This window comes from Bos javanicus, chromosome 13, assembly GCF_032452875.1.
Source record: "Bos javanicus breed banteng chromosome 13, ARS-OSU_banteng_1.0, whole genome shotgun sequence".
NCBI classification, from domain to species: domain Eukaryota; kingdom Metazoa; phylum Chordata; class Mammalia; order Artiodactyla; family Bovidae; genus Bos; species Bos javanicus.
Window position 1 is genome coordinate 63743014 of NC_083880.1, and position 268154 is coordinate 64011167.

Here is a 268154-nt window from a genome sequence, read left to right on the forward strand (position 1 = left end):
TCATTTGTGTCTGACTTTGCTTTAGTTTAATGTTTAGTTTCAGGTTCATTCATGACATAGCATTTATCAATAGCTCATTTCTTTTTTTATTACTGAATAATATTCCATTGTACATATATGCTGCTGCTGCTGCTAAGTCACTTCAGTCATGTCCGACTCTGTGTGACCCCATAGACTGCAGCCCACTAGGTTCCTCTGTCCCTGGGATTCTTCAGGCAAGAACACTGGAGTGGGTTGCCATTTCCTTCTCCAGTGCATGAAAGTGAAAAGTGAAAGTAAAGTCGCTCAGTCGTGCCCTTAGCGACCCCATGGACTGCAGCCTACCAGGCTCCTCCGTCCATGGGGTTTTCTAGGCAAGAGTACTGGAGTGGGTTGCCATTGCCTTCTCCGTTGTACATATATAACACATTTTAAAAATTCACTCATCAATTGATTGACATGTAAGTTTTTCCCTCCACTTTCTGGCTATTATGAATAATTCTGCTGTGAACATTCATATGCAAGCCATTGGCATTCATTTTTTCATTTGTGTAGATACACAGAAGTGAAATTGTTGGGTCCTATGAGAAATTTATGCCTAGCTTTTTAAGAAACCAGCAGACTATTTTCCAAAGTGGCTGAACCATTTTACATTTCTATTAGCAATGTAGGAGACTTCCTGTTTCTCCACATTCTTGCAGTTTGTTACTGTCTTTTTTAAAAAAATAACTGCTCTGCTGCTGCTGCTGCTAAGTCGCTTCAGTCGTGTCCAACTCTGTGTGACCCCATAGACGGCAGCCCACCAGGCTCCCCGTCCTGGGATTCTCCAGGCAAGAACACTGGAGTGGGTTGCCATTTCCTTCTCCAATGCATGAAGTACAAAGAGAAAGTGAAATCGCTCAGTCATGTCTGACTCTTAGCAACCCCATGGACTGCAGCCTAACAGGCTCCTCCGTCCATGGGATTTTCCAGGCAACAGTACTGGAGTGGGGTGCCAGTGGGTGTAAAATGGCATCTCATTTTGGTTTTCACTAATGGCTAAAGATGTTAGGCATTTTTTTCAAGTGCTTATTCTTATAACTTCTTTAGTGAAATTTGTTCATATCTATTGCCCCTTTTAAAATGGGGTTGTTTGTCTTCTTATTAGCAAGTTTTAGGAAATTTTTGTCGGGAGGGTGTTGGGAGAAGGATGGACTGGAAGTTGGAGATAAGCAGATGCAAACTATTATATAGAGAATGGATAAATAACAAAGTTCCTCTGTATAGCACAGGGAACTGTATTCAATATCCTGTGATAAACCATAACGGAAAATCTCTGGTGGTCCAGTGGTTAAGAATCTGCCTGCCAATGCAGGGGACACAGATTTGATCCCTGGTCTGGGAAGATCCCACATGCCGTGGAGCTTGTTAGCCAGAACTACTGCTCCTGAGTGCTATGACTATTAATACAGAAGCCCACACACCTGGAGCCTATGCTCTGCAACGAGAGAAGCCACTGCACTGAGAACCCCAAGCACCACAACTAGAGAAAGAGTACATGCAGCATCAAAGACCCAGCACAGCCAAAAATATATAAATTAAAATATGAAAAATAATGTATATACATGTGTAACAATCACTTTGCTGTACAACAGAAATTAACACAACATTTTAAATCAACTATACTTCAATAACGGAGAAGACAATGGCACCCCACTCCAGTACTCTTGCTTGGAAAATCCCATGGATGGAGGAGCCTGGTAGGCTGCAATCCATGGGGTCGCTAAGAGTCGGACGCGACTGAGCGACTTCACTTTCACTTTTCACTTTCATGCATTGGAGAAGGAAATGGCAGCCCACTCCAGTGTTCTTGCCTGGAGAATCCCAGGGACGGGGGAGCCTGGTGGGCTGCCATCTATGGGGTTGCACAGAGTCGGACACGACTGAAGTGACTTAGCATAGCATACTTCAATAAAATAATTTTTTAAAAGATTACCATACCAAACCTACCAAAAGAGTTACGTATGAAAGAATGTGATGTCTGGGATTTGCTTCAAAATAAGCCATCAGCAGAGGTAACAGATGAAAGCTATTGTTAATGAGCTGCTATTTGAAGCTGGGTGAAGCTGGCAATTCATTATACTATTTTCTTTTTGTATCTTTGAAATTTTTCATAATGAAAAGGGTTTTTTTTGTTTTTGTTTTTTTTGATGACCACTTTTGGCACCACCTAAAATCAGTTTGTGCATATCCATCAGTGCACAACTCTTTGGAAGGTACTGGCTTAAAGGTGAAGACTGAGGGCTCTAGAGTCAGGCTGACCACATTTGAATTCTGCTTCTTGCAGTTACTAGTTGATCTCAGGCAAGTCCTCACCTCTCTGGCACACAGGTGTCTCATGTGAAAAATGAAGCACTAACTTTAATGAAACACTTACTATGATCCTGTTTTGTATTAATGTTCTCTTATTTTATCTTCCCCACCACCTTAAGAGGCGAGGTATTACTGTTAGTCCTATTTCACGGTTGAGGAAGCATCCTGAACACATGTGACTGAAGCATTTGACCTTTTAGGGCCTGCCCCTCCTCCCTCCAAGTTCAGAAGGTCCTCAAGGACCGAAAACAAAGTCACATGTTCCTATGTCTCTGCAGTTCCTTTATTGCCTCTGAAGTTTACCCGAATTAAGGCTGAGTTCTAAGATTCCCAAGAGTGTTTCTTATTTGATGATACCTTCCCATCTCGCATAATGTGACCTGGATGCTTATCTCTTGATTTCATCTTTGCTTGAGGAATTTGTAGATGTGACTATAATTTTTTTAAAGACAGGTATATTCCAGTTTAGGATAGACATTTCCAGTGAGAACTGTGGGCAAGCAATGATTCTGATCTACAGTCTGTAACTGTGGGGCTTTCCTAGGAGAAGGACAACTCTACGTTTGAGAGCAAGAAAAGAGGAAATTGGGGATAATGAGGATTAGGAGAAACTCTGCCATGATGTTTATTATCTAAGGGAGTTCTTCAGTCCTGCAAACGCTCATCTGAATCTAAGTCCTCCAAAAACTGCAGGAGGTGTTGAGAGCTCCTTATGGCTATTTATTTTTATAACATTCTTTTTTTACTTCTATATTCAGTACAGAAAATTTGAAGGTTACAGAAAAGCATAAAGTCTCTTTTTTTTACACTGATTCAAGAAGAGGCAGTTGTTAACTAGTTGAAAGAGACAGTCCTGGGTTTAAATCCCAGGTCTATTTCTTGCATTCTCTGTGAATTTTGGCAAGTCTCCTAACCCTTCTGAAACTGTTTCCTCCTTAGAAAAGTGGTCATCACAATACTTCCTACCTCATTGGGGATGAATATAGGCACATCTCATTCAGGGTACCCAGTGGGCACTCAATACATGTGTCTCTGTCTCCTCTCAAAATTTACAAAGAAATTTTCATTGAAGTGTTTTCTGAGCACCCTTAAGGTGTTACTGTATGCCAGAGAAAATACAGGAATGGATAAGATGGGTACCTTGCCCTTGAAGGGCTTATGGTTTAGAGAGGAAGGAAATCTTATAAGGTTGAATGGCTGAATCTGATGCATTTATTTATTTATTTTTATCTTTAATTTTTAAAATATTCAGTCTGTTACCTTTAGATAAAAGTTACATGACCCTAATCACCATCTGTCAGAAGAGACCCTGAGAGGCCAGGTCATACAGCAAGTAAATAGTAGGGAGCAGACTGGAACCCAGTTAGGAGAAATATTAGGACAGAAGCTGTGAGAGGAAGATTTTAGAAATGAGATCGTGCTGTTTTGTAGCTCAAAGGGGAAAAACAGGCAGGAGATGGAGATGCGTGCGAATGGATCAGAGATTACAAATCCACCCCTGAAGACAGACCACATTTTGCTTGGTAGGAGTTCCCCTACCTCCACCAACATTTTATTATGAATATTTTCAAACAGAACAGTTTAAAGACATGTATGGTTAACTGCTATATACACTTTGTCATATATTAATTCCTTCATTACTCTACTCATCCATCTTATTACAAGGAAGCTGCAGAGTTCATGCTACCTTTAAACATTTCAGTATGGCTGTCATTAACTAGAGTTCAGTATTTGTTTTGAGGTTTGTTCTTTTTTTTAGGTTCATTTTACATGCAATGATAAACATAGATCTCAAGTGTATTATTTACTATGTTTTGACAAATGCATGCTGCTGCTAAGTCGCTTCAGTCGTGTCCAACTCTGTGCGACCCCATAGACGGCAGCCCACCAGGCTCCCCTGTCCCTGGGATTCTCCAGGCAAGAATACTGGAGTGGGTTGCAGACATGTAATCTACACCTCTAACAAGATATTGAAAACACATTTTCAACACCTGAGAAAATTTTCTCTCTCTAGAAGCAACCGATATTGTCATTTCTTTCACCATTGATTAGGTTTTACCTGTTCTAGAACAGCATACAAATAGAATCATACAGTTTGTACTTTCTTTTAGCATAATGTCTGATACTTATCTATTTTGTGTCATAGTAGTTTTTTGATGCCTATTTTATTTGTACAACAATTCAGCTGCATAATATTAAAAGGTTTGATGGGCATACCAAGGTCCTAATCAACCATTATAATGTTCTTTAATTAATAGGGAAATACATTTGTGCTCCAAATAACCAACTTATGAAAATATCCTTTGGGACCTAATAATGCCTGTTTAGAATAAATAGCATCAAATTGTGGCAGAAGTTTATAAACACTACAATACTGTGCTTTTTGTAATTGGCAGTGAATGTATTAAAACATGTTTTTCATATGAATGAAAATGCATAATTTTACCCATTATGCATTCTGAATATTGGTTGAAGAAATGCATTTTTTCTTTCTAAAAACTTTCTTTAGGGCTTCCCTGGCGGCTCAGTGGTAAAGAATCTGCCTTTTCCAATGCAGGAGACGCAGGTCCAATCTCTGATCCGGGAAGATCCCACATGCCTCAGCGCAGCTAAAGTCCATGCAGCACAACTACTGAGACTGTGCTCTAGAGCCTGAGCTCCGCAACAAGGGAAGCCACGACAGTGAGAAGCCGGTGCGCCACAACCTCACTCGCTGCAGCGAGAGAAAAGCCCAAGCAGCAATGAAGATCCACCACAGCCAAACATAAAAAAATAAAATTCTAAAATTTTTTTTTTTGTTTGTTTGTTTTTTTTTTTAAAATATTTTAAAAATAATTTATTTGGTTGCACCGGGTCTTAGCTGTGGTACACGGGATCTTCATTCTTCATTGCAGCTTGAGAACTCCTAGTGGCAGCATATGAGATCTAGTTTCCCTACCAGGGATCCCAGGCCCCCTGCATCAATGTTTTAGCCACTGGACCACCAGGGAAGTCTCAAAATGTGTTTCTGAATTGTTTACATCTCTTGGCTTTATAATAATGGTAGTTATGAATGAGTTGAACATCAGCTGTGTACTTTGTCACGTATATTCCATTCTGTAAATTGACCACAGTTGATCCATTTTCCTGTTCATTTAAAACACAGGAGTTTTAAATAATTTGAATTTTTGCCATTGTTATAGATCTGAGTTCCAACCTTGGCTCTGCCACTTGCTAGGTAAAACCACGGGCTGGTTACTCTGTTTCTCTATGAGCACAATGGGACAAATTATAGCTAGTGCTTACTGTGTGTTTACTTGGCACCATTCTAAGTATTTTATAGGCATTAGCTCATTTAATTGTCACAACATCCCAGAAGATGGAGCATATTACTATTCCCACGTCATGGATGAGGAAACTGAGTGCCCCACCTGGCTTGCTGGGATAATTCAGTGAGATAGTGCATACAAACACGTAGGATCCTATTTGATAATTAAAAATGTAAATGTAGATGTTAGCTGTTATTTTTTATTTTCCCTTACTGGCCATTGGAGGCATTTAAGTTCACTACCCCAGTGAAATAAGTATGTAAAGCCCTGAAAGTAAGTTTGCCAAATAAAATATGTGGTGCCCAGTTCAATTTGAATTTTAGATAAACGATGCAAAAAATTAGTATAAGAATGTTACATGCAGCTTTTGTCACAAATTTGTATTAAAAATTATTCATTTTTTACTTGCAGTTCAAATTTAACTGAGCATCCTACATTTTTATTTTCTAAATCTGGCAACCCTACCTGGAGGGGATGACTAAGGGTGACCAGGGATGGAACTTGTGCTCCTCATTTTGCAGATGACAAAACAGTCTTAAACAGGGAAAACGATGAGCCACGACCTAGGTTTTCAGTGGTTTCTTTGGATCCATGTCTGAGGTTCCCAGAAGCTCCATCCAGTGTGCTCTCTCCATCAACACACAGTTCTGCCACTTTTCAAGTCTTTCCCTACCTCCTCTGGCAGCGGAATGCAGAATGGCTTCAGGGAAGTGGGGGACAGCAGCGTGACTAGCAGCATGACTAAGTGTTCTACAGGGAAAGTCAATAAGAGACAGGTGGCATGTGGGTTGCTGGGTTTTCTCTTCCCACTCCTTCCAGTTCTGCATCTCTGCTTCCTTCTCTCTCCAGAGACCTGGGAAACCCCTTCCCTTGCTGATGGAGGCTTCTCCCAGGCTTCCTGCCCCTGCTCTAGCAGGGCTGGGTCCTGTCCTAGGCTGACCTGGCTGTCCAAGGCAGAAGGAGGGTGTAGGTGGCTCAAGGCTTTATTAGCCACCAGTCCTGCATTCTGACCAGGCCAAGAATAGACTGGCTTTTGAATCAGGGAACTTGGGAGCCAGAGCTACACAGCATGGGAGATGAGTAAATGTCCAGGCTGGGATTCTCTGCCCTTACTAACCTTGGGCCCTCCTTGGAGAACCTATCAACTAAATATCTGCCCTGGATTTCCTAGAATTTTCACAACATCTCAGGAGGTAGTATCTATTATTCCCATTTAGAGCTTTGGCCACTGAGGTTCAGGGAATTTCCCGAAAACCCCTGAAGTAAGATATTGATAGTACTAGATCCTTGGTCCATGTGGCTCTGAAGAAGCCTGACATTAATTCCACTAGGTCTGCCTCCCAGATCAGAGCTAATCCATCCTGTTGGCATGAGCAAGAACATTAGGATAGCATAGACCACCCAGCATAGTCGTTCTCAAAATGTGATCCCTAGGCGTCAGCATCACCTAGGTGCTTGTTTATTGTTGTTCAGTAGCTAAGCTGTGTCCGACTTTGAAATGCAAATTCGTGGGTCTGATTCCAGAACTTAAGAGATTCTGGGGGTGTTACTTGGCAATCTGGGTTTCAATATGCCCTCCAGCTGATTCTGATGCACTCTAAAGTTTGAGAAGCTGGTATGTAGTAGAAAGAGATGCGTTTTGGGAATAAAATGAATATACATTTAAAACATATATTTGCTTTACATAAACTTTTCTTGACACATAATACACAGAAAACTACACAAATCTACACAAATCATAAACATGCAGCTTGACGAATGTTCACAAAGTGAACCTACCAGTGTACCAGCACTCAGATCAAGACACAGAACATTTTTGCCAGCCCCCAAAACCCCCTTTTGGGTCTCCTTCCTGTTTTTACCTCCTCTTAAAGGTAATCACTGGGCTTCCCTGGTGGCTTAGACAGTAAAGAATCCGCCTTCAATGTGGGAGACCTGGGTTTGATCCCTGGGTTGGGAAGATCCCTTGGAGGAGGGCATGGCAACCCATTCCAGTATTCTTGTCTGGAGAGTCCCATGGACAGAGGAGCCTGGCGGGCTACAGTCCGTGGAGTCACAAAGAGTCAGACACGACTGAGTGACTAAGGACAAGGGTAATCACTATCCTGACTTCAAACACTATACATTAGTTTTGCATAACATTATATAGTTTAAAAATTGTGTATAAAGACAGAATGTGGTGCCGGAGGACTTCTGTTGAATCCCTGGTTCCTGGCTGAGTGATCTTGGACCACTCATCTAATTTACTTGAGACTCATTTCCCTCTTTGTATAATGGACATAAAAATGTTTGTTTTAGTTGCTAAGTTGTGTCCGACCCCATGGAGTGTAACCTGCCAGGCTCCTCTGTCCATTGGATTTCCCAGGCAAAAGTACTGGAGTGGGTTGCCATTTCATTTTCCAGGGGATCTTCCTGACCCAGGGAATCTACAACTCCTAGGGGGTTCGAATCTACAACTCCTGCATTGGCAGATTCTTTACCACTGAGCCACCTGGGAAGCCCAGGCATAAAAATACCTTATACTTTAAAGGTACAGTGCATTCTGTCTACTGTGAAGAATCACCTGGGGCACTAGTTAAAAACCCACATCCTGCAGAGTATGTATTCTCAATAGGACAAAAATTGATTGTGGGGGTGCAGAGGACATTAAAATACATGTATGTTTAAAAAATTTGTTTGTTTGCATGCCCTTCTCAGCTTGAAGGGATCTTAGTTCCCAGAACATGAATTGAACCTGTACCCTCGGCCGTGAGCGTGCAGAGTCCTAACCACCGCATAGCCAGGGAATTCCTCCCCACTCAAAATTTTTTTGGTAAAAGCTCAGATACATGGTACATAAATTGATAAAAAGTATATTTGTGACATTAAAATTTCATGAGGGAAAAAAAAATTTCATGAGGGAATTTAGGGAAAAAAAGTCTAGTAGGACTTCGCTGGTGATCCAGTTGTTAAGACTCCATGTCCTCTGTAGGGGTTATGGGTTTGATCCCCATTGGGGGAACTAAGATTCTAAATGCAGAGTGGCATGCCCACCCCCCCCTCCAAAAAAAAAGTGTAAAATTGTTCCTTACCAAGATGATAATCTCAAAAAAGGTGAGAAACACTGCCTTACCACAGTGATGGTCCAAGTGTGATCTGTGGTCGAAAATGCAAACACTGTGGTCAGACCTCAGAGTTACGGAATTGGAAATTGTGAAGGTGGAGCCCAGCAGTCTGTGGTTTAAGTCCTCCAGGTGATTCTGATGGGCACTGAAGCTTGAGAACCACAGCACTAGATGATATGAATGGGGTAGGGTTATAGGAATCTGTATCTTTAGCATGCTTTCCTAAGGTATATTGCAGGAAACACTGACAACGGAGGACTTGAAACTACTTTGAAAAGTGTAAGTGACTTTCTAAATGGTAAAATACTATTTTTATTAGAAGGAAACATGCTATACAATAATAGCAAAGGTCACTAATTACTAAGCACTTAGTTGTGCCTCTGAGTTTACTTCCACGGCCTATTAAATCTCACAAACAATCTATGAAGGAAGAGGTTGGAATCTGAAGCCAGACTGCCTGGGTTCTTATCTAGATTGTGACTTGGTTTGTGCATCTGTAAAGTGAGGAAAATGAAGGTAGTTCCCTCATATATTCGTTGTGAGGATAAGAGGAGCTTATTGATCAGCTCTAAGAACACCTGCCATGTTGGCACTACTTACGTGTAAGCTATTTTTATCATCCCTAAGTGTACACTGTTAAAAGGTGGAATTGAATCCAATCAATGTAACTCCTGAGTGTAGTTTCTTAAGGACTAAGATACGGTTCAGTGATTCTCAAAGTGTGATCTCCTACTAGTAGCACGTTGGAGAGTTTGTTAGAAATGCAAATTATTAAAATGATTAGATCCTATCTCAGATCTGCTGAATTAGAAACTCTGGGGGTGGGGCCCAGTAGTCTATGTTTTAACAAGCCCTTCAGGTGATTCTGATGCACACTAGAGTTTTGGATCGTAGCTATACTGTTGAGAGGTTCTGGTGTGAGACCAGGAGGGTTTTTTAAAAAGCCTAGAGGTACCGTGCTGTGTTGCACTCAATATGCCAGCAAATTTGGAAAACTCAGCAGTGGCCACAGGACTGGAAAAGGTCAGTTTTCATTCCAATCCCAAAGAAAGGCAATGCCAAAGAATGCTGAAACTACCACACAATTGCACTCATCTCACACGCTAGTAAAGTAATCCTTAAAATTCTCCAAGCCAGTCTTCAGCAATACGTGAACTGTGAACTTCCAGATGTTCAAGCTGGTTTTAGAAAAGGCAGAGGAACCAGAGATCAAATTGCCAACATCTGCTGGATCATGGAAAAAACAAGAGAGTTTCAGAAAAACATCTATTTCTGCTTTATTGACTATGCCAAAGCCTCTGACTGTGTGGATCACAATAAACTGTGGAAAATTCTGAAAGAAATGGGAATACCAGACCACCTGACCTGCCTCTTGAGAAACCTATATGCAGGTCAGGAAGCAACAGTTAGAACTGGCCATGGACCAACAGACTGGTTCCAAATAGGAAAAGGAGTACGTCAAAGCTGTATATTGTCACCCTGCTTATTTAACTTCTATGCAGAGTACATCATGAGAAATGCTGGGCTGGAAGAACCACAAGCTGAAATCAAGATTGCTTGGAGAAATATCAATAACCTCAGATATGCAGATGACACCACCCTTATGGCAGAAAGTGAAGAGGAACTCAAAAGCCTCTTGATGAAAGTGAAAGAGGAGAGTGAAAAAGTTGGCTTAAAGCTCAACATTCAGAAAACGAAGATCATGGCATCTGGTCCCATCACTTCATGGGAAATAGATGGAGAAACAGTGGAAACAGTGTCAGACTTTATTTTTGGGGGCTCTAAAATCACTGCAGATGGTGATTGCAGCCATGAAATTAAAAGACGCTTACTCCTTGGAAGGAAAGTAATGACCAACCTAGACAGCATATTCCGGAGAAGGCAATGGCACCCCAATCCAGTACTCTTGCCTGGAAAATCCCACGGACGGAGGAGCCTGGTAGGCTGCAGTCCATGGGGTCGCTAAGGGTCGGACACGACTGAGCGACTTCACTTTCACTTTTCACTTTCATGCATTGAAGAAGGAAATGGCAACCCACTCCAGTGTTCTTGCCTGGAGAATCCCAGGGACAGGGGAGCCTGGTAGGCTGCCGTCTATGGGGTCTTACAGAGTCGGACACAACTGAAGTGACTTAGCATAGCATAGCATAGATAGCATATTCAAAAGCAGAGATATTACTTTGCCAACAAAGGTCCGTCTAGTCAAGGCTATGGTTTTTCCTGTGGTCATGTATGAATGTGAGAGTTGGACTGTGAAGAAAGCTGAGCGCCGAAGAATTGATGCTTTTGAACTGTGGTGTTGGAGAAGACTCTTGAGAGTCCCTTGGACTGCAAGGAGATCCAACCAGTCCATTCTGAAGGAGATCAGCCCTGGGATTTCTTTGGAAGGAATGATGCTAAAGCTGAAACTCCAGTACTTTGGCCACCTCATGCGAAGAGTTGACTCATCGGAAAAGACTCTGATGCTGGGAGGATTGGGGGCAGGAGGATAAGGGGAAGACAGAGGATGAGATGGCTGGATGGCATCACCGACTCGATGGACATGAATTTGAGTGAACTCTGGGAGTTGGTGATGGACAGGGAGGCCTGGCGTGCTGCAATTCATGGGGTTGCAAAGAGTCGGACACGACTGAGCGACTGAACTGAACTGACCGGGAGTAATCCAAGAGTCCCTCCCACCTAGCTAAATGCAAGCTCGGATTTAGCTGCGCTCACCAGCCTCTGCTAGCTTTTCCTGCCGGCAGCTGGTTAGTGCGCAAGGACTTCTAGGGCTTGTAGTCCTGATAGCTCCGGAGCTGGACGCGCCTGCGCGTTGGCCGCCAACTCGTTCTAAGAGCTGTGGTCCGGGCTCGGGACCGGCTGCCATCTTAGTCGAGGGACTGAAGAGTGGCCGCCGCCCCGAGTCCCGGTAAAAACCCGCGGGCGGACTGGAGGCAATTTTGGGGAGAGGGAGGGTCCTGGCTGAATATGTCGGAGGAGAGCGAGAGGTAGAGGAGTGCGGCGCGTCAGCCGGGACCCGAGCCGCGGCTGCTTCCTCTTCCCTCAGAGCCGGTGCCCGTGGGGTCTCGGGGAGCTCGGGCTAGTGGCAGGGGCCGGGAGGAGGGGTGGGGGGCGGGGTGGGTCATCTGGAAGCCCCGAGCGGCCACTGTTGGGCTCAGACGTTCGGAGCCCCTCGCCTCGCGGGCGCCAAGTTCTGAGAGAACTGGGCCGCAGCGGGCGCCCCCGGGGTCCAGCCCAGAGCCCGTCAGCCCCGCCCGGGGGCTGCGCTCCTGCGGCCCGGCCTACGCGAGGGGCCCCGCGGCAGCGGCCGGGGCGGGCGACGTGGCCCTGCGAGGGGCGGCGGCCGGGCCCACCTGCCACCCGCTGCCCTTCCCGAGACTTTTTGGAGCCCCCACTAGCGAGAGGGGCCAAGTACAGTGGCTGCCTCTCTTCTCTCTTCCATTCCCCTCCGTCTATTGTCCCCCAGCGTGGTGGTCCCGGCCCCGGCGTCGTCCTCCGCGCTCGCCGCCGCCACCGCAGCGGCCCCGCCGGCGCCGAGTTTTGCAGACGTGGAGCTGTCACTGCCCTTCCTCCTGAAAGTGCCCTTTTCTTTAGCGGAGAGAAGAAAAAAGTAGTCGTGATGAGGACAGGACTTAGTGGGGAACTCAAGTTCTTAGACTTTGCTCCGGGCCGCGACGTAGAGCGAAACACAGGATCTCTACGCCCCAGGTAGACGCTGGGCCTCAAGTTAGCGATGTAACCTGGTGGATTTGCAAACTACCCGAAATCCACGATTCTCCAGTAACAACTCACCTTGTTTTCTTGCTTATTTTTGTATCTTGTTAATTATTCTACAGCTTCAGTATATTTTTTGGGAGTGAGGGGTGGGGAAGGAAGAGACATTTCAGGGAATTTTCCTCTGAAAATTAACGAGGCACTTGAGCCAACCATCTATCACTGTACTTAGTTGGAGTCGTGCATGTATTCCTAATATAATTAGATCTTAGGGAAGTACTAGAGGCAGTGTATTTCTACCCTCAAAATGGGCTAGGGAGTTGTTTCTCGGCCGAAATAAAGTTCTCAGAGCAGGTCTGGTGAGAGTCTTCATTGTGTATTCATAGGTTTACTCAGGTTACAGTTACTTCATTTTTAAGATTTAGAAATGAAGGTGGAAATTCACCTGCTGTTTTGAACAGTGGATATGTTTTTTGGGTGTGATTCCGAAAGGAATTCCTTCATCTTCAGCATATGAGACAAGTCAACAAGGATATGAAATAAGTGCAGGATAATTCCTCAGTGTATTCTAGAGTAAATCATTTTTCCATTCCTTAAAGAAACATCTTTACACCAACTGGAAGAGACAAACCAGTAGCCCCCAAATTTGGTCATTAGAAAAATCAGGGCAGCTTTTTTAAAAGTAGAAATTTCAGAGCCTTGCTTTCTGAGATTGATTTAATACGTTTGGGTCGGCCTTGAGGATTAAAACTTGCCTCAGGCAATTTTGATCGTTTTGGAAACCGTTGAGACAATACTTTGAATAAACCAAAAGCTTTGAGATGGAAGAGGAAGTAATCAGTTGTGTCTGATTGATTTGAGGAAGAATCTGCTTCAAGCTGAAGTTGGGTCTTAGCTGAAGTGTTATTGTGATGGAGAAAGGGAAGGACAGGGCAGAGGAAACACCTCAATACTGTTAGTAAACACAGGATTGAGGAAGATAAAAGGGAGCAGGGAGTGGGATGGGGAAGAAGAGCATTAGGGATGTGAGGCAAGAAAAAAACTTGTTTTATGTTGTTAGCAATAGATGCAGATTTTTAAACAGGAAAATGATATCGAGTACATGTTTGCTTTAGGAAGATTGCTTTGTGACAAAAGTGAAAGGACAGAAGAGTGGCTGTTTCAGTGGCTTAGGTGAGAAGTGAGCTCTACAGATCTTCCTCAGTGAGAGGCTGTGGGCATGATCAAGAGATTAAATTTAGTTAATGGCACCCCACTCCAGTACTCTTGCCTGGAAAATCCCATGGACGGAGGAGGCTTGGTAGGCTGCAGTCCATGGGGTCTCCAAGAGTCGGACACGACTGAGCGGCTTCACTTTCACTTTTCACTTTCATGCATTGGAGAAGGAAATGGCAACCCACTCCAGTGTTCTTGCCTGGAGAATCCCAGGGACGGGGGAGCCTGGTGGGCTGCCGTCTATGGGGTCACACAGAATCGGACACGACTGAAGCGACTTAGCAGCAGCAGCAGTGCAAAATTGTCCTATTTTTGTATGAGGATTTCTTTAGGGCCAGTCTGGGTAAAAGGTTCCTTTTCTGTCAAAAGAACCCATTAGCAAATCAGAGTAATATTGCACAGTTACATATGTTAATGGTATCAGAATTTGTTGTTAGCATCCTTGATGCAATTTGTAGGATTTAGAGATTAGACTGAAATTATGGCTATCAGTGCTATTGATTTATGAGCTTGTTGGGAAGTGTTTTTTCTCCCACCTTCAGAAACTTGGTTTTAGAATTTTAGAGTTGGGGGACTCCCCTGGTGGTCCAGTGGCCAAGACTCTGTGCTCCCAATGCAAGGGTCCTGTGTTTGATCCCAGGTCTGAGAACTGGATCCCACATTCTGCAACTAAAGATCCTACATACCACATCTGAGACCCCAAATAAATAATACATGTTAAAAGAAAGAGTTGGAAGAGATTGTAGAGAATATCTAGTCCACAGTAGCAGATGTATTTTGATTTATGGGCCAACTTTCACTTGAAGTAGCTGCCAGAAGCCCTGTGTTGAGAAGGATTTTAATCATAAGGGTTCTCTGGGAAAGTGAGTTATGATTGATTAGTGATAACCCCTGTGGACACTAGTTATCTAGTGGTTAGTATCAATATATGTGCTAGGTATATGCTATTCTTGGACTAATCCAACCTTTTCTGTTTTGTTTTGTTTTTTAAACAAAGAATCAGAGCTAAAAGTAGAACCAAGTTTTGTAACTCTTAGTCTGTTCTCCAGTGTACCAAGATGAATGTGTGCTACTAAAGAGCTTTTGGTATTAGACCAAAAGAAAAAAGTATTTCTAGCCTGTGCCTCTTGACTGTTTAGTTAAGAGTTTAACAAGGAACTTTGGCCTAGAAGTGAGTTGTATTCATTCTGGCTTAGGAAATTTGTGTTTATACTCACAGAAAAATAGCCACCCTCCGCCTTCTTTTCTTGTTCCTCACCCTTCTCTGTTTTGGGTTTAGGGGATTGGTTTCTTCCAAGTTGCGGGGATAGTCCTTACTGTGACCTCAAAAGGTAGAGTATGTATTTATATGGCCATCCTCATTTTGTGATGTAGTTATACGCAGGTGGGGAGTTACCCTATTGTATGGGTTAAGGCAAAAGTGTATTAAAGCCCCACCCCCGCAACCTCATCTTTATGGCACCTAGCCAAATTTTGGGCTTATAATATGCACTCAGTAAAGGCATGTTGATTTTTTTTTTTTTTTTAGGCATGTTGATTTTTGTGGCTGTAAATGATACTGGCTTTGAGTCAGTATAAATTAGCAAGTGGGGTTGAAGAATTGAATTGCAGCATTCTCTCATTGAGAGATCAGTCCTCTGCTAAAAATGTTGGGCTGGAAACTAGTCTCACAACTAGAAGTAGTTAACCAGAAGCTGTTCCTCTTTTCTGTCCTCTTTCAGTCTAGCAGTGTACTGTCCTTGGAGGACTGCTGCCAGCTCAGCTCTTTGCTTCTGTACAGAATTGACTATACTCAGATCCTTGGAGTACTTTTTCTTTTCGTATCCCTAGGAGCTTCCAAGTTGCAGGGATAGTCCTTACTGTGACCTCAAAAGGTAGAGTATGTATTTATATGGCCATCCTCATTTTGCTATGTAGCTATACGCTGGTGGGGAGTTACCCTATTGTATGCGTGAGTCATTTTCTTCCCAATTTAACCTTATTATCCTGCCTGCTCCATCAAAAATTATCTATCCTATGAAACTTTTTAAAGGACATTGTGCTGTCCTATTCCAAAGGTCATTGCTGATCTGATGTGTTTAACCATAGGAGTAATGTGTTAATGGATCCTCCTTCCTTTCTCAGGTAACATGCATTTAACCGTGGCCTTCTGGAGACAGCGCCTTAATCCAAAGAAGTGACTTCAAACGGTGAAAACTTCAGGTATGGTGGCATGCCTGTGAGAGATAGTGGGGGTCAGAAATGGTGCTGAGGGTGAGCGCCGGTCCTTTTAACAGCTGTGGGAAGTATGGGGAGAGACCAGTGTTGATGCTGGCTACATCAGTTGGTTGAAGACATAATTTCCTTTTGGATCTGAAACCCATAGCTGCCTCTATAAGGATTAGCCTGTGAGCTACATTGTATTCTTAATTTGGGTCCTTTGACTTTTCTGTTTTTCTAGCTTCCTTATACAGTCATATACTTTTCTCACTTGTGCTGTTTTAGAAACATTTATCTCTATACTTGTCCATACATGTGCACATATATGGTTAAAATGTGTAGGAATTAAAAAGAAAACAATATAGTTCAATGGAAAAAGAATAGAGGACTTGGAAAGAAAAGGTCTGGGTTCTGATTTTATTTTTCTACTGACAAATTTGATTGTTGGCAAAGTATTTAATCTTGGCAAGACTTAGTTTATATATCTGTAAAATAGTTATGTTGATTTCTGCCTGCCTCCCTGGCATTGTTGTGAGGATCAAATAAAATAATACATATTAAATCTTTAGAAAAAAGTGAATTCCCATCTTAAGCCATTATCCAGATCTATAAGGTGGGAGGAGTTGGCAATAATACTGAAAAGGAAAACAGGACAGGACAGATTCATCTTAAAAGATCAGGAGAGAAAAAAAAAAAAAAAGACCAGGAAGAAGAAAAGGAAGTCTGCTGGTTAAGAGAAAAAGTAGAGCACAGGAAAAGTCAAGCAGTAAGAGAATAGGGAGTAAATGAAGTAGAGCACATGAATTGGTTGGTGAGAAAGCTGTATAGGAAAGAGGATCCCTTTCATTTGCTTAACCCTAACCTTTCGACTGTTGTTATTACCACATCTCTTCATATAAGTGTCCCATCCGTACTTAAGCTTCTTGTCCCCATTGTAAAATCATAGTAAAATTGTGTGACCTTTTGTGTTTAGTTTATATTTTTGTTAACAAATTGCCTCATAAATGCCAAGAGACCAAGGCTATGGCTTGCTTATTATGGTATCCCAGGTCAGTGCTATAATCAAATGTGTGATTAATCTGTGGGTTTTTTTTTTTTTTTAAATAGTTACGAAGAGAAAAGGAGATGGTAGGGTGCTTTGTGAGATACTAGAGAAAGGAAGTGGATAAGAGGAAAAGTAGATAAATCAGAGGTGGTGAGAGGAAACATTCTCAGAGGATAATGAAAGAAAAGACATGAAAATGAAAAAAGTATGTAGAATAACGGGAAAGGATGGCGTTATCTGCAATGACTGGAACAAGGTAAATTTCATATCTTTAGTGGTGGTATAATACCTCATAAAAAGTTATGTACTGGGGAAGATCATCCTCCATACCAAATATCTTTAAAATATTTCTAAAAGTATCCATTTCATCCTGAGCTCACAGAGTAGTTCTTTGTGGAAAGAAAACTGGGCCAGCATTCAGGAAATATGTGTTCTGGCCTTGATACTGCTTGTTACTTAATTTCTATGATCTTGAGCAATTTGCTTAAGTCTGGGGACTGCATTACTTTCTACTGAAGGTATGAACATGATGTTTTCTCCTTCCAGCTCTTTGATTATTCTTTGTGCTGCTTATGCCAGGTCACCAGTTTTTCAGGGCTTTGTTGATACAATGTGGGACTGGTCTCAAAAATATCTTATAATAGGACTTCAAAGCATCCATTGCTTTGTAAATGAGAAGCCATTTTAAATTCTACTTTATTTTTTATTTTTAGCTGGGCCATGCAGGTAGTAAGATCTTCACTGCCCCCTACAGTGGAAGCTCGGAGTCCTAACCACTAGACCACCAAGGAATTCTCTTTCTGCTTTAAACATAGGTTGAGAGACCTGCAGGAAATCTAAGTATAGAAATGTTGAGCTTGTAATATTAAGCAAGCGTTTATTGAGCCCTGTTACGCTAGTTTCCAAGGGATACTCCACCTCAAGGATTTTGTGTTTCTGTGAGGAAAATAAAACTGTTCACTAGTAATTATTGTAAAAAAGCAAGATGATAAATGCTATAATAAGGATTTCATTGCATTTCAACTTAAGATGTTTGGATTTCTTGGTTCCTTTATTACAACTGAATATATGCTAACTGCAGGGACTCATGGAAAAAAGCAGTTCCTACCCTCAAGAAACTTAATTTTTTTCATGTCTGCACACTGTTTACTCTCATAGATATATCCTTCTACCCCAAGAAAGAGAAGAGTTTTGTGCTATATCATCACTTTGTAGTTTTGAACTAAGGATTCATCTCATTATTGAGCTTACCTTACTCCAGGAATAGTCTCATAACAAATATATAGTTTGATTGGATTCCTTAATATTTCAGTTACAGAGAAAGTTTTCTTTTAAGGTGAGGGAAAAAATTCAAAAATGCCATCTGCATTTAGGTGAACTTTGGTTTGCTTCTTAGTCATTTGTGCAAAGAAAGAATAGGCTCTAAAATTTAGTCTCTTGAGTCTTCGTTCCAGGCAGTTAATTCAGTTGGTCACAGAAGAAAGGATGGTAGTCTAAAGGAATCATATTGTAGGGATTAACAGTGTTCCCTGGAGTAAGACTATCTGATTTTGAATTTTCGCTGTACCTTGAGTGTACTGGTAATGTGACCTTGGCTGAGTTGCTTCACTTCTCTGTGCCTTAGTTTTTTCATTTATAAATCGAGAATAATAATAGTGTATATCCATAGGGTTTTTGTATGGATTAAATGAGATAATATATTTTTGCTTGAACAATAGTTGGTTCACAGTAAAGCAGGAAATGTTAATTGCCAGTGTTGTTGTTATCATTATCACATTATCATCATCACCAACCTTGTCTGTTCTAAAATTATCATCACCAACCTTGTCTGTCTTAAAATTATCATCTTAATTTATTCATTCAGTAAATGTATATAAGGGGAGCACTGTAAAGTCAGATGCCTATAAGGGCTAGATTTAAATAGTAATAGTAGAGCAGATTGGGACTTAAGTGGTTTAGGGAATTCATGTTACTCCAGTGGGGCAGCTGTTAGGCAGCTTTGGTTTACTTTTTTTAAAAAATTGAGGTGAGATTTATCATTTTAAAATATATAATTTACTGTTGGCTCACTATCGATCTAGCAGGAGGTAGGGGAGGAGGCATATAGATGAAGTGTGACCTGAACATCTTTTTTATGAAGAGAAGCTGGAATTTCAGATTTTGTGAGAAATTTTTATTTTTAAATGTTGGCAATGTAATGAATTCATAAAAATGCTGTGAGCCAGACAAATTCACCACTGTGGGCAGACTTTGTCTTGTGGGTTGCTGTTCTGTAACCTCTGATCTGGGGCTTGACTTTTTGCTGCATAACCCATGTTCACTGCTCTCTGGAAAGAGAGTCCTTACTCACATAGAGATTTTTAAAGTTCAAGCGATACCTTACTGCTATCTAGGGCTGAATGAGGCATAAACAGAAAAATTAAGGCAAAGAGGAGGAGGGAAGTTATTTAAAACTGGGATTCAGAATGGGAAAATGGCAGGAATGAACTTAAGATGGTGAAAGAAAGTACAGTGAATTTAAATTAATCTGAAGAGGGTTTGTGTGGTCCCAGTAAGAATAGAAAGTTTAGAAAAATGAAGAGATCAGTGTAGAGGCAAAATAATTTCTCTTCTTCCCTTTCAGGTTCTTTGGTCTAATAATTGCTGTAAGATAGATTAACAACAGAAAAACAAATTTTCTAAATACAGTATGGGAGCCTCATAAAACTGAGACCCAAAAGGCAGCCATAATAGGGGCTTATATACATATCCTGAGCCTTATAAGGAAAAGGAGTAGGGGCTGGTGATACAAAGGGAAGAGGAGAGGAGATGTTTGGAAAATAAAGGTTGCCCTATTACTTAATTAGTTAAGTTTTCTTTCTTTCTTTCTTTCTAAAATCATGTATTTGGCTGTGCTGAGTCTTAGTTGCTGCATTCAGAATGTTTTAGTTGTAGCATGGGAACTCTTAGTTGCAGCTTATGGGATCTAGTTTCCTGACCAGGGATCAAACCCAGGCCCCCTGCATTGGGAGTGTGGAGCGTTAGCCACTGGACAACCAGTGAAGTCCCTGCAGTTAAGTTTCTTAGGTAAAAAGATATTTTCTGGTAATAATTCTCTTCTTGGTACAGGCCTCCTTTCCAGTGTAAATATAGGCAGTTGTGGGAAGGAGAGAGGTAAACAGCTTTTGCAGCTGAGTTTTGATTCTTTAGCTCAGGATAATTCTTATGCCAAAGTGGCATATTTTGGGGTAATATACTCTGCTGCCCTTCAGCAGTCTTCTTATTTTAGAATAAACTTAAGTCCTATTGACTGGTAGGATGAAGTGGTATTTTATGAAATTTATTTTGTTAATATTGAAGTCTGCAGTATTTATTAGGGTTGGTAGGGTCCGGAGGCAGGGAGACCAGGCTAGGGAGGTTGTAGTGAGAATGGAAAGCGAGGGACAAAAGCTTGTATTTGGGTCACCCTGTGGCAGTGGGACGCTGCAGTAAAGATGCAGATTTTGAAAGCTCTTCTCATATTTGTTCTTTTGTAATAATTGGGATATGTGAGGATAATACTGAAGAGGCTACCCCTCCATTTTCATAAGGATCTTCATTACTCTCAGCCGTGGCACTCTCTTTAATGGTGGATCATGTATATAGTCTCATAATTTCCCAGCTTTAAAAGAATAGAAAAGGTAAAATCAAAGTAGTTCAATTGCTTATTACATTTCTAGTTTAGCATTTTTGGTCATCTTGATTAACCTCTTCTGTAGACTTTAAACATGGAATTTTTTTTATTTACCAAGGTTTGGATACAGTGACAAAAGGTTTTCTCACGGAAAAGATGTAGGATTTTGTTGCAGAAACGTGACACAGTAATTAATTTATGATTCAGAATGTTTAAAACTGATAAATGTAGAAACATGAAATGTGTTTATATAGCCTGAGAAAGTGATTTTCAGGATTTAATTTTCAGTAGGCCTTTGGTTCTGGTTATACTTTTCTCATGAAACATTTCTTGACATATACAGGAAAGTTAACTTCTTATTCTTGACTAAAATGCAAAATGTAGTTATTTTAAGTAATCTTTTTAATAAGTAAATCTAATAGTGTGTTCAGTTTAGTCGCTCAATCGTGTCCGACTCTCTGCGACCCCATGAATCGCAGCACACCAGGCCTCCCTGTCCATCACCAACTCCTGGAGTTCACTCAAACTCATGTCCATTGAGTCGGTGATGCCATCCAGCCATCTCATCCTCTGTTGTCCCCTTCTTCTCCTGCCCCCAATCCCTCCCAGCATCAGAGTCTTTTCCAATGAGTCAACTCTTCGCATGAGGTGGCCAAAGTATTGGAGTTTCAGCTTTAGCATCAGTCCTTCCAATGAACACCCAGGACTGATCTCCTTTAGAATGGACTGGTTAGATCCCCTTGCAGTCCAAGGGACTCTCAAGAGTTTTCTCCAACACCACAGTTCAAAAGGATCAGTTCTTTGGTGGTCAGCTTTCTTCACAGTCCAACTCTCACATCCATACATGACCACTGGAAAAACCATAGCCTTGACTAGACGGACCTTTGTTGGCAAAGTAATGTCTCTGCTTTTGAATATGCTATCTAGGTTGGTCATAACTTTCCTTCCAAGGAGTAAGTGTCTTTTAATTTCATGGCTGCAATCACCATCTGCAGTGATTTTGGAGTCCAAAAAATAAAGTCTGACACTGTTTCCACTGTTTTCCCATCTATTTCCCATGAAGTGATGGGACCAGATGACATGATCTTAGTTTTCTGAATGTTGAGCTTTAAGGTGTGTTAGAGCCTGAATATTCAGAATATTTGAGAGACAGCAACTTTTCCCTCATCAATGAATAAGAACACTGAACTGAGCCTGTGAAAAGTAGACAGAATTGCAGCCATCTAGAAATGCAGTAAAAAGATCAAATTGAGCTAAATCCAAGTCTCATTTAATGCAAAGAGAATTTGTTTTTTGAACTTTTGAAGCATGGTCTAACCTAGATTTTGAAGTTCATTTGTTTTGAAAATTTAAAGAGATTTTTAGATGGTTCATTTAATTGGGGGTCTGCTTTGGAAGGAAAGGAATATCGAAGAGGATTAGCTGCATTTGCTTCTGTGGAAAGCTAGTAAAAGGGAAATCCTAGATTATCTTTTACCCTTGAATTTCTGGAAGGAGAGATAATTACTATAGGTCTTAATTAAAAACTGTTATTGTATGTATTGAAATGTATAGAACCTGGCTCCTGTTGCTTTTTATTGTCCAGAATGTTGCTGACATTGATGTGCAGTCATCTACTCTCCCTTTCTCTTTGCCCTTCAGAATTTAAACTTTTTTCCTTTATTTTTTCTTGTTGGAGTTTTGGGAGAGTATGGAGATGGAGCATAGATGTTCAGTCTGCTTTCTTGATTTTACTGTTTAAATTGATATTTTCATTAATAAGGGGCAAAGAAAATGATAGACTTATTTATCCTGATTATTTTTTGTCATTGTAAAATATGCATAACATGTTGGTAAAATATGCATAAAATTTACAACTGCAACCATTTTAAGTGTTTAATTCAGTGATATTAAATATATTCCCATGCTGCATACCTATTATCACTATGCATCTCCAGAATTTATCATTCCAAACTGAAACTCTGTATGTGTTATTAATAATGCCATTCCCCTCCCTGGTAATCACTGTGTTAATTTTTGTCTCTATAGAATTTGACTATTCTTGCTACTTCATATCAATGGAATCATACAATATTTGTCCTTTGTGTCTGGCTTTTTAACTTAGCACAGTGTCTTCAAAGTTCATGTTGTAGCATGTTTCAGAATTCCATTCCTTTCTAAAAAGCTGAGTAACATCCCATTTTATGTGTATAATCACATTTTGTTTATCCGTTCATCTGTAAATGGCCTTTTGGATTACCTTTTGGCTATTGTGAATAATGATGTTATGAATGTGGCTGCATAAATATCTGTTCAAGTCCCTCCTTTCAGTTCTTTAGGTGTATTCTCAGAAGTGGAACTGGTGGATCAAGTAGTAATTTCATGGTGGGTTTTCTAAAATTTATTTTTTAATTGAAATATAATTGATTTACAAATGTTAATTTCTGCTGTACAGCAAAATGACTCAATTATGCACATGTGTACATTCTTTTTTATGTTCTTTTCCATCATGGTTTATCCCAGTGCTTCCCAGGAGGCTCAGTGGTAAAGAATCTGGCTGCCATGCACGAGACTCAGGTTTGGTCCCTGGTTCAAGATGATATCCTGGAGAAGGAAGTGGCATTCCACTCCAGTTTTCTTGCCTGGGAAATCGCATGGACAGAGGAGCCTGGCAGGCTACAGTCCACCGGGTCACAGAGAGTCAGACACGACTTAACAACTCAACAACAACAACAACATGGTTTATCCCAGGATATTGAGTATAGTTCCCTGTGCTATATAGTAGGACCTTATTGTTAGTAATTCCATGTTAATTTGTTTTAGTATCCGCCATAGTGTTTTCCCCAGCCGCTATGCCTTAGTACATTCTCACCAGCAGTTCTCAAGAGTTCCAATTTTTTACACCCATGACAACATTTCATTTCACTTCTTTTCTTTTTTTAAAGAATAGTCATTCTAATGATGAGAGAAGTGGTATCTCGTTGAGGTTTTTATTTGCATTTCTCTAGTAATTAGTGGTACTTTCTTTTCCTATGCTATTTGTATATCTTCTTTGCAGAAATGTCTATTCAGTTTCATTGCCCGTTTTTAAACTGGGTTGTTTGATTTTTTAGTGTCTTAATTATCTTATAGGCTACTGGCTACATCTACTGGGTCTTGTGCTATTCCTCCTTCTTTCCTGTTATTGACAAAGCAGTTAGAACCATTCTCTAATATATAGTCCCTCAGTAAATGAATGTTTGATAAAATATTAAAAGTAGTGCTTTCTGGAAAGATAAAGGTTGGTTGGGGCAGGATTTTCATTACATTTTCTTTGGTTTTATAATTCTATATTCTCTTTTAACCATTTACTTGGGTGGGGTAAACATTTATAAAGGATTAAGCTTTAGGCAAAGAAGTCCCTGTGTCATCCAGATTTTATTTTGGAGAAGGAAAATATCTTTTAATATCTTACTAAAAGAAATTTCACTCTTACAGGACTTGCTGTTGCTACTGCTTGCCTAAGAAAATATAAATCAGCCTGAGGTATCCAGACAAATATTTTACCTTTTGTAATTCTGAAAAGGAAGAAGTCTGTTTTAATCATTTCAGTGATTACTTTTTTTTTCTTTTATTTTTTAACTTTACAATATTGTATTGGTTTTGCTATATATCAACATGAATCTGCCACAGGTATACACATGTTCCCCATCTTGAACCCTCCTCCCTCCCCCCTCCCCATACCATCACTCTGGGTCTGCACCAGCCCCAAGCATCCAGTATCATGCATCGAAACTGGTCTGGCGACTTGTTTCATATATGATGTTATACATGTTTCAATGCCATTCTCCTGAATCATCCCACCCTCTCCCTCTCCAACAGAGTCCAAAAGACTGTTCTATACATCAGTGTCTCTTTTGCTGTCTCGTATACAGGGTTATTGTTACCATCTTTCTAAATTCCATATATATGCATTAGTATACTGTATTGGTGTTTTTCTTTCTGGCTTACTTCACTCTGTATAATAGTCTCCAGTTTCATCCACCTCATTAGAACTGATTCAAATGTATTCTTTTTAATGGCTGAGTAATACTCCATTGTATATATGTACCATAGCTTTCTTATCCATTCATCTGCTGATGGACATCTAGGTTGCTTCCATGTCCTGGCGATTGCTTGATTTTTGTGTGATGATTTTGAATTTCTTTTTTGTGCTATTTATTAGGGCCTTTTTTGTTGTTGTTCAAGAGGGATTTGAGAGTGGTCCTAGACTCCATATTTAAATAATTTTGAAATGGACCAAACTGAGTAAGTTCAGGTATGCAGTGACATAGATTTTTTTTTTTCCATTTGTTTCCCTGTTGCTCTTTTCTTTTCTTTTTTTTTCGGGAGGCTCAGTTATGGAACTGTAGAAGGCGATGGCACCCAACTCGAGTACTCTTGCCTGGAAAATCCCACGGACGGAGGAGCCTTGGTAGGCTGCAGTCCGTGGGATCGCTAAGAGTTGGACACGACTGAGCGACTTCACTTTCACTTTTCACTTTCACACATTGGAGAAGGCAATGGCACCCCACTCCAGTACTCTTGCCTGGAGAATCCCAGGGACGGAGGAGCCTGAGGCGCTGCCATCTATGGGGTCGCACAGTCGGACACAACTGAAGCGACTTAGCAGCAGCAGTTATGGAACTGTAGTTTTAAATCATGAAATTAACATAGAGATCACAGTTTTTGGCTGCATCTTCTGTTCTGACCTTGGACCACTCATTTTGATTGGATTGTTTGTCTATTATTGAATTACAAGAGTTCTCTGTGAATTCTGGATATAAGCCCTTTATCAGATAAGTGTTACATCTTAGAGATATATTCTCCCAGCCTTTTGCTTGTTTTTTCATTTTCTTAATGGTGTCTTTTGAAGAGGAGAAGTTCCTAATTTTAATAAGGCTTAATTTCTCAATTTTAGCTTTTGTGGATGGTACTTTTGGTGTCACAGCTAAGAAATCTTTGCCTGATTGGGCACTCCATTTAACTTTGCTGGATTCCCATGCATTTATCTGTAAAAACAAATAAGATGTGTGTGGTATTTTGCTTTCTTTGAAATGATATTTTATTCAGTTCCTTTGGGACTCAGAGGAGGTAGTCTTTGTAAATTTTTTTTTAATTGGAGTATAATTCCTTTGCAATATTGTGTTAGTTTCTGCTGTACAACAAAGTGAATTAGCTATATACATACATATATCCCCTCCTTCCTGCGCCTCCTTCCCATCCCCCATCTCACCCCTTAGGTCATCATAGAACATGAAACTGAGCTCCCTGTGCTCTACAGCTTCCCACTAGCTATCTGTTCTATGCATGGTAGTGTGTACATGTCAGTGCTACTCTCTCGGTTTGTCCCACCCTCCCCTTTCTCCCATGTCCACATGTCTGGTCTCTGTTCCTGCCCTGCATATAAGTTTATACGTACCATCTTCCTAGATTCTACATATATACATTAATATACAATATTTATTTTTCTTTTTCTGACTTCACTCTGTATGACAGACTCTAGGTTGATCTACATTACTACAAATGACCCAGTTTTGTTCCTCTTTAACGGCTACTATCCCATATATTTATGTTCCACATCTTCTTTATCCATCTGTCTGTCGATGGAGATTTAGATTGCTTCCATGTTCTGGCTATTGTAAATAGTGCTGCAGTGAACATTGGGGCACTTGTGTCTTTTTTTTTTTTTTTCATTTTAACAGTTTTTAATGAAAGCTGTAGACAAGATGACTTTATTCTTGCATCTTCTCAATTGTTTCTTCCTTATATTTGCCCTTTTCCTTTCCTACTTGGCGAGATTTGGCTTTACGTTCGAGGATCTTTTCGCGGTCTTTGTCCAGTTTTAGTCTGGTGATAACCACCTTGCTGGGGTGAATGCCCACGTGGACAGTTGTGCCATTAGCCTTCTCCCGCTGCACTCGTTCAATGTAGATGACGTGTTTCTTCCTGTAAACCTGGACTACTTTGCCAATTTGCTGCCCTTTGTAGTGCCCTCGTACAACCTGAACTTCATCATCCTTTCGGATGGGCATGGATCGAACGTTGTACTTCTGTCTTAGCTCTTTAGAAAGAGGAGAAGACATAATTTTCCTGCGAATGTGGGAAGGCGCATTGAAATGTCTTTTTCGATTCTTGCTTCGGTCAGAAGTCACAAAGGGATTGAACTTCATTTTGGCCGCTAGCGCTTCAGCGATGGCCACAGAAGGGAAGAGAGCCACTTGTGTCTTTTTGAATTATGGTTTTCTCAGGGTATATGCCCAGTAGTGGGATTGCTGAGTCATATGGTAGCTCTATTTTTAGTTTAAGGAACCTCCATACTGTTCTCCATAGTGGCTGTATCGGTTTACATTCCCACCAGCAGTGCAAACAGTTCCATTTTTTGCACATAGTCTCCAGAATTTATTGTTTATAGATTTTTTTGAGAGGAGGTAGTCTTGAAATAGAATACTAAGGTGAAAATTTGCAGGCCCAAACTGGAATGTAAAATTGACCCTGCTTTCATAATCCTATTTGTTTCCTAATGGATAAATGGTTATTTGTCCCAAATGACAACCCACTCCAGTATTCTTAACTGGAGAATCCCATGGACGGAGGAGCCCGATAGGCTATAGTCCACGAGGTCACAAAGAGTCGGACACGACTGAGTGACTTCACTTACTCACTCTGACCCCAATGTTTAGAACTCTTGGAAATAAATGATTCTGATTTTTTTTCCTGGATTTTTAATACAATATTTAAAACTATCCTTTTTAGTTCTTTTAATAGAAATGCATAAATTTGTTTATGTAGTATACATAGACATTATTTATTAGCTCATTATTGACATCTAGTTTTCTTAATAATTCTCTTTTTAAAAAAATGTTTACTTTGGCTTCCCTGTGTCTTTGTTGCTGCTCTCAGGCTTTCTCTAGTTGCCGTGAGCAGGAGCTACTCTCTAGTTGCAGTGTGCAGACTTCTCATCGCTGTGGCTTTTCTTGGTGTGAAGCACAGGTTCTAGGCACCTGGGCTTCAGTAGTTGCTCAGTGGCATGTGGAATCTTTCTGGAACAGGGATCAAATCTGTGTCCCTTGTATCAGAAGGTGGATTCTTAATCACTGTACTACCAGGGAAGACTGATAATTCTTAAACAATGTGTAAAAATGATCTGAGAAAGGTTCGTTAGAAGGATGAGATGGTGGCTATCCAGAGTCTTATTTTGAGGAGAATTTATGGGTTTTAAGAGATAGTCAGAAACAAGAGTTCTTGAACACCAGGAAATTCAGCTTTATATTTAATCGAGTTGTATAGTTTCGCACAAGACGTTTGGCAGAAGAGAGCAATATTTAGAGTAGTACAACAGTAGTTATATTTATTGAGGCATGTTAAATCCTTTAAACTCTAGCAGTAAATAGTCAAAGCCAGGACACAGCTTATAATAATAGTTAATACTAAGATGTTTATCCGAAAGCTGTTTGGGAGAACTGGGAGAAAAATTGCCTTCTGTAATACTAGATGCAAAGTTCAAACCAACAAATGAATGTTTTAAAAGTTACAATTCTGGTGCCAATTTCCTTCAGCTCTTTTATACTGTTGAACCTTGAAAATTGTACCTTCTTATGTTGTTTTTCTTTGAGATTCCCTGGTGGCTCAGACGGTAAAGCATCTGCCTGCAATGTGGGATATCCGGGTTCAATCCCTGGGTCGGGAAGATCCTCCTGGAGAAGGAAATGGCAACCCACTCCAGAATTCTTGCCTAGAAAATTCCATGGATGGAGGAGCCTGGTAGGCTACATACAGTCCATGGGGTCGCAAAGAGTCAGACACAACTGAGCGACTTCACTTCATGTTTCTCTTTGAGTAAGATAATTGTCTTTTTTATGCCTGTGCTTTAGAATTCACACTGGATTCCGATTTGGCTGGAAGATGGGGAAGAACTCTGGATTATCTGAGATCATTACATGATGTTCAGAGCCAAAGTGTCACAGTTGTGGGGGATAGGGGATGGTCTACATCCTGCTACCCTGTTAAAGTAACTTTTTCCAGTAAATAGGAAAGCAGTTTTTCCCTGTTGTGAGTGGATCTGAGTTAGTTTCTCTCCTTTTGTTGAGAAATTAAGTTATGGGAATTAGCATTTACTTTCTACCCCAACCCAAAAAACTCTTAATCCCTCTGTCAGTATCTTTGTCAACCCATATGCCAAAATTAGCTCCTTTGCTATCATTAGTGGAGAATGAGATCTAAACATTGCTCTTATAGTCTTTGCTTCTGTGACCCCAGTGAACAGGAATTAGTTTTCAGCTCAGCTGGGTAATGTGGCTACTGGTTTCATACACCAGAACTACTTCAAACCCCCATGTTTCCACTTCCAACTGGGTTGAGGCTGGAGTCCATTCTGCATTGTAGTGGCTGGTGAATGAGGACAGATTTTTCAAAACAGGTCTTTTGATATGTAGCTCTTTCACTTGAGTAGGGGTTTGGGAGCATGGCTGAGTGGCCCTATCCATGGGAGACTACTCAATATTTAGTTACCATGTATGCTTTTGTGTTTTAGTAAGGCTGAGAGTTTAGCTTCATTTGGTTTTAGTTCTCTGAATACCACTGTGTGTTTTAGCTCTTTGAACTCCGTACTTTCTGCTTCAGCAAGCAGTTTTTCTCCTTACTGGTTTTGTGTGTTTTCTGAAATGTCTTTTTGGTGGCTTCTTTTAAGAAATTACAGGCGTATATAAAATTATCAAGTTTTGTAGGATAAATTAGACATGGCCTATAAAAATAACTGATTATGTTGGATGTGTTATTTCTGAAAAGAAACCCAAGCAGATTTCATAATGCCCTGGTTATTTAATGATTTATTTATAAATAGGATACATATTTTAAAATAAGGCTAGAAATGTAGTTTCTCTGTTTGTTACTTATGGGATAAGATGTTACTGAAATAATCTTGTGAAATGTGTGTCTTTCCACGTTTTTTTTCCCCACTGCCTTTCATGAAGATGTTAAGGTTAGTTTTTATTGCTGGCAATGTTTTAGCACCTTCTTTTTACATTAGACATTCAGTCACATTTTTCTAATGTGATAGTAAACATTACTCAAAATAAATGATAAGAAAGTGTTAAGAATTGGCCCTGTTTTAAGTTTCTTTGGAGAAGGCAATGGCACCCCAGTCCAGTACTCTTGCCTAGAAAATCCCATGGATGGAGGAGCCTGGTGGGCTGCATTCCATGGGGTCGCTACGAGTTGGTCGAGACTGAGCAACTTCACTTTCACGCAATGGAGAAGGAAATGGCAACCCACTCCAGTGTTCTTGCCTGGAGAATCCCAGTGACGGCAGAGCCTGTTGGGCTGCCGTCTATGGGGTCGCACAGAGTCAGACACGACTGAAGCAGCTTAGCAGCAGTACCTGACAAGACTAATAAATAATGGATTATTTTAATATTGTACTAGATTTTAGATTCAAATCGCTATCTTCATTGACTCAAATCACAGTGGTTTACAAGGTGAAGATACAGGCTCTACAGTGTATTCGATTGTGAAAGCGTTTTAAAAAAAATCATGTGAAAAGTCAGTTTTTCATAGGAAATTCATAGTCACCTATCTCCGTTTCTGTGAATTTTAAAGCTTTAAATGGAGGCAAAGGTGAAATTGGCTTTAGAAATAGTCTTTGGAGGAGGTGAAAGAAGAATAGATTGTAAAACGAAAGAGACATTAAAACAGATAGATTAATCTAGCTATGAGATACTGAGGTAGAAGAGAGATCCTAGAAAGGGAGATGAGTTCTGAAGAGGTCTCCCCAAGATACGTAAATCTAATGTCTGGTGTTTTTTGTTGTTGTAAAAACAAAAACTAAGAGCATTTTTTGGTCCCCCAGCCCCATTCCTTAGGAAGCACTCATTTTTCTGTCCCAATGGTTTTGCCTTTTCCAGAATGTCACATAAATAGAGATCATAGGCTATGTTAGTTTCTTAGGATTGCTGTAATAAATTGCCACAAACTGGGCAGTTTTAAAACAGCACAGCTTCATTTCCCCCCTATGTTCTAGGAGTCTAAAAGGCCAAAATAAGGTATAACTAAAGTTGGAACTTCTCAGGAATAATCTGTTTTGTGCTTCTGATTCCTCGCATTTCTTGTCTTGTATGTAAATATATATATATCTCCAGTTTGTGTCTTCATCTTTAGCTTGATCCATTATAACTTTATCTTGATTATATTTGTGAAGATCCTTTAAGACCAAGTAAAGTCAAATTCTCATTTCTGCATGGACATAAGTTTGAAGGGAGACACTGTTCAACCCAGTGGTAGCCTTTAAAATTTTTGATTAATGTTTTAACTGTTTTAAAAATTTATCATACAGTGATTGGCTTTTTTTTTGGGTGTTCAGTTCGGTCACTTAGTCGTGTCCGACTCTTTGCGACCCGTGGACTGTAGCACGCCAGGCCTCCCTGTCCATCTCCAACTCCCAGAGTTTACTCAAACTCATGTCCATTGAGTCAGTGATGCCATCCAACCATCTCATCCTCATCCATCTTTCCCAGCATCAGGGTCTTTTCCAATGAGTCAGTTCTACACATCAGGTGGCCAAAGTATTGAAGTTTCACCTTCAACATCAGTCCTTCCAGTGAATATTTTTGGGTGTACAGTTGTATGAATTTTAACACATTTATTGATTCTTATAACTAGTACCACAATCAGGATACAGAACAATTTCATCACACCAGAAACCTCCGTTGTTTAGTCAAACTCACCCTCAGTTCTTAACCTCTGGCAGCAACACATTTGTTCTCCATTTCTTTGTTTTGTCTTTTGGAGACTGTCACATAAATAGAATAGTACATATTAAACTTTTTGAGAAGGGGTTTCACTCAGTATGATGCCTTTGAGATTCCTCTGAGTTGTTGTATTTTTCAAAAATTATTTACTTTTGGCTGCACTGGTATCTGTTGCTGGAATGGGCGTTCTCTAGTTGTGGTAAATGGAGCTACTCTTCATTGTGTGTGAGCTTCTCGCTGTGGTGGCTTCTCTTGTCGGGGCTCACAGGCTCTAGGTGTGCAGGCTTCAGTAGTTGCCACTGTCAGAATTAGTTGCTCTGAAGCATGTGAAATCTTCCCGTACCAGGAATTCAACCCATGTCCCCTGCTTGGCAGGTGGACTCTCATTCACTGTGCCCCTAGGGAAATCCTGTTGCGTTTTGTTAAAAAAATTTATTCCTGAGTAGTATTCCAGTGTGTAAATGTACTACAGTTTATTGATTTACCTTTGGAAGGAGATTGGTTTCCCTGGTGGTTCAGGGGTAAAGCATCTGCCTCCAATGCAGAAGATGTGGATTCGATCCCTGGGTCCGGAAGATCCCTTGGAGCAGGATATGGTAACCCACTACAGTGTTCTTGCCAGGAAAATCCAATGGACAGAGGAGCCTGGCAGGCTATGGTCCATGGGGTCATGAAGTCAGACACTATTGAAGTGACTGAGCATGCACGCACATGGAGGGAGATCACGTTGTTTCACATATTGCAACTGTGAATAGAGCTACTATAAACATTGTTGTACAGATTTTATATGGACATGATTTAGTGACTAAACAACAGCAGCATTTTACAGGTATTATCTCAGTCTTTAAACCAAAACTACAATCCAGTTATTCCTGTTTCATGGATGAAGAAAGTAATTCAGTAATTTGCTTAAGTTTACACAGTAAACAATGCATGTGGATGTGGAGACACGTGGATCTAGATCTATTTGACTCCAAAGCCTGCACACTTAATTACCATATTATAGTATCTTTTGGCGGAGAAGGCAATGGCACCCCACTCCAGTACTCTTGCCCGGAAAATCCCATGGACGAAGGAACCTGGTAGGCTGCAGTCAATGGGGTTGCTCAGAGTCAGACATGACTGAGCGACTTCCCTTTCACTTTTCACTTTCCTGCATTGGAGAAGGAAATGGCAACCCACTCCAGTGTTCTTGCCTGGAGAATCCCAGGGACGGGGGAGCCTGGTGAGCTGCCGTCTATGGGGTCGAACAGAGTCGGACACGACGGAAGCGACTTAGCAGCAGTATCTTTTGGAATGCATGCTATAGAGTAGACTAGAAAAATTGTTTCTGCTTTCTAGTTTAAGGAAGGCTACCAGATGAGATGCTTGAGCAGAATATTGAAGGTTAACAGAAGACCAGATGACCAGAAATTTAGGGAAATAGTGGGGTGAAGTTTTAACGGAACAGGATAAGTAAATCACAGAAGTATTAAACAGATGGCATTTTGGAGAATGATGAATAATTTTCTATGATTGGAGCATAGGGTGTGTATGGGAGAATGGCATGTGAAATAAGATAATAGGCAAAGCAGGAACATGGCAGATCATCAGAGTTGTGTAGAAAGTTCATCTTAGAAATCCTTTGATAACACTATGTGGACAGATTGAGGTGAGGCAAGGAGAAATACTGAAATGAGTAAGATAGTACAGGAAGAAGCAAATGAAGGGAGTAGTAATAGGCATAATGAGGAAGATGTAAAGTAAAGTTTAATTATAAGATATTCCACCCATGTCCAACTGTTTTATTCTAATGTCTTAAGAAATTTTTTGGGAGAAGGCAATGGCACCCCACTCCAGTACTCTTGCCTGGAAAATCCCGTGGATGGAGGAGCCTGGTAGGCTGCAGTCCATGGGGTTGCTAAGAGTCGGACATGACTGAGCGACTTCACATTCACTTTTCACTTTCATGAATTGGAGAAGGAAATGGCAACCCACTCCAGTGTTCTTGCCTGGAGAATCCCAGGGACAGGGGAGCCTGGTGGGCTGCCGTCTATGGGGTTGCACAGAGTCGGACACGACTGAAGTGACTTAGCAGCAGTCAAAACTATGGTTTTTCCAGTAGTCCCGTATGGATGTGAGAGTTGGACTGTAAAGAAAGCTGAGCTTTGAAGAATTGATGCTTTTGAACTGTGGTGTTGGAGAAGACTCTAGAGAGCTCCTTGGACTGCAAGGAGATCCAACCAATCCATCCTAAAGGAAATCAGTCCTAAATATTCCTTGGAAGGACTGATACTGAAGCTGAAACTCTTAATACATTGGCCACCTGATGTGAAGATTTGACTCACTAGAAAAGACCCTGATGCTGGGAAAGATTGAAGGCTGGAGGAGAAAGGGACAACAGAGGATGAGATGGTTGGATGGCATCACCGACTCAATGGACATGAGCTTGAGTAAACTCTGCGAGTTGGTGATGAACAGGGAGGCCCGACATGCTGCAGTCCATGGGGTCACAGAGAGTTGAACATGACTGTGACTGAAGTGAACTGACCTGAACACAGGTGCAAACTTTTGTCATACTTGGTGAACTGTACAGTCAGTTCTACTACAATACCTGTTTTCAAAAATGCAAATTGGTTCTAACATGACAGCAAAAAATTTTATATTGACTTTTGACATTGGATTTCATCCATTAAAAATAGTAGATTAAAAAAAAATAGTGGATAAACACAGAAAACTACACCCAACCCAAATGAAAAGAGCCAAGTATAAATATATACCATGCCAACCTATATGTTACTGTTTTCATACATTTTCCTTCAAATCTGTTAAAAGCCCTGCCATTCACTGTCACATTTGTTTTAAAACGTAATTTTTTTAAAGAAAGGATAAAATTAGAAAATCATTTTTCATATTTTCCCATGTATTTTCCATTGCTGGCATTCTTCACTCATTTGGAACTGGGTTTTTACTGGTATCACTTTTCTTCCTCTAGAAAGACTTCCTTTAATATTTTTTGTAATTCAGGTCCACCAGAAATAAATGCTCTGTGCTTTTGTAAAAAAAAAAAAAAAAAAAAAAAAGAAATTTTTTTGCCTCTTCCATACTTCCCAGTTTTATGCCATGAGTGTGATGTATGTAGGGTGTTAACAGTTTTTCACTTTAATGCTCGAGAACATGTGTTAGCAAACTATGACTCGTGGAAGGAATCTGGCCCGCTGTTTGTTTGTTTTTTTTTTTAATAAATAAAGTTTTATTGGGATAGCCCCCTTCTTTTTATGTGTTCTCTGTCACACTGTCACAGTACAATGGCAGTTGAGCATTTGTTACAGAGATCATACGGCCCCCAACTCTGAAATGTTTACTTTCTGGCCCTTTACAGAAAAACTTTAAAGAGCAGCAGATTGAAAGCGTTCTTCCGTCTAATAACTGGAATGCATGTGATAGTGCTTACTTAATATTATATATTGTTCTTTGTTAACTAAGTGACTGACCACATAGTCATTCACAATCTACCCATAGTGTATTTGGAAATTTTTTGAACCTGGGCCGTGGTTCCCTCTTGTTTAATAATTTCTAAGTTATTCTATCTTTCTGAACACAAGATCAGATCATGTTCAAATAAAGGTAGTTTTACTTCTTTCTCTGCAGTCCATATGCCTTTTGTTTGATTTTGTTGCCAAGTTACACTGGCTAGAACCTTTGAATAAAAATGATGAGGGCTGGCATTCTTTCTTGTTCTTGATTTTAGGGGGAGAGCATTCAATCTTTTACCGTTAAGTAGGATGTAAGCTGGAGAAGGCAATGGTAACCCACTCCAGTACTCTTGCCTGGAGAATCCCAGGGACGGGGGAGCCTGGTCGGGTGCTGTCTCTGGGGTCGCACAGAGTCGGACACGACTGAAGCAACTTAGCAGCAGCAGCAGCAGCAGCAGGATGTAAGCAGAGACATTACTTTGCCAACAAAGTTCCGTCTAGTCAAAGCTGTGGTTTTTCCAGTAGTCATGTATGGATGTGAGAGTTGGACTATAAAGAAAGCTGAGCGCTGAAGAATTGATGCTTTTGAACAGTGGTGCTGGAGAAGACTCTTGAGAGTCCCTTGGACTGCAAAGGAGATCCAACCAGTCCATCCTAAAGGAAATCAGTCCTGAATATCCACTGGAAGGAATGTTGCTGAAGCTGAAACTCCAATACTTTGGCCACTGATGCGAAGAACCGACTCATTGGAAAAGACCCTGATACTAGGAAAGATTGAAGATGGGAGGAGAAGGGGACAACAGAGGGTGAGATGGTTGGATGGCATCACCGACTTGATGGACATGAGTATAAGTAAGCTCTGGGAGATGGTGATGCACAGGGAAGCCTGGTGTGCTGCAGTCCATGGGGTCGCAAAGAGTTGGACATGACTGAGCGACTGAACTGAACTGAAGCTATAGTTTTTGTTTGTTTTTTTTTTTTAATTAGATGCACTTTTTCAGGTTGAGGAAGTTCTCTTTTACTTCTGGTTTCTTGAGTGTTTTTACCATGAAAGGGTGAGTTGTGTCAAATGCCTTTTGTGCGTTGAGATGGTGATACTGTTTTTGTACTCTGTTCTAATATGTCTATGTAATATATATTACATTAATTGATTTCTGGATATTTATCCAAGCTTGTATTTTTGGCATAAATTCCACTTGGTCATGGAATATTACTTAATTCAATTTGTTTGTGTTTTGTTGATGATTTTTGCCTCTGTATTCAGTATAAGAGATTCACCAACTGTGTGCAAGGGGTCCACTTTCTCCACATCCTTGCTAACACTTCTAATCTCTCTTGTTTTTGGTTATTATTGGCTGGACCATGCAGCATGTGGGATCTTAGTTCCCCAACTAGGGATTGAACCTGTGCCCTCTGCATTGGAAGCATGGACCACCAGGGAATCTCCTGTTTGGAACTTTTATAGTTTTTTCTTTCTTTTTTTAATAAAATCATGTCATCTGGGGACAGATAATTTTCCTTGTTTCTTTCCAATTTTTCTTTTCTTTTTTTTTTTTTAATGCCTTAATTGCTTTGGCTAGGACTTCTAGTACTATGTTGACTAGAAATGCTGAGAGTGCGCATCCTATCTTGTCCTAGTATTAGAAGAAAAGATTTCAGATTTTCACTGTTGAGTGTGATGTTAGTTGTGGGCTTTTTCATATGTAAAACATATTTTATTTTGTTGAGGTAATTCTGTTCCTAATCTGACAGCTTTTTAATGAAACAGTACTGAATTTTGTCAAATGCTCTTCTGCATTAGTTGTGATGTTCATGTGGTTTTTATCCTTTATTGTAATGTATAACACATTGATTTTCTTTATTTTTTAAAAAATATTTTAATTTTATTGGAGTATAGATGATTTACAGTGTTGTTAGTTTCAGGTGTACAGCAAATGATTCAGTTATATATATTTTCATCCTTTTTTAGATTCTTATATGGGTTATCACAGAATATTGAGTAGAGTTCCCTGTGCTACAGAGTAGGTCCTTGTTGGTCACACTGATTTATTTATTTTTGTATGTTGACCCCATCTTGCATCCCAGGGATTAATCAATCCTACTTGGTCATGATGTATTAATCCTTTTAATGTGCTGTTGAATTCAGTTTGTTGGTATGAAAATGAAACACTTTGAATGTTATAATGTGGTGGCTCTGGAAATACCAGATTCTTCTCCCATCTCATAGTTTCTTGTTGCTGCCTGCTGTTGTCATTTGATTGATTGTTTCAGACTAATTTTTGTATAGTCCTGTTTTCTTTGTCTTGTATGGTCTCTGAAGTCTATTCTGTTAGATTAGTGGTTTGACAGACAACCTTCTCAGTGATTGATTGATATAAAATCGGTTTATAACATTTAAGATTCAAGCGTACAAAATTATATTTTGACTTCTGTATACACTGCAACATGTTAACTACCACGGGTTTAGTTTCCATTCATCACCATGCACTTGACTTCCTTTATCCATTTTGCCCTTCCCACACTTAATTTCTGCTAACGACTATTCTGTTCTCTCTGTGTGCTTATTTTTGTTTGGTTTTGTGTACTCACTCCCCCACACACCCCCAACACACATATGAAAGAAATCATACAGTATTTGCCTTTTTCTGTCTTATTTCACTAGCATAATACCTTCCAGGTCTATCCATGTTGTTGCAAATGGCAAAATTTCCTCTCTTAAAAAAAAAAAATTTTTTTTTTAAGCCGAGTAGCATTCCCTTGTTTTAAACACACACTACACCTTTTCTATCCAGTCACTCACGGATGGCAGCTTAGGTTGTTTACGTATCTTAGGTCTTGTGTGTAGTGCTGGATTGAACATGGGTACGCATGTAGCTTTTCAAAATAGATGCTTTTGAATTTTTTGGATAAATACCTAGAAGTGGAATAACTGGATCATATTCTTAATTTTTGAGAACTCTCCATACTGTTTTCAATAGTGGCTACAGTAATTTGCACTCCCACAAACTATACAAGGATTCCCTTTTCTCAACATCCTAACACTTGTTATTTCTTGCCTTTTTGATAATACTTACTCTAATGGTGTGAGATGGTATCTCATTTGTGGTTTTGATTTACATTTCCCTAATATTTAGTGATGTTCACAGCTAAGAGTTTTATGATTTCAGGTATTACATTCAAGTCCTTAATCTATTTTGAGTTGACTTTTTGTATGGTATAAGCTGGTGGTCTAGTTTCATTCTATTGCATGACCAGTTTTTCCAACATCGTTTATTGAAGAGACTCTCTATTCTCCATTGTGTGTTCTTTTCTCTTGAGTTGTGTATTCATTGTCCATTTATGTGTGTGTTTATTTCTGAACTCTCAATTCTGTTCCATTGATTTGTATGTTACTTGGACAATACCATGCTGTTTTGATTACTGTCACTTTTTAATATAATATGAAATCAGAGTGAATGATACTTCAGCTTTGTTTCCCCCTACCCCCCTCAGGATTGGTTTGGCTATTTGGGGCCTTTTGTGGTTCCATACAAATTTTAGGATTTTTTTGTTCTTCTGTTTCTGTGAAAAATGTCATTGGGATTTTGATAGGGATTGCATTGACTCTGTAGATTGCTTTAGGTCATATGGACATGTAAAAATGTTAAATTCTTCTAATCCATGAGCCCACATACCTTTACATTTCTTTGTGTTGTGTTCATTTTCTTTCAGTAATGTCTTTAGTTTTCAGTGAAAGATGGTCTTACACCTAGCTGGTTAAATTTATTCCTAGATATTCTTTTTGTTACAGTTGTACATGGGATTGTTTTTCTTAATTGCTTTCTGATAATTTGTTGTTAGTGTATAGAATAGACTTTTATATATTGATTTTTTTTTTGTACCCTGCAACTTTAGTGTATTTTATTTCTAATGGATTTTTTGGTGAAAATTTTTTTTAATACATAAAACTATGTCATATTTATTTCCTATCTGATTATTATTAAACTGTAGGACACCCAGTTGGCATTGGAGAATTGGTTGTTGGTGTGGGGAACCCACCCACAGCACTCAACTTGAGACTTGTGGGAATTAGCAACCAGCACCTTTACACTGTTAACAAAATGAAAAGAGAAGCCATAGGCTGTGAGAAAATGTTTGCAAAACATGTAAAGGACTTATATTTAAAATACACAAATAACTCTTAAAATGCAACAGTAAGAAAACAAATAATGAGTAAAATATCTGAACAGATAGCTCATGAAACAGTGTACATAGATGGTAAATAATCAAACATACGAAAAGATGCTCAACATCATGTCACATGGGAATTACAAACTAAGCCACTAGTGAAACATTGTTGTACACCTATTAGATTGGCTAAATTCCAGAAATACTAAATTCTGACAATATCAAATGCTTGTGAGGATATGGAGCAGTAGAAATTTTCCTTCAGTTCTAATTGGAATGCAAAGTGGTACAGCCACTTTGGAAGATGATTTGGCAGTTGCTTACAGAGCTAAAACATAGGTTTACCCTTATCATCCTGTAATTGTAGTCCTCTTTACCCAATTGAGTAGAAGACTTACATACACAAAGAACCTGCACGATAGTATTTATTGCAGTTTTATTCATAACTGCCAGAGGCTGGAAGCATCTAACACCCTTCAACAGGCACATGGATGCACAGAGGAATAAACACATGTGAAATGTTTATTCAGCAAATTAAAAAAAAACCGTCAAGCTCTGAAAAGATACGGAGGAAACTTTAATCGTAGTACCAAGAAGCCAGGCTGAGGCTCTTAAATTGTGTGATTCCACTATCTAACATTCTGGGAGAAGCAAAACTGGAGAGACAGTAAAAAGATAAGTGGTTGCCAGAAGTTCTTATTGAGGGAAGAAGAATGAATAGGGGAAGCACGGGATTTTTAGAGTTGTGAGATTATTCTCTGTGATACTATACTATTGAATACGTGGCAGTTATGCATTTTTCAATATCCTTAGGACCGTATAAGGTTCATAAAGAGTGACCCTTAATATAAATTGTGGGCATTAGTTAATTAAAACTGTAGAATATTTAAGGTACTGATTAGCAAGGCAGACAAGGTTGCCTACCTTTGTAGAAATTAATTAAATTAATTTAAAAAGTCAGGAAAATTTCAGTGATGTGGTAGAAAGTAATAGTATGGCTACATTATACTGGTCAGTCAGGGAAGACCTGAGTATTAACTTGAGGGCTGAATGCAAGATGTTAGTTATTTAAAGATAAGTGGAAAAAACATTCTCAGCAGAGGGAACAGTTAGTGTAAGCCTATAAGTCCAGAATGACTTTAGTGTGTTTGAGAAATAGAATCCAGATTTACAGTGGCTAAGGAGGAGAATGTTAAGGAGAGGAGAACTCAAGAAAGTAGGTCATGTATGGAATGAAGTGGAGCTTCTATAAGCCAGAGTGAGGAATTTGGATTCTATTTTAGGTGAGATAGGCAATTATTGGATATTTAAGCAGAGTAGAACAAGATCTAATTTTAATGTTTAGAAGAGTACACTAACTTTGATGGGAAATGGCTGAGAGGGAGAAGGAGCAAATGCAGAGGCAGGGGGCCTTATTTAGTGACTTGTAATAGTTTGTTGACAGGGAAGGGCTGGTTGTGGCTTGGGCTAATGTAGTTAAAAGAAAAGTAAGCATATAGGGTATATAGTAGGGTATATTTTGCAGATAGAATCTTTACAACTAGATGAGGGAAGGATTTAATGCTCATAGCTTTGGCTTGAGCATGTGGGTGAATGGTGCTGCTGTTGAGCCAGGCAGAGTTTCACCTTAGTCATTTTAGTAATGCAGACAATTGTAAAGGTTAGGCCTAGGAGTCTGGCGCTCAGGCGAGAAGATGGGCTTTGAAGTGTAGATTCTCTATCTACTTAGTCTTGAGGTATTTTTCAAATTGTACAAGTATGGTATATATTTTCTTTTTAAACTCAAATAATACATACAAAACCACAAGTTCCCCATGACTTCCTTCTTTAGTACACAGAAGGGTAGCCACTATTACCAGTTTGGGATGGATACTTTTTCTGCCTTTATTTATATTTACCTATAGGGATATGCATTTTGTTTTTATTTGCAAAACAGATTACATTATATATATTCTGTAACTTAAATGTTCTTGAAATCTTTACACTTCAGTTACTAGTAAGTTCTAATTGTTGCATAGTTTTCTGTGGTATGAATTTGTGATTATTTAACTGGTTGCCAATTAATACTAAGGTTTCTATGATTTGTCTTTATTATACAAGTGGTGTGTTTTTTTATTCTTAGAGATTTAAAATAATTTTTATTATATGAAACTAACGTGAACTAGAACATACATTATTAAAATTATCAGCATGTTTTTGCAAAGCATCTCACAGTTCTATCACAATGATTAATTATCTGGAGAGAATCACTGTTTCTAAAAATGTTTGTAGTCTGTACTTTCATTAGTCTTCTTTACATGAAATTGTGTTTTTAAAATACATTTTATTATGATTTTGAATTTATTTTCTTTGCAACTTTATAATGTTAATTTAGAATAATCTATACTATTTAAAAGGGTATTTTTCCAGCAATAAACTGTTGCTGTAGATCAGCAACTAGAATAATACTTTATCATGCATAAAATCAGCATCCAGTTGTTGGACTTTTCTCACTGCCTCTTAATTTCCTTATCTTGATGTCATAATTCTGTGGTGAAGAGTCTTTTCAGTATTGAGGAGAAAATAACTATACATATGTGGTAATGATGTCTTTGAGGACTCTTTCTGTAACAAGTAGTTTGCATCAGAAGAATATCCTGTGCAGTGCTCTGTTGACTTTTATGGTACACCTCAGTGCCTTTATATTCTGGGTGACTACTAATGGCTTTATTTATGATGTATGCCTTCTGTATTTAAAATAAATGGCTCTTTTAGTAAATTGTATAAAACATCCGAAATGGTGCAATTTAAGTAGACATAGAAAGTGAAGGGAAAAAATATACAGACCAAGCCAAGGGAATGAGCTAGTCATTTGAGTTAAGGCTGCCAGAATTTTAGCTTTGAACATATTCTTTTTCCTTCCTCCCTACATCTGTCCGTCCCTCCCTCCCTGCCTCCTCAGCATATGGGATTCTGGTTCCCTGACCAGGGATCGAACTCATGCCCTTGCATTGCAAGTGGTCCTAACCCCTGGACCACCAGGGAATGGAAGCCTAATTTTGTATGAATACTGTAGACATGTTTACAGTTTCAGGTTACTTTGCCTTATTGTATTTATGTATTTCTTACATAGGACCTGGCAGATAGTGAGTGCTTAAGTAAATTTTACTTTAATCTTTGACCCACTCAAAATATTCCTGATATTTTATCAAGTCCCCAAAAGCCTAAGAACATTTTATTTTAAAAACAGATTTAGTTAAATTCTGACAGTATGAATAATAAACATTCGTAGCATTTTCCCCCCGCATACATAATCATTCAGTCTTTCAACAACCTTGTGAGGTAGAGATGGTGTTATCCCCGTTTCTCTGACAGGAAACTGAGACCTAGAGAGGTTACATAACTCAAATAGTATCATACAATAAGTGTTGTAGCCAGGAATCAAGCCCAAGTGTCCTGATTTTGTTATAAAATCTCTGTTATGTAGAGCATGCCTTACCACATGAGGATTAACTCTTCTGAGACTATGGACTGAAGAAGATATGTTAGGGTTGTTTATTTTAGTATAATTCAGGAGCCATCTTTGTTCCTTTCACAGATCAGATGTTTAAGTGTTTGCAGTGTGTCAGGCACTGTTTTGGGATTCTGGGTTTTATCAGTGAACCAAAAAAATGATTCCTGCTCACATGGAGTTTATATTCTAGCCCAGAGAGTCAAAACCAATAAACATAATAACCAAGTCAATTATGTGGTATGTCAAAAGATCACATTGTCTGTAGAAGAAAAAAAATGATCAGGATAGGTGGAACAGACTGTTAATATTGTGAAGAAAACAAGTAGAACAAAGGTCTTAAGGCGAGAATGTGCTGGCATGTTTGAAAAATAATAGGTAGGTGCCTGAGTAGGGGCAGAAAGTAGAGGGGAAATAAGATCAGAAGGTAGGGAGCAGTGGAAGCATGTATCATACAGGGTCTTTCACTCGAGTAAAATGGGAAAATTTGAAGAACTTTTTAACATCTTAAAGTCATCCAGGTTGTGTTAAGAATAGGTACTGAGGCTGGACAAGGATGGAAAACGGGAGACCTTTTAGGTTAATCTGGGTTTCCCTTGTGGCTCTAGCTGGTAAAGAATCTGCCTGCAATGTGGGAGACGTGGGTTCGATCCCTGGGTTGGGAAGATCATCTGGAGAAGGGAAAGGCTACCCACTCCAGTATTCTGGCCTGGAGAATTCCATGGACTGTATGGTCCATGGGGTCACTTTAGGTTAATCTAGGAGAGGGGCATAATTTAGGAAGAAGATAGCTGTCAGGTGGCTATGAATAGATTGATGATAGAGGTGATGAGAAATGGCTGGATTCTAGGTGTATTTTGCAAATAGAGACATTAGAATTTGTCAGCAGATGGGAAGGGACATATGAACAAAGGAGTCAAGAATAACTCCATAGTTTTTAGCTTGAGCATCTGAAAGGATGAAATTGCCTTCAACTGAGATAGTTCACAGAGGACATCAGGGGTTCCGTTTTTGACGTATTAGTTTAGAATATCTTTTAGATACCAAGTGAAGTTGCTGTTTATAATTCAGGAGTGAAATCTGGGATAGAAATGTAAAGTTGGGACTTGTTGGTATATAGATGATATTTAAAGCCATAACACTGGTTGATATCCTTGAGGAAATGAATATGAAGATAGATATGAGAGAAGAGGGAACCAATAACTGAGCCCTAGGACATTCCAGTATTAAGAGGGTAGAGAGACCAGAAGGAATCATCAAAGAAGATTAAGATGGAATAATCAGTAAGGTAGGACATAAACCTCGAGAATGTGTCTTGGGAACTAAAAGAAGAAAGTAAACCACAGAAGAAAGAAATTCAACCATTTCAGATTTTGCTGATAGTTTAGTGCAGGATGGATACTAGAATTTTAGCAGTGTGAAGGCCACTGGTTATTTTGTGGTCTTCAGTGGGACGTGGAAATGGCCTGGTTAGCATTTACATATTTTTCAAGTGGGAATTTTTGACGTTCACAGTGTTTCCTTTGCCCTGTTCAGGTTTGCCTTCCTGTTGGTGATATGTCTGACAGTGGATCACAGCTTGGTTCAATGGGTAGTTTGACCATGAAATCACAACTTCAGATCACTGGTAAGTCTTAAAAAGATCTACTGCATTACTTCCCTCATTCTCTTTGTGTCCGCCCACCCCTACCCTGCCACCCACTCCAGAATCCTGGAGAATTTCTTTGACTGTGTAGTCCATGGGGTCGCAAAGAGTCGGATACGACTGAGTGACTTTAACTTCACTTTCACCATCAATAAAAAATCTTCTGAGAAGAAAACCTTTAGTGGCTGTTACATATCAGGTGTTGAATTAGTATTTGCTGAATGAATAAATGAACATAATGTGTAGATATATAAAAATAACATTTTAATTTCAGGTTGTTATTGGGTATGGTATACAATTTGGGTTTGTTAAACATGCTTGGGCAGTTGCTATTGTTTTTTATTTTGATTTGGATTTTTTTAGCTTTGTTGAGAGCTAATTCACATACTATACAGTTTACTCATTTAGAGGTCAGTGATTGTTAATACATTCTCAGAGTTGTGCAACCATCACCAGTCAATTTTAGAACATTTTCACCATTCCAGAAAGAAACCCCTGCCCCATATTCCCCAGCCACCTTCAGCCCTAGCTTAATTATTTTTCTCTCTATAGCTTTGCCTACTTTGGTTTCATAGAAATAGACTCAAAATGTGTGGCCTTTGTCTCTTGACTTTTTTCACTTATATTGTTTTCAAGATTCATCCCTGTTGTAGCATGCATTAGTGTTTAATTTCTTTTTATTGCCAAATACTATTCCATATGTGGAAATACTTTATCCATTTATCAGTTGATGGGTGTTTGGGTTGCTTCCACTTTTTGGCTATTAGGAATAATGCTATGAACATTTGTGTATAACTGTTTGTGAAGTTGTATGTTTTCAGTTTTCTTGAGTGTGTTCCTGGGAGTAGAGTGACTAGGTCATGTAATACCCACATTTAGCATTGTGAGGAATTCCAAATTAATTTTCAAAGCATCCAGACCAATTTGTATTCCCAGCAGTCATGTATGAGGGTTACAGTTTTGTAAACATCCTTGGAATGCTTATCTTTTTGGTTAGAGATATTGTAATGGATGTGACATAGTATCTCAAGAGTTTGAATTCATTTCCCTGATGGTTAGTGATGATGAGCATTTTTTTCATGTGCTTATTATTAGACATTTGTATATCTTTTTTTGAGAAATGCCTATTTAAATTTTTTGGTTGCTCTTATTACTTTCCTAATACCTGTTTTTTTCCTCTAACCATACTAACCAAGTGGATCACTTTCAAATTCATGTTTCTTAAATGCCACCTGATTTGTACCTGCTCAAAAACCTTCAGTGCTTCTCCTTGGCTATGTTAGTGAATTTCTTTAAAACTGGGCTAAGACCTTTCACAGTCAGGCTCCATATGATCTCTTTGTAGGGTCTTTTTATAGAAACCATTTGTACTAGCCAAAGTGAGGCACTGGATTTTTCTTTAGACAAGCATGTGTCTATTACACAATGGAAACTTAGTCTTTCTCCTTTTAATTTAATGGCATTTATTGATTATATTAGTTTCTGTTAATACTGTACCCGGCTTACATCCAGCTCTAGAGTATGAATATAAAGTTATAAACTGTATTATTATCTTTCTAGAAACCTAAAAGTATTTGAGTTATATAAAAGTAACACCTTCTTAAGTTGAAAGCATGCTAGAATTTATTCTTGGGAATTCTTTTCACTGACTCCAGTCTCTTCTTAGTGATGTCTGATTTTCAATGAAAGATTCTAATATTTCTTTGCCAAAGCCAGATTCTAGTTGTTTCTCCCTTCCCTATCCCTGGTGGCTCAGATGGTAAAGAATCTGCCTGCAGTGCAGGGGACCTGGGTTCAATCCCTGGGTCAGGAAAATCCTTTGGAGAAGGGAATAGCTACCACTTTAGTATTCTTGCCTGGAGAATTTCATATACAGAAGAGTCTGGAAGGCTATAGTCCATGGGATTGCAAAGAATCGGACACGACTGAGCAACTAACACTTTGACTTTCTCCCCATCTTCAGTCTAGTCTGAGTAGCTGTTTTACATTGGGCCAGGCTTCTTAAGACTTTTTTTTAGGGGACAGCTTAAGTTAAAATTTTTGATTTAGAGAATTTATTAGTGTCAGCTTTTCAAGTTATGTAAGCAATATACATGCTTTTTATTTTTAAAAAGTCAGCAATTTAAAATAGTAATGTGAGGAAAGAAAAAGTGAAAGTGTTAGCTTCTCAGTCGTGTCCTACTCTTTTCGATCCCATGGACTACAGCCCACCAGGCTCCTCTGTTCATGGAATTCTCCAGGCAAGAATACTGGAGTGGGTAGTCATTCCCTTCTCCAGGGGATCTTCCTGCCCCAGGGATCGAGCCTGGCTGGGTCTCCTGCATTGTAGGCAGATTCTTTATCATCTGAGCAACCAGATTTAAGTTATATTCCTTTCGACTTTTCTTTGCATAAGCTAACTATCTTTGCTATTGTGACCGTCACGGGAAGAAAAACACTTAATGCCTAAATGCACCTCAAGAAGACATAATTCTTAGCCATTTATAAGCTTTTAATCTTGAGTCTAAAAATTCTGAGAATGTACAAGTATAGGGCAAAAGCATTTTTAACAAAAACAGCCATCGTGAATTATGGATAAAAGTTATATATTTAGCAAAGACATCATTAGATATGGCAGATATGGAGAACAACAGATAATAAACAGTAGAGTGCCAAATTGACTACAATCAAGTGTCCTTTGTAATTCACTGTTTACTTTGCTTTTGGTGCTAGAAACCTCAGAACAAAGTGTTTTTTCCCACAAGTCACTTTAATTGACGTTGTATTTTTTACTCTGTATTAATGGACTAGCTACAGTATTTGAATTTTTTGTTTTTTTATTTTATTTTGGTAAGCTGCCTCAATACTTCTAAAATTCAAGAAAGGCATAAATATGCAAGTATAAAATATATGCCCTGGTATATGGTAATGGCAAGAGATAATGACTTTGGTCAGGAAAAAGGGGTAGTATTTGACTAGAGTTGCTGTGAAAGAAAGTGGTGCTTGAAGCATTGCTACTATTTAAAAAGTAGAAAGGTATAAAAGGATCTTTCAGCAATGAACATGACAGAGCAAATGGCCTGAAGGAGGGAAATGCCAAGGCTTCCCTCGACATCCCTAAAAGCCACTGCTGCAGAGCAGGGACCTGTGAGAATTCACAGGAATGGGCCATCTCCTTCACATGAGTCAAGGCTGCCAAAAGAAAAAAAAAGTCATTGCTAAGGGACCTGGGAAGTAACCAGAGGTTTTAACAAAGAGCAGTAAACTGGATTGGTGTTTTAGAAAGTTACTGTAAAAGACTGATGGGGAAATTTAGTGTCAAAAGTTAAAATGTTACTCTGTGGTCCTGCTCAAATTTATTTAACTCTTTCTGTCATACATACATTACATGTGCATGTACATAGTTTGTTTACGGTATATACATTTGCTAATTGCTTTTCCTTACCAGATGATGGCAAGTAGAAAATTTATTTCAGATAAATGATACCTTATAATAAGTTTTAATAAAAACTTATATAAGTTGTAGCAAGAGTTTTAAAAAATTAATTCATAAATTGATACTGTGTTGATAAATAGATTGTTTAGAGAACTTGATGTGTTTTAATTTCACATAATTCTTTATAGGAACATCAAGGGAAAGGCAGCCTTGCTTTTCTTTTTCAGAATTTACATAAAATAAAGTATACCTCATCACAAGTGATTGAGTTCTCACAAGGAAAAAAATTCCTTTTCTAGTTCTTTAATTTTGTATCTATATGAGGTGATGAATGTTCACTAAACTTAATTGATAATTATTTCCTGATGTCTTATATTTACACATTTACACCTTAAACTTTAAAATCATGCCAGTTCATTAGTCACACTTTCTATGATTTGACTCTTAATTTATAGAAATAACATGAATAGCCATTTTGCTGTTCCAATTTGAACTGGAGTAGAAAGGTGGTCTTTTGTGCTATGCTTTCATTGATCAAGGTACTATATGAAGCATCCCCTTGGGAACTTCTCTTGGCATTGAAGTGATTTCTTAACACTTTTGTTGAGTATTGAATGTACCTGTATTGATCCTTGTGTTGGGCAGATCCTTTTGTAACTTATCAGATAGTTACAAAAATTATAGCAGGAAATCAGAAATGCCTACTTACTCTTAAATGTTTTTGAGAGTTCATCATATTGCTAATCATAACTTGATCTCAGCACCCTTGTTTGTTTTAACCTTGTTCCTTATAGCCTTCCGATTCCCAGAATAAGTTGATTTCCTGGATCATTCTTTAGTCTTTATCTCTAATTCTGTGGCCTGTTCCTTTACCTTGGACATAAGTCTGTTTTCTTACATCCTTCCCTGTCTTTAGCCATTTCCTGTTTAATTATGTTCTGCACCTAACTTCAGCTATTATACTAAGCTTATCTGTGTTTTGATGCTTACTGTATGCTAGTATTATACTTACATGGGCAGAACAAGTACTTTGGTATTTCCTAGAAATTTCTTAGTCTCAGTCCTGACTCAGAGCTCATCATTTGAGGAAGAGAAACCATCTTATTTCAGTTCTTACAAATTGAAATTAAACCTTACTGTATTTTTCCAGATTTACTAGAACACCATATATTTAGCTCCCAATGCTTAGAGACCAGGAGGGTCCTTCATACTTTAAATTTAAAGTCAAGAGTTTATATCCAGTTCTGCCCAGACAAGCCATGGTTCTGCTACAGAGGCCTCTTTTGGCCTCTCATGACTTCTGACCACAGAGGGTAATCCTTGCATAACTGGTTTTATCTCCTATCAGTTCATCATGTTGCTAATCATAACTTAGCACCCTTAACTTAAGTGTGGTGATCTCCCCACCCTTATTTGTTTTACCTTGTTCCTTACAGCCTTCTGATTCCCAAAATAAGTTGAATAAGCCAAGGATTCACTTTTACTTTCTTTACATTTATTCATTTATTTTTACTGTCTTTATATTTAAATTGTCAAAACTTTTATTTCATATTGAAGAGGAAGTTATTAAATATACACACTTGCTATACCTTGCCATGAAGGGGATTGCAGGTTGAGTTAAATAAGCAAAAACTAATAAACCTACTAAGAACTAAGACTGAATGAAAAGCAACAGGAGCCATATATAGATAAGAAAATGCTGTGCAAGCATAGAACAATTTTGAGTTGTTAGATTTAAAGAACCCTTCAAAGAGAAGAGATTAAAGACAACTCAGGAAGTAGAATTGTGTTGGATGAAAAGGAAAAAGGATCATTATGAGTGGAGGGAAGTAGCACATATGAGCAGTCAAAGTACATGGTCCTTATGAGGGACAGCAAACAGGTAAGAGTGGTTAGAACACTAGGGGCCTGTGTGGGATTTTGTATAGGAAGAGGCTGTAAAAGTACATAGTAAGCAACATAAAATGCCCCAGAAGAATTTAAACTTCATTTTTCAGGCGTTAGGGAATCATTGAAAAGTATTGACACGGTCACATCTGTTCACAATTCTAGTAGCTATGAGGAATTGGGCTGGAGAAGTGAGAGTAAAAATAGACAGTTGTTAGAGGCCTTTAGGTGTAGCCCAGGTGACGGATGATACTGACATTTTTCTGATTAATTTTCTTCTAGTTTATAATTCATAATCTTTTAATTTACCTTGGGAATTTAAATTTTAGGAAGTAGTACATTGATGTATTTTACAATGTTAGGACTGTAATGAAAGTTTTGTGCAATCTAAACTTTGAGATTTGAACACTTAACATAATTTCTCCTGTCCAAGCTTTGCTGTGACTGTTGGATAAACTTTTAAATTCTGTTGATCTTGTTCTTTTTTTATGTGTAAAAATTAAGATGATAATACCTGTCTTGCAGAACAGTTGTGAGAGTCAAAATCATAATATTTAGGTGCCAGACACAGTAGAACACTAACAGTTGGTGTTAGTTTCCCTTACTCTTTTTATTTTCCCATTTAAAGTTTCCTAAAATGGCTCTCGTGGGGTTGAGTGGGATTATGTGGTAAATAGCTTTCCAAAGTTTGAATCCTAAAAAGCCACTCAGGATAGCTGCATTGCTCTTTGTTCTAGGCTTAATCAGTTTTAGAGGATCACAAGAGCCCCTGAAACAAAATGAACTTATGCATGAGTGTATGGGCTGTTTCACCTTTTCTCAGACCACAAATGTATTAAAAATAGGGATTTTTCTGGGGCAATCCTGTGATTAAATTAGGTTTTGTATTAAGTAGTAGGGCTTTATAGTACATATTAGTCAGAGATAGGTCTGATCCCCACTTAAGCATTTTCTGTTCTGAAAAAGACATTTTGCTTAGTGTTTCCACTTTGATGTCTCATGAGCATCTCAAATTTATACATCCGTTATAATACACTTGATTTCCTGCCCATGCCACCCTCCTCAAACTTGTTCTTTCCTAGATCTTTTCCATCTTATTCAATGATAACACCTTCTATCCAGTTACTCATGCCAGAAACACAGGAGATATCCTTGCTTCTTTTCCGTAGCTCACTAATGTAATCTAATCCTGTTGATTCTCATTAGAAAATATTTATTCCTCCCCATATCCATGTTCACCACCGTAGTCTAACCTACTGTTTCTTAGATGGCTGTAGCAGTCTCTTAAGTGTAAAAGGACAGAAGTAAAATATTAGATCAAAGTGAAGTTGGGGGATTCAGGGCCACCACTTGGGTCTGTGCCTGCTAGAGTGCCCAGATTGTCTATGTGTTGGACTGTATACTGCACTTCTTTCGTAGCTCCTGTATAAACTTGCCTAGCAACTCACAAGGGCCTGTTAGTCTTGATAGGCACTGGCATCTCTGAACTTTGCTGTTAGAGTAGATATCCAGGTAGTAAAATAATTCTTTGGCTGTGGTCATCTCATTTATAGGGGACCAGTGAGTTGTCTCCTGTGGAAGCTGTGGGGTGTTCTAGATTCGAATCTACTCTTGGCGCCTTCCTTCCACACAAGGCTGGGACAAGGCTGTTTTATGTTTTATGGCAGTGGTGACTAACTTAGGCTCAGGATGTAAGAAGCTCTTGCTAAGGTAATGAGAGATATATGAGGTGCTAGACATAATCTTAGTTTGTAACTCTTCCTTCAGTGGCTTTCTAGCATGCTTAGAATAAAATCCAAATTCCTTATCTTGGCTTGCAAAGCCAAATGTGATCTCACTTTATTTACCATTTTTCTCTGTTTGCTCTACTTTTCTTAGATCAAAGCTTTTGTACTGTTTTCTTAATGTTCTCTTCTTCCTACCTTTGATCTTGACATGGATAGATAGCTCCTTGTCCCTTAGATGGTTGCTTGAAAGTACCATATCCTTAGAAAACTTCTTTACTACCAACTCATATTCTGCCACCTTAGGCTGTTTTTCATCACAAGGACTTATCTCTAATTATAAACTGTTCTGTCCAGGGTTTAGAGCAGTAATATCTGATAGATGGTAGGCATTCACATATTTGTTTACCAAGTTTGTCAATGTACTTTTTATTGACCTCAAGATCTCTGAGACTAGTGACACTACTGATGGGAATTTGGGTGGATGGGTGAGAAGTCCTATATTTTTTAATAAGATGGTAAGAAATACACAGGTCATCCGTGAATAAAATTTGTGAATATTTTAGAGCAAATGGCTTTGTTTCTCTTGAGTAAAAATAATGCTCTGTTTAATCTTTGTGAAATTAAATTGATTTGAAGGATGGACTAACATCTTGAATACTGAAATATTTTCTCTTTTATTTAGTCATTTCAGCAAAACTTAAAGAAAATAAAAAGAATTGGTTTGGGCCAAGTCCTTATGTGGAAGTCACAGTAGATGGACAGTCAAAGAAGACAGAAAAATGCAACAATACGAACAGTCCCAAATGGAAGCAGCCTCTTACAGTGTAGGTTTGAAAGTATTTTCTGTGGTATATTTTGTTTAATAGGTCAGCAGAAATGCAGCTTTTAGAAAGTTTTTCACTTTTTTTTTGTTCCTCCTTCCTCTTAATTTTACCCTCCTTGTTCTTTTAGTCTTGTTTCTCTTTAATTATTTTTTTTCCCAGTTTCTCCTTTTCATTGCATTCTTGTTTAGTTGTTGATGGTATCTCTGTTGCCACTAAATAGTAGCTGAGAGATCCCAGGTTTGCTGCTGCTGCTAAGTTGCTTCAGTTGTGTCCGACTTTGTGCTACTCCATAGACGGCAGCCCACCAGGCTCCCCCGTCCCTGGGATTCTCCAGGCAAGAACACTGGAGTGGGTTGCCATTTCCTTCTCCAGTGCATGAAAGTGAAATCGCTCAGTCGTGTCCGACTCTTAGTGACCCCATGGACCGTAGCCTACCAGGCTCCTCCGCCCATGGGATTTTCCAGGCAAGAGTACTGGAGTGGGTTGCCATTGCCTTCTCTGGATCCCAGGGTTATGGGCCCAGAAATATTAGCAGCTCTTTCCTTAATTTAGGTTGGAAATAGAGGGATATCAGGAACTCACTTCATTTTTTATTATTTAATTTTTATTTTAAATTTTAGTTTTTAACAAAATTTAATTTTGTGTTTTTTTTAATTACAGTGCCCACACAAAACCTACCCACTTTTTTTTTTCTTTAGAAAAATTATACATTTTGTTCTATCACCCTATTTTTATGTTAAACATACATCCTTTTTTTTTGAGTATGTACAGGTCTAACATCCCTAATATAACTATATAATACTGTTTAATGTGGATGGACTGTGATTAATTTTACTAGTTCCCTATACAGTTGATTTCTAACATGCTGTTAGACAGTGCAGTATACATTCCTGTGCATATATCTGTGTGTTGGTGTTTTTATCTGTCATTTAAATTCATAGACGTGGGATATAGCTCAATTTCAGCACTAATTGACAAAGCCCTAAATGTTGGTAAGAAAAGCATAATAGGTTGAAGGGAATTATAGGTTAATTTTTAAACTTTTTCTACTAAAAGGGAAGAAAATGTATGATTTATCAACAAATAGATTTTAAAATAATACAGTATATTTTTAAAATAATACAGTATGTTATATATTAAAGCATAGTTCAAAATATAACCAGTTGTTATTTTATCAAATGTGGACAAATTGCTTTCATTCCCTAACATTTGAAATTGTTCATTTTTTTCTCTTAGAAAAACAAACCTGTTACTAAAAATGTTTTATTTTTAAATGGTGAGATGAGACACCTGAAGTGATAAGCTCTTCTCTTCACATGATGCATGCCTCTGTGAACAATATTTCTAATAAATGACAAAACAAATTGGATATACCTACATTAATCTTTAACATGGATTTTTGAAGTTCTAGGGCATCTTGTATTTAACAATGATTTTGAACAAATAAATGAAACTTAAGAATTTTCCAAAGATCATCTTGACACCTATTTTCAGAAGTATCATTCTAATGTTTCTCATTTGTATTTATTTCAACATTAATGTTTCTTAGACTTCATTTTTAGTTAGTGCCACATTAGAGATTTGATCTAGATGAAAACTGTGTGTGAGTAACATTTTTTTAAAAACAAACCTTCAAAAGGCCACAGGCTCCAATAACGACTGGAGATGTTCAGAATAATAGGCTGAATACTCATCTATTTTCTACCAACTGCTAACTGTGCTTACTATAAATATGCTTTCAGGCTCTTGAGCTGATAGCAACATGAACTTAGTGGTTTAAAAGTTAAGAAAAAAAGCTCTCCTTGTAGCCCTATATGGTAGTGCTCTTCAGCCATATTTGGAGGGAAACACTTACTTCTGAATTTTTAAGTTACAGGAGATTGGCCTGCAATTTTAACACAGCTTCCATTGTTAGGTATCATGCTTTCCGTACTTGTCTCAAGAATTGAACTGAAATAATCTGCCATCTTTGATGGCAGAGTTTATCTTTCAAATTTAATAAAATTAAATTTATTAACTTTTATTCCATCCCCATTATAATTACTCAGATGACTAACAGAGAAATGTTCTCTTAATATATAATATATGTTCTCCTGAAAGTAACCTGCAATTTTTGAGAGTTTTGAAAGAGAATGAATACATTGTACCAAAGAGGGGCAATGATTAGGTGAAAGTTTCTTAGTTTGGTTACAGTATCTGCCACTGGGAGAAGGCAGTGGCACCCCTCTCCAGCACTCTTGCCTGGAAAATCCCATGGACGGAGGGGCCTGGTGGGCTGCAGTCCATGGGGTCGAGAAGAGTCGGACATGACTGAGTGACTTCCCTTTCACTTTTCACTTTCCTGCATTGGAGAAGGAAATGGCAACCCACTGCAGGGTTCTTGCCTGGAGAATCCCAGGGATGCGGGAGCCTGGTGGGCTGCCGTCTGTGGGGTCGCACAGAGTCGGACACGACTGAAGCGACTTAGCAGCAGCAGCAGCAGCCACTGGGAATTCCTTGGTGGTCTAGTGGTTAGGACTCTGCACTTCCACTGCGGGGGGCATGAGTTCTGTCCCTGGTCAGGAAAATCTTACAGCCTTGAACCATAGGACTATCATAGGTTATATAGTGTTCTGTTTTTCTAATTGAAATAGTGTTTATACAGCTTATTGCAAATTCAAATTTCTATTCTGTATTGGCATTTAGCAAGGTCTGGCCTTATTTGACAGTTGTCCTGGACACTTTGCCTCTAGCAGTGTGAAACATGGGATAATATAATCCTGAAATCCTTAAGTAGCTGACTGAGAACATTCTTAATACAAATTTTAATGATAGATTTTTGTTCAGATTACAGTCCATCACCAACTGGCTGTGTGATATTTGGCAATTTGCTTATTCTCTGAATATCAGCTTCTGTATGTGAAGATGAAGTGATATTCTCACCTCAGGGTTACTGTGAAGATTAAATGAAATAATCCTAAGCTCAGCACACTACCTGACATAAAATAAGAATTTAATTTTTTGTATAAATCACTTTTTTGTACTCAGTTCGTTTCAGTCTCTCAGTCGTGTCTCTTTGTGACCCTGTGAATAGCATGCCAGGCCTCCCTGTCTATCACCAACTCCCAGAGCTTGCTCAAACTCACGTCCATCACATTGGTGATGCCATCCAACCATCTCATCCTCTGTCGTCCCCTTCTCCTCCTGCCTTCAATCTTTCCCAGCATCAGGGTCTTTTTTAATGAGTCAGTTCTTTGCACCAGGTGGCCAAAGTATTGGAGCTTCAGCTTCAGCTTTTTGTACTACTAAAGTAAAATTATTTTTCAACAGTTTGTAGCATGATGAGCACTTTTACTTTTGTTGATAATACATACGTGTAATCGTTCCTATAGGTCACCAGTGCATGAAGATGACCATGCAAACCTGTAGCATTCAGATATGTTTTTCATAAGATTATAGAATACAGGCAATATTGGTTGTAAACTGTAAGATACGTGGTGATATTTTAATTGTAATTTATTTAGAATTCCATTGTGATATTAAAGGAAATACTTTTTTCACCTTTTTTTTTTTTCATTTGTAGTATTGTCACCCCTGTGAGTAAATTACATTTTCGTGTGTGGAGTCACCAGACACTGAAATCTGATGTTTTGTTGGGAACTGCTGGATTGGATATCTATGAAACATTAAAGTCAAACAATATGAAACGTATGTATGTGAAAATAAGAATAAGCTCAGCTTTTGTTATTTTGCAAGAAATTCATGTGCTAAATGTGGAGAAAATGACTGTTCACTATTTGTTTTTAAGTTTACATGGTTGTAACATTACTACAGAGATAAAGCTTGAACTCTTTAATGCATTCTTAATACCTGGTTTGGCCATTCATTTTGGATCCAGTATTTTAAATAAATATTATTTAAATTTATTTAAATACTAAATAAATAAATTTAGTAGATAGATATTTATTGAAGGCTGTACTCAATTATGGAAAAGAAATAGAGCAGAGATGATTTTATTTTAGATGGTTTTATTTATATGTGTATACCTCTCTTTTGATAGATCAGTTCAGTTCAGTCGCTCAGTCATGTCCGACTCTTTGCGACCCCAGGAATCTCAGCACACCAGGCCTCCCTGTCCATCACCAACTCCCAGAGTTCACTCAGACTCACGTCCATCGAGTCAGTGATGCCATCCAGCCATCTCATCCTCTGTCGTCCCCTTCTCCTCCTGCCCCTAATCCCTCCCAGCATCAGAGTCTTTTCCAATGAGTCAACTCTTTGCATGAGGTGGCCAAAGTACTGGAGTTTTCAGCTTTAGCATCATTCCCTCCAAAGAAATCCCAGGACTGATCTCCTTCAGAATGGACTGGTTGGATCTCCTTGCAGTCCAAGGGTCTCTCAAGAGTCTTCTCCAACACACAGTTCAAAAGCATCAATTCTTCGACACTCAGCCCTCTTCACAGTCCAACTCTCACATCCATACGTGACCGCTGGAAAAACCATAGCCTTGACTAGACAGACCTTTGTTGGCAAAGTAATGTCTCTGCTTTTGAATATGCTATCTAGGTTGGTCATAACTTTCCTTCCAAGGAGTAAGATCTTTTAATTTCATGGGTACAATCACCATCTGCAGTGATTTTGGAGCCCCCAAAAATAAAAGTCTGCCACTGTTTCCACTGTTTCCCCATCTATTTCCCATGAAGTGATGGGACCAGATGCCATGATCTTTGTTTTCTATAGATACATAAAAACTTGCAACATACTTATTTTAATTAATATATCATGATTTTAAAACAGACTTTTAATCCCTTGAGTATCCAAAGCATACTTCTAAGAATTTTATTTCTTCATTTAGGATTTATAAGAAAAAATTCATTCTTAAATTATGTTTTCACTCCATATAATTCAGACATACCTTGCTGAGTAGTCTTAGTTGTCCTGATGGCTCATTTTGAAGAAGAGAATGAATATAATAAGTGAGATGATTGAGCTATTTAGTGTTTTTGTTTGTTGTTTCGTTACTAAGCTCTTGTGTCCAACTCTCTTGTGATTCCATGGACTATAGCCTGCTTGGCTCCTCTCTCCATGGGATTTCCCAGGAAGGAATACTGGAGTGAGTTGCCATTTCCTTTTCCAGGGGATCTTCTCAATGCAGGGATCAGACATCTACTGCATTGGCAGGCGGATTCTTTACCACTCACTGAGCCACCTGAGAAGCCCCATTTAGTATATTACATTGTGGATATTAAGCACTAGGAAATTTTGTTCTATTTTTAAAAATGTTTTTGGCATGAAAAGGCCTGAAACCTTGGGTGAAGTGTATTAAAACAATATGTCTACATATAAATATAAATTTTCTGACAGTTATGTTTTTAACAGTTATGACTTAAAAAAAAAGTGACCATTTTCTGTAATTTTATTCTCTTCCAGTTGAGGAAGTAGTTGTGACTTTACAGCTTGTAGGTGACAAAGAACCAGCAGAGACAATAGGAGATTTGTCAGTCTGTCTTGATGGGCTGCAACTAGAGTCTGAAGTTGTTGCCAATGGTGAAACTGCATGTTCAGAAAGTAAGTAATCACTTAAAAAAAAATTCATTTTTATTTATTTGGCTGTGCTGAGTACCAGCTGTAGCACACAGGATCTTCCATCTTCATTGTGGCATGCAGGATCTTTAGTTGTAGCATATGGGATCTAGTTCCCCTAACTAGCGATTGAACCCAGGCCCCCTGCATTGTGAGCACAGAGTCTTAGCCACTGGACCACCAGGGAAATATATAGGGTCTTTTCTTCTTAAACTAGTGACTGGAAAGTATGTTGTAATTATTGCCATTCTTTTCCACATAAAGAAATTATTTTATTTCCATTTTATAAAGAGACATTTTTCATTTTAAACTTTCAGTACATTGTTTCTATTAGGAACTAAGAGTTGAAAAGCTAGCCAAATATAAGCCAAATCATTGTTGTCTCTGAGAGTGATAAATTGATTTATAAAGTAGCCATTCTGTAGGCCAACAGTGGCAGTTAATATGGCACATTTGATGCTACACCTTCTCCAGTGCCGGTGGCAGACATAGTTTACTGTCTGTAGCAGTGTCTGATTTAGTTTAAATTTGACTCAAAATCCTTAGTACTATACCAGACAGGCCAGTACAAGCTGGAATCGTTAGCCATTCCTCTTCCATTTTTGTAGGCTACATTTACTGAGCTGTCTTTGAGTTAAAATAATGACAAAACCATTTTTGTGATTTGTTTTATGTTGATGTATTTTACAGTTTATGGTTTACTAGTGTGAAAGGGAATAAATATGAGATGTAGCATGCTTAATAAAACCACCTCTCAGTGGATTTCCTTTAGATATTTCCATCCCTTATTTGCCAATAAGTGTATTTTCACCTGGAACACAGATTGTCAAGACAAAGCACAGGTTAATGGTCTCCTTGGTTAGTCTGACAGAGCTCTCTGTTTACCTAGAAATTGTATTATGGAGCATTTTGCAGTGATCAGGTGCTGTTATACTTCTGTTTCTACTTTGGAAGACTTCCTACTTCCTTTCTAATTCATGACCTTTTTTTAATAGCAGAACCTTCAAGATAGTCCTGGTTATATCTTCCATATTGGTTCTTTGGGGTTAATGAGGGTAGAAAGAAATTTCTGAATTGGTTATACTGGTTCAGAGTTGACACATTCATATAGACGGAATCATAACAATAGGTAGTCTTTGTGTCAGGCTTCTTTCACTTAGCATAGATAATGTCATTTCAGGTTTATCAGTGATGTAGAATGTTTCAGTAGTCTGTTGCTTTTTATTACTGCATAGTTTTAAATTGCACAGATGTACCACATTTTATCTATCCACCTGTACCATTTTTAAAAATAAAATCTTGAGACACTTGCCAACCTTGCTGAGTATGATATAGTAATAATATAGTGGTGACTCAGCATCTTTTTAATGAAGTAATCCATTACTTCATTGGAGTAGTATAGTGATGATTTCACTCTTTGAAAGTTGGGACTGTATTCAGGGACTGTTGTTCTTTAACTCAGTGGACCTAGGCTGTTAAACTTGTTCTTTTTGCATTTCATAGTTTTTTAAACTTCTCTGTATACTACTTTTGCTGCAGTCTGTGCCTACCTATAGTATTCTCCCTCTGTATCACAGTTCCTTACTGAATCCTAAGGATATTTCATGAATAAAACTTGAAGAAAGTATGACTGTTGTAGCATTTGTTTTGGCCACTTTGAGACCCATTTGTGCCTTTTCTATTCTTGAAGCTATTTTCAGGGCCTTTGCGTAAGAAAGATATTACTGATTTTTCTATTTTCAAAATCTTCTCATTATCCTGCACTTTTAGAGGGAGGTAATTGGAATACAAAAGATGACTAAAATACATTTGAATTAGAATCAAGCAAATGGGGACTTCTCTGGTGGTTCATTGGCTAGTACTCACACTCCCAGTAGAGGAGGCCCCGGGTTCCATCCTTGGTCAGGGAACTAGATCCCACATACCACAGGGCAACAAAGCCACAACTAAGAGTTCGTATGCCACAACTAGAGATCCTGTATGCCACAATGAAAATCTTCAACTTTCCTGTGTACTGCAACTAAGACCTGGTGCAGCCAACTAACTAGCTAAATAAGTAAGTAAATAAATAAGACATTTAGGCAGAAGTAGCACGTGAGTAATATACCTTGACTCATTACCATCTCTTATACAAAACGATCATTTGCACACAGACAAAAAATAATCATTTGCTCAATTTTGATAAAACTTCTCAGTCACGTGAACATTTATCTTATTTTCCTTTTAAATATCATGTTGGACTTTAACTCCATTCCAGCATGTTCTTTACTACATGCATGCTCAGTCTCTTCAGTCATCTCCGATGCGTCACGACGACATAGACCGTAGCCTGCCAGGCTCCTCTGTCTGTGGGATTTTCCTGGCAAGAATACTGGAATGGGTTGCCATGCTCTCCTCCAGGATTATCTTCCCAACCCAGGGATCGAACCCAATCTTTGTTACTAGAAAGATACAATGAAGGGTTTTGTTTACAAAGCATCTTTAGGTAAAATGTACGTACGACTTCTTGAAATTCATTTTCTGTCTAACTTTTAATGTTAAAGGTGCTTCACACAATGATGATGGCTCCAGGCCCAAGGATGAAACAAGGTAAGAGTTCACTTATTACATATCATAGAATGCAGAGAGAAACAAGGGAGAATGAATAAATTTCATTTTTGTCAAAACTTCAAGTTCAAATTGATATAAAAATGTGTCAAATTTCAGAGCTCTAGGTAAGAAAGGAAATATTCATGGAAAATTCAAGAGCCTTAGCTTATATGACTGCAGTTCTGTAACGTAGGCCAGAGGTACCCAAACACTAATAGTTCTTCACCTTATAGAAAGTGAATATATTGGCACTTTCCCAAAGGTAGGGAAGTTTAGAATCCTAAGATCATTGTTGGACTGTTTCCTTTTCCAGGAAAGCTGGGCTCTAATTTTCTCACTGTGATTAAAGATAGAAAAGGTTTTAAAAATTAATAACTCTCTCGGTAGACCAGAAGACATCCTATGTTTTTGTGTTTCTTTTTAGTTTTATTTTTTTCTTAAGTTTTTTTTTGAAGTCATGAAATGTCCCTCATAAAGATGTTTTAATATTTCAGTGTTCTTTGGTCCTCTTTTGCATAATAAACCCATACTTTTACATTAGCGAGAATGTGATACAATTTTGTAGTGTTGAAAGGTTGTGTTACACCACTGTATTTCATTTTTGTGAATCTTTCTTAAAATACTTTATGAAACCACTCTAGACAGCTGTAAATTTCTTGCAAAGCCATTGCTAGAGCCCTGGCTTCATGCTATTTATTCATTTAATGCTTTATGTTTTCCCAAGTGAGTCATTGTTACAAATAACCTGAGGGACAATGTCTTCTGGGTTTATGAGATTGCCAGACTGATCTTTGAGCATGTCTTTGTGTTAAGCATGAATTCCTTTGCATTAGCGTTTTCCAGAGAGCATGCCTTTTAGATGATGGGTTTGTTTGTCACATGCTGTTTAAATGTTGCTCTACAGGAATCATGGCAGTGAACCCTTTGCTTTTGTTTGCTGACTTCATCACTTGGGCATGTGTCCAGTGAAAAAGGCAAAAACCTCCCCCCGCCAGACATTTAAGAAGTTTACTAAACAGCTTTAGGTTTTTCTACTTTTTTGTTTAAATCAAGCACTACATGTGTCATCAACATAGTTCTGATGGTCTCCTTTCCCCCATAGCATGTCTGGATATTTTGTATTTCTCAGTGTTGTCTTCTGTCACTTTTATGAATTACCAAGGTGACTGATGCTTAATGTTCAAGATTTTGTTTTTCAAAGTGCCTTCCTGATTGTTAATCATTGATTTGCATATTATAACCTTAGAATGTATTAGCATCTGGGTTCTCAGGATTCTTTATCTTGTTCCTAAACATCTAAACTTACATATACTAATAGATCAGGTAAATATGTATGGTGAGATAAACAGACTTGTAAGACAAGCAAAGAGCAAAGCCATGGTAGCACTAAATTTGTAGCTAATTGCTTTTCAATATAATGGTGATAAGTTCACATTGACAATTTTGTATAGTATATTGTTGTTGTTCAGTCATTCAGTTGTGTTCAACTCTTTGTGACCCCATGGACTGCAGCATGCCAGGCTTCTCTGGCCTTCACTGTCTCTCAGAGTTTGCTCAAGCTCATGTCCATTGAGTTGGTGATGCCATTCAACCATCTCTTCGTCCCCTTCTCATGCCCTCAATCTTTCCAGCATCAGAGTCTTTTTCCAGTAAGTCAGCTCTTCACATCAGGTGGCCAAAGTATTGCAGTTTCAGCTTCAGCATCAGTCCTTCCAATGAATATCAGGGTTGATTTCCTTTAGGATTGACTGATTGGCTCTCCTCTCAGTCCAAGGGACTCTCAAGAGTCTTCTCCAGCACCACAGTTTGAAAGCATCAATTCTTTGGTGCTCAGCCTTCTTTATGGTGAAATTCTCACATCCATACATGACTACTGGAAAAACCGTAGCGTTGACTATACAGAACTTTGTCACCAAAGTAATATCTCTGCTTTTTAATATGCTGTCTACGTTTATCATAGCTTTTCTTCCAGGGAGCAAATGTCTTTAATTTCATGGCTCCAGTCACCATCTGTAGTGATTTTGGAGACCAAGAAAATAAAGTCTGTCACTGTTTCTACTGTTTCCCCATCTATTTGCTATGAAGTGATGGGGCCAATGCCATGATCTTAGTTTTATGAATGTTGAGTTTTGAGCCAACTTTTTCACTCTCTTTCACCTTCTTCAAGAGGCCCTTTAGTTCCTCTTCACTTTCTGCCATAAGGGTGATGTCATCTGCATATCTGAGGTTACTGATACTTCTCCCAGCAATCTTGATTCCAGCTTGTGCTTTATCCAGCCCAGCATTTCACTTGATGTATTCTGTATATAAGTTAAATAAGCAGGGTGACAATATACAGCCTTGACGTACTACTTTACCAATTTTGAACTAGTCTGTTGTTCCATGTCCAGTTCAAATTGATGCTTCTTGACCTCCATACAGATTTCTCAGGAGGCAGGTAAGGTGGTCTGGTATTACCATCTCGTTAGAAATTTTCCAGTTTGTTGTGATCCACACAGTCAGAGACTTGAGCATAGTCAGTGAAGCAGAATTAGATGTTTTTCTGGAATTCCCTTGCTTTTCCCATGATCCAGTGGGTGTTGACAATTTGATCTCTGGTTCCTCTGCCTTTTCTAAATCCAGCTTGTATATCTGGAAGTTCTTGGTTAATGTATTGTTGAAACCTAGCTTGGAGGATTTTGAGCATTACCTTGCTAGCGTGTGAAATGAATGCAGTTGTGCAGTAGTTTGAACATTCTTTGGTGTTGCCCTTCTTTGGGATTGAAAGGAAAACTGACCTTTTTCAGTCCTGTGGCCACAGCTGAGCTTTCCAAATTTGCTGATAGAGTGTATGCAACACTTTAACAGTGTCATCTTTTAGTTTCAAGTAGCTTAGCTGGAATTCAGTCACATCTACCAGCTTTGTTCGTAGTGATGCTTCCTAAGGCCCACTTGACTTCGCATTCCAGGATGTCTGTCTCTAGGTGAGCTATCACACCATCTTGGTTTTCCTGGTCATTAGAACTTTTTTGTGTACTTCTGGCTTGTGCTTCTGTTAGGTCCATACCACTTCTGTCCTTTATTGTGCCCATCTTTGCTTGAAATGTTCCCTTGGTATCTCTAGTTTTCTTGAAAAGTTCTCTAGTCTTTCCCATTCTATTATTTTCCTCTATTTCTTTGCATTGATCACTGAGGAAGGCTTTCTTATCTCTCCTTGCTATTATTTGGAACTCTGCATTCAGATGGGTGTATCTTTCCTTTTCTGCTTTGCCTTTAGCTTCTCTTCTTTTCTCAGCTATTTGTAAGGTCTCCTCAAACAAGCATTTTGCCTTTTTGCATTTCTTTTTCTTGGTGAGATGGTCTTGATCACTGCTTCCTGTTCAATGTCACGAACTTCTCTCTGTAGTTCTTCAGGTACTATATCAGATTTACTCCCATGAATCTATTTGTCATTCCCAGTGTATAATCATAAGGGAGTTGATTTAGGTCATACTTGAATGGTCTAGTGGTTTTCCCTATTTTCTTCAATTTAAGTCTGAATTTTGCAATAAGGCTTTCATGATCTGAGCCACAGTCAGCTACCAGTCTTGTTTTGCTGACTGTATAGAGCTTCTCCATCTTTGGCTGCAAAAATATGATCAATCTGATTTTGGTATTGACCATCTGGTGATGTCCACATGTAGAGTCATCTCTTGTGTTGTTGAAAGAGGTTGTTTGCTCTGACTAGTGCATTCTCTTGGCAAAACACCGTTAGCCTTTGCCTTGCTTCATTTTGTACTCTAAGGCCAAATTTGCTTGTTACTCCAGGTGTCTCTTAAGTTCCTATTTTAGCATTTCACTACCCTATGGTAAAAAGGATGTCTTTTTTTGGTGTGTGTTCTGTAAAGTCTTGTAGGTCTTCATAGAACCGTTCAACTTCTTTGGCATTAGTGGTTGGGGCATAGACTTGGATTACTGTGTTATTGAATGGTTTGTCTTGAAAACGAACCAAGATTGCTCTGTCGTTTCAGAGATTACACTCAAGTACTGCATTTTGAACTCTTTTGTTGACTGTGAAGGCTACTTCATTTCTTCTAAGGGATTCTTGCCCACATTAGTAGATACAACGGTCATCCGAATTAAATTCACCCATTCCCATCTTAAAGTAGTGTAGAGAGGCAATACTCAGAGTCTCAAAAAGGTGTACAACTCGAAAGGAGTTTAAGACTCATCATCTAGGGGAGGGGAAGCAGTGTGTCAGAGCTGACTCTTACTGCATTCTGTTCATGTTCTGAGGTTGCTTGGTCTTCCTACAGGCAGTCAGCACCTAATTGGTGAATGAGCTTTTCTGTTCATTCAGAATAACCATTTGAGGAATGCCCACAGCAGTATGTGTCATGCCCTACTGTTCACACAGATCATCTGGAGATCTTGTTAAAACGCTCTCTCTTATATAGTGCATCAGGAGTGAAGTCCAAGATTGTGTGTTTCTAACAGGCTCCTGTGAACTGTGCTTGCCTCTGGTCCAAATATCATTCTTTGATTTCTGGGGACCATAATGTGAAGATGATTTAATACATGGTACTGCCTCTGTTTTGGTTTCTTGAATCTATTAAATTTTATTCAGGATTGCCACAAGGTCCAGGGTATGAATTAGTGCAGTGTAGTGGTTTCCACTTACCAGGTAGTAGGTTATCAGAGCTTTAGCTGAATCATCTCCAAACTAGCTAATTCATGCTCTGCCTTGTAATCAATGATTCCCCTGGGAAAAGGAATTGGCTATATTTAACCAACAGTAGTAACTTTGTATGGCGCCCCACTCCAGTGTTCTTGCCTGGAGAATCCGAGGGACGGGGGAGCCTGGTGGGTTGCCGTCTATGGGGTCACACAGAGTCGGACACTGAAGCAACTTAGCAGTAGCAACAGCAGTAACTTTATATCTGACATTCCTGTTCGTGTTCTCCCCCCTTTCTTTCTCTCCAACTGAAGACATTGCTCAGAAGAAATGATAGTTCCTTTAAAAAAAAGTCTGTGTTAGTATACTGTATTGGTGTTTTTCTTTCTGGCTTACTTCACTCTGTATAATAGGCTCCAGTTTCATCCACCTCATTAGAACTGATTCAAATGTATTCTTTTGAATGGCTGAGTAATACTCCATTGGGTATATGTACCACAGCTTTCTTATCCATTCATCTGTTGATGGACATCTAGGTTGCTTCCATGTCCTGGCTATTATAAACAGTGCTGCGATGAACATTGGGGTACACATGTCTCTTTCAATTCTGGTTTCCTCAGTATGTATGCCCAGCAGTGGGATTGCTGGATCATAAGGCAGTTCTATTTCCAGTTTTTTAAGGAATCTCCACACTGTTCTCCATAGTGGCTATACTAGTTTGCATTCCCACCAATGGTAACAATAACCCTGTATATGAGATAGCAAAAGAGACACTGATGTATAGAACAGTCTTTTGGACTCTGTGGGAGAGGGAGAGGGTGGGATGATTTGGGAGAATGGCATTGAAATATGTATAATATCATATATGGAATGAGTCGCCAGTCCAGGTTCGATGCACGATACTGGATGCTTGGGGCTGGTGCACTGGGACGACCCAGAGGGATGGTATGGGGAGGGAGGAGGGAGGAGGGTTCAGGATGGGGAACACATGTATACCTGTGGCAGATTCATTTCAATATTTGGTGAAACAATACAATATTGTAAAGTTTAAAAATAAAATTAAATTAAAAAAAAAAAGAAAAAAAAGTCTGTGGACACCTCTGTTCTAGATCACTTGGAACATTTTGTATAACATTTTCTGGGGTAGAAGGAGAGCACCTAGCTCTTGGAAGTAAGTGTACTTCCTTCTCCTGCTATGGAACAGTCAGCCTTGTTCCAGACCTAAATATTAAAGAGCTAATGAAAACCAAGAAAATGATGACAAGGTTATCTGTGGTTGTGATAAAATAGTGCCCTTTCTGAAGAGTTATTTGAAATCTGAATCAGCATACCTTACCGTTCTGAATCAATTCAGTTCAGTCGCTCAGTCGTGTCTGACTCTTTACGACCCCAGGAATCGCAGCACGCTAGGCCTCCCTGTCCATCACCAACTCCCAGAGTTCACTCAGACTCACGTCCATCGAGTCAGTGATGCCATCCAGCCATCTCATCCTCTGCCGTCCCCTTCTCCTCCTGCCCCCAATCCCTCCCAGCATCAGAGTCTTTTCCAATGAGTCAACTCTTCGCATGAGGTGGCCAAAGTACTGGAGTTTCAGCCTCAGCATCAATCCTTCCAAAGAAATCCCAGGGCTGATCTCCTTCAGAATGGACTGGTTGGATCTCCTTGCAGTCTAAGGGACTCTCAAGAGTCTTCTCCAGCACCACAGTTCAAAAGCATCAATTCTTTGGCACTCAGCCCTCTTCACAGTCCAACTCTCACATCCATACATGACCACAGGAAAAACCGTAGCCTTGACTAGACGGACCTTTGTTGGCGAAGTAATGTCTCTGCTTTTGAATATGCTATCTAGGTTGGTCATAACTTTCCTTCCAAGGAGTAAGCGTCTTTTAATTTCATGGCTGCAGTCACCATCTGCAGTGATTTTAGAGCCCCCCAAAATAAGGTCTGACACTGTTTCCACTGTTTCCCCATCTATTTCCCATGAAGTGATGGGACCAGATGCCATGATCTTCGTTTTCTGAATGTTGAGCTTTAAGCCAACTTTTTCACTCTCCACTTTCACTTTCATCAAGAGGCTTTTTAATTCCTCTTCACTTTCTGCCTTAAGGGTGGTATCATCTGCATATCTGAGGTTATTGATATTTCTCCCGGCAGTCTTGATTCCAGCTTGTGGTTCTTCCAGTCCAGCGTTTCTCATGATGTACTCTACATATAAGTTAAATAAACAGGGTGATAATATACAGCCTTGACGTACTCCCTTTCCTATTTGGAACCAGTCTGTTGTTCCATGTCCAGTTCTAACTGTTGCTTCCTGACCTGCATACAGATTTCTCAAGAGGCAGGTCAGGTGGTCTGGTATTCCCATCTCTTTCAGAATTTTCCACAGTTTATTGTGATCCACACAGTCAGAGGCTTTGGCATAGTCAATAAAGCAGAAATAGATGTTTTTCTGGAACTCTCTTGCTTTTTCCATGATCCAGCGGATGTTGGCAATTTGATCTCTGATTCCTCTGCCTTTTTAAAACCAGCTTAAACATCAGGAAGTTCATGGTTCACGTATTGCTGAAGCCTGGCTTGGAGAATTTTGAGCATTACTTTACTAGCGTGTGAGATGAGTGCAATTGTGTGGTAGTTTGAGCATTCTTTGGCATTGCCTTTCTTTGGGATCGGAATAGTCTCCTAACTATCTCTGTACCCTTGAGTAACTCCTCACTCTCTTTCTAGATGTGCTCTGAGAAGCTGTATGTACGTCTGCCATAAGAGCTGTTTATGCATTTGGTAGGGCTGGCCAGAAATTAGGAAGCTTTTCTCAAGCTCCTAAAAGTTGTGGTCCTCCTGTTGGTTTTCTGTTAATTTTAAAGAACATTCTTATTCCCTTCCCTGCCTTTTTACCCAGAGCGAACGCAAGTGGATCAGATGACCCTGAGGATGCAGGGTCTGGTGAAAATAGGAGGATCAATGGGAATAATTCTCCATCACTCTCAAATGGCGGTTTTAAACCTTCTAGGCCTCCAAGACCTTCACGACCACCTCCACCTACCCCACGTAGACCAGGTGTGTATTCCAGCCATACACTAGGGATATAGATCTCAGTACTGTTTATTATAAAATTCTATTTGGGAATTGATCCTCAGATAAGTGTTAAGAGACACTGGTAGGTTGATTTTCAAGCTGAATTTTTACATTTAAGTTTTTGGCCAAGAATAGTCTTTCTATAGTTAATTAAGATATGGCCTGTTCCCTAAGCTTTTCCACCAGGGTTGAGGCAGATGCTCTGCTAAGAATGAAAATCACGTGTGTGCTGTGAGTTCCCTGGTTGCCTAGTAGTTAGGATTCGGGGCTTTCACCATTGTGGCCTGGGTTTAGGAAACTGAGATTCTAAGTGTGCCTAAAAGCAGGAGGGGGGCAGAAATCACACGTGTGTTATAAAAAGTATAGGCAGTACAGATAAGATTGTACCTTTCTCTGTGTGTGTGTACCTGTGTTGACATAAGCATTTCATAGAGTCAAGGATCTGTTTGCTTATTCTTATTATATGCTTTTAAAAAAGACAATCAGTAATTGGCAAATAACCTAACAATGGTAAATGATACTTGGATTTTTAAAGCAAAAATCATGCAAATCAACATTTCATGTAGTAAAAATAGAAACATCTATAATTAGATGTTAGAAATAGAAACATGTATTGTCTACCTTTTTATTTAAAATTCTATCCTGATTTTAAATTTCTAAAAATTGTTTTTCTGTTTTCCTCAAATCTTAAAGCATCTGTCAATGGCTCACCATCTACCACTTCTGAAAGTGATGGCTCTAGTACAGGCTCTCTGCCACCAACAAATACAAATTCAAGTACATCTGAAGGAGCAACATCTGGATTAATAATTCCTCTTACTATATCTGGAGGTGCAGGCCCTAGACCATTAAATCCTGTACCTCAAGCTCCCCTCCCACCTGGGTGAGTAATTGTTTTTGGTTAACATTTTCTTTAGGCTTCTGCATAGACTTACTAATAAGGAAAATAGTACTGAATTCGATTCTTTAAAAAAAAATATCACTGTGGTTATGCATGTGTGTTGGGAAGTCTAGAGTCAAACTGAACAAAATAGCTTGCCATATTTGAAATTACTCCCTCATTTTAAAGCCAACTGGAAGCAAAAAAAAATTTTTTTAAAGAAGGACTGAGCCTTAGGAACTTACCAAGGCCAAGTAATAAAATAGTTGCCTAATTCAGGTTGCCTTTTCTTTGAAGGGAAAATATCACTTATATTTTATTTCTTTGCCATTGTAAAATCATGGCAGAGTTGAATTTAGGAAACTGAAAAATTGCAACTCAATCTCATGTACATCTCTACTTATTTTTAAAATTAATAATACTGAATAGTTATACACAGATACATTGTGGCAGTTCAGAATGCTAATCAAAATTAACTAGGTGATAAATTAAGAAACTCATGATGAGGATTTTAATTGCTAGAAGAGACTATATTATTTATGTGGGTAGTTAGGCCATTTTCATTTTTGAAAGCCAGATTAGAAAATTCTTTGTGTCAGGGATTAGTGAAGAGAATCTGGGTCAGTTCTCTTAGAAGTAATTGGTTTTTCTAAACTCTATTGGTTTATTCCTGTCTTTTTTACTTTGGATAAACCTACCAAGGAAACTAGAATACCCAGGTTGCCTTTGTCCTTAAGCCTGCAGGAGCACATCTGATAGTCTTATTCTTTGATTTCAACTTTTCTAGAACCCAAACTGTCCTTTGCCCTTCATTTAACAGCTCTCAGTCTTTCTTCAGATTTTGTAACAATAGTTACAGTTTTCTTTTCCACTCAAGTTCTGTGTATACTCTGATCAGATTGAAACAGATTTTGTCACCTCAGTGCATTGCCTCAGCCTCTTTAGAAATAGAAGACATCTCCTCGAGCAGACACTTAAGCAAGAGAAATCTCATCCTCTGTTACCCTCAGGATAACATTTCTTGACTTTATTCCTAAATTCTTTTGGTATCTGCTTTATGTACTGAAATGGTCATTTGTCTCAACTCTGGGATTAAACAACCAGGCAACTCATACATGTAGCTTATCAGCCTTTTTAAATTTTGTGTTTAAGTTGGGAGCAGAGAGTGGACCAGCATGGGCGAGTTTACTATGTAGATCATATTGAAAAAAGAACAACGTGGGATAGACCAGAACCTCTACCTCCTGGGTAAGTGTCTGAATTGGAAAAAAAAAAGTATTCAGAACTATAGACTACATCTATGGGGCTTCCCAGGTGGCGCTAGTGGTAAAGAACCCACCTGCCAGTGCAGGAGACATAAGAGACATGGGTTCGAGCCCCAGGTCAGGGAGATCCCCTAGAGAAGGGCATGGCAACCCACTCTAGTATTCTTGCCTGAAGAATCCCCTGGACAGAGGAACTGGCAGGCTATGGTCTATAGCGTCACAAACATTGGGTATATGGGTTCAATCCGTGGCCCAGGAAGATTCCACATGCTTTGGAGCAGTTAAGCTCATGTGCTACAACTACCGAGCCCGTGCTGTAGAACCCTACAAGCCGTAGCTACTGAGCCTACATGTTGCAACTCCTGAGCTCTGCTGAGCTCGTGCGCTCTAGAGCCCGTGTTCCACAACAGGAGAAGCCCATGCATTGCAATTGGAGAGTAGCCCCCACTCTGCACCTAGAGAAAACCTACACAGCAACAAAGACCTAGTGCAACCAAAAAATAATAAGTAAATAAGTTTTTAAAAACTGTAAAGTACATACATATAAAAGTCTTCAGGTAATTGAAAAGTAGTTGTGCAAGGTAAAATCTTACCAGATCTGTACCAGGGCTAAAATGAAGTCCCACTTAATTCTTAACTGTTTCATAAATATTTGTTGAATTCAGTTGTTTTTATCCTGATATAGCTGGGAGCGGCGGGTTGACAACATGGGACGTATTTATTATGTTGACCATTTCACAAGAACAACAACGTGGCAGAGGCCAACACTGGAATCAGTCCGGAACTATGAACAATGGCAGCTCCAGCGTAGTCAACTTCAGGGAGCTATGCAGCAGTTTAACCAGAGGTTCATTTATGGGGTGAGCATATGTACTTGGCTTTATAACCTTAATGAGGGTGGAGTTTTAACCTTTTCTTACATATAAAATGTAAAGCACTAAAAAGAAAGTACAAGTAGGATGGCAACCCAGTTGTTGCTATTGATGATGATATTATTTTTCGACCTTGTTTCCCACAGACTATGTAGGTGATTTATTCTTTTCTTTTTAAAATTTCTTAAAATTCAACTTCCTTTGCTTTGTTACTGGCAGAAAAGAAGTTTTCCGACAACTTAAAATTTGTTTACAAAGGAATAATAAAAAATAAATCCAAGCAGTGTAAAAAGAATTCAAACAGTTCTGAATTGAATACTGCCTAGCTTAGCAGAACATTAGACTGTTTGGGTCTAACAGCACCTGACTCAAGTGAAACTCATGATAGAATTGAATCATTTTGTAACATGTAAAGGTAAAATTTATACAATACATTATTTAGTGCTTGAGAAGATTAAAGAAGTTTGATTCCTTATAAAATTATGTTAAATATATTATGACTTGGAAGCCATATTATCTTTGGTATCAAAATGTCTCCTTTCTGGAAATCTTTTAAATTTACATAAACCAACTCACCAAGAGTTCAAGAGAAGCTGACCCTCTCCATTCCCCTCTCTCCCCTTCTACTGCCATCAGTATCATCTCTGTTAGAATCTATCAAAATAAATTCTTGTTTTCATTAGGCATTACCATTTTGCCTTTTCTCCATATTTCTGTTTCTTGGACTTTGTCATCATAATAGTTACCACTCAACAATGTAGATAAATTTGCACCTTGCTGAGCAGCTTTCACTTTACCACCTGATTATGACTAAGGTAACTTTCTTTCATGTAACAGTTTTTCCTGCCAACTTCTGTAGACAGTTGTCAATGTTTTCCCTTCCTGGTGGTTTTAGAAGTGAAATTAATTTTTGTCTCGTCTGTTACAGTTTTCTTTTTTTTCCATGTTTTACATCTTCCTTTCTTTCTAAATTATAATCATCTTCGGTATACTTGGCCAAATTTCTTTTAGGTTTGAATGTCTAGCTGGCTTGCCTTCTTTAAAGCTAGTTTCCACATGAGAAAGAGCATGGGCTTTGGAGTCAGACACATCTGGGTTCTAATCCTGGTTCCACAGTTACTTTCTCTGTTTGATTTTGAGTAAGTTCCTTAACCTCATCAAGACTCATTTACTTTATCTATACAGTAGATCCATAGATAAAATTACCTCAGGTTTTTTTGTTTTTGAGGATTCTGTAAGATAAAGTTCCAAATTTTGGGGGTACATATTAAATGCATAGAAATGTCAGTGTTCATCTTTTTTTTAAATCTTTTCTCTCTTTTCTCTCCCTGCATTTCTATCCACAAATGCAGATGTGCATTTTAGAATACATGATCTTTTATTTTTATTGAAGTATGGTTGGTTTACAACATTTTATTAGTTTCAGGTACACAACATAGTTATTCAAATTTGTATAGATTATGTAACATTTAAAATTACTGTATTGGCTCTATTTCCTGTGCTATATAATATATTCTTGAAGCTTATTTATTTTATATGTAGTAGTTTTTTACCTTTTAATCCACCAGTGTCCTGCTTCCCTCTTCCCACTGGTAACCATTAGCTTGTTCTCCCTATGAATCTGTTTCTATTTTGATTATTCATTTGTTTTAGTTTTTGTAGTTTTAGATTCCATATATAGAGGTGATAACATACAGTATTTGTCTTTCTCTGACTTACTTCACTAAACATCATACCCTCCAGGTTCATCCACTTTGTTGCAGATGGAAAAATGCCATTTTTTGTGGGGGGCCGAATAGTATTCCATTGTATATATGTGCTATATAGTCTTCAGTTATTCATCTGTTGATGAAACACTTAATATTGCTTCTATATCTTTCTTGGCTATTATAAATAATGCTACTGTGAACATGGGGTGCATATATTTTTTAAAATTCAGATATATATATGTATATCCATGAGTTGAGTTGTTCTATCATATGGTAGGTCTCTTTTAGTCTTTTTGTTGTTTTTAGGGTTTTTTTGGCCGTGCCATGCACTTAGTTCCCCAGTCAAGGATTGAACCCAGGCCCTCTGCAGTGGAAGCATGAAATCTTAACCATTGAACCACCAGAGAACTTCCTATTTTTAATCTTCTGAAGAATCTCCATACTGTATTTCAAAGTAGCTGCATCAGTTTACATTTCTGCCAGTAATATACAGGATTCCCTTTTTCTGTACATCCTTGCCACATTTGTTATTTGTGACATTTGTGATAATAAGCATTCTGATGGGTGTGAGGTTATCTCTCATTGTGGTTTTGATTAGTGGTGTTGAGCATTTTTCATGTGCCTATTGGCCTTTTGTGTCTAGTATATGATCTTTTAAAATCCTCTTTTTAAAGACAGTTAGAAAATTCCTAAAGCACCCACATTGTGTATTGCTTCGTTGTAACTTAACCGATTTGATACTCTAACAAACTTTTCTTGAATTGCAGCTTTTATTCCTGAACCATTTTTTCTTTTCTCCTGTCTACATTCCTACTCTTCACTCTTGTTATAGAGTGGTTCTAAATTACAAAGAACTTAAACAGCCTGTTTTAGTTATGAACTGAATTTAACATTCTTAATGCTAGCTACTTAAAAAGTGGTGAGGTGTTGTTAAGAAAATCTGTTTATTTGGTAGGTGAAGTGGCCTTTGTTCTGACCCTGGTTATAGGGCAGCAGATGCTTATAAACTCAGTATTTTTAAGCTCAGAATGGATATGGTTGATGATGGGTCATTGTATAATGGCTCTGGCCCATGGCTTCATTGTGCCTGTTCTTAGCTTATCTGTCCAGGGAAAGTCAGTGCGATAGGCTTAGGTCTTAGAAAAATTATCAGAGCAGTTTGTCATATGCTAAACTGCTCCAAACTGTTAACAAGGTTCAAACCTTGTATAGTGTTTCTCCTTGGCTTCCCTATTCCCTATTTTTTAGTTACTGTTGTCTGTCAGGAGCAGGGCCAGTCCTTGACCAGTCTATCTTCTGTGAGCTTTTATGAGAAATAGAGTATCTCTCATATGCTTTTAAAACTTTTTAGTCAGTTAACTCAGTTTCCATAATAAATCAATGATATGGAGCGAAAAAGACCAACAGTAGAGGAAACTGCCATAAATTTAGACTTAAGAGACTAGACCAATATGCAATATGATGATTTTGGATTCTGATTCAATCCAGTAAGTAGCCAGAGGCATTTAATTACAGAGTGTGTATTAGATGATAAAATTAACATAGATTCTTTGGTAGGTGTAATAATGATACTGTGATTGTATAAGAAAATGTTCACAAATTTTAGGCATACTAAAATAGTGAAATGATGCAGCAAAGAATATGAAAGAAAAATAAATGTTAGCAGTTTTTGTTACTGTTGAATCTTGTTGCTGGGTACATGGGGTATACTATCTTATTTTACTTATGTATTTTTCCCCATAATTTTTAAAGCAATTAGTCTATTATTTTTTTGCCTTAACAGAAGAAAGGGTTTAACTGCATCTTACTGAGAGACCACAAAGTATCCCCCACTTTATTACATATTTAAACTGAAGCACACTCATTAACCCTTCATCCTACACACTCAGTATGACTTTTGCTTCTCTTTTTCCAGTGGTTGACTCCTATTTTCCTTTTATCTAGCCAGACCTCTCTCTCCACCAGTGTGATAATTTCAAATGAATTTTTGAAATCTTCTCTACAGTTCTAGGCTTATCAATGCCTTCCAAACTGAAATTCTTTCCTTTTGCTCATCTGATAGCCTATTCTTCATATTCCTCCAACTCTCTTCTCACGATTTTGGGGTTAGAAATATAAGATTTTTCTCAGCCAGCTGATGACTGAGTACTATTATTCTTAAGTGACTTTTGTAAGGTTTATATATTTCTCTAATTTACTGATTTAAAGCTAAGTAAGGGGAACAGTGGTCAATTTGGGTGTAAAATTACTTGTAATACTTAAATATCAGATAGGTTCAAATATTGACAGATTATTATTTTTTTTTTTTTTTCATGAGAATGCATTGACTTTCGTTCTTGACTTTCATTCATACTTCTCTAAGATGTGGACTGTTTAAGAGTATGTTATGTTGCACATGGCCAGGGAAAGGCTTATCAGAATTCATAAGCTTGCTTTCCAATTATCTGTTAGTTATTTAACCATTTTGGGGATGGTTCTTTTTAGAATCAAGATTTGTTTGCTACATCACAAAATAAAGAATTTGATCCCCTGGGTCCCCTGCCGCCTGGTTGGGGTAAGTCACATGGATTTTTTTTTTTAATTAAATTCAGTCATTTTAACAATTACGTATTTATGAATGGATGATAAACCTTGCTCTTGCTTGAGTGGATATCTGAGAAGCTTTTTGGGTGTCTTTGTTTAATTTGGAGTGCCAAATAGGCATTAAATTCCCCAAATGTTCTAAGTTACTCTTATAAAATTTAAAAGTATTTTGCCCACTCAGCATAAGAAGGACTGGATTATGATACCTAGGAAAATCTGGATGGACCTCTAGAGCATTATGCTTAGTGAAAAAAATTCATTTCAAAAGATTATGTTCTAAATATGATTCAACTTATATAACATTCTTAAAATGACAAAACTATAGAGATGAGAAATAGATTAGTAGTTGCCAGGAGATAGCCACTGACTGGTAGGTGGTTCCAAATATAGGAGTTAACATGAGTGGTTCTTACATAGTGGTGGAATAGTTCTGTCCCTTGACTATGGTGGTGATCATACAGATCTGTACATGGAATAAAAGTGTATAGAACTATATATTACAGAAATGAATTCAAACTTTAAAAATTAATAAAGACTGAGTTAAGTTTATAGTCAACAGTAATGTATCAGTGTCAGTTTCCTGATTTTGATACTCTGCTATCATTGATGACATAAGATGTCATCATTGGGGTAAACTGATTGACGGGTATGTGAGATTCTTGAACACTTTTTGCTTCATACTATGATACTTATTTCAAAATAGAAAGCTTTAAAGATGATTTTGATCATATTTGTGCTTTTAAAACACAGTTCAGAGGTTGATAGAGTCAATGTTATCTGAAAGAACAGTGGAAGGGGGAATGTGGTAGGGTACTGACTGTGTCCTGCACCGTGGAGTACCTGAGTAAGCTCTGTTATCAAGTACCTTAGTTATTAAACCTTTGTTATTAGACTTTAAGATGAGCCTGCCCTACCAGATTATATCATATGTGTTATATAAGTCATAGAGCTATAGTACATTTCTAGAATAAACATGACAATATAGAAACAGTTCTGCATGGAAGAGAAAGACTATATATCAATAGAAAGTGGAAAACAGCAGAGTAGAACCATTTATGGAACCATTTGAAGTTCTGTCTTCAAGAGCTGCAGATATTTCAGAAAGTAATAATTCTAGGTAGTCTTGTTGGGAAACACCAGTTTGATAGATTGCTCTAGCATTGTTTTAGGAATGGAGGGGAAAAAATTGATGTCAAGGTCACATGAATCTGGGCAATAAATGAAATTGGCTGTTTAAGCCTGCCTTTGAGTTACAGCTCAGCTGATAAAGAGTCCACCTGCAATACGGGAGACCTGGGTTCAATCCCTGGGTTGGGAAGATCCCCTGGAGGAGGGAAAGGCTACCCACTCCAGTATTCTGGCCTAGAGAATTCTATGGAACTGTATAGTCCATGGGGTCGCAAAGAGTCGGACTGAGCGACTTTCACTTACCACAGAATACACAGAAGAACTGTGCAAAAAAGGTCTTAATGACCCAGATAACCATGATGGTGTGACCATACACCTAAAGCTGGACATCCTAGACTGTGAAGTCAAGTGGGCCTTAGGAGGCATTACTACCAACAAAGCTAGTGGACGTGATGGAATTCTAGCTGAGCTATTTCAAATCCTAAAAGATTGTGCTGTTAAAGTGCTGCACTCACTATATCAGCAAATTTGGACCACTGCACTGGAAAAGGTCAATGAAGGGCAATGCCAAAGAATGTTCAAAGTACCACACCATTGCATTCGTTTTGTGTGTAAGAAGGTCATGCTCAAAATCCTTCAAGCTAGCCTTCAACATCATGTGAACCAAGAACTTCGAGATGTACAAGCTGGATTTAGAAAAGGCAGATAAACCAGAGATCAAATTGCCAACATCCATTGGATCATAGAAAAAGCAAGAAATTCCAGAAAAGCATTTACTTCTGCTTCACTGACTACACTAAATAAAGCCTTTGACTGTGTGGATCACAACAAACTGTGGAAAATTCTTCAAGAGATAGGAATATCAGACCACCTCACCTGCCTCCTGAGAAACCTGTATGCAGGTCAAGAAGCAATAATTAGAACTGGACATGAAAACAACAAACTGGTTGAAAATTGGGAAAGGAATCTGTAAAGACTGTATATTGTCACCCTGCTTATTTAACTTATATTCAGAGTACATCATGTGAACAGGCTGGATGAAGCTCAAGCTAGAATCAAGATTGCCAGGAGAAGTACCAATAACCTCAGATATACAGATGACACTACCCTAATGGCAGAAAGGGAGAGGAATTGAAGAGCCTCTTGAAAGTGAAAGAGTGAGTGAAAAAGCTGGTTTTAAACTCAGCATTCAGAAAACTAAGATCATGGCATCTGGTCCCATCACTTCATGGCAAGTAGATGGGAAAAAAATGGAAACAGTGACAGACTTTATTTTCTTGGTTTCCAAAATCACTACAGATGGTGACTGCAGCCATGAAATTAAAAGACATTTGCTCCTTGGAAGAAAAGCTATGACCAACCTAGACTGCCTATTAAAAAGCAGAGACGTCATTTTGCTGACAAAGGTCCATGTAGTCAAAGCAATGGTTTTTCCAGTAGTCATGTATGGATGTGAGTGTTGGACCATAAAGAAGGCTGAGTGCCAAGGAATTGATGCTTTCAAATTGGTGCTGGAGAAGACTCTTGAGAGTCCCTTGGACAGCAAGGAGATCAAACCAGTCCTAAAGGATATCAACTCTGAATATTTGTTGGAAGGACTTTGCTGAAGCTGAAGCTCCAGTACTTTGGCCACCTGTTGTGAAGAGCTGACTCATTGGAAAAGACCCTGATGCTGAGAAAGATTGAGGGTAGGAGGAGAAGGAAGGCGATAGAGGATGAGATGACTGGATGTCATCATTGAGTCAATGAACAAGTTTGGGCAGACTCAGGGAGATAGTAAAGGACAGGGAAGCCTGGCATGCTGCAGTCCATGCGGTTGCAGAGAGTCAGACACGACTGAGCAGCTGAACAACAATTGCCCTTTAAGTAATTTATCCTTAACATTCCTGTGAATCAGAGATAAAAAATGCAATAGTTCATAGTTATAACTATTATTGTTACTAGCTTATAAAACAAAAGGAAGGCATATGAAAGTGGTGAAGGTCTTTATTCACCAGTGTCTGGTAGTTTGGTGTAAGGGGTCTTTTGGCTCTGTGGGACCTTATAATGGACAGTGTATGATTGTTATGAAGTACTTTAGAAAAAAATGTTCTTAGACATACCGAACTAGAGCTGTTTGGTTGCATTCCCTGACATGAATGGTCTTCTCAGCTTTATTTCAGGAGTTGTTTTACATTCATGTTACAGAAGAGAAGCTGTTGGACTGAAACATCTGTAGGTTGTATATTAATCCTCTTGATTGTATTGCAGAAAAACCTTGACCTGATTGGCTTTTGTTAGAAACACAAACTAGTTTGTACCTTCTCTAGGGTAGCTGTTAAGAAAAATTGTTTCATGTTCATAGAAGCATGAATTGCAGTCTGTGTTGCCTTTATTTGAAAAGCCTTTCCTGCAGAGCTAGTCCTTGTTTCAGTGTTTATCATTATATCATCAGGATCTTTCTCATTTTTATTTTAGCCAGCAACACCTCCCTAAAATACTGCCTCTAGAGACCCAATCCCTCCTTATGTATGTTATCAGAATTTTTCCTTGGTTATTTTACGTTCTGCTTATTTTTAGGTTTCATGCTCCTGAAGTTGAGGTGCAGCCCCTCCCCCTTCTTAAATGAGTTCATGATCGTCCTTTTATTTAGACTGAGCACTGCTTTATTTGTGAACTGAACTCTGCTTTTGGGGCATATGCTTTATTTGTGGAACCAAGGATGGCTCTGATATTAAATGAGAAGCACCTGATAGACCCTCATCATTGATCCAGGAAATAAAATCCCAGTTTATAGCCTATGTTGATGTTCTGAAATTGTCAGCATTATTTTTGTGATGCCATGTATTTTTAAATCCCACTTCCTCACTCTTTTAGACTTTTGTACGCTTGGACTAGACATTACTATCTTAGAAGCTGACAGTGAAGAATTTATAACACATGGAAACTATAGAGGCTGGAGAACAAAGAATGCTTTTGGTTCAACAATACAGTCTAATAGGGCTTTTTATAGCTGGTTTACCCATCAAGTACAAAGCTGTCTTCTCATTTTCAGAGTTCCTATGAAAGAATACATAGAACATCAGGAAGCTTCTGTTGTTCAGTGCCTTATTCATCAGGTCAGGAAATGGTTTGATGTGTATTCAGGTTTGGTGTTCAGTCATTTCAGAATTGTTTACCATGTGATTTTTCAACAAAGTAAGAAATCAGCTCTGTAATCACAGCACATCTCATTAAGCACATGAGCCTTCAGTTTGCAAGTTTGAGGTCCCATCTTTGAAGTTTTGGTCTTTACAGCCTATTCCAAGAAATGCTGGTATCAGCACTATATACTTAGAACAAACATAGAAATAAGTTTTCTTTTTTTTTTCCCTGGGTAAAACCATTTTGTTAACCTACCTAAGCACTTCATTTTGTTTTCTGATTTGAGGTACAACCATTAAACATGGTTCACAAGAAAATACAATGACTATTCAACTACCATTATAGGAGTTTGAAACCTCACTCATTGTTCATACAATACTTTTTATGACTTTATACAACTGTACAGTCTATTTAAGCTAAGTTTAAGTTTATTGCTAACTAAAAGACCAACATCAAAGACCTATAGTTTTATAACAACAGAAGAATAACTACGTTAGGAATACACTACTTTAAAAACCACTTGACTAGTGATTTGTATGGTTTCCTTATTCTTTTAAGTTTTCTATCCACTTTATCTTACCTCATGTTAGCTTTTGATGGAGTTTTGTTTTTGTTTTGAAATGTTTTTAAGCTTTTATTTAGAAAGCCTACCTAGTAAAGTCACAGAACTACAAATGTGTGAGGTGTAATCTAAGTGCACAAACTAAATATTTAAAATGTCAAAAAAGTATTATTCAAATTTTTCATTGAAAAGAGAAATTGTTTGGATAAGACATTTAAAAATGATAAAAACCAAAGCACGCCCAAAAAAAGTTTTGGAATAAGACAAAACTACTCCAAAGCCTTAAATCTGTTTATCTGAAAAGAAAAAAATGGGAAATCTCCATGCCATCCCTAGCTTCATGCCACCATTCAATAAACAATGACTATGGGTAAGATGAGGGTGTCCTTAGCTGAGGTTAGTAACTCACCAGGGTTCTCAGACCTCAGACCCCTAGGAGAACCCAGGCAGTGACTCTGTTCATGTTAGGTTTTTGAGAGAATCTCTGGCCCTGAAATCTGAACTTATATGGCAGTTAATAGATAAATATATACTCAGCTAGGCACTTATGATGTTAATTTTAGATTACAAAAGTTACTTAAGATTGTTGGTGTATAAGAAATTTATAAATTCTGTAAGTGTATTTAAAGATTTAAATTTAAACTATCTGGAACATTGACTTACTTTTTTATTTATTATGTAGCTAGCTATAGTACTGTGGATGCTTCTTTTTGCCTCAGAGACAGTTCTTAAAGTTGGTTACATGTTTCCACACTCTAGGTGTCATGACCAGCAAAGCCATTGTTACTATCTAGGGTGTTTCACAAGATGCAGAGTCCATTTTCTGTATTTAAGCTGTGTCACAAGATGCAGAGTCCATTTCTTATATTTTATATATTCCAGAAGTTTTGTTTCCGTTTTAGGCTAGCTGGTAGAGAAAGTAGCAGAGCTGTCAGGAGCAGATTCATGATACTCACCAATATATCCCTTCTTTCCCAGCACCAGCCTTACCCCCACCTTCCACCCCCTACCCCAGTATCATCACTGCTTCTTGAGATCATGGATTCAGTGCTGGAGAGAAGTTCAAAGTTACCAAACACTACCTTGACAAGGCTATATAATTTAGCCTAAGACTCATTCTGCAATATCTTGCTTAAAGAAAAGTCCAGAAGTTTTACTTAAGTGTTGTTTGGTAAATAGACATGAACTTTCAAACCATAGGAATAAAAATTGGTTTTCTCACCATGGAGTTAAGCTTAATTTTTTTTTAATGTCTAATTTTAAGGTAACCATGCTTTTTAAAAAGTGGGAATCCATTTTATAATATTGATTACTTAAGTGTTCATTTTGAGACATCTTGGCCAAATTTAAGATTTAGACACTGGAAGAGACCTATCTTTTAATAATTAATTTGTAATGGAGCAGAGAAAACAGTAATTCAAAACAGCAGAACTAATGTTAATATTAAAATTTCAAAGCTATTTGGTTATTAAAAGAAAATTACATCTACGCATCTTCTAAACTTAGTGAGAAAGCTCAGAGAAGCAGAACAATTGTGTAGAATGGGTATAAGAGAACTAGGGGAATCCTAAAACAAGATGAAGGTGGGGAAACACACTGCTTCAGATACAGATACAGTAAATTAAAGAGTTGAGCCCTGCTGCCCAACTCTGTTGTAAAACGTTACTGTAGATATTTAGGATAGGAAACTGGTTGTTTTAAGAAACAGGATGTATTTTGAAATAGTGTCTTCTCTAGTTAAGTAATACCTAGCGTATAGCAAAGAAACAGGTTTCCCTGGTGACTCAGATGGTAAAGAATTCACCTGCAATGCAGAAGACCCAGGTTTGATCCCTGGGTCAGGAGAAGGGAATAGCTACCCTCTTAAGTATTTTTGCCTGGAGAATGCTATGGACAGAGGAGCTTGGCGGGCTATAGTCCATGGGGTCACAAAAAGTCAGACACAACTCAGTGACTCAGCACATAACAAAGAAGCAGTTAAGTTACATACCCCCATTATATTTTCAGAAGTGAGATGGTACGATATGAAAAAAAAAATCTCTGAATGGAGATGTCAGTTTCCATCCTGCATCAACTGGAGTCTAGCTACTACTTAATTCTGAGATTAGGGGCAGATCATTTAGCCTATCTGAAAATCCTTATCTTTAAGATAAATTAAAACTACCTACTTTGTGGGACTGTTAAGGTTAATATAAGGTCATGTATGCAAATTTAAAACAGTTAATTATTCTTGCTATTGATAAGGTTGAACAGAAAGATTCTGTGGGCAGGATATTGTGAATTATATCTGTTTAGTTTCTAGGATATAACGACATTTGTATAACTTGAGTAAGTATGTAGATTTAGTAGCGAAAGAATAAATTAAAGCTTTTAAAGTTATGATTTAAAAACCACAAAATCAACAGTGCAGTGAAAAATAGCAAAATCAGCTCATCTTAATTTGAGGAAGAAGACTATGCCAACTCGATAACACTTTGCCTTTTTTTTTTCTTTCTGTTTTAAAGAGAAGAGAACGGACAGCAATGGTAGAGTATATTTTGTCAACCACAACACTCGTATTACACAATGGGAAGACCCCAGAAATCAAGGGTAAGAACTCGTAGTTATTAGTATACAGATAACCTCTTAAAGATTATACCATATTTCCAACTCATTTATGAAAAAGATCAGACTTACATATTCTTTCCCCAAAGGTCTTAATCACCCACATATTTTAGAAAGAGAAAAAAATATACTGTTACATCCCCCCCCCCCCAAAATTACCTGTTTGTTATAAGACCAGCTTACTAATTCTAAAGCAGGGTTTTGCAAGCTGAGATCTCTCAGTAGAATTCAGGGTGTCTGTGACTTAGAGGGGGGAAAGACATGTTTGTGTGTGCAGGACCAAGGTCCAAACCTTTACCTGAAACTGAGTGTTCTTTCCATTATGATTGTAGGTCACATCTATAGTAGAATTAACAATCCTAGGACTTTGCCACCAGTAGAAATCCCAGATATTTTTACATACCATTCTGCAGTTGTTGCAGATATTTCAAAATATTGTTTACATACATCATTACAAGAACTTGCTGGTTAATGTGTCACTAAAGGGATACATTATTACAAGCTTGTCTTTTTAATATTTACTATGTATGTAGAATTGTCTTTGTGACGTTGGGATACTGTATTAGTTTGCTAGAGCAGCTTTAACAGTACTACATATGGAGTGACTTGAACAACAGAAATTTGTCTTATACATAGAAACATAAGATTTTATATCATTTTATGCTGCTTTAAAATCTTACGTTTTTAAAAGAAATATTTATATAGGCACACCAACTGGTGGGGCTTCCCAGGTGGTACTAGTGGTAAAGAATCTGCCTAAAATATAGGAGACGTAAGAAACACTGGCTCTATCCCTGGGTCAGGAATACCCTCTGGAGGAGGGCACTGCAACCCACTCTAGTATTCTTGCCTGGAGGACCCTGGTGGGCTGCAGTCTGTGGGGTCACAAGCAGTTGGACATGACCGAAGTGACTTAGCAAGATATTAGCAACAAGCGGGGAGGTCTCCAGGGGTACTTTCACTTGAGACTGACTACAAATTTAGGGCATCTCCCCAACGACTTTCAGGTTTAATACCTCACTAGAGAGACTTGAACTCATTGAAACCTTTTATACTCACAGCAACATTTGTTACTGGTAAAGGATATAAATTAGAACAATAGAAGGAAGAGATGTTTAGGGCAGAGCCTGAGAAGGGTTCCAGATACCCAGAATTGATGTGGAATATAGTATGTGTTGAACATTACCAACCAGGGAATCTCACCTTTCTAGTACCAGAGTATTTTACTGGGGCTCCATCATGTACTGCCTGCAAAGCTAACCTTCAGTTTCCAGCTCTTCCCCAAAGATGGGCTAATACTTTTTAGTGTCTAGTTTATTCCAGAGGTCAGAGCTAATAATGGCATATATCCCAAAGCCTCCTTTATAAACCACCTGATTGGCGGTCTGATGTTTGAAGACCCTAAGCTTCAAAGGGGCTTCAAAGTATCTTCAGAGATACTCTTGACAGGCAGGATATTCCAGAGGCGTAGAGATCTTTTCCCAGTAGCTGAGGGCAGAGGTCTGATCTCTATTTGGGTGTGATTAAATCTTCATGTCTCACATAGGTCAGAGTTTTAAGAACCTCTATTTTAAAGGTATGCTTTAAATTTAAAATCTATTTCTGGGTACCAGCAGATCACATTTTATATATTTATAGTATTTAACTTTAAATATTTGGGGGACTTCCCTGGTGGTCCAGTGGATAGAATCCATCTGCCAGTGCCAGGGCACATGGGTTCAGTCCCTGGTCTGGGAAGATCCCACATGATGCAGAACAGCTAAGTTTGTGCACCAGAACTATTGAAACCCGTGTGCCTAGAGCCCGTGTTCCACAGTAACAGAAGCCACCAGAACAAGAGGCCTTTAGACCGCAACTAGAGAATAGCTCCCGCTCAACACAGTTAGAGAAAGCCCATGTGCAGCAACAGAGAGCAGCCTAAATAAATACAGTACTTAACTTTCAACTTTAAAAATATGTATTTTCAGTTTCTTAAAAAGTAATAATTAAGAATTTCATAGGTAACATTTTTAATTTTAAAATTCTATCACTAAGGATAGGCTAGACCACATCACCTTTCTCTAATTTGCTATCATTTTTCATTCCCCCTTGAACCTTTTAAAGTTTCAGAGTGGAAATAAGAATCATATTTTTACAAATAATACCAATGAGCCAGTTCTATCCAATTTGTTTTCAAGTCAACTTATTACTGATGCTGTCTTGCAAATATGATTACAACAAATGAGAAGTGTTATCTTCTTAAAAGTTTTAGATAGTCTGTCTGACGTTTGCATGTAGTTCTGTGAATACAGTTAAATGTTAACTTTTTGGTGTGGTTCACAAAATATTGTTGTAGGCGGTGATTCTAAGCCTTTTGTTCTTCTGAAGTAAACTTGTGGAAAGTGACACCCCTGTCAGCAATAGTGCTCTCTAAAACAATGAGATTAAATGCTACCAACCCCTCCTTTTCTTCCTTTCTGATGTGAACTTGAACATTTCCATTGTTCCATCATCTCACCAAACCCACCAGATGAGAAAATTGAAACTGGAGAATAGACAAAAATGAATTGGAAAATATGAATAAACCTTGAAACGTTGAAGTTTAAAGAGCTTAAGCAAGATCTTAAGACAGGTATTAAGTAAGTGGGTAGGCATACTCCCTTAGAAAGATTTGAGTTGCCTTAACAGGAATAATAGAGATTCTGGACAAGGGAAAAGTCTTCACTTGGAGGTTTGGCAGAATGTCTTGGGAAATGGTGAGTAGCCGTCTACTACACAGGGCTCATGGAAGGGACTTGAGATAGAATGCAGAGGTAAAACTGAAATGGAGCATAGAGGGTGCAGCATAGGGGCCAAGTGAGGGCCAAAGGAAGGAGTTTAGATCTTGTATTTGGTTAGTGATGAATAATGATACCACTTTAGAAGAGAATAGATTTGTTCAGATCTCTGTTTTGGTATTCTGTCAGCAATATGAAATGAGTCAAGGACCAGAGTGAGACTCAAAGCAGGAAAACCTTTTAAGTGGCTATTTTGAAAGTTTAAAAGATAAATAGAGCCAGAGTAAGGAAATCAACCCTAAATATGCATTAGAAGGACTGAAGGCGGCAGAGGATGAGATGGTTAGATAGCATCACCAACCCAGTGGATATGAGTTAGCAAACTCTGGGAGATAGTAAAAGACAGGGAATCCTGGTGTGCTACAGTCCATGGGGTTGCAGAGTCAGACACAGCTTAGCAACTAAACAACAGAACCACAACAAGGATGGTACTAGGGATTGAAAGCTGTGATGAATGAACATGAAAGTTGTAAGGCAGAGTTGGTGGAGCTTGGTTACCCTGAGATGTTTAGGCAGGTAGATAATCCAGGCAGCGTAGATGAGAGAAGACTGGTTGATAGATCTGTTCACGTGTTTAACATGCCTGTAGGATTTTAGTAAACCGCTGGAAAATGCTAGACTAACTGGTTTTCTAGAAGATGCCTACTGCATTTATGGGTATGTTTAGTTTCTGTACTTGGCAAACAAGGAACTCTTAAACATTTTTTATTTATTTATATATTTTTCTGTTTTATATAGTCAGTTAAATGAAAAGCCCTTACCTGAAGGCTGGGAAATGAGATTCACGGTAGACGGAATTCCGTATTTTGTGGACCACAATAGAAGAACAACCACCTATATAGATCCCCGCACCGGAAAATCTGCCTTGTAAGTTTTCTAAATGTTTTGATTAAAAGTAAAACTGATTCCTAAGATTTTGATGTAAAGATATCAATTGCTGAAAAATGCAGTTCTTACTATTTTTATCTGTTAACACAGCACTAAATGAAAGTGTTTAGAAATTATCAATACAGTACTGCTCACCAATTAATACCTGATTTCTGATATCCGCTTTCTTTCATTTCTATCACCTTTTAACTTGAAGGCTCCTTTATTTTTCTTTTTCATTTTTGAAAAGTAACTATGTTTGTTTAATGTGTTTTGTTTGGGTTTTTTGTGTGTGTGTGGTCAAATAGACATAACAAAGTTGAACATTTTAGGTGTACATCTTAGTGGCATTAAGTACACTAATTGTTGTGCAACATCACCACCGTCCATCTCTAATACTTTTTTTTATCATCCTGTACTGATATTCTGTACTCAGTAAAGTCTTCAATCTTGTTCTCCCCCAGTCCCTGATAAATAGCATTCTACCTTCTGTCCCTGTGATTTGACTAATCATATAATTTGTCCTTTGGAACTGGCTTCTTTCACTTAGCATCATGTTCCCAAGGTTCATCCATGTTTTAGCTCTTATCGGAATTTCATTCCTTTTTGCTGTTGCTAAGTCACTTCAGTTGTGTCCGACTCTGTGCAGTCCCAGAGACAGCAGCCCACCAGGCTCCCCTGTCCCTGGGATTCTCCAGGCAAGAACACTGGAGTGGGTTGCCATTGCCTTCTCCAATGCATGAAAGTGAAATTGAAGTCACTCAGTCGTGTCTGACTCCTAGCGACCCCATGGACTGCAGCCCACCAGGCTCCTCTGTCCATGGGATTTGCCAGGCAAGAGTACTGGAGTGGGTTGCCATTGCTTTCTTCGTCATTCCTTTTTAAGGCTGAATAATAATCCATTTTATGTGTTACTATATTTCGTGTATACACGTGGCTCATGGACATTTGAGTTATTTCCACCTTTTGGCTGTTGTGAATGATACTGTGAACATGAGTGTACAAATATCTCTTTAGGTCCTTGCTTTCAGTTCTTTTGTGTATATACTCAGAATTGTTGAATCAAATGATAATTCTGTGGTTTTTTGAGGCATTGCCAGACTTTTCCACAGTGGGCATACTGTTCTAAGGTTCTTACTGGTAGAGCAGATGGGGTTCCAGGTTTTCCACATCAGTGCCAACCGTTGTTACTCTGTGTGTATGTGTATGTGTGGTGGTGGTGTTCAGTTGCTAAGTCGTGTCCAACTCTGCGACCCCATAGACTGCAGCATGACAGGCTTCCCTGTCCTTCACCGTCTCCTGGAGTTTGCTCACATCCATGTCCATTGAATCTCTGATGCTGTCTAACCATCTCATCCTCTCCCACCTTCTTTGCCTTCAATCTTTCCCAGCATCAGGGTCTTTTCCAGTGAATCAGCTCTTTATATCAGGTGGCCGAAGTATTGGAACTTCAGCTTCAGCCCTTCCAGTGAATATTTAGGGTTGATTTTCTTTAGGATTGACTGGTTTGACCTCCTTGCTGTTCAAGGGACTCTCAAGAGTCTTCTCCAGCACGATTTGAAAGCATCAGTTCTTTGCTGCTCAGCCTTCTTTATGGTCCAACTCTCACATCTGTATATGGTGTGTATAATGCCATCCTAGTTAGTATGAAGTGGTATCTCATCGTATGATACCATAATCAGCCAAAAACCGTATATGAAAATTATTGAGTAATATTTTTATGAACATAGATGTAAGCATCTTTACCAAAATAATGGCAAATTAAGTCCAGCGAAATACAGGAGGGATATTACACTATCATCATGTGGAGTCCCTCCTCCCTATGTAAGATTGATTGAATTTTGTATATTAAACAAATTTATTTGTTTATTTGTATATTAAACCAATTTAATTCAGCACATTAAAGATTAAAGGAGAAAAAGCAATGTACAGAGTATACAAAATACAGTGCTAGTTTACTATAAACTTTCAGGTGCCTTAGAAACTTTCTTATCTGAAAAACAGTATCTGTATAAGATTAATGGCAAAATACCTCTTACGATCAGGAATAGGACAAGTATTTCTTCTGTCACTACTTCCAAATTCAACATTGTGTTGGTAGTCCTGTGAGATGTGAAAGAAATAAAATTGAAAGGAAAGAAGTAAAACTCTTTTCACGCAGATCACAGGTAACACAATTGTCTGTATAAAAATCATATGGAATCTAGGAAAACTACTAGAACTAGCAAGTGAATTTAAGTGTTGCCAGATACAAAGTCAATATATAAAATCAATTGTATTTCTACATTAAACATTAAGAAAATGAAGTTAACAGTAGCTCAGGGAAAAAGCAAATAATCTTGTGGTGTGAAGTCCAGGCCGTTTGAAAGCCCACAGTGTCATCAGTGATCTGAGCTTCTTTCTTTCTGTCCTGCCATGCCAGACTATCATCTCTATGAGAGTCATCTAATAGTTTGTGATAGCTGCTTGAAGCTTCAGCTGTCATAGTCCCACTCCAAGCTGGGATATGGAAGAAGAACAAATTGGAAAGGGGGAAGAAAATCCCTTTCCAGCTATCCCAGCTCTCTTTAAAAGAGCCTTCCTTCCTGGAAGTCCTATTCAATAGCACTTCCACTTAAGATCACTAGCCATAGTTAAGTCACACAGCCACACTGAGAAGTGTTTTTATCCTAGGTAGCAGTCTGCCCAAGTAAATCTCAAGATTCTATTAAGGAGAAAGGGGAGTGAATTTGGGAATAGATGCCCTTCTCGGACAAAACCTCCTTTACCTAGCCCTGTTATATTTGGCTGAATAGAAGAGAGAATCTCAGAAACAGCGGCTTTAAAAAGATCAAAGTGTATTTCTGTTTTCTTCTTTAAAAGTAGTCATGGGGAATATTTCATTTTTAAGGTGGTTTTAGGAGTATGTTGTACTGGGACATTTTTGTATTTAACTACTAAGTACTTAGGGAGTGTGATATTGTGTTTTCCTTCAGTATTTTATCTTACAATCAGATTTATGTCATATTAACATTCTTCCTCAGAGACAATGGACCCCAGATAGCCTATGTACGGGACTTCAAGGCAAAGGTTCAATATTTCCGTTTCTGGTGTCAGGTTAGTACCAGTACTGTATTTCTGTACTCCTTTTATTATGTTGCTTACACAATCAGTGATTGTAGAATTAATTAACGTATGGACAAACAGGTAAAATATGGAAGGGTTAGAATTTTTCTATTTTTAGATTCAAGAAATAGATTTATCACTTAGATAATTTATGACTTCTCTTGTCCAGAAGAATAAATTTGAAACCATTTCAATAAGGAAGCCTTGCTGCTCATTTCAGTACTCATTATTTTCAAGTTGGAGAAATCTTCAAATGAGTTACAACGTTTTCTGGTGTTTAAATTGTAAACAGCTCCTTTCGTATCTAGCATTTGATATGACTTTAATAGATCCATATGTATGTGTCACTTTGATAGATACATTATTACACATATGTGATTATATTCAGAATATTTTTAACAGACATTATCAGTTATTTTTAATATAAATGTTTAGTGAATTAGTGGTTTCTTTATGGGTTCTCAGTAAAATTAATGCACTAGTCCAAGTGTGACTGTGATGAATATTTTTAAACTTCAAACTCTTATAATTAATTGGGCCCATGTAACCCAAAACAATTTGAATTAGCTTTTTGAAAATTTAGATCTCTCCTGGTAGCTCAGATGGTAAAGTGTCTGCCTACAATGCGGGAGACCCAGGTTCGATCCCTGGGTTGGGAAGATCCCCTGGAGAAGGAAATTTGAAAATTTAAGTAAAAATTTGACTCATTAAGTAATCACTGGTGTGTACAACATCTTGCTTTCTTCTGTTTTTTATATATCAGATGATCTGTAGTTAGCATGAATACTCACAAATGTACGGTTAAACATTATTAAATAAAAATTCATATTCATAGTCTACTTGTTACTATAAATGAAAAAAAGTAAGTAAAACTTTATTCTTTTGGTTTTTTGATAGGCCATTTTAATGGTGAGAGTTGACTTAAGACATTCTTATATTTCAGCAACTGGCCATGCCACAGCACATAAAGATTACAGTGACAAGAAAAACATTGTTTGAGGATTCCTTTCAGCAGGTACTGTTTTATTCACTTAATGGTTTGCCCCCTGGCTTCTAACCCAAAACCTTTTGGTGCTGGCAGTTTAATCTTAACTCTGCAATTTTTTGAGATGAAGTCCTTGAATTTTTTAAGTCTAATTTCATCATCAGATTCCTTAGTATTTAAAATTTAGGAAAATACAGATAGCTTTGTGTGTGTGTGTTTTGTGTATGTGTATGTTCTGTGCTTTTGAAATGTCATATTAATTTAATACTAGTTTCATGTTTCCATTTCTAAACTCAGTATTTGATTTGAAATAGATATTTAAGTAAGAAAATAGGTAGATAAATGTCTACCAAAGTTCCATATGAACAAAGTTCATATGAACATTGTTGGCTCCAGATAGAGAAAGAGAGGGAGAATTTATATTTATACTTCTGTATTACTTGCATTTTTACAATAAGCATATTTATTCTTATAATTTTAAGAGTTTGTTTATGTAGTAAAAAGTGTAATTGGTCATTGATGACAGTATCTAAAAATAATGTTCTCAGGAGTAGTCTCAAATGTTTTAGTTGTCCTTAGAACCTGAGTTAATTTACTGCTTGGTCTATTTTACAACTTTGTTTACCAACCAATGCAGTTAAGTATTAAGTGATTGGGCTTCCCTGGTAGTTCAGCCCGTAAAGAATCTACCTGCAATACAGGAGTCTCAGGAGACATGGGTTCGAATCCTGGGTTGGAAAGATCTCCTGGAGGAGAGCATGGCAACCCACTTGAGAATTCTTGCCTTGAGAATTCCTGCCTTGAGAATCCCATGGACAGAGAAGCTTGGCAGGCTACAGTCCATAGGGTTGCAAATAGTTGGACATGACTGAAGCAACCTGAGTACGCACTCAAACATTAAGTGATTGTTGTATGAAAAATATCTTAATATGAAAACTTCCAGTTCATTCTTGTTTTATGGACAGATGTGGATGTGATTCTTTATTATCAAACCTTTATGATAATTTTGGTAGCTATAGCATCACGAAGTGCCAGACTGCATGCAAACAGAAAAAAGACTGAGATAGTTGACAATGGCTGTCTGCTTACTTTCAGAAACAATTATATTCTTTACTTATGGAACCTCAGTTATTAACATTGAAGGGAAATGCCAGTTGGCATCCTGCTAAGCAGGAGCAGATAGTTTTTTAGGAACAGAGCTTGACTAAGGCCACTTTAGGGAATTATGAGTCCTTCTCTTGGTCTGATGTAAGCAAAGCTCCAAGGCCATTCTCTGTCCCACTGTTGCCTGTTTCTTCTTTTCATGTTCATAACCAGTATGTAGTCACTGAGTGGTCAATCCCTGGTGAGCCAGTTTCTTGGAGCATGACTTGATGATAGCAGTGCTGAAAAGATGCAGACATGAGTAAATGTCCCTTTAGCATTTGACACGTGGAGACTTTTGCAGAATGACAGACCAGGTGGTGCTAAAACAGTTTTTAAAAATTCTTATCCTAGATTGTACACCCATCCAATAAATGTGAAATAACTTAAAAATGTGTTTGGAAGAGTGACATATAACAAAATTAACATCAGATTTTCTTCATAATGTTTGGATAAAGTTGTTTAAGGTGGTGTGTTTTTTGACACAGCAGGACTGTTTATGGGGGAAATGGCAGGAGAAACATTTTTTTTCCTTCATCTTGTGTGCTGGGTGTGCTAAGTCACTTCAGTCATGTCTGACTCTTTGCGACCCTGCCAGGCTTCGCTGCCCATGGGATTCTCCAGGCAAGAATACTAGAGTGGGTTTCCATGCCTTCCTCAAGGGGATATTCCCTACCCAGGGGTTGAACCTGTGTCTCTTACATCTCCTGCATTGGTAGTCGGGTTCTTTACCACTAGCACCATCTGCAAAGCCCTCCTTCATATTAGACATTTGTTAAAGGGTATTATTTAAAGGGGAACAGCAAACAAGATCAGGGACTATCCTACGGTTTGGGGAGCAGCCACAGGGACAAAGAATAACCAGAAGGAACAAGAAATGAACAAGATAATTTTAACTTATATCTCATTTCCATTGGTATATTTCTAGCCTATAGTATTTGTAGAACATTTGTCATAAGCATCAAATTATTTGTTTCATGTGGGATATGAATTCATGAAAGTATAGAAACTGAGAGATCCTTAGAATAAGCGGGTCACTTCCTGGGCCTCTCTAGATATTTAAATTTGATTGTTCATTCTTAAAATTGTTCATTGTCCCTTCATAAAATAGAATCATTGTATGGACTTTCTTCTCTCCATGTCATTTTTTTCCCCTAAGAGTAATGTTTGTAATCTACATGCCCAATTTTGGGTAAGTATTTAAATACTTTTAAAAAGGAAGAACCTGACTGACCTCTCCACTGTCGCTCAGTAATGGCACTGTCCTAAAAATATGAAGATGATCATATTAACTACTGTAGTAGAGTACAAACTTTGAGCAGTTTTTCCAGTTTTCCACTGAGAATGAGTTTCCAAGGTAACTGTTCTGTCACAGCCACTGTTTTTCATTTCCAAGTTAGCCAATTAGCTATTATGTGTACCTTTTGGGTATAAAATAAACTGAAACCTGGCCCAAACCAAATAAGGACCTAACCTCTGATCGTGGTCACAGTTACTCTGCTCTAAGCAATTGAGAAGAGGAATTTTGTCAGTGGTAGGATCATTTAAAAGAAAATTATATATAAAGTATACAGAAATATAGATATGTGTAATTTATAAAATATTATGAAACTTTATTTTCTGTATGTGTGAAATTGACCAAACTACAAACACTATTCTATGTCCTGAGGAATTTCAGTTACTTATACTGAAGGAGATTTCTAACCCGGAAGTAAGTGATTAAGGTGTTTCTACTTTTACCAATTCTTATACCTTTATTTTTTGGTAGATAATGAGCTTCAGTCCTCAAGATCTGCGAAGACGTTTGTGGGTGATTTTTCCAGGAGAAGAAGGTTTAGATTATGGAGGTGTAGCAAGGTAGTGATAATATGAATACTCAGAACTTAGTTCCTTTCCTCCAAAGGTATCATTACACTTTGCTTGCAAGTATTTTCTCAATTTTCTATTTCAGGAAAATGAAATGTAGCAAATTTTTGTACCTTTATTAAATGTTGCAGTTATAAAACTTCAAAAACCATTAATTCTTCTCTCTCTAAGGTACTGCTAGTTGATTTCACCCACATCACTCATTTATTCATCAGGATAATTCTGTGAGAGAATTTTCCAGGTAATAATGAGGTATAGAGAGTCACCAGAGACACATAACTAAGTTGTAGAGCCTGGATGTAAGTTTCACATCTTTGAACTAGAAGCCAGTGTTCAGTTGACTGCATCATATCTGTTCCGTAAAACATACAAGGCCCTAGAGTGTTCAGGTCACGTTCCCCAACACAGACTCTTAATAGAAATAATAGTCATTCAGTTCCCAACTGAGTTTAATATATATATATATCTGTTTTGAGAGTATAGAAGGCTATGTAAAATAGGACTTGAAATTTTAAATTCTCTTTTCTTAATGTTGAAGCTTCTAATCAAACCCTGGAAGACGGACTCAAGCAGCAAGTTGCTTTGCTTATTCCATAACGATATATTATACAGGGTTAAAAATTTGCATATCAGTGGCCTTACAAAAAGCCAAGGATTTTGAAGTCAAGATTGCGTTTGAATCCTTTTTCTGTACTTAGTAGTATGACTTGGGGCAACTACCTTCATCTGTATAATTAGAGTGATCATAACTGCTTCTCTGGGATTGCTGTATAGAAATATAGTTTATTAATACCCTACTTCAGACCCTGAGTCTTTGTGGAGTCACTAACTGGTCACTGCATTTTAGTTGTTTTTACTTAGGTTTTGTTTCAAAGTTCATATTTCAAAATGTATGAAGTAATCACAGGTAAATAAAAATATGAGTAGAAACATTTAATTTTGTTTAAAGATAATTCAGGAGGAGGGTAATCATCCATTCCTAGCTAGAAAATTAACTAGTAGTATTAAGTATAAGCAGGATTACCAGCAGAGGCCATAAATCAACAAAAAAAGAAATCTTGGGCATGAACTGATAAATTGCCCCAGATTCACTCTGCCTACTGTTCTGCCAGATCCTCACCCCTGTTACGTAGTTAGTAACTATAATCTTACGTTAGTGTTGGTTGATACTTTCACAGCATTTGAATTAGAGCTTCTCAGTGTATTTTTCTAATGAATGAATAGCTTGAATTAAGTGTTTTATTGCCTCTGTGATATTGGAAGTTTTTTCATATTTAAGAGAGCGGTAGCACTTAATGAGCATCACTGAGGGGCTTGGACATGAATGGAATAATGTTAGACTTGTTTCAGCTACTCTAACCACATGGGTCAACAGTGAAGTTTAAACCTGCCTATGTTGAGTATTTCACTGATTCTAAGACTAAAGTTTTCATATTTTAACATCTCTGAAACTGAGATGTGTATTACAGTTGGAAATTTTTTTTAGTGGTTCATCAAATAATGTTGTCTTTAAAGTCAACGATGTCTTAGATTCTTTGAAATAAGCAATGTGTAAATATCTTTGCAAAATAGATGGTGGTTTGTACAGAAGCTGTAAAAATCAGTGTGAGACTAGAGAAATATCACCACGTGAGGAGTATAGATTCCTGAGAGCTTTATAGCACTTCTCTTTGATTTATTGGTATGGTTACTTACAAGATTTTTCACCCTAAATTTTCTTTTGGTTTCAGAGAATGGTTCTTTCTTTTGTCACATGAGGTGTTGAACCCAATGTATTGCCTGTTTGAATATGCAGGGAAGGATAACTACTGCTTGCAGATAAACCCCGCTTCTTACATCAATCCAGATCACCTGAAATATTTTCGTTTTATTGGCAGGTTTATTGCTATGGTAAGTGCAAGTGGAGAGCTGTGTTTACTTTGCTAATTCAGCAATACTAAATAAAGCATTGTGCCTTTAACTTTCTCGTTTGAAATTTTCTCATCACTGACATGTCTTAAGATTGGGTTCTTATATCTTCCCTTTTCCTAGAAATATTCCATAATAGATTGTATGATGGGGAGTTTGTTTTATTTGTCTTTTAACTGAAGAACTCATCTTAACATTCTGAAGTACTGACTGTTATAAAATTATGGATTGTTTTCTTCTTGCATAGGCTCTGTTCCATGGGAAATTCATAGACACAGGTTTTTCTTTGCCATTCTATAAGCGTATCTTGAATAAACCAGTTGGACTGAAGGATTTAGAATCGATTGATCCAGAATTTTACAATTCTCTCATCTGGGTTAAGTAAGTTTGTTTCCTTTTAATTATCAAAATATAATCTATATGTTTTCTTTTTAAAAAAGTATTTCTTTGGCTTTGCTGGGTCTCAGTTGTGGCACACGGGATCTTTGGTCTTCTTTGGGGCATGTGGGATCTTTTAGTTGTAGCATGTGGGATCTAGTTCCCCGGACCAGGGATTGAACCTGGGCCCTCTCCATTGAAGTCTTAGCCACTGGACCACCAGGGAAGTCTCTAGTCTGTATGCTTTCATTATAGTGTTGGCAGTGTATTCAGACTGTAAGCATGTAATTGGTTTACTGAATTTACATGATTTACGTTATATCTGTCTCATTATTCAGTATGATTGATTATTTTTATAGAAATATACCCAAAAATGTTAGGCAAAATATGACTATTAGAGCATCATGTTCCAGCTTTGTTATTCTGATGTTACAGTTTAACAATAATTGTTGAAGAACATATTGCTTCCCAGGTGGCTCAGTGGTAAAGAATCCACCTGCCTATGCAGGAAGACAAGGATTTGACCCCTGAGTTGGGAAGATCCCCTGGAGAATGAATTGGCACCCCACTCCAGTATTCTTGCCTGGAGAATCCCATGGATAGAGGAGACTGGCAGGCTGTAATCCATGATGTTGCAGAAGAGTTGGACAAGACTTAGTGACTAAAACATTAATTACTGAAGAACATAGTCCTTTAGTTTTAAAAAAGAACCTTAAATGATTAAATTAGTGTAACAGTGTTACTTTCATTTGGGCAGAGAAAACAATATTGAGGAGTGTGGTTTGGAAATGTATTTCTCCGTTGATAAAGAAATCTTAGGTGAAATCAAGAGTCATGATTTGAAACCCAATGGTGGCAATATTCTTGTAACAGAAGAAAATAAAGAGGAATATATCAGGTAAGAGAGAATGCTCTTTTGGGCATGGTTTTTAGCCTTTCTGTTGGACTATATATGTACTAGTATACAGTATTTCAAAAAGTATTATTTGTCTTTATACTAATTATTATCAGACCTGATTGTATGTTATTAAGGACACAATTCACCACTTCCTATCTTGTAAGTACATTGAGAGGAACAAATACTATAGGAGACATTGCTTTATCTCATTATAATCATGGAACTGGAATCTGATGATAGTTAATTTGAGACTTGATGTTTGGGAAGCATTCAGTTATGTAGAAATAGAGCAAAAGTTCTTGGAAGCAATGTACAGGATGGAAAGCACAAGTCACAAATGGTGAATAGAGTTGCCATAGTGTGTGGTTCCGTCAGGAAGCTCAGGATTAGTAGCCCCTTTGCCATGTCCTGTACTTCAGAAGTCAGGGAAAATGAACCTTTACACAATGTGGTGGCTAGTAAGTTACGATAATCCTTATAACAGTTAGAACTATAGCCCAGTGGTAGATATAGAAGCCAGGTGACAAGAAATTAAGGACTAAGTTCAATAGACAGTATAAATTTCTTTGTAACAAGTCTGACAGTAAAGCACGTGAAAGGTAGGATGGATTCTTGAGGAGGCAGCAGGGTAGAGGGACTACCATGAAGGTTAATTCAAACTGTAAGCCTTCCAAAGAATTAGTCTAGTGGATGTTGACGAGTTTCATCTCCCCTTTATGGTATTTTTCAGTGTAACCAGAAATATGAAGATTTATAAAGTAATAGAAAAGAAATTTGAACAGATAGACCTTTCAGTTTTTCTCCAGAAGTGAAAGTTTGAAGGGTAGAAGCAGTGTTGGCTCACCCTTTTAAATACCAGTTCTGTAACTACTATGCCGTCTAACATCATGGCATTGAAAACAATCTCAATTTTATATGCAGATGTTTTTGTGGGGAATATTGAAAGATCAGGTAAAATTTTTAAGTAAAATGATTTTCTTAGTGTATTCTCTTATGCTTTGCTTTCATACTTTTAGTCTCGAGTTATTAGTTCACTCACATATTCTCAGCAACAGTTCTATCAGATATGGGTGAGATTTCATATAACTGCTGCTGCTTGAATTCCTGCTTCTGGATCTCTTGCCTGTTTTTCTACTTTTCAAATATTAAAATATCCTCTCCAGCTTTCTTGTGATTAATATTTGCATGACATATCTTCCTCTATGCTTTATTTTCAATCCTTTGTCTTTCTGTTTAAAGTATGTTTCTTATAAGCAGAATATTCTTAGGTCTTATTATTTTTATCCAGTCTGATAATCTTTATTTTTAATTGCAATTAGTACGTTTAAGTTGAATGTTGTTACTGACATGATTGGACTTAAGTTTGCCACCTTGCTATTTGTTTCTTCTTTTTCCCAATTTCTTTTGTTCCTCCTTTCCTGCCGTCCTTTGTATTAATAATTTCTAGTTTTCTTTTCGTATATCTTTGGTGTTTTTCTTCACTATACCTCTTTAATTTTTTAATGATTGTTCTAATGAAAATATACATCCTTAACTTACCACTTTTAATTAATTTTATACTGCTATATTCATATGTGTAACATTGTACTAATATACTAATATAAGAGGCTCATAATAGTATAATTTTATCTCACTTCAGCCATTTGTGCTATTTTTATCATTGTATTTCTGATGTTTATAACCCCGTAATACTATTTTCTTGCTTTAAGAAATCAATATATTTTAAAAGAAATTAAGGAATAGTAGTCTTTTATATTTACTCACATTACCATTTCTAGTTTTCTTCATTTCTTTCTGCAGTTACATTTTTTTTCACCTGGGATCATTTCCCTTCAGCTTTAAAAACTTCCTTCACCATTTCTGTTAATGTGTGCTTGCTGGCAGTGAATTGTCTCAGCTTTTATCCGAAAATACTTGTATGTCACCTTCAATATTTGAAGGATATTTTCACTCGATTTAGAATTCTAGGTTTGTAGTTTTGTGTTTTTTTTAGCACTTTCTTTCAATGCTGTTATTCCATTATTGGCTTCTGTTTTTGTTGATGTGAGCCATTGTTTTTATTTTCTGGATGAAGTATATGCTTTCTTCTCTGGCTTTTAAAAGATTTTGTTTTTTAAGCATTTTTATTCTGATGTATCTAATTGTGATTGCTTTTATATTTATCCTTTCTGGCATTTTGTAAGCTTCTTGTGATTGATGCCATTTTAGCAGTTACGGAAAATTTTTGTTCTTTCTATAGATCTTCCTTTTCCTTTGGTTCCTTCTTTCATACTTCAGAGACTTCAGTTACATGTATATTTAACCTTTGATATTATCCCAGGTGGTGTTTGTATTTTTTTCATTTTCTCTGTGATTCAGTTTGGGCCATTTTGATTGATTTGTCTTTGAATACAGTGCTCTTAAACTCATCCAATTAAATTTTCATTTCAGATATTCTTAAATTTCCATTTGGTTCTTTCAAGAGTTTCTGTGTTGAGAATCTTCATCTCTTCATACAGTTTGTCCATCTTGTCCTCTAAATTATTTAACACATTTTACTAGTTTTTTTTAAAGTATTTACTAACTTAAACATTTGAGCTATCAGTTTTCCCAGTTATTATTTATGGACTTTTTTCTCTTTTGAGTCACATTTTTCAGCTTCTTTGCACATGCAGTCATTTTTTCATTATGGATAATACATGGTAGAGACTCTGAATTCTTTTTTTTTTCTTTGAAGTATATTGAGTTTTGTTTTGACAAAAAGTTAAGGACAGATCACATTCATTTTGTGGATGCTTGCTAGAGCTCCTGTATTTCCATTTTGCTTTTAATCCTAAAACATATTCTTTATTCCTTAGAATATGGTTCCGTAGTCCTTACAGTGGAAAGCCCAGGTATTTTCCATATAACTTGTGAGAATTAAATTTAAATTCTGTCTCTACAGCACTAGGTGACTACCAAAATTTCTGATTGGGTCTTTGACTCTCCAGTTGTTCACTGGACAGGGTTCCCTGGCATCTCATCATTTTGCACATGTGTATTTAGGAGTCAGTTAAGGATTTGAAGTGTATTTGAAGTACAGATTTCAGAACACCCTCTGTCTTTTTTCTTTCAGGGATTTTTCTGTAGCTGCTTTGGCAGCTTTAAGCTGTTAACCTTATATCTCCACAGCCCAGTGATACCGTTGCTTTTAATTTGAGTTTCATTTTCCTGTGCTCTTTGTAAACTGGTCATTGCCCTCAGAGGAAAAGTGTAGTAAATGTGGCTCTGCTCCAGAGTGCCAGCCTCCTTCAAGAATCTTGTCCCCACCAGTTTCTGCCTGCCTTTGGTTTCTCTCTGATGCCTTCAGACATTTGATATCTATAATTTGCCCAGTGTTTGTAATTATAATCACCAGGGAGATTAGTCCAATACAACCAACATTGCTATTTTCCAAAATTTCAGAGTTTAATAAACTTTAGAACTTGTGTTGTCTGAAATTGTCATCAAGTAATCAAATGCCTAAAATATGTTTGTTTGCTCATTAAAATCATTCTGTAACAAAGCAGAAAGTTTTTTATTTGGTGTGATTTTGACTGTTCATATTGATATGTGTCTTTGTAGATGAAAATTTGAAGAAAATTGAATCTGATACAGTCAGTATGTCCAAAAATTTGAGTCAATCAGTAGAAGTTGAGCATTGAATATTTGATGTAAAGGAATTATTGTTACCTTTTTTGTGTGATGATAGAAATATAGTTTGTTTTTTAAAAAAAGACTAATAGAAATATATACTCAAATACTTGTTTCAGATGAAATTACATGCTGTCTAGGGTATGGATAGAAGCATAATGAAATAAGATTGGTATTGTCTTGAAGCTGAGATATCTGTACATAGGGTTCATTTATTTTACTCATATGTATTTGACACTCTTCATAATAAAGTTTTTAAAAATTATTTTTATACTCAAAATTTAAAGGTAAAATCTAAACTTCCTCATCGTCTTTTTTTATAATTATTTACCAGAATGGTAGCTGAATGGAGATTGTCTCGTGGTGTTGAAGAACAGACGCAAGCTTTCTTTGAGGGCTTTAATGAAATTCTTCCCCAGCAGTATTTACAGTACTTCGATGCAAAGGAATTAGAGGTAATGAGTTCTCCTTTCCTCTGAAGCATGCTGGTAAATAATGCTTTCATGTATCTGTTTTCAACTCACTTCACTATCTTTCCAATGGCAGTAATATTTTTTTGTTCTGGCAGTATGTTTCTGAAGAATCCCCAGTAGTTAAAAGTCTATAATTTATCCAAAAATATAAAATTTTGCCAAAGATATTAGAACCTCTGCCCAGTGAGGAACTTATTCACCTGAATATGTGTATATATGATACCAAACATGGAAACTCAACTTTTATAAGTAATATAGCTAAAATTTTGATGAAATTCTTGACACACACATTTTTAGCTAAAGCCTCCTGATTAATTTTTGAAAATCGTTTAATATTAGTCTTATCTATGTCTAGTATTTTTATATAGGTTGTACATTTACCTAAAGAAACTATTTGTCTTTTTTATCCTTAAAGGTTCTTTTATGTGGGATGCAAGAGATTGATTTGAATGATTGGCAAAGACATGCCATCTACCGTCACTATACCAGGACAAGTAAACAAATCATGTGGTTTTGGCAGGTTTGTCTCAGTTTCTTTCTTTTGGAAGATAAACCATAACTTTGTAGAAAATGCTTACCACATATGGAAATGAGTCATAGAATAAAATGTACCAGTATGTTCAGGGTCCTCATTCCATTCTATGCGTTGTAATAAGTGAATACAGCATTCTTTGACTATTGCCAAGTAAGCAACACACGCCTTGCACCTTCGCCTAGAGAATAAGATAACGCCAGATAATAACATTCCCCTGTATTTGATCTAAATGCTTTGAGGATTGTATAGAATTGTCTGAACTATGATTTTCATTAATTATTCGTATCTCATTAAGAATTATTTAATGTTTAGAACTTAGAGGCCCTTGGTTTGGAATCATAATGGTGTCTCCTCAAAAATTTCTTCTATAAGTATCTGAAAAATTGCTCACTAATCATTAGAAAAGTGCAAATCAAAATGAAAGTGAGATGTACACCCATTAAGGTGTTTAATAACACCCATTTAAGGTGTTATTAAAAAAAAAATGAAAGTTATTCATCCTTGGTAAGGATGTGGAGAAATTGGGATTCCTCCTACATTGCTGGTGACAATATAAAATGGTATACCACTATGGAAAACAGTTTGGTGGGTCCTCAAAATGTTAAACATAGAATTACCTTATGGTTCAACAATATATTCTTTTGGTCATACCCAAAAGAATTTAAGGCAGGAACTCAGATACTTATCATATAACTATGTTCATAATCAGCATTATCTATATTAGCCAAAAGGTGGAAGCAACTTAAAATGTCCATCAACAGATGATTGGATAAACAAAATGTGGTATATACATACAATGCAATATTGTCCAATGTTAGAAAGGAAATTCTAACACAGGCTATAGCATGGGTGAACCTTAAGGATATAATGCTAAGTGAAATAAGACAGCCACAAAAGGACAAATATTGTATGATTCCACTTACATGAAGTATCTAGAATAAGCAAATTTATAGAGACAGAAAGTAGAATAGAGTTTACCAAGGACAGGGGAGAAGGCAGAAGCAAGGAGGTAAGTTTAAAGAAATGAGTTTTTGTTTGGTAAACTAAAGTTCTGGAAATGGTGGCAATGGTTACACAACAGTGTGAATATGTTTAGTGTCATTGAATTGTATACTTAAAATGGTAAATTTTTATTTTATATATATTTAACCACAGTAAAAAAAAGTTTTTTTTTAATGCCTGCTTTTTATGTAAAGAACCTCATAAGAAGGGAAGGGACATTTGTATACTTCTGGATGATCCATGTTGATGTATGCCAGAAACCAATACAATATTGTAATTATCCTTCAATTAAAAATAAATTAGAAAAAAACTCAAGCTGAAATGACCAAGCTTCTATAAGTTAGTACAGTAAGATAAAAATTCTTTACAAAAAATTTGGCTGAGCCAAAATTCTTGTGCTGCAGGCTAGAAAGCATTCTCTAGAAACTTAATGCTTTGAGTCAGGGTTGTAGGAGTTAAAAACCACATAATTCTGGCAACACATAGCTACACCAAAACATAAAGAACATTGAAAGAAGAACATTCCTGGGATATATCCAGGTCAGAATTTGTGAGCTTAATTTCATTTGTTCATAAAACCAAAAAGTCTGTTCTAACTCAAACTCTGCATCCTTTGTAACCACATGTATGTCTGTTGGACAGGCAGATCTAGGGGTAAAAGGAGGGGTGCCCTAGAAGAGCTGATCTTGAGGCTGCACGAGTAGGGTGCTCTCGAGCCCAGGGCACTCTTCTCTTTACCTATAAGCTTGTGGTACTAGGATTGGTGTTGGTGGAGGGGGCTGATGAGTGGGGCTTTTGACAAGCAGGGAGAAGGCCTACCACCCACGGTGATAGGTGCATTTTCTGGTGCATCTGACCCTCGCAGTTCAACTAAGATATGAAATGATCTTTTTTTCCTTTTTTGTTTAGTATTCTAAACGCATATGACCTATGTATCTCTTTAAATGTGCTTTTAACAGTTTGTTAAAGAAATCGATAATGAGAAGAGAATGCGACTTTTGCAGTTTGTTACTGGGACCTGCCGACTGCCAGTTGGAGGATTTGCTGACCTCATGGGTATGTCTACAGGATCACGCTGCTGTTACCCTAATGTGTATACAGTATATCAGAAATAACAAAGTATAGCTATTTTCTTAATTAGATATAGTTAACCAGGATTTGTGTCAACTTTTAAATCACTTTGTAATCCTTCTCTCAAAAATGTTTAATTCTTAGCCTAGACTCCACATTTTTCATTCATTTGGCAAACATTTCAGTGTTTCCTGTGAGCCAGGCATTATTGTTTGTATTATATTTTAATGACTTATTTACCACTCTTCCCTGTTATACCTGGAGCTGCTTGAGATACAGATCCATATCTTCCATCTTTTTATTTCTATTACCTGTCACATAATAGTCACTGATTAAATTATATGTTGTTTAGAAATGAATGACTATAAGAATATTTTGTGATTAAATAATAAGTAAATTCAGGTCTTTATTTAACACTAACAATATGCAAGTAGCATGGGAGGATAGAAGTTGGAATCCTTAAGTCTGCTGGAAAAAGAGAGTCAGAATTAAAGAATCAAGTAGGTGACTCCCTGGCAGTCCAGTGGTGAAGACTCAGCACTGCCCACACAAGGGACGCGGGTACGATCACTGTCCGGGGGACTAGGAGCCCACGTGCCCTGTGGCATGGCCAAAAGGTAAAGACATAAGTAGATCAAGTAGACGATTTTGGATAGTATGTTGAACCAGTTCAAGACTTTAAAAACCAGACCAAAAGAATTTGGACATTACTTAGGGTTTTGGAAGCTCTGGGAGCTTTTTGAAGATAGAATTTGTTGAAGCTGCATTTTAGAAGACTTGATAGTATAGCATGCAAATAGAAAAGCGTGGAAATAGGAAGAAACCATTAGACCTATGATAAAAAACTGATCTTAAGAGAGAAAATAGGGATGGAAAAAGTAGAAATAAGAGGAGTTCCAAAGGTAGAAATAAGACTTGATTAGAAGATTAAATATAAAGGAAGAATGCTTACATTTTATGCAACATGGAGAAGTTGTGAAGTGTAAGGAATCTGCTAAGTGTAAGGTGACTGTCAGACAACCAAGTAGAAAATTTCAATGAGAGGACAGTTTTATAGGTGTTGAGTTTAGAGGTAAGAGTTAGAGAAAGTAGGCTCATAAGAGCAGTGAAGCTGTGAGAATGGATGGGCTTGTGCAGAAATAGAATACAAAGAATAGAGAGCTGATGCTTAAAAACATCTGTATTTAGGGTTGAGATAGAACTACCCTAGAGGCAGAGGAGAGGCCAGGGAGTAAAAAAGAAAAATATTTTAGTCTCTCCGAAGCAATATAGAAGGGAAGTTTTTATCTAGTGCTCCAGAGAAAGAAGTCTCAAAAAGGATAATTTCTAAGTACATTTTTGGAGAGGGGCACCTTTGAGAATGCTCTCTAGTTTGAAAGAGAGAGACCATGTTGGGGTTTGGAGAGGTTAAGGAATAGTGACTAAAAGGAAGAAAAAAATTGCTACAAGTTTCTCAATAAAAACTGGGAACTTGATTATTAAAAAAATAAGAACTAGGTCTGCTCTTAGAAATAATATTAGGATTGGGTGGAGTAGTTTGAAGCAATACAGAAGGATACTTTTGGAAGACAGTGAAATTGTGATTCATCAAATTTTAGAGGACAATTAGTTTAACCTCCCTTCCACCCAGTATAGGAAAATAAAGTTGTAAGAGTAAAGTATATAATAATTAAATCTGGTGGATCTTGACCTTAACAGGTCTAATATCCCATTTTTGTAACATATTTATATCTTTAATATTATGTAATGAAGTTGGTAGATATGAAATGTATCTACAACCTCCCAAAAATACATGAACATAACACTAACTGTAATATCTAGAAGTTTTTAAGTGATTTATGAAGAAATTATATGTATTTCAGTACATGTATATCTGGGAAACTGTTAGAAGACACAAAAAGTTGTTCCTGTTTAAATGAGCTGATCTAAGAGAAGGTCAGAAGCTCTTTGTATATAAGAATTACTGAAATATGAAAGAACAGATAGAAAAGGTAAAAAATAATAGACAAAAAAAATACGTGTAAGAGAAAGAGGGAAATAGCCTAAATGAAATAAGGATAATATACCTGCCAAAATATAGCTGATTAAAGTAGAGGAAAAATGAGGTAGAACTTAAAGTATAATGTCTAATCATGGAATTCCAGTATAAGCCAAGGCTCTGATATTTAAAAGACCTCAGACCTTTTTAAAGTTGAAATAGGTTGAAAAATAGGAATAAACGTGCAGAGTCTATATGAAGGTTGTTTGGTTTAGGGGTAGTTGTCAGTAAGATTGAAAACAATAGACAGCCTAAAATTTCAGCAAATGATGTCTTACAAGTCCATAAAATTTTAGAAAACATCCAGGGTAACTGGTATTATTTGTCAAATAGCCTTTATCATTGAAATTCACTGTGAATCCTTCATTTCATATTTCTCTATTTTGATATTTGATTCAGTCTATTAAAAGAAATCCAAAAGAAATGCAAAGAACTGCCTCACTGGAAAATATCCTGATATTGGGAAGGACTGAAGGCAGGAGGAGAGGTGGATGATAAAGGATGCAATGGTTGGAGGGCATCACTGACTCAATGGACATGAGTTTGGGCGGGCTCTGGCAGTTGGCGGTGGACAGGGAAGCCTGGCATGCTGCAGTCCATGGAGTTGCAGACAGTCGGACACGACTGAGTGACTGAACTGAACTGATATATCATTTTGCTTTCTAATCATGTTATAGTAGATATTCATTGACCTGCAGAAATTATTTCCAGGGAAGCTAATAGGTATATATACTGAATAATAAGAAACCAAAAGAATTATGAACTCCTTAAACAGGTCTGGCATACTGCTGCTGTGGATCAAATCCAGTAATCCTCCCAATTTTATAAATAAAGATTCATGAGATCATCAAAAAAAAAAAAAAAAAAGAAATCCAGACTCTACTGTTATATACTAATTAGCACTATTAAACTTGTCATCTGTGTGGCTAGAAATGTTATAATATATTGAGAGAATGTGCAGTACATAAACTAATAATTTCAAGCTTAATTATTATTTTAGCTATCCTGTTTCATAATGACCATACTGGGCTTTTCACATAACTACTTAAGAAAACACTTCAGTGTTAGTAGATGCAAAAGTACTACCAATTTATATTTGTATTGTGTTTAGTCAGGTGGAACATGAGAAAATTCTTTGGCTTGACTTATTTTACACATGGCAGAACATTAAGTGTGCCTGGCGCTGTCTTATTCAGAAGTCCAGTAGTACTTCCAATTGTGACCACCAATAAATGCTGCTGAGGGGCAGCAGTGATGTTTTGAGAAAACCAGTACTAAAAGATAACCATTAACAGCCGACTCGAGATAAATGAGAGGCAAGAATTGGGTAAAAAGTGTGTCAGGGCACACCCTACAGGACCTATTGAATTCATTAGGTAGTTTACATTTTCTAAAGTTTTCACAGTTTTCTATTTAAATCAAATTTTATAAGACAGTGAGTTTTAGTTTCCCTGTTTAAAATTGAAATTAAACTTTTTATGCCTTCTAATGTGAAATATTATTAATTACAGCATTCTGGTGTTCTAGCTAAGGGGTGTAGATGAAACTGCATTTTCTCCTCCTTAGCATGCATTAACAATATGGTTCTCAAATTGAGTACTCATCAGAATCGTCTGGAAGCTTGTTAAAATATTGTTGCTGAGCCTCACCCCTAGAATTTTTGATTCAGTTCAGTTGGGGCCTGTGTATTTGTGATTCGTTGAGTTCCCTGGTGATGCTAATACAGCTGAATTGGGGATAGCAATTTGAGAACCATTACACTATCAAGCTGTTGATGATTTCACTATATTTTAGGGAGCAATGGGCCACAGAAGTTCTGCATTGAAAAAGTCGGGAAAGAAAATTGGTTGCCTAGAAGTCATACCTGGTAAGTAAAATCAGAAAGAGTGTTTATGTATAACTGAAACTCTTTACTATTCACCTGAAACTAACACAAAAATGTTAATCAACTCTTCTCCAAAATAAAAAATTTTAAAAGTGTAGAAAATATCCTTTTCTCACTTATCTTGTATATACTAAAGCATTAGAAATGAAATATTTTCTCCATGGTATTGAATTATTTTTAACAGCTTTAGTGACATATAATTTATGTAACAAAAAAATTACCCATTTTAATCTAGTAATATTTAGTAGATTTTCAAAGAAGTAACCATCACTACAATCCAGTTTTAGAGTATTTCTGTCACCCCAAAACAATCTCTGTTACCAATTTACAGTTAATCCCTTTTCTCACCACTGCATTTTTTTTTTTTTTTTTTTTTTGAAATGTGATATTTAGAAAACACTTTAACATTTCTCTGTAGGCAGAGGAAGAAATCAAATCTAGGTAGCTATAGAGAGAGACTCTTAGCACAGTGACAGAAATAATGTTTTCTTATTATAAATGTAGTTTAACCACATTTCCAAAAATGTACAAAACTAAAAACCCTAATCTTAAATACAAAATGTTGGAATTCAATGTAATGCCAACAATATCTGCACTTTATTTTGTGAGACATTTCAGTAGTCATATATAGACCTTGCCGGACATTTGTGTATTTTTCCTGTCTGCCCTTTTTATGCTCTCTTGTGTGCTCTTCTGTATTTTCATTAATACGACTTTTTAAAACAGCTTGGCATGTTTGTTGAAGAATCAGTTGACCATAAATACATGGGTTTATTTTTGAATTCTCACTTCTTTTCCATTGATCTATAATATTTGTTCACAGTGACAGTAACATTTTGTTGATTATTATATCTTTTCAGTAAGTTTTGATATTAGATATGCATTCTCCAACTTTTTTCAAGATTGTTTCTGCTCTTCTGGGTCCTTTGGATTTCCATATGAATTGTAGGATCAGCTTGTCCAATTCTGCAAAGAGATCAGCTGGGATTTTGATACAAATTGATTAGTTAGTTTGGGGGAGTATTGCCATCCTAACAGTATTGTCTTCTGACTCATGAATATCAGGTGTCTTTCCCTTTATTTAGATGTCTGATGTATTTCAACAGTGTTTTGTAGTTTTTATTACGTAAGTCCTGCTTTTCTTCTGAAAAATTTATTCCTAAGTATTTTATTCTTTAAGAAACTATTATAAATGGAATTATTTTCTTAATTTCACTTAAGATTATTCATTGCTAGTATATCGAGATACAGTTGATTGTCTTACACTCATCTTGTACACATGTATTTTGATTTGACCTTTTGTCACTTTTTTTAAACTTGGAACACACTGTGCCATTACATTATTGTGAACAGCTTATCTCAGTCATGCATGAAAACTAGTCTCATTACTTTTTCAGGTTCCATGTTTTTATTCATTTCTATAACTAAATTTATTTTCCCTTTGTGGAAACATTATTTCTTCTGTTACCAAATATCTGTTGAGTGAGTGCTCAGTCATGACTGACACTTTGTGATCCCATGGATTTACTGTAGCCTTCTAGCCTCTTTTGTTCATGAAATTTTCCCAGGAAGAATACTAGAGTGGGTTGCCATTTCCTCCTCCAGGGTATCTTCCCGACCCACCCAGGGATCGAACCTGTGTCTCCTGTGTCTCCTGCATTGGCAGGCAGCTTTTTTGCAACTGAGCCACCTGGGAAGCCCGCCAAGTGTCTACCTGCACCTTATCCTAAAACTATAGCAGAAGGCCAAGGCTTTAGGGCAGATTCACTGCCTGTTACCTTGTGAAAGTGTCCTTAATATGCCCCCAAATTAGAAGATACCTTTTAAAATTCATAGTTAAGAATAAAAGAAAGTCAGTAGGACCAGCATATTAGATATGAGAGCAGAAAATATTTTTATTGTTAATGGGGTATATTTAAAACCTTTTGATAAGAGACCTATGACCCACAAAGCCTAAAGTATTAATATTTACCATCTAGCCCAAACAGCAAACGTTTGCTGACCATGTTTGATTATAGAGTAAATGGGAAAGTTTAAGAGGTCTGGCATTTTACTGCGTACCTATTGAGCATCTGGTACTATGCTATATATGCTTATTTCTTCTTTATTGAATCCTGAGAGGTAAGTACTGTTAACTTTCATTTTACCAAAGAAAAAAAACAGACTTGGAAAAGTAAAAAAATAAAACAGGTGCCCAAGGGCCCAGTGATGGAGCTGAGATTTCAACCTAATTTTCCTGGCTTTGAAACCATTGTTAGTATATATCCTTTTCTCAAGGTAACAATTCTTACTTTTAGTTTTAACCGCCTGGACCTGCCACCCTACAAGAGCTATGAGCAACTGAAGGAAAAGCTGTTATTTGCTATTGAAGAAACAGAAGGCTTTGGACAAGAGTGAATTCTGAGAGCCTGCACCACCAAAGGACAAGAATTTATTTGCAACGTTTGTCCTTTTCCTTCTTTGCCTATTGCACACTTGTAAAATTGGACTGTGACTGTTTAGAGAGTTATCTTGAGTGTAAGTAAATTAATGTTATCATTGAGATTTATCTCCCAGTGATTCTGGGTTTCTTCTCAGTGTTTTCAGAAATCAGATCTGCAAATGACTTAGTCATAAACCTTACTTACCATGAGATTAACACAGCAATGAAATCTGCCTTGTCTTATTCCACTAGATTGTTTCCTTAACAAAAAATTTGTGTCTCAGAAGTCTCACTTAGGTTTTTTTTCTTTTAGAGATTTTGAAAATATGCAGGGAATTTCCATGGTAACTAAAATATGTAGGATCTACCTATTAAGCCTCATGGAAAGAGGTATTTGTTTAAAACAGCCCAGCTTCTGGGGTTGTGAGCAAACTTCCGGCTTGTGCTCTCCCTCTTCTTTCAGCCTGGCCTGACTGTTGTTTTTCCTTTTCGGAGCATGAAATCCATGCATCATTTGATGTTATCCCTAGAAAAGAGATGCTAGACTCTTGTATCTCTCCACAAAGTAGTTTTGTGGAGAAGTTGGTCCCGGTCTGCAAATGACTTCACTTAGAAATTTGATTGTTTTAATTGCCTCGCAAATACTAAACTTGACAAACAATACTGACACTATGCTGCCTTCACTGTAGAGAAAAAAAAAAGTTAGCCAATTTTTGAAATTAATTTGGGTGACTTTATCAAAGGCCATTGACAGTTTTTGTGTGTTCCTGTATATCAATTCCATCTTTAAATTTTATCATAATCCAACAATTCCAGTTACATTTAACTCCTGCTAAGGAGTTCAAATTAGAGTGCTTTCTAATCCAAGTAGAGGTCAATGAAAATATCTATAAAATCATTTTCATTTTCATTAGGGAGGAAGAGCTGTGGTACTGGTTAAAAAAGTGAGTAAATGCCATTTACAGCAATACATTTCTAGTAACCACAGAAATGTATTGTCTGTGTGAATTAAAACTTCACAGATTGACAATTTATCTGACAAATGTTATAATAGTTACTTCCATTCTGTCTTGTCCTGATTTGAATTTTCTGTTCACGTCTAACAATTTTAACAGGTTTTCCCATGACTATTTAACATTAGATTGCTCTGTTAGTAACTGATTAATGCACTTTGACCTTCTCTGTGGTAATTTTTTTTAACTCAGCCTGCTTAGACTTAGCAAGATGACTGCTGTCAGAGGACAGTGGGAGAAAGCCTAAGCCAGCTGAGTGCCTATCATAACTGAACTCATAACCTAATATCTCATGAAATAGGGACTTTGGCAGGTTTCAGTAGCATAGCATGAAAAAGTAGCATTGAGCCAAAAATAAGCAAATAGCAAACCCCTGTTCTATTTGGAAAGGAAATGGGGGGTTTTGTCCCTAACTACTCTTATCTTGAAACAACGACAAAAATATTTTTTAACTTGTATATCTGTATTCTAAAACACTGCCATCATAAAGCAGACATGTGAGTGAAAGGGTTGCCTCATCCAGAAGTCGTTAGTGTGAAGGGAGAGATTGGGCTACCCCCAGTCCTATCTTAATTTTGATTTTATTCTACATAGTCTAGGAAATGTACTATGGTCTCTAAAAGCCCTAGTTTTCAAAGTGACTCTGCCTTTTTGTTGGTAGGGGGCAAAAAACACTATTGCTTTGTCTTACAGAGCGAATGTCTGCCAACTACCCATTCGTTATATGTCTGAACTTTGGTAATATATGGCTATGGAGATTAAACCTTCTATAAAGACTTCCTATTGAGGTGAATGCTCATATTGAAATGTAGTTACCTACAATATTTACTAGAGATTTATGAGATTAAATTAAGAGATAATGTAAGAAAGTAGACTTTTTTGTTCTACATGCTTGATGATTCATTTAGGGACCTAGAAATATTGTGCGAAAATGTATAAATATCATCCAAAAGGCTTTCTGCCCTATATTTTTAAAATACAGAATAGTTATATATGAAGTAGTCCCGGCCCTAGTTCTATAGGGCTTGGCTATTAATATTTTTATGGAAGAAATGTTTAGTTCTGGAAAAGGTAAATGCTTGTATATATTTTTGCAGCCTGGGATCTCCCTTACTCCATTTCTTCCTTTAATTTAAATGGCCACCTGTATATGTCTTTCCCTGCTGTGTTAGGAAAATGGGGGCTGGATATCCCAAGAATCAGAGGTTATATAAAAATACTGCAGATAGACAGCAGACATAAATATCTACCAAATGCTATCTTAAATTTTGGTCCAAACTGATCATTTGGGAATAGATTTATTGTAAGTGTTTAATTAGAGTGATTTCTTAAATCTGAACTAAATTGCTTTTAGAGTCCTTTTTCTTTGTAAGCATTGTAAATGCTAATAAACCCTGTTAATTTTTTTACTGCATGTTATGTTGAAATAAAAACAAAGTAAAATGAGCAATTGCCTTATTATTATTCTTCTGCTCTTTTGGGAGGTTGGGGAAGGCAGCGTTTCACATAGCCTGGGTGAGGAGGGAAGGACCTTACTTGTTTTATCAAATAGATTGATTTAAAACTGGTCCAGCAGCTCATAATAATGAATTCTTGCTCTGGCTTTTATGATCTTAAATCAGAGTGCAGGAGAATTTTAATTTCATAAGACTTACAATAACTCTATTTAAAAGTTCGGGTACTAATTTTTCATCAAGAGATTGACATACCAGTGTCATTTCATCAGAAATTTTAGTGAAACATGACTCACCAGCTCATAGAGGTTCATCCTAAATCAACTATGTCAATTAGGCCCACTCTGCCAATTTTTTATTTACCTGGTTAATAACTTGAAATGTTACTAGGGATGACTTATGGAATTAGACTTCTGTTTTTATATCCCTCCTTGTTTTGGATGTAAATCCATCCTTTTAAATTCCTTTAAGTTAACTACATCTATTTAATATTGTTGGCATCTCCAGCCCCCCCGCTTTTTTTTTTTTTTTTTAGTTGCTTTCAGAATTATTTGTATATATGCTATGCTTTTGTTAACCAAAAATGGAATAGCAGCACTGGATTGTATATTATTGTATTGGAGTTCCTTTGTTTTCTTAAATTGTAATTTCAAATACTCAGGTAACTCTACAAGTACCATATAGGGAGTCAAGTGCTGTTACAGAGGTCCTGCAGTGGGCTCCCTCACTTGTGTTTCCTAAAAGATGTAAGACTGTTTACAATTAAACTTTCTGGTCCTTCCTTTGTACACTTTGATATTAGTCTTGAATAAAGTTTTTCCCACCTGCAGGGAAGCCTTTTATGTGACCAGGATGTATAGATTTCTCCCCCTCTGCTTTTGTACATGGGCAAGTTACTGCCTGTCTGTGCTTGAAGTAGATGGGAGAAAAACTAGAAAGACTCGGGTGAGACTGGATTTGGTGCCTGTGTTGAAGAGAACCAAGATGAAGATGACTGCTTTTCTGGCACAACTAAGGGTGCCCTAAGACAGGATCTCAGCCATGGGTGCTCAATAGAGAATCATCAGCTAGCTAACAAGACTTTTTCTTATTAGGAAACCAAGTGGTCATTCTGTGATTTAAAATTGACCCAGTGGAAAGACGCTAAGGGAAGTGGGTTTTTTTTTTTTTTTAATTTTAATATGGTGATCTAGCAGTGACTGAAAGACAGGTTCCTTGGAAATCCTTCAAAGTAGACCTTATCGTCTTTAATCTGTCCTATATAAGCAGCTAGGAAGCTCTAGTTTCGCCGTTGCTAAGGAAAAGAGGGAAGACGTGTTTCCCCCAGCATGAGGAAATCCTCCCTGGGAAAATAAGTAGTTATTTTTACTGAACATTTGGCTTTCCAGCACCAAACTCTTCAAAGCATCAAACTGGGACTCAGCTGTGGCTGACTGGCTGCTAGTCTCTGGACTTCTAGGAAGAGGATCTCATGTTGTAGAACTCCAGAACAGAAACTGCTGTCACTCCCAGCTCATTTCATTGGTCAGTTTCCATGTGTCTGTAAAGCTTCTTTGTGGTCAGGACACTGAAGGGGAGGATCCATGGGAATCTTTCAGGTCTTAAGTGGAGACCTAGGAAGGACAGTATTGGTCCCCCATGCCCATTGGGCAAAGATGCTGTGAGCATCAGGGTTTCCTCAAAGCAACGCACAAGGAAGGGACCTTGAAAATGTTTAGTTACTCCTGCAGATAAGTGAAAACAACCATGCTGTTACTTTCCTCATTTCTAATTCAGACCTCTTCTGTTTGTCTTGTCTGTCCTAGCAACCAGTATCACACCTCTATTCACTTACTCCAGGACAACTCTCAGCATTTATTACTATATCCCAAACACTCAGATATGTAACATGCACTGTCATTTAGTGTTCCTGGTCACTTTCATAGACGAATGATCATCTCTGTTTTACAGAAAATAGGTTCAAGATGATTGAGAAGCTACAAGTGTCCTTAGCTGTTACATGGCAAGAGTACAAGTTGGAATCCAGGACTGTCTGACTCCAAAGACTGTGTGCTTAAACATTTTGCTATACTTCTACTTAACAGCAAGTCTGGGAGTCTTCCATAACTAGTTCCATCTAATTGGTCTTCAAATCCTGTTAAGTCCATCTCCAAAACTTGAGAATCATTTCTTTCAGAGCTGCCCCCATTGCCACAGCCCACATCCTTCATCCCTACCCTCATTGACTGTAGCAACTTGTCATTTCATTCTCCCAGTCCGTTTGTGCTGCCTCAGAAAGATCTGTGGAAGACTTAAGTCTCAAGTAGTTCTCCCCAGTGGTTCCTCCATTCCACAGAATATTAATTCCAAAACTCAAAGCCTATCACTCAAAGCCTTAACTCCTTCCAGTTCCTTCCAACGCCTCAATTCTTACTCTGGCTCCAGCCAGTCACATGAACTATAGGCCATACTCTTTTTTTTTTTTTTTCCTGCTTTTATGATTATGATCTTGTTCAATTCATTCACCCTTCAGTCTGGTTCACCATATGTAAGATGATGATACTCCTGTGCTTATCTTGGGGTCCAGTCACTGTATCCTTCTTCCCCTTGCTAAACAATTTTCTAATGTTTCCCGCATTCAATAACCATTTCTTTGTGTCCAATCCTTTTTTAAAAAAACTTTACATTGAAATGATTTCAGATTTACAGAACTGTTGCAAAAACAGTACAGAGAACTCCTGCACAACCCTTCACCCAGGCTTTCCCTAATGTTAACATCCCATATAACTTGGTACAATTATAAAAACTTGACCATCAATAAAATAACACAACTTTTATACTAAACTTTTCAAACCTTTATACAGCTGTCACCAGTTTTTCCACCAGTGTTTTTCTCAGTCTCGTCCAATCTGTGACAGTTCCTCATTCGTTCCTAGTCTTTCATGACCTTGGTTTTTTTTGAAGAGTATTTCCGGGCACATTGTAGAATGCCCCTCAAGTTTAATATTTTCTCATAGTTAAGGCCATGGGTTTTTGTGGAAAAAAAAATAAAACCGGAGGTGGCGTGCCCTTGGTGCATGGTATCAAAGGGCACGTATGAATATGTCCAGTTTCCAGCTATGTTAACCTGGACACTCTGATTAACACGGTGGCTGCCAGGTTTACTCATTGTAAAGTCAACTACATTTAGTCCTGTTAACGTGCAGACGCCCATGGAAAGAGAACCAAGTCCTCCCCAACTGAGGCTACGGTGAAAAGAAATTTGGGAGCTAGATCATCTGTGTTGAAACCCAGCAAACTCCAGTGACGAGAAGACACTAAACTGAGTCTACTGGAGTTAGGGAGGGTGTCAGCCCAGTAACGTGGCACGAGGTTCACTAATTAGTAAATCATTTCCTGCAAGAGAACACAGTTTTGTGACAGAGGGAACAACACAGGGCTCCAGGAAGGTGAGGGAGCACAGAAATGTAAAGTGGCTTCTCCAAGGGAACACGGGGATTCAAAGTATGCAGACTGCCAGGCTAGCCTTGACCACTTCTCAGAGCCTGCATGGAATATTCCCAAGTGAGTCGCTCTGGAGACCCCCAAGGACGCTTGACTCCAGACCGAACTCCAGGTTTTCTAGCGTTTTTAGAGCATCTGGGCTTCGCGCCTTGTTTTTGCCTCAACCTGAGAGTACAGGCCTCAGCACCGCCAGTCCTCGCCTTCAGAATCGCTAATCACCCTCCACCCAGAGCCAACTCAAGACTTCGGTTGAGGGTTGAAAGCCTCTTCCAACAACGCGAACCAGCGTCTTTTCGGCACAGTGGGAGTTCGGAATTTTCTCCTTTGCGCTCTTGCCGTTCACTTTCTGACTGCATAAAGCAAATTCCCCTCGAGCCCTGAGGGAGCTGACTAAGACCCGCCTACCCGCCCGCCCCGCCGTCCTACGCTGGTTTCTGATAGGCTACCGAGGCTGTCCGCCTTGACAGGGAGTTGTGCGCAGGCGCAGAAAGGCTGCGGGACCGGGCTGAGGGCCGGCGACGCGGAGCTACCGGATCGGTTCGAGATGGTGAGTGTCCGCCGGGAGCTTGTGGCAGGCGCCCGGGAGGTGGCCGAGCACGACTTTCCACCACCCTGAGACTGCCCTTCCATCCTCCGGGGACGGCTCTGAGCGCCTGGCTGGGCATCCGTGGGGCTGGGCGGGGCCGGGCCCGAGCAGTTTGGAGGGCGGAACTGGGGCGGCGCGGGCCTTCAGACTCAGAAGGGACTGAGGCGGGGCCACCGGATCCGGCAGTCCCTTGACCGGAAGCAATTGTTTAGGCCTAGGCTCAGGGTGGACGGAGGTGGAGAGGCCTGCCCACAAACCCCTGCATCCTAGCATCCTGGACCTTGTTGCGCGACTATAACTGTAATGATTACATTTACAGGAAGCTTAATTCGTGTCTGGCTCTGCTAAACGCCTCCCCATACCTACATGTAGGTACACCCCATAACTATGTAGGTGTACCTACATAGATAAGTGGGTACACCCATTATCTCCGTTTTACATACTTGGAATCTAAAACCCAGTGAAGCTAAGTGTCTTGCCCCAGGAAATGGCGGAGGTGGATTTGAACCCTAGAGTCTTGATTGCTGCCTTTGTGTCCCCGTGATTCTTTCGAGCCGCTGGGACATGATGCATGAGTCAGAAACGAGCGGGATCCACCCTTGGGGTTCTTGCCCTACTGGCTGGAACTGTGGGCTCATTACGACTTTACAGGTTTGTTTTCTTGTGTTTTTAATCCTCCCAACTTTGAGAAGACCTTTAAATCAGGTTTAAAACCGTTCCCACATTAAAACCTGTGAATGGTTTTTAAAAATCTTATATAAGTATTTAAAGACTATAAGAAAAATGGAATAAGAAACAATGCCATGATCTGGAGTTAAGTAACGACTTATGATTAGGTATATTACCATTAGTCTTTTTCTCTTCAGTTTTTCCTCTATATAGTTTAGCAATGTACTTTGCTTTATAAAGTTAGCTAGTTTATAGTATAGAGGAAGTAACTTCATCTTTCACATCACTTTGTAAACTGTAAAAAAATAAATTAACTTTTAACAGATAAATCTTACACACAGTTAGAAAGAAAATCTGAGAAGATATAAGTGAAAAATAGATTTCCCACCCGACTGTGACCCCCCAACCTAGGTCTCCTTCAGAAACAAACACTGTTAGTTTGTTTTATTATATCTTTATGTATGTATCAGTTCAGTTGCTCAGTCGTGTCGGACTCTTTGTGACCCCATGGACTGTAGCACACCAGGCTTCTCTGTCCATCACCACCTCCTGGAGCTTGCTCAAACTCATGTCCATTGAGTCGGTGATGCCATCCAACCATTTCATCCTCTGTTGTCCCCCTCTCCTCCTGCCTTCAATCTTTGCCAGCATCAGGGTCTTTTCCAAAGAGTCAGTTCTTTGCATCAGGTGGCCAAAGTATTGGAGTTTCAGCTTCAGCATCAGTCCTCCCAATGAATATTCAGGACTGATTTCCTTCAGGATTGACTTGTTTGATCTTCTTGCAGTCCGAGGGATTCTCAAGAGTCTTTTCCAGCACCACAGTTCAAAAGCATCAATTATTCGGTGCTCAGCTTTCCTTATAGTCCAACTCTCACATCCATACATGACTACTGGAAAAACCATAGTTTTGAGTAGATGGACCTTTGTTGGCAAAGTAGTGTCTCTGCTTTTTAACATGCTGTCTAGGTTTGTCAGCTTTTCTAGCAACGTCTAGGTTTTCTAATTATGTCATAGCTTTCTCTAGGTTTGTCATAGCTTTTCATATATATATATATATGAGACACCTTTTTCTTACACGAATCAGAGCTTCCTGCAACCTATACCATGCTATTGTGTATTTATGTTCATAAAAGCAAAACATACTTTAGATGCATGTTTTAACAAATTCAAGCATTACCGAAATATGTAACTTAGAAAAGTGTATGTAGTCCCCATCTCACTCCCCTTTGCTGATCACTGTTGACAGTTGGATACGTCTTCTTCCAGATTTGTTTAGTGCATAAGCACATTTGTATATAACATGTTTATTACATGAAATTGGAACTTGGGTATTTATACATATTAAGCCAGTGCAAGAGACAAGGATTCGATTCCTGGGTTGGGAGGATCCCTCGGAGTAGCAATTTCATGGACAGAGGAGCCTGGCGGGCTACAGTCCATGGGGTCGGAAAGAGTTGGACATGACTAAGCAAGCACACACACAAGCTTACTTTAGGTTATATGTATAATCTCATTTTTTAACTTTGTTCATTAAAAAATGCCAAATATTTTTCATGTTGATACATACAAGTCTATTTTATCCTTTTATAGGGCGGTTTTCCTATTCCGTTGCATTATATCCATTTAGATGGTGAACAGTTTTTCACTCCAGACAATGCTGCAGTACTGTTTTTTTTTTTTTTTTTCCTTTGTCCACTCATGCTCGTGTTTATGTAGCGTTCTGTAGCAGTGATACTCTGGCGTGCGCATTTTAACATTTTGGGGGGGTGTGTGTGAGTCGCTCCGTCATGTCCGACTCTTTGCGACCCCATGAACATTTTGGTAGAAAATGACAAATTGCCCTTTACGCTGGTGATATAAAAATCGGCTGTAATTAGCACCCAGTTTTACTCCGCCACACAAGTATTTTCATCTTCGTACATTCTCCTTCCTCTTTGTTCATGTATTCACATTCAAGATATACCTGCTAGTTTTTTGTTTCTGTTTGTTTTAATACCCAAAGACATATAACTTTGTTGCTATCTCTTTTTGTAATGAATGATTTTTAGTGACTACATAATAATCAATGAAATATTTTTATCATAATTTGCCAAAGCCTTCCCCCAGTATACATTTGGGTTGCGTCTAGTTCTTCACTAATAGAGATAGCGCTGTGATGAATGTCTCTGAATGTGTAGTTTGTTTTTCTTTCTTTTTTCCCCCCACATTTATTAGATTATTTCCTTAGGAGAAATTCTCAAAGAATTTGAAGCAGGGGGCTCAGCACATAGGGTTCTCATAATAGTGTTGTCCTGTAGCTTTCCCAAAAGGTCTTACTGCCTTTGTACCAGTTTTGCCGTAATAACTGCCAACGTTCAAAAACATAACCTCGGCATTGCTGTAATTTTCATGTCTTTATTTACAGGGAACGTTGAACATTTTTCTTGTGTTTGTGGTTTCTCTGAGGTATATTTTCTCCTCTTATCCTTTTTGCCCACTTAATTTTTGGAGACTTGCTGTTTTTCTTAATCATTCTGTGTGATGTTTTGAAATTACTCTTGTCTGTTGTATTTGATGCAGATGTTGTCCCCTCCTTGTAATTTGTTTTTGTTTAATAGAAAGTAAAACTTTTTTATACTTGGTCATCACATTGGTCACAGTTTCTTTGTGAATCATTTGCTTCAATGGTTATCCCTCCCGTGCCAAACCAACGAATAATCCTGGAGTTTTACTGCTACTTGTTTTTTTATTTGTGTGGAGTGTTTTTTGGTCTGTCAGCAGCATACACCTAGAAATTAGAGAACCCAGGAGCCTGGTCCCTTCTCTGGTGCAGACTCCCATGTTAATAGAAATAAAGACTCGGGGTGCTGAGGATCCCAGCCAGGCTCTTTCTAGGAGCAAGGCAGGAATTTGGAGATGTGAGCCAACCCCGAGGGGCTACATATTCACTTAGATATATCTGGTACCAGTCGGCTAGCACTGCAGGGATAACAGACTTTAGAGACAGAGGTGGCATGACTTGAATGCCTGGCTGGGATTCCTCTTGCATCTGCTAATGTTGCTGTGGCTGCTCCTGTCTTTTTGGCATCATTTGTTTTCTTTCTTTCTTTTTTTTTTTTTAATTTAATTTTATTTTTAAACTTTACAATATTGTATTGGTTTTGCCAAATATCGAAATGAATCCGCCACAGGTATACACGTGTTCCCCATCCTGAACCCTCCTCCCTCCTCCCTCCCCATACCATCCTTCTGGGTCGTCCCAGTGCACCAGCCCCAAGCATCCAGTACCGTGCATCGAACCTGGACTGGCAACTCGTTTCATACATGATATTATACATGTTTCAATGCCATTCTCCCAAATCTTCCCACCCTCTCCCTCTCCCACAGAGTCCATAAGACTGTTCTGTACATCAGTGTCTCTTTTGCTGTCTCGTAGCTCCTTCAGGGCTGAACCTGACATTTGTTTTAAGCAGTTTCTCCTGAAGGCAGGTGCCTACTGCCTCCTGTAGACCTCATGACCCCCACTCCCCCAGGCCTAACCCCACCCTACTAGCTGTGGTCAGGTTGGAGAAGCTATTCTCTAGTCTTCCAGGGAAAAGTTTTTATTAAGTTTGGTTACTTAAAAATTCAGAACCTCTGATTATTGAAAAACAATGTAAACTTAAATTAGAAAAGTGGGAGAAGTGTAATTTATATGATGGGCAGAAATCTAAAATTTCTAACTTCAGAGTTTTTGAAAATCAATAAAATTAGTAGAAAAAGCAAAAGACTTGAAAAAGGAGAGATGCAGACAGTCAAATTCTAGCTTAACTTCACTGATAAGTTTTGTTTTGTTTTTTTTTTTTCTGACCAGCCTCATTGATAATTCTTTTTTTTTTTTTTTTAACATATATTTATTTATTTGGCTGTGTTGGGTCTTAGTTGTGGCATGTGGGAACTTCGTTGCAGCGCACAGACTCTCCAGGCCAGGGGGCGTAATAGTCATGGTTCCATGGCACGTGGGATCTTAGTTCCCTGTCTGAGGATCAAACCCACATCGCCTGCATTGCAAGGCAGATTCTTAAGCACTGGACCATCAGGGAGTCCCCTCGCTGATAATTCTTAAAAATTAAAGAAAGGTTGACTTTCTGTTATTTGGGTTTTGCCTGTCAGATTAGCAGAGAATCAAACCTTCCAACACCGATTCTCTACTCCTCGAACGTGCCGAACTGCTTCCGATTTCACTGTGTTAGTTTTCATGCTGCTTTCTGGAGTAGTTTTCTTTCCCATCATTCAGTTCTTGGCTTAAGGATTACATCTTCGGGTGTTCCTGACCACACTCATCCAAGAAACATCCCCCTGCCCACCCCGGCCCCCCCTCCCCCGTCCCTGTACGCTGCAAGAATATTGCCACTTGTTTTTGAAAGTCTCTTGTACCAAAATCTGAACTCGTGAGGATGGGGACATCTTCATTTGTGGTTAGTGGCGTATTCAACTCTTCTCTTGACCTGCTGTGTGTCCTTGGGCAAAATGCTTCTCCTTTCTGAACCTTGGTTTCCTCCTTGTAAAATGGATCTCATACTAACCATGGAAGGTTCAGATGAGATGTGTCTGAAGACATTCATCCTAATATCTGACCTGTAGCAGATACTGAGTAGGTCAGGTATACTTGTGTGTCCTCCCTTTCTTGGTAAGCATGTTTACCTTTTAAGCAGCTAGATCTCAGTGATTGGGTCTCATTAAATTTAGGATCATATAAACCCTCAGTCATCATGCTGGGTACTGTAAGCCCAGGGTACTATACTTAAAAAGGTTGATTTTGTAAAACACAGTTGAGGAAATGGTTTTTATTTGTTCCTCCAGTATCTGTTGAGCTGTACCAGGTACTGGGATTACAGAGGCTGGGTTCCTGCTCCCAGGTTTCCTTGGGTCTGGAGGAAGAGATCGGAGAAGGCAATGGCACCCCACTCCAGTACTCTTGCCTGGAGAATCCCAGGGAAGGGGGAGCCTTGTGGGCTGCTGTCTATGGGGTCGCACAGAGTCGGACATGACTGAAGCGACTTAGCAGCAGCAGCAGGAGGAGATAAGCAGAACAGACAGTTACACTCATTGCTGATAAGTGCCGTGGAGTCAGGGTGCCTTGGGTACCTAGAAGAAGGGCAGGTGTCCAGAGCAGGCCTCCCACAGGAGGCTCATGAGCGGAGTCCAGAGACTTGGGAGTTAGTTACATCTAGTGGTGAGTGAGGGAGAGGAGGTTGCCTGCTTTCAGAAGAAGCTGCACTCACCAAGCCAGGCCGGGCTCAGGCGGGCTGTGCTTGCCCCCTGCAGTCCGTTCTCCACACAGCAGCCAGGACATCCTTATGAAACAGATCATGTCATTGCTCACCCGAAACCTGCTAGCAGCTCCTCACACCCCCTGCCTTTAAAAACCAAAGTCATCACTCTGGTCTACACCACCACTGAAATCTTGTCTGATCCTGCCTCCCTCTCCTCTGGCTGCCTGCCACTCACTGCCCTCAGCCACAGTGGCCCCTTTGCATTTTTTCTGGAACACTCTCCCTGGAAATCCACCTGGTTAGCTCCTTTGTTTCCTTTCAGGTCTCTACTCAACTATCACCTTAGTGAGGCCTTCTCTGACCGCCTTGTTTAACATTGCCATCAGCCCCTTGCTTTCCAGACCCCCATCCCTACTGAACCTGACATTGTATTTTATTTATGCTTTTGCTTAATGTCCGATTCCCTCCCCCACTCCCCCCCAAAATCAGCTTCATGAGGACAGGGTTTTTGTTGTATTTTGTCCAGCACAACACCCCTAGACCTCAAACAACATCTGACACATAGAAGATTCCCATACAGTTATTGATGATTAACTTGTCTTACAAAATTTCATCTTTTTCATTTCAGCCTCACTTTCCAACCTCTAGGGGTATTTTGGACTTCAGTTCTTCCATCTTTAGCTTTCCCCATCCCTAGTTTGATTGCACGTTGATTGAAATGTCCTAAACTGCCATCCTAGTTATTCTTATGTATTCTTATTCTTACAATGTTGAGAATGTCAGAGCTCTATAGTCCCAAGTCAGAGATCTGTGATCTCTTGGATACACAGAGAGATGGGTTAAAAAATGTTTTTAAATAAAAATAATATAGTAGAGTAAAAGAGGCTGTTAAAAAAAAAAAAAAGAAAACCTTATCTATAATTCTCTACTCTTGGTGTGGCTTTTTATTTCATTCATGATCCTTCTAGCCCTCTTCTTGTTTTCATGTGGATACCATTTCCCAAGTACTTTCTCTTTAAGGTGTTATAAATATTTTGGTCACCATTGTTAATGTGTTACATTCCTGTGAATGGACATTCGTAATCCCCTTGATGTTTTCCCTAAATGTTGGGCAGTTTTGGCTCTTCCTGCTTTTTGTTATTGAAGGTGTCACTGCAGCAAACATCTTGCCCTTAGTTTTCTCGGATCGTTTCCTTAGGATGAATTTCCAGGAGGGTTACCAGGTCAGGTTGAGTGCTGTGTAGTATTGACCACTATCATATAATACTTTATCACTCCTCTCCAGAATAGCGTGTGGTCGGAGCTCAGTGAAAGTCCGATGAATGAATTAAGATCTCATCCACGCACAACCCACTGCATTGTACTTTCAGTCCACATAGCTAGCCGTGTCCTTTTACCAAGGCTCCAGATTACAGAGGCGTCTGGCTCTTTGCCATTTTGTAGGAGGAACTTGTTTGCCCTTCCTTCAGCATCTGAGAGTATTCACACGTCAGTGGAGAGTGGGTGGCAGTGACTGGATTGTGAGGCTCGGGCCTACTAGAAAAACAATCTTTCTTTGTGCTGTCTCCATCCTCTGTTGAGAAGCTCCTCCTCTGGGCCAGCTCATCAGCCTGTGAGGGCGGGGTACAACTCTCTTGGTGAACAGAGCCTCTGTGTCTGACCCTCAGCCTGTGAGGAGCTTTGCACTAGATTCTGGATGGGTCTAGAAGGGACCTCCTGAGAACAAACACACTTGAAGGCCAGTTTCCATCCACAGGGGGAGTTAGGCCTAGTTCAGTTTAACAGTTGTTCATTGAGCCCCTGCTCTGCAGACCATTAGAGAGACTTTAAGTCAAACAGCACCTACTGATTCCCAGAGAGATACAGTCAAGAGTTCAGGGAGTCCGTTGGAAATGGCCAAAGGCCACTGCATTGGAATCAGTAAAGGCTTCGTGGAGGACGTGATATCTAAGATGATCCTGAAGAATTTGTTGGATTTCAGCGAAGAAGAGGCCTTGTTTGGTAAAAGCTGTGGAGGCAGGGAGATATGGACATACAGGTGGAGAGTGGAGGGAAGGGTGGAAGAGATGGGAGTAATTACGGAGAAGGTCTTGCCTGGCGAGGTGAGGACTCACAGTCTGATTGTCCACTCGGTTTACAAGTCGCATGTGCCAGAGTAGCCCACCCAGACCACCTCCGGGTGACAAATGACAGTGTATCTCCTTCCTGTTAGACACCTCCATTTGGAATTTTTCAAATCATGAGTTTCCTCTGGTTTGTCCCCCAGCTGTACCAAATAGCTGAGTCATGGATGTGCCTATACTCCTGGGAATAGTATTTGAGTTCTGCTTCCTAAGTGGGGGGCAGAGAGCCCCTGGTGGGCAGAGGGAGCAGCCCCGCCCCACACCGGGAATGTGTTGGTTTTGATGCTGGCGGTGGCCTCGGGGCTGTTCTAGGTAGTCCCGGGGAGCTTGCAGGAGGTGCCACGTGCCTGGGTGTTACCTGTCTGTTGTTGGGAAGTGTGATTCATCTGCTGGGGGTACAAGGGAGTTGATCCAGGCTTCCTGACCGCTCTAACCTTGGTCTTATTCTCTCTGGCAGGCAGAGGTGGAGGAGACCCTGAAGCGACTCCAGAGCCAGAAGGGCGTGCAGGGAATCATCGTGGTAAACACAGAAGGTACACCCTCCTTCCAGCCATGAGCTGAGTGCAGGCCGGCCCCCAGAAAAGAGCCTAACACGGCATAACAGTTGCTTTTTACTAAACCTCTCATGTACCTGATCTAGTTCTCATCCTTTTATTTATTTATTTTTTAAATCACCTCCAGTTTCCGAGCACTATTACTAGAATTCTAAATTTAAAAAAAGGAAAAATCCTCCCTACCCCACTGCCCTGACACGTCATTCTTTTCAGAGTGCCACACTTCTTCAGTCAGCCCTTGTCCAGTGCCTTTTCTCTTGGTCATAATTATAGTTGTCACTCTCTTGCGTCTGTTTACTCATGAGTTTCTGTTCGGGGTTTTGATTTTGCTCCGTGGTTTACATACGCAGACTTTTTAGCTCAAGTCCCGTGTTCATTCTCCATCCCCCGTTTATGTTGTCTCTGCTTCTCTTTTGCTGTCTCTCAGTGCTGTCAACTGCTTTGGGCCTATAGTTTTCCTTCCTCTTCTGGGACATTATTTCAACAACTGTTAAAGTGTACAGATGCTAATTTTTCCCAAACCGCAGTAGACGTGATGAAGAAGGAGACCGATATTATCACACACCTGTTCTCTGCCAGGCCACGGGCTGGTGCTTCACAGACAGATCGTTTCTGTCATTCCTTGAAGCGGCTCTGTTGTCTCCATTTTCCAGTGGAGAAGAGTGAGTCTAGAAATTCCATTTTCCTGCCATTATGGAGCCAAGATTTCATCCCAAGTCTGTCCGAGCGCACTTGGGCTCTTTCTCCCACAGGGTTCCATGAAGGACCGGAGAGTGGCTGCTGGACTCAGTCCCAGGCTATGTCCAGGGTGACCCAACTGGGCCCCCCTGCCCCGTTCTCTAACGCAATGCATCCAGCCAACTTGGCTTTGTTTGACGCGCCTCGAGAGTCTCTGTGTATTTGCATTGTCATTCTGGGCCTTATTTTGGAACGGCAGAATTCTCAACAGTGCCTGCTTAAATAGAGCAGAATGAAAGTCACCAAGGGTGACAAATTGAAGGTGGCGTGTCCTCAGTTAGAATGTTGTTTTCCAAGTCGTCAGACCCCGGCCAGCGCATAGCTAGGTAGGATGTGTGCCCCAGCTTTGTCAGGCTCTCATTAAACCGTGTGCTCACTGCACTCAAAGGAGGCAGCGGGGTGGGGAGCCTGAGGACAGTATGGGAGGCGTCTCAGGTCCACCACTAATCAGCTGGGTGGCCAGGGCTTTCCCTTCCCCTCTTCAGAACCTAGCAGCCTCGAGCTGCTTCCTTGGTCCTTGCTCCAAGGAGCTTCTTGCTCTAAGACCCAGAAGACTTGATATGAGACTCTTCTGTAAATAGACATTTTTGACCCCAGCTGGGGAGAAACAGCCCCAGGGGCTGACTCCCCAGCTGGGACCCCCTAGACTTCCACCAGTATTCCAGACCACAAGCCTTCATTCTTGTGTAAAACTGCCCCCAAAGTTGAGCTTTTTCATTAGGAAAATAGAGCCCCAACTTCTTACCTTTTTGATACTGATGAGCACTTATTTTTTGTATACTAATGTGGCAGTATGGCACAGTAGCTAAGAATACGGAATGTGGAACCAGACTGCCTGGGCATGAATCCTGACTCTACTTTCTTATCAACTATGTGATCCTAGACAAGTCTCTTAGCCTCTCAGCTTGTTTCCTCATCTGTAAAATGTGGACAGCCACACTGTCTTTTTCTGAGGGAAGCTTTTAGAACAGTGCCTGATGTATAGTAAATGCCACATGAATGTCAAAAATCCTTGCATTTGTGTTTATTTATTTATCCGTCTATTTGTTTGCTTGTTTTTTTGATGGCCGAGCCACACAGCATGCAGGATCTTAGTTCCCTGACCAGGGATCGAACCTGTGCTCTCTGCAGTGGAAGTGTAGTGTCCTAACCACTGGACCACCTGGAAATTCCCTGTGTGTTTTTTAATTTGTGGTCCATTCATAGATCTCCCACTTCAGATTCTCATTTACATTTCACACATTTCTGAAAAGTAGGGACATTTGCCCATTTTTCAGATGACAAACCAGAAGCTGAGAGCAATCAGGTTGACCTGCCCTGGATCACCCAGCCACAGATGGAGGTGGTCAGAACTCACTGCTCTGGGGGGCCCTTAGCCCCTCTGAAGGCTTGCATTAGAGGTGTTCAGTCAGGGTGATTGTATTAGGGATCTCTGATACTCCTCTGGAGCTTTCCATCTCCGTGATTCAGTTCAGCTGCCTCTTCCAGCAGGATGTCCTCCCTGACCAGCTCAGCCCGGAGGGATTATTCCCCACCCCTGAAATCAGGACATGCTCTTGTCCCAGTCATTTACCAACCACCTGCCACTGCCTGGTGATGTCTCACCCTTGGCCAGATTTAAATGATGTTTCATAATAAAAATGTACCTTTAAGCAGACTTAACCAAGAATGGAATGTAAGGAACATCCTATTTGTACCCTCCAGACCCCTGCCATCTGCTGCTACCCACACAGGGCAAAATAAAAGTCTCAAATGTGTAAATACCTGAGGGCAGAGCTTTATCTCTTGTGATCATTTCTGTATCCCCAGCACCCGCAGTAATGCTGACACAAAGTTGGTTCTCAATAAATACCTGTTAAGTTTTATTAATGTGTTTTAATTGTTGATTGATGAGGGGGGTTGGTGGGCGGACCTGGCTATACAACCTGACAGATCTGAGCCCCAGATTCAAAATCACGGCTTTGAGGCACCAGCCACCACTGCAGGCGCTCAGCCCCCGTTTGTGGAGGCCACGGCCTGCAGTTGGCCAGCTACTCACTCGGCTGTCTTTGAGGTGCTTCCCAGCTCTGGCGTCTTGTGAGTCTGGACTTCTCTCTTGTGCTTGTTTGAAACTGTCCCCCATGTTGGTCCCTGCCCCCCGCTTCCACCCTGCCGGCTCTATGTTTTCTTTCGTTTTTACAGTGAGCCAACAAGAGCTTAGTTTCTTTTCTCCCTTACACGCCTTCTCACTTGGTAGACGTGTGATCACACTCATGTCAGTATATTTGAACTACTAAAAGCACACCTGTGTCTACTCATTTTTTAACAACAGTCATAAATATTTGATGCAGTCTCCCCAAAGACACTGGTGAGCACATCAGATCTGCCTCTGGCCCTTCGGGAGCGTCCAGTCTGCTGGGGACAGGCGTCAGGATCACTCCCGTGCAGGCATGATCTCAGACTCGAGTAACTGCCCTGCAGGACAGTGGCACGGTGCTGGGACTATAGAACGGGGGCGCTGACCACGTCCGGGGGTGGAGGGAGACGTGAGGGACAGTGGGAGTCAGGAGAGAGCAGGGAAGGGAAAGACAGTTCCAGGCAGAGGCGCCTGAGAGAAGGTGGCCTGATGGAATACAAAAAGAAAGCCAAGAGCTTTGCCCTCACCCCCAGACTTTGCCATGCCTCAAGACTGGCCCCTCAGGTTACCTGGGGATGGGGTTTATAGCATGGGTAATGTCAGTAATAAATCAGCACCTACTCTGTGCATGCTTTTGCTCAATATTTCCAGATGAATTAAGACACATTTAGCCCTCCCAGCAGCACGGTGAAGCACAGGCATTATTTTACAGATAAGGAAGTGGAGGCCTAGGTTAGATCACTTGTGTAAGGTCACCTAGCCAGGAAAGGGCAGAGCCAGGGGAGAAGCCCAGGTCCTCGACTTCAGAGTTCCTACTGGTCATCCTCTCAACTGCTTATACTGCTGTCCCGAGGAAGGTTCCACCACTGAATGAGGCCTCGTGGGGCCCTGGTGGACACCTGGTTGCCACCCAGGACACAACATCTGCCCTGGTGACCTGGTCATCTTCTCCTTTAGAGGCAAGTGATCACTGCAACCTGTCCTCATGACTCCACTTGGCTCAGAGCAGCCTCTGACTCACAGCTTCTCTTGCTCCCATGCCCTCTTCTGCCTACACTCACTGTGCCATAGTAAGACAAGGTTTGGTCAGCTTCTTTGCCACCCATGGGTAGGTCTGCGGTTGACTGTCTTTGGCTGTGCCTTTGGCTGGTCAGTTATAGGCCAGATGGCAGGGTCCTAGAGCCGAAATCCAGCCACTGATGTGTGGGGAGCGACTTGGGCCACGCTGGGAACAAGAGCCTGTGCACTGTGAGCACTCGGGGCCATCGATGGAGCCTCTGGCTGACATGTTACAGTGATTCATAGGCACCTGATGACCTAGCTGTGGCCTGAGGTGTCTCAAGCTAAGCCCCATTCCTCACCTCCATGACAACAGGTACCGTCCAGTGAGGGCGGGCCATTTAATAGTTCATCGCAAGGAAGCAGTCCTCAAAACAGAAAAGGCTTGGTGCAGGATGTTGTTCAGTACGAGGTGATTAAGTAAAAAATGCAGCCTGAGTCCCCAGCAAGAGGGGAATGATTAACCCTGTGGAATGGCCACTTGTGGGCTCTTTGAAAGTAGTAGCAACGCTGTTTACAAGGGTGTGTACAGACAGAGAAACAGGCTTTAACGTGGGGCACCGTCTTGTGTGTAGACAGTGTGTTTATGCCTGAGCCTAAGCCTTCCTTGTTAGGAACTGGAGCAACACACTAGTGATGGTTCTGTCTTGGCACAGGCTGACCTTCCTTCTTGTACTTTTCAGTATTTACAGATTGGTAGGAACTGTTCTCTTTGTTCATATTCTCAGTGTTATGAGTGATAGTCTATCCTTCTGTTGCTGGAAACCAGTCAGTATGTGGCCCTGTGAAGGGAGCCCAGCAGTGAAGCCAGCAGGCCTTCACTGGAATCCTGGCCCCACTGCTTGTGTTCATCTGCTGTGAGACCTCAGCAGGCTACCTCATTGCTCAGAGTTTCTGTTGCCTGGTTGACAAGTAAAGATGGTGACACCATCCTTAGAGCATTTCTGGGAACTGGAGCTAGCATCCTTCAAGTGCCCAGCACTTGCCTGTCAAGTCCTCAGTGAACACTGGGCGATGGCTGTTAACTGCCAGTCTAGGCTCTGGACTTCTGGGCGCGGGGCTGGGAGCAGGGCAGAAAGGCACTCCCAGCGTTCTGCTCAGTCTCTGCTCTCCCCGCAGGCATTCCCATCAAGAGCACCATGGACAATCCCACCACCACACAGTACGCCAACCTCATGCACAACTTCATCTTGAAGGCCCGGAGCACCGTGCGCGAAATTGACCCCCAGAATGACCTCACTTTCCTTCGAATTCGCTCCAAGAAAAATGAAATTATGGTTGCACCAGGTAAGGGGTCTTCCCCACCCCTACTTGAGAGCAGACCCTCACTCCATGCTTGGTAGCTATCGGGAAGGCTTCGGGTGTGGGTGTGTCCATGGGTTCCACAGAAAGGCCTGAGAGCAGAAGGCACAGATTTGAGTGTCTCATCGGCTGGCCTGGCCCAGCTGGCATCCCCAGCAAGTCCTCATTCACAGTGACTCTAGGCAGACCCTGTCCTGGGTTCTGGGCCCTAGTAGGGAATTATGGTGTCATGGGGGAGATAGACATCTAAGTGTGTGTGTGTGTGTGGTTCAGTCATGATTTGGGGGAACTCAAGGAGCATTTGGGCACATGGAGGAGGGCGTGATTAGGCTTGCTTGTGGCAGTCAGCAAAGGCTTCCCAGAGGAGGGCACAGGTGAAGGGGAAGTGAGTGGGGTGGGAGTTGGGGGGGTGGAGTTGGAGCTGTGCCCAAAGAAAAAAGAACGCAGTGATTCTAAACCAAAGTGTGAGGCAAAACCACCATGCACTCATTCATTCTAAAAAAAAAAAAACACAAAAAAACATTAATTTGCCCACTTCTTAAATACAGTCCTGTTTCTGTGGTCCCCATGCAGACAGTCTTTCCTCCAGCATGGGAAGGGATTGCTTTGTTTTCACATGAAGTACCTGGGGACTATGTCTTAGCATCTGTTCTCAGGGTGACGAGATGCTCACCCTGGGAGGTGCCCTTAAGCACTGGGGCCACAGGAGGGGTCAGCAGGGCCACCTGCCCTGCCCCACTTCACTCTCATGCACGGCCTGCTGTGGTAGACGGATCCTCCAGCACTGTTTGCAGTTGCTCCTCTCTCACCATCCCCTTGGTGGCTGAGCCCCGAGGTGAGTGCGCATGAGGTGTTGGAGGTGGCTGCAGTGCAGCCTGTCTAGAGCAGCAGGATGTGTGTAGGAAGGAGGGGAGGTGATGTGTATGGTCCGATTTAGAAGGCCTCAGGCGCCAAACTCAGCTGTCTGGACTGGACTTAGTGAGCGGAGGTTTCTTCAAGGCAGTCAGTAATAGGATTGTGATTGGGGGCCTGGACGAAGGAGGGCAGGGGGAGGGCTGGCACAGTGACTGGCCCTGGGCTTGCCACACAGGCAGCGAGGAGGCTGGCTGCAGAATTCTGAGGTCATTTGAGAGGGGCCAGCCCCTCCTTGTGGCAGAGCATCACCACTCCTGTCCCCAGGCCTGTCCAGGCCCAGTGGAGCTGTTTGGAAGGCTGTGAAGGAGAGCCCCATAGAGCCAGTCACGGGGGCCCCCGGTCTCCTGGGGACTCTCCCTAGAGGGCTGGGGACAGAGCAGGTCAGTCACAAGTGAAAACATAGAATAACTTCAGAGTCATTTATTCCAAAGACATACATACATTGTTTATCAACATAATCATTCTCTAATGGGTCTCAGGCCAACCAATGATGAGGTCTCTGATTCTGTCAGAAAATAGACTGCAGCGGGCATGCCAGCTATTTTCCCAGCTTCACCTCTTATGAGTCCAACCTTAAGCAAATAACAGAGCACCAGCAAACCTGTTTCCATCTCTGTAAAATGTCTGGCAGGGGACGGTCCTGCTCTGGTATTCGGAGATGCCTCATCTGGTTGAATATGTTGGCACGAGGTCAGCAGAAAAGCTTGAGATCAGATTTAAACTCAAATCCCTCTCAAGACTTCATGCTGCGTGGTTACAGACAAACCTCCCCTCCCCTAAAAGTCAGGCTGCCAACCCTCCAAATCGGAGCAGACCTCATGCCCCACCTGGGAGCCCACAGTGTGAAGCAAGGACAGATGTCTCCAAATCGCCAGACTCTCCATAGACAGCATTTCCTGGCTTAAAGCTTCTAAGAATGTCTGCTTGGAACAGGGCAGTCAAGCCTTAACACACGACTTCCCACAAAGCACTGGAGTGCTGTTACTGAATGTGGAGCCTGGTTATTTGGAAGAAAAGACATGGGTATTGCTAATAGTATCTATTCATTAGTTTTGTTGGTAGCTTGTTATTTCTATTTTTATTTGTGATTTTTCACTTACACAGATTGCTTAGCCATGAGACTTGGTCATATAATAGCTGCTCCTTCCGAGATGTCCATCGTCAAGGGAAGAAGCAAGGTTTAGGCTTGAATCTGAACAGACACAAAGCAGACATGGCCAAGGTTTTCACGTGTTCAGCAAGAGGCAGACCAGAGGTGCCCAGCACCTGAGTCAAACTCAGCTCTCCCACCTGGCATATTAGCCTTGGCTTGGCCAAGTCATTTAATTCTCTGAGCCTTAGTGTTCTCAGTAGTAAAAATAAGAAAACACCGGTCCCTGCCTCATAGAGTAATTCGAGGATTCACTGAGATGCTGTTTGAGAAGGGATCAACCCAGAGCCAGCATGGGGAAGCCTTGGTAAATGTTTGAGTGTGATTATTAAGTGGGCAAGGTTTAAACACCCTGCTTCTCCCATTTCCTCTTCTGTAAAATGAGAGGCAGTCAGGCTCACCCCAGAGGACTTGGACTTGCTATGATTTCATAACGGACATTCCTTCTGACTGGCTCAATCCCCAGAGCTGGAACTCAGGTGCCTTTGAAATTTTCTAGTCCAGAAGGTTCTGGAAGGCCAGCAACTGAAGTTGTGACAGAACTGACATTAACCCAAGACTAGCAGGGTTGAGGTTAGAATTCCATCTTGGATACTAACTGTCCTGGTAACCTTAAACAAGTGGCTCTCCCAGGACCTGGAGCATCAGCATCACCTGGAGCTTGTTAAAATGCAGATTTTTACATTTCGGACCCACGGACCCCAGGCCCAGTGAGTCCGAAGCCCTTGGAGTGGGGCCATCTGTGTTGTTTTAAACAGCCCACCAGGTTATTCCAGCACTCTGTAGTTGGAGAACCAGTACTGTAGGCAGTTCATTTAAACTCTGAACCTGAATTTCCCAATGCAAAAAACTTGATAACCCTACCTCCCTGTTGGTACTGGGAAGATTAGAAATGAGGATGGTCTGCCAAGCGCCACTGCTGGGCAGGGTAAGGAGCCTGCTTCCCTATAGCGTGTGCAGAAGCCTGCACAGGAAACATGCGGGTTCATCTTGTTTCCCCAGCCACAGCAAGCAGCCTGAGCGTCGATGCTTTTTATCCCTCTTCACCCCACCAGCATTTTACAGTTGGTGATTGAATGATTTATTGGCTTTGTGGTGTGTTTTTCTCCCATTTTACAGTTAGTGATTCTTTTTCTCATGTTTCCTCTCTTGCAGATAAAGACTATTTCCTGATTGTGATTCAGAATCCAACTGAATAAGCTGCTTTCTTGGCTCCCTGCGTCATTCCTTAATTTAATGCCCCTCAAGAATAATAGCGTTAATCATGTCCATTGACGGGCACGTGGAAGGCACGTTGGAGCCCTCCCAGGCTGGTCCGTGACCCGGTGGGCTGCAGCCCCTCCCCCCAGCATCATTCCTGGCCAGCTGCCTCTGGTTTTCCGGGAGGAGAATCACGTCCAGGTTTTGGAGCAAGAGCTTGTGAGAAGCCCACGCCCTGTTTCCTTCTGACTTTGTCGCCCTTGGAAAAGGCTGTTTTTCTTTAACTAAAAATAACCAGAATGCTTACCCGGCTGGCTGTGTGTCTTTAAACACGGGGTTGAAAAGGTCTTGCTTCCTGTGTGATCACATGGTCTGGAGGCTGAACCCGCGCCGCCCGCAGCCTGGGGGTGCTCTGTGCTCCTTCAGCACCTGTGGCCACACTTGCTGAGCCGGACACGGTTTATAACGTGTCCTGGTTTCTGGGCCTCTTGTCCCTCGCCATCCCTTTTATCGTTTCCCACGCCCATCAGTGTTTTGAAAGATTTTTTTTCCGACTGCCCGTCACTAGGGAAAGGAGAGCGAAATCTGTTGATGCCAGGTGTGGCTCATGTCACCTTCGTAGTTTGCTGCAGATGGGGTGGTACAGCATCTTAACGGTGAGGAAGTTGGGTTCTCTGGAATGGCTTGCCTGAGATCTCATGGACGGAGCACAGGCCTCTGACTCCAGCAGCTCTGCTGTTTCCATATTGCCTTCCCTAGAAATCCTAAGTGGTCTGGTTCACCCATGTGCTCACCCTGAGTAAGCATCTGCCTTCCCTTAAGGCGCGGAATGGGGTTGGGGGTGCGTTCACCACTCAGTGAAGCCAAGCTGTAGGCCACTGGTCACCCAGCAGCACTCTGGGGTTTTTCCCTCCAGAAACTGTATTTTTGTTAGGGTTTGTTTTTGTCTTTGTTTCTTGTTACAGAGGAAAAGGGCTTCCCTGGTGGCTCAGATGATAAAAATCCCCCTGCAATGCAGGAGACGTGGGTTGGATCCCTAGGTGGGGAAGATCCCCTGAGAGAAGGGAATGGCAACCCACTCCAGTATTCTTGCCTGGAGAATTCCATCTACAAAGGATGGTGGGCTACCGCCCATGGGGTCACAGAGAGTCAAACACGACTAAGATGACTACCACTGGCTGACAGAAGTAAAAGGTTTCAACTATAAAGCTTTCCCCCTCCTTGTCCTGCTCCCTTCCCCAGCAGTAACCTCCATCTCCAGTGTGTGTCCATCCAACAAAAATGCTTTGCTAAATTTTCCAGTGAAGTTTCCTTCACAGAGCACTCCCAGGGGAGTGTACCCTTGGGAGCCTGGAGGTGTAGTTTATAAGGGCTCAGCAAAATTTCTTCAAAATCTGTTCTAGTGGAAGATCATAAGAACTTTGCACTTCATAATCTGTTTGTCTTAGTATAGGAATAATCCTTTTAAATACTTTCCCCCAAATCTTCAAGCACACCTGATCCTCTGGGCAGTCACTGCGTGCTCGCCCTGTCACTGTGGGCCGGGAGGCAGTGATCACAGACGACACTGATCAGGGCTCGAGAGGAAGTGCGATGTGACCACCATTGTCTTTGTTCTCAGAGGCTATTGAGACTTGGATTCAAATCTAAGGTTCTCCTGTCCTTCTATCTTGAGTTTCTTCAAAAAGAGTAGCAGGGGAAGATGGTCTGATTGACAAATTACCCCAGAGGGGAGGTCAGGTTTCTATTACAGGATTATAGGAGGTCTGGCTCCAGGGCAGGAGTTTGGAAATGGTTTGGGGACCTGGCCCTCCTCCCTGCATTTAGTTCCCCGACCGCTCCCTCTTGTTTGCCTTAAAATTCACCATCATAAAACTTCCCTCCAGGCTCCGAGGAAAGTTTGGGCTCCCTCTGGCTTTGTGGAAAACCAGATGGTCTATGAACATAATGATGCTCCACCTCCTAATCCCCTGGGCAGTGGAACCCACCTGGGAAGCTTGCCTTGGATTCATTCCACTAAATAATGCTATAACACATGCGAGTACCCTAGTGTTTTCTGTACTTAAAAGTAGTAAGTGTACGGGAATAAAATAACCGCTAAGGTTAGAAACTGACACTGGAGGAGCATGGCTTCTGGGTTTCAGAAGTATATTTGCCCAAATAACAGGGTGTTTCTATTCCCAGCATTATGGGGAAGAAAAAACTGTTTTTTGACTGCATGAAGCACCATGCAGGATCTTAGTTCCCCAACCAGGGATCGAACCCACACCTCCTGCAGTGGGAGCACAGACTCTTAACCACTGGACCATGAAGGAAGTCCTGAATATTCTTAGAGAAGTTGAAATAATTTTATATTCTCTTATTTAATTCTATAATTGCTACAAGTAACATTTTGCTGTGTTTATCACATAACCAGCCATTGCTCCCTCTATCCATCCATCTGTTGAGTTTTTGGGTGCATTTCGAAGTACTGCTGCTGCTGCCAAGTCACTTCAGTCGTGTCCGACTGTGCGACCCCATAGACGGCAGCCCACCAGGCTCCCCCGTCCCTGGGACTCTCCAGGCAAGAACACTGGAGTGGGTTGCCATTTCCTTCTCCAATGCATGAAAGTGAAAAGTCAAAGTGAAGTCGCTCAGTCGTGTCCAACTCTTTCGGACCCCATGGACTGCAGCCCACCAGGCTCCTCCATCCGCAGGATTCTCCAGGCAAGAGTGCTGGAGTTGGGTGCCATCGCCTTCTCCAGATTTTGAAGTACAGCTGCAGGCAGTGCACGCTCCTGAACACTACACATGCGTGTCATTAACTAGTGTGTTTGCCCTTTTTGGAGAGTCGGTAAGATTTGCGTACAGTGAAATGCAGAGACCTCAAGTTTACCACTGAAGTAACAAATGCTTGCACCTGTCAGTCCAGCCCCCGCCCCCAAGCCCTTCGAGATCACTTCCACCCTAAAAGCTCTCTCCTGCTGCTGCCCAGGCCATCTCCACCTCTGCTCACCAGAGGCGGCCCCTTGTCTGATTGCCTTCAGGTGTGATCTTCACCCTCCGTGCTGTCGCTGGGCTCCCCAAACGGGGCCTGCAGTTCAGGTAAGTGGTGGCCTCCCTTCACCATTTATCTTTCCTCAGCCCCTGCTGCTGTTCTGGAATTCGGATATTTCTCTCTGAGCTGGTATTGCCTTTTCTTCAGAAATGAGTCCTAAAAACACTCCAGGAATTACAGGTTTTCTCCCTTTTCATATATTTGACTCAAACCCAACTGTTCTTTTTGTGCATTTTTTCATTGAGAATCCTAAATCATCTTTCTGCACCAAATCCAAGTTCTCATGAATTACCCAAAAAAGAACAAAGAAATGGAGATCTCATGAATTGGATCATTGCAGCAAAGATCAAATCATTAAATTTGAAGATTTGATAGAAGTCATTCGATAGGTAGAAATCATTAAATTGGCAGGTACATCAAATGGGTAGACGAAATCCAGGGTGAGCTTAAACTGATGAATCATATTCAATTAAGAAAATAACACAAACACATTCAAAGAACTGGGCCTACCATTATGTTAAACAAGCCCAGCTGGATCAAAGGGCACCTTTACCTGGGTCTCCCAGGCCTTTAACTTTATTCCCTGGGGCTTGCTCTTCCCCGGCCCCTGGATGGAACATAGGGCAAGTCCCGGGCTTCCCCCGTCAGCAGATGATGTGTCCGGTCCAGTGTAACAAAATGACTAAAAGGTGTTTGGGATAGAAGCTGCCCCTTCCTCAGGCTGGGTGCGCTGCCAGCCTTGCCCCTGGCAGTGGAGGGAACAGCAAGTGCTTGACTGTGGCCTATTTCCCCACCTTGTACTGTCTTATTTGCAAAGAGGGGAGTGAGATGAGGAAAGTTCATGCTTTATCAGTATTGTGAACTGGCTTCTTCCTCTCGGAGCCTGGTGTGTGTTCAAAGCTGATGCTTGTGCTTCCGGTGCATTCTACTCGGTTTTGTTTTTTTGTTTTTTATTTTTTTATTTTTTTTACTTTACAATATTGTATTGGTTTTGCCGTACATTAACATGTTTTCAAAACTCTGGCTCTTGTCCCCCCAGCCCCGTTACCTTCCATCCTGCAGGCCCAACCTTCCATTCCCTTACTTGGATAATGCATTCTCTCTGGCTGGCCCCCTGTAACTTTCCTTTAGACTCCTGGTTCTCAGGGTCCTCTCCGCACACGCCCCCTCTGTTGATTCAAGGTTAAGCAGAATCACCCTCCCACCTCCCTCCATCCGTGGTGAGACTCCAGCAAATTCCACAGCTTCTAAAAATTGTCCTCGGATTTCTAGCTCTTTTGTGGGATAAGATCAGGCGGAAGTGTGAATTCACTGTGGGCTGCTTTGTCTTGCAGTCCTGCGTTCGTCCTGTTCCCCTCCTGGCATATGGCAAGTATTGCCTTGGGGTCTCAGCAGAAACTGAGATGAAAATAATCCCATTTTAACATCCTCGTTCACAAGATGTATGTTGTTGAAGACTTGCCTAAAGGTGAGATGGAATAGGGAATTTCATCATTTTTAATTCTCTGGGCTTAAGCACTGTTTTGACACGCAAGATTGTTTTTTGGCTTTCAGGTAATAGGTTTTCGTATATATTTAGGAAAAATATCATGAGCAAAAACAGCAGACTACCTAAAACTTGTTTTTATTTTGCAAACTCCCTTTGCAAAAGAGTGCTTTGTTCATTCAGTTACTAGTGAATGCCTGCTATGCACTAGGTCCCAGTCTAGACATAAAGGAGACAGTGGCAAGAGCTTATTTCTAGTGAAGATGAGACGGCCAATTGCAAAACAAAAACCAAGCTATGCTTGGGCCCCACCCTAGGCCAATTTAATCATAATCCCTGAGAGTAAGCTCAGTTTGTAAAAGCTCCTTGGGTTTTTGTGACATACAGCTAGGGTTGAGAACCTCTGGCATAGTCCTTCATGCCCTGGTTAAGAGTATAGGAGGCTAAAACAAAAATATCATAAGAACTTTAGAAAGATAAAAAAAATATGAAGGGAATAAATGCAACAGAAGAGTTGCAAGATTAAGTTAAGATCTCCCAAAAGAGGGAAAAAAGAAAAAAAGATTTTGTTCCAAGTTATGCTATAAGTAATAAAACTACTTTAAACCCAGATCTGTCTGCTGTTGAGTAAAGGAACAAACAGAGGCTCAGAGAAGGAACCTGCCGGGTCATAACGTAACTGGTGGCCAACCAGACCAGGGGTTGTTCCACCCTCACGTGACAGCCAAGGCCAGCTCTGCCGTTCCTCAGGCCCATGAGTCCCAGGCAGAAACGACACGACAGCACAGAAGAGGGGCACTGCCCAGAGCTGACACTGTTTGCTCACCAGTCTTCTCTGAGCCCTGAGTGCCCAGCATCAGTGCTCAGCCCAGACTCAGGCTCTGCTCCTGGTGTGGGTGGGAGACCACCCCTTAGATAGGACGTGTCTCGGAGAGATGACACAGTGGGTGCTCAGAGGAGAGGTCCCCACCCAACAGGTATTTACTAAGCATGTGCCACGTGCTATATTCTGTCTAGGGGCCAGGAGAGAGCAGGGGCCAAATATGTAGGAAATGCTGCCCTTAAGGGGCTTACATATTAGTGGGAAAGAGAAATAAAATACATTTGTAAAATTATATAGCATATTAAATTTAAGCCCACAATGAGCTATTACTACATGACCATCATAATGGCAAAATTTAAAAAACTGGCAACACCAGATATCAAGAAGGAAGCAGAGCAATTGGAACTCTCACATTTCATTGACAGGAATCTAAAATGGGACACTGTGTTAGTTCCAGGTGTGCAGCCTGATTCAATATTTGTACATTGGGAATGATCAGCACAGTCGAGTTAACATCTATCACCATACATAGTTACAGAATTTTTTTTCTTGTCACGGGAACTTTAAGGTCTACTCTTTGAGGAAATTTCAAGTATACAGTATTATTAACCACAGTCTCCATTGTTGTTCCGTCGCTCAGTCGTGTCTGACTCTGCTGGACTGTTGCACCCCAGGCTTCCCTGTCCTTCACTATCTTCAGGAGTTTGCTTGAGTCAGTGTTTGATGTCCATCCAGTCAGTGATGCCATCCAACCATCTCATCCTCTGCTGCCCCTTCTCCTGCCTTCAATAGTCACCACGCTGTACATTATATCCCCATGACTTTTATGTTTATTTTAACCATCCCTAACCTCTGGCTACCACCTATCTGCTCTGTTCTCAGTATCTGTGAATCTGTTTTTTTGTTTTATTTACTTGGTGTTTTTTTTCCTCCACACCTCATGGCTTGCAGGATTTTAGTTTCCTGACCAGGGATCAAAGCTGGGCCCTTAGCAGTGAGAGCGCAGAGTCCTTGCCACTGGACTGCCAGGGAATTCCCTTTATTTCCTTGCTTTTCATTAAAAAAAAAAAATGTTTATTTGGCTGCTTCCGGTCTCAGCTGTGGCATGCAGGATCTTCCTTGGGTCAGGAGAATCTTTCCTTGTGGTGCATAAGCTCTCTAGTTGTGGTGCGTGGGCGCAGTACTTGTGGCACATGGGCTTAGTGGCTCCTCGGCAAGTGGGATCTTAGTTCCCCTACCAGGGATTGAGCGTGTGTCCCCTGCGGTGCTAGGTGGATTCCTAACCACTGGACCACCAGGGAAGCCCCTTTCTTGCTTTTGGATTTCACACAGAAGTGAAATTATGGTCCATCCATGTTGTCAAAAATGACAAGATTTCCTTTCTTTTTTATGACTGAATAATGGAATATTTTCCATTTTTTGTGCGTATGTATAGATGCCATACTTTCTTTATCTGTATCTGTTGATGGACACTTAGGTGTATCCATATCTTGGCTACTGTAAACAGTGCTGCAGTGAGCGCTGTTGTTGTTTGGTCGTTCAGTCGTGTCCAACTCTGGGGCGACCCCATGGCCTGTAGCCCACCAGGATCCTCTATCCATGGGATTTCCCAGGCAAGAATAATGGAGTGGGTTGCCATTTCCTTCTCAGGGGATTTTCCCAACCCAGGGATTGAACCCGTGTCTCCTACTTGGCAAGCAGATTCTTTACCACCGAGCCCCCTGGGAAGCCTGCAGTGAACATAAGGGGTACTTTTATCTTTTCAAGATAGTGATTCTACTTTCTTTGGATAAATACTCAGAAGTGGAATTGCTGGATCATGTGATAGTTCTACTTTTTGTTTTTTGAGGAGCCTCCACGGTGTTTTCCATAGTTGTTGGGACCAATTTACTTTCCCACCAACAGTGCACAAGGCTTCTCTTTTTTTCACATCCTCACCAACACTTGTTAATTCTTGTCTTGAGAATAGCCGTTCTAACAGTTGTGAGCTGCCATCTCCATGGTTTTGATTTGCATTTCCCTGATGATTAGTGCGAAGAAGGCGATGGCACCCCACTCCAGTACTCCTGCCTGGGAAATCCCATGGACGGAGGAGCCTGGTAGGCTGCAGTCCATGGGGTCGCTGAGGGTCGGACATGACTGAGAGACTTCACTTTCACTTTTCACTTTCATGCATTGAAGAAGGAAATGGCAACCCACTCCAGTGTTCTTGCCTGGAGAATCCCAGGGACAGGGAGCCTGGTGGGTTGCCGTCTATGGGGTCACACAGAGTCGGACACGACTGAAGCGACTTAGCAGCAGCAGCAGATGATTAGTGATACAAGCACCTTATCATGTATGTGTTGGCCATCTGTACATCTTTTTTGGAAAAAAATGTCTACTCAGGTCCTCTGCCCATTTTTTTAATTGGATTGCTTGTTACTGTTGAGTCATAGGAATTATGTACATATTTTGGATAGAAACCCTTTATATCCAAAACACCTAAAATTTATTGTATAAATTTTCTCCTATTTGGTAGGTTTCTTTTCATTTTGTTGATGTACAGTGCTTTTAAGTTTGATATAGTTCCAGCTGTTTATTTTTGCTTCTGTCGACTTTGCTTTTGGTATCAATTCCAAAAAATCATTGCCACAGGGACTTCTCTGGCTGTCCTGCGGCTAAGACTCCATGTTTCCAGTGCAGAGGGCATGGACTCAGTCCCTGGTAGGGGAACTAAGATCCCACATGCCATGCAGCATAGCCGAAAAAGAAAATCATCACCAAAACTGATGTCAAGGACCTTACCATCTATGTTGTCTTCTAGGAGTTTTATGGTTTCAGGAATTACAGTCCAGTCTTTATTCTGAGTTGATTTTTGTGTCTGGTGTCATTCTTGTGCACGTGGCTGTCCAGTTGCCCCAGGAAGACTGTCCTTTGTCCACTGTGTATTCTTGGTTTCTTTGTAGGTAAGTTGACTAGATAAGTAAGCATTGGTTTATTTCTGGGCTATTTTGTTCCATTGATTTATGTGATACTATTTTATTATAGCTTTGTAATGTAGTTTGAAATCAAGGAGTGTGATGCGTCCCATTTTCTTTTTCAAATTGCTTTGGCTATTCATAGTCTTTTGTTCTATTTCTGTGAAAAAGGCCATGGTAGTTTTAATAGGGCTTGCATGGAGTCTGTAGATTGCTTTGGGTAGTATACACATTTTAACAGTATTAACTCTCCCAGTCCTAATGAGCACAGCATGTCTTTCCATTTATTGGGTCTTCAGTTTCCTTCATTAGTGTCTTCTAATTTTCAGGGTACAGGTCTTTCACCTCCTTAAATTTAACGCCAATGTAATTCATCCTTTTTGATGCAAGTTTAAATGGAACTGTTTTCTTATTCTTAATTTCTCTTTCTGATAATTCATTTTAGTATATTAGAAATGCAGCAGATTTTTATATATTGATTTTGTATCCTGCAACTTTACTGAATTTGTTTATTTTTTCTAACAGTTTTTTGGTGGCATCTTTAGTATTTTGTATGTATAATACCATGTCATCTCCAAAGAGTGACAGTTTTACTTTTTTCTTTGTGATTTGAATAGCTTTCATTTATTTTTATTGCATAATCTCTGGCTAGGACTTCCAATACTATGTTGAATAAATGCAGTGAGAGTGGGAATGTGCTTGTCTTGTTCCTGATTTTAGAGGAAAAGTTTTCAGCTTTGAGTATTATGTTAGCTAAGGGCTAGTCATATATGATCTTTATTACACTGAGGTATGGTCCCTCTGTACCCACTTGGTTGAGATTTTTATCATCAATGGATGTTGAATTGCAACTTACTGAAATACATCAAAAAGATAAAATTAAAAAGAAAAATGGATGGATGGACAGATAGTAATGAACTAAGTGTTAGATGTAGAATGTACCTGGTGAGAATATGGGAGGTCATTGAACAGTTATTTCAGGTGTTCTATTTGCTTGAAATTTTTCATCATAAAATGGTTAGAAAAACATATATTAGAAGGTGATAACTGCTCTGGGGAAAATTAAGCAAGTACTAGGAGGGAGGATAGTCACTGGGGTGGGAACTGCAATATTCAGTAAGATCATTCAGGAAGGCTTCCCTTGAGGAAACCTTGGAAATGAGCGCTCCAGGCAGAGACCAGTAAGTGCAGAAATGTCCTGGGGGATTCCCAGAATTGTGATAGAAGGCCGCCAGTGCAGTTGAGGCCAAGAGGGCAAGAGTGAGGTAGATAAACCTAGAGAAGCAACAGGGAGGAAGATCCTACAGGCCTCACGGGCTAACTGTTCAGCCTTTGATTTTTAACGATTGGGGTGTAGGAATAACCTGATCCAACAACTGTGTGCCCATGATGATTCTTGTCATTGTAGTGGGACCAGTCTCAAGTGGGCAAGGCCAAAGCAAGGAGACCAGGGAGGAAACATGGAAGAAGACAGGCAAGAGGTGATGATGGCTCTGACTTGAGTGGCAGGAGTGGAAGCGGAAAGAAGTGGTAAGATTCTGGAGCTACTCTGAATGTAGAACTACAAGGTTGTGGGCATAGATAGGATGAGGAAGTGTGGGAAAGAAAGGAGTCAAAGATGACAGATGGAGTCAGGGAAGATCACAATTAGAGTCTATTTTGGGGAAGATGATGGGTTCATCTTGAGTAGGTCAAGTCTGAGATGTCTGCTAGACTTCCATCTAGAGACATAACACATGCCAGGCCTTTGGATTCAGGGAAGATGCAGAGACAAGCAGTGAGGAGAGTGACCAGAGGACTGGTGGAGGGGGTGTCAGCCTGCTGCTGACTGGCCAGGTAGGAGGAAGATGGAGCAGAGACCTTGGGATTTGAGAATGGGTTATCCCAAAGGCTTAGCCTGACAAAAGAAAGGTGTAGCCACTTCCTCAAGGCCATGGCCGACCTAATTCTTCCAGCTGCTCTTAATGGTTCTCATCACAATCTCCTGCAACTTTGTGTATGTGGGATGTGTCCACTTTGACACACAGCTCTAGATCAAGAGTCAGCAAACTACAGCCCTCAGGCCAAATTTGTCTGTTTTAGCAAATAAAACATTACTGGGACACAGCCATGGCCATTCAGATTGTTTAGGCCTGTTTCTGCACTCCAACAGAACCGCATGGCTTCCAGAGACCATACGGCCTGCAAAGTTGAAAATATCTGATGGCTGACCCTGTCTCTCCCTCTTTCACTACAGGAACATTCTGTTGTTCTGTTACACAGGATACTTAATGATTAGACATTCAGGTGCCTGCCCCCTTTTTTAGCCATTAGGAGAATGTTCCAACAAACACACCTAACTGTGTTTCTTTGGGCTCACGTGTACATCTGGACTGCAGGATATGAGCATCTTCAGTGTGGGCAGATTTTGTCAAATTGCTCTCCAGTGAAGCGGAAATGATTTACACTTCTCATCAGCAGTGTAAAAGAGCTCTCATTTTCCTGTACTACCCTAAAACTTAGTATTGTATGTTTTTAGACTATAGTAGTTAGCAGTCTTTCATTGTTTGTAGATTCCTTTGGGTTTTCTGGCTATGGATGATAGTTTTGCTCCTTTCTTGTCTTGATGCTCTGGCTGGGCCCTCCAAGCAATATTACATTTTGTTCAATGATATGATTCAAAATTTTGTTCCTGTCTCTAAAGAGAATAATGCTTAACATTTACCATGGAGCATGGTGTTTTACCGTTAAGTGTAATATTTGACACAAGTTTGAGTTTTTTTATTTTTATGTTGGGAGAACTAGAAAACCATCTGGACTCATTTTTTGTATATGGCTACTTGGTTGTCTACTTCTTTTTAAATTGGTATTGGCAAACTATCTTTTTTCTAGAAAACTGTCCATTTATTCTAATTTTTTAATGTATTGGTATAAAGTTTATAATCTTATTTTGTCATTTCTGCTGTTATATCCCTTTTGTACATTTTGTTAGTTGCTCAGTTGTGTCCGACTCTTTTCGACCTCATGGTCTGTCCATGGAATTCTCCAGGCAAGAATACTGGAGTGGGTTGCCATTCCCTTCTCCAGGGGATCATCCCAACCCAGGGATCGACCCTGGGTTTCCTGCATCGCAGGCAGATTCTTTACCGTCTGAACTACTGGGAGGCCCTTTTGCACATTATTTTATTGGTCTTTTGAAGGATCCAGCTTTGTTTTGTGGCCCATATTAGTGTTTCTGTTTTCTATTTCTTCAATTTCTGCTCTTCATTATCTTCCACTTTCTTTGGGTTTACACTTACTGCATTCTAAAATTCTTTGACACTCTGCTCATAAATTTTCCGTATTTCTTTTTACCTAATATCACTAATAAAGATCTTTTAAATTCTGCTTTAGTTCCCCATACCCTCAACCTGGAGTTTTTATATGTATTCTCATTTTTATTTTGACCCAAGTAGTTTTCATTTCCATATGATTTCATCTTTAAGAGTTTTCTATAAGTGTTTTAAATATCTGAAGACCTAGAGTTTACTCTGCTCTTGTTTGTGGTCAGAGAACATGGTCTGTATAAAATTGATTATTTGATATCTATTGAGATTTGTCTTGGGGCCTAGTAATCAGGTCATTTTTTAAGATAAATGATTCCTGTGTGCCTGAAAGTAATATATTGGGTTCAAGTTTCTACCAGAATTATTAATAGTATTAAAATCTTCTGTATCCTTCTTCGACTGGTCTATCAGTTACTGAACAAGGTCTTAAATCGCCCACTGTGATGAAGGATATGGCCATATCTCTTTGTATCCTGTCACTTTTGCTTCATATTCTTTCAGCCTATTTTTTTCAACCTCTAACACACGTTTGGAATTGTTCTATCTCCTTAGAAAATTATTCTTTCCATCATTATGTGTTGACCCTCTTCATCACTAATAATGTCTTTAGTCTTAAGACTATACTTTCAGGGATCATTTCTATATTTCGTTACTTTCTATTTTAGTGTTTGGAAATACTATTTACCTTCTGAAGTGTTTGGAAATACATACTTGACTTTACAAAGCCAGGTAATTACTAATTATCTTTATCCTCCTCTTCTCAAATAAATGAAGCTTCTCAGAACACTTAAATTCTGACCACCCTCTCCAGTCCTACCTGTGATCATGTCCTGCTCCTTGCTCTGCTCTCCACAAACTGTCACCATTCATGTTCTATGGCAAGTGCTTGTTCAGATAGACTTCCATGCTTATCAGTTTAGTTACTTGCCATTTTTCTAATTTCTTCCCTTTAGAGTTCTGCAAATTCACTACAAAGTATTTAAAGTGAAGTCGCTCAGTCGTGTCCGACTCTTTGCGACCCCATGGACTGTAGCCTACCAGGCTCCTCTGTCCATGGGATTTTCCAGGCAACAGTACTGGAATGGATTGCCATTTCCTTCTCCAGCAGATCTTCCTGACCCAGGGATGGAACAAAGTGTTTAGATGAGATTTATTTTTATTTATTCTGTTCCGGATTTTAGGTGAGGCTCCTCATCTTTAATCAATTTTGGAAGTTGTTCAGGAATTGCCTCTCGCACATTCTCTTCTCTCCTGGAATGCTGACTGGACCCGAGTTCTCACTTTACCATTCCTGTCCCTTCCTCTTTTATATGTTCCATCTGGCTTGTTTTCTCCTCATTGCTTCTGCTCTTCCATCCAGTTCAGTGATTTTCTCTTCTGCTGTATCTAATAGGCTTTCTTGCCTCATCCTTTGAGAACTTGACTTTAATAGCGCTGTTTTTCAATTCTAGAAATTCCATGTAAAACTTTCAAGCTCCTTTGTAGTGTCTTGCTCCAAGTGTCTCATGTGTCAATCCCCCACCCCGACCACCTTTATCTTTCTCTAACCGAGAACGCCACAAAGCCAAGGCCGTGTGTTTTAGTGCTGTCATCCCCAGTGCCTCCTACCGTCCCAGGACGGAACAGGCTGTGAGCGCTGTCAGATGACACAGTGACGGTGGGGACAGCAGAAGGATGCTGTGCCGCAGCCCGGCCCCGCCCCTCCCGCCGGCGGAGCTCCGAGTCTGCTCCCCCAACCGCGTTGGCCTCGCAGGATTTGCAGCCTCCCCTCAGACCCGGTCTTAGGGAGACGGCGCCCCTCCGCGCCCGCCCCTGCGCAGGCTGTGACGTCACAGGACTGTGACGCGCCCTGGGAGCCCCCGCCCCTTCGCGGCGCGGGGCCGGGAATACAGGCTCTCTGCGCCGTGACGTCACGGGTCCGGGCGGGTAGATTTTGCGTCGGCCCAATGGGAGCGGCGCGCCGGCCTCCCCTTTAAGGAATGTTGTGACCTGACGTCACCCGGGCGAGTTACCTCCCCGAGCCGACGCCGCCGGGCTCAGCGCGAGCCCCGGAGCCCTTGTGCGCGAGGCGCGGAGCCCCCGGAGCCCCCGGACCGCAGCCACATCCCTGCGTCGCGCGCCCCGGAGGTCCGGCCTGCGCGCCCCGCCGGGCCGGCGCGATGCCCTCAGACCGGCCTTTCAAGCAGCGGCGAAGCTTTGGTGAGGCCCAGCGGGCGATCTGCGAGCGCGGGTTGGGGTGTGGGGGTTGGGGGTGTTGGCCGACAGACCCGACTGCCGCAGGTGACGTCAGCTCCGTGACGTCAGGCTCGGGCTGGACCCCCGGGCTGGGAAGCCGGCTCGGGCCTGGGCCGGGGCCTCTGCCTCCCATCTCTGTGTTGTGCCTGGGCCGCGGGGCCCGACGGCCCTCGGGGGCGGGAGCTTCGAGGAGGCGGGGCGGGGTCGGGGCCGCCCCTCGGGTACCCGCGGGGCGGAACCTCGGCCCGGCTTCATACCCGCCCGTTGTCCGTAGCCGACCGCTGTAAAGAGGTGCAGCAGATCCGCGAGCAGCACCCCAGCAAAATCCCGGTGAGTCCCTCCGCCCCCTCCCATCCCGGCCCGACCCAGGCCCCAACTCGGGCTTACGCGTCCCCCGTCCCACCCGGCTCCTAGGTGATAATCGAGCGCTACAAGGGTGAGAAGCAGCTGCCGGTCCTGGACAAGACCAAGTTCCTGGTCCCGGACCATGTCAACATGAGCGAGTTGGTCAAAATCATCCGGTGCGCGGGCAGCAGCTGTCAGAGGGGGGACTTGGGTTCTGCTGGGATCAGGCAGGGCGCTGGGTCTTTCGGCGAAGGAAGGGGTGGAGGTGGGGTATGGGACCGGGAGCTGGGTCCCTGTTCTGGGGAGGTTGGGAAAGGTCAAGGTCAAGGCTGGGGTCAGTGTCCAGTCAGAGGTAACTGCCTCTAGAAGGGCCTGGGATGGGTGTGAAATGGAGGATCAGGGTCATTTTGGGGAGGGGTTCAGGCTGCGCTCCCCAACATCCAGGCCCCTCACAGTGTGCTTGCCTCCCGCCCCCCTCAGGCGCCGCCTGCAGCTCAACCCCACTCAGGCCTTCTTCCTGCTGGTGAACCAGCACAGCATGGTGAGCGTGTCCACGCCCATCGCGGACATCTACGAGCAGGAGAAGGACGAGGATGGCTTCCTCTACATGGTCTACGCCTCCCAGGAAACCTTCGGCTTCTGAGCCAGCAGTAGGGGGGGGTTGGCTTGGGCATGGGGGGGCCCTGTCAGGCTCTGCCCAGGGAGCTCCTCACACCTGAACTGAGCTGCCTCTGCTCCTGCCCCTGGTGGGTGGGGCAGAGGTGCCACCTCCTAGCCAGGGGGTACTAACTGCACCTCCTCTGCCCCTGGGTGGATCCTGGCCCAGTCATGTTAGGGGGTTGCTCTTCTGGGTGCTGGCTGGGATTGGGGAGAGTGGGGAGCAGCCCCCAGCACCCCTGCTCTGTGTGGTTTGTCTTTTTTTTTTTAGGCCCCTGCCTGTCTGCCCATCTGCCCCTCCCTGACCTGTGGCGCTGCCCCTGCCTGGACCTGCCCACCCCTAAAGGACTGGCCCCGGGCTCACCTGGTCTTGATGTGGTGTATGGATCTGTGGTCACTGTCCCTCTGCAGAATAAAGATTGCTCAGGCCTGCCTGGCCCTCTGCCTCCAGCTGCTTGGGGACTGGGAAGGGCTGGGGGGTGGGGAGAGGACTGCCCCACACCATTTTTGGCTGGCCCGCACACAGACCTATGTTCTGTGGACTCAGCTCTCTCAGGAAACCCACACCTGTGTGTAGTGCCCCACGGCAGTATTATGGGTCATGCCCACCCCTTCCAAGAGTGCAGTGTGGTTCCAGGTAGATGTGTTTGTAACAAAAAACATTTATTAAGTAGCCACAACCTAACAAACCCTGCTCACCTGCTTCATCCCCTTTCCTGCTTGGGAGGGAGGGCTCCTTAGTATGCAGAGCCACAAAGTGGGCGATCCAAGGGGAGATGCTCCTGGTGACTTCCCCACGGACCTTGCTACTGGCCTTGGCTCCTCACTGGTAGTCGTCACCTTAGACTCAAGCCTCATCTGCCCTTGGTCTTGCCTACTGGCAACTCTGGTTAGAGGGCTTGGCCCAGCTGCTGGCCCTTTCACCCCAGAAGTCTGTGCAGCCTTGTGCCCAGCCAGGCCTACTTGAGCACAAGCATGGCCTCCGTGCCGTCCTTGGCGGTCAGGTAGAGGCCGTGTGTGAGGTAGTACTCGCGCCGCAGGAAGGCGTAGAAATAATCGGAGATGAGTAGGATCTAGGGGGAGAGAGAGGTTGTGAGAAGTTTCATGATACCTGCCCCTGAACCTTGGGTCACTGAGGGGCCAGGTAGGTGTTGGGGAGATGCTGCCCAAGGAACCCCCCCATCTCAGGGCATACACTTGAACCTGCAGGGTCTCACTGGCCCCTCAGAAGTTGCCCTACCTCCTCCACCATGGTCTTCCACCCCAAGCCCTGGCCTTAGCTCTACACTGGTGCCCTTCCATCTCACCTGGGTGCCCACTGGCCCTTTCACCCCAGCAGTGTCCCCTGTCAAACCTGCTTCTCCCACTGGGAACCTATATCCCCCATCTTCCATCCAGGTATTCAGGCCACAGAATCAGCAGACTCGTCTCTTCCCCACACCAAGCCCCCAAGCCTATTGGTTCTGTTTCTGTCTGTCCCCACAGATATCACCCCAGACAAAGCCACTGTCATACGAACAGCAGTAGTCTCCTCTCTGGGCTTCCTGACCTCAAACCTCCCACCTGCCCCACCCTAGCAGCAGAGGTTGCTTTTCAAAACACAAATCTGGTCATGCTACTTTCCAGCTTAAGGCCTTGTAAAGGCGCTCCATGGCTCTTCGGGTGAAGATCAAACTCTCTGGGGCCAAGGCCTTGCACCTGGCGTGTCTGCTTCAGCCTCTCCCGTGCTCCATCTCACCCAGCTCCAGCCACACTGGCTTCTTCCCTCCCAGTGCCAGATCTTTGCTGTTTCCTCTGCCTGAAATGTTCTCTTTCCCTTTCATCTTGTCAACACCTGCTTGCCCTTCAGGCTCAGAAAGGATCACTTCTTCAGGGAAGCCTCCCTCACACCCCAGATTGGGTCTTGAAACCATTCACTTCTATGGTAGCACAGACCCATCCAAATTGCAGTTCTGCCTTCATCTGTGGGACTGCCTGATGACCACAGCTCCTCCTCTGGCCTGGGCAGAGTCCAGAGTGATTCTGCCATCATGGTGTCTGTGCCTGGCTTGGTCTGTCTGTCCTCTCTCAGCCCCAGAACTGAGAGGGCCCTAGCAGCTCAGTCCACCACCTCCTCTCCCTGATGCCCTGAAGTGAACAGGGATTTGCCAAGGCCCCCGAACCCTGGACCTGCAGTCTTAACAATTCCATTCATCCTAAGCCCCCAGGACCTCTGCTGCCTGAAACAGGATGGATGTGGGGAGAGGGGCTCACCTCTGCAGACACCACCAGTTCTCACGCACTTAAAAGCTTTTCAGGCTATCCACACCAACCACCTCAACACAGATGGGGAGATGTAAGCCTGGAGCTGGAGGAGCACCTGGCTAGGGTCTAAAGGCAAGTCAGAGGTGGGCGGTGGAGCCTGGGGTCTCAGCCTCAGACCCCCCAGGCCCCTGTCCTGGAAAGCCTCCCTCACATGTGGGCAAGAAAGAGAGCACAGAGGGGTCTGGAGGAGGCCCTCGGAACCCACACCATCAATGGCCTCAGGACCACGACCTGCCATTCTGTCACCGCAGGAACTCATCTAGAAGGCTGATGGAACCCATCTTACAGACGAGGAAACTGAGGCACCAAGAGTTAGTTGGCCTAAGGCTGTACTGGGAGAGCTGGACTGGTGGTCATCACCCTGCAAGGCGATACATCTGGGGCCCAGTGTGTAAAAGGCCCAGAAGCCTGCCGCTGAGGCTGTCAGGGCAGAGGCCCTGAGGCCTTGTCTCATAACTGCCTGTGGGGCACAGTTACCACAGCAAGGGCGGTCCTCACCCCCAGCAGTTGCTTTCTCACCCAGGTCCAAGTGCCTGGGGAAGAGAGCCTGGAGCTGGTGGGGACTGATCCCTGAGCCAGGTCAGATGACGGCAGGTGCAGAGTCACAGTTCATAACAAAAGAACTCCAATGTCACACATAATCAACTGGCCAAATAGGAAGTCAAAATACTAGGTTATTAGTTTGAACCATATGAAACTGCCATTTATGCAGATCAAAAATGGTTGAGTATTAACAATTTGATATGATTCAACTTAATATAAACTGGAAGAAAAGAAAGAGTAGTAATTTAGAAGTACCAGAGCAAATAACTGTAAGACCTTAAGGAGCTATTCTTTTTCCTTATAAGCCTAAACTTTGTAAATTATATATTCAAGTTATGGTGATAAAAATTAAAATCCAATTAAAAACAATCAGTCAATAAATGACTGAATAAATAAATAAATGGAGAATTCTTTTTGGACCTTTCAAGAGAATTCCAAATAATATACATAGAGACTCTCCCCTTAGGAGGAGGAATTTAATTCTTGCTCACTCGCCACCCCCTGCCCCTGAGCTTAGGCTAGACTTCGTGACTCACTTCCAAAGAACAGGGAAAAGAGAAAATAGCAACTCCGCACTGGAGAAGCCTGGCAAACACTATCCTAACCAAATGAAGGGTAAACAGCACGAAGTGTGGCCAGTGTGTACTGCCTGAGCTTTCCAAAAACCTTAAATGTGGCCTCATGATGAGAAAAGCATCAGACAAACCCAGAGGGGACACTCTTCTGGGATACCTGGCCAGGATACCTCAAGACTGTCCGTGTCAAGGGAAATGAGGAAAGAGAGCATGAGCGGAGGACACAGGGGAGACGTGACTACTAATGCAGTGTGGTACCGGGCCTGATCCTGGGGGAAAACGAAGACATCAAGGGAAAACTGGGGAAATTCACATCAGATCTGGGGTTTGCTTCGTCGTAACAGACCAGGGTCAGTTTCTTGGTTTGGACAAACATACCACGGTACTGGGGCTTCTACCAGTGGCTTCTACCAGTGGCTCAGCAGTAAAGAACCTGCCTGCCAATGCCAGAGACATGGGTTTGATCCCTGGGTGGGGAAGATCCCCCGGAGGAGGGCATGGCAACCCACTCCAGTATTCTTGCCTAGAGAATCCCCACGGACAGAGGAGCCTGGTGGGCTCAGTGCATAGGGTTGCAAAGGGCTGGACAGGACTGAAGCAACTGAGCATGCACGCACTGTGGCACTATGTTAACATGGGAGACTAGGTGGGGGGCATATGGAAATTCTCTGCACTATAAAATTATTCCAACATTTACACATTTTAAAAAGCAATGTATTATTGTTATATGCAACAATATGAATGAGCCTCAAAAATATCTTGCTGAAAGAAGGCTTCAGGAAATGTACATGAAGATTTGTGTTTTACCATTAATAAAGGAAATTGAAGATGACTTGATGAAATGGAAAAATATCTCATGCTGTTGAACTAGAAGAATTAATATTGTTAAAATGGCATGCTACCCAAAACAATCTACAGATATAATGTGATCCCTTATCAAGTTACCCATGACATTTTTCACAGAACTAGAACAAATAATCCTAAAACTTATATGGAACCATGCAGGACCCAGAACTGCCAAAGCAATTTTGAGGAAAGAGAACAAAGCAGGAGGCATAACCGTCCCAGACTTCAGATAATACTACAAAAGCTACAGTAATCAAAGTGTCATGATACTATCACAAAAGAAGATATGGATCAACAGAAAAGAAAGCCGAGAAGTAAATCCACACACCTACAGTCAATTAATTTTCAACACAGGAGGTGAGAATATACAATGGGGAAAGACAACCTCTTCAGCAAGGGGTGTTGGGAAAGCTGGACAGCTGCATGAAGTCAGCAGGAAGAACACATCCTCCCACCATACACAAAAATAAACTCAAAACAGCTTCAAGACTTAAACATCAGACATGACACCATAAAACTGGAACACAGGCAACATTCTCTGACATAAATTGTGCCAGTGTTTTCTTAGGTCAGTCTCCCAAGGGAATAGAAATAAAAGCAAAGACAGACAAATGGGACCTGATCAAGCTTACAGGTTTCTGTACAGCAAAGGAAACCACAAACCAAATGAAGAGACAACCTACAGAATGGGAGAAAACATTTGCCAATGATGTGACTGACAACAGCTTAATTTCCAAAATATACAGCTTATACAGTTCAACAACAAAAAGCAATCCAACTGAAAAATGAACAGAAGGACCAAATAGACATTTCTCCAAAGACGACATACAGATGGCCAACAGGCACATGAAGAGATGCTCCACGTCGCTATTAGAGAAAAGAAAGTCAAAACTACCCTGAGATATCACCTCACACTGGTCAGAATGGCCACCACGAAGAAGTCCACAAATAACAAGTGTTCTGAAGAGGGTGTGGAGGAGAGAGAGCCCTCCTATACTGTTGGTGGGAACGGAAGTTGGTGCAGCCACTATGGAAAACAATATGGAGCTTCCTCAGAAAACTTAAAAACAGAGCTGCCGTATGATCCAGCAGTTGTGCTCCTGGGCACATATCCAGAAATAAAAACCATAATTCAAAAACTATACACGTCCACAGCAGCACCGTTCCCAACAGCCGAGACGTGGAAACCTAAATGCCATCGGTAGATGAACAGGTACAGAACACACACAGTCAACAGAGCGCTACTTGGCCAAAACAAAAAGAACTAAATGATGCCCGTTTGTAGCAACACGGATGGAACTAGAGGTCATTATACTAAATGAAGTAAGTCAGAAGACAAGTATCATGTATCATTTATATGTGGAATCTAAAATATGATAATATGGACTTATCTACAAAACAGAAACACACAGAGAGCAGACTTGCGCTGGCAAGAGGGTGGCGGGGAGGGGCTGGGTGGGAGTTTGCGGCCAGCAGAGGCAAACTGTTCCATACAGAATGGAATGACAAGGTTCTACTACACAGCACAGGGAGCTGCACTCGATATCCTGTGATAAGCCCAGTGGAAAAGAACATTAAGAAAGACAGGGACTTCTTTGGTGGTCCAGCAGCTGAGACTTCACACTTCCATTGCAGGGGCACGGGTTCAATCCCTGGTCAGGGAACTAAGATTCCGCATGCCACAGAGCAGCCAAGAAAAAAAAATGTATATATGTATAACTGAATCACTTTGCTGTACAGCAGAAATTAACACAATATTATAAATCAACTATATGTCAATATAAAGTTTTTTTTAAAGATTTGTGTTTTTCACTGTATGTAAATTTCACATAAGAAAAATATAAGTTTTGAGCTCTGGTTAACAATACACATGCTGAAATATTTGGCAGGAAATGTACTGATGTCTGTATTTCACTTTGAATACATTACAGAAATAAGATGGATTGAGAAATGGATCATTTGTGATCACCCAAGTATAAGAAAATGGTAATGCTGAGGTCCAGGTGGTAGATATACAGGTGTTCAAGGTTAAATCTTTCAACTTTGTTTGTATGTGTGAAACTTTTCATAATAAAGCAACAGGGGAGTGTGGTGTGAGGGACAGAGTCCTGCGTGTTGGCTTGGTTTTCTGGGATCGAAGTCCTGAGTGGGTGCCCTGCCTCTGCCCCCAGGGAGAGGGCATGTCGGGGACACACTGGCCTAGAGGCTCTGCGCTCTCTGAGGGAAGCCCCCAGCCGTCACAGGCTGGCTGAGAAAGCCTCGTTTGACCTCAAGGCTTTCCATGTGGGCTGAGGAGAAGGGATTTCCCTGAGGCCCTGGGATTCAGCTGACATCGTACCTGCAGACCCAGCGCCCCTTTGCCCCATCTGAGCAGGGCAAGTCGGGAGAGGAGCCTGGCCAAGTCGGCGGCTGTGTGAACCTGTGTGAGCCACTGCCCCCTCCCTCCCTGTGCAGCACTGTCCACGTCCGTACAATGAATGATAACTCTAGTTTATTCCTCACAGTCGTGGCCCCTGGTCCCTGCTCTGTCCCTCTGTGCTTCCAGAGACCTGAAGAGCAACCCATTCTTTTGGTTTTTTAAAATGTTTTAATGGCTTTAATGTGAAAACAAAAGTGAAAAATGTTTTTATGGAGTATGAAAACCTGGTTGTGGGGAGTTCCCTGGTGACCTAGCGGTGGCCTGAGTTTAACCCCTGGTCAGGAGAACTGAGATCCCACAAGCCAAGCAGCACGGCCACAAAAACCCCCAAAAACCGAGTTGCAGGATTTCCAGTTTATTACATGAAAGTGAGAATTACATGATGTAGGAACTGAATGCTTTATAAGGTAGTGAGTGGTTAGAACTGCAAAGGTCAGTGTCCGGGAGGAGAAAAGCACCAGTGCTGATAAATGCTGCCATTACAGTATTTTATTCTTATTAATAAGAATGCTGATAATACTCAGGCATTAATTTAAGCACTTCACTCATGTTAAAACAGTTACTTCTTGCAATAAACCTTCATTGTAGGTACATAATTATCCTATCTTAGAACAAAGAAACAAAAGGTTCTTCAAGTAACTTGACCAAAGTCGTACAACCAGCAAGTGTCAGAGGCAGGCTCCAAACCCAGACCGTCAGGCATCATACACCACATGCTGACCCACGCTGCTGGAGCCGCTCTGCTCTAATGGAGCAGCCTGTTAAAGCTGCCCTCAGCGACCACAGCTGAGCCCCTTGGCCTCACTTGCCATCAACCACCAGTTGCCACCAATTTCCCTCAGAATTCCAACTCAGCCCCCTCTTGCTTGAAGCCCTCCCTCATCCTCCTGGCCCCTTAGGGGTCACACACACACACACTCACTCAGACTCTCTCTCATACACACACACACACCATGAAAGCCTCTCACTTGCCCGCTCAGAAGCCTCCAGTGCTCCCCTCTCCCTGTGCTGCACCTGCGTGTCCCCGAAGCCCCAAACACAGCCAGGGCCACACCTTGGTGCTTCTGTGCAAGCCCCACCCCTGGGCTAAGATGATCTTTCTCCCAAAGGGCTCCTTCTCATCCCTGGAGAGGCAACGTCTCCATCTCCCACCCCCAGAGTCTTCCCCCAACCCCCACGCTTAGTTCCTTGATCCCTGAAGTGAAGTCACTTCCCATTGCCTCCCCCCTAAACAGGGTGGCATCTGCTCCAGCTGTGGGACCCCAGACCCAGCATGTGGTTGGCATCCTGCCCCCGTGAGGGCTCAGTCAGACCACATTCCTCTCACTGGCAGCTCTGGGTCATGATGAAGATACAGACAGACAGACAGAGAGACAGTCGTGCTGAGTGGCTTGTAGGATACTAGTTTCCTGACCAGGGATCAAATCCAGGCCCTGGCAGTGAAAGCACCGAGTCCTAACCACTGGACCACCAGGGATGTCCCAGAAGATGAAGATCTAATGGAGCAGCTGATAAAAGGCGGCCGAGGACAGAGTGGGTAGATCAGAAGTGGTATGAAACGGTCAGAACACGCTCCACCACAGGGTGGGAGTGAGGAGAGACCAGGAAACCAACTCCTGAGTCTCTGCCCTGGGCCGGGTCCTTTAACAATTAGCACATCAGTGGCTCAGCAGTTGGAGAACCTGCCTGCAATGCAGGAGACCCAGGGGATGCGGGTTCAATTCCTGGGTTGGGAAGATCCCCTGGAAGAGGAAATGGCAACCCACTCCAGTATTCTTGCTGGGAAATCCCATGGGCAGAGCAGCCTGGCGGGCTAGTCTATGGGGTTGCAAGAATCGGACACGACTGAGCAACTAATACACACTCAGGAACTGTCACAATACCCTGGGCAGGGCTTATAAGCCTCAGAGATGAGCAGACTCAGAGGTCAAGGGTCTTGCCCAGGATCACTAGGGAGTAAGTGACACGTTGGGGCTGCAGTGTCTATCCTGCCTGCCTGAGGCCCAAATGCTAGTCCATCCTGGCCCCCACAACCCTTCTCAGGGGTCTGCACCCACATATGCTGGGTCCTGCTGTGGCCCTGTGCTCACGCTTCATATCCACTAGGCCCAGAGCTGTGCTCCCAGTTCACAACTGTGTCACTGAGCCAAGGAGACAGTTTCTTGAGAAAAGACAAAACGAACATATGAGACATAAGAGTCAGCAATTAAGGCAGTACATCTAGAAGCCATGGGGCTCAGGATTGCAGTCATGGCCAACAGCCCTGGGCTGCAGTGTCCTGGAGAGGCAGGGAACCCCAGGCATGTCCCGGTTCCCCAGGTCTCATTGTGTTGGGGATGCTGACACCTGACAGCCACGACTGGGAGAACTCCCATGGCTGTCATCACTGACAATCACAGTGCCTCAGCCCCCACCCTTGCTGCCTGGGATCTAGGAAACGGGGATTTAATGGGGAGCAGGAAGGGCCAAGGGCAGACTTGTGGAGCTGGACAGGGCTTAGGTGTGACCAGGCAACTCAGGCCTGAATGGACAGGCGTGGGAAGAGATGGTGGAGAAGCGGCCCCACCCTCTAAAGTTCTAAAGATGCAAAACAGTAGGGAAATCACTGGATCTCAGCTTCAGGGTCGGGAAGGTCACAAAGGTAGACCATAGCTGGTTATGAAGGCAGTTATCATCTAGGCGGCACTTTCCAATTCATCCAAGTTTTCCCCACTCACTTCCATACTCTCCACTCACGACCCTGTTCCAGGCTGGGGACACTGAGGCTACCAGCTGCTCTTACCAGGTCTCAACAGCCCCCTCCCTGTGCTCCAGATTCCAGCTCACACTCCTGATCTCTTCCCTTCCTGGCAGAGGGAGGTTTTCAGAGCACAAGTCTGGTCTCAAGTGTCTTCACTTCAGACTGACAGCTCAGCCTGGTCCTCAGCATAACTTCTGGCTCTGACCACAGCTGTCTTGAAATGGCCTCATTCCCTATTAGGTGGCACGTGCTGGTCCTACAGAACTGCATTCCACACCAGCTCCCTCACGGGCTCTCACCCCTAGGCCTCACCTCTCAGAACCTGGTTTGAACCTGGCACGTCCTGCAGGACTCCACTTAGAGGCGGCGTCCTCGCAGAAGCGTCCTTAACCACCAGCTCTGAGCTCCCAGCACAGTCACCCTGCCCTGGCCCCGCCCATTTCCTTTTCTTTCTCTCCCACAGACAGCAGAGCTTCTGGGAAGCAGGGCTGTGTCTCACATTCCCCTAGCAGGGTGCCTGGCACCTAGTTAATATTTACAAATCAATCAACTAGACACGAAGTTATGTGACTTGCCCAGGGCCAGTGAGCTGGGCAGGGAGGGGGCTGGGAGGCACTGTGGAGTTCCTGTTGGCCTCGACACCCCTGTACTCAGTCCAGGCTTTTTCTGTCTCTCTGGTTGTGAGGGTAAGAGAGAGGGAAAGGGCCTGTGAAAGACAAGTCTGGGATGCTGAGTGTTAAGTCTGAGGATGGGAGGGACAAAAGAATGAGCTAAGATGTGGACAAAACGCTAGCAGCTGAGGAGAGAGAGCACCCACGCGCACACGGCTGGACAAGGATGAGGGCTCCCGCCTGGGCCACTGGCGCCTCACGTCAGGAGGAGCAGGCCTCCCAGCCAGGGCCATATACCACCACAAGAATGAACCTGGCAGTCCCCTGTCCATAAACACAGGCTCCACACCACTGGACCGCTGGTGACCTGCACAACCTGCCCCACATTTTTTCTCACTGGGGAAGGCAGATTCCCTTCCCCAGAAGGACACACAGGACTGAATGAGCTTCCACATGAGTGAACAAGGAAAGATCATGGAGAGGTTTCATTAAAAAGAAAAAAAAAAAGTCATACTTTCATCATGCTGCCAATAAACACGAGTGAGTAAAGTCGCTCAGTCGTGTCCGACTCTTTGCGACCCCATGGACAGTAGCCTACCAGGCTTCTCCGTCCATGGGATTTTCCAGGCAAGAGTACTGGAGTGGGTTGCCGTTTCCTTCTCCAACAATAAAACACACACACACAAATAAAACTCCTCCACGAGCAGACGAGGTCATGTCAACACACAGGGAAAGGTCCAGGAGGCTGGACAAGCATGTGATCCAGAAGATTAAAGGGATCACTTGGGCTTGCTCCCCAGTAAGAGCTCTTTCAACATGAGCCACTATTAATCATAACTCTAGGGGAAGATTTCCTTATGTTACCTGTTTTTAAGTTGAATTAGGGCAAGTGGGACACCTTACCTTCCTCTTAAAACAGCTAAATTTAAACATTCCTTTTTGTTTACACATAATCTGGCTCAGCGGTAAAGAATCCACCTGCCAATGCAGAAGACTCGGGTTTGATCCCTGGGTCAGGAAGATCCCATGGAGAAGGAAACAGCAACCCACTCCTGTATTCTTGCCTGGGAAATCCCATGGATAGAGGAGCCTGGTGGGCGACAGTCTGTGGGGTTGCAAAAGAGTCAAACACGACTGAAGCAACTAGACAACAAATCCTAGATGACAACATTTTCCTTCTGCTCGTCTCTGAATTGCAGAAAAAAAGGGTTTTTTTTTATTTTTTAAAAAAGAGAGAGAGAAAGATTGCTCTCTTTCCCTTGGTTTCTAGGTCTGAGTGCTTTCTTAGGGATTTGCTCTGGGTATTTGAAGAGCACCTTGCTCATCCTAGCTCCCATGTCAACACGTGTCAACATACAAATCCTCTCACCCTGCCCCACCAGAGGTGAGGTTATCACCTGTGACCCGGAGGTCACTTGCTGAAGGTCATACAGTGGCAGAGTGGGGGACCTCAGTCAATCTATCCAGCTAATCCCTCCTTCTCTCTGGCACGTGTACATGTAAGAACAGACACACCTCTTACGTACCTATGGATGGTTTCCCGTTGTCATTTCCTGGTTACTGACTCTCAGGCACAATTATAATCAGCAAATGTTCTGTGCCACAGGCTAAAAAATACTTCATGGTTCCGAGGAAAGGATGGGGCCTAAGTCACTGGTTTACCTGCTAGTATCATTAATAATTACTGATGATTTGTTCTATTATGAAACATGGAACTGACCAACTCAAACAGAGCAGGATTTAAAGTCTTCAGGCTGAGATGCGCTCTACATTCAGCTCCAGACTCAGCAATGGATTTTCACCTGCTGAAAATCCGTACTCATCTGGTTCCCACGACAGCTTTGCTCTGTCTTGCCCAGGGAGGGGAGAATAAAGACCAGGTGACTATCAGGCACTGCTGCAGGTAGAAGAGCTGGGAAGAGCAGGCTGAGGGACTGAGGACACCCTCCGAATGCCACACAGCTCACCAGAAGCACTAACTGTAGGTCAGACAGAGGCTGCACTGGCTAGGGCTGTGGACAACATGAAGGGGCTTCACCGGCCATTGAGACCAGGATCTGGCAAGAGCGGGACAGAGCTGCCACCCCTCGACCTTAGCCAGTGGGGGTGACCTGGCCCCCACTCCGCCCACCTCCCCTTCCTTCTGAGTCTGGAAGGCCCAGCCCCCACTCTTGTCCCCTAAGGCTTTCCCTGACCACTCAACAGGAAAGTTGATCTTGCTCTCTTTGGATTCCTACAGTGGTTATACTCTGCACATCTGGCCATTAATCACATGATGTTCTCCCTGGCTCTCTTTGGTTCAATCATCCCACAAACATCTGCTAAACAACTGCCCTGTGCCAAGCACTGACTGGGTAGCTGGGGACCCTGCAGTGGGTAGGAGGTGGATTTCTGCCTTCGTGAAGCTCACAGGCTGGCGGGAGAGGCAGAGGGAGAAGCAGGTAAATTATGTAGAGTTATAAACTGGGTAAGTGCTATGAAGGGAACACGCAGAATGCCAAGACAGAGACCGCGGGGCAGGGAAACCTCACAGAAGATCTCTCTGGGGAGGTGACCATTAACTGCTATGAACTTCTAAATGTCCATTTGCACTTTGCGGCTCCCAACAGGCTGGAGGGCAGGAGAGGCAGACCCTCACAACAAGGGGCGCTCTTGTAGCTCAGTTCATGCTCTGGGACAAGAATGTGACTCTAAGGACTGCCTTGGTGAGTAAGTGCCCCCTCTGATATGCCCCTTGAGTGATCCAGTGGCGGCAGCAACAACAAAACCCGGAGCCAGCAGTCCCAGGAAGCATTTGACCCAACAGACCTGTCTCTGGCTCAGAGCACAAAGCCCAGACCAAGGAGGTCGACGAAACAGGCATGCTGGATGCCTGAACAAACGGCCAGCTTCAAGACACCTGGCCCACTGCCAGGAGGCCTGGAGGCTGGCATGACCTGTCTGAAGGGCAACTTGGCAAAATCTGCCAAAACATACAATGCTTACGCCCTCTGACCCAGTAAATCCCATCACCTGGAATCTATCCTAGAAAATACTGGCATGTGTGCGCAAGAGGATGTGAGGAGATACGCAGGGTTCTTCCATTTATAACATCGAATCACCAGAAGCAACGTCAATGTCCATCAGTAGCGGCCTATTAGTCACATAAATCACAGGACATCCTGCCACAGAATGGGTTATCACGGAGCCGTAAAAAAAAAAAAAAAGTGATCTCAAGGTAAAATTATCAAGTGGAAAAACAGCCAGTTAAAGAACAGTACTCAGCGTGGGATGTCTTTACGTTTGCATGTGGACTTAGAGCTATAAGTCTCTTAACACACAGAGGAAGCTTGCAAAGACACACACCAAACTGATTCTAACAATCACATCTGCCACAGGACAAGAGGAGACGCAGGCTTTACTTTACATCTCATATGCTTCTATTTTGTCTTCTTTTCCCCGGCAGTAATGAATTCACTCATATGATTAAAAATGCATTTTAAAGATTTTTTTTTTTTTTTTAAGATAAAGTTCAATGCCAAGAGATCAACCTAGTGTTTCTCCATAGCTCAGCCTCTAACACTCTTCATCCAGCTGGCCTTGGTTCCTACCTCTAACCACTTCCTCCTTTTTCCAACAATTCAGTTTCTCCTGGCTTCGCGGCACCTGACGACTTGTAGACATTTCCCATAACATTTTCAGACACCGTTTTCTCATAAAGACAGCCACAGGACAGAAAGCTGTTATCTGGAAAGTTCCATGGATACTTCATGCCACTGCAACTGTATTCCTGACCCACAGTGACCTGACGACCTGACAACAAGCTGTGGACTATTTCAGTGGAGCTTGCCAAGCCCCCCAGAGGCCCAGGGCAGACCCCATGCCAGTCATCACTTTCAAAGGAAAAGGAAGGAGATTTTAGCAAGAGAGAAGAGCCAGAACAACTTTTTGAATTTCTTCAAGGTACTTCAAGAAATTTGCAGCCTGCAGATTTCTGTTTGTGTGGACAGAGGCAGGAGATGCTGAGTATCCACCAACAGTAACCTGCGTGTGTGACAGGCAGAACAGATTCCCTGGCTTGCTCCCACCCAGCCTACAGGGCTCTCCATCTCTCTTCCTGCTGTGCACAAACTAAGATAAATAGCCAGGCTGGACATGAGTTGTCCAAAAACATCCATGCAGGAAATACCAGACCCATCACTCATTGCAAGAGCCCTAACTCCCTTCTTCTTTCCCAGCAGCTAACCTTGGAGACAAAAAGTCTCCGTGGGGATTATTCACTGGCATCACTGGTCTCTCTAGCGAGCCGTGCTTCCCATTCGTCCATTATGCACAGGAAATGCCAGGCTGTGCCAATTGCAATTGAAATGGTGAACGGCACAAGTGATTCTCATAAGACCTTGACAATTAGGACACAGCTGATCTGAGGGAACACAGCATGGTGAACGAGGGACCCTCAGAGAAGTGTGCTAGGACAACCTGCAACAGAATCGCTGGAGAACTTGTTAAAAATACAAAATCCAAGGACTTCCTGGCAGTCCAGTGGCTAAGACTCCACGCTCCCAATCAATGCAAGGGGCCTAGGTGCGATCCCTGATCAGGGAACTAGATCCTGAGTGCCACAACTAAAGATCCTGGTGCAGCCAAATAGAGAGATATTTAAAAAAAAAACAAAATCCAATCAACACCTCTGGGAGTGGGATCAGGGAATCTGCTTTAAAAAAATCAAAGCCATGTAATTGTGACAGCTGTAGCATAAACACAGGACTTAAAAACACCTTAACAAGGAATCTGCATTTTTTTTTAACAAGCTTCCTGCAGTGACTCTGATGCAGAGAACCACTGCTCCATGGCCCCAAGGGAGAGGCTGTCTCCAGGTCGGAGTTCCATGCTGGTCCTTCTCATTCTAGGATGGCCTCTCGGCCTCCTCTCTGGCTAAACTACTTCTCTCCTAAGGACTCTGCCTTTGCTCCTGCTGCTCCAAAGTCCGCAGTCTCCCCTCCCCACCCTCACAAACCGCTCTCACCCTGGGGACCGCAGTCCAGGAAGCGAAGGAAAGCAGAGCATAGGGGAAGAGCACACTAGCCAGGATGGTGCGGTCAGGCTCTCACCCCATGGTCTCTCGCTCTTGCCCCACGTTTTGTAAACAATGATGATGTAACAGCTGAGATCACTGAGAGCCCTGCTCATGTGCATCACGAGGTACTTGCGTGGCCATGGGCGCCTTCTGTTCTGTAAGTACATATAAGCCCCACCTGGAAAGCCAGTGTGTTATGTGATGTTATGGCTGCTGCTGAGTCTGCTGCACCAGCCAGAAGAGAATAAATGTGTCTGCAGTTCCTACGGCTCCTCGCGTCTTCTTCCACCCTCTTAGCTTGTGCCTTGCCTATCCTGGGTTCAACTAATAGTTCGCACAGTGAGATACAGCGAGACAACTGGTGCCGTGAGCAGGATCAGCAATACACCAAGCCTTCCCCGAACTTGGTTCCTGGCTCCTCCAATGACTTTGGGCAATCGACAATCTCTGTGAGCCTTGGCTCCCATTTGTAAAACAGGGATCACTGTCTCACAGGCTTGCTGTGAGAATTCAATGCAATAAACGTTAGCCAAGTTCAGCTTCCCCACTGCTCTTACTGCCCTACCTTCTCTATAGAACCTCGAGCTACTTGAGGGGAAGAACTGCCCCTCGTTCACGTCCAAACACCTGTTGGCAGAACCCAGGGCCCAGGTGGAATGTTTGAAGCTGCAAAATGAATCCCTGTTGCTGGGCTGTCCTTAACTCTTACCTGCCCAATGTTGAAGGTCAGTGTGATGGCATAAAAGAAGTTGGAGTTGGCACTTCCTGCGTAAATCCAGAGATGCCACAGGACAGGGAAGAGCAGGGAGCAGATGATGATGATACAGGCGAGGACAAATATGTTTCGCAGAACTGCAAAGAAGATGGTCACCATTAGCAGGACTGCAAAGACACACGGTCACCATTAGCCTGGCGCTGACTCTCTTTGGGTCCCTTGCGGTGATGGCCCCCCAGCACAGAGAGGCCCAGGAAAAGCTTGGTGGAGCTCAAAGGCAGAATGCCCCTGCTTCCCCACCCCAACACACACACACTCAGATGCACACGCACACACAAGACACAACCTCAGATCCTTGGCAATGGCTCCTTCTGCCTCCTTCCATGGGAGGTACTAGACTTGGACTCTACCTCCGACTCTGGGCTCAACTGGCTACAGTCAGTAATGCTGTGAATGCCTCTGGGCACTGCAAGAGGTGGGGGAACTTCAGCAAGACACTGCCCTTAAACCCCCAATCCCAGGGTGTCCGTGAGTAACTCCTCTCCTGGCCCCAAGCAGGGTGCTTTCTGACCTCTGTGGATCATAGATACGAATGGGAGCACCAACCCCTCAGTGTCTCTAGGGTGCCACAGCCCAGGTCTTAGGAAACACATTTTCCATTCTCCTCAGTTCTTATCTTAGGTCCCCTGCCTTGCTTTTCAAATGTCCCTCACTCTTCCTTAGATGATCTCTCTTTGATACCCTCCCTCTTTACCATCATCCCCCTACTCCCTGAGGGAACCAGAATCTCACCAGGGAGAAGCTCCCCCGAAGCCCCTGGGAGGACCGGCTACACACAGTGGTCTGCGGGCAGGCCAGCAGGCAGAGTTCCACTGGGGTAAGGCAGCCTGAGAGTGGGGCACAGGCCTCAGAGAGACCTGGGTTAAAATTCCTAGGGACTTTCCTGGTGGCCCAGTGGTTAGGAATATGCCCTGCAATACAGGGAATGCAAGTTCACTCCATGGCTGGGGAACTAGGATCCCACAAGCCCGCACACTGCTTTTAGAAGCCCCCCACGCACCACATGAAAATCCAGCAAGCTGCAGTGAGACCAATGAAGCCAAATAAATAATTTTAAAAACAATTCCTGCTCTGCCAGCAAGTTTCTCAGAATCTCAGCTTCCCCATCTCTAAACTAGGGCTAAAATGCCTACTTCATGGAGTGTTCCATGAATTAAACAAGTTGTGGAAAAGCTAGCAAGGATGTATTACTGTGTGTTTTCTATTGCTATGGTAACAAATGATCACAAATTTAGTGGCTTAAACAATATAATGCATTGTCTTACAGTCCGGGAGGACGGAAGTCCACAGGCTCTGGTGGCTCTAGGGGAGAATCCACTTGCTGGCTTTCGCAGCACCCGGAGGCTGTCGGCATTTCTGGCTCAGGACTCCCATCCTCAACCAGCAATGTTGGATTGAGTCCTTCTCATGTCGTATCATTATGACCTCCTCTTCTTCCTCCCTCTTCCACTTTTTTTTTTTTTTTAACAGACTTTAGTTTTTAGAGCAGTTTTAGGTTCACAGCAAAGCTGAGTGGTACATAGAGACCGCCCATGTACCCTCCTGCCTACTTCTGCTCTTAAGGGCACCTGTGATTACATTGGGCCCACCTGGATAATCTAGGATACTCTCCCCATCTGCAGGCCATCTGTCATGTAAGGTGATCTAGTCACAAGTTCTGGGGATGATGAGGTGACATATTTGTCGGGAGCAAGGAGGGGGCATTATTCTGTCTAACACAGGGGTCTCCAGACTCTGGGATCTAATGCCTGATGAGCTGAGGTGGAGCTGATATAATAGAAATAAAGTGCACAATAATGTAATGCATTATTATATTTATTTATATAATATGCAATTTATATATTCTATATATAATACAGAATACATATCTTATATATTCTATATTATATTATATATATATATTCTGTATTATATTATATAACCTAAACCATCCCTCCCCACTCCATCTATGGAAAAATTGTCTTCCATGAAACCAGTCCCTAGTGCCAAAAAAGCTGGGGGCCACTGACCTACCATTGTGATTTTCCCCCCCTTTTAATTCAACAGTAGATATCTGACAGCAGGATTATATGCCATTTTTGTTTCTTTATATTTTATTGTATTTTTTTTTCAGTGTTACAGCTCTATTTTATTTAGAAGATAGCAGGAAAGTGAGAGAGAGAGAGAGACAAAGAAAAGAACGCACGCACGCGGGAGAGAGAGTCCTATTTTATTGTATTTTTAAATAAAATAATAAATATCATTTAAAATTAATTAACTAGAATACCTTAAAAAAAAAACTGAGTGATTAATAAAAGCTTAGGTCTGATTCTCCGCAGGCACTCAGTCAATAGAGGTTCCCCTCCTCTCTCTGATCCTGACCTTCAGGAAATCCCTTCTCCAAAGTCAGAGTTCAGAGATATTTAAGAGATGGGGAAACTCCTGAACCTTAAGGCCTCTTATCTCAGCTGTACAATGACTTGGCTGAAATGCTATACTGGGGGTTCAGGCGTTGGAAAGGGGACTGGATTACAGCCAAGGTTCTCAATTCTGGTTGTAAAATGAGCTCACCTAGGGAGCCCCAGGGGTGGGGCCCAGGCATCCATATCTGTTTCTACAAGCTTCCCTGGTGATTCCAATATGCAGCCAAAGCTGTGAGCCACTGGGTCACAGTGGCAGACCTCTGCCCCATAAGAGGCCCGTGCTGGTCTGCAGCAGAGACTTCGCTTGTCAGTGTCACAGTGAGAATAACCAGGCCAAGGTAGTTCAGAGATCTTGTTAGAGCTGAATGTTTTCAACTTAAGCTTCATTCTTTATTGAGTAATTACAGGTGTCTTGCTGCTGGCTGCTGTTTAAAAAGTCCTTTCTTTTATAAAATCGAGACAAATGGCCAGTAGTTGACTGTTTTAGTGTCTTCAGTAAAATAAAAAGTTGGGAACTCTGTCACCAGGATTTTTTTTTAAATGCTAGTAGTCCCTGAAATCCCATGATTTGGAAACACTGGCTTGGAGGGCTTGCAAGGTGCCCTCTTCTGATCTGCAATTTCCACACTTCTGGGTTTTCAAAGCTGAGAAATCAAAGCCCTGACTCAAGCCTCTTGGAGAACTCTAAGAGGCCTCAGTCTTACTCCCAGAAACAGAAGTCTGGGGAGAAAGATGTCTGCACTGAGAGTTATTATTAAACAAAGTTACAACCTCAAGAAAAGAGATGAAGTGAGTGAAGATCACGCAGTTGTGTCTGACTCTTTGCAATCCTATGGACTAGACAGTCCATGGAATTCTCCAGACCAGAATACTGGAGTGGGGAGCCTTTTCCTTTTCCAGGGGATCTTCCCAACACAGGGATTGAACCCAGGTGTCCAGCATTGTAGGTGGATTCTTTACCAGCTGAGCCTGGTAAAGGGAAGCCCAGGATACGTCTATTTACCATTCCTCCACTTCATCACTATTTACATACTTTTCTCAATGGTTCTTTCTTTAAAAAATAAAACAAAACACTCCTAATACTTTCAGAGGTTTTTTTTTTTTAATTATTTCTTTTTCTGCATTGGGTCTTCACTGCAGCAAATACGTTTCTCTCTAGTTGAGGTGCTTGGGCTCAGTAGGCCTGAGGTATGTGGATCCTAGTTCCCCTACCAAGAATCAAACCTCTGTCCCTTGCACTGGAAGCTGGATTCATAGCTAATGGATCACTAGGGAAGTCCTTCAGTGGTTCTTTCTGATTTCTGGGTAATTATTTTGCTGAAAAGAATACACAGTATTCCTAAAATAAAACTCCTGTGGTCTGACAGTCCAGGTGGGTCTTTGCTCCATGTCTCCAGTCACTCTGTATTTTAGAACGGGTGACAAGGAGGTGACCAAGTGCGGAGACTGAGAGAGGTTCACACGCGCCTCCTGGGGGCAATCGCAAAAAGCTGTGACAATGCTTCCCCTGTGCCCCGAGGAACGGTCACCACATCCAACTGGCTTCTGGCCTGTGGTGACCTTTGCAGGACTGCGGAGCTGCTACTCACTCTTGCTGGCTGACTGGCCTGAGGATTCCAGCTATACGCCAGAGCAGATAGAGCCAGGGACCCAGGGCACAGGACAGCCTGTTCCAGCACCATGGTGTGTTGGAGATGTCAGAGGTGACCAGGTGACCCTTCATCCGCCGTGCTGGGCCAGATGGAATCAGATTTCCCACCAAGTTCCCTGGGTGACTTCCTCTGATCTCTGGCTCCATCACTGACAAACCGAAACCTCAGGCAAGTCACTTTCCCTCTCTGAGCCTCAGGTATTGAGAAATAAAATTCCACTGGAAGAATCCAGTCCCATCAGGAGGGGCACAGAAGGGACTTAGGGACTTCAAAGCTCATGGTGCTGTTTCTTTTCTTAAACTAGGTGCTGGGCACATGGAAATTTATTGTATATTTTTTAAATAACAAATGCATATTTTAAAATCAATATTCCTTTATCTGTATATAATAATTAATACTAAAAAAGAAAACATGAAGGACACATACACACAAAATCCAGCCCTTTGGTAACTGGCTCTTTGAGCTCGACCACTGCAGGCTGGCATGGGCCCTGCCAGCAGGCTGTTCCCTAACACCACGCTTGTGTGTCTGTGTGACTCATCCTGGCCCCAAGCTCCGCAGAGTCCCAGCATCTGGGACCTGCACTCGGGGGAGGGCCCATGTGCCTCTCTTCCCTACTAAGCAGGATAGGAAAACAAAACAGCGAATGTGTGAGCAGGCATGCTGACACTGGTAACTCATGTCTAAACCGAATTCTTAAACACATTAGAAGTCTGAGTATATTCAACCTAGGTGTAAAGACCTCACAAGGTCTCCACTCGCACATCCACATGACCAGGCTGAAGATGCCCTGGACAAACAGAATGACTCATAGTTGTCTTGCCCAAAACAGACATGCCAAGTCTGAGCGTTCTCTACTGCAGAAGCTGCGCCTGGCAGCCAACGCTGTCTGCGGGCCCTTCAGACAAGCTCAACTCGCCCAGTGAGCCAACAACAGCATCTATTAGCTCATCCAGGTTTCCGGAAACCCCATCCTTATTTTTTGTGCATCATCACCCCAGAGGGCATAAAATAGTTCAAGTTTTGAAAAATATGTTTATTTCAATGACTCTGAGTAACTCTGGTTATCAAGCCTGAAGCTTTGATCATGAAACTATGCAGGAGACCTCCCTGTGTAATTAATACTACTAATAACAACAGTGGGGCTATTTACATTTATTCTTTCTCAGACCTCAAACACCCCTGAAAGATATTCTGACAGATGAAACAACGGGAGACTCAGAAAAGTTAAACGACTTGCTAGTAATGGGAAAGCCAGAATTCAGACTCAAGACTGTCTGGCTCCAGACTCTGTTTAGCAATATGGGATGAAAGATCTCACCTGAGGGAGACACCCTCTGTGGGAGAGCCTGCCAGAGCAACTCCATCTTAGGGGAAAGAGGACCAACGTCCCCAGACTCATCCCATCACAAACTAGGGTATGTTCACATGTCCTGTGCCTTTGGGACTTGCCAAGGGGCCCCAGGCTGACTCTGAGACCCCTCTACTGGGTGAACTGGGTGATTCTTGTCTGTTCAATGAGGATGCCACAAGCAGAAGATGCTACTTCCTGCTTCTGATCTGCTTGACTGGTCACTGCCCCACCTGGAGGAGCAGTCCTGCTTGTCCTGCCCACTCACCTGTTTACCTTTGCTCAGAGGCCCACTCCTATAGACAGGTTTCTTTCCAGCAGCTGGTCAGTTTCACTTCCTGCTTGATACTCAGCAGCCCCAAAACAACAATAAAGACATTTCCTCTGAGGCCTGTCCTCCCCAGGTTTATTGCTGTGCAAGAAAAGTTCTGCAGCTCCCTTCCTGTTTTAGAGAATCAGGTGGTGTTGGGCCACTGGCACTGCCTCTTTATTAGGGAGGTCCAAAAATCCCATACACAGAGATTGGGACTGACATATACACAACACTACTACTACTGCTAAGTCGCTTCAGTCATGTCCGACTCTGCGAGACCCCAGAGACGGCAGCCGAACAGGCTCCCCCGTCCCTGGGACTCTCCAGGCAAGAACACTGGAGTGGGTTGCCATTTCCTTCTCCAGTGCATGAAAGTGAAAAGTGAAAGTGAAGTCGCTCAGTCGTGTCCGACTCTTCGCGACCCCATGGACTGCAACCTACCAGGCTCCTCCGTCCATGGGATTTTCCAGGCAAGAGTACTGGAGTGGGGTGCCATTGCCTTCTCCGATACATAACACTACCATATATAAAATAGATAACTAATAAGGACCTACTGTACAGCACTGGGAGCTCTCTAATAGCCTGTATAGGAAAAGAATCTAAAAAAGGAGTGGATGTATGTGTATGTATAATTGATCCACTTTGCTATATACCTGAAACTAACACAATATTATAAATCAACTAAACTCCAATAAAAACTATTAAAAAAAACCCCCATCCACAAACATTTGAACATTTGTTATGTTGTTCTGTGTGTCATCAGGTGTAATCCTGGGTGCTGGGGACACAGGGGTGAGTCATGAGGCTACTCTTAGGGAGCCCACAAACAGTGTAAAGAACCCAGAGGACACAGAGCCTGACTCAGGGCAACAGCAGGAAATACTAGAAAGAACAACTGGTCGGCACTAGGCCGACTTCGGAGGAAGAGCTTGAACGGGTCTCGCAGCAGGCAGGACGTCTACGGTGCAGCACGGGGAAATGGCTCAAAGCCACACTGTCCAGATGACAGCACTAGCCATGTGTGGCTTCTTTAAATTAGATTAAAAATTCAGCTCCCCAGTCACACTCGTGGTTACTCTATCGGACTGGGCAGATACAGGGCATGTCTACCATCACAGAAAGCCCTACTGGGCAGTGCTGGCTGGAGGCTCCTGCATTTGGATGCCAATGCCAGCCCTTCTACTTACCAGTCTTGCGCCCTTGAACAAGCGACGCTATCTTTCTGTGCCCTAGTTTTCTCATCTGCAAACGGGGATACTTTTCCTCAAAGTCTGGTGTGAAGATAAAATGAGCTGATGCACGTAACATTCTTAGAACCACAGCAACCAGGTACAGTCAGCGCTCAATAAATGCTGGTTATTTTTATTATTACCATTTGTGTGTAGCACCGAGGGGCAGATATTGTGCTTCATGTCACTGCTGGCACAGCAGGTGTCCAAAAAATGCCTGTCCATTCCTAACCACCAGCTATTTTCATCCAGGGCGAGATGACACAAACCTGTGCCAGAGGGTGCGAGGTGGGGGTACTCACATCTGTAGAGATGGTTCCACACGGGGAAGAAGGCCATGTAGAGGGCCACATCCCCCACCGTCGGGTAGGACTTGAAGATGGCGATGATGGCGATCTGGATGAACATGAAGAAGATAGGGTGCTCCCTGGGGCGAGGCGGGGCAGAGAGAGAGAGATGCAGAGGTCAGTCAGGGACCAGGCCCACCCCAGAGTCTCCTCACCCCAGCCCTGAAACCCAAATACACTCTCCAGGGGACTTTACGCAGGGCAGGCTCCACCACCCACAAAACACAGGGCCAGGCCCAGCAGGAGGGCAAAAAACTGCAGGGACCCAAAGATACCCACAGGTAGTGAGAAGAACCTAGCACACACTAGAGACACAGCCCACAGAGACACTTCCCATCAACCCCCACCCCCCGCAGCTCCGGGCCTTCCCCCAGGAGCCCAGAGGAGGAAAACAAATGAAGTCAGCGGCCTCTATTACTGGGTTTAAATGACTGTTGTCAGAGTAATTAGGCAGCACCCTTGCCAGAGGCCCCTGACACTGGACCAGGGCAGGAAGTACCTCCTGGCTGATGCTTGTTTTCTCTGACAACAGGGTCAGTGGGGACTACAGATCTTTAGCTGTGATGAGCTCCTTTCCAGAAATGGCTGCATGCAGCTTTTTGCTCTTAAAGGCTGGAACTGGGGAATTTTCTGGCGGTCCAGTGCTAAGGCTCTGTGCTCCCAAACTAGATCCCACAAGCCATGACTAAGAGTTTGCATGCTGCAACTAAGACCTAATGCAGCCAAATAAATAAAAACGAAATTTAATTGGGGAGGGAGGGGCTGGAACTAGAGCTCTAGTCCCCTTAAACCAGTAAGACTGGCTGCCATTTCCTGAACCTTCACTTGTGCTCAGTTCTGTGCTAGGCATCTTTTCCTGCATCATCACACACGATCCTCACTACCTCGCACCTGGAAGGAGGCAATGCTGTCACTGCACTTTGTGGATGAGGAAATCAGGTTCAGAGAACATAAGAGAGTTCGAAAGTGATGGAGTGGCTTGTCTCCAGAGCGCCTAAGCACCACCGGTGCTATTCTCCCGAGTGCCCAGCAGGACCAGCTCTGATCAGGAAGGCTGAGACAGAACTCAGCCTCCAGTGCTCCTCCAAGAGCTGACTGAGTGCAGAAGAGAATCTGCCAGGAAGAAGCCAGATGTGCAGCCTCCTCAGGTCTGAGCAACGCGCACATGGCCCACTTCTGCACAGGACCCAGAAGGGTGTCTTCAGGTTAACGCCCAGCTCAGGAGGGTGTCTTCAGGTTAACGGCATTCTTGCCTTGTAGATCCAAGGTCAGGTCACTCAATGGATGTAAATCTGAGATGTGGAGACAAATTTGTACACACCCAAATACTACTATGAGGCAAATGACTCAGAAACTCAGCTAAAAAGTTTCTGAGTCAAAGTTTCTGACTGCAAACTCACGCAGTCTTGTAATCTCTAGGAAGGGTGTGGCTATCTCAGTGAGCATTTTCCTACGGCTCATCCAAGTCATTGGTTTGGGCTTTTTAGGTAGCTGGTAACAGCTGCACCATTTCCAGGAAAAGGCTAATGACAAGGTGGTACCAAAAGACATGGTGAATGTATGGCTGAGTCCCTTTGCTGTTCACCTGAAACTATCGCAAAATTGTTAGTTGGCTCTACTCCAATACCAAATAAAGAGTTTCTTTAAAAAACAAAACAAAACAAAACCCACACAACATTGAGACTTCCCTGGTAGCTCAGTGGTAAAGGATCCACCTGCCAACACAGGGGACAGGGGTTCAATCCCTTGTCTAGGATGATTCCACATGCTGCAGCGCACCTAAGCCCGTGCGACACAACTACTGAGTCCACACTCTAAAGCCAGAGAGCCGCAACTACTGAGCCCCCCAGCCACAACTATTGAAGCCCGTGTGCCTAGAGTCTGTGCTCCGCAGCAAGAGACCACTGCAATGACAAGCTAGCGCATCCTAACTGGAGTGTAGCCCCCACTCGCCACAAATAAAGAAAAGCCTGTACAGCAACAGAGACCCAGCAGAGGCAAAAGTAATAAATACATAAATATATAAAAACAAATACGGACACCAGAACCTCCTGCAAGAGCCCCTGGGGAGCGGTGACCGGTGGCCCTGTTCTCACACAGCTGGCACTGCAGGGGCTGGAGTGGAACTGGATCCAGACACAAGAGGGCAGCCGAGAGGGAGGTCAGGTATCTTCACACCTTCTGTTCCCACAGCTCTGTGGCCCTTGGTGGGGGTTGGGGGGGGGGGTGTCACAAGATGGCGGTGGCCCCCAGGAGCTATCTGTGGCCTTTCACACGCCGACAATAGGAGGTGCTGGAGAACAGGCTACACGCGTGAGGACAGGTGTGCTGGGTTCCCTGCTTCTTTCAGCCCAGACCCAGGCCTGACCAGAACGCGGGTAGGACATATGGACCACAGACAGCTGGAGAGCCTGGCTGAGGAAGGCTGCCAGAATTCTGGAGCCTGCCAGGCCAAGAAAGAAGGCTTTTTCTGTCGGATGCCAGGCCAAGGCCATGTTATAAGAAGGCAACATCAGCTCTGAGCTTTACAGACAGGGAACCGTGTGCCTTGGTTCACTGCCATGGAGAATGAATGGAAGGTCAGAGCAAAGAACTCAAGCTCTTGAAATCTAAATCCAGCCCTCTACCTCCCTGGACCACCCAGCTGTATCTATGCTGACTGGTGCCTGTTTGCCCCTCTCTGAAGCTAGGATAACAGAACTATTTCCAGGAGCTATTTAATACTATGTGTGATCTCAGGAGCTTGGCAAGGTGCAGAGGTCTGAGCATAAATTCTGGGGCCGAACAAACCTGGTAACCCCAGCTCCATTGCTAACTGGCTGTGTGACTCTGGGAAAATAATTTCACCTCTCTAAACAGCAATTTCCTCGACTAGCAAACGGAAGTGACAGTAACATAACGCCTACCTCCAAGAGTTGCTTGAAGGGTTAGGCATGAATATAACTCAAAAAGGTGGGATGGACAACACATGTTAGCTCTCTTACTCTGCAGAAGGGTATGCCATAGGCAATCCATTGGAGGGAAGTTGATCAGAGCTGCAGGTGACCAGCCCCCCAACTAACACCTCCTGAGCCCCCTGGGACACAGCTAGAGGACTCCCAGCAAGATCCTCTTTTTCCAAGGATATCGTCCCCACCCCAGTCCTGCTCTTGTCTAAAACAGTGACTGGGGAGGTGGCAGGGAGGTTCAATAGTGAGGGCACATATGTATACCTATGGCTGATTAATGTTGATGTATGGCAGAAACCAACACAATATCATAAAGCAAATACCTTTCAATTAAAATATATTTTTTAAAAATGGAAAAAGATATAGAATAAAATAAATTGTGATATATACACACAAATAAAACAGTAACTGGGCTCAGTGGCAATGTGGGTTCAAGTACCCCAAAGTGAGGCCAGGGGCATATGGGGCTCCAAAGCACTGCCCCTACAGCTGGTACCGTGTGTGTCACTCTGCTGCAGGGCACAGTCACTGAAGCAACTCAGGGTGAGGTTCCCTGGGCATAAATGCCTCAAACCCAATAGCAGATGCCCGAGTGAGAAGGACATCTATAAAGCTACAAATGACTCCGGGGACAAAAACTCAGTAGGTCCAACTACTTACTTCAGCTTTATAGCTAAAGGGATGGTGTAGAAGAAGACGTTGATCTGAAACACACACACAAAGAAGAGGCTGAAGTGCTCAAACATCTCTGCAAAAAAGTACCAGAAGAGGCCAATGTTCGGGGTGAGATCTGGAACAGAAAGTCTGGAATGAAGAAAACAAAGGGAGAGAAAAAACAGAACCAAGTTAGAAACAACCTGCTTTGACCTGCTTTTCTCCTGAAGGTTTTGGTCACTGCTAGGCAGTCAAGGAAGACTCTGTCTCCAAAGAGATCAGGATGTGAGGGGCTCTCTGGGCACCCCGGATATAGGTAATTAACAAAAGCAAGGGGCAGAGACCCAGAGACAAATAACCCATAAAAAGGATCACCTGAGCCAAACTCTGGCATGCAGCAGAGATCTGAAACAAGGCAGGGATTCATGCTAGAAATCAAAAGACCAGCCCCTTCTTTTCCTGCCCCAGATATGTATGCTCAAAACCAGGAGATACCTAGCACTGTCACAAAAGAGGAATGGGTTTGAAATATGTTCCTCTAACCTATTTTGAGCATTCTAAGGATTTGTCTAGGGGAAAAGCTCAAAGATCCTGTTACTGCCCATTCTTTCTCCAGATGCATACAGCAGGAGCCAGAAGACTGAGTTCCTCACACAGAAGTGAGACTTCCAGGGGTCCAAGGAACCACTGCCAGGTTCTAGCAATGATCCCAGACCTTGCTGGAGAAATGGGGTTTAGCTGGAAAACTTTTTGTCTGGTGATATAAGATAAAGATGGGTTACAATTCTGGCTGTTCTAAAAATCTTACATAACATTAAAAACATACATATGGGGTTGAAACGGATGTCAATTCAGTTCAGTCGCTCAGTCGTGTCCAACTCTTTGCGACCCCATGAATCGCAGCACGCCAGGCCTCCCTCCCTGTCCATCACGAACTCTCGGAGTTCACTCAGACTCACGTCCATTGAGTCAGTGATGCCATCCAGCCATCTCATCCTCTGTCGTCCCCTTCTCCTCCTGCCCCCAATCCCTCCCAGCATCAGAGTCTTTTCCAATGAGTCAACTCTTCGCATGAGGTAGCCAAAGTACTGGAGTTTCAGCTTTAGTATCATTCCTTCCAAAGAAATTCCAGCGCTGGCTGATCTCCTTCAGAATGGACTGGTTGGATCTCCTTGCAGTCCAAGGGACTCTCAAGTGTCTTCTCCAACACCACACTTCAAAAGCATCAGTTCTTTGGCACTCAGCCTTCTTCACAGTCCAACTCTCACATCCATACATGACCACAGGAAAAACCATAGCCTTGACTAGACGAACCTTTGTTGGCAAAGTAATGTCTCTGCTTTTCAATATGCTATCTAGGTCGGTCATAACTTTCCTTCCAAGGAGTAAGTGTCTTTTAATTTCATGGCTCAGTCACCATCTGCAGTAATTTTGGAGCCCCCCAAAAATAAAGTCTGACACTGTTTCCACTGTTTTCCCATCTATTTGCCATGAAGTGATGGGACCAGATGCCATGATCTTCGTTTTCTTAATGTTGAGCTTTAAGCCAACTTTTTCACTCTCCTCTTTCACTTTCATCAAGAGGCTTTTTAGTTCCTCTTCACTTTCTGCCTTAAGGGTGGTGTCATCTGCATATCTGAGGTTATTGATATTTCTCCCGGCAATCTTGATTCCAGCTTGTGTTTCTTCCAGTCCAGCGTTTCTCATGGTGTACTCTGCATATAAGTTAAATAAGCAGGGTGACAATATACAGCCTTGACGTACTCCTTTTCCTATTTGGAACCAGTCTGTTGTTCCATGTCCAGTTCTACCTGTTGCTTCCTAACCTGCATACAGATTTCTCAAGAGGCAGCTCAGGTGGAGTGGTATTCCCATCTCTTTCAGAATTCAGTTTTAAAAGCACAAGGGAAGCATGGAAAGGAAGACAGAGGCTATGGTTCATGGTCAGCTTTCAGACAAGACCATGATTCATGGTCAGATTTCACTGAAGAAGGCCTCCACCTGGCAAGTCTTTGCTTCTTGCTGTAACTATATTTCCTTTTCTGTGAAATAAGGTAATGAACACAATCTGTACACCAGCAGAAAACTAGGAAAAGTTTTTCATCAGGCATTACAAACTCTTCTGGGAGGCAGAGCATGAGAAACTGAAGGTTATTAAGTCACTGTTAGGCTCAGCCAGGATTGAACATAAATAAGCAGCTCAGAATCCCAAAGGGAAGCCAGCCACAGACCTCCTTCCCATCCTGGTGGGGTTAAGTGTCCATGACCCTCTGGGCTGTGAGTTCCTTCAGGCCTGAGCAGGTATCCTCCTCAGCAGACCACAGAGAGGATATTTGGAAATATCTGCAGAATTCATCTTGCAAACCCATTTTGATTTTCTCTATAAGTTTGACATATTGAAAGTGCTAAGTCACTCAGTCATGTCCAACTCTCTGTGACCCCACGGACTGCAGCCCACCCCTCCTCTGTCCATGGAATTCTCTAGGCAAGAATATTGGAGTGGTATTCTTCTTCTCCAGGGGATCTTCCCTATCCAGAGATCAAACCTAGGTCTCCTACTTTGCAGGTGGATTCTTTACCATCTAAGCCACCACGGAAGTCCCTTGACATATGGAAGGTGGCTTTATTTTAAAACTGTTGGAGACCCTTTTCCAATAGAGGAATAAATACATCCATTCCTGTTTGGGACTGAATCGAAACCTTCTAGTTCGAGGCTGATAAGTGCTTTGGATGTTCCCAGAGAGTGTTCTTTAATTGACTTAGATTAAACCAGTGGTTCTTGAAGTGTGTTCCTCAGATTGGCAGCATCGTACCACCTGAAAATTTATATATATAGATATGCAAATTCTAGGGTCCTAATGACAGTGTAACAGCCAGGAAGGCCAGGGGTCTCCAAGCAGAGGAAACAGGCTGCAAGTGTCAGACGTGTTTTTATTTCTGTCTTAACCGGCAGGAGGAAACAAACTACAAGTGTCAGCTTTTTCCCCTTCTCTATACAAAATTAAAAGGAAGTTTCTCTTAAAATTCTGTGTTGCCATGACGACACCTGGTTCCTCCTGAACTTAACTTTTCTCAAACCTTGAGCTAACCAATGTGTATTTCTTATGGAAATATTTTTCTTAAGCTATGTTAGTGAACTATGTATTTACCCTAGACTCTGTCTTCAAGTTGGTTCCGCCTAAGACTCAGAACCAACTTGACAAACCAGTATGTTTTACTCATAAAATTGTTCTCCTAATCTATGTTAATGAATCTATTTACCTGGAAACCTGCCTTTCTTCAAGATTCATGTCAATCGTTCTGTGGCACAGGATGTCTCACCTGGTGCCAATGTTATCTCAAAATGGATGTTGTGGGTGAGGGGCCTGGTACCACTCTGAGTTTTGAGACATCTCCTTTCTCTAATTAACAGCTTGCTGATAGGTATATGCTGCTGCTGCTGCTAAGTCGCTTCAGTCGTGTCTGACTCTGTGTGACCCCAGAGACGGCAGCCCACAAGGCTCCCCCGTCCCTGGGATTCTCCAGGCAAGAACACTGGAGTGGGTTGCCATTTCCTTCTCCAATGCATAAAAGTGAAAGTGAAGTCACTCAGTCGTGTCCGACTCTTAGCGACCCCATGGACTGTAGCCCGCTAGGCTCCTCCGTCCATGGGATTTTCCAGGCAAGAGTGCTAAAGGCTAACAGGGAGGCACTCTTTCTGCCCCCTTCTGACGTCTATGTCAGAAGCTTTCTCTATCTCTTTTATACTTTAATAAAACTTTATTACACAAGAGCTCTGAGCGATCAAGCCTCATCACTGGCCCCGGATTGAATTCCTCTCCTCTGGAGGCCAAGAATCCTGACGTCTTTCACGGCTCAGCAACAACCTTTCACTTACCCTAGATTTACTTAATCAGAACCTATGGAGGTGGGGCCCAGCATCCTGGGTGTTCAAGCCCTGTGGTGATTATGGTACACACCAATGTGAGGACCACTGCTCTAGATGTGGCCTCTGCTTGTTCTCCCTCTGATTCCAGATGGAGCTGTGAAAACTAAATCAGCTTCCAGAGTTTTCTAATGGGGGCATTACTTACATGAAGCCATAGACTGCAGGAATGAAATCCCAGGAACTAAGAAGGAAGAAGGAGAGGCAAACGACTACCACTAGACTTCCCATATACATCATGGCGTACTCCCAAAAGAAGATCCAAAAGGCTTTGCTCTTCACTTTCACAGGTATGTACTGCCGCTAGGAGAGAAGGCAGAAAGGTACACTTAAGGATCTCAAAGACAAAGAGCAGTTATGAGTCAACTTTAAGATCCTTCCCGCAAAAAAACACAGGATACAGAATAGGTGAAAAATCTAAGGACTGAAAAGATATGTTAGGTAAAGTGAAAATGTTAGTCACTCAGTCGTGTCTGACTCTTTCCAACCCCATGGACTGTAGTCTGCCAGGCTCCTCTGTCCATGGAATTCTCCAGGCAAGAATACTGGAGTGGGTAGCCATTCCCTTCTCCAGGGGATCTTCCTGAAACTGGGATAGAACCCAGGTTTCCCAACTTGCAGGCAGATTCTTTAGCTTCTGAGCCCAGGTAAACACTAACCAAAAGAAAATTAGTTTGGTTATTGTTACCAGATAAAATAGACTTTAACATAAAAAGTATTGTAGAGATAAAGATGTTCTATCATGATAAAAGTGTCATCAGAAAGATATTACCATTCTAAACTTGTATGTACCTAATAACACAATCTCAAAATATATAGAACAAACATGGACAGAGTTACAGAGGAAAAATACACAAATCCACCATCAGCGGATAACTGGTAGATCTAATAGACAAAAATCATAATGAAATAGAAATATGAATAGCATACTTCATGAACCTGTTCACCTAAGATCTTACAAAACAAATTTATAATTCCTTACATTGAGTCATATTTACAGTATTCTATTTATCAGAAGCAAGTCACTGGTTTTGTTCATACTCAAAGGGATTGTGATTAACATTAGTATGTAGAGATCATGGAGGCCACATTAAGATTATGTCCACCACAGTTGATTTAACACCTGAAAAATCAATTAATGTAACATCCCATACTAACAGATTAGTATACCCAGATCAATTGCATTTCTATATACTTTAACGAGCAATTCAAAATTGAAATTAAGCAGACAATTCCATTCACTATAGTGTAAAAGAGAAAAAATACTTAAAATTAACAAATATTAAGTACAAGGTATGCACACTATAAAATATGTAATATATAAACTATAAAATATTGCTGATGGACATTAAAAATCCAAATAAACAAAGAGGTATTAAAAAATACATTTATATAAAACAACATGCTTAGAGAATTCACATTCATTTAAAATATTTTGCTGTTGCTGCTGCTAAGTCACTTCAGTTGTGTCTGACTCTGTGCGACCCCATAGACGGCAGCCCACCAGGCTCCCCTGCCCCTGGGATTCTCCAGGCAAGAACAGTGGAGTGGGTTGCCATTTCCTCCTCCAATGCATGAAAGTGAAAAGTCAAAGTGAAGTCGCTCAGTCGTGTCCGACTCTTAGAGACCCCATGGACTGCAGCCTACCAGGTTCCTCCATCCATGAGATTTTCTAGGCAAGAGTACTGGAGTGGGGTGCCATTGCCTTCTCCATAAAACATTTTGGGGGATTAGTAAAAACTGACCACAAGGACTTCCCTGGTGGTCCAGTGGTTAAGAATCCACCTTGCAATGCAGGGGATGCGGGTTCAATCCCTGGTCACAGAGCTAAGATTCCACACGCCACAGAGCATCTAAGCCCAAGTACTGCAACTACTGGGCCTGTGAGGCACAACTAGAGAGTCCATGTGCGGCAATGGAAGATCCTGCACAGCACAACAAATGCCCCACATGCCGCAACTAAGACCTGACACAGCTAAAAAAAAGACCACATAGCTTAATCAGGCCCCAAAGCAATATCAACAAACTTTAAATAAAGAATCTATAGCATACAGATCCCATTCTCTGACCATAATGTAACTGGTCAAAATCATTAATAAAAAGGTAATCTAAAAACACATTAGGAAAATTTTAAACACTTTTGTAAATAACTCAGGAGTCAAAGAAGGAATGATAATAGAAAGCTTTGATATTAGAAATTAATGGTTATGAAAATATCTTATGTAGGTAAAACAGTACTCTGAGGGAAACACAACCATATAAACTTTGTGTGTGTGTGTGTGGTTGCACAGCGTGGCTTATAAGATCTCAGTTCCCTGACCAGGGATTGAACCTGTGTCCCCCTGCAGTGGAAGCATGAAGTCCTAGCCACTGGACCACCAGGGAAATCCCCATATAAACTTATTGAATACAAGGCTGAAAATAAACAAACATCCATTTTAAGATTTTATAAAAAGAACAGAATAAACTTCAAAAGAAGGAAGGAAATAATAAAGGTAAGAGTAGAATCTGTGGAAACAGAAAACAAAGTTACGACACAGGCATACTTCATTTTCTTTATTGTGCTTTGGCTTACTGCACTTCATAGATTTCACAGATACTGTTTATCACAAACTGAAGGTCTGTGGCAACCCTATGGGCACCATTTATCCAAAAGCATTTGCTCACTTTGTGTCTCTGTGTCACATTCGGCAATTCTTGCAAAATTTCAAACTTTTTCATCATTATTATGTTTGTTATGGAGATCTGTGATCAGGGGTCTTTGATGTTACTATTGTAATTGTCGAGGTGAACAATGAACTACACACTCATACAAGAGGCTAACTTAACTGATAAACATTGTGTGTATTCTGATTGCTCCGCTCACCAACTGTTCCCGCTTCTCTCCCTCTTCTCAGGCCTCCCTATTCCCCTGAGACATAATAATATCAAAATTAAGCCAACTAATAACCCTACGATGGCCTTTAAGTGTTCAAGTCAAAGGAAGCATTGCAGGTTTCTTACTTAAAATCAAAAGTGAAAGTCTCTCAGTCTTGTCCAACTCTTTGCAATCCATGGACTGTTTAGTCCATGGAATTCTCTAGGCCAGAATACTGAAGTGGGTAGCCTTTCCCTTCTCCATGGGATCTTCCCAACCCAGTGATTGAACCCAGGTCTCTCGCACTGCAGGCGGATTCTTTACCAGCTGAGCCACAATCAAAAGGGACAAATAATTAAGGAAGGTACATCAAAAGCTGGGATAGGGTGAAAGCTAGGCCTTCTGCACTGAACAGTTAGCCAAGCTGTGTATCCAAAGGTACAGTTCTTGAAAGGCATGAAAAGCACTACTCCAGTGAATACATGAATTATAAGAATGCAAAACAGCCTTACTGCTGATGTGGAGACCAGCCACAACATTGCCTTAAGCCAAAGTGTTATCCAGAGCAAGGCCCAACTCTCTTTAATCCTATGAAGGCTTAGAGAGGAGTCAAACCTGTAGAAGAAAAGTTTGAAGCTAGCAGAGATTGGTTCATGAAGTTTAAGAAGAGAAGTCCATCTCTGTAACGCAGAAGTGCAAGGTGAAGCCATAAGTGTTGATGTAGAAGTTCCAACAAGTCATCCAGAAGATCTACCTAAGAGAATTAACGAAGGTGGCGACACTGAACAACAGATTTTCAACGTAGACAAAACAGACTTACACTGCAGGAAGATGCCATCTAGGACATTCAGAGAGGAGAAGTCAATGCCTGGCTCCAAAGCTTCAAAGATCATGCCAGCTCTCTTATTAGGGGCCAATGCAGCTGGTGACTAAGTTGAAGCCAATGTTCATCTACCATTCCTCAAATCCTAGGGCCCTTAAAAATGATTCTAAATTGACTTTGCAAACACTCTTTCTACTAATGGAAACACAAAGACTGGATGACAGCACATCTCTACAACATGGTTTACTGAATATTTTAAGCCTACTTAAAATGTTGAGACCTACTGCTCTGAAAAAAAAAAAAGGGTTTCCTTTCAAAATATTACTGCTCATTGACAATGTACCTGGTCATCCAAGAGCTCTGATGGAGATGAACAATGAGATTAATGTTCTTTTCATACCTGCTAACACACATGCATGGGGCTTTCCTGATAGTTGGTAAAGAATCTGCCTGCAATGCAGGAGATCCTGGTTCGATTCCTGGGTTGGGAAGATCCACTGGAGAAGGGATAGGCTACTCACTCCAGTATCCTTGGGTTTCCCTGGTGGCTCAGCCAGTAAAGAATCTGCCCGCAATGTGGGAGACCTGGGTTGGCAAGATCCCCTGGAGAAGGGAATGGCTACCCACTCCAGTATTCTGGCCTGGAGAATTTCTTGGACTGTATAGTCCATGGGGTCGCAAAGAGCTGGACACGACTGAGTGACTTTCACTTTCACCACACATTCATTTTGCATCCCATGGATCAAGGAGTCATTTCAACTTTCAAATCTTATTATATAAGAAATACATTTTGGGGGCTTCCCTGGTGACTCAGTGGCAAAGAATCTGCCTGCCAATGCAGGAGACACATGGGTTCAATCTCTGGTCAGGAAAGATGCCACATGCCATGAAGCAACTAATCCCATGTGCCACAACTACTGAGCCTGTACTCTAGAGCCCAGGAGCTGCAACTACTCACCCTGCACACCTAGAGCCTGTGCTCTGCAGGCTCTAGGTGAAGAGAAGAGAAGAAGCCTGAGCACCCAGTAAGAAGCCTGAGTACCACAATTAGAGAGAGATCCGCTAGCTGCAACTAGAGAAATATCCACATAGCAATGAAGACCCAGCTTAGCCAAAAATTAAAATAAGTAACTAAAATTACTTTTAAAAAAAGAAAAACATTTTGTAAGTCTATAACTGCCACAGATAGTGACTTCTCTTTTGGATCTGGGCAAAGTGAATTGAAAACCATCTGGAAAGGATTCTAGATCAGTAAGAATATTCAAGATTCATGGGGAGGTCAAAATATTAAAATTGATAGGAGTCTGGAAGAAGCTGACTCCAACCCTCACGGAGGCCTTAGAGGCCTTCAGGTCTTCAGTAGAGAAAGCAACTGCAGAGGTGGTAGAAATAGCAAGACAACTAGAAGTGGAGCCTGAAGATGAGACTGAACTGCTGCAATCTCATGATAAAACTTGATCAGATGAGGAGCTGTTTCTCATGGATGAGCAAAGAAAGTGGTTTCTCGAGACTGAATCTACTCCTGGTGAAGATGCCGTAAAGAATAACAGCAGCATAACCATTTAAGAAAATGGATTAGCAATGAAATTTTTTCCCATTAAAAAAAAAAAGAGCAGGCCAAGCCAGTTTTACAGGAAAATTCTACCAACATTCAAGAAGCAGGTGATTCTAATCTTACATTAACATTTTCACAGCAAATATAACCTTGCTACTAAAATCAACTACCAACACAAAAGCAAAAATGCTAGGTGCAATATTGTCTAATTCAGCAATATAAGAAAACGATTACCATAACGTTGTATTATGACTGCTGCTGCTGCTGCTAAGTCGCTTCAGTCGTGTCCGACTCTGTGCGACCCCACAGACGGCAGCCCACAAGGCCCCGCCGTCCCTGGGATTCTCCAGGCAAGAACACTGGAGTGGGTTGCCATTTCCTCCTCCAATGCATGAAAGGGAAAAGTGAAAGTCAAGTCGCTGAGTCGTGTCCGACTCTTAGCGACCCCATGGACTGCAGCCTACCAGGCTCCTCTGTCCATGGGATTTTCCAGGCAAGAGTACTAGGTTGGGTTTATTACAAAAATGTAAGGTTAGTTAAGATAACGAAAGCTATTGATAGTGTATCACAAACAGCTTAAATAACTAAGATCAGTATCTAGATACATGCAACAACTACTCATGATAAAAATAACAAACAATAAGATAATTCAATGAAGTTAGCAGGGTATACAGCTAACAAACAAACGGCCATGATAATCATTTTGTAATGTATAGAAATATTGAAACACTATGCTGTGGGCCAGGGACTAACATAGTGTTGTAGGTCAATTATACTTCAAAAACAAACAAAAAAACAAACTCATAGCAAAAGAGATCAGATTTGTGGTCACCAGAGTGGGGAATAGGGAAGGGAGAACTGGATGAAGATAGTCAAAAGGTACAAACTTCCGGTTATAAGATAAATAAGTCCTAGGGATGTAATGTACAACACGATAAATATAATTAACACTGCTGGATGTTGTATAATAAAGTTGTTAAGGGAGTAAATCCTAAAAGTTCTCATCACAAGGGAAAAAAATTTTTTTCTTTTGTATCTGTATGAGATGATGATGTTTACTAAACGTATTATGGTAATCATTTCATGATGTATGCGATTCAATCTCTGTACTGTATACTTTAAACATATGGTGCTACACGTTTAACTACTTCAAGCATGCAATTCAGTGGCCATTTTGGTTATTACTCATAGGTTTTTGACAGTTGCCTTGAAAAAAGTTTCAGATGTGTAAGGGTTAGCTCCTCCTCTAGGATCTTACCACAAAGAAAGCAAGTTGCAGTCTAGATTCTGGCACCCTTAGCAACATTTATTAAACAAATACCCATTAGCAAGCAAGCACACAACAGTTTACACAAACCACTGCAGAAGGCTGATTAAGTCCCAGCTCTCTCCCCTATCAGTTGTTGCAATCACCACTTGCAAGGAAGGTTCACTCAAGGCAGAAGTGACAATATCCCAGAGATAAGCTTCTGTTGCCCTTAGGGTCGCATTAGGTAACCAGAAATGTTACCTAGAGAAAGCTAGACACAGGATCAGTTAGGAACTAAGCCTCAGGCACCATCTCCAATGGAAGAAGTTACAGATTTTCCTAGATTCTTATTTCCTCCTCATGCAAATATAGGAAGTATCTAAAATGTTTTAGTTCATTCCACTTCTTTTGAATATTTCGATTTCACCTATGAGTGCCTACTTCTGATATTCAACTAATCTCACCAACAAAAATCCAATCTGCTCTGACATTAACTGTGCCGTAGTCAGCGAAGGTGCAGCTCAAGCTATGGAAGCAGGGATGGCAGCCACTTGTGGAGCATGGCCTTTCTGATGCAAAGCTAGTTGAGTACCACAGTGCATGGATGCTTCTTCAAAGTAACTCACTGCCCCTAAAGTTGAGGCTGAAACTAACTGGCACATGTATAATGTCAGATGGCCTATGCACAAGTATTTTAAGACAAGTTATAAAGACATCATATATAACTCCATGGTAATGACTTTAAGGAGAGTGGGAAGTCAGTCAAGAGAACAGAGATAACATTAGTGTTAAACATGAGAGGAAAGGAAACGGATCAACCCTATGGCTGCTCTCTAAGCTTGCACATACTTAGCACTCCTCTTTTTTTTTTTTTTTAATTTTATTTTATTTTTAAACTTTACATAATTGTATTAGTTTTGCCAAATATCAAAATGAATCCACCACAGGTATACATGTGTTCCCCATCCTGAACCCTCCTCCCTCCTCCCTCCCCATACCATCCCTCTGGGTCGTCCCAGTGCTCTAGCCCCATGCATCCAGTATCGTGCATCGAACCTGGACTGGCATCTCGTTTCACACATGATATTTTGGATATTAGTCCCCCACCCCTGCCAGGTATCAAATCCCTGTGTCCCCTGCAATGGGAACTCAGAGTCCTAACCACTGGGTTACTCTTACCTTCAAACTGTGCTGTCTCCTAGTCACATGTGATTATTTAAATTTAAATTAATGGAAATTAATTAAAATTAAAAATTCAGTTTCTCAGTCTCACTAGCACACTGCAGGTGTTCAATTGCCACATGAGGCTCCTGACTACTATGTCGACAGTATACAGATATACAATATATCCATCATCACAAAAGGTTCTATTGACAATGCTGCACCAAAAGAACAAAGTTTTCAGAAAATAGTACATTTCTGGGGATGGAAAATAATTCAACAAAGAAGAGGCATTCATAGACACATTTAAAGAGTAAGCCGCCTAGGTTCTGAGTTCCCTTCTAGACTTCTACCTGCCTTTGATAATTTTGATCTTCTCTTCTTCCTGAAAAATACTGCCATCTAGCCTAGAAGGAAGAAAGGGAGGGAGGGAAGAAACCACAACCCATGGAAGAAAAACAAAACAAAACAAACAAAAACCCTTCCTATCTGCTAAATGACATTTAAAAAGAAATAAGCTGGGAAGTGAGAATGCCATGAAGAACTGAATCAGGTAGACTGTTCAAAGTGGTCTCTTTGTAGACCTCTGAAGCACATACCCAACATATGAGGCTTTTCTAACTTGGCAAATCCCATGAGAGCCTCCCAGTTTTTGCTTGCTACCATATTCTCAGTGCTTTATTGGACCTAAAGTGCTATTGTTGTTAGGAGTAGGAAATGATCCCCTCCTTGCCCCTGGCAAATCTGTGATTATGTGTATTAAATTTTAGGTATAATTTTTAAGACTTGGTCTTAGAATCGGGTTTGCTTTAGTGAACAGAGCTCTGAAAATATAATGTGGAATATTTACCGAGTCTATTTATAAAAACTTGCCTTGCTTAAAGATTAAGTCATCTTTTAGAACTACTTCTGTTACATTAAAGCAAGGCATACCTAAAATTTTTGAAAAAAGAAACTCAGGCAATCCTTTGATAGCTTGTTATTTATAAATACTCCAGCCAAACTTAATCTAGAGGTCCACACTACAAATTTCTCAGTGAACAAATGAGCATTCCTTTTACTCACCTATCTTGATCAGTAGCAAATGCTACCTTAAAGTGAAAAGTACGTAAGTAGGAAGGGTTGAAAGGGTGATGACCTAAACATTCTCATCAACTTTTTAAAACTTTTCACTGTAAAAGTAAAATACAAAATACATAAAACCAATATAAAACTTAGTGAATGATTATCAAGCAAACGATCATGAGGTCGAGAGAGACAGAGACTTCATGTCACTCCCTAAGTTTCTCTCTGTGCCCTGTCCCAACCAGAATCCCCTCTTCCCTCAAAGTAACAATTTTTCCTGGTTTTTATAGTACTCACTTCCTTGTATTTCTTAACAGCTTTCCATCTAAATATGCATGCTTTTATACTTTAACCTTGCTCATTAAAAAAACATTTGTATCAGATTTTTAAATTTAAGTACAGTTATTTACAATATTGTGCTGGTTTTAGGTGTACATCATAGTGATTCAGTATTCCTGCAGATTACATTCCACTATAGGTTATTACAAGATATTAAGTATAAGTCCCTGTGCTATACAGTATATCTTTATTGCTTATCTATTTTAAATGTAGTAATTCATATCTGTTAATCTCATGCCCTTAATTTGTCCCTCCCCACTTCCCTCTACCCCTTTAGTAACCTCAAGTTTGTCTTCTATTATCTGTGGGTCTGTTTCTGTTTTGCATATACATTTATTTGTACTATTTTTTTAGATTCCACAAGAGTCTTTGGCAGTTCCCTTGTTTTCTGATAACACAGTGTTCCAGGATTATCCTGCACACTTCCTGCCCTCAACCTAAAGTCAGCCACTACTCTAAGAAACCCTAGTTTCTTTCAGGGGCTAAAAATAGTAAGATTACAATCTGAGCGTCAAGGATAATCACTGATACTGGGTTGGTCATTGTTTCTAGATCTTTCAGTGAATATAAACACACATACTCAAATTCCTAGAGAAGCCAGGCATGTAACAAATGAGTGAAGTGTAATAGAGATGAAGCATATGGACTGTGGAAAACTAAGGCGCTAAACTAAAAGCCAGATCTTCCAATTTTTCAAAAGAAGCCAGAAATATACATTTTAACATGAATTTTAAAAGTAATGACAACGAATAATAGAATTAAACACTAAGGTTACATAAAACACATCTGTGGGACAGATGTGGTCCATGGGCTATGTGTACCTTTAACCTGAAAAATTAAACCAGTGTGTCATTATATCCCAGAAGTCACACCGTTGCTAACACGTAAAAATATTTAGAGAAGTAAGAGAATTCTCAGATTGCTTCAGGAAAAGCCAAACTATAATAAGGAAGGGGAGAAATGTATAATTATTGCCCTCCCCATTAACTCTCTAAAGTACAGGGAGAAAGGCATTTTTCTATACAGAAACTATTTTCTTTCTAGGACATGGTGAAAAAAGGAAAAAATCAGTAATCAGAAAAAACAAAACTCTCAAAGAGAACTGAAATCTAACAAAAGTCTTTATATCTAAGCTATTGAAATCTCAGGCTGAGACCCAGAAGATATATTTTACATGATTAGGTATATTAGAGGCAATAAAACTGGTAAAAAGTTTATTGCAAATGCATGATCAACCCCTTACCCTCATTTTCACCTGTTCCAAAAAGAAAGGAAGCTAAGAACACTGCCACCTCTACCTTGGTCACTCTCCTGGAAGCAGGAGAATGAACAGAAACTGGCTGGGAAAGGAGGAGTAAGAGGCGAAAATTCTAAACAAGGCCCTGCAGAAATCCTGGGGAAGTGCCCTGTTATCAAGAAAGACCTGGTTGGATTTGGCTTCTTTAGTACAAGCCAGTGCCACGTGATCTGCTCCAAGCTCCAGAAATATAGAAATCACAGGGTTAATTTTTCAGTTCAAAGACAAGAGAGGTCAGATTGCATGCATGCATGCTCAGTGGCTCTGTCGTGTCCAACTCTTTGCATCTCCATGAACTGTAGCCCGCCAGGATCCTCTGTCCATGGGATTTTTCAAGCAAGAATACTGGAGTGGGGTTGCCATTTCTGCCTCCAGGGGTCAGATCAGATTAAAGCAAAAACCATAAGAACACTCAGAAGGTTATTTCACCCTGGTTTCTGTTATACCCTTTCAAAGAAAATAAGGACCTCAAACGCTCTAAGGAATCCCAAGCAAAAAGAAGGAAGGGAATAGAAACTTTCCTGACTGCACCAGGAACCTCCCTCTGTCGGCTTCACAGCTTCAGCCTTGAGGTCCTGTGCACTTGGCCCATCCTTCGCTGCAGCCTCTTGGTCCTGGGCGCTCTAGGGCTGTTTTCTTCTGCATGCGATCAGAGCATAACATTTTAAGCTTTTCTCTAATTTGGAAACTAGGCCCTAAGCCAAGGTCAGAGAAGAGTAAAGTTGGGGGAAGGGACCAGATGGGCTCAAACTACCATTCTCAGAAGTGACTCACCAGGGAGCCAGCTGCAGCATCCCCTGCCTTTGATCATGAAGCCTCTCTGCATCTCATGTAGGAAAGGGAAAAACAGCTTTGCCTCTGGCACTGATCAGACATGAGCATGTCCACCACCTGCCTCTTGTACCCTCTAGAAATACGACCAGCAGGATGGAGGCAGATCTGCAGTGTCAAAGGTATAATTTCAAACTAATGCTTACAGTTCTTTTGACTCTAAAAAATGAATTATTTTCTCTTCTCCCTGTGCTGTGCTTAGTCACTCAATCATGTCTGACTCTTTGCGACCCCATAGACTGTAGCCTCCCATGCTCCTCTGCCCGTGGGGATTCTCTAGGCAAGAATACTGGAGTGGGTTGCCCACTCCTCCAGGGGATCCTCCCAACCCAGGGATCGAACCCAGGTCTCCCTCATTGCAGGTGGATTCTTACTGTCTGAGCCACCAGGGAAGCCCAAGAATACTGCAGTGGGTGGCCTATCCTTTCTCCAGGGGATCTTCCCAACCCAGGAATGAAACTGGGGTCTCCTGCATTGCAGGCAGATTCCTGAGCTACCAGGGATGCCCTCTCTTCTCCCTATCACCTCACATATCTCCACACTGGTGACCATGTCCTTTTTAAGAACATTTAAATACTAATAACCATAACTAATATCTATTGAACTCATGTCATACTCTGTTCTACATACTAGACATGTATTAACCCTTTGCAGTAGCTACTACTGTATTATCTGCATTTTACAGACGAGGAAACTGAGACATACAGAAGTTAAGTAGTCACTTCCCAGGGTCACAGAGCTTATCAGAAGCCCAGCCAAGCCAACTTCAGAGCCTGTATTCTAATGTCTCTCCTTTGCATTATAAAATTCTCACATAGAAAAGTTGAAAAAATAATACAATAATCAACCAGATGGCTGTCATCTAGATTAAATATTAATACCCTGCTATATATAAACTTTTCTGTGTGTATGAATTTCCTACACATGACATTTCTCCCCCAAATATTCCTGCATATAGCTTCTAAAAATAAGGACATGCTCCTATATACTATAATACTCTTCTCAATCCAAGAAATCAACAATTTCCTATAATCATCTAATATCTAATCTATCTTCAAAAATATTCTGAATATCCTCCAAACATCTTTTATAACTATTTTTTCCAAACCAGAGTTCAATCAAGACTCACCCATTTCAGTCAATTACTGTCTCTTTCATCTAGAACAGTCCCTTCACTTTTTCTTTTTTATGACATTGACTTTTTGAAGAGATGTAGACCAGCTGTCTATATCTCTATATTTTGATTGTCCTATATTTTGGTTGGTTGAGTATTTCCTTCCATTGTTTAAATGATAGTATCATTTAACTTGTGCTTCTGCTCTTGTGGCTCAGACGGTAAAGCGTCTGCCTGCAATGTGGGAGACCCGGGTTCGATCCCTGGGTCAGGAAGATCCCCTGGAGAAGGAAATGGCAACCCACTCCAGTACTCTTACCTGGAAAATTCCATGGACTGAGGAGCCTGGTAGGCTACAGTCCATGGGGTCGCAGAGTCGGACACGACTGAGCGACTTCGCTTTCTTTCGCTTTTCTGCTCTTGTACTTCCTAAAAATCAGAAGTCATATCTAAAGGCTTAATCGAAGTAAACATTCTGGGTAAAAATACCTTGGAGGTGATGCTGTGTGCTCTGAACTGATGACATTATGAAGCACATCATGTCAAGCCATTTCACCATAAGTGATGCTGAGCTGGATTACCTGGTTAAGGTGGTGACTGCCACAGCACTCCTTTGTAAAGATTCAATTTTCCCTTTGCTTTTAGCCAATAATTTAGAGGTAGGAGGGGGTACTATTATGGCACCATGAGGATGCAAATACTCTGTTCTCCAAAAAATCTTTCATCTAATGATTTTAGCATCCAATGATGATCTTTGCTAGATTTAATCATTTCACTGATGATTACCCATTCTAGCCTTCCTTCTGCAGTTATAAGCTGGCAGTTTTCTGTAAAGAACTTTCCTTCATTAACTAGGGAAGAATAATAGCTCATTTTAAGAAGAAAGGGTAATTGCTTAGTTTTTTTCTTCTAAGTATTGATTTTCAGAGTAAAAAAAATTGATAAAAGAGCCATATTTAATGATGGCACGTGCATTTTTTTCTCTTCCCCCCTTTTCTGAGCATCACTATAGACACAGAGACTTTTCTTCAGTGTTTTACAATTACTTGCAGTAATTATTCTTTTGATACTCAGAATATAATAAATTTAGTCACATTTTTAAAATTATTATTAAAACAAACAACTCAATCAAAAACTGGGCAGAAGACCTAAAAAGACATCTCCTCAAAGAAGATGTACAGATGGCTGATAAACACATGAAAAGGTGCTCAACACTGCTCACTATTAGAGCAATGCAAATCAAAACTACAATGATGACCATGACCTCACACCGGTCAGAATGGCCATCATCAAAACATCTACAAACAATAAATGCTGGAGAGGATGTGGAGAAAAGGGAATCCTCTTGCACTGCTGGTGGGAATGTAAATTGATAAGAGTCACTATGGAGAACAGTATGGAGAGTTCTTTAAAGAAACTAGAAATAAAACTATCATATGACCCAGCAATCCCAGTACTGGGCATATACCCTGAGAAAACCATTCTTAAAGACACATGTACCCCAGTGTTCACTGTAGTACTATTTACAATAGCCAGGCCATGAAAGCAACCTAGATGTCCATCATCAAATGAATGGATAAAGAAGTTGTGGTACATATATACAATGGAATATTACCCAGCCATAAAAATGAATAGATTTGAGTCAGTTCCAGTGAGGTGGATGAACCAAGAGCCTGTATTTGGTAACATATACATTACCATATGTAAAATAGACAGCCAGTGGGAATTTGCTGTATAATGCAGGGAGCTCAAACCCTTGCTCTGTGACAATCAAGAGGGGGTAGGATCAGGTGGGAGATGGGAGAGAGGTTCAAGAGGGAAGAGACATGTGTATACCTATGGCTGATTCATGTCGATGCATGGCAGAAACCAATACAACATTGCAAAGCAATTATCCTCCAATTAAAAATAAGTAAATAATATTATTTTTATTTATTTGGCTGCATGGGTCTTAGTTGCAGTGTGTGGGATCTAGTTCCCTGATGAGGGACTGAACCTGGGTCCCCTGCATTGGAAGTGTAAAGTCTTAACCACTGGACCACCAAAGGAAGTTCCCCATTAGTCTTCAATACTATTTTGCTCTCCATCCATTAAGATGTACCAGTCGAGCCTGTGCCCTCACATAAATGACATAATCTCTCCTAGATGGATGTATGTGTCTATAGAGGGCTTTAAAAACTCTAGAAAAATATAACCTCAAGAGCAGATGTATCATTTTCCTGTGGTTACCAAATCCAATTCAATTAGGGGGATGAAAGGATTTTTAAGACTATCAGGTCTAACTACCCATCTGATGCTTACAGCTTTGCTACAGCTCCCCACTAGGTGGCCATTCAGTATGTAGCCTAAACACAGTGACCTACAGGAACTCAACTCACTTGAGGCATCCCAGGCTGTCCTAGACCTGCCTTATCCTGGGCTGCTTATGGTTCCCACCCTTCCTTATATTTAAACAAGTGGGTTTATTTCCCGGATGTCACTGGATTGATTTTCCAAATGTACTACTGTGCCTCACAAGGCCCTACTGCCTTTCAAGGCCACTTCATACACTTAGATAAAAACACATAAATATAGTATGTGTAATTTCTACATAAATGGGTCCTGTAGTTTATCTCACTCTTTCCAGTCCTGTTCACCACATATACAGAGCTGCCACACAGCCAATTCTACCTCCTAGAATTCTGCATCTAGTCCCTCATCTCTCCATTTCCTGTGACACTGATCTGGGCCCCTAGTCAAGCCCTCTGACTCGACCTAATACGATGGCCAAACTCTTCCCAACCTCAGCTCCTCCTCACTCCAATCCAACCCAGGCTGCTGCCAGAGCTGTCTTCCTTTAGGACTTCCTGCTCAGCAACCTTTATTAAAGGCTTTTTATCTGCAGAGTCTCCCAGAGTGTCTAGCATACTGACTCCGGATGCTCAGTCCATATTTGTGGAGGGAGGAGCTGAACAAAGTGACCGCTTGAGTAGCTAGACTCCATGACTCAGCCACACTGTCCACTGTTGTCAGGACAGAATTTCCTTGAGTTTTAAATAAGAGCTATTTTACATAACATAGTATTTAGTATTTGGCTTAACAAGCCACTTAAAATTTTTTGGTCAGTTCATGTGTCTCAGTAAATATACTTTCATAGTATTAATCTGATAAACAGTTGTACAGAAATTCTGGTTGCAATGCATTCTTTGTGGTGCTCAGATCTTCTAAAGAATAAACTGTAAATATGAAGCAAGAAAGGAAATAACCAACAACATACTGTTATGTAAGAAGATGTCTGCTTTCTACAAGAAGCTAGAAAGCAAGTCAAAGTAAAATAACTTCACAGGATGATGATATAGCTATTAAACTAATAATCATAAATCAAATTTGAAAAGCCAGTGCTGGTGGCCTGGGAGGAAGTGGTTCACTTTAGACGCTGATGGTGGCCCCACAGATTGGCTCCAGATTTCTGGTGAGCAGTGTGGTCTTGCATAAAAAAACTATAAAATTTCTCACACTTTTGGTGCTAAAAATTTAGCTGGAAGAACACACCTTAAGGAAATTAAATGTCTATACTACTTATATTAGTGACAACTAGGGCAGCTCTCAAATTCCCCAAATAGGAGAAAGACTAAGCTAACCATGTGCCACTGTACACATCAGCCAAAAGATACATGAGGAAGTCACTTAAAAGGACAAGCACACATGGCCTATTTCAGTAAACAGAGGTACACACTCAGTTTCAGCAACAGTTGCACAGAAATTTTATAATTAAGAACAAGGGTTCTGAAAACAGACATTTCTTGGTTTGAATCATGGCATTGCCCTCCATACCCTTTCATGAAATGTTTCCTTCTAAGAATGGATTTGGAACCATGCAGGACCTGTAAGCAGCTACTTGCTCTTGAGGAGATGTGTATATTCTTACTTGAGTAGAAAAGACAGATGCTTAAGAGCAGGCTCTGCCCAAGCTCACATCTCAGCAGTCACTTGCTGGCCATGTGACCTCAGGCAAGTGATTAAACTGCCATACATTCTAGCTGCAATGTATGTGTCTAATATCATTACTAGTAGATGAATACACAGCTTATAATATGACCGACCTGTTAAAGTTCTTCTGTGGTTGAAATGAGATGAAGCCTGGAGAGTGCTCAGCATAGTGACCAACAAGTAGTAAGTTCTCAGTAAATATTAGCAGTTTGCATTCTTCAACTAAACTACTGATCTCCCACTATGGTCCAGGCATTGCATCAGGTACACCCACAACATTAAATTCGTAAGAACCTTACAAAGGCAGTGTTGTTATACAAAAAAAAAGTTAAAGAAATGGGCTCAGAGAAGGATCTGTGAATATTAGGCAAAAAAAAAAAAAAGAATGCAAGGATCCCAATTACAAACATAAAAATGAAATGCACTGATACATTTGCAATGATATGTATAATTAGAACATAATGATCATTGGGGGTTCCCTGGTAGCTCAGATAAAGAACCTGCCTGCAATGCAGGAGACTTGGGTTCGATCCCTGGATCAGGAAGATCCCCTGGAGAAGGAAATGGCTACCCAAGGGTTCACTTTGTTTAAAGTTAGTCAAGTTTCTTTGTGTTTTCAAGGAGAAGCAAGCAAATGTGAACTGGAGACGCAGTCCCACAGCCTTTATTGTGCCATGCCCTTCTTTCCCCTAAGCAAGGACCATGCTGTGTATTAAAGGTCACCTGAGTGTTGGCTTCTGACCAGCAAGTGCTTACCTGGAGGAGATAGAGGAGTCCTGGGACAAACAAGGTGAGTGGGTACAGAGACTGGTACGTTGCTAAGGCAAGAAAGATAGCACTGAGGAGGGCACTACCTGTAAAAAGAAATAAATACATGGACTAATCCAGGCACAGCGATTAGGATTCAATTCAACCAGTCCCCCCAAACAAGAAACTTCCAATAACTGCTGTCAAATAATCTGTCAAATGTCTCCTTGGTGCCTAAGATGTATGCAAACTCACAAGAGTGAGAACTTCTTGGCTTAATTTCTAATAAAAGGAAACCAAGAAACTCAAAACCACTTACCTTTAACAACACCACAGGTATATTTCTTGTAAAATTTTCAGACCCAGAAAAATTTTACAAAACTTCAGCCCAAAGATGAATAAAAAGATCTAGTCTGTTAACACCCATGTCCTATTTAACTAAACAGTTTATTAAGCTTACAGTTATTGCTTATGAGATTCAGAGCTGTGAAACCTATACTTTTTTGGGGGGTCGCAATGGGCAGCATGCAGGACCTTTGTTCCCCAACCAGGGATCAAACCTGGACCCCCTCAGTGGAAGCATAGAGCCCTAACCACTGAATCACCAGGGAAGTCCCTGAAACCTATACTTTTGATTGTTGCAACATTCCATCACTATTTTTATAATATCCTTTCCTTTTGTATATGCTTTTTATTTTTTCAGATTAAAATATATTTATCTTTATTAATATTCTACATAAAATGGGCCACTATGGAATTACTAAATATGATGTTATAAGGAATTTTCAATGACATGGAGATATACTTATACCATTCTATTAATTGAAGATCATAAAAGAGATACATGCTATAACCTCTTTAAAAAATATACATAAATATATTTTTAAAAAACCTAAGTGGTTAGGCCACAAATTTCAGTGTTTTCCTCTGGGTGGTTGGATTATGGTGATTTTTCATTTTTGCTTCTCTGTATTTTCTAAACTTCCTAGAAGGATCCTTTGTTTTTGTCTTCAGAAAAAAAACAGATATCTTGTCTCCCAAGGTAATAGAAAAGAAAGCAAAAATAAACAAATAAAACCTAATCAAATTTATAAGCTTTTGTACAGCAAAGGAAATCATAAACAAAACAAAAAGACAACCTACGGACTGGGAGAAAATATTTCTAAATGATACAATTGACAAGGGATTAATTTCCAAAATATATAAACAGCTCACACAATTTAATAACAAAAAAAAAAACCCAATCAAAAAATGAGCAGAAGACTTATACAGATATTTCTCCAAAGAAGACATACAAATGACCAACAAACACATGTATGGAGGTTCCTTAAAAAGCTAAAAATAGAGTTGCCATATAATCCAAAAATCCCACTTCTGGGTGTGTATCTGGAGAAAACTCTAATTCAAAAAGATACATGCACTCCAATATTAATAGCAGCACTATTTACAAGACATGGAAACAACCTAAATGTCCACCAACAGATAAATAAGGAAAGAAGATGTGGTATATACACTCAACAGAATACTACTGAGCCATAAGAATGAAATAACGCCATTTGCAGCAACATGGATGGACCAAGAGATGATCATCTAAGTTAGACGAATACCATAGGATATCATTTATATGTGGAATCTAAAATATGACACGAATGAACTTATTTATGAAACAGAAAGACACACAGACACAGAAAACTAACTTACTGTTACCAAAGAGGGAAAAGGGATGACAGAGGGTTAAGTTAGGACTTTGAGATTAGCAGATACAAACTACAACACTGTAAATCAATTATACTTCAGTTTAAAAAAACTAGATGGATGTAAGAAAAAACTGATATATATTTTTAAAAACCAAGTAGCTATTGCCTTTCAGATGGTTTAAGATAAAGGAGTACCCTAAAATCAAAGCTAGAGATACCTAGTTTACCACAGAGATTCGAGAGTGGCCCAGAAATCAGTAGAGATCAAATGATGGTCCAAGGCTGGTATCTATAATGGTAATATTTCATCAAATAATGTTGCTCGTGGTCACTCTTATTAGTGTGGGGTCAACTTTTACTGAAAAGAAAACAGACATCCTCTCAAAGGTGTTTCATAAAAGAAGGAACTATTCACTCCACTCAGTCTAGGGAATTTTACCCTCTCCCAACTCAGCTCCAGAAATAAACAGAAGGAGCTGTTCCATAGGACTTTTCTGCCCACTAATGTGGTCTACGCATAGTGGTTTGACTTGCGGGTTTTTTTTTATGGTACAAAAGTGATAAACATTCAGCAGAAACCATACTTCTAATTTTGAATATTCTTTTTCCCCAGACTAGTGATGGTGAGCAGCAGCAGCCGCAGCTCCCAGTCAACCAGTCAATCTCGAGGTTAAACAATCAACACACTTGCATCCATTCAACTATTCTGCTTTTCACTTTCAACACAGATTCAATAAATTGCATGAATATTCAACACTTTATTATAAAATAGGCTTTGTGTTGGATGATTTTGCCCACCCAACTGTAGGCTCATGTAGGTGTCCTGAGCACATGTAAGGTAGGCTAGGTTAAACTAAGCTATAATGTTCAGTAGGTGAGGTGTACTCAATGTAGCTTTGACTTAGGATATGTTCAACCTGTGATGGGTTTACTGGGACATAACTTCATTATAAATCAAGGAAGATCTATACTTGGAACATCTGAGAGCCACCTTGGAAGAGGGAGGGTTATGAAAGCGACTACTTCACTGGAGAGTGATGGAGAAAATAACTTTGGGTGCTCCACACTTCAAGCCAATGAAATTCACCAGCTGAAAACAATTCCTCGTTGAAAGAAAGTGGAAAGAAAAGAGGAAGCTGGAAGTAAAAGACCAGGGACAGAACCCTATAGAATGGGCTGCTGCTGCTGCTGCTAAGTCGCTTCAGTTGTGTCTGACTCTGTGCGACCCCATAGACGGCAGCCCACCAGGCTCCCCCATCCCTGGGATTCTCTAGGCAAGAATACTGGAGTGGGTTGCCATTTCCTTCTCCAATGCATGAAAGTGAAAAGTCAAAGTGAAGTCGCTCAGTTGTGTCCGACTCTTAGCCGATCCCATGGACTGCAGCCTACCAGGCTCCTCCATCCATGGGATTTTCCAGGCAAGAGTACTGGAGTGGGGTGCCATTGCCTTCTCCAACAGAATGGGCTATTGTTGACTAATGCCAGCATGACGGCCTATATCCACGGTACTTATAATTATGACTGAGCAGGGACAGATCGTGCCCAGCCAAGCTATGTTACCAGCAGAGGCCCCCACACAGCTAGAACCAGAACTGGGTCAATTCTAAGATAGGGAGATGGTAGTGGTGGGCAAGGTCCTATTCTGGAGTCCAACAGCTAGGGGGACTCAGAATTCCTTGACCAAGGCAAAAAGGTGAATGATATTTTGTGGGAAACCAGCAAAGAAAGGGGAAAAGCTGGAATGAACTTTTGGGGAAAAAAAAAAATTTAGCTGTGTCAGGTCTTAGTTGCAGCATGCAGGATCTTTCATTGTGGCAAACAGGCTTCTCTCTAGCTGCAGAGCATTGTCGGCTCAGTAGTTGCGGTGGCATGGGCTTAGTTGCCCCTCGGCACATGGGATCTTAGTTCCCTGATCAGGGATAGAACCTGTGTCCCCTGCACTGGAAGGTGTATTCTTAACCACTGGAGCACCAAGGACGTCCCAAGAACTTTTAAATTTAACACTGTTTTCTACAGAGATTAATGGCCCTGGGAGTGAGAAGAGGCCCAAGGGTCTGTTAACAGAGGAGGGGTAATGTTTCAACTCCATTCATTCTTACAAATGTGGTGAAAACAAACACATGGCTTTCACCCCCTCTCTCCCAAGAGACTCCAGGGAGTGAAAGAAACAAAGCCACCTTCTGCCCTAAGCACCCGAGATCAGTAATTATTTGTCTGGAGCAGCTAACTATTTATAAGGCCCAATAGAGAAGAAACTGCCCCAAGCTAAAGAATGGATTTGTGAGTTTTAGAATACTTGCTTCCAAGATCAGGAAGAAGCAGTCTTTCTCCTTCGATGAAATAATTAGGAAGGAAAAATCTGTTTCTTCCGCTAGTCCCTCTACCAGTATGCGGCATCAGCAGCTCTCTGGACATTGCAGCTGTTCTTCAACCCTCCTGCTCTCACAATCTTACCACCAGTCACCACGCCCCACTGACCCACCTCTGGAATAGCCATCACTGCAATTCGCACTCTTATCTTCTCTCACCAGTTTTTAGCAGGTTCTTCTTCCTTCTCAGGGGTCTCCCCACCTCCCTCCCATCCAATCCATCCTGGTACAGAAGTACCAGAAGGAAACGTCTAAAAGACAGTTTAGATTGTGACAAGCCCCTCTTAAAAGACTTCTCAGGGTTCTATTTCATCTATCAGATTATGTCCAAACAGCAGCAAACAAGACCCTTCAACGAGAACTTCCCTGGAGGTCCCGTGGCTAAGACTCCATACTCCTAATGCAGGGGGCCCGGGTTTGATCCCTGGTCAGAGAACTAGATCCCACATGCCCCAACTAGAAGTTCCCATGCTGCAAGTAAAGATCCCACATGTAGCTATGAAGATAGAAGATCCTGTGCACCACAACTAAGTCCTGGCTCAGCCAAATAATTAATTAATTAATTTTTAAAAAGACCCTTCACTATCTGGGTCTTATTTCCCGAGCTTCATCTCTCACCATCCCTACACATCCTCTGTTCTTCAGCTACACTGGATCATTCCCCAGTGTCTAAAAACATCATGCCCTTTCATTCTTCTGTGTCCATTCTCAGGCTATTTCTTAGCTGTCCTTCTCTGTCTTCCTTCTAGTACAGACCCATCCTGTAGTGACCAGTTGAAATGTTACTTCCTCTATGAGGCCTAAGCAGAGATGCTAATGACAGTCAAGTATAGCTACCATTTACCCATCACTTACTAGGGGCTAGGCACCTATCCTCTGTATGTCAAAGCTCTTTAGGTGAAGAAACCAAGGTACAGAAACAAAGATAATGTATCACGTTAAGCAATGGGATCACTCAGCTGATTCCAGTGCCCATTTTCTTACTCATTCAACACTCTCATTCAGTACTGACACTCTTCTAATAATTTGCTAATATTTTTCTCTCATGTGTCTGTGAGTTAATCAAAGACAATAAACCTCTCTTAACTTAGAATCTCTAGCATCTTAGTACAATACCTCACCCACATGGTGAATGAATGAATATCATTCAGTGATACATGTGAAATCCTTTTTATTTTTGTAATTATCTTGTTTTTATTTGGCTGCACTGTGCAGCTTGTGGGATTTTAGCTCCTGGACCAGAGATCAAACCCACACCCTCCAAAGTGAAAGGGCAAAGTCCTAACCATTGGACCACCAGGAAGTTCCCCTGAAAACTTTTTTTAAAATCTTAGGAGAAAATCAATTTCCTTTTTTTTTTTAATTGAGATTTAATTGACATATAACATTACATAAGTTTTAGATGTACAACATAATGATTTTATATTTCTACATATTGTGAAATGATCACCTTAAGTCTAATTGAGACCAATGTTCTTAAGAAAGGAAAACTTATGAAGTATAGAATACAGAGAAATGAAACATGTAGTGTTAGTCATTCAGTCATATCTGACTCTTTGCGATCCCATGGACTGTAGCCCTCCAGGCTCTTCTGTCCACAGAATTCTCCAGGCAAGAATACTGGAGTGGGTTGCCATTCCCTTCTCCACGGGATCTTCCCAACCCAGGGATTGAACCCAGGTCTCCTGCATTACAGGCAGATTCTTTACCATCTAAGCCATAAGCCGCTTACCATAGATTCTGACTTTTAAATAAAACAGACCCTGCAGAATAGCAGTTGAGGACCTGTGGCAGGCGGCCAGCACAGAGGATGTGGAGCAAACTATTATAAGACTGAGGCCTCTGGTCTGGGGGCAGAAATGTGGTCCTGCAATAGTCAGGAGCCTGGTGTGTGGGAGGCTAGGGCATGTGTGGATGGGGCACACGCACAGTCTGAGCAACAGTGAGGGGGGAGAGTGGAGGCACACGAGAGACTCAGACAGGGCTGACATGGTTTTTTAAAAAAACTAGAAGAGGCAAGAAGAGTGAATTAGGAAGGCAGGAGGATGGTATGTGCTTGGGACAGGGTCAGGAAAGATAAAAATAAAAGGTGTCTTCAAATATTTTAGACACTCTTGAGAGTCCCTTGGACTGGCAGGAGATCAAACCAGTCAATCCTAAAGGAAATCAACCCTGAATATTCATTGGAAGGACTGATGCTGAAGCTACAATCTTTTGGCCACCTGATGCAAAGAGCCAACTCACTGGAAAAGACCCTGATGCTGGGAAAGACTGAGGGCAGGAGAAGAGGGCTGAAGAAAGTGAGATGGTTGGATGGCATCACTGACTCAACAGACATGAGTTTGAGCAAACTCTGAGAGACAGTGAAGGACAGGGAAGGCTAGCGTGCTGCAGTCCATGGGGTCACAAAGAGTCGGACACAACTCAGAGACAGAACAACAACAATACAATATGCAAACGTTTCTGGAGTGCCAGTTCTATGCCAAGCCTGTGCTGAGTGCGGAAGACTGATGACTCAGATAGTTTCTGTCCTGAGGGAGCTCCCAGTAAACAATGACAAAATATGGGAGGAAAGTACGGTGCAAGTATTCAGAATCCATTAGGAGAAGATGACACCTGAGTTTTGAACAATGAGTAGGTGAGGCCTGGCAGTCCAAGGGAACAGCAATTACACAGGCAGGAGGGCGAGGGGAAGAATGGTATACTGGGGGTGGAGGGATGAGGATCGTAATTAGCTCAACATGGCAAAACAGAGTTGGAAGGAGTGGCTGGAAGAGGGTGCAAAAGGGACTTTTGTGAATGTTGGTAACATCCTGTTTCTTAATATGTTGGTTACTCATCATCTTATGAAAATTCATTCAACTGTACACTAATGATTTGTGCTCTTTTCTGTATGTTGTACTTCAACAAAAAGTTATAATCTAAGAAGTCTCAGCAAGGGACTTCCCTGGTGGTCCAGTGCTTAAGACTGTGCTTCCGGTGCAAGAGGCAGGGATTCAATCCCTAGTCGGAGAACTAAGACCCCACATGCCATGCAGTGTGGCCAAAAAAAGTCTCAGCAAGCAAGTAGGTAGGGGTCAAATCAAGGAAGGCTTAGCTTGCACAATCATTCAAGAACATGTCTACAAGCCTGGGCATGGTATTTCAAATAATAATGAAGTGGCAGCCTCATTTGGGCAAGAGCTAGGGCATACTGCTCATCTAACCAGGACAAACTATACCAAGAAGACTGAATTAAAAAAAAAAAAAAGAGATAATTGCTACCATTTATCTGCTAGAATGGCCCAGATACTCAGGCACTAGGTTTTCTGTACCAGCTCTAGTCTTTGGCCTTATCATAAGAATATTAAAGTAAATGAGTCAACTGTATACATGCACTGGCTGCAGGAAATTTTATTATCTAGCCAATCGAGCTTTGACTATGTTTTCCAAGCCTCTATTTGTTTCAGCGTGAAGGCCAAAACAAGCCTTGGCAAGACCTGGGCTAACACTCTGCCTCCAGAGACTGTACTTTGAAGGGATCTGGGCCTGGGTCAGGGGCAGAGCTATAGGACAGTGCAGGAATGTCGATGAGGTGGGGCTGTGGGGGCTCGTTCAAGATGTGGAATTCAAGTAGAATGAGCAGAGACTGGGACACAAACAGAATAGAATATTCTATTCTGTACTAGAATAGGCAATGGGACAGACTGGAATGTGGTCAAAAGGACTGAGGTCCCAAGGACATTCAGAAGAGGAAGTTGCACTAGGACCTGAACAGCAAGCGAGACAACTGGGCAGGAGGAGGGGCTGGGGCCTGGCTCAACGTTCCAGCCTCCCCGCCCAGTATTCTTTCGACAGTGCAGGCTTTCTCAGAGTGGTCCATCCATATTGGTGACGATGACGACGATAATTCACTGAGCATATATTCTGTTCCAATCACAACTATAAGCACTTTAAACCTATTAAGTCATTTAGTCCTTCCAATAATTCCATGAAGTGGGTACTATTTCTATCCCCATTCTACACATAAGTCAACTGAAGGACAGAGATGTTATTGGCCAAGGGGTCCCAAACTGGTGAACAGTAACAGAATATGAACCAAGACAGTCGCATTCCAGAGCCCCTAGTCTTTTAACTGCATCACTATGCTACCTTCTTGACCTCAGTCCATGACTGTATTATTAACATTACAACAGAGCAACAGGCAACTAACATCACAATAGGCAACTATTGGGTTTTTGTTTCTTGTTTGAAACTTAAAGTGAAAGTGAAGTCGCTCAGTCATGTCTGACTCTTTGGGACCCCATGGACTGTAGCCTACCAGGCTCCTCTGTCCATGGGATTTTCCAGGCAATAGTACTAGAGTGGGTTGCCATTTCCTTCTCCAGAGGATCTTCCCAACCCAGAGATTGAACCCAGGTCTCCCGCACTGTAGACAGATGCTTTACCAGGGAAGTCCTAAAGCTCCAGTGAAGTTTCTTGTTTATTCCTCCACTAATCCATGAGGCTGATCTTATCTGTGTGATCAAACCGAAGCTCTAGAGGCTGTGTGATTTGCCTGAGGCCTCAGCACTGGTAAGGCCTCAGCACAAACAGGTTTCGAAGTTGGGTTGATCTGACAAAATCCCAGGCTGGTTCATCCTAGGGTCCTTGGGCCTGTGAAAAGGTTACCGAGAGGAACCGCATACGGAAGTGATGGGTTCATCAGGGCTCAGGATCACCACTCTGCCATGTTCTTCCAGGGCTCCAGGAAGAGACCCTCTCCTTTTAACCTTCTCCCAGTCCTTTCCAGAAGACTCAAGGAGACCCTGTCTATCCTGAGGGGTCTTTTAAATAGGAAGATAATATTAAGAGTAACAATCAGCACCACCATTTACTGAGCATCCAGTACCTGCCCCTATACTACACTGTTTCACATTACCATCTCATTCATTCTTTATGTTCCCTTTACACAGTAGAGATTGTTTCAGTCCCCATGTTATAGACAAGGAAACTGAGGCCCCAAACAGTTAAGTCACTTACTTGAGGTGATACTGTCAGGAAGGGCTGGAGCTACAATTAGCCACCAGGTCTGTCTCACTAAAAAAAATGCACAACCTAAAAAGTTGAGATTTATATTTTATTTGGTGGACAAGACTGAGGACTAAAGCTTGAGACAAACCATCTCAGATAGCTCTCAGAGACTGCTTCCGAAGAAGTAAGGGAAGAGCCAGGATATATAGCAGTTTTTTTGTTTTAAACTTTATTTTGTATTAGGGTATAGCTGATTAACAATGTTGTGATAGTCTCAGGTGAACAGTGAAGGGACTCAGACATGAATATACATGTACCCTATAGTAGTTTTTGCAACAAAGACCAGGTAATTTGAACATCAAAAGTCTCCTGTTAATGAAAGAAAACTATATACCTCAAGTTAAGGAATTTAGCACTTTTCTTAAAAAAAGCAGATGCAAGAGTCTCACTGAAATCATTTCTTTGATATGCACCTCAGCTACCTGGGTGGGGACATTCTCACCCTGAGTCTCCTCAGGGTACACTGTCTGGGGGTAAGGGGGGAAAAGGGGGAGAGTGGCTGCAGCACTGGCCACCAGATGGGTCATCCTGTTTCTATCCTGAGTTCTTTCTGGATTCACTTTCAGGGCAGCTGGAATGTGATGGCTTGAGGGCTGCAACACCCTTTATTTTCTGATTTTGAAGGCAACATTTTTTGTTGACATCTGTCTGACATCAGAAGAGCCTGAGCTCTTACTCTGGACTACCTCTGGTAGTACTGATCTTTCTTTCCCCTTGGGAAGCAAGTGCTGTCATCCAGGCCTCTTTTGGTGGAATAAGGACAGTTGGAAGGGTCCTTAGGCAGCAAACCTCAGGAATTTCCAGTCTGGAGCATCTCACTGTGGACAAACAACCACAGTGAACAGGCAGGATACCTATTAACATCTGTTTGTTTTCCTTGTGAAAACCTAATGAAGACAACTTCAGAGGGATGGAGTATTTTAACTAGCTCACAGATAGGCAGAGTACTCCTTCACCAAAGCTCCAACCTCTGAACTGAAACCAAAGCCACTTCACTAAACTAATATCAACCCTGCCTACAGACCTGAGTTTCCAGGCCAACACCCCAACAAGGACATCACAATACACTGGCCTGGACCTTGTCGTGGCCTGTGGCTCTTGACGTATCCCAGACAAACCTGGCCTGACACACAGGAAGTCAAGGGAGGGCAAGAAGGAGTCAAGGGGACAAAGCAAATGAGGCCACTCCCTTCTGAGGGGACACCTGCTCCATCAAAGTCTGGGAAGACAGATACTAAGTTAACTTCCACCGTCCCTCGTCAATTAAGTTACTTTATTTTAAATTATGTGCTCATTAAAGAAACTTGGAGGAAAAAACAAAAATTACTCATGAACTTACTCTACTAGAAACAAGTACTACTCTTTTGGAATCTGTTTTCTATTTGTGCTGTGGTTTTCACATAGTTGAGACTATATTTTATTAAAATATATAATTTTGTACTCAGTTTTAAAAAATAAATGTACTCTCACATAATGTAGAATTATTATTAAATATGTGCATGGGTAAATTGTATTTTCTTTAATTACATGGGCAAATATGTTTTACTCAGTCATTCCTCTATTTTGAAGTAGTTTCCAATTTTTCTATTATAAATAATCCTTAATTAATGACTTTGTATCATAAAGCCTGGTCTATAATTCTGCATTATTTTGGAATTAGGTTATCAAAACTAAAATTCATTAAAGTACAAACATTTTACTGCCAAATTGCTTCTCAAGAGGGTTGTACCAATTTATAAGTCAACTTGAGATGTGGGAAAATGCCAATTTGACAGCACTTTGCCAGCACTGAGAATTATCTTCTAAAATCTTTGCCAATTTGAAAGGGAATAAAAAAAGCCACTTCTCTCTCTGTGTTTTCAATTTGCTTTGCTTTATTAGTTATCTAATAATTAATATCTGAGGTTATTGATTTCTCCCTGCAACCCTGATTCCAGTTTGTGCTTCATCCAGCCCAGCATTTCACAGGATGTACTCTGCATAGAAGTTAAATAAGCAGGGTGACAATATACAGCCTTGATGTACTCCTTTCGCAATCTGGAACCAGTCTATGTCTAGTCCTAACTGTTGCTTCTTGACTTGCATACAGATTTCTCAGGAGGCAGGTCAGATGGTCTGGTAGTCCCATCTCTTTCAGAATTTTTCACAGTTTGTTGTGATCCACACAGTCAAAGGCTTTGGCATAGTCAATAAAGCAGAAGTAGATATTTTTTCTGGAACTCTCTTGCTTTTTTGATGATCCAATGGATGTTGGCAATTTGATTTCTGGTTCCTCTGCCTTTTCTAAATCCAGCTTGAACATCTGGAAGTTCACAGTTCACGTATTATTGAAGCCTGGCTTGGAGGATTTTGAGCATTACTTTGCTAGAATGTGAGATGAGTGCAATTGTGCGATAGTTTGAACATTCTTTGGAATTGCCTTTCTTTGGGATTGGAATGAAAACTGACCTTTTCCAGTCCTGTGGATACTGCTGAGTTTTCCAACTTTGCTGGCATAATTGAGTGCAGCACTTTCACAGCATCATCTTTTAGGATTTGACACAGCTCAACTGGAATTCCATCACCTCCACTAGCTTTGTTCGTAACAATGCTTGCTAAGGCCCGCTTGACTTCACACTACAGGATGTCTGGCTCTAGTTGAGTGATCACACCATCGTGGTTATCTGGGTCATGAAAATCTTTTTTGTATAGTTCTTCTGTGTATTCTTGCCACCTTTTCTTAATATCTTCTGCTTCTGTTAGGTCCTTACCATTTCTGTCCTTTATTGTGCCCATATTGTGAAATATTCCCTTGGTATCTCTAATTTTCTGACGAGAGCTCTGGTCTTTCCCATTCTATTGTTTTTCTATTGTTTTTCTTGCATTGATCACTGAGGAAGGCTTTCTTATCTCTCCTTGCTATTCTTTGGAACTCTGCATTCAAATGGATATATCTTTCTTTTTCTCCTTTGCCTTTAGCTTCTCTTTTCTCAGATATTTGTAAGGCCTCCTCAGATAACCATTTTGTCTTTTTGCATTTCTTTTTCTTGGGGATGGTCTTGATCCCTGCCTCCTGTATAAGGTCACTAACCTCCGTTCATAGTTCTTCAGGCACTCTATCAGATCTAATCCCTTGAATCTATTTGTCACTTCCACTGTATAATCATTAAGGGATGTGATTTAGGTCATACCTGAATGGTCCAGTGGTTTTCCCTATTTTCTTCAATTTAAGTCTGAATTTGGCAATAAGGAGTTCATGATCTGAGCCACAGTCAGCTCCCAGTCTTGTTTCGCTGATTGTATAGAGCTTCTCCATCTTTGGCTGCAAAGAATATAATCAATCTGATTTTGGTATTGACCATCTGGTGATGTCCGTATGTAGAGTCTTCTCTTGTGTTTGTGGAAGAGGGTGTTTGCTATGACCAGTGCATTCTCCTTGCAAAACTCTGTTAAGCCTTTGCCCTGGTTCATTCTGTACCCCAAGGCCAAATTTCCCTGTTACTCCAGGTATCTCTTGACTTCCTACCTTTGCATTCCAGTCCCCTATAATGAAAATGACATCTTTTTTGAGTGTTACTTCTAGAAGGTCTTGTAGGTCTTCATAGAACCATTCAACTTCAGATTCTTCAGCATTACTGGCTGAGGCACAGAGTTGAATTACTGTGATATTGAACGGTATCACAAAATCACTGCAGATGGTGACTGCAGCCATGAAATTAAAAGACACTTGCTCCTTGGAAGAAAAGCTACGACCAACCTAGACAGCATATTAAAAAGCAGAGACTTTGTTGTGCAGAAGCTTTTAAGTTTAATTAGGTCCCATTTGTTTATTTTTGCTTTTATTTCCAATATTCTGGGAGGTGGGTCATAGAGGATCCTGCTGTGATGTATGTCAGAGAGTGTTTTGCCTATGTTCTCCTCTAGGGGTTTTATAGTTTCTGGTCTTATGTTTAGATCTTTAATCCATTTTGAGTTTATTTTTGTGTATGGTGTTAGAAAGTGTTCCAGTTTCATTCTTTTACCAGTGGTTGACCAGTTTTCCCGGTGGATGAAACTGGAGCCTATTATATAGAGTGAAGTAAGCCAGAAAGAAAAACACCAATACAGTATACTAACGCATATATATGGAATTTAGAAAGATGGTAACAATAACCCTGTATACGAGACAGCAAAAGAGACACTGATGTATAGAACAGTCTTATGGACTCTGTGGGAGAGGGAGAGGTTGGGAAGATCTGGGAGAATGACATTGAAACATGTATAATATCATATATGAAACGAGTCGCCAGTCCAGGTTCAATGCACGATACTGGATGCTTACGGCTGGTGCACTGGGACGACCCAGAGGGATGGTATGGGGAGGGAGAAGGGAGGATGGGGAACACATGTATACCTGTGGCGGATTCATTTCAATATTTGGCAAAACTAATACAATATTGTAAAGTTTAAAAATAAAATAAAATTAAAAAAAAAATAAATAAACAAACAAAAAAAGCAGAGACATTACTTTGCCAACAAAGGTCTGTCTAGTCAAAGCTATGGTTTTTCCAGTAGTCATGTATGGATGTGAGAGTTGGACCATAAAGAAAGCTGAGCGCCAAAGAACTGATGCTTTTGAACCGTGGTGTTGGAGAAGACTCTTGAGAGTCCCTTGAACTACAACCGACCAGTCTATCCTAAAGGAAATCAGTCCTGAATATTCATTGGAAGGACTGATGCTGAAGTTGAAGCTCCAATATTTTGGCCACCTGATGCAAAGGACTGACTCATTGGAAAAAGACCCTGATGCTGTGAAGGACTGAAGGAGGGAGGAGAAGGGGATGACAGAGGATGAGATGGTTGCATGGCATCACTGACTCAATGGACATGATTTTGAGTAAGCTTCGGGAGTTGGTGACAGACAGGGAAGCCTGGCGTGCGGCAGTCCATGGGATCACAAAGAGTCGGACATGACTGAGTGACTGAACTGAACTGAACTGATTAGTTATCTATGGAGTTGAGTATTTCTTCATCGTTTTTAGTCATTTATATCCCTTCTTTTGTGAATTCTCCCAACTGTTTTCATCTTTAATGAATTATTCCATCATTAATTTCATTAAATATCTAATTATGTGGTACAAATGTGAAATGTAGAAATAAGAGTTGCAAATTTTATAAATGAACTAACTTTGTGTATACTGTTAATAGAGATTACTAATATACTCAAAGAGTTGGAATAGTTCGGAGACCTAACTAAAATAAAATTCTGGAAATATTTTAACAGATTAGAAATGTTACTTGTGACGGTCTCTATTTATAGCCACCAACAATGGAAAATAACTTAGGTGTCTAGCAAAAGGGAAGGCCTGGGATCCCATGACAAGTATACCTGAGGAATGGAAGAGGAGGTTGGGTAGGGTGGGATGATAAAAGACTTTTACTTCTCATTTTATATGTTTGAACTTCTTTTATTTTTACCAAGTACTTGAACTACTCCTAAAACTTAAAAAACTTAAATTTAGATTTAAAGAAACTAACAAATATGTGACCAATATCATACATGACTCATATGAAACAAATAATAAAAGTAAAACAAAATTGTGCATACAGTATCACAAAAAAGTTTATAAAATTCACTTGACAGAAATCTGGAGTGATATAATAAAAAATTTTTTCTGTGGAATCAAAAACAGTGTGGCTGCCAAAGAGTTATATATAACTTTTTAATATGATTTTTCCCCCCTCAAAATCTTTTCATTGACCTAAGACGTCTTACGAAAGGTGTTCTTCAAATGATATACTTCACATTTTTGTGTGAGACTCCTATTGTACATACCTCAGAGGGCATGGCTTCAGCCTTTCTACCTTTGTGCTTGGCTATTTTTTTTTTTAATGTTCTGGGCATACCATGTGGCATGTGAGATCTTATTTCCCTGACCAGGTATAGAACTTTCACCCCCTGCATTAGAAGCAAGGAGTCTTAAGCACTGGACTGACAGGGAAATTCCTCAGCTATTTTAAAGGTGACATTTCCAAAGGCCAGTGTTCAATCCCTTCTGCCAGGTGATAGTTCTTACTTTAATGGACACCAAGCACCTTGATAAATGAATCTATGTGAGATAAGACACTCGGAAACAGGAACTAAGGTAGGGAGTGTTCACAGACAGCAAAGAGTCATTTCAAGTAATCTGACAGTAAGTTAAACTAAATAACCTACAGAAAAACCACCACAACCACTCCAAGAGAAGCAATGTCTTAAAAAGACACAAGTACTTTCCATAAATAAACTCTAAGTAAAAGGCTCTATGTGTTACTTTTGAGTCTTTGTTCCCTAAGTGTGTAAACTATTCAGTAATAATGTAGGGAAACAAGGGCTCTCATACACTTCTTATGGCAGTATAAGTTGGTAAAACTCTTGAAGGCAATTTAGTGATAAATTTCGGAAATCCTAAAGAAGGTATACAGCCTGTGACACAAAAGTTCTATTTCTAGGACTCTATTTCTGTGGTAAGAAAATAATTGTACATGGGTGTGAAAATTACTATTAGAAATTACATTATAGAATTAACTGTATGGGAATTCCCTGGCGGTCCAGTGGTTAAGACTCAGCACTTTCACTGCTGGGGGCAGGGTTTGATCCTTGGTTGGGGAACTATGCCTGGTGATGAAGCCAAAAAAAATTTTTTAATTAAAAAAAAGAAGGAAAATTAACTGTAATACTATTTAAACAGCTGAAAACTGAAAACTGTTAACTAGATATTTAATAGTAGAAGTTGGTTAAAGAATTTCTATTTATTGGTCAACACAATGGAACAGTAAGCAGCCATGAAAAATGACAGACTAAATGTTTATTGACGTTTGCGGCAGGCTGTATTTTTGGTGCCAATTCTTTACCCCTCCCTATGTCCAGGCTCTTTGCCATATAACTTTGCAGGGCACTCCCACTGTGAATGGGGAAGTATCTACCCCTGACCTCAGACATATATGTCTGCATCATGTGATACAACCAGAAATGTCAAAAGCTCAAGCCTCAACAGTTGTGTCTCTGACATCAGTATGAGAAGAATATACTTAAATTAGTCCCCTGGTCCATGAGGATGACAGACATGTGGAGAAAAGCCCAGCCTAGATTAGCCGACTACAGCCAGCTGTTGATGCATGAATGAGCCCCGATGAAACCAACAGACTGTCTAGCCACATCCAACCTAGGTCAGCTGACACCTAGCTGACTTACAGACAGACGAGTGAAGTAAATGTGTACTGTTATTTTAAGCCACTGAGTTTTGGAGTGCTTTGTCAAATAACATTTTTGTGGCAACAGTTAATTGATATATTTAAAAGTCTAAAAGGAAAATGGGGGGAAAATCTGGAAATATATACCTCTAATGCTAATCAACAGAGGATGAGATGGCTGGATGGCATCACCGACTCAGTGAACATGAGTTTGAGCAAACTCTGTGAGACAGTGAAGGACAGGGAAGCCTGGCGTGCTGCAGTCCATGGGGTCGCAAAGAGTCGAACATGACTTAGGGACTGCACAACAACAACAAATCACATGTATATCATTGTTCCCTCCAAAAACCTCACTGAAATGACAATAAAGCACTAAAAATTGTCTTAAATCACAAAAAACTGGAGAAGAGGTTATAGTAAAACAAATTTTCATATAATAGTGGAAACATTAAAAGCAGGAAGAAGAGGGGACATCCCTGATGGTCCAGTGGTTAGGAATTTGCCTTGCAATGCAGGAGATTTGGGTTCCATCCTGGTCAGGGAACTAAGATCCCACATGTGGCAGAGCGATTAAGCCTGTGGGCCACAACTACTGAGCCTGCGTGCTCCTGAGCCCTCACACCACAACTAGAGAACCTGGGTGTGGCAACAGAAGGTCCCACGTGAAACAAAAAACATCCCACATGCCGCAACTAAAACCTGATGCAGTCAAACAAATATTTTTAAAAATGAAACAATATTAAGATGCATTAACAAAAACTATTGTTTTTAAAAAGGAGGAGGAAGAGGGATAAATGAGCAATATGGAAGAGTTTACAACTTAATGGCCTGCAGAGATGAATACCAATAAAAATCAGGCCAACTCACCCCATTCTGAGAAATGCACCTTGAAGGTATCAGATACCCTGGCAGGTGGGCTAAGTTACAGAGATGAAAATCAAACTGAAAGGTTTTGTACAGACCAGCCAGAACCCCAGGTCTCATCTCAACTATGTGCAATCAGTCAGTTGACTACCTCTACACACCCTCATCCTTCATTCTACTCCACCCCTAGAGACTATAGTTCTGGAGAAAATTAACTAAAGAGGCACAGGTCAAGGGATATTAAGCACAGTAATAGGCTAAAGAGAAGTGTGGACTAAAAAGTAGTAATGAGATTACACAAAAATATAAGTCAGAAAGAGAAAAACAAATACTGTATATTAACACATACATATGGGATTTAGAAAAAACGGTACTGATGAACCTATTTTACAAGGCAGGAAAACATGGAGAATAGACTTGTGCACACAGCAGCGGAAGGAGAGGGTGGGACAAACTGAGAGAGTAACTGACATATATCCAATACCATGTGTAAAACAGATGGCTAGTGGGAAGCTTCTGTATAACACAGGGTGCTCAGCTTGGTGCTGTGTGATGACCTAGATGGGTGGGTAGGAGGGAGCCTCAAGAGGGAGGGGGTCCATGCATACTTATAGCTGATGCATCCCTGGAGTAGGAAATGGCAACCCACTCTAGTATTCTTGCCTGGAGTACCCCATGGACAGAGGAGCCTGGCTGGCTACAGTCCATGGGGTCGCAAAGAGTCGGACATGACTGAGTGACTGAGCACACACATAGCTGATTCATGTTATTGTAGAGTAGAAACAACACTGTAAAGCAATTATCCTTCAATTTAAAAAAATTTATGTATTTCAACCAGCCACCTCCCCTGCTACTGCTCTCACAACTCCAGACAGTTGATCACATGAACCCCCTACCCTACTGCAACTCTAACCCTGCTACCCTTACACAGGGAACTGGAAGATTCCTCTGTGGAAAAACTAAATACATTCAGAGGAAAAGAAAACCTATAAATGATGACATTTAGGGATCCCTCCATCAAAAAAAGTCAGCCAGCTGTCTGATCTTGCTACAGTGAGAATGATCCATCAACAAGTCTTGCCCATGTACACAATCTCAAATCAACAAGTTAGTATAATATCCTTAAATAATAAGCAGACAGCTAAGGATCACTATAAATAAGAGAAAATCTCCCCACATGAAAGATAGACCTCAGATAAACAGTAAAAAAAAATAGGCAGCCATGGATTGGGGGGGAAGTGGGGGAGTCCAGGAAGACAAAGGGATCATGCTTAGAACAAACAGAAACTAAAAACAAAAACAAAACAAGAAAACTCAGCTTAGAAAGGACACTGTGTGACAAAATAAGAATGATGCCTCAGAGAAACAACTGGAGACCAACAAAGAACTTGAAAGTATAAAATAACAATCAAAAATTCCATATAAGAGTCAAAAGATAAAAACAAGGAAGTATTCCAGAAAAAGGAAGTAAAAATGATGGAAAAAATCAATAGAAAATAAAACATGCAAATCAGATCAAAGCAGGAGGCCTGGGTTCGATCCCTGATCAGGAACTAAGATCCCACATGCTGTAAGACCTCACATGCCACAATTGAAGAGTTCACATGCTGCAACGAAGATGGATGATCCTGCATGCTACAACTAAATAAATAAATAAAAGCAATTAAAAAAACAAACAATAGATTCTCAACATAGAGGAAGCAGTCTTCTTTCAGAAGAAGATGCCATCGAGACTTTCAGAGCTAGAGAGGGGAAGTCAATGCTTGGCTTCAAAGGACAAGCTGATTCTCTTGTGTGGGGCTAATTTTTTTTTTTAACCAATAAACTATGTTTAAATTAAGCTATGTACATTGTTTTAGATATAATGTTATTGCATACTTAACAGAATATAGTATAATGTAGACATAACTTTTATAGGTACTAGGAAACCAAAAAATTCCTGACTCACTTGATTGCAATATTTGCTTTATTGCTGTGATCTGGAACCAAACCCACAATATCTCTGAGGCATGTCTGTATTATTAGGCACTTGAAAGATCTAGCAGAGCAACTGGGGGAAAAAACAGTGATTGGTACAAAAGGATTAAGCACAACAAAAACAAGCAAAAATTCCACAATTAAAAAAAAATAAAAAGGTTTTAGATAGAAAGATAGAAAAAATAACCATGGTTACTACTTTTCCCAGTAGTGAATAATACCTATACTGTCATAAAACATAGGTACTAACTACTGATTTAATCAAAGCTGTGAGGGACTTCCCTGGTGGTCCAGCGGTTAAGATTCCACTTTTCCACTGCAGGGAGCACCAGCAAAGAAACAGGTATCAAAGAGCTAAATTGTTATCTCCCATAATGAGAATCAACAATAGATAATGTCTAAAATTCATAATTTACCAAACAGCAATACTAGGTCTTATTTACAAACATGGAAATAGATACAAGCAAAAAAAAATTAGCTCCTTCAAAGAACTTGAACTAGGGATAGGAAGAAGGAGGCACAGCGCCGCTGTTCTCACTGTAAGCCTTTTAGAATTTTCTTGTTTTTGTTCAAACTATGTTAACGGTGACTCTCTGAGTGGTAGAATCAGGATGTTTTAATTTTTTCTCTTGGCTTATCTGAAATTTCTACAATAATATTATACTACTTGTATAGTTTTAAAAAATCTTTTTGAATGCTGTTTTTTGTTTTTAATCCACTGCATAAGTGTTACAAAAAGCCCTGCACAAATCCGGAACTGAGGTTTGTTCTTTCCTTTGGGGCCTTACCTTTCATTGTAGCCAAAATGAAGAAAGCAATGAGGGTGTTGTTGATGGCGCAGGTAGACTTGGCAACACAAGACAAGACCGTGTAGGGATTTAAAAGATAGCTGGAGAAAAACACACATATCTGACATTAGTAATCCTGGTCAAAGGACCAGGGAGTCCTGGCCACCATAGACAGAAAGTTCTTGAGGCTTACTAAAAGCATACTGAAAGGAAGGCAACATCTTAGAAATGAGTTCTCCTAAGTAAAAGAGGATGGAGTGGGGTTGTGGCCAGTGAATAAAAGGCACTGAACGTTTACTGCTTATTCTTTGCCGTGTGTTTCATATGAAAACCATCATATTTCATCATCACATAGATTCTAGAAACCAGCAATAACATTATTCCCATTTTGCAGATGAGAAAACCAAAACTCAGTGGTTAAGTAACAAGCTTAAGGTTTTACAAGCTAATAAATACATTCAAAATCACATCTTTCTGGCTCTAAAGTCTACATTTTCTATTACTTCAGGCTTCAAAAATTATAAAAATTCTACTAATTCCCACAGAGCCATATATTTTAGGAATGGCTATACTTGTCTCTGAAAAATAGGAAACTGCTTTTTCCTCAATCAGGTTCCTAAACTCTAACATAGGTTACCCCCATTCAAGAGGTGAGAGTGATTTAAGGTTAGTCCTCTTGGCAGTCAAGCTACATCCACCAAGCCAGACCCAAAGGACAGAATAATAAGTGTCTGCTGAATTCAACAACAGGAGAATAGGAGAGTCGCACACAAGCTAGTGGCCACTGAACTTCACAGGACGGCTTGAACTTCCACTGGCAAGGAATTAACTGAAACAGTCTTTTCCTGAGGTGGGAAGGAATGAACTGAAAAAAATGAATTTGTAACAATGAACAGGGAAATCTTAACAGTCATAACTGTATTTTTATTTATTTTTATCTTGCTTCCACAAAAGATCTGAAGTAGCTCAAATGAGAACAGATGATAGAAGTGAGAGCAAAATTAAAATAAAGAATTAAGACCAGGGAAAACATAAATAAAAGGAAAAAGCCAAGATCAGGGAAAGAAGAACAAATAGGTCTTCTACAGCATTGTAATAATCAGCTTTAAATCTGGCTCTGAGGAGTTTCCTGGCAGACACAGTGAAAAGGGAGAACAGTTACATAATTCTGATTATCAGATGGGAAGAAACATGCCAGTGTCTCAGGAAGAGATTATAATTATTATTCACAAATAAAGACCTTAAATCCAATACCTCTCAGAGCTGTAAGATTATCAGTTCTAAAGCCAACAGCCCAGAAATTGTTAATTTTTTTTCTAGCAATTATAGACAGATTTGTTACACAACCTTTAAGGAAATGACTGCTGCTATTACAAAACTACCCCCTGAGTCTATAAGGCATTCGTAATGCTGCCAAACCTCTGTTTCTATTAGGTAGTTCCCACCAATATTTCTGAAATACATAGATATGAACTGACACCTCAAATGTGCTTGGTGGGAAGGGGGAAAAATGCCATTTCTAAATAGCAGGTGATGTTCAAGAAGCAGCTACACAGCCACCTATCTGGAATACTGAATGGGAGAGTCACACACAAGGCAGAGGGTTGAATAAACTGTCCTCATAAGACCCCTTCTAAATCTGACGTTCTAAGGTCATGTCTTTCCATGAGGAAACTGGTCTGCCTTGTTTACTGTGTATCCTTAGGAACAAGTGTATTATTAACATTTACTATCAGTTGACTGAATAATTATTCCTATTTGCCTATCTCAGCAACATAAACAGGAATAACCTGAAAGAATTAAAGTTACAGGCAGCACTGGTACCCCTAGAGATTCTTCCATAGAACCTCAGTTCAGTAAGTTCTACTCGCCCACGCTCGTTACCCAGCTGGGATGGGTCTGTTTGGCACTTCAATTCAGTTTTCTGAACTACAAATGAGGGAGTAAATTCTACATGAGACATAGGAGTTGCTTGGAATAACAGCTGCATAAAGACCAGAATTTTCTGCAACCCATATATTACAACTGAAAAATTTTTTGTTGTTATTGTTTTTAGAAATACTGGTTACATGGAGGCTGGAACCCAGATCAGCATCGAGTGAAAAAGCATCTGTGAAGGGTTGATTGTGCGTGTGCCTGTGTGAGGCTTTGTCCCAAAAGAGACAGAATGGCTCTGTCTCTTTTCCTGGCCAGAACCCCAGCTGTGCAACAGAACTATAGCAAACACTTGATGACTAAGACTCCAAATCTCCAAAAATACAACAAACAACATGAGAAAGTCTCATCAGATTTTCCTTGCGTTTGTTGGCTCTGAGCCCCGTTTGGTCAGAGGATACTTACAACATGGCCACTTTCAGAGGGATGTAACGCATTTCCATAGGGGTTCGGATGAGTTCGGCCACATCGGGGGCATACTGGTCTAGTTCTAGAAGGAGTTTCTGCTTTTTAAACTGAAAAAAAAAAAAGACAAAACATGAAATAAGTAGTAACTTCCCACTGATTTTAGATTGAAGACAAAAGTCCTTCCCCCACGTGGCCTGCCTTGCCTGGCCCTACTTCTCCAGGCTCAGCTCACACCCACTCCCCACACCTCTCACTTTCTGGGTTCAAGCACCATGAACATGCCACCCTTCTCCTGTTCCCAGGCCTCTGTATTTAACCTGAACGACCTCTTCTCTCTTCCCAGTTAACTCCCACACAGTCTTTGAGCTCCCAGTTAAATCATCACTTCCTCAGGAAGGCACACTCTCCACCGCCCTAACTGTAAAAATCTCCTAACAGTGTTTACGGTTAGAACTTTTTTATTTATTTATGTGACTAACATCTTTCTCCTTCAGCAGACTGTAAGTTCCATGAAGGCAGGGACCATGTTTATTTGCCAATACCTGGCACAGTGAGCTAACAATAACTATTGAATGGCTGACTGAATGATTGAATGGCAAGTCAATTTTTAGTCATTTTTAAAAGATATCATCAGTTGCCCAAGGATTTCAAAGTTTCATCAAAGTGAACAATTTTCATGCAAAGTGGAATGACCCCCCTGAATGTCACAGTGTCCTGGGTTTTCTTCTGTGCTATCCTATTTGAAGTTGTTTATATATATTTATGTGTATATATGTATATATATATATATGTATCTTTTGGCTGGCATACATGCTCTTTGATTTTCATTGCAGCATCCGAACTCTTAGTTGTGGTGTGTGGGAACTAGTTCCCCAACCAGGGACTGAACTTGCGCCCCCTGCATTGTGAGCTCACAGTCTTAGCCACTGGACCACCAGCAAAGTCCCATGAAGTTTTTGACTTCCACAGAGGAAGTGGGAAATGACCATGATGAAGAGGAGAAGGGCTGGGTATGGCTGGGCAGCTGGATAGTTAAGAGGCAGTGAGATGGAGGTGGAAAGCTCTCGCCTTCCCTTGTGTGTATCCCAACAAGTTCATGGGTGTGTTCTAGAACGAAAAAATGTTAGGCAACCCTATAAGCAAACATGGGTCAAACTAAAGATAGAAAAAGCCTCTGAGGGACTTCCCTGGTGGTCCAGTGGCTAAGATTCTGAGCTCCCAATGCAGAGGGCCCAAGTTCGATCCCTGGTCAGGGAACTAGATCCCACATACTGCAACGAAGACCTGGTGCAGGCAATTAAGTAAATAAATATTAAAAAGAAAAAAGCCTCTGAACCCCAAATGGGTACCCCTGCTGATTTAATGATCTTAGTATAAAATCAATGCTGTAACCTGTTATAAAACAGTAATTCAGAGAAGCTAAAGTAGTGTGTCATTAAAGATTTAAGGATGAAAACACAGATGGCAACAGAATATATATTGCGTTATATTACTTACATAAAGTTACAAGCATGCAAAAAATACTATATACTATTTAGGGATATTTACAAATGCAGAAAAAGTTAGGACCATGTGTTTGATAAACACCAAAATCAGAACAGTGGTAACTGGTGAGAAGGGGAGTAAGGAGATGAAAGTATCAAGAGAGTCAACTACATGTGAAACATTTTACATTTTAAGCTGAAATAGGTTCAGAGTACGTAATATTTTTTACATGTTTTTTCATGTATTGGATATTTAAATTTTAAAATTAAAAAAAAAATTTTAAGAGCCATCTTTCAGTTCAAAAGAAAATCTCAGGATCATCACAGGAACACAGGTAACCCCAGATTTCCTGCACAGGTTCAGGCTGAGGCTTAATCAGAAAACCTGAACAAACTTCAAAAGCCTCCCTTTGATCATCTCTGGGAGTCCAAGTTAAGTGGTAGGAATTATCATCAGTAGGATTTATGCTGCCATTCACAGCTGGGGTTATTTAATTAAAAGGGCAAAATATAAACTAAGGTGCTTTTATCAGAGAAGGGGGCTGGCTCAGCAAACAAAGCATTTCATGAAGACAGCTGCAGCAGGGGTGGAAGGACGGAGGCCCCACTAGCTGGGGTTCTGGAGTTCAACTGCAAAAAGAAGGCCACCTGGAGGGCAAGAGCGCCACAAAGACAGGCTATTAAAAGGAAACAGGGAGTTCACCCAGGAGCAGCCGGAGAGACAGGTGGGAATGCAGGCCAACTCCCCAGGCTGGAAGCCAGCCAGCAGGACAGCTAAAGTGAGGAGGCAGTTAAACAGGGATGTGGAGGTCCCGGGCAAAGGTGACAAGTGCCAAAAAGGAAAGAATATTTCCGTGTAACCCCAACCTTCCAAACTACTTTAAAACAGAAAGATTTTATGCAAGGAGAGTCTCCACTAGAGAAGGGTAGTCAGCTCACCAGTCCCCAGACACTCTGCTGGCTCTCTCTTCGTCTCCCCTAATCTCATCAGCACAGCTGCCATTATGCCTGGCCTCAGAGGCTCAATATTGACTCAGAGCTCTGACGCACAGACAAAATTCCTTTAAAACATCCCCATGCATCCCAGTTAGAGAAAGAAGAGTGTCTAAGAATATGAGGAAAACTAAACGCACACCAAGAAAATATCAGAAGTATAAAAATAAATGGGGTTAAGGAGTACAATTTAAAATCCAAAGGTAAGTATCAATGTATTTCTAGATATATTCAACAGCCACAACAATGAGATATACAGCTATCACAGGAGAGATTAAAAGTGACCTAAAAATTAATTGCCTGGATGTGTTACCTTTATAATCATGAATCAGCTTTTCTATATACTTCAGCAGAATTAAATATTCTGCTGAATTTTAATATAATTAAAAATTATATTTTTCTGAATTAAAAAATCTCCAGGGTGGAGTTTTCCTTCCCTTTCACCCACTACTCCATGCAGCCATTTCCTTGTCCCTTGGAAAATTGGTTTTTTCAAGGACATAATTCCCCTACTCCAAATAAAGAGCTTTTTCTAATCACTGAAGCTGTGTCTACACACGTTTGCATCCCCAAAACCTAGGGTGGAGGGTAGGGAATGAATCGTCCACACTCACTACACCTTCAACTGTTAGCCTCAACACCTTTCAAATTCAGGAAGCTACCCTCCAAATTCACAACCCTCTAAGCATATCAGAGGATGGAGGTTTTTATCACTCCCTATCAAACCACCTGCAGCTTTCTAACATGAATTCTGAATTCCAAATGAGCACAATCTCAGCAGAGGACAGGCTAGACCAATTTTGCTTTTGTCAAGCAAAGCAGACGTAAAATATCATGTGAATCAACTGGTCACAATCAATCAGCACCCATATTTCACATGCTGAAGCTGGAGATGGGGGTGGGGATGCAGTCTTCCCTCTCTACCGTAGTTTTCCAGGATGCATTTGGGTGCAGATGGTCTTCCCTGGTGGCTCAGACGTTACAGAATCTGCCGGCAATGCAGGAGATCTGGGTTCAAGCCCTGGGTCTTCCTAAGAAGACTTCTCCCTGGAGAAGGGAATGGCTACCACTCTAGAGGAGCCTGGTGGGTTACAGTCCACGGGGTGGCAAAGAGTTGGACCCAACTGAGCAACTAACACTACTACTACTACTACTACTACAGCTTCATTACCAGGGATAAAAAGTCTCAAATTCCAGGAAGACTGAATTGAAATTATTGTCCCTCTAAATTAAAAGTATCTCTTTTACTGACACTAAAGCATGACTTGTTAGGAAACTCACTGAAATCTAGTTTATTTCCCTATAAGCTTCTCCTCCCATTAAAAATTATTTTAACTGGAGTATATGACAATTGATCAGGGAAAAAAAAGGAATACATATGATGTTAGTATCTCTAATCAGCTTTCATTAAAACACAAGAACACAGATGAACATCTGTTTCATCTAAGAACACAGATATGGTTGATTGTGTTCTTAGATGAAAGCTACCAACCCTCCCTTAGATATTTACATATATCCCATATACATACAAACACACACACACACTGGTGAGTATAGACATGGATCTATTTTCTATTTTTTCCTCCAGTGTTTTATCTTAAAAACTTTCAAACTATAGAAAAGTTGAAAGAACAATTCAATAAAACACCTAGATCCACCAACTGTTAACACTTCCACATTTTATCTCTACACACACAGACAAAAACACACACCAGATGCATTTTTTTCCAAAACCATTTTAAATTAAGTCACAGACATCATGGCCCTTCACCCCTAAATATTTTAGCATGTAACTTCAAAGAACAAAGATTGGAGTTTACATACACAATCTATCTTGGGAGAAGAAAATAACTACTGCTATTTTATCTTTGAATTCCTCTGCTTAGAAATCTCACACCCAGTCATTTCACCACTGGCCTTCCAGGGAATCCTGTTAAAGCATTCTGTGTGTGTGTGTGTGCTGTCGTGTCCGACTCTTTGAGATCTCATGGAGTGTAGTCCTCCAGGCTCCTCTGTCCATGGAATTTTCCAGGCAAGAAGACTGGAGTGGGTTGCTATTTCCTCCTCCAAAGGATCTTCCCAAATCTTTGGGAATGAGAGAACCCCAGTCTCCTGCATTGGCAGGTGAATTCTTTACCACTGAGTCACCTGGGAAACCCTAAAGCACTCTACATTAGCCCCCAAATTTTTTCTGTTCTCTTCCAGCTTTCTTGATATATAATTGACACATAACATTATATAAACTTAAGGTATACATGATGGTATAAGCTTAAGGCTATACATGCATATTGCAAAATGATTATTACAATAAGGTTAGTTAACACGTCTATCACCTTGCATAATTATGTGTGTGGCTGGAGGGGAATGAGAGTACATTTAAGGTCTATTCTCTTAGCAACTTTCAAGTAACAGTATGATATTGTTAATTGGAGTTACTATGCTGCATAGTAGATCTCTGGAACATAATTATCTTGTATCTGGAAATTTGTACCCTTTGACCAACATCTCTCCATTTTCCCCACCCCCAGCCCCTGGCAACCACCAATATATTCTATCCTACGAATTCGACTTTTTTAGATTCCACATATAAATGAGATCACACAGTATTTGTTTTTCTCTGATTTATTTTATTTAGCAAAATGTCCTCAAGGTTCATCCATGTTGTCACAAATGCTCCATTAGTTTAAGATATATACTCCCTGGTCTTAGTGATATTTAGTTTCTAGAACGTATTTCTTAATTCTTTAAGCAGTGAAATCAAGGACTCCTTGAGCGCTAGTAACAAATATGGACTTTCTTCTTGGAAAAAAAGGCATAGTACACACACACACAATTTTTCACATTTTAAGGATGTGTGTAGACCCATTAAACCTGAAAATGGACTCCAAGTAAGAACCCTCAGTTTAGATATTTTAAAAATCTCTTTAAGGTCTTAAATTCCAGAATTCAACAAGTTTATGTTATTGATGACCAGTGCACAGAAATGCAAACAGCTAATTCTGACTCTATGGCTTGATAACCAAAGTGAAAATGAAGCATAAACAGACAATACCAATGGGATGCAGCCTTCACTCACTACAGTCTAAATCCTCTCAGTGGCTCCCAGCCAGTCAATGAGGACTGCAGCCAATTTTTAAAATAACTGCATGAATAGTATACATGGTTAATCTGTTAACTCTCTCAGAACCTAGGAAAATGAGAATGAACCCAATACACAATTCCCCTGGGCTATTACATATGGCTTTTAACAGGCATTTAATACATGTCAAATTTTCCAATTAAGATTGTTCTATGCAGGGTAACAGAAACTATATTGAGAATCCAGTTTTACCTTGGACAGGCATAAGACAGTGAGTTAAAAGCTATACTCATTTCCCTTTAGAAAGAAATACTGGTGAAAGCAATGGAGGATTTTTAAGGGTCTTAAATAATGTAACAGCAATTCAACTGCATTTGCTCCAGAAAGTCTGAACTTGGATATGTAAGTGAATACTAAGCCACAAAGATTAAGCTGACCTTTCTGTAAGTAAGATGTTGGTTTGGGTTTGGCCATTCCAGGGATGGTTGAACAAGACAGAAGCTTCACTCCCACTTCTTAGGATTTTAAGGCAGTTGATCTTTCAGTACACGACCTTTGTCCCACCCACTGACTACTCACCACAACTTTATTGAAGTCCTGGATTGCAAAATACAGGGCAATGGCAGTGAGTGCATCAGTGATCTGTCAGAAGAAAGAGAAATAAGAGGAAATGAACCTACTAAGTGTAGGAGTAATGGAATGCCACCAGAGTCTGGAGTTATTGGATGGCGGTAGACTATCTAGTACTAAATTCTTATAATCAGGCAGAAAGTCAACCCTCACTTTGACCACAAAGATAAAGCCTTTTCAGGGAGATCTGACCAGAAAATTCTGAGGATTAGGACCCAGGCTTACATCAAGTTTGGCGTCCCATATCTGTTCTGTAATTGCAAGGTATTTTAGTTTTCTATGAAAGGAGAATAATACCCATTGCTTTGCAGGGCTGACCCAGGTCAAGTGCTTAGTATACAGTATGTCCTCAATAAGCCACAGCCATTATAATTATAAAGGAAGACCTCAGTAGACCTCTTACTTGACCCAGATTTTCAACTCTAGATCAGGCAAGTGTTTCAAACCACTGCACTCAAAACACAGCCCCATTGTCTTAATTTTAAGGTTCTCACCCTGAAAGTCTCATCTGGCCTATGTCCTCTTCACAAAATCCCTTGGCAGAATGCTTAGGAAATTCAGGATGCCCTCTCCACTGGCGCCATGATTAAAGATAATCATAGAATCTTGAAGCTAGAAATTCAAGACTACAAAGTCCAGAAATGAAAATTTTAAAGTAGAATGAATTAGAACTGGTCAGATGTCAGAGACGACTCCTCACACATCCATTATACTATCACAATCTCGTGAATCCACATTTAAAATAGCTTTTTGCTTTTATGTTCTGAGAAATTTCTGAGCTCCTGAAATAGATTTTTTTTCTTAAAAGCAAGAGGATAAAGGATTTTAAAAACACATACATAAAAAAAAACACATACATATTGATTTTATGTAGAAAGTTACTTACCATAAATACCAATTCAGCATAGTCAATCAGAAAATGAAAGAGGTATATTATTAATGGAGTCTGCAGGAGAAAAACAAAGAAATTAAATCTTACTATTGTCAGTTTCCAGAGTAGGGGATAGGAAAGAGGCTATTCTGTCAAGAAAAATCTCTTCTTTGAATAATGTTCTACGCTAGTTTGCCAACATACATATAAGGGAGAATTATTTAGTATCACTTGAATCATTTTGTGCCACTGTACTATCTGCTGAAATGACTAAAGAGAATAAACAAAATCGAGTACATTTTAAATATGCTTCCCTAGTACTACCTGACCTGCCTCTTGAGAAGTCTGTATGCAGGTCAGGAAGCAACAGTTAGAACTGGACATGGGACAACAGACTGGTTCCAAATAGGAAAAGGAGTATGTCAAGGCTGTATATTGTCACCCTGCTTATTTAACTTCTATGCAGAGTACATCATGAGAAATCCTGGGCTGGAGGAAGCACAAGCTGGAATCAAGACTGCCAGGAGAAATATCAATAACCTCAGATATGCAGATGACACCACCCTTATGGCAGAAAGTGAAGAGGAACTAAAAAGCGTCTTGATGAAAGTGAAAGAGGAGAGTGAAAAAGTTGGCTTAAAGCTCAACATTCAGAAAACTAAGATCATGGCATCTGGTCCCATCACTTCATGGTAAATAGATGGGGAAACAGTGGAAACAGTGTCAGACTTTATTTTTCTGGGCTCCAAAATCACTGCAGGTGGTGATTGCAGCCATGAAATTAAAAGACGCTTACTCCTTGGAAGGAAAGTTATGACCAACCTAGACAGCATATTAAAAACCAGAGACATTACTTTGTCAACAAGTTCCATCTAATCAAGGCTATGGTTTTTTCAGTGGTCATGTATGGATGTGAGAGTTGGGACTATAAAGAAAGCTGAGCGCTGAAGAATTGATGCTTTTGAACTGTGGTGTTGGAGAAGGCTCTTGAGAGTCCCTTGGACTGCAAGGAGATCCAACCAGTCCATGCTAAAGGAGATCAGTCCTGGGTGTTCATTGGAAGGACTGATTTTGAAGCTGAAACTCCAATACTTTGGCCACCTGATGCGAAGAGCTGACTCATTTGAAAAGACCCTGATGCTGGGAAAGATTGAGGGCAGGAGGAGAAGGGGACAACAGAGGATGAGATGGTTGGATGGCATCACCGACTCAATGGACATGGGTTTGGGTGGACTCCGGGAGTTGGTGATGGATAGGGAGGCCCGGCGTGCTGCAGTTCATGAGGTCGCAAAGAGTCAGACATGACTGAACTGAAGTGGACTTCACTAATCTCTAAACTTTATACAATTCTTTCTTCAAACTTTTATGGGGATAATCACTTTATCTTTTTCTAATGATACCCAGATCACTGATATTAGATCTTCTGCCTTCCTAACATGGCCAACCCTCCAACAACATGGGGGTTAGTAGTACTGGCTCCCATGCAGTAAAAAAATCTGAGTATAATTTTATAGTTGGCCCTCCATACCTATGGTTCTCCAGCCTCAAATTTAACCAACCTCAGATTGTGCAGTACTGCAGTACATATTTATTAGAAAAAAAAAATCTGTATATAAGTGAACCTACCTATGCAGCTCAAACTTATGTTGTTCAAGGGTCAAAGCAATCAATTTTCCTTTGGGTATGGCTTTAGCTGTATCATACAAATTTTGATATGTTGTTTTATCACCTTCAGTTTAAAATACTCAAATTTCCGCTGAGATTTTTTTCTTTGAGACTAAAGTGTATAGTGTTTAATTTCCAATTATTTTAAACTTTCCTTTTTATATTTTTGTAATGTATTTATTATTATAGTCATAGAAAATACTATGTATTTTCAATGATTTCAATCACTTAAAATGTGTTGTGACTTGCTTTGTGTTCCATCATATGGTCAATTTTATAAGTGTTCCACACACAATTGAAAAGAATGTGCATATTAACATTTTTTGGTGTGACATTTTATGGATGACATCTAGGTTGTTTGTTAAGCATTTGTTCAAATCTACTATGATTTTCTGGTCTGTTTGTTATATCAGAGACTGAGACACATATGTTAAAATATCCCTCTATGACTGTGGGTTTGTCTATTTTTTCTTTTAGTCATGTCACTTTTATAGATTTTGAAGCTATGTAGTTAGATGAATTTAAGTGTAGAATTACTGTATCATCTGGGTGTTGATCAATTATTAAAAATAATTCTCTTTGCCTCTAACAATGTTTTTTTGTCTTAAAATGTTCTACCAGGTTCCACTCTGGGCAGGTTGTTTGCCCTCTGAGCGTTAGTTTCTAGTTTCTTCAGCCATAAAACACATATAGTGACCTATTTCACATGGTTCTTGGGAGAATTAACTGGTAACGTTCACAAAGTACTCAGCATAGTGCCTAGCACACAGTAAATCTCAATATGTTAGCTACCTGAGATCAACTTTTTACCTCCTTTTGAAAATAGGGGCCTCAGCCTTGCCTTTCAAAGTTCTCAAAGAATTAAACTTTTACAACTATCTACTAATGGATTCTTTTTCGCATTTATCTTTGTCTGTAAGAGGTAGCAACTTGATATTTATACTACCAATAGCCTACTTTTGAAATGTTTTGATGCTTCAGATAGTTTAGAATGGCACTAAATAGAACAGAACAAACTGTTCTCAAAAAGTCTATTAGCACGGGGGCTTGTTTCCTCAATGAACTAACAAGTACATAGCAGTTAGTTTAACTGCATAGTCCAACTCCCCTCCCCCATTCTCACTTATAGCCAACATTTCTTATTTCACTGAGAAAAGAGAAGCAATTACATGAGAACCACCTTATTTTCCCACTACCCAGTTGATCAATTTCCTCTATCTATACTTATACTCTCTACTTTTCTTATATTAACAATGGAGAAAGTTCCATTCTTCCTATTTAAAACCAAATCCTTCACCTGTCAACTGGATCCCATTCCTTCTGACCTCCTCAAAAGACACTGCTCATTTGATCTTTCTTACATTCTCAACTTCGTATCCACAGAATTCTTCCCATCAGCATTCAATATGCAGATCTTCATATTTTAAAAATCTTCACTAGACATCTCTATCCAGCTTCCATACCATTTCTCTGCCCTCCTTTAGACTGAAACTCCTCAAAAAGGTTGTCTCTACTGTGTCTTTCCATCTTTCCCTCAATGTATGTCAGTAAGTCGCTTGTCCCTATACTCCACTGAAATTATTGCTGCCAAAGATCTCAATTTTGGCAAATTAATCATCAATTTTTAGTCTAAATTTTCTCAACCTTGAAATAGCATTTGACATCGTTTTTGTTGTTGTTTAGTAGCTAAGTCATGTCCAACTCTTTGCTACTCCATGGACTGTAGCCCAGTAGGCCCCTCTGTCCATGGGATTTTGCAGGAAAGATACTGGAGTGGTTTGCCATTTCCTTCTCCAGGGGATCATTCCCAACCCAGGGATCAAACCCACGTCTCCTGCTTGGCAGGCAGATTCTATACCACTGAGCCACCTAGTAAGTTCTGACATAGTTTTTACTCCTTCCTTAAAGCATTTAGCTTCCATGAACTACATTCTCTTGATTTTCCACCCTTTCAGCTCTATTTGCTAGTACCTCTTTCCCTTCCCAACCTTGATGTACTGGATAGCTCCAGGTCCTCTAATTCTTCTTTATGTAAATTCACTCTCTAGATATCTGTTATCTATTTCTGTGTAACAAATTATCCAAAAACTTAATAGCTTAAAACAGTACACATTTATTACCTCACACAGTGCCTAAGAGTCAGGAATCCAGGAATGGCTTAACTGGGTGGTTCTGGCACAGAGTCTCTCGTGAGATTGAAGCCAAGCTGTCAGCTAGGGCTGCAGTATCTAAAAGAGCTTAAGTATCTGCTCCAAGCTTACTCATATGGGTGTTGACAACAAGATTCAGTTCCACAACACAAAGGCTTCCTTAAGGTTGGTCATGACACGGCTTCCCCCAGAGAAAGTCTACAATGGAAGCTGTTAACTGGGGAGATCATACCCCAAAATCACAAGGCCACTGCTACCTCCCTGAAATCCTGGATTGAGACCCTCACCTCCAGGTTGGCTACTCTACCTGAGAATCCACCTGCTCTGACTGGGCTTACTACAAGACCAATGTGAAGGCTGGCGTGGCAGATGACTTTGGAAAGAAGTTTAATTCCTTACAGGTTCCCATGTCACAGCATAAATATACTATCCAGTTGGAGGCTAAAGAAAAAGATGCAAATACTGTTCTGAGTTGTTTCTCTCAAAGGCCAGGACTAAGGAATAGGAGACAGCTGGAGAAGATGATGAACACGGTTCCATTTGATCAGTAACCATTAAGAATGTGAATGAAGTTTTTCCAGAAACCAAATTAGACAAGAAGTAGCCCAATTTATCTTATACAGGAGGAAGCTCAGGTGCTCATCTTACAAACACTGGACATTAAAAACAAACAAAAAATTAAATAAAACAACTTTATTAAAAGATAGATAAAGACGAGGGGTAAAGGAGGAGAGAAATAGGTGAGGGAGATTAAGAAGCACAAACTTTCAGTTGAAAAATAAATGAGTCACAGGTCTGAAATGTACAGCATGGGGAACATGATTAGTAATCATGTAATGTGGTATTGGAGAAGACTCCCGAGAGTACCTTGGAGATCAAACCAGTCAATCCTAAAGGAAATTAGTCCTGAATATTCATTGGAAGGACTGATGCTGAAGCTGAAGCTCCAATACTTTGACCACCTGATGCAAAGAACTGACTCAATGGAAAAAGACCCTGATGCTGGGAAAGATCGAAAGCAGGAGAAGGGGACGACAGAGGATAAGATGGTTGGATGGCACCACCGACTCAATGGTACATAAGCCTGAGCAAGCTCCAGGAGCTGGTGATGGACAGGGAAGCCTGGCGTGCTGCAATCCATGAGGTCACAAAGAGTCAGACACAACTAAGTGACTGAACTGAACTGAATCTCCTTGTATATTGATAAATGACAACTAGACTTATGGTGAGCACTTAAAAATGTATACAAATATGTAGTCACTATGTCATACACTGGGAACTAACACAGTGTTGCACGTAAAATATACTTCAAAAAGAAAAGAGAGATCAGAGTAGGAGGGAAAACTGGATAAAGATAGTCAAAAGGTACAAATTTTCAGTTATAAAATAAATAAGTTCTATCTAAGGATGTAATGTACAATAAACGATAAATATAGGTAGCACTTCTATAGTTATAAATGAAAGTTGTTAAGAGAGTAAATCCTAAGAGTTTGCATCACAAGGGAAAAACCATTTCTATTTCATTAATGTATCTACTGTGGTCATCATTTCATGATGGATAAAAGTTAAATCATTATGCTGTATAAAACTTACACAGTGTTGTATGTCAATTACATCTCAATAAAAGTGGAAAAGAAAAGATACCAAGACAGATAGGGAGATATAGAGATTGAAAGAAAATCCAAACTCCTAACCATGTCTACAAAAAGTCCTGTATCATCAGGCCCCTAATTTCTTACAACTTATCTCTATTATTCTCCTTTGCTCATTCTGCCTTAGCAACACTGATCATCTTTCTGCAACTCACAAATGCCAAACTCATTCCCAAATCAGGGCCATCATATGGCTTGCTTGATTCATTTAGATCTCTTATTCGAATTTCACTTCCTCAAGTGCCTTCCCTGAACACACTAAAATAGTCATATATATGACCACCACTCTTTATCCTTTTGCTGCTGCTGCTGCTGCTAAGTCGCTTCAGTTGTGTCCGACTCTGTGCGATCCTGTAGATGGCAGCCCACCAGGCTCCCCGTCCCTGGGATTCTCCAGGCAAGAACACTGGAGTGGGTTGCCATTTCCTTCTCCAATGAATGAAAGTGAAAAGTGAAAGTGAAGTCACTCAGTCGTGCCCAACTCTTAGCAACCCCATGGACTGCAGCCTACCAGGCTCCTCCATCCATGGGATTTTCCAGGCAAGAGTACTGGAGTGGGGTGCCATTGCCTTCTCCGCTTTATCCTTTTACTCAGCTTTATTTTTCTATATATACTTACCATTTAACTACCACATCAAACTTAACATCAAACTACCGCACAATTGCACTCATCTCACATGCTAGTAAAGTAATGCTTAAAATTCTCCAAGCCAGGCTTTGGCAATATGTGAACTATGAACTTCCAGAGGTTCAAACTTGTTTTAGAAAAGGCAGAGGAACCAGAGATCAAATTGCCAACGTCCTCTGGATCATCGAAAAAGCAAGAGTTCCAGAAAAATATATATTTCTGCTTTATTGACTATGCCAAAGCCTTTGACTGTGTGGATCACAATCAACTGTGGAAAATTCTGAAAGAGATGGGAATACTAGACCACCTGACCTGCCTCTTGAGAAACCTATATGCAGGTCAGGAAGCAACAGTTAGGACTGGACATGGGACAACAGACTGGTTCCAAATAGGAAAAGGAGTACATCAAGGATGTATATTGTCACCCTGCTTATTTAACTTCTATGCAGAGTACATCATGAGAAACGCTGGGCTGGAGGAAGCACAAGCTGGAATCAAGATTGCTGGGAGAAATACCAATAACCTCAGATATGCAGATGATATCACCCTTATGGCAGAAAGCGAAGAAAAACTAAAGAGCGTCTTGACGAAAGTGAAAGAGGAGAGTGAAAAAGTTGGCTTAAAGCTCAACATTCAGAAAACTAAGATCATGGCATCTGGTCCCATCACTTCATGGCAAATAGATGGGGAAACAGTGGAAACAACAGCTGACTTTATTTTTCTGGGTTCCAAAATCACTGCAGATGGTGACTGCTGCCATGAAATTAAAAGACGCTTACTCCTTATAAGGAAAGTTATGACCAACCTAGACAGCATATTCAAAAGCAGAGACATTACTTTGCCAACAAAGGTCCATCTAGTCAAGGTTATAGTTTTTCTAGTGGTCATGTATGGATGTGAGAGTTGGACTATAAAGAAAGCTGAGCGCCGAAGAATTGATGCTTTTGAACAGTGGTGTTGGAGAAGACTCTTGAGAGTTCCTTGGACTGCAAGGAGATCCAACCAGTCCATCCTAAAGATCAGTCCTGGGTGTTCATTGGAAGGACTGATGTTGAAGCTGAAACTCCAATACTTTGGCCACCTGATGCGAAGAGCTGACTGATTTGAAAAGACCCTGATGCTGGGAAAGACTGAGGGCAGGAGGAGAAGGGGACAACAGAGGATGAGATGGTTGGATGGCATCACCGACTCAATGGACATGGGTTTGGGTAGACTCCGGGAGTTGGTGATGGACAGGGAGACCTGGGGTAGCAAAGAGTCGGACACAACTGAGTGACTGAACTGAAGCGAACTGAACTTACCATTAAAGTGAAATCACATTTTAAAAAATTTAGCTTTATGGAGGTATGCTGCTGCTGCTGCTAAGTGGCTTCAGTCGTGTCCGACTCTGTGTGACCCCATAGACGGCAGCCCACCAGGCTCCCCCATCCCTGGGATTCTCCAGGCAGGAACACTGGAGTGGGTTGCCATTTCCTTCTCCAATGAATGAAAGTGAAAAGTGACAGTGAAGTTGCTCAGTCGTGTCCGACTCTTAGCGACCCCATGGACTGCAACCTACCAGGCTCCTCCATCCATGGGATTTTCCAGGCAAGAGTACTGGAGTGGGGTGCCATTGCCTTCTCCGTTATGGAGGTATAGTTGGTATAAAAAAGATATACAACTTGACATGTTCTGACCTATGTATACACCCATGAAAGCATTACCACAATCAAGATGGTGAACATATCTACCATTCCCAAATGTTCACCTATTTTACTGTTCATTCCAAAGGACCAACTGTATTTCTATGCCTTTCCATACTTTCTGTTTTCTGTTTCATTTGTTTCCATTCAGGTAGTTATTATTCCTTTTATTCTGCTTACTTTTGAGTTATCTTCTTTTTCTAGTTTCTTAAGATAGAAACTGAGGTCAATGATTTGAGACTTTCTTCTTTTTTAATATAGGCATTTTACATCATAAATTTCCCACATATTTTGATAGGCTGCGTTTTCATTTTCATTCATTCAAAATACTAATTTCCCTTCTGATTTCTTCTTTGATCATGGGTTATTGAGGAATATGTTACTTAGCTTGCAAATACTCGGGGATTTTCCAGGTATCTTTCTGGTATTAATTTTTCATTTGATTCCATTGTGGTCAGAGAATATACTTTGTATGACGTCAATCCTTTTATTAAATTTATTGAGCCTGTTTTATTTCTCAGAATATGATCTATCTTGCAAATACACACTTGAAGGGATTATGTATTTTGCTGTTACTGGATGGAATGTTCTGTAAATGTCAATGAAGTCAAAATGGTTGGTGTATTGTTCAAGTTTTCTCTATCCTTGTTGACTCTGTCTGCTTGTTCTATCAATCATTTACAGAGCGATACTGAAATCTCAGATTATAACTGGAGATCTGTCGATTTCTCCTTGCAGTTCTATCCATCTTCATGTACTCTGAAACTCTATTAGGTGCATAAGCATCAGGACTGTTATGTCTTCTTGATAAACTGACCCTTTCATCATGATGAAATTATTTTCTTTATCCTTGGCAATATTCTTTGCTCTTTTTACTAACTTATTGTCTGTTTCTCTCAAAAATATGAGAATAATAATGCCAAGGACTGTGTCTTGTTTTATACCCCTAGCATCTAGCAGGGTCGCTGGCATTTGGTGTGTACTTAATAACTCTTTGTTAAAGGAAAGAGAGAAGGGAAGAAGGGGTTGGAATACATATGCAGATACAGAGCGAGGCACTAGGAATAAGTGATCAAAAGATGCCAGAACACGTTCTAAGCAGCACATATCATAATGGGTAAAACAAGTACAGAGGCAGTTTCAAGAGTATGATACGAGTCATGAAAAGGATAAGCACAAGATGCTTTGAAAGATACAGGAGAAACACCTAACTTAGTCTAAGGTGATGAGGGATGGCTTCCTGGAGGAGGCAAAACCTAAGCTAGTATCTGAACAGCAGGGTCAACCACAAAAAGAGAGAAGAATGGCCCTCTATAAAAAGACAACAGCACGAACAAAGACATAGGCAAGAGAGAATATGGTACTGAAGCATAATAAAACCATGTCAGAACTCTGTCAGGGGTTCCTATTCTGTAGAAAACATACTGCCTAAGGCACACAGCACACTGAGGTCTCCTGGCTACTAGGCTATGTTTGTATATTTCTGTTCCCAATTTCTGAATTGTGTGCTCATAGTCTCATAGAGACTTCCCTGGTGGCTCAGATGGTAAAAGCGTCTGCCTACAATGTGGGAGACCGGGGTTCAATCCCTGGGTCGGGAAGTTCCCTTGGAGAAGGAAATGGCAACCCACTCTAGTATTCTTGCCTGGAAAATCCCATGGACGGAGGAGTTTCGTAGGCTACAGTCCATGGGGTCCCAAAGAGTGGGACACGACTGAGCGACCTCACTTTCACTTTCAAAGAGTCTCAAATTTTTCCTAACCTGTTTCTGCTAGCAGTTCTTGTTATTGTGGTTCAATTAGACAGTAATACAAAGATAACGAAGTATGAATACAAAAGAGTTGTTATCTCCATGAGAACCAAGTTGAATGCTTTAAAAAGACTAGATAGGAGAACCAAAAAAACTGTTCTCAAAGTAGGTATGAGGGAGATAGTTGTAAAAATTAAGGGCTAAATTGCCTAATTAGAAGACGTCTAAATGATAAAGCCAATAAAAAAGGTCTGGGGCTTTCCTGGTGGCTCAGTGGTAAGGAATTTGCCTGCCAATGCAAGGACATGGGTTCAATCTCTGGTCCTAGAAGATCACATGCTGCAGGGCAACTAAGCCTGTGCACTACAACTAAAGGGCCTGTGCTCTAGAGCCCAGGAGCCACAACTACTGGGCCCAGGTGCTATAACTACTGAAGCCCTCGGGCCTACAGCCCATGCTCCACAGCAAAAGAAGCCATCACGATGAGAAGCCCGAGTACTACAACCAAGAGTAGCCCCTGCTTGCCAAGACAGAAAGCCCACGCAACAGTGAAGACCCAGCAGAGCCAAACATTAAATTAAAAAAAAAAAAATGGGGAGGAAGAAGTGGAAAGACATGTGGTTGAGGGAGTGAGCAGGACCCACAGGGCTTTGTATGCACCCTAAGGTGCTTGGATTTTATCCTGAAATCAGTGCCAAGCAGGACAGTGACAAAATCAGATTCACATTTCAGGAAGATGGCTCTGATTACAGGATAAAATAAAAAGGAGCAAGACTGAATGCAGAAGGACTTGTCAGGAAGCTGTTGTAGTAACCCAAATAAGAGATGATAGTGACCTAAGAGTGATTTTACTATTCTTAAGAACAAACTTTATGGGTTAAATGGCTTTGGTGGGCTTTCTAAGAAACCAACACTGCTGACACAGTTTTCACAGGAAAGCATGTTCCAAAGAACAAATTACATGCCAATTAGCATATAACCTATTCGTGAACTACGAACTGTTTACAACTTATCTGCCAACAAAAATGGTAACTTCCACAGAAGTCTCATCTGCTTCCCCAAATTACAATCTAAATCTGGATCATTTCCACTGCAATTGTGAAACCCTCTTCTTAAGCAGAAGACATCTAAAAAAAGGGGCTGTTTCTAAATATGATTTTCAAAAATAGATCTTTTTAAATGTTTGTACAAAACAGAGGTTAGGTTTGGCATCTGTGACTATAAACTACTCTTAGTACCCAGAAAAGAAAGCAAAAACACTTACTTCATGAAATACTGCTCCAGAATAAGGAGACACTCCCAAGTCCAACAGTGAGAGGCCTTCAACCACTGAAAAGTAAGACATCCAAGTTCACTCTTACTTTAGAGACATATGCAGACTGGCCATAAACCAAAGTGCTAGATAACTCCCAAGAACAAGAAGGGCTTCCCAATTTGTCTAACCCCCTTTTACCTCACTCCCAGCAAGTGATTTTAAGTCTTGATTTCAGATGATGGTGAACCTTCTTCCCTACAGAGCAACTCTTTTCATTGTGGGGCAACACTCATTATGAAAAAATTTTATATTAAACCTTAACATTCCTTCAATCTTCTTCTAACTTCCACCCATGCTAAAAAGGGTTTTGTTTGCAAATTCCCTGGTGGTCCGGTGGTATGGACTTGGCACTTTCCTGCCAGAGGCCCAGGTTCAATCCCTGGGCAGAAAACTAAGATTCTGCAAGCCCCTGCCAAATAAATAAATAATAACAAGTGTTTCACTTCTACATATTCTGCTCCATTGCAAAAAACAGCCAAATAACAAATTAGAAGCTGTGAGAAATGTGGAATAGGAAAATGGGCAGTTGTTCTCATATGCTGACTGTTTGAGTGACATTTGTTATTAACTTTTCTACAAGCAACATGTATTTTCAAGTGTGTGCCTCTTGATCCAGAAACGACTGTTCTTAGGGTAGTTTATCGGGGGAAATAACTGGACAAGTGCCCAGAGAAATATGTTCCTTATTATGCTCAGAGTACTAAAATATTAAAAAAAAATTAATATTTCATTAATGTTTCATTAATGGATATGTATGTAAATGAATTAAGAAGTGTATACATATATGTAGGCTTCCCTGGTGGCTCAGACGGTAAAGCGTCTGCCCACAGTGCAGGAGATCTGGGTTCGATTCCTAAGTCAGGAATATCCCCTGGAAAAGGAAATGGCAATCCACTCCAGCACTCTTGCCTGGAAAATCCCATGGATGGAGGAGCCTAATAGGCTACAGTCCATGGGATCACAAAAAGTCAGACACGACTGAGCGACTTCGCTCTCTCCTTTCCTTTCCTTTATACATATATGTATGGGTGGATAGAGAAAAGCACTTTATAGTTAGAAATCATACTTCACTATTAATAATTGAATAAATAAACAGGTAAAAGAGAAAAGAAAACTCTTCCTTATAGAGAAGTGTAAATGTCAAATGTAGAGGAAAGATGAAAATAGATAATCACCATTTGGCAGATCCCACAGTAATAATCATGAAAGGCAAGTGTCAATAATGGATACTAAAAATTAGTGGGTAAAAATATGACTGGAAACAGTATTTGCAAGGAGAAAAATAAAAACTTATGTGGGTAAACCTGGCATTCACTATCTTTCTCAAGTGACCTACCTTAATATCACCAGTAATATGCTGACCAGTTAACATTATCAATATCAAGTTCCTCCTGACATGATTCATAATGATGGAGATAAAAAAACTTCTGTGGTGTTTATGCCAAAAATGTGGTTCTTACCCAAAAAACCATAACTTCAATCTCATCATGAGGAAACATCAAGAAAACCTAAACTGAGAGACAAAATAACTGACTGACTCACTGGAAAAGACTCTGATCCTAGGAAAGATTGAAGGCAGGAGGAGAAGGGGGTGACAGAGGACAAGATGACTGGATGGCATCACTGACTCAATGGACATGAGTTTGAGCAAGCTCCAGGTGATGGTGAAGGACAGGGAAGCCTGGCCTGCTATAGTCCATGGGGTTGCAAAGAGTCAGACACAACTGAGTGACTGAACAACATGAAGGAGGAAGCATCCCAGATAGGAAGAGACTAAGGATAGACAACGATTAAATGCAATATGGGATCATGATGGGATCTTGGACCAGAGAAAGGACATCTGTGGAACAACTGGTAAAAATTCTGTAGGTTAGTTAATGGTATTGTATCAATGTTAATTTTCTGGTTTAGGTCATTGTACTATGATTATGTAGGATATTAGCAGGACAAGAAGCTGGGTAAAGGGTGGTAGTGGTGATTCAGTTGCTAAGTCATGTCTGACTGTTGTGACCCCATAGACTGTAGCTTGCCAGGCTCCTCAGTCCATGGGATTTTCCAGGCAAGAATGGAGTACACTGCCATTTCCTTCTCCAGGGGATCTTCCTGACCCAGGAATCGAATCTGGGTCTCCTGCATTGCAGGTGGATTCCTTACCATCTGAGTCAACAGGGAAGCTATGGGATAATATTAAAACTCTAGCATTTAAAGTTTGAGAACATAAAAGGGGACTTCTGTGGTGCTGTTCTGTTTGTTGATCTGGGTGCTGCCTACATGGATGTAGACAGTTTGTAAAAAATTTCTTGAGCTCTAAGTTTATTATACTTTAGGAAGAAAGTTTTTTAGAAAAATCTTCAAACTCTGGCCCTAACCTCACCCCCATCCCATTACTCACCTACTTTGGATATGTTCACTTCCTTCAACATTTCTTGATCCTGTTTATCTTCTACCTGGAACTTCCCTTTCTCTAATCTCCCTTTCCAAACTCTGCTTCCTTCAAGAGTTAGCTCAAATTCCATAGCCTTAAGAAACTGGAAAAGGAGGGGATGCTTTCTTCAAGATCAGAACTCCAAGGAAGGAACTGGATGTACACAGGAAGTACACTTTCCACAAATGCTTATAATTATCTATTTCTCCCATTAGCCTGTGGATCCTTTGGCCCAAATTCTGTCCCTTTAATATAAAACACTGTTCTATGAAGAACTGCAAGACCTAGGAAGACACAGTAGGAAAAACTGCACTGCAAGTCCCAGACGGAGAACAGGCTTCTAAGCACACTCACTCACACCCTTTCCTCGCTTAGGCAGGACTGGTCCCCGCACTGGGCTCCCCTCACAGCCACCCCACACCCCAGGGAGCATCATGTGCGAATCTCCCGCCAAATCCCACTCCAGCCAGCATGCACTTCCCTCATCCTGACCCTTCCTCAGATCACGCCTCTCAGCGCAAAACCCGTGTGGGACACACCCCCTCAGATCCCCACCCCGCAGGTGACCGGCCTGTAGGGCCCCAACCTCACCATTGCCCCACGCTCCCTCCTCCCAGCAGCCCCGCTCTCCCGCCTTCTCTAAGTACGCTTGAGTGGGTCAGTTCCCTCAGAATCGAGCTTGCGGCCAATGCCCCCCGCCTTCCATTCACAGAGGCCAGGAGCGCACAGGCGGGACCTGACCGCCTACTCGAGCCGGTGGCCTCACCTCTCTTCCAAGAGCTCAGTGGGGACACCACCTCCACCCGCTCCGAGATGAACTCGGCCAGACTGGAGCGGAACAAGGCCGCCCGCACGGTCACGGCCACCACCAGTACCAAGGCCAAGGGAGCCGCCATGATAGCTGGGGCGGGCGCGCAGGCGGGGAGGGAAAGGCGAGTCGGAAGAGCCTGGACCTGCGTACCGCCCCCTGTAGTTCCGCGGACCGGCGCACCTCGCTACTATCGTCGGAGCGGCCAGACTGGGGACTACCACTCCCAGGAGGCCTTGCGGCGAAATGGGGCCGGGACGACGGCAAGCAGGGCGTCTCAACCTCGCCTCAAAGGGTTGGGCGACGTCTCAGACGGCAGTAGGTGAACTGTAAATCACCCAGAGAACGAAATGCTCCTGAAAGAAGAAAGGTGAAGGCAATTGTCGTCCTAGGATTGTGAACGAGATTTAAAAGACGTTTGTTTCACTCATGTCTATGTTTTAAATGCTTCAGTTCAGTTCAGTCGCTCAGTCGTGTCCGACTATTTGCTTTAGAGTCCCTTGGACTGCAAGGAGATCCAACCAGTCCATTCTGAAGGAGATCAGCCCTGGAATTTCTTTGGAAGGAATGATGCTAAAGCTGAAACTCCAGTACTTTGGCCACCTCATGCGAAGAGCTGACTCATTGGAAAAGACTCTGATGCTGGGAGGGATTGGGGGCAGGAGGAGAAGGTGACGACAGAGGATGAGATGGCTGGATGGCATCACTGACTCGATAGACGTGAGTCTGGGTGAACTCCGGGAGTTGGTGATGGACAGGGAGGCCTGGCGTGCTGCGATTCATGGGGTTGCAAAGAGTCAGACACGACTGAGCGACTGAACTGAACTGAACTGAATTGCAGCAAGCCAGGCCTCCCTCACCATCACTAACTCCTGGAATTTACTCAAAATCATGTCCATGGAGTCGGTAATACCATCCAACCATCTCATCCTCTGACATCCCCTTCTCCCGCCTTCAGTCTTTCCCAGCATCAGGGTCTTTTCCAGCATCAGGGTCTTTTCCAATTAGTCAGTTCTTCACATCAGGTAGCCAAGCTTCAGCATCAGTCCTTCCAATGACTATTCAGGACTGATTTCCTTTAGGATGGACTGGTTGGATCTCCTTGCAGTCCAAGGGACTCTCAAGAGTCTTCTCCAGCACCACAGTTAGAAGGCATTAATTCTTTGGTACTCAACCTTTTTTATTGTCCAGATCTCTCACCCCTACATGACTACTGGAAAAACCATAGCTTTGACTACACGAACCTTAGATGTCAAAGTGAAGCCTCTGCTTTTTAATATACTATCTAAGTTTGTCATAGCTTTTCTTTCAAGGAGCAAGCATCTTTTAATTTTATGGATGCATTCACCATCTGCAGTTATTTTGGAGCCCAAGAAAACAAAATCTATTGTTATTTCCCCTTTCCCCACATCTATTTGCCATGAAGTAATGGGTCCAGATGCCATGATCTTAGTTTTCTGAATGCTGAGTTTAAACCAGCTTTTTCACTCTTCTCTTTCACCCGCATCAAGAGGCTCTTTAGTTCTTCTTCACTTTCTGCCATTAGAGTGGTGTCATTCTGCATACGTGAGGTTGTTGATATCTCTCCCAGCAATTTTGATTCCAGCTTGTGATTCATCCAGCTCAGCATTTCATATGATGTATTTTGCATATAAGTTAGAGAAGCAGGGTGGCGACATACAGCCTTGACATATTGCTTTTTCAATTTTGAACCAGTCTGTTGTTCCATGTCCAGTTTTGATTGTTGCTTCTTTACCTGCATACAGGTTTATTAGGAGACAAGTAAGGTGATCTGGTATTCCCATCCCTTTAAGAATTTTCCATGTGCATGCTAATTCGCTTCAGTCATGTCCGACTCTTTGCGGACATGTCCATTGGACATATGGACTGTCCATTCTCCAATGGACTGACTGTCCATTCTCCAGACAGGAATATTGCCAGAATTCTCCAGGCAGGAATACTAGAGTGGATTGCCATTTCCTCCTCCAAGGGACCTTCCCGACCCAAGGATCGAATCCAGATCTGTTATGTCTCCTGCATTGGCAGGTGGGTGTTTTTGTTTTTTGTTTTTTTTTTTTACCACTAACACCACCTGGGAAGCTGTAATCCACAGTTGAAGGCTTTAGTGTAGTCAAAGAAGCAGAAGTAGATGTTTTTCTGGAATTCTCTTGCTTTCTCTATGATCTAACGGATGTTGGCAATTTGATCTCTCATTCCTCTGCCTTTTCTAAATCCACCTTGTACATATGGAAGTTCTCAGTTCACATACTGCTGAAGCCTAGCTTGAAGTATTTTGATCACTACCTTGCTAGTATGTGAAATGAGCATAATTGTATGATAGTTTGAACATTCTTTGGCGTTGCCTTTCTTTGGGATTGGAATAAAAACACCTTTTCCAGTCCTGTGGCCACCGCTGAGTTTTCCAAATTTGCTGAACTATTGAGTGCAGCACTTTAACAGCATCATCCTTTAGGATTTTTAAATAGCTTAGCTATATGACCCATCAATTCAACCCCTAGCTATATGTCCAAGAGAAATGAAATGTATGTCCACAAAGAAACTTGTGCACAAATGTTCATAGTTTATTCATAGCTATTACATATAATAGCCCCAAAGTGGAAACAACCCAATTATCAACCCTGAATATTTTTTTTCCCATGGATACAAAAACAAGATGTGCTACATCTATACAATGGACTATAATTGAGCAAAATAATAATAATAATGAAGTACTGATCCATGCTACAATATGAATGAAACTTAAAAACATTATGCTAGGGACTTCCCTGGTGGTCCAGTGGCTGACTTCATGCTCCCAAAGCAGGGGGCCCAGTCAGGGAACTAGAACTGACAAGCCGAAATTAAAGATCCCCTATGCTGCAACGAACCTGAGTGCCCCAAGTGCAGGCAAATACATAAACTAATATTTTAAAAAGCCAGCCAAGTTCCTCTATCCAAGGGATTTTCCAGGCAAGAATACTGGAGTAGCTTGCCATTCCTTCTCCAGGGGATCTTTCTGACTCAGGGATCAAATGTGTGTCTCCTGCTTGGCAGATAGATTCTTGTTTCCACCAAGCCACGTGGTATTTAAACAAACACATACACACACACATACAGTACAGTTCATATAATTTCCCAATCACCACATGTGGATGAGGAAACTAAGACAAAAAGAGATTTAGTAGTTTGTTTGGGGTCACACAGCTAATAAGTGGCAGAACCATGATTCAGATGTTGTGGTTAAGTTGCTATGCCTGAGAAAATGAGAGGAATTTGGGTTGACTTAGGTTGGGTTGTATTGTTGCTGTAGCTGAGAAGGAAGGGTAGAGAATTGAAAGGAAGGAAATAATAAAGGAACAAACAACGTGATTTCTTTCCTGAGATCCTAGATGATGTGTGGGTTGCCTAGAGCAGAAGGAACTGAGGCTCTGAGTCATCAGCCTTAAACCATATACCTAGATAGCTTTTTCTTTAGCACTTATTAAATACTCACCATTGCCAGATCCTGCATTAGGCTATGGAATTACAATCTATCAGGTCCGTATCTTTTTGTACTCCCAATAGCAAACTGACTCTGGCCATCTTTAACCTAAAGGAAATTAACTAGGAGGCTGTGAGAGAGCTCAACAGGATCAAAGAGAAGCCTAGGGAACCATACTTGGAATATCAGGACTCAAGTAGGAAGCAACACAAAGCCTGGGTAGCTGTCAAGACTACCAGGTACCACCACTGAAATGAATGAACTTCAACCAGTTTTTAATGACCTTGCATTGTGCCATTCAAGAGTCACAATTCTGGGACCTCCCCAGTAAGAATCTTCCTTCTAATGCAGGAGACTCAGGTTTGATCCCTGGCTCAGGAACTAAGATCCCACATGCTACAGCTACTGAGCCTGAGAGCCTCAATGAAGAACGAATGCAACAAAGACCCAGCTCAGCCAAAAAAAAAGAAGGCCAAAGTTTTTGGACAGAGCATGGGATTAACTGAGATTAGGTCCTTTACCTACCTCTTGGCTGTGTGTAGGGCAGCAAGAGAAAAGAATCTGTGGGAATACAGATCATGAATTGATTGTATTTGCCTTAGGACAGTACATCCTGAAGGCAATTCAGTGAAATCTTTTCGGTGAAGGTAAAAGGTGATTTGGTAAAAGGTAAATTTGGCCTTGGAATACGGAATGAAGCAGGGCAAAGGCTAATAGAATTTTGCCAAGACAATGCACTGGTCATAGCAAACACCTTCTTCCAACAACACAAGAGAAGACTCTACACATGGACATCACCAGATGGTCAACACCAAAATCAGACTGATTATATTCTTTGCAGCCAAAGATGGAGAAGCTCTATACAGTCAACAAAAACAAGACCAGGAGCTGACTGTGGCTCAGATCATGAACTCCTTACTGCCAAATTCTGACTTAAATTGAAGAAAGTAGGGAAAACCACTAGATCATTCAGGTATAACCTAAATCAAATCCCTTATGATTATACAGTGGAAGTGAGAAATAGATTTAAGGGACTAGAACTGATAGATAGAGTGCCTGATGAACTATGGACTGAGGTTCATGACATTGTACAGGAGACAGGGATCAAGACCATCCCCATGGAAAAGAAATGCAAAAAAGCAAAATGGCTGTCTGGGGAGGCCTTACAAATAGCTGTGAAAAGAAGAGAAGCGAAAAGCAAAGGAGAAAAGGAAAGATATAAGCATCTGAATGCAGAGTTCCAAAGAATAGCAAGAAGAGATAAGAAAGCCTTCCTCAGCAATCAATGCAAATAAATAGAGGAAAACAACAGAATGGGAAAGACTAGAGATCTCTTCAAGAAAATGAGAGATACCAAGGGAACATTTCATGCAAAGATAGGCTCCATAAAGGACAGAAATGGTATGGACCTAACAGAAGCAGAAGATATTAAGAAGAGGTGGCAAGAATACACAGAAGAACTGTACAAAAAAGATCTTCACGATCAAGATAAGCACGATGGTATGATCACTGACCTAGAGCCAGACATCCTGGAATGTGAGTCAAGTGGGCCTTAGAAAGCATGACTACGAACAAAGCTAGTGGAGGTGATGGAATTCCAGTTGAGCTATTTCAAATCCTGAAAGATGATGCTATGAAAGTGCTGCACTCAATATGCCAGCAAATTTGGAAAACTCAGCAGTGGCCACAGGACTGGAAAAGGTCAGTTTTCATTCCAATCCCAAAGAAAGGCAATGCCAAAGAATGCTCAAACTACTGCACAGTTGCACTCATCTCACATGCTAGTAAAGTAATACTCAAAATTCTCCAAGCCAGGCTTCAACAGTACACAAACTGTGAACTTCCAGATGTCCAAGCTGGATTTAGAAAAGGCAGAGGAACCAGAGATCAAATTGCCAACATCTGCTGGATCATGGAAAAAGCAAGAGAGTTCCAGAAAAACATCTATTTCTGCTTTATTGACTATGCCAAAGCCTTGGACTGTGTGGATCACAATCAACTGTGGAAAATTCTGAAAGAGATGGGAATACCAGACCACCTGATCTGCCTCTTGAGAAACCTATATGCAGGTCAGGAAGCAACAGTTAGAACTGGACATGGAACAACAGACTGGTTCCAAGTAGGAAAAGGAGTACGTCAAGGCTGTATATTGTCACCCTGCTTATTTAACTTCTATGCAGAGTACATTATGAGAAACGCTGGGCTGGAAGAAACACAAGCTGGAATCAAGATTGCTGGGAGAAACATCAATAACCTCAGATATGCAGATGACACCACCCTTATGGCAGAAAGTGAAGAGGAACTCAAAAGCCTCTTGATGAGAGTGAAAGAGGAGAGTGAAAAAGTTGGCTTAAAGCTCAACATTCAGAAAACGAAGATTATGGCATCTGGTCCCATCACTTTATGGGAAATAGATGGGGAAACAGTGTCAGACTTTGTTTTTCTGGGCTCCAAAATCACTGCAGATGGTGACTGCAGCCATGAAATTAAAAGACGCTTACTCCTTGGAAGGAAAGTTATGACCAACCTAGATAGCATATTCAAAAGCAGAGACATTACTTTGCCAACAAAGGTCCATCTAGTCAAGGCTATGGTTTTTCCAGTGGTCATGTATGGATTGAGAGTTGGACTTTGAAGAAAGCTGAGCACCGAAGAATTGATGCTTTTGAATAGTGGTGTTGGAGAAGACTCTTGAGAGTTCCTTGAACTGCAAGGAGATCCAACCAGTCCATTCTAAAGGAGTTCTTTGGAAGGAATGATGCTAAAGCTGAAACTCCAGTACTTTGGCCACCTCATGCGAAGAGTTGACTCACTGGAAAAGACTCTGATGCTGGGAGGGATTGGGGGCAGGAGGAAAAGGGGACAACAGAGGATGAGATGGCTGAATGGCATAACCGACTCGACGGACGTGAGTTTTGAGTGAACTCCTGGAGGTGGTGATGGACAGGGAGGCCTGACATGCTTCGATTCATGGGGTCGCAAAGAGTCGGACACGACTGAGCAACTGAAATGAACTGAACTGAACTACAGAGGTGTGTGGAAAACTTTACAATTTTCCTTTACATTTTGCAATGAAACAAATCCCACAACTAAGTTTCAAATGTTTTAAACATGCCGATTAGAATCTAACATTCTCATGATTAATTTTTTTCTGAATCAGATTTATTTCAGTCTAACAATTGCAGTCCATTCTAAAGGAGATCAGTCCTGGGTATTCTTTGGAAGGAATGATACTAAAGCTGGAACTCCAGTACTTTGGCCACCTCATGCAAAGAGTTGACTCATTGGAAAAGACCCTGATGCTGGGAGGGATTGGAGGCAGGAGGAGAAGGGGACGACAGAGGATGAGATGGCTAGATGGCATCACCAACTCGATGGACATGAATTTGAGTGAACTCTGGGAGTTGGTGATGGACAGGGAGGCCTGGCGTGCTGCGATTCATGGGGTTGCAAAGAGTCAGACACGACTGAGTGACTGAACTGAACTGAACTGAAAAGGTGATTGCTGACAAAGGTATGTATAATCAAAAGTATGGTTTTTCCTGTAGTCATGTGCAGATGTGAGAGTTGGACCATAAAGAAGGCTGAGCACTGAAGAATTGACGCTTTTTAACTGTGGTGCTGGAGAACTCTTAAGAGTCCCTTGGACATCAAGGAGATCAAATCGGTTTATCCAAATGGAAAACAACCCTGAATATTCATTGGAAGGACTGATGCTGAAACTAAAGCTCCAATACTTTGGCCACCTGACGCAAAGAGCTGATTTATTGGGAAAGACCCTGACACTGGAAAAGATTGAGGGCAGGAGGAGAAGGGGGCAACAGAGCATGAGATAGTTGGATGGTATCACTGATTCATTGGACATGAGTTTGAGCAAACCATGGGAAATAGTGAAAGACAGGACGTGCTGTAGTCCATGGGGTCGAAAAGAGTCAGGCACAACTCTTCCCTGTCCACTGCCACCTCCCAGAGTTTACTCAAACTCGTATCCATTGAGTCAGTGATGTCATCCAACCATCTCATCCTCTGTCGTCCCCTTTTCCCCCTGCCTTCAATCTTCCCCAGCATCAGGGTCTTTTCCAATGAGTCAGTTCTTTGAATCAGGTGGCTAAGTATTGGAGTTTCAGCTTCAGCATCAGTCCTTCCAATGAATATTCAGGACTAATTTCCTTTATGATGGACTGGTTGGATCTCCTTGCTGTCCAAGGGACTCTCAAGAGTCTTTTCCAACACCACAGTTCAAAAGCATCAATTCTTCAGCACTCAGCTTTCTTTATAATCCAGCTCTCACATTCATATGTGACTACTGGAAAAACCATAGCTTTGACTAGATGGACCTTTGTTGGCGAAGTAATGTCTGCTTTTTAATATGCTGTCCAGGTTGGTCACAACTTTTCTTCAACAACACAAAAGGTGATTGGATGCTGGATAGGGGGGGAAAGGAGCAAATATCCACCTATAAGGGTTTCCCCAGTGGCTCAGCAGTAAAGAATCCGCCTGCAATGCAGGAGACTTACAGGAGATTTGGTTTGATCTCTGGGTCAGGAAGATCCCCTGAAGCAAGAAATGGCAACCCATTCCAATGTCCTTGCCTGGGAAGTCCCATGGGACCAAGAAGCCTGGCAGGCTTCAGTCCATGGGATCACAAAGAGTCAGACATGACTGAGAGATTAAACAACAACAACAACAAATCCACTAATAATGCTGCTGAGAAACATAGGCAGTGTCCCTCCCATGCTGGAGCTTTTAGTCTAGCAGGAAGTCATACAGAATAAGAGCATTAAGACAAATAAAATAATTAGAGGTTATGATTAGACTAATGAGGGCAACAGATCTGGATCAATGATGATGAATAGCAGAGGACATACTATAGACTGAACTGGATCGTTAAGGAAAGCCTGTCTGAGGAGGTGATATTTAAGCTGAGACCTAAAGGATGAGAAGGAGCTCTTGCTGTAAAGAACTGGCAATGGTGAGTTGTGTGTATGGAGAAGAGGGGACTAAGGTTACAATGCGCTTGCAATGAGGGAAGCCAGTGTAGGAGTAAAGTGACTGGAGTAATAGGTAAGAGTCAAATGGCCTTTTTAGGGACTTCCCTGGTGGTTCAGTGGCTAAGACTCCAAGCTCCCAATGCAGGGGGCCCAGGTTTGATCCCTGATCAGGGAACTAGGTCCCATATGCCACAACTAAGAGTTCATATGCTGCTACTAAAGATCCTTCATGCTGCAACTAAAAGATTCTGTCCCTCATGCACAGTGAAGATCCAAGGTCCTGCAAGCCTCGACTAAGACCCAGCACAGCCAAATTTAAATATAAATAAAGACAAATATTTTAAAAATGGCCTTTGTAGAGCATAATGCTGAGTTGGACTTTTCGTCTAAGAGCAATGGAAAGTCCACTAAGGACTTTCAAGGAAAGTTGGAACATGATCACAGTTTAGATTTTAAAAATAATAGCCATCTGGCTACTGAGTGAATAATGGATAGAGGGAGTGAGGAGTGGCAGCAGGGAGACCAGTGAGGAGGCTGCCACAGTTAACCAGGTGAATGCAGACAGTAGCTTGGCTCAGGATGGTAGAGAGAAATGGGTGGATTCAAGAGATATTTTAGAGGTAGCATTGATCAAAATTTCCCCAAGTTCCCCTATTTCTTATGCCTGGCACTTAGACCCTGGCTCTTAAAAAAGTCTGAGACTTTCATTAATAAAAAATTGAGACAGAAACTGAGAGCAAAAAACTCTCAGATTGAGGAGTAGATAAAATCTCTAAATCTTTAAACACAACCGAAATTGAAGGAGGACTTCCCTAATAGTCCAGCGGTTAAGAATCCACCTTCCAATGCAGGGGATGTGGGTTTGATCCCTGGTCAGGGAACTAAGATCCCACATGCCAAGGGGCATGCCTGTATGCGGCAACTACTGAGCCCTCTAGCTCTAGAGCGTGTGCACTGCAACAGAGAAGTCCACAAGCCACAACAAATAGCCCATATATATATATAGGCAAGCAAACACATCTGAAAGCTTTTCCCCTCCCTGGCTGCCTGATGAGTAGCTGCCATTATGTGACATGGTAACCAGCCAGGCAAGGAAATTCATGACTCACCAAACTGTTGCACACCGAGTTAGTGGTGATACTGGGCCCAGAAAGCAGGGTTCTCAACATCTGTTTCCTATACTAGCTGCCTCTTGTTCCTGGGCCCGGTCTCTGGTGAAGCCCCTTGGGAAATCCATACCTGTTCCCTCCTCAGCCCTTGGACCCAAGTATTACAAAGGCCCAAAAGGAACCAGAGATCTGGTCTTACATAGTGCCCTGAGGACAAATTTCTGGTACCTGCTACCTCAAGACCTCTCCGTTTCCTTCCTGTCCCCTACCACAAATGTCCACCATTGCAAAAGTCATCCTGTTAGGAAGACCAAGTTATATACTAGGCCTCCAAAGGCTAAAATTGACTCTGCTTCCCCCAGCCTCTTCTCTCTGAATCTTTCTCACTCCTTAAAGGAGCCATCCCTCCCCCAGTTATGCATCCAGATCCTTCATGCCCTTCCCCCAAGTACACACTGCTGCTCTGGGAAAGAAGATGGGTATAGTGGGCTTTGTTTACTGCTTTCTAGAATCCATTCTTTCTTTTCCTTTTCCAAACAGGACCCTGAATTTTCAGCCATGTGATCTGAGTAAGACTGACCTCACCCCCATTTTCGGGAATGGGCCCTAAATGGCTTTAACTAACCAATACATCCCACATCCCTAGCCACAGTAATTGGTGCAGGCATGAGTACATGACCCAAGTCAGGTCAATCAGAGTCAACAGGACTCAGTTCTGGAATCTTGCATTGAGTCATTTGGACAATGGCCTTTTCTTTTCTGCTAAGTTTGAGCTTGGAAGCACCCAGACCCAGGAGCAGCTGGTAGCTGAAGATAAAATAAGGTAAGGCCACGACTAATGCCTGACTGATTCTACTGGTCAAGATACAATGAACCAGTTTTCAGTCGAGTCAGTTTATTACTTACACAGTCAGCAAGAAGAATAAGCCAGGTTTCCATGACCCTTGCTCTACACACCAAGAAGGATGACACTGAAACAAAAGAGGCTGAACAATTGCAACATGAGTGTAGGGTACCCTATTGCTGAGGAGCCAATTCTGGAGCACAGTTAGCAGGTTTTATATTCTGTAATGCCATTCTGAGTAGGGTAGGGAAGAAAGTCCTACAGTTCATCAGAACCTGGGAAGCAGTAAGGAAACTCTCAGGGCAGCCTCCCATGGGAGACAGGGAGGCAAGTGGAAGACGCTCTCATTACCTTACAAGCCTTGCACTCTTTCATGTTCTGGAAGGGTCACTAGGCATTCTGCCAAGACTTAGATAAGCTCTTCAAACTTTTGCTAGTGTGCCCTATATGAATGATTGTATGCAAGGTAACCGTGGTGTCCTGGCAGAGACCTTCCCCAGTAGTATCACATGGGGAAGGAGAGGGCCTGTCAAGAATTAACCTAATTTCTAGGAAGTGCTTTGGAAAAATTAGAAAAGACTGGATCTCAGTTCCATTATTTGAGCCACTGAAGCAATCCTTGCCTGCAGCAATTATTTTTTTTTTTTTAATATATATTTACTTTTGGCTGCTCTGGGTCTTCATTACTGCCTGGGCTTTCTCTAAGTACAGTGAACAGGGGCTACTCTTCCCTGTGGCCTGTGGGTTTATCATTGTGGTGGCTTCTCTTATTGGGCAGCACAGGTTCTAGGCACATGGGTTTTAGTAGTTGGAGCTCGAAGGCTCTAGGACAGGCAGGCTCAGTAGTTGTGGCGCACGGACTTAGTAGCCCCATGGTATGTTGGATCATCCTGGATCAGGGATTGAACCCATGTCGCCTGCACTGGCAGGCAGATTCTTAACCACTGAGCCACAAGGGAAGTCCCTGCAGCCATTATTGATGGACATTTCACCAATTTCCTTTTCTAATTTAATCTAGCTTGAGTTCACCCGTTAGTCACTTGTAATCAAAACAACAGATAAGTTCTAGATTGGTTCTAGATTTAAGTGTAGAATAGATTATTGGTATCTTATCTTATTGATTCTAGATTTAAGTGTAGAATAGATTTAAGTGTAAAATAGATATAGGTAGGTATAGATATAGATAGATATCAACCAAATAAGATACCAATTGTATCTTAACCAATACAACAGAAGATGGAACTCAGCCTCCCAAAGAACTCTCCTATACTTCCCTGACTTCAATTACCAATTGCATGTTGATAACTCTCAGATCTTTATTTCCAGCCCAGATTTCTCTTGTTGACAATTCAGACATTTTGTATCAAAATACCTCCTAGACATTGCCACCTGGATATCCCAAAGTCACTTTAAACTCCAAGTATCTAAAACTGAGCTCATGGTCTTCTTTCCAACAACTCACTCTTCTCCTTAATTCCTTATCTCTATGAATGGCAGCATTAATCTTTCAGTATCTCAGCCAGAAACCTAGGAATAAGCCTCGATACCTCGCACTTTCCAATCCCTTATGTACTTTCAAGCTTTGACCTAAATATCAGTCAAATCTACCTACTCCTCTCTATCTTCATTACCACCACTCTAATCTAAGCCACCAGCATTTCTCACCTACACAAGTAGCTGCTGTTCTCTCTTGACTGGTCACCTGCTGCCACCCTCCATCCTCCAGCCATTCTTCATGCCTGACATTTATTAACTGAATGAATGAAGGGACAAGTGAATATCACTAACCCCTCACTTAAAACCCTTCACTGGTTTTCTTTTACACTTAAATCTATTTTACACTTAAATCTATTCTACACTTCAATCTAGAACCAAAGCCATGGGACTTCCCTCATGGTCTAGTGGCTAAGACTCTGTTCTTCCAATTCAGGGGGCCTGGGTTTGATCCCTGGTCAAGGAACTAGGGTTTCCCTGGTGATTTGAACAGTAAAGAATCTGCCTGCAACTCAGGAGACCTGGATTCAGTCTCTGGGTCAGGAAGATCCCTGGAGAAGGAAATGGCAACCCACTCCAGTATTCTTGCCTGGAAAATTCCATGCACAGAGGAGGCTGGTGGGTTATATAGTCCATGGGGTTGCAAAGAGTCAGACACGACTGAGTGACTAACTTTCTTTCAAGGAACTAGATCCCACATGCCACAACTAAGACCCAGCACAGCCAAATAAAAATAAATAAATATTAAAAAGAAACCAAAGTCTCCTTGTAAGACTGCTTACAAGGGCCAACATGATCTATCCCCCTACCTACCTCCCTTGCCTCATCCCTCACTTTTCTGCCCTATTTGCATCAGAAAAAATTATTTATCAATGATCATGCCCTTGGTACCTTATACTTTCTACATCCCAACAGCATCTGTCCTTGTTTGGCAAAGTCCCACTTATCCTTCAAGGCTTATTCTTAGTCTCCTTCTCTGTGAAGACTTTGATTTCATCAAGGAATCTGTTCTTTCAATATGCTTCCAAAGCACTTAGCAGCTGCCTCTAACCTGCACTCAATGATCACTATCTGATAATTCTGTTATCTGAAGTACGTAGGAGTCTTCTTCTGTGCATTTTGTCTACTGAATCTTTCTTTTTCTTCAGTGACAAGCTGTTTATTGAATTTTGCAGCAGTATGGGGTATCTCCTATTGTATATTAGAACCCCAGGATTCAGAAAGCTTATAAAGTGGCAATACTGAATTGGACAGTCTCGTCTCCCAGAAGAACCTGCCATTCTACCCCTGATTCTGCAATAGCTGCCAGGCAGATCACTCTGCTGCTGGAACCATCCTGTTTCATGGCCAAAGACAGAGTACTGGCAGTGGATTGCAGACATTCTTTGTCATGCCTTCCCGGTAGGTAGCCTCAACATAGCCATAGATATAAGAGCTCCCGGAGTCCCCGATGGTGAAGGCCTACCTTACCATCATACCCTCCATGGGTACCGAGGACACCTGTCCCCCTTCTTGGGAGTCCCAGCCCTCAATGATGATTCCTGCCATCAGATCTTCTCGGTATTGGTAACACATCTCCTTAAGGAGGCTGGCCGCCATGTGTCCAGTGGAGGCTCAGTCAGCTCAACATTGTGCAAACCAAGCTGATAAGTGACTGCATCGGCTTCTGCCTGAGGATCAGCTGCTGAGCCTGAGTGGCAACAAAAAATACCACCATGAATAAGGGTCAGCTTGTCAGTCACTCGGTTGGTGGTGTATGACTCCGTGGTTGTTCTGGAGTTGGCTTCTAGAATCATGTCCCCATCAAATTGCACAGCCATGATAGGGATCCCTGTGGAGACTTCCTGGTTTTCCCAGTCAGAGGCAATGGCCTCGGGCCCCCAGACTGGTGCTGGCCCCTCTCCCCGAGCAGCTGCTAAGGTGGCCGCCATCTTCCTGCACTGATATTGCTATGTCTACTGAACCTTACTCATGATGGATTGTTTCCTTGTATATTTTAGCAGTTGTTTCCTTGTGGATTATTAGCTGTTTGGAAGGGCTCTATATATAGGAATTCTGTGTAACCTGCAATGGTTGGGGGAGGAAGGGGGTCCATGGAGGAGATCTGGAGAAGATTTGCGTTAGTTTCTGCTAGGAATCTGAGAGGTACTTTTGAAGTTCAGTTCAGTAGATCTCCTTAAATGTTAATTTCTTAGCCTTGGAGTTCCCTAGATATGCAGGTATGTAAATATGAACCCCACATGCATCACCTCATTTTCATCAAGGATAAGCATGCAATTTCAAATTCTTAAAGATAGTGTCTTTGCCTCATCCAAAGACCAGTTTGTTGGGACCTATATCCCTTTTGTCTTCTTTGCTAGGGACATGTATCCTTTTTGTCTTCTTTTGTCTTCTGTACTCAGACATTTGCTTGTTTTCCCCTAGTCTGCATTTTCACTGTTGGTACAGCCCTTTAAGTGTCCTAGATTTATCAGGGATCTCAGTTACAACCCTTAACTTCATGTAAGTCAAAGCCTTCATCTCCCCCAAATGTCTGTTAAAACCCAAATGGCTGCAGATCCATTTGTGCATTTAAAAGAATGTTTATTGTTTTTATCTCCAGCAGTCCCATGTGCTGTGTAGCAGGAAGTTCCAGATATTATCAGAAAAGGAAATCCAACTCAATAGTTAGCAGACAGAAATGTCACTGTCTGTTTACTTGTCTATTTTCTCCATGAGTATCAAGCCCTGAGAGGGCAGAGACGGTCTGACTCATCTCCGGCTCAAGACACCCATCTAAGAGACTTCACACAGAGTAGAAGCTCAGGGCATTTGTTGAAACTTCCGTTCAAACACCCCTATTGATGGGGAGCTCAGTTTCTCCCACTTCCAAAGTAATCTTTCCTTTGGAGAGAGTTGTGTTACCTGGGTGACTATCTGGCTAGTGGGGGACAGCCCTGCCCCTTTTCTGTGTTTATTCTTCCCAACACTTGGCTTACCCATTCAGATTCTGCAGAGTAGGGCTCAGGGTCTGGATGATCCCAGTGATAACCCATACTTTGAGCTTTGTTCCAGGGGAAAGTACATGGGCAGGTTCAAGAGCAGGTGGCGCAGTGGTAAAGAATCTGCCTACCAGTTCAGGAGATGCCAGAGACGTGGGTTCGATCCCTGGGTCAGGAAGATCCCCTGGAGTAAGAAATGGCAACCCACTCCAGTATTTTTGCTTGGAAAATTCCACGGTCAGAGGAGCCTGGTGGGCTACAGTCCAAGGGGTCACAAAGAGTCAGACACAACTGAGGGAGCACACACAAAGTTCTCATGCACTGTTAGAGGAAGTCTAAACTGCCGCAACATTTTGGAAGAGCAACTTAAAAGCATCTACTGAAATTTTAAGTATGTATAACTATCAATCTTGCAATTTACTTCTCTGAATCTATTCTATTCATATTAATACAAGAGGAGTTACTGCAGCATTGTTCATGGGAGCAAAAAATTGAAACCCAACCAAATGTCCATCAATATGTGTTCAACTAAATCAACTTTCCACAGCCATAGCAGTGGGAAACTGTAAGATGGTCTTTGTTTTTAATGAGGAACATCTATGCATATTGACATAAGTAGAACTCCAGTGTCATATTACTGAGTGAAAAATGTGAGTCTGCAGGACAGAGTATATCATATGACATACTAACAAAGGAACAAACAAACTCATAAGCAGTATAAATTGGTATGTCCTGAAGGCTATTTGGCAGTTTCTATCAACTTTTAAAATACTATTTAAAATTTTAAAATAACCTCAGCTGACTAATCCCCACTAATAGGCATTCATCTTACAAATAAATATGCAAAATAATGTATAAAATATTTAATTGCAGCATTGTTTGTAATAAAATATTAGAAACAACTTTTCTTTCCATAGGGGACTGGATAAATATTGTGCATAAATATATTGGGATACCATGTATGTGTGAAAAAGAAGGAGGCTATTTTCCATACTGATAAAAAAAAAAAAAAGCCTGAAAAATATACTATAAAATGAAGAAAAACAAGGTGCAGAAGAGTCTTTCTTTATTTGGAAAATACATATATGTATTTACACATTGAGTTTTAAATGCTAGACTATCTCTGGAAGGAATTACAAGAAGCTAGAATTGCTGGTTGCCTTTAGGGAGTAAAGAGACAATTGGGAACAGAGAAGAGAGGGACACCCACTTTTCACTGTTTTCCCTATTGAACCTTTGGAATTTTGATCTCTGTCCCTGTAATTGTCAGTTCATAAAATTTTTTAAAGCATAGTTCTTCTAAAACTAGAAGCAAAACAGGCCCTTTGACACAATGCACTTCCTGTGTGTACATACATGTGTTGTGTAGAAACAAGGAAAACTCCAAGTCAGGAGCAGTAGTGGAAGCTCTCTGGGATGGGACGAGGGGCGGTCAAGGGTAGCCCTGACTTTATTTTGTTTTTGTTTTTTATACTTTTTAAAAAATTACAAAGTCTGCTTGTGTTTTATATAATACTTTATATAAATTGCTGCATCATTTAATATACATTTTAATTCAAAACTTTTTTTATTTTCTGACTTCACCATGTGGCATATGGGACCCTAGTTTCCTGATTAGGCACAGAACCTGCACCTTCTGCAGTGGAAACATGGAGTCTTAACCACTGGATTACCAGGGAAGTCCTTAAATACATTTTAATTTTTAAAAATAGACTTCAGGATATTTTCCTGGTGGTCTATTGGCTAGGAATCTGTCTGCCAATGCAGGAGATGCAGGTTCAATCCCTGATAGGGGAACTAGGGTCCCACATGCCGTGGGGCAACTAAGCTCACGTACTGGAATGAAGAGACAAATAAATAAATATTTTTTAAAAATAGACTTCAGGTGGATAGAATGCAACTACCCACACTCCCAGGCAAAGGAGAAGGATTCACCTCATGCGATTTGCCCAACCTGCCTTCCCCAAGGACACCCTGGCTCAGCTTGGGACACCCAGGTTACACCCAGCATCATTCTAGAGAGCTTCTCCTGTCATTACCTACATGGCTCCCTGTCTCCAGTGTCTGGGAGTCTCTGGTCTTCAGATGTGAGGGTCTCATTGATGTGAGGTTGAGCAGGGTCAGCCCAGGAAACTTGGGACATCTGGCTCTAGCATCTTACCTCTCTGGTGTCCCCTTCAATGCCGCGTCACCCTTCTCCCCACCTCCCAATCTGTGTTTTTCTCAGAACGCTCAGTGGAGAGAAGGCATCTGGAAAACCCATTTGACTAAATGAGTAGGGATTGAGTGCTCCCTTTCTCTCAACTAGTTGCATTTTAGGAGGCATCTAGAGAGGGCAAGGCTTGGGAACTTCCCTGGTGGTCCAGTGGTTAAGACTCCAGGCTACCAATGCAGGGGCCACAAGTTCGATCCCTGGTCAGGGGACTAAGATCCCACATGCCACAAGGCATAGCCAAAAGATTAAAAACAAACAAACAAACAAAGGCAATGCTTAACTGTGAGAGAGGACCCAGTCAATGGTGGAATTTCTGGCAGTAGTGAGGAAGGGATCCTGAGGCAAGGGCTTTGCTGTCACTCTTAGGTCACTTTTTAGGTAATGCTGTATAGCGTTACCATATAGCACTTAAGAGCTATATGGACTCTGGAGTCAGGCCGATAGGGTTCATATCCATCTGTCATTGTGCATGCGTGCTAAGTTGCTTTAGTCGTGGCTGACTCTGTGTGACCCTGTGGACTGCAGCCTGCCAGGCTCCACTGTAGGGGGGAATTTTCTGTGAAACCTCGGACAGATAACTCAAAGTCTCCATGCCTGAGTTCCCAAACCTGTAAGATGGGGACCACAAAAGGAGCTTCTTCAAAGGACAGTGGTGAATCTATATTGAGATGTTACATGCAAAACCTTTAGAACATCTCCTGGAACAGAGAAAGCGAGCAAGCAATGTTAGTCATGGTTATTATTTCTCGTACAAATGCTTTTTTTTTTTCTTTTTTAAAGGGCACAAATTAAAAAGCTTTGATAGTCCCTGCAAGAAAAATCCAACCTAGCAAGTTAACACAGCACCTGGATAGACAGCAAAGAGGTATTAATCACCAGCTTTGCAATCCCATCCAAGTCAGGAGCCTCGGTCATGACACAGTGAACAAAAGTCTAAAGGAAATGATGTTCTGACCAAAATCTGTGACGACTTCATCTCAGAGATGCAAACATCTGACCTGGGAGTTATGAACGGCTAAACTCAGAGGAGCTGGTGCAAGCTGACTGTGCATGTAGGTCAGTGGTCACGTTGTATTTTCTTAACTAAATTGAGTAAATATATTTCAATGCTGCCTTTTTTTTCTTTTAAATCACTTTTTTGAGGTATAATCAATTTTGACAAATATATATACCCTACCATCCCACAATCAAAAGAGAACACTTCTACCACTCTAGAAAGTTCCCTCACTCCCTTTGTAGTCAGTCCATCCGCCCATCCCCAGGAAGCTATGGATCTGCTTCCTGTCAGTATGTGTTACTTTTGCCTGTTCTAGATATGCTTATAATGGAATCCTATGGCATGTACTCTTTTGCTTCTGGTTTCTTCTGTAAAGCATAATATGTTTTTTAAACATTTATTTTTACTTATTTTTGCCTGTGCTGGGTCTTTGTTGCTGTGCACAGGCTTTCTCTAGTTGCAGCGAGTAGGGGATTATCTAGTTGCAGTGTGTGGGCTTCTCACTGCCGCGGCTTCTCTTGTTGCAGAGCGCAGGCTCTAGGGTGTGCAGGCTTCAGTAGTGTGGCCCACAGGCTTAGCTGCCTTGTGGCATGTGGGATCTTCCTGGACCAGGGATCGAACCCATGTCCCCTGCATTGGCAGGCAGATTCCCAACCACTGGACCCCCAGGGAAGTCCTACATTTTGAGAGAATAAAGATGAACTGAGTCTGAACTCTAGGAGGAGAGGGTGAAGAGGTTAGACCTGGAGGTAGAAGCCTCAAGTTCTTCTTTTGTCCCTCTTGCTCACATATTCTGTTCCCTGGGCTAGTCCTACCCTCTCATCCAGACTTCAGTTCCCATATTTGTAAATTTGTGGCACTAGATGATCTCTAAATAACCATTCCATGCAATTCTATTACAGGTAGAAGGATTTCTTCTCCTTCAAGAAGGTACTTTTTTTTAAGGTTCATAGGTAAGGTCCTGCCACAGGATCTTAGAGTAGACCCTAGTGAATTCCTCTGGCAGAAAGGTAGGGCAAAGTCCTACCAACTAGCAATGAAGAAACAGAAAACCAACTAGCAATGAAGAATAAGCAGGGAGGCCCCAGGAAAGTCTAGGAATAGATCAACAAGTATTTACACTCCACTCAGAGCCTCTGGGCTTCCCAGGTGTTGGGCTCAGTGGTAAAGAACCCACCTGCCAATGCAGGAAACACAAGAGATGTGGGGTTCAATCCCTGAGCAGGAGGAAATGGCAACCCACTCCAGTATTCTTTTCTGGGAAATCCCATGGACAGAGGAGGCTAGTAGGCTACAGTTCAGAGCATCATAGAGTGTCAGTCACGACTGAGTGACTGAGCACTTGCGCAGAGCCTCGACCTCTGGCTTTTCTGCCCACAGCTCCTGGCAGGAGACTCTTGGCTGGAATCAAGAGTTGGCCTGGATGATTTTTAAGATGCAGGAAGAGTTCTGAGGACCTCAGAGAGCAGGCCATGGTGAAGGGCTGAAGCTACCACTCTGGGCCCCAACAACAGGGTGGGCAGAACCGAGGGAAAAGGCAGTAGGAAGAGCTTGATCCAGAGGATGGATCAGAACCTGTCAAAAACATCATTGAGTCTAAAAGCTCCCAGTATCCAAATAAATCCGAGGGTTCCAAGTGGCTCAGGCTTAGCACCTTTAACATCACGTTCAAGAACTGCAGTATGAAGGGCAAATTGTTGCAAACAAACTAAAGGTTTAAATATAGGGGACTATCTGAATAAACTTCAATCCATCCTTAATATGAGACAATGAAATACTATGTGACTGTTAAAGTATTAGGCAGCTCTGTATATACTGCTAGGGACTGTTCAACTTGTATTGTTAAATTAAAAAAAAAAAGGCAAATTTCAGAAAAGTGTGCATAGTACACTATCATTTGTGTTCAAAACAGGGGGATCATACCTACGTATGCGTGCTTGTGCACGCAGAGATTATTTCTGATAGTTCACACAAGAAGCTGGTGACACCAGTCCCCCCTAGGGACTAGAAGTTGATTGGAGGGTCCTAAAGGCAAAAAATAGGAGGGAAACTTTTACCCTTTGTTCTCTGAGACTTCAAATCATGTCCATTTTAACCTATTCAAAAATGGATAAAAATGTAGTAAATCCAAGAACAATAGTCCAGCTCCCAAGAGCAATTTTAAAATGACTCAAATATTTATCTGTAACTCTCAAGAGACATCAAAGGGTCTCCACCCCTTGTCAACACTCTTTAGAATCTCCTTTGTTCTCTCCAGTCCTCCCAAGCCCCACTGCAGCCTCTCAGTGTTGCTCACTTACCAAATCTGTCATTTCCCATCAGAAACTGTCCCCCTAGGCCCTTTTCCACAAGTCTTGCTTTTTTCTTTCCTTCCTTCTTTCCTGTCACTTCTCTGTCCTATTTCTGTCTCCCTGTTATTCCAGTTCTTTACCTAAAAAACCTGGAAAGTGGTCAGACAAGACAAAAACTCTCCTTAGAAAGCAACAGGCAGAAAAGAAGTGAGCAGGCAAAGGAATTCCCTGTGTGTGTGTGTGTGTGTGTGTGTCCCAAGTGGCTTTAGTCGTGAGGAGAGAGGAATAGCAGGCAGCGACTCTAGGCCCTTAAACTTTCCCTTCAAATAGAGCAGTTCTACTCTTCACCGACTACAGGCCTTGTGCTATGTGCTTGATCGCTCAGTCATGTCTGACTCTTTGCGACCCTATGGACTGTAACCCACCAGGCTCCTCTGTCCAAGGGCTTCTTCAGGCAAGCATACTGGACTGGGTTGCCATGCCCTCCTCCAGAGGAATCTTTTCGACCCAAGGATCGAACCCGTGTCTCCTGCACCTCTTGCATTACAGGTGGATTCTTTATCACGGAGCCACTGGGGAAACCCCAAAGGAATTCCCTGTCATGCCCCTATTGTGCAGACAGAGAAACAGAGGCCCACTGAAGGACAGAGAATCACCCAAAGCAAGTCAGAAGCAGAGCCAAGACAGGGGTGTAGGGCTCCTAATATATATATATATTTAACATTTATTTATTTGGCAGTGCCATATCTTAAGTTGCAGCATGTAGGATCTTCTATCTTCCTTGAGGCATGCAGGATCTTTTGTTGCAGCATGTGGGATTTAGTTCCCTGACCAAGGATCAAACCTGAGCCCCCTGCATTGAGAACATAGAGTCTTAACCACTGGACGACCAGGGAAGTTCTAGAGGGCTCCTGATTTGAATCATATTCCTGACCATTCAACCCCAAGGTCAACTTCTACTCATCCTTCAAAGCCCATCTCAGATGTCCTCTTTTCCAGGAAGGCTTCTGTGCATCCTTTTTTTCCCCCTGGATTCCCCTAGTTCTTTGTTCTAATCACTATCCTTGCCTCTTGGAACTCCCCTGTGGCTCAGCTGGTAAAGAATCCCCCTGTAATGTGGGAGACCTGGGTTCAATTCCTGGATTGGGAAGATCCCCTGGAGAAGGGAAGGGCTACCCACTCCAGTATTCTGGCCTGGAGAATTCCAAGGACTATATAGTCCATGGGGTCAAACAGTCAGGCACGACTGAATGACTTTCACAGCCCTTATCTCCCTGCATTTTAAAGTCTTTGATTATGTTTCTGTTTACACTGAAGGGGCTTCCCGGGTGACGCAAGTGGTAAAGGACCTGCCTGCCAATGCGGGAGCATAAGATACATGGATTCGATCTCTGGGTTGGGAAGATCCCCTGGAGAAGGGCATGGATATCTTCTCACAAGACTTTCAGGATCAAGTGATTCCAAGCCAAGAAACAAAAGCAGAATTGTCCCATTCCTCAATGGATTCAAATGAAAACTGGTAATAAAATCAGGTACAACTCCAAGAGAAGACACTGGAGAAGAACCAAGCTGGGTCTATAAGAAGCCTCCTATATAAAGTGGCACACATGCTGTGTGTTAAGATCACTTGTATATTAACCAACCAAGTCACAGTGACAACATCACTACTGTCTGAACAGCTTATGGGGGAGATGGAATGCTTGGCTCCTGATGTTTCCTGTTTCTTCACTAGCAGTCTATGAGGCTCAGTAATAAATATGTGAAACTTAAAAAAAAGGAAATGTAGACTTGTAAGGGACCTACGGGAACAGTTTCTTACAGTGAGTTACACGAATGTATCCATCTGTCAAAATTTATTGAACCCTACGTTTATGACTTGTGCACTGCACTGTAATTTAATCTCCAAAACAAGGCAAAATTATCTTGTAAAACAAACAAACAAAAAAAGAGAATAAAGTGTGGACAAATTAAGGGGGGAGGGGGAAATGAAGGGCGTGGGAACCCACTTCAGTTATTCTTGCCTGGAAAATGCTATGGATAAAGGAGCCTGGTGGGCTTCAGCCCATAGGGTAACAAAGAGTCGGACACGACTGATACAACTTAGCGTGTTACACTGAAAGAGATTCTCCAGTATAGAAAAGGTTAGATATCTCCTGGAAAGAAACTAGGCATTCCTGAGTATGTGGTGAATTCAAAGTGTTCAGTGCTCTAAGAGACAGGCAGACAATGTGTTTGTTTTGGAGGCTCTGAGGAGTGAGAGGTTAATTCTTTTCAAAGACAGCTTGGAGAACTTATTGGAGGAAGTGTCTTTTGGCTGAGATATATACCCTGGATTTGCATCCCACATATGCAGATTACTCAATTTCAACTATATGACTTTAGCAAAAGAAAATAATTGCAATAAGACAAAATGTACTAGAGTAAGATGAATAACTCAAGCTGCTTCTTAATTTTCATGCAAAAAACTTTTCAACACACTCACAAGGCTGAAATCAAGCCATGTTCTCATCTGGAGACCCAAATAGGGAAAGTTTGGCCCTAGGCTCCCTCAGGTTATGGGCAGAATTCATTTTCTTGCTGCCGTACCACTAAGATTTCCGTTTTCTTAGTCTTTTGGGCAGGAACCACTCTCAGCTTCCAGAAGTCCCTCTTGGGTCCTTGCCATGTGGCCATCTTCACAACATGGCAGTTTGCTCCTTCAAGGCCCACATAGGAGGGTCTGCTACTCAAAAAAATGATTTTTTAAAAAATACTTCAGGATGTCAAAAAAAAAAAAAAGTTAGTAACCTGGGAGGTAGCTTCTCAGCAAGGAAACTCTCAGGTTTGGGGATGGTTTAGGGAAGGGATAAAGTTGGTAAGGTATCATTAATGCAGGGTTGCTCCATGGGGGTTTCTGATCTAGAAACAATTTTAAGACTTCAGTTGCAAACCCAATAACATTACTTGTATAATGGTGCTGGCCATGTTGTTCTTTAATCAGTTGCCTCTGACTTTTATGGAAAACATTCAACTATCATTAAAAAATGAAGTTAAGCTGTTGGGACCATTTCTTTGAAGATCTAACAGAAATTCAGCCTTATTGGTAGTTGGAGGGAAATACACCCTGTGTTACAGCACATGTTGAGTTTTCTCCATCAGAAAATTTCAGTGTGTATTTTGATGAAAACAAGCTGGATTAAAATGGACAGTTTTGTTACTGTAACTTTAAAATCAGCACTTTTAGAGATAACAGATGCCAAGAATCAGTACAGTAGTATTCCAAAGTGATTTTCTCTAGAAACGGGAGTATATTGAACAGAACGTTTTCAACTGCCTACCAGTACAATCTTGTGGAAGATGCTTTAAAGTCACTTTCTACTTCGTTAGTAAAGGTTTCTCTGAAGAGCTGCAGGCACGTTTTAAGGTGTAATTTATAAAGACTAACATACAAAGAATAGTGCTGAATTAAGTGGCATTTAATATCTATAGGCCATTTTGGTCCAAGAAGTTACTTCAGTGTCAGTCAGTATGCAGCACCTGAAGCTTTTCCATAAACAAGGGTGTAATATGAAAGCTGCTTTTTTTTTTTTTTTTTAAGAATAAAAGCACATTCCATGTACGAAAATGAGTTTAAAATAATAAACTGAGGCAAACAGTTAAGAGGTTTTATTTTTAGAACAGCAAGTTAACTAAATATTTTAATGTTAGTTTGCTCATCTGTGATCTGAGATCATGCTGAAGTGAGAAAAACATCCCCCAAACTATAATACATTGGGGGGGAAAAAAAAAGACTAAAATTAGTAATTCCAGCTACAGTCTTCAGATCACCTTTGTAATGTGTTATGGGTCCATTTTTCCTGGAATAGCTTAAACTGAAGCAGTTTCCCCTGTTTTGGAGATTTTGTAGTTAATTTTAATTTTGGCTATTGTTTGGAGGATGGGCTGTTGTGTAGATATGAAGTATAGTTTTTCCATAAAACAGATGTTTATTTTGTATTAAAAATACCACTGTACTTGTTTTACACCATTTGTATACATGTGGTGATATTAATGCTGACCTGTAAAATTCAGGAATTAAAATGTGACCCTGTAATTCTATGGTTGTTGCTTTTGTTTGGTTTGTTGTAAGTATAAGTAAACTTCATTTTGAGTTAAAAATAAATAAATAAATAAATAAAAAATACTGTACATTTTTTCACACACAGCCTTTATAGTTGTATGCTATTTATTATCGAACATATAAGCACATAGAATATGGAGCCAGCCATTTTGCAGATGAGAAAACTGAGGCCCAGACAAAGAAAGTGACTTGGACAATGAACCTAGGATAGAACCAGGATTGAAATCTGGATTTACTGACAATCAGGCCAAGGTTTTTTCCATGGTGTACACACACACACACACACACACACACACACACACACATATCACAGTTACCCCCAATTCAAACATCTCTTGGTTGAACAACAAAGTTTTTTGAGTATAGGTTCTAGGGACATGCCCCTTGGTTAAGGTATAGGTCAGTCTTTTGGGGGAATATGGGGATTATGTTTGCCTTAGCTGGCTTTACCAATTACATTTCTTTCACCAGTAAAATAAGAATAAATTTTATCTATATTAGGGGGTTGTGGAGATTAAAGGAGTTATCAACACAGGTAAGGATGTAGAATGGGCTTTCCAGGTGGCGCTAGTGGTAAAGAACCTGCTTGCCAATGCAGGGGACATAAGGGACACGGATTCCATCCTAGGTCGAGCAGATCCCCTGGAGGAGGGCATGGCAACCCACTCCAATATGCTTGCCTGGAGAATCCCATGGACAGAGGAACCTGGAGGGTTACAGTCCATAGGGTCGCAAATAGACACAACTGAATCAACTTAGCACACACATAAGCAAGGATTTAGAATAATACCTGGCACATAGAGGTCCTAAGAGTGTCGTCATTAATATGGTTTGTTTAACTCTGTAAATCTAGGGCTAGTTCGGGGTAGGGGGTTGTGTTTCTAGAGTGATCAGGACCTGCTGGTTTCATCAGATTCCAAACTGCCCACCAGGCTTGTCTCAGCCTTGCCCCCTATCTCAGAGGGGAAGAGAGAGGGCAGTGGTGAGTTAGTTCTTCAGTGGGCTCATAACTTTGAGCACATGCAAGATCCTATGAGGGATACACCCAGGCTGACACATCTCTGCCCTTTGAAGTGGGGGAACCCCACGCCATTAGGGAGCCCCCAGAGTTCAGCAAAGGCAAGCCCAAGGCCCAGATAGAAGAGAGGCCTCTTGACCTCCAACCCTGGAGCCTGTAAAACTGGGCTAGTTTTGGGACTTCCCTGGTGGTCCAGGGGTTAAGACTCTGTGCTTCCAATGCAGGGGACACGAGTTTGATCTCTGGTTGGGAAACTAAGATCCCATGTGCCCTGCCGCCAAAAAAGAAATATTCGGCAGGTGCTTACATCTGGGCAAGGATTAGAAGGGCATGAGCATCTGTTAACTCTGCAAATGTGAGCTCATGTGCACGTGTGTGTTTGTACATGGATGCCTTCATGTAGACACATAGATGTCCGTGTGTATGTGTGTGTACAGGAGTGGCACCTTATTTCTGATTGGAAATGAGATTCCAGGATTACCTTCAACATGATGTCCGGGCCAGGCCAGGGTCCCAGAATACTAAGCCCACTCCAGCGCCAACCAAGGTCAGTAGATGACTCTGTTGCTTTATAATTCTAAACAAGTAACTTAATCTCTGTGTCTCAGGGTGCCTTAGTTTCTCCACCTATAAAATGAAAATCTGGGGATGAGCTGAGCTCTGAGGTCTTCTCCAGTCCTAACAGTAAATCTCTGCAGTAGAGAAGGATGGGTCCCAGGGGTTTCAGGAGCGGATTCTGCTAGGCTCAGCCACCCCACTTTCATGGTACCTTTGACTCATGAGAAATGTAAGGCTGAGATCTGGCCTATCTGCCTGTACACAGGGTTTTTAAGATTGGGAACAGAATCCAGGCCATTTAGGGGACCAGAGTGTATGACAAGAAACCCTTTCCCTGGGCTTGGGGGACCATAATCCTGTGCCCAATAGAATGCTTCCTGTACCAGGGTTAAGGGTCCAGGTATAGGAGTCTTCTCATACCAATCATTTCTCTTGAGCTGAGCCTTTAAATTTTTTAATTGAAATATATTTTTTACAATGTTGTGTTAGTTTCAGGTATACAGCAAAGTTATTCAGTTATACATACACATCTATATTCTTTTTTTACATTCTCTCCTATTATAAGTTTTTACAAGATGTTGAGTATAGTTCCCTGTGCTATACAGTAGGTCCTTGTTGGTTGTCTTATATATAGTAGCGTGTATATTTTAATCCCAAATTCCTAATCTATCCCCCATTCTCCAACCTTTAACTATTGAACCTTTGGTTTGGTCTACTCTATGCCAGGTCCAGCACAGGCTGAGTGAAGTATATAGACAAAGATCCTGCCCTTGGGAGGCCCACAGTCTACTTGGGAAAATACATATACACAATTAGTCTTCATCACTTACTGTTTATTGAACAAATAAATGATTGTACTGTCCATCAAGGTAGTTCTGGACACCTGGGTAGGGACAGGAAAGGTGACCTAGAGGAAGAAGGAGTGAGTAGAATCCTGAAGACAGAAAAACTCTGAATTCAGAAAAGCCTGAACAGGGAATTCCAGGAGAAAGCTTGAGCAAAAGTATGGGTGTGGGAGAATGAAGAGACAATAGGAGTCTGAGCGTAGGACAAGGTGGATGTAAGTGAGGAATAAAGTGAGAGCACTGGGGCTGGATCATGGCAGGTACAAATGCCATGTTAAGGGGCGTGGTACTGTGGGAGCCACAGGAGGTTTTAGTGCAGGCAAATGATGTGACAAGAGAGGCGTATTAGGGATTATCCAGTTTAAGTCAGCAAAAGGTGAAGAGAGGGTATGAGGTTAGTAGGAAGCAGATGTGATGAGGAGAGGCTCAGGGTTGCAAAGAATGAGGATGGTTTGGGGATATCACTCCAAGGGCCAAAGCGCTGCTCCCTCACTCCTACCCCTCTTCCCCAAGCCACTGGGCATTGTTTCCCGGTTCCTTCTGCTAGTTGCTAGGATTGAGGAGTCCCTCTGGGGTTTCAGATTAGGCCGGGACAGGATTTTATCAGCAGGGCAGAAGCTCTGGCCTAGTTCCCTTCCCCCGCAACCCCCCCTCCCAATGAGACAGATGGGCAGTGCTCAGATTCATCTCCACCAGCCCTGCTCTACTGAGAGAGGATGCACAACCTCTGGAGATGCTGAGGATGTGTACTTGTGGTCTTTCCAGCCTCTTCTCAGGCCACTGGGAATGATGGGGGCCTAGAATATGGGACTGGAAGAATCCTGAGGGTGATGACTTTGAAAGAATCTCTAAAAGATAACTTGGATGTTTCAACAGATATGAAAATTGAGGCCCAGAGAGATGACATGACTTGCTTGAGGTCACACAGCAAGTTTGGGGAAAGGACGAAGCCCAGGTCTCCTAGCGGAGGCTGAAGCACCCCCGGGCTTTGATTATCTGGTGCTTGTAGAGCACAGAGAGTGTTGGAGCCAGGAACTATGTGTTCAAATCCTGGCTTTCCCATTTACTATAACTGTGTGACCCTGATTCCTCAACTTGAAAATGGGGATAACACATACCTTTTCGGTTGTTGTGAAGAATAAACACACATATACAGCAGTATGGCACAATGCCTGGCACTCAGTAAGTGCTCAAAAATGTCAGCTAATGGTCTGGCAGCGGCAATAGTTGCTGTTGAATGCATTACTGAGTATGAATCTATATACTAACCATGAGATCTATCTGTTTCCCTGTGTGGTGGTGGTGGTGTTTAGTCACCCAGTTGGGTCCCACTCTCTGCAACCTCACGGACTATAGCTTGCCAGGCTCCTCTGTCCATGGAATTCTCCAGGCAAGAAAACACTGAGTGGGTTGCCATGAGATCTATCTCAGTTTCTCCGTGTGTACATCGGGTTTAATAATCAATCAATCCCTGTCTCTCACTTTTCTGTCCAGCCCCAGTAGCAATATGGATTAAATGAGGTGTGTTAGGGCTTCCCAGGTAGCCAGGGGTAAAGAATCTGCCTGCCAATGCAGGAGAGGCAAGTTCCATCTGGAAGTCCCCTGGAGAAGGAAATGGCAACCCACTCCAGTATTCTTGCCTGGGAAATCCCATGGACAGAGGAGCCTGGCAGGCCACAGCCCATGGGGTCAAAAAGAGTCGAACACGATTGAGCACACACACGCACAAGTGTGTAAACGATCCAGTGCAGAGTACTCTCTAGGTCAATGTTTATTTAGCCCAAAACAATTCCTCTCCAAGTTCTACCGGTAAAATTTTCCTGTCAGCCTAACCAATTCGTCTATACTTCCTGCGATCCCCTGGAACCAAGGAAGAGGGTTGTCCCCCACCTGTTAAGCTTGCCCAGCAGAGGAAAAAAAGGAGTGGGAAAGCAGCGAGCGTGTACGGGAAAGAAAGGGAGACAACAAAGGCAGAGCCGGGAGACGGGTGGTGAGGAGGCTGGGGTGCACGAACGTGGTGTGGAGTTGAGAAAAGTGTACAGACTGAGGGACTTGAGTGTAAAGATGCAGGACAAGAGAGGCGGCGGGAGGTGAGGGAGCTGACAGATGCGGAGGGTGTGCAGAAAGATGGGGG

General features: G+C 41.3%; 5 protein-coding genes and 2 pseudogenes across 11 annotated transcripts; 4 read left to right on the plus strand and 3 right to left on the minus strand.

Moving 5' to 3' along the window:
• Nucleotides 1-11540: 11540 nt before the first annotated feature.
• On the plus strand, nucleotides 11541-112842 carry ITCH (itchy E3 ubiquitin protein ligase). Of its 4 annotated transcripts, XM_061437328.1 has the most exons (26): nucleotides 11577-11651; nucleotides 15394-15546; nucleotides 15797-15874; nucleotides 43959-44049; nucleotides 51779-51920; nucleotides 55483-55607; nucleotides 57330-57467; nucleotides 60026-60071; nucleotides 67602-67759; nucleotides 68471-68660; nucleotides 69810-69905; nucleotides 70608-70782; nucleotides 74988-75057; nucleotides 82404-82488; nucleotides 86058-86186; nucleotides 89210-89282; nucleotides 90235-90306; nucleotides 93188-93276; nucleotides 95016-95175; nucleotides 95441-95574; nucleotides 96329-96469; nucleotides 100455-100575; nucleotides 101009-101113; nucleotides 103090-103186; nucleotides 107034-107106; nucleotides 109422-112842. In XM_061437328.1, exons 4-26 carry the CDS (start codon nucleotides 43980-43982, stop codon nucleotides 109519-109521), a joined length of 2589 nt encoding a protein of 862 aa, XP_061293312.1. In that variant the 5' UTR covers nucleotides 11577-11651; nucleotides 15394-15546; nucleotides 15797-15874; nucleotides 43959-43979; the 3' UTR covers nucleotides 109522-112842. The 4 variants fall into 4 exon arrangements, with proteins under 4 accessions (XP_061293313.1, XP_061293312.1, XP_061293310.1 ...); XM_061437329.1 differs by lacking the exon at nucleotides 15394-15546 and having other exon boundaries at nucleotides 11541-11651; XM_061437326.1 differs by lacking the exons at nucleotides 11577-11651; nucleotides 15394-15546 and adding an exon at nucleotides 11869-12451.
• Nucleotides 26238-26793, minus strand: LOC133259630 (large ribosomal subunit protein uL24). Its single transcript, XM_061437333.1, has one exon. The coding sequence runs from the start codon at nucleotides 26736-26738 to the stop codon at nucleotides 26301-26303; it is 438 nt and encodes a 145-aa protein (XP_061293317.1). The 5' UTR covers nucleotides 26739-26793; the 3' UTR covers nucleotides 26238-26300.
• Nucleotides 112843-115940: 3098 nt separating the features above from the next.
• DYNLRB1 (dynein light chain roadblock-type 1) lies at nucleotides 115941-133448 on the plus strand. Of its 2 annotated transcripts, none has more exons than XM_061437335.1 (4): nucleotides 115941-116043; nucleotides 124566-124641; nucleotides 129695-129862; nucleotides 133098-133448. In XM_061437335.1, exons 1-4 carry the CDS (start codon nucleotides 116041-116043, stop codon nucleotides 133139-133141), a joined length of 291 nt encoding a protein of 96 aa, XP_061293319.1. In that variant the 5' UTR covers nucleotides 115941-116040; the 3' UTR covers nucleotides 133142-133448. The 2 variants fall into 2 exon arrangements, with proteins under 2 accessions (XP_061293319.1, XP_061293318.1); XM_061437334.1 differs by lacking the exon at nucleotides 115941-116043 and adding an exon at nucleotides 116275-116733.
• A 12936-nt stretch (nucleotides 133449-146384) lies between these two features.
• On the plus strand, nucleotides 146385-148425 carry MAP1LC3A (microtubule associated protein 1 light chain 3 alpha). 2 transcript variants are annotated; one of them, XM_061437338.1, is made up of 5 exons: nucleotides 146385-146949; nucleotides 147260-147315; nucleotides 147400-147506; nucleotides 147811-147980; nucleotides 148259-148425. In XM_061437338.1, exons 1-4 carry the CDS (start codon nucleotides 146910-146912, stop codon nucleotides 147971-147973), a joined length of 366 nt encoding a protein of 121 aa, XP_061293322.1. In that variant the 5' UTR covers nucleotides 146385-146909; the 3' UTR covers nucleotides 147974-147980; nucleotides 148259-148425. The 2 variants fall into 2 exon arrangements, with proteins under 2 accessions (XP_061293322.1, XP_061293321.1); XM_061437337.1 differs by having other exon boundaries at nucleotides 146648-146949; nucleotides 147811-148425.
• A 204-nt stretch (nucleotides 148426-148629) lies between these two features.
• Nucleotides 148630-239228, minus strand: PIGU (phosphatidylinositol glycan anchor biosynthesis class U). Of its 2 annotated transcripts, XM_061437332.1 has the most exons (13): nucleotides 239056-239143; nucleotides 238257-238392; nucleotides 235814-235878; nucleotides 225038-225097; nucleotides 224101-224163; nucleotides 217963-218072; nucleotides 215623-215723; nucleotides 195694-195791; nucleotides 178826-178980; nucleotides 174759-174902; nucleotides 171106-171230; nucleotides 163791-163933; nucleotides 148630-149060 (listed from the first exon to the last, which is right to left on the minus strand). In XM_061437332.1, exons 2-13 carry the CDS (start codon nucleotides 238378-238380, stop codon nucleotides 148947-148949), a joined length of 1302 nt encoding a protein of 433 aa, XP_061293316.1. In that variant the 5' UTR covers nucleotides 238381-238392; nucleotides 239056-239143; the 3' UTR covers nucleotides 148630-148946. The 2 variants fall into 2 exon arrangements, with proteins under 2 accessions (XP_061293316.1, XP_061293315.1); XM_061437331.1 differs by lacking the exon at nucleotides 238257-238392 and having other exon boundaries at nucleotides 239056-239228.
• A 13013-nt stretch (nucleotides 239229-252241) lies between these two features.
• On the minus strand, nucleotides 252242-252947 carry LOC133258860 (proteasome subunit beta type-6-like; annotated as a pseudogene).
• A 282-nt stretch (nucleotides 252948-253229) lies between these two features.
• On the plus strand, nucleotides 253230-263577 carry LOC133258785 (large ribosomal subunit protein eL39-like; annotated as a pseudogene).
• The last annotated feature ends 4577 nt before the right edge of the window (nucleotides 263578-268154 follow it).

Coding starts and splice junctions, on each gene's coding strand:
- MAP1LC3A (XM_061437338.1), top strand. CDS start 146,910: ATGCCCTCAGACCGGCCTTTCAAGCAGCGGCGAAGCTTTG. Junction 146,950..147,259: donor CAAGCAGCGGCGAAGCTTTG/GTGAGGCCCAGC, acceptor CGTTGTCCGTAG/CCGACCGCTGTAAAGAGGTG. Junction 147,507..147,810: donor GAGTTGGTCAAAATCATCCG/GTGCGCGGGCAG, acceptor CGCCCCCCTCAG/GCGCCGCCTGCAGCTCAACC.
- DYNLRB1 (XM_061437334.1), top strand. CDS start 116,647: ATGATGCATGAGTCAGAAACGAGCGGGATCCACCCTTGGGGTTCTTGC. Junction 116,734..124,565: donor GGCTCATTACGACTTTACAG/GTTTGTTTTCTT, acceptor TCTCTCTGGCAG/GCAGAGGTGGAGGAGACCCT. Junction 129,863..133,097: donor TGAAATTATGGTTGCACCAG/GTAAGGGGTCTT, acceptor CCTCTCTTGCAG/ATAAAGACTATTTCCTGATT.
- PIGU (XM_061437331.1), bottom strand. CDS start 239,185: ATGGCGGCTCCCTTGGCCTTGGTACTGGTGGTGGCCGTGACCGTGCGG. Junction 225,098..235,813: donor CTGGAGCAGTATTTCATGAA/GTAAGTGTTTTT, acceptor TTTCTCCTGCAG/ACTCCATTAATAATATACCT. Junction 215,724..217,962: donor CCTCTGAAAGTGGCCATGTT/GTAAGTATCCTC, acceptor GTTTTTCTCCAG/CTATCTTTTAAATCCCTACA.
- ITCH (XM_061437329.1), top strand. CDS start 43,980: ATGTCTGACAGTGGATCACAGCTTGGTTCAATGGGTAGTTTGACCATG. Junction 51,921..55,482: donor TGGAAGCAGCCTCTTACAGT/GTAGGTTTGAAA, acceptor TTTCATTTGTAG/TATTGTCACCCCTGTGAGTA. Junction 57,468..60,025: donor TGAAACTGCATGTTCAGAAA/GTAAGTAATCAC, acceptor TTAATGTTAAAG/GTGCTTCACACAATGATGAT.
- LOC133259630 (XM_061437333.1), bottom strand. CDS start 26,738: ATGAAGTTCAATCCCTTTGTGACTTCTGACCGAAGCAAGAATCGAAAA.